The sequence below is a fragment of the Patagioenas fasciata genome, chromosome 1 (assembly GCF_037038585.1).
Source record: "Patagioenas fasciata isolate bPatFas1 chromosome 1, bPatFas1.hap1, whole genome shotgun sequence".
In the NCBI taxonomy this organism is placed as follows: Eukaryota; Metazoa; Chordata; class Aves; order Columbiformes; family Columbidae; genus Patagioenas; species Patagioenas fasciata.
Window position 1 is genome coordinate 123251989 of NC_092520.1, and position 288358 is coordinate 123540346.

At 38.4% G+C, this 288358-nt stretch overlaps 1 protein-coding gene across 2 annotated transcripts; it reads left to right on the forward strand.

The window, feature by feature from the left end:
* The first annotated feature begins 10859 nt into the window (after positions 1-10859).
* On the forward strand, positions 10860-241605 carry EPHA3 (EPH receptor A3). 2 transcript variants are annotated; one of them, XM_065853481.2, is made up of 17 exons: positions 10860-11106; positions 28444-28508; positions 86817-87477; positions 161791-161946; positions 162426-162761; positions 180622-180746; positions 186727-186886; positions 189192-189294; positions 189755-189822; positions 194018-194143; positions 200719-200904; positions 206535-206596; positions 208921-209130; positions 220150-220299; positions 222199-222392; positions 236252-236407; positions 237847-241605. In XM_065853481.2, exons 1-17 carry the CDS (start codon positions 10992-10994, stop codon positions 237950-237952), a joined length of 2979 nt encoding a protein of 992 aa, XP_065709553.1. In that variant the 5' UTR covers positions 10860-10991; the 3' UTR covers positions 237953-241605. The 2 variants fall into 2 exon arrangements, with proteins under 2 accessions (XP_065709553.1, XP_065709543.1); XM_065853471.2 differs by having other exon boundaries at positions 10872-11106; positions 186724-186886.
* Positions 241606-288358: the final 46753 nt, after the last annotated feature.

Below are 288358 nucleotides of genomic sequence, written 5' to 3' on the forward strand. Positions count from 1 at the left end.
AGGATAGTTCATATCCTGTTGTAATTGCAGTGCACTCGAAGCAGAGTGAGAATAGCAAGGCAAAAAAAAACCCTCTCCTGAGCTTTACAGCAGCACTTTCTGGAGAGCGTGACAAAGGTAAAGGCTTGAAAGGTGGTGTTGTGAAGAAACCTGAAGACAAGTGAAGAAGCTCAGGGAGATGCTGTGGGGAAAAAATAAATAAATAAATAAATATGTATATATAAAAGCTGAATTGAGTTTTAAGCAGCTAGGAAGAAAGTAACTGTTAAAAGAACCCCAGATGGTGCCAGGGAGAACTGATAGTTTTGTTCCTTCTGTCTATTAAAATGTGTCAAGTGTGCAGGGTCAGAGTGCACATGACGATTTGGTGGCAGAGACATGGTAAAAAATAGAAAGACTTTGGAAGTTGGGTTATGCATTATTGATACGTGTGTACTGAGTAAAATACTTGCATATTGCTGCTCACTCTTGTGGTATGAAGTAAATGAGGTGCCACCAAGAACAATCCTTTATGGAGAAAAAAGAGTGAATGTAAATAATATTACCTCATTATAAAGCCATGAATCCCAGGTTTATTTCAGTCTGTATCAGTCAAAAAGTCCAAAAGACTCTGAGTGTGCACAGAAAAAGGAAAGTTTGAAAGCATGAAACAGTTCTTGCCTGAATTACTGAGATACACTAGATGCTATAGTCATGGGCAAGGATCCATCCCATTATGTAGTAATAATAACAATGATAAAATGTCCACAATTAAAACTCCAAAGCACTAAACCACTACATATAAAACAAGAGAAATAACAGGTACATAATTAAGACTATTGCTCAGCAAGATAGTAATTTAATCTTCAGTTGTATCAGAATGAACCAATTTATTCTGTGGTTTGGGGTTTTTTGCTTGCTTAATAGTTTGTGAGGGTGTAAAGCTGGGCACATTTAAGTTCAGTGCTACCTTGAAGACTATGCCATCCTTTGAAATTTCTGGTGTTGCTGCAGGTTAATCTAATGCTAAAGGAGTTGAGGAGAGATGTAAGCCAGAAGAGCAAAATGCCTGTATTTCTGTGCGTGCATTTCTGCAGCTAGTTTGGAAAGACTGCTTACTTACCTGAAATATTCTTTCTTTTCACAGGCTACTTCATTGTCCAGAAACATAAGCAGCAGCTTCCATGTGTTAAGGGATTGAAACAGTAAATTTTACAGCACAATTCATCAATGGCGTCAGTCAGTTTTAAGAGAGAGAGCATGTTTTTGCAAAGCTGCAGAGATTGCTGTAACTGAGGTCAACAGCAAACTCTAGTGCTTTTAAAAATTGATTTTACTGAAATCTTACTCCATTTTCCTAGTAATAAAGGCCTCTAAGGATTTAAACTGCTGTAAGCGAGAGCAGTGTTTGGCCCTGTTTTCTAAGTCAGTGTGGCATAGTTCCATTACAACTCCAGTACAAATAATAACATCCTTTAAAAATGGAGTACTCTTCCTAATGTTTTAATAGGCAACCTTTTTTTTCTCTTGTAAAAGCTTGGAGGTCATAAGCTTGAACTCCTAAAACTTCTAAGAAACCTGTTTATCTCCTTTGCAAAAGGTCTAAATGAAATAAGAAAACATATAAGACATATAACAAGACAGGAATAAAAATATATTTGCTTACCTGAACTATCCAGTGCAGATTGCTTCATCAAAATAACATGGCAAAATCAACATGTCTTGGTTATTCAATTCTAGACAGAACATTTGATACTGTACGAAATAATAGAAGATGTTGCTGTGAGTATTCCAGAACTCACAAGAATCTTTCACAGTTTTCTTAGGGAAAGCTAAACAGCAGTCGCCCCAGCATATTGATCTGAAATTTATACAACAGCAAATTCTTTAGAAATTAGTAGTGTTATAATTTGCAATTTTAATTAAAAACAGGAACAAATAACCCAACAATCCAGACCTGTACTATAAATGATCTGAGCCTATCTTCTGTCTTTGAATGAATATTGTCCCCTCTGGGTCATAAATCTCAGGCTTTTGTGTGTCTCTGAAGGTGTCTGCATGGTTCTCCATTCTTAAGCAGGCACAGAAGTTAAAGTCCTTCTTCCACTTTCCATGATTTATCTCAGCAGTTGCAGTTCTCTTTTTCTTCTGGGCAAAGCTAATAAGTCACCCAACTACAGCCTTAAAGTGAAGTATTATTTAAAACAAAGACACATCAGAGGAAGTATATCCAGAAAACCAGCAGAGTACACTGCTTGCATATATTGTGTTTCAATAAAACCTTCCCCTCCACAGATCTGGCAAGTCCCTTGAATTTTTTTCAGACTCTGCAGAATGTCTCCTCCTTTCATTTTGTGTAAGGCTCTCATTTTATGTCCTTTTTGATGAGTATCCTCTTTTTTTTTTTTTTCTCTAGAAGTACTCTTTCATTCTAGTGCGTTTTCGATTTTTAGTTTTGCAGCTTAGTATGATGTTACTTTGAGTTCAGCTTAGAAACTGAAGGTGGACTATTTTTCTACTAATTGCCCTTAGCTTTTCCAATACATTTTTTTTTATTCTGCTCTCTTTTCTGTATATGTTTTCTACAGCTGTCTTTTGAACTAGATCATTGCATTATTTTAGGAAAATCTTGCAACCACTTGTAATAAATTTCCCCAAACATATTGTCCAGATTATTCAATTGTCACATCTTTCTATTCATCCTGCTGTTAGCTCCCCATTCCAAAGTTCATGTAGAAGGCATCTGAGTAAAATCGATGGACATTGGATGGTTTATTTCTCTCATGAAAGCCTAAAGAGAGATGTTTGCATACCTTTTTCTAGTGACTTTTCTTTAGTTTGGTAATACAAATGACTAGGGAATAAATACAGGCTTTCTCCATTTCAGGTGCCACAAAAGTAACATACACATTCTTCCATGTTTTGATGACAGTTAAAAAAAAATAAAAGAAGCTATTTATTCAGATTCTTAAACTAACAGTCCCATTATGCCTTGGACTATCTTATAATGAAAAATAACTCTGATGAATAAAGGTGTTTTAAAAATTAAAAATTTAGTTCAGATAAACCAAATCTGATGTTGCAGTGGGAAATACCAGCTTTTTCATGTTCAAGAAAACAAGAAATCTCTGTAATATATTTTCCTGACATAGATAGCGCATCTCAAGCACAGAATATGAAATGTTTGCATTTACAACCCTATTTGGTGAGCCTTCTGAGTTAGAAAGGTTGAGGAGCTCCATCCTTCACTACAAGAAGCTCCATCCTTCACTACAGAGCTGCAACTGGCTACAGGATTGGGTAGGAAAGCATATCAGCATAATATCCTATTTAATGGGTAAGAATGGCTCGACTCAAGGTTGGCAGACTGTCCTGCTATGGTTCTTTTATTTCCTCTTGAGCTGGGAGAATACTAATGACATATAATTATTTATTGCATGTGTTTTATAATAATGATAACAACCACATTATAACAAATAATACGTAGAAAATGTTAGCTTAGTCTTTTGCAGAAACTGCAGCTCTTCGTTGCCCACATGGCCACAGAGGATTAATAAAAAGCTACCACATCCATTCTGGCAAAGTCATTATGATCAAGAAAACAACACTGGAAGATTTGAAGAGCTTCTCAGCATGCCAAGAGTCAGCTGGATGGGGATGTTCCATACTCTTGTGACAGAACTTGAAAGCATCCAGCAATAAAGGTGAGACTGCTGACAGTTCGTTCTGCACCCAGAAAATTGCTGACTGCAATGGAGGGCAAGTCTGGTTTGGGGAGCTAGGATTAGGGTGTTACCTCGATGTTTGTCTCACTCTTCCTGTCTTTTGATTGGAGGCTGAGAAATTTGGGTAAAACCTGGGCGTGTGCATTTGCTTCCATAAAGGAACTTCTGAAAGACCTGTGTACCACGACAAGGATTTGTTCTGAACTTGCATATCTCTTAGTCATCATATATGATGTTGCTCTCACTTTCCAAATTAATTAATCTCCCCCCAAAGACCAACATTAAGCAGTTTTTGAAGCAAATAGGAACTCTGAATCTCCATGCAGTCATTAGAGTTAGAGACAAGTCTTTTGAATAAGGTTGCCACCTTTTGAGTTCTGATTTGATTTTTGGGTGGAGGCTCTTAATTGGCAAGTACTAATCATATGTACACCATACAATCAAATATATATCTTGCCATTCTGAGTAAAGGCATGAAATGATTTCATACTTTTGTTCTAGATGTGAAGTTGAGGTTTCTAAGATAATGCTACTTTATGGCCTTTTACCAGTCTTATTCCATCCCCAGATGCTTCCTTGAACCATGAATAAAACTCATGGTGCCAGTTCCAAGAGGGTAAAACTAAATTTTAACTACAAGGGAGGAGGTGAGAGGATTTGAGAAAAAACAGCAAAGGCAAACGAAATATAAAAGGCCCAAATTTATATATGGGACCTCAGGTATTCCTTACTGTAGCTAAATCAATTGTCAAATGCAGAAAGTTCACTGTGGAAACAAAACTGTTGAGGACTTTCCACATGTTGTGAACACTGACTTTTCAAATTGTTTGCATTATGCTATTTAAACTTGCATTTTACAGTAACTATTTCTGCAGTTAGATTTTTAGTTAACAAAAATGGATGACCTAATTTGCTGTCAATGTGCAAGCTCGGCTCTGCAAAAACAAGGGAATGCTTCCAGTCCAGCTTATCCTGATCACAGAAATATGACTGTGCACTCTCCAAGTGCATTCCCTAAATTGTATCCTGATGCCTAGAATTAGAAGTATTGTAGCATTTATTTTAAAATGTGTCTACCTATTTATTGTCCAATACTTCCTGACAGGATCTTCTGAAAGGGAAAAAAAACAAAACAAAACAAAAAACAAAACCAACAAAGTCAGTCAAAATACATGAGAATAAGTAATTTCATGTCTTGGTATCTTTTTGGTTTTTTTCCCCCAACAGATTTTTTTTTTTTAACATTTGCTGTGTGAGAAAAAAATAAACTAATCAAACTTGCCATTATGCACCTCACTGGATGTCTGCCAATATCTCCATAATACAGTCTGGTTTTGCAGGATTCATAGATTTCTACTGTAAATGCTCAGTCCAAGCCGAAATTTGGCAAGCTTTTTCATGTTACAATAATACTCTCTTCTTCACGTAAAGGTTGCTTTTCTCTGAAAACTGGCAGTACTGCTAGTGAAGCTTTTCTTTTATGGCTTCTATAGATTTTTGTTTACAAATAGGTAAATTCAGTCTAAGTGCTTGGAGTGTCAACTTTTTATTGCATACTTAACAAATGATTCAGCCTTTATGGGGAAAACTTGCAGCTAAACTGCATTTGCATTTTGCATGCTTTTCCACTGTATTCCATCTCCATAATAAGTCAGGCTTTTTTTCATTATGGAATTGGTGTGCAGTCACTTCATAATTACAATTGCAGCTATGTTGCTGCTCAAAGCTGAATTTCTTACCCTGTGTAGTTAATCTATTTTTCTGGATTTTCACATAATTATTGTATAAGTATTGATTAGAAAGAGCTACAGTTTAGCTTTAAATAACTGACTTATTTAAAGTAACTTTTCACACTTCATTTATCATTTGTTTTTATTGCATCCTGTCTTTTATTCCTCAACATCCTGCGTTTTCTCATTCACTTGCATTTTCACAGCAATCTTGTACATTAGGAGACCTTTGGGTTACGTTATAAAATCTCTCCCAAAGAATACTTAAAACAAGTAAATCTACTTCCTTAATGGCTCACGGGAGGGTTCTTCCTCCCTGATCACCATTTCTAAGACTGGCCCATGGTGGACTCCTGCCTTGTGATGAATTTGAGCAACAGTGCTTCCATTTATAATATTTTGAGTTCAACACTTAAAGACTTAATCTGAAAAGACGCACAGATATATACACAGATGCTTGTTGGGAGGCCCAAATGATCACTGAATGACTTTGAAAACCTGCCTCTGGTATGATTTATGTGGAAAATGTTGACTCAGTCCAGGTCTCCGTGAAGCGGGAGGGATATCAACATCACAAACAACGACCTTCATAAATAAGTATCAGAAACTGAGGAGGAAATGTTCTCACGCCTCGGAATAATCCCATCAAATCACAGGCAAGGCATTTACCGGTGGGGAGCATTGTTCTGCTGTGCATGTTGCGTCCTCCCCATATAAACTGGGGATTGTACATCCACCTTTCTTTAAGAGTACTGAACCTACCATTAATTATTTTTGCTTGTTTTAAAGGAAAACATTTTGTCTTTTAATCTGTAAGATTAGAAGTTTCACGTCATTCAATTAATTAAACAATGCAACTCAAAAGCCATAAACATTAAAAAGCCTTCTTGGAAGCAGACTGTGGCCCAGTCCATTGGATAAATTGATTGATTACTTCTGTGGCTGTTCCTAATAATCTGTAACATTTTTTCATTAGGCAGAAAGTTGTTTTCCTATTTAGTATGCAAACGTGAGATCTGGAGCATTCTGCCCGTGTGTTATGATTTCTTTTTTCCATTATGCAATCACAGAATGTGTCACTTCCCTGTTTACAAAAGAAAAATGTAAGAGATAAAATTTGTGTTTAGTAAGGATTTTGATCTTCAATATATTAAAGAAATTAAAGTCCAGGGTTGGCAGAAAATCATAAATCATGGTTATGTGTTTCTCTAGAATGATTTTATGGATGCTAGGGCAAAGATATTACCATGTGCACTCTGGTTATGTAGAAATGCCACTAGAGGCTATTTTCTTTCTTCGAAGGTGCCCTTTAAGCTCACATAAAATTACTCTTAATAGAGTAAACATGCAATTTGCTCAAAACTAACACAATGCATTCCGGATTACACGTCACAGAGAAAAAAAAAACATAGACAAAAATTTGTAAGGAATTTTATCTTTCCTGCTGAGAATTTTCCCCAGAACCTGCAGTTTTCAAATCTTTCCAAATATTTTTCTATTCATTTTTAGCTTGAGAAGTGTTCTTTGTAAAGGTTTGATAGTAACAATTTTTTTATATGGTTTGTGTTGTTTAATATTCTTTTCTTCCTGGATGAGTTCTCTGGTGTGAAGCTATTTATGAATTCGGAATGTGTTTGCTATGAGTAACCTCAAAATATTTGTTTAATGTAATGTTTCTTCAATCTGTAGAAAAATTCTGCAAAATTCTGAAAAAAGTTCAGCTTTAGTGTTTAGCCATATCATCTGTGTTGTCCCTTGTCATGAAACTGTCTCACAGCTTTCCACAATACAATGTGAAAATCTGATCTTTCATTTGTTTCTAAGAGGCACATTTGTAACCTTCACAAGGAGAAAAGGAAGGCTGAAAAATACACCTTGAGGCATGGATGGTGAAACTAACCCAAAATATGTGTGTGTATGTATGCACGCTGTCATGAGGCAGAATTGGGAATTCACAATCTGTTGCTTACTGTATAGACCTTAGTTTGTTCTTCCCATTTCTTCCTCTATCTTCTTTACTTTTTTTTTTTCTTTTTTAACAAAATATTTGCCTGGTAAACACATTGTTACCTTGGAAAAAGTTGCATAGGTATTTCTAATGTCCACCCTTTGTTTTCTTACACTGAACCAGTGAAGGAGTTAATGGTGACTAATACTAGAAGCACAATTGCTTGTAGCATGTATAATCTTCCCCATGATGTTTTCTTACCAACTCTTTTCCATCAGTTTTGCATACCACATTTTCCTTTTTGTTTTGTTTTGTTTGTTTTTTAGCTTGGATTTTTACCTGTAGAAAATGACATCACAAATTTGTACTCAAAGAAAACGACACCACAAGAGAAGATCAAAGGTTTTCTCTCATTTGTGGGCTTCATGGGTAAATTGTGAGAACCATCCCGGACCTACAGGTGTAGACCCAGGAGCAGTTCAAAAGCAGCTACCATGCTGAGGTGGAACCGTGCCTAACCTGGAGGGATGCTGGTCAATCCCAGCATCGGAGCACAATACTGGATAGGGCAACATGAGGGGATGCTGTGGCTGGGCTCAGGGCACTGGCTGCTGCCTCTGGTCCCTTGGAGGAGCTTTTTTTCCTCTCCAGCAGGCAATGATGTGTGGTGTGTGTCCTGTGACCACCAGACGTATGACAACATTAATAAGTGGCTCAGAGGATTATGAGGATCGTGGGTGCTGGTAGAAGGAGAGAGTTGCGCCTTGTCCTTTGGCAAAGTGCTGTGCCCTACTTGCTGTCAGGCACTGGCTGGAGAATATTCACTTCTCGTGGAATCTAAGGAGTTGCCTCTCCCACCTCTACCCATTATGTGTTGTAAAAGCTTCTCTTTTCCAAAGCAGAAGCATGGGAAGGGGAATGCTGAAATCCTGTGGCCCTTCCCAAGAGGAGGAAAATGAGGTTTGGCAGTTGGATGTGGTTGCCTCTCCTTTTTCTCTTTTCCTTATTCAGCAAATCACTGTTATGTGGTAAAACCATGGTGGGTGCTCAGCCTCCCTCTCCCAGAGGGGGAGCAAGAGCAGAATCAGGTGCTGCAGCTGAGAGGTGCAGATGTTTTATACACATAGAACTTCAAAACTGAAAAACAAAAATGCCTTTCTTTACTTCTTTGGAATGACTTTTTCCCACTAACAGAAAACAGAAGTGTTTTTTCTTTTTTTGTTTGTTTTTTTCGCAGAGATTTGTTATTTTTCTTCACTCTTTTTCTTCTGCCTTAAAAGAATATTTACCTGAAGTCATAAAAGAAAGATGTGGCTCAACAGAGACCAAAACTACTACTCCTGAGAATTTAACGATGTTTTAAATAGTAGAATTGTGTTGTACAAAAGAACTCAAGGAAGACAGCTGTGTATTCTAGAAAGGATTAGGAAAAGGAAAAAGGAAAAGGTCTGAAAAAAAAAGCCCAAACCAAAACAGGTTTTATTGTTAGGGAGAGTAACTTTTTGAGGAAATTAGTGTATGTTTCTGGATTTTTTGCTGGGAAAAAACATCTGTATGAAATAAATTAAAAGGTATAATGAAATGAGCCATGACAAAGACAAAGGAGGACAGGAGGTCCTCTTCTCTGGACCATACACTGTTAATCCTATGGCCAGATCACCTTGCCTCTGGAGATCCTTGGTCAAAAGACTTAGGCATTTCTCTCTGTCCTTTTGGAAATATAACCAGAGAGGACATAAGTAGGGTAGATGCTAAATCCAAATATAAGTGAAAGGAACAGCTGGAGACATGAAACAATGGATGCTATTAGATGTGATGATTTCTTAATCTGATTGAGTAATCAAACCTGGAAACAGGGAAGGAGAGGAAAATAATGCTCATGTCCTCAACTGCACTCCCTTGAAACGAGTACTTGACTGAGACTGACTTCTCACGGCCTCATATCTCCTTTAGTTTGCCTTATGTGCATTTCCAATCCCTTTAGCACAATGCAAACCTGGCAGAGCTAAACCAAATAGTTTGGGCTATGCGAATACTGTGCAGGAGAGACATTGGCACAGGCTCTGAATTGCAACCAGCCTAGCACCTCCTCTTCTGCTGTTGAGGGGCAGCAAAGGTACATCACTGCTGAAGTGAGTTGGTGGTACTGTGTTCAACTGCTGCCCCACAGGCAGCTTTGCCATTGATAAACTTGGGGCTCAGATACTGCAGGCGGCAGCTCTCAGCTGTCCTGCTGCTACAAGTGACCCTGAGGACACATAGGACAATTCTTTTGTATTTGTGAAAAGGAAGGTTGTTCAGGGATTTAACATATTGGTTTCTGAAATATTGGGGTTTGGTTTCTGTGATATCAAAGATTTTTGACGTTACTTCTGCACTGTAGTTCCACATCTGTTGCTGAAGGCTTCTTTCCTTCCAACCAGTTTCTTGCTGTCTGTGCAGGCAGCATGCACATTCAGAGCAAGACCTCGTACTACATGGGTGCATAGCTTTGGTTTGAAGTAAAATATTTATTTGACCTCAGTACTATTCAAATATTTTTCCATTTCCACAGAACCACGCTGGGTGGCTCTGGAGACCTGAGATGAGTCACTTGGGAAGAAAGGTATCCATATTCTGAAGAAATGATCCACAGGAGGGGAAGCTTGGGAGGTGCTGCTCTGCAGTTATTCCCCCTAGGAACAGTGGAATAGCAATACTGCCTGCCTGCTGCTCTGCCCTCTGCTCTTACAGGTACTCTGGGGCCTCTGATGGGCTGAGAGTACTGGAGGTAAGGTGCACACAGGTAGCGAATGCTTATAAAATACACATTTTACATGGTAACATGATAACTTCTAGAGTAAAGCTGCAGAACCCTACAGAAAGCGTCTGAGAAGAGGCCCCTACCACCACCAAGGCTCCAGTTTGCTGAGGTCAAAGTGTCTTCTTTGGGGTCAGAATTATGGTTCTGTGTGAAGCAGACTGGGCTAGAGTCACTGTAGGCAGCAAAGGGATGAATGATCTAACTGGCATTTTTTTAGCAAGTCTGCTATGGCTGTGCTCTGAAACTCTGAAGGCTCTACCTCTACTTTGCAGTTGTGCTCAGCCCTGCAAAGACCGGTAATTGGACATGATCGGATTGTAGCTGGCTAAAACGGCCAGCCGAGGCTTCCGAGTTACGTGATTTATGTCATCCCATATTGCAGAGATCCCGCTCAACGCTGCATGCCACAGGGCATCCTTTCGGGCTCAGGGGCAGGTTCTGCGCTTTGCCCCTCACCGCCCGGAATTTGTCACTCTCCCCTACCCCTCCCCTTGCGACGAGGGTCCCGGTGCGCGGACGGCGATCTCTCAGCGCGCAAATCCCGCGGAAAACCCGCTCGGGAGCGCCCCCCAACCCCCCCCCGCTCCCCGCCGACAGGCAGGTGGGCGGGGCGGCGCTAGGGCCCGGGGCGGTGCAGTGGCGGCGGTGGGGCCGGGCGGGGGCGGCCCCTCCCGGGCGCAGCGCGAAGGCGGGCGGGCGCGGGGCATGGTCCCGGTCCCGGCGGCGCGGCGCAGCGCGGAGCGGGCGCGGAGCGGTGGCATGCGGTGCGGAGACATGCGGCTCTGCCTGCGCGCTGCCCCGCCGACATGGACCGCCGCCGCCTGCCGCCGCCGCCGCTGCTACTGCTGCTTCTGCTGCTTCTGCTGCTCTGCGCTGCCCTCGGCGCCGCCGGGCGTCTGAGCGCCCGCCCCGGCAACGAAGGTGAGCCGCGGCCCGGCGGGGTCCCACCGGGGACGCGTGGTTGGGGGACCCGCTGAGCGCTCTCCCGGTTTTTTTCCCCCGCTTCCTATATTTTTTTTTTCTCTCTCTCTCTCGTTTTGTTGATTTTATTTATTTATTTCCCTCCCGTTAAGGTGGTCCTGGGTAGCAGGGGCTCCTCGCCCCGGGACCGCAGGGCTCTCTCTCGCCTTGCTCTCTGTCAACGCGGCCGCGTCCCCGCTCACAGCCGCTCAGGACCGGCCGCCGCCCGGTGCGGTGCGGGAGCCGCAGTCGGAGGGGCAGCCGCCCCCCACCCGCTCCCCGAGGAAAGTTGGCGAGGGAAGGGCAGCATGTGGCCGTCCCTCGGCCCTCCACTGGCGGGGCACGCTGGGGGCGATGAGCGGCGAAGAGCCGCAGCGCCCGGGGGCGAGGTGGGGAGCAAGATGGGCGGCGGGGAGGAGAAGGGGCAAGGGACATTTGGCGGCGGGGGCGGCAGCGGTCTCCCGGCGCAGGGGGAGCCGGAGCGCCCCAGCCCCCGGCAGGTGCCCCGCGTCTCCGCGGCTGCCGCTCAGGGCGAGTCGCCTCCTTATTTCTAGCCTCAAATAGATGGCTGCTAGCAGACAGCGGTAGGAGTCAGATTCGCGTGTTAATCAATAAAAATAAGCTATAAAGACTAATGCTTGGCCCCCGTCCTCCCTCACCCCAGTGATAACTGAGCTGTGATGCCTTTTATATGTGCAGGGGTGGTGGTTTCATTAGTCATCCTCTCTTTCAAAACTTTTAATTAATACAAAAAAGAAGCTTGCTCCCCGATAAAACCTCTCTTTGGTTGTGTAGCGGTTTCATATCAATTTTTTTCATGTGTTAAAATGGTGTGTGGGTATGTGAATGAGTGTAAATTTTGTGAAACGAAGCATGAGTGATTTGTTCTCCTTCGCTATGAGAATTTTTAAGATGGCATTTGATGAAAATGTGTGTTAGATTTCAGAGAGAAATAATGACCACTAGGCACTGCTTGAAAAAGTAATTGGAACACTTTTTGAAGAAGATTGCACTTTTCCTATTAAAAAAAAAAAAAAAGGAAATGCAGCCTTTGCCTTCTTGCACCGTGGACGCAATCAGCATGACCAGGATGTCCAGTGTAATCATCTTTAGGAATAAAATCTAGAGGCCGAAGGTTGTGAAGAACTTCTAGCATCAAGCAACCATGGAAAACTTGCACCTGCTTGGGTTGTAGCATTTCTGTAGAGAAACAGATACCAAAGCTATTAGAACAATCATTTGTCCTGTATAAATAATGCTGATGTATTTATTGAAATTCTGTGTGTCTGTGGGATAAGACAGTAAGGTAATGACTTTAAATGATTTCTGGAAGGAAGAAGAATTATAATGTAAAAGAAATAAGGAAAGATTCAAACTTTACAAATCCTGGGTAATCTTGAATCAGTTGGTTTTATTGCTAGGAAGGAAGCTATGGTACCATCATACCAGAAGAGCAGTATATTATCCGGTTTTATGTTTTCTGTAAATTTGTTTCGCCTGCACAGTGCTTCATATGCTATTTAGAAGAATGTGCTTCTAACAGTTGATCACTTCTAAGCCTCCAGATGTATGTTATTTTGTAAATATTGTCATCTTTCACAAATGATTTTCAGAAACGAAAACCAGAGTGTTGATGGGGTTACTCTTGTCTTATTAAAAGCTTTTGGGGAATGTATGTAGTTCTGTCAGTCAGCGAAGCAGCTCTGCCGCCATGGCAGTGGTAGACAGACACAGTCTGTAAACTGAGACTAATTATGCAAAAAAGATATTAGAACATTCCAGTTTGCAAACCCACACTTTTTGTTTCTTTGTTTAAAATCACTGACACTGAGAATTGAGACAGGAGGAAAAAAATTGTGTCGTACAGAGTGCGCATTAAGCGCACTTGTCTGAGTCAGCTTTCAGCAGATACTGCTTCTGTTCTGTTTTCAGCTTCAAGAACATGTATGATTTGGGCAATATTTTCAAAATGGCTAGTGAAAACAACAGTATAAATGCAGTTACCAGTCAGTAACCCACTTTTAAATGCTTGCTTTTTTCAATTATGTATTTTGCCATTCCTTTCAAAATAAAAAGGAACACCTAGTGTTTCTTCTAAAAATGAGGTGAACTTTAAAGACCCCCCCCCCCCACACACACACCCCCCCCCCGTTAGAAGAGCTCAGTCATTCTTTTATTTATTTACAGCTTATTTAGGCTGATCATGTGAGGTTAGAAATCAGAATTATTATAATTTGTTGACATACTAAATTGTTTGGTGATCAAGCATTACGATGTCATTTTAAATTATGTCAGAAGATTGTTTTCCTATTTTAAATGATCTTTTTCTGACCTCTTCACTTACCTACCTGCTGTTGTTACCATAAATTTTCCCCCAAAACTAGAAATAGATGTTTCTGCATTTCTATGGGGTGTTTAGAAAAGTTCTCTTTTTCCAACACTGAGAAGGAGATTGTTAATATAGGCATATAAATAAAAATGTATACAGTTTCTTTCGTATGCTTTATATTAAAGCTACTGCTTAAATTCTCCTTATGGGTTATTTTAACAAAGCCATAGATCTAATTTTTACTATGTGTATATAGCTTTGTCAAACTTCTGGGAGACATGAATTTTCCAGTAGACACCTAACAAGAGTATGTTCAGAGTTCTTAGTGATGCTTCCTAAATTTATCTGACATGAAAGGATTACTTTTTTTTAAGTACAACTTCAGTTAACATTTGCAATTAACACTAAAGCTGTTGACTGTTTGAGTTAGTACTAATACTGCAATGGAAGCGGATGGGATGAAGGGAGAAAAGAATGAAAGAGGCTGAAAGTGAGTTGTTGGCTTACTTCACTTTGTGGTGTTGAATGCAGTTTTTTCTTCTTTTTTTTTTTTTTTTTCCCTTGGGGTGCTTGAATTTTTGTTAATTGGCTTAATCCCAGAGAAGTTTTATTTAGAGGTTTTTCATGATGAAATGTAAAATTTTCATTTGGTTTATTTTTAAACTCTCTGCTGTGCTCATCGCAAAGCTTCATACATTTCACCTACGTAATCAGAGAAGCTCAAGAAGGTTCCCTAAAGTTCAAATTTATCAATGTGCTGTGGTAAGGTGTGTGCTACTTTCCGTGAGGCAGGAAAATATCAGGAAGATTTACCATCTAACTTTTCCAGTTTGAAGTTGCGAACTGAACCCTGTAGATACGTAGAAACCACGTTCTGCACTTCCATTCTGTTGGATATTTTCCTTTTAGGGAGTATTGTGGGGTTTTTTTTTTAGAAGGATGCAGTTTCTTTCTGAATAATTTCTACAGTATCAAGAAACTGAATGAGCTATATCATTCTATAATTTAATAATTTTTCCTCTGTCCCTTCTGTAACTATATTGCCTGCCTGAGGGTACCAGCAACCTTAATTTCACTGTTTTATAACCCACAACAGTTAACACTTGACCTAGGTCATTAACAGGATTATCAGCAAATTTGTTTAAGCTTTTACTGACAACCTGAATTGCTTCAATAATATTTTGACTGTGCAGACAGGAAACTTCTTGTAACCTCTCAATCTAGCATAAAATTAATTTCTTGCGAACGCAGTTACCAAAGGATCAATACGGTAAATCTGCTTACAGTACTTGGTTTCAAATAGTGTCTGTTTTGGTTTACAGCAAGAAGGTTCCAATCATCCTCTGTTTTCAGTGTGTATTGGATTTGGAGATGCGGTTTCATCTTTTATTCATTGATTACCATCTCAGAACTTTGTGTAACTGTGCAATTAAATGCACCATTTTATCTGGGCTGGTCTCTGTTAACAGTTATAGTCGCTAAAGACGACTTACTTTGCCTTTGTAGTAATGACAGCTCTTGGCGTAGTTTTGAAAACTGCACTGTTTGCCCGTGGAGCAAAATGCTCGCCCAACTTTTGCATGCAATTTTGGGAAAGGCTGGCGATACTGGAAATTTTTCAATAGAATCTAAAGGGCTTGCACGGGGGGGAAATGCTATTTACAAATCTCTCCTCACTATATGTCAGGTACGATTAGGTCCAGATAAGTCCTCATGTATTGTGACACAATTCCTGCTGGTGCCTATAGCTTGCTCCTGAGTGTTTATCTGCAAAAAAAAGTTAGGTTTAGAAATATTAATGTGATACTTTTTAAAATTTAATTTTAGAAAGCTCAAAGTCATGGAGGTTTTGAGGGTGATTTTTCATGCAGCTGTATCTTATTCAAAGCTTCTGTGCTTAATCCTAAGCTCTATGATTAGACAAATAATGAACATGTTTTAAGATTTGCATCATGATGTTTTCAAAATCCTGTGCAACGGGAGAAGTAAGTTGGGTAAATTCCTTACTTTCTGTCAACATTTTTTATAGCGGGCTGTAACACATGGAATAATTTAATTTATTTTCTGTTACTGAAGTTTGTCTTGTCTTACTGCTGATTTCAATACTGTTTATTAAAAAGAAAAATCACTACATTGTCTATATCAAACTTAAAGCAGATGTTTGAAATACAAAGATGTCCAAATTTGACACAGCAATTAATTCTTATTGTAGTTACTTAGGATAAAATGTATTTGGTAACCTACGAAGCAGTCAGGGCATAGAAATGGGTTAGAACTCTTCTGTACTCTCAGCCTCAGGAAATTAGGCTTCAGGGGCACTACCTAAGGAAAAGCATTAAACAGATAATAGGCATGCTAAGTTTATATGTTGTTTACGTGAAATCTTTGCAAATCAGGAGAGCATTCTGATTGAACTTGAATTTTTCATTCCCATCTGGGAAGACATACAAATTAGTTTTAATTTTTTATTATCCACCAGAGTTAAGTAAATTGCTATTAGTATACATACTTTTGATTCCGTTTCAGAACTTGCAAGTTTTCCTCTAGGAGTGTATGTAGAGGCTCTTGTTCTTTTAATCCCCACTTGATGAAAGTTTAGAAATACAGATGCAGGTGTTCGTTTTCTTGTTTTCAGAGCTCTGGATTTTATCACCAGTGAGGGTCACTACAGAGCTGTTACCAAATACAACAGAACTGTTAGTAGATTTTTATACAGAGCCTGAGTGAGTTCCTTAGATACCTGTAATTTATGTAGGTACCACCGCTTTGTAGCTACTGTTTGATTTTTCTTTAAAAACAAACAAAAATCCCAACAAACAAACAACCAACCTAGAGATAGAAATTTTACCTCATTTTTGCTGAAGTACAAAGCTCTACTCAGTGTAGCTGATATTGAAACACAGAGAGGTCACCTTAAGATGCAAAATTGATGGGACTTGTCCAGAGGTGTTGGATAAAACTTCAGAGGTGGGCCACAGGAATCTCACTAACTTGTTACCTTTCTTAAAGACAATTCCAGCATCCAAAGAATTGCTCTCCTGAAGTGAGGATTTTTTTTAATCATTTCCTGTATTATGAAAACAAATTGTTTGATTTGTTCAAGCATTGTTGAAAATTGCTGGAAATACATTTTTGAGGAGGAAAAGAGAGTAAGTAATGATAGAGTGAAATGGAAAAAAATTTGTTTACAAACACGTGTGACTACTGTTAAGTGATCTGTTTTGCTAAAAATTAACTGCAGTGCTGTAGCCCTTATTTCCATAAACACTTTAAAGCAGTAGCTTTTTTTAAAAATATATATATATATATATGTATGTAAACTGTTTTAAAAAAAAACCCCACAATTTAAAAGAAAATGGTTTAAGTCAGAAGATTAGAGATGAACTCCCAACAGTGTAATTTTGGAAAGAGAATGTGGTAGTAATTTGCTGGGTTAGGATTTTATTCTCTGCCATTACTCTTGTGCATCTTTATTTCTTAGGCGCTTGATAAATTCTAGCACAAGTAGTTATTTTGCAGAGTAAGTACTCATTTTGTAGTGTGAAACTGATGTAAGCTTAAAATTCCATCCCTTGGACTGAAGATTCCTTCTAAATTTCTGCAGTGAATGAATGAAAGAAAGAAAGATGGAGAAATAAAGATAATCCTGTCTGAAAGAAATCTTGGGACAGTGACAAAAGAGTTGCAGTCTGTGAGAGTGACGGGTAGATTGAATGAAACACCAGCATGTACAGCCTTAAATTTGCAGAGATGTTATTAAACCAGACATACTGTAAGCAGAAACTTTAGTGCCACGCTCCTTTTTTTTTTTGTCATTAAACTACTGTGTCCTGCTGTTTCAGGCAAAATATGGAAGAAAATCCCATTAATCTGCTGGAAAAATATTGAGGAAAGAAGAATAGCAGACCTAACGAACAGTGGTTAAAACTTGCTAGCAATTAAGTGAACAATAGGATGAATGTTAGGGTTCAGTCAGGGCAGTTTAGTGTAATAAGGTGTGGGAATGGTGCTTTCTTTTTTTTTTTTTTTTTTTTTTTTTTTTTTTCCCGGCTGGTTTCTCATAGAGTTTTTATATCTATATTTGGATGGAAAGGTTTGCATTGCATTGGTCCCTTCTTTTAAAAATAATTAAAAAAAAAAATTGCTAAACCGTAGCATAAGAGGACAATTATTAAAACCAGAACTTTTAAATTGTTGCCTAGGAAGGGAGGGGTTTGTAGAAAATCCAGAGTGAAGGGCTACTCTTTAAATAATAATTAAAGCACCGAAATATGTTTTGGTCATGGTAGGCTTCCCACAAACTTTGTGCAGTAACAGATAACGATGAGTGACATTGGATTTCTTGATTTAGTTGTTGAGAAGCTAGAAGGCAGCTAGAGGATTTTTGCTCTGTTTGCTGTTTTTTCGAGAGGCAAGACTTTTTGAAAGATCTGTTTTGGAGAGGGAGAGAGAAGGATGAAAAAAGAGCATAGGTAGGCAGAGATGAAGTGAAAGTTGGACCTGAATCTTAGAAAAAATCAGACCAAGATCCAAACTTTCTCCAATTAATGACCATGTTAGGAAACCAGAAGTCAGTACTGACCATGATCTGAACACTGAGCAAAGCACAAATTAAGAAATTCCTTGCCTCCCTGAATGTCTAAGATTTGTTTACGTTAGTAAGTTTCATGACTATGATTTACCAGTGGTGAATTTCAACAGAGGCTGCAGTTTAGGCAGGGTAGAGGCATTTTTACCATTCTATTTAATCTTTCTGTAATGGTGCTTGGTTTTTGTTTTTGTTTTGGTTTGTTTGGTTTTTTTTAAAAAGGTAAATTATGTCTGTCCAGCCTTAATGTTCATGACCAGCCATGGACAACACACACTTCAGGCATTTATATCAAAACAGGTTCTGAGATGGTAGGGACCTTATCCTGCAAAAGCTTTTATCCCACAGATGATTTACCTCTGAGAGCAAATGTCCTAGTAATGGTTGAGAGTTGAGCTTTCCTGGAGAAGGTGGTTACAGCTGTGGAAAATGTACTGTGCTCACCCAAACCATGTAGAAGTAACCCGACTGTAGGGGAAAACTCATTGGTCTCTCTTGTTCTCAGCCCACCCACCCACACTGCCCTGCAGTCTTTCCCTCGTGCCTGTGCTTTTTTTTTCTGTGTCTTCTGTCCCATAAATCAACATTCAGCCAATAAAGAGTAGATGGCAGAGATTGTCATGTCTTTTCCTCATTGGGAAGACCACATGTCTGTTCCTTCTTGCTAAATGCTACTTACCAAAAAGGGGATGCTTTGATTCTGTAGATGCCCAGAAAAAAAAAAAAAAGACAGGAAAATAATCATATGTTTAATGGCATTGCTTTTTCCGTAGTTGCTTGTGTTGATCCTGAAAGCTGGGTTAAAGCTGGACAGAGAGTGTTCAAGAAATGGAAGCAAAAACTGTCCACTAAGGAAAGCAATTCTGAAGAAGAGGTATTAGGAACATGCTTAGTTTGTAGAATGTAGTGGAAACCGGACCCATTTGTGGAAAGGCAATGGAAGTAGAGGAATAAGAAGAAGACAGGGGTCTGAAAAACTGGCTTGTGGATAGATGGGAATAGAACAGTCATTTAGGCATTTACCTTTGTTATAAATATTTGTATTTCTCACATATGGAAATAGTGAAAAAAGATGTTAGCGGGGTTTTGGTTGCAAAGGCAGCAAATGAAGTCAGGGGCAATTCCATTTTTCATATGGATAGCTCAGCACACATGTTCTGCATTAATTACCTCCATAAATTCTGTTAACCTGGCAAACAATGAAAATATCATGTTGGTGACATCACTGTACTGGAAAATAAAACTGGTTTTAGCATCTTGATTTTCTCAGCATGACATCTGAGGAGATTTCATGTGCTATTGGCATTTTACTCCCCCAATTTGTACCAGGATGTTTAGCCATTTGCTCTGTGGGTTTATTTTTATTTGTGGAGTAGCTGTTTAAGAACCCAAGCATTTCATAGGCCATGAAAGCTGGAACCCTTGAATCATGGAAAGGAGAAGAAATGCTTGACACAACTCTGTCAAGGCACACTGGAATAGGTGGCTTTCCAAATGTAGTATTGTAGGATTCTCAGAATCTTAGTTTCTGTGTTTCAGAACAAGTCTTAATTTCTGTGTTTCAAACTTAAAACTGAAACCAAAACAAAACCCATAATCAAACTCAACACAACTATATTCACTTGCAAGGGTTTTTCATTTTCTGTGCCCCCTGTGAGGAATTTCTTAAAAGAGTTTTGGTTTGGTTTGTTTTTTCCTTCTGAGTTGTGCGCTGCCAGCTGGATCATTTGGACGGGTATGACAGCCTTTTTAACAAATAAATGGTTGTTTGCTGGACTTACGATCCGGTTCTTGTCTCCAAAATTTGCCATCAAAGGACTATTGATTACTTGCTGTGATTTTTGGTGATTTCAGGATCTTGAATGTGCTTGAACTGTCGTAAAATTGGTGGAAATTTAAGAACTTTTAGTCATGGGTGCTGCGTGTGCCCAGGGATCTTTTCTGTGATACTTTTTGGTATCTAGATTTCTAAAAACTGATCATGTCTTACTGGGTTTGGAATTCTCGATTTACTTTAAGTGAACACGGACACTATGTAGCAACATTTTTTTTTTTTTTCCGCTTTAAGTTCCTAGAAGGCTTCCCGAAGGAGATCTTTGTAGTGTTCCGGTGGACCTCAAATCTATCAGATCTTAGGAGAGCTCAATTCTGCAGAACTAATGAATACTGAATATTATGTCTTTCCCAAGGGAGGAGGAATGCAGAAGTAAAAAGATTTAGTTGTGCAGTGTGCTTAATCCCTTTTGAGAATTGCTTTAGAGCTTATTAAAATTATTTGAGTAATGTTTGCTGTTGAGTTTTGGCTAGACACAGGCATATGGTACCATTTTATGTGCCTCAGGATTTGGCCACCCAACGGGACTGGCAAATACAGCACATCCTGCAAGAGACCCACTTCTAGTCTGAGCTGGTGAAAGGCATAGGGTGGCTGAGTTTAGGTAACTGAATTTCATCCTTAGTTTCTGTTGGTGGTTTTGTTTGTTTGTTCGTTTGTTTTATTGTTTGGGGTTTTTTGTTTGTTTGTGTTCCCTCAGAAAGGCAAACTTGGCTTTTGCAATCTAAACTCCCTTTTAACACAGTGTCCACCATTTTGCATTTACATGTTTAACATGATGCTTCACTGATTCAGAGTTAACATAGTAGTAGAGTAGAATGAGATTTGCAGGATTTTGATTTGAATGTGAGTTCAGCTGAACAGCAATTCAGATATCTAGGGGTTTATGCCTCTTAGGTGGTACTGGAAAAGGACCAATTAGAACTGTTTTTAAAAAAAAATGGATGCAAAGAAGTGAAAGCGACACAGTAATTTGGAACCCATTAGGGTAATCCATTTTTAATTTTTATATCCTTGTCTTAATGAAAAGAACTGGCACATATCAACTTACAGGAAATAGCCTAATAAAACTGAAACCTTATTAGGCCCCTTTGATAAACATTGCATTCCAGCCCGCCAGTCATATGGTTTTGCATACTTGGAAATTGAGCTTTATGCTACTTTAACAATATCAATAGAACTCTCATGTTTCAGACTAATAAAAAGAAATAAAATCTGTTTTGTCTTTGGTCATCCATGAGAATGGATGGGTGGTTGTCAGCATAACGCAGACAGGTAGTCCAAGAAAAAGCAGTGTATGGATTTGTCACCTCGCTCCTGCAAAAAGAGCTGCTAGTTCATATGTCATCATCAATGCAGAAATGACTTGTCTTTGTTTTCTCTTTACAGTAGCCAGAATAACTTCTGCAAGGTGCTAAGGTAGGAGGTTCAAGTGTGTCCACACACCTAAATAGGCTTGATACTGATGAAAGAGAGGGTAAGATGAAGGCTTTATATATGCTGCCTTAGCTATTGCTTGGAGCCTTTCCACAATAGCATGAAGGGAACGACTTTTGGTGTGACATGAACACTTCCAAGATTTCTAGCAACAAAATGTTTGCTCCTTTTCTGTTCTGCTTTGAAATCAGTTCCAATTTTGTCTGCTAAGAAACGGTGTACTTCTGCAGTTTTGCTCTCTGAAACCTTGCATGGGTGGCTTTTATTTTTGGACCTGATTGTGATTGCCCTGGCTGTTTAGGGTATTTAGGATGGCATTGTCCCTTTTCTACATGCAGGCTTCACACTTAGCAAAAGGAGGAAGTGATAGGACAAGAGGAAATAGCCTCAAGTTGCTCCAGGGGAGGTTTAGATTGGATATTAGGAAAAAATTCTTCATGGAAAGGGTTGTCAGGCATTGGAACAGGATGCCCAGGGAAGTGGCAGAGTCACCATACCTGGAGGTGTTAAAAGGCATTTAGACGAGGTTCTCAGGGACACGGTTTAGTGCTAGAGTTAGGTTATGGTTGGACTCAATGATCCTGAGAGTCTCTTCCAACTTAAATGATTCTATGATTCTATGAAGACTGCTGGAGAGCTTCTGCTTGGTGTCGAGTGCAGGTGATGAGAGCCTGGCTGGCAGGACTGTGGTGCGCTCAGAGCTGAGGCTGCTGGTTAGCGTGGTCTGAGCCACTGTGAAGGGGGCACAGGAGCGCTGCTGGTCCCCAGCAGTACTGAAATTCACTCTGTGCGCAGCAAAAAGGGAGAGGGCCGCTGTGCAGCCGCAGGGCCTCCCGGGTTGGCTCTGTTTTTGCCGTTTACAATCCATGCTTTTATTTATAGGCATTCCTGCATTGCTCATCGCTGTCCTGTGTTCCCTCTTTTGTGGCAGCCTTTTGCGAGAAACTTGCAGTAAGTTTCCTGCTTTGGCTGCTTCAGTATTCAGCTGTAGGAAAAACTGAGGTATGTAAATGTGGTCTCAGACACCCTTGAGGAATGTGTTTGATGAGAAGAGTAAAATCAGTGAAACTCTTCTTCTTCAAAAGCTATGGGCAACTGAGGTAAAAATAGAATTTGCTAAATAATCCAAATTGATGTATATGTTCTATAGAAGCAATAATCAATAGGGTAACTTGACACATATTCCTAGTCTTTTTTCTTTTTGTCTGAGATTTGTAACATGATCTCTTAATTTTGGAAACAGTTACTTACTGATCATTGAAAAAAAACAATGGAGTCTTGGGCTATCCAGTCTTCTTTTGTTAAGATTCCTGTACTGGAGCAACTGTTTTTTAATTCATTTTGGTTGTCCCTTGTCTGTTAATCTCTTGCCACCACCCTGGTGGAGTTCTTCAGTCAGCAATTTAACCGCAGATTGAACATGACAGTTTCCAAATTTGGAATGTTCTGCACAAAATCATGTTTGTATTGTACAGTATAATGGCACAGGCATGAAGGGTTGAAAGTGCAGACCTCACAGTATTGTGCCTCTCGAAGGACTGTAGTCTGGCTTTGAGCTGTAGCAGAAATCTCACTGAGAAATCTCACATTTGGAAAAGAGTTGTGTGGTAAATGGGCCAAACTTTGTTGGCATTTGGGTTGGGTATGCATTACAAAGTATGTTCCGTTGGCTATTTTTAAGAGACTTTACTCTGTGTAACTTAGTGTCACTTTGCTCCTAGGGTGCTCCAGGCTGGAGGGAGACACAGCTGTAAAAGCAGAGCTAGTAGATGGGGACCTAGCAGATACCTGTTATGCTAAGGTCATTTTTTGCTGAGCAAGAATGACATCTATATTACAATATTTGAGGAAAAATTTAGGATCACAAAATCACAACAGACATGACTTTTTTTGTTGATGGAAGAGCAGCAAATCAGGCCCCCAGTCTGCTGCTTAGAACCAGGCTTCACCGTTGAACACCCTTCCATGAAGGAGAATATTGCATTGGTTAGCATTGCTTCATGGGACGGTTTCATATTTACTGATTTGACTTATTTGTTGTCCATTTCCAAAGGTTTCATGGTCTACCTTAGCAAATTTCAGCATGATTTCAGCAACGTCAGCATGATAGCTGATCCTAGTTGGCAATTATGGTGAATGCACCAAGGCGCATTGCCTTTGGCCTTGCCTGAGCCCAGCTAGTCTGTCTCTCTATCTGTTGCTTCTGGCCTCAAAATAAACCAAAGATACAAACTTGATCGGCTGCAGCTCCACTTACTTCACTTTTGCCCCTTCTGGGGGAGTGGAGAGTTGAGAAGACTCAGATCTGTACCCATAGGTAGATGAAAATCCAGGTGCAAGTCTCTTTAGCCAGGCAGAAGCCGCCATTCTAAAAATGTACGTCAGGGTTTGCGCTGACTCCACTCTGTCCCACCCCAAAACCAAGTTTTGGCTGACTTCTTGCCACAAAGTATTTTCTTTGCTGCTCAGGATTATATGACACATTTCAATTATGGGCATTCACAATTTTTTCTTTTTTGTAGTTGCATAGCAAATTTAATTTTCCCATTTGTTAGCATTTTTTAAATAACTAACTAGTGTATTTCTAAGCTGACAGTTTGATGCCAAACAGGAAAACACTAAACAGTGATGGTTTCTTCTTCTTTGGGGTTTTTTAAAACTTTTAATCGAAAATGTTAATTAGTTGAAGAAATATTTTCTATATTTTACCTCATTGACTATTACTCCATATTTTTGACGTAAAGAATATGATTTGGAAATGCTTTCCAGTGGTGGACTTGTTTGTATATTCTTCTTTAGGTATTGCAAGTTGCCTTCTAGCAGGTTTTCCTCCCCATTTCTTGGGTTGGTTCTATCTGGCACAATATTTGTTTATTATTTTTATTATTATTTTTTTTTACTGGGAGGGGTATTTATACTGTGTTCAGTTCTTTGTAGCAGTTGTTATTCCATGTGTTTGTGGAAATGCTGCTGCTATCAGACTGTATTCAGCTATCTTGCTGGTTTTACAGTTCTTTTTCTTTCACTGGCATTGCTTACCCCTGACGAAACCTGCTGTAAGTGAGCCCTGCGGCAGGCCCTCTGCCGTCACCCTCAAACTGGAAGCAGTTTCTGATAGTGTGAGCAGGGACATGTGTCACATTCTACCCAGGCCCTCATTTGTCTTCTCCCTGATGCCATGAGTAGAAGAGTGAGCGAGCTTCGCATTTCACATCCATGTCCTTGCTCTAGTTGCTGGAAAGAGATTCGTCCTTTACCCCCTGGGCAGAAATGCATACTGAGGGAACTAGTAATGCTTTCTCTGGTGGCTGTGAACAGGGAAGACGAGAAGAGTCAGGCAGGAGAGAGCTTCTAAAAAGAGAACATGTTCTTAATCGGCATTTTGCCAGTTTGCCCGCCCTTGGCAGAGATAGCTACATGTACAGTATGGTGAGCAAGGCTGTTGTAGGAAGGACCAAGTCAAGAGACCCAGCCAAGAGTTTGTATACAAACGCTGCAGTCTTTTAATACTGGTAATCCATTCCTTAAGTATTTCTTCAGTCTTAGTGTACAGAAATGCTATTTTCTCCTTCAATTTCCAGATTGATATGTAATGTTAGAACATAAAATGACAAAAAATAACATTACCCTTCCCTATCATTTTTGCCTAGGGACCGTGATCATTGCAGCCTGTAGGTTCTGTATTAATTGTTTGCTCTCTGTTGAGGTGTACAACTCTATCTTGAAGCCACAGGAAAAATGAGTGTCGTAGAAGCTTTTTTCAGGGAGAGGGAAGCATTTCTTTCAGGTGACTAGTTGAAAGGGAATATGTTTTACATTTTAGATACTATTAAAGAACAGTACACTTTTGGTGAAAAATATTTTTTTCTTATTTTTTAATAGGGGAAAAGTATATTTGAATTTCAGTTGGATTCTAAACAATTTCAGCACTCAAGCAGTCTCCTATGTGTTTCTGCTTGACTGTAATATAATCTTACTAGACAAATGACAAAGACATCCAGGCAAAGGCAGAGTTATCTAGGGGGTCAGTATAGTTATGCTTGCTTTCTTTAGATAATTTTTTGCTCCCCTGGTCTTTTATTTCTTGACATTTCACCAAAATAAAATGGAACCAAGTGGTCTTTATAATCACTGAAGAGCACGTGGCTAGAAAGGTGAAGGAACTTAAGGTCTTCTGATCTTATTCTGATAGATATTAAATAGTTACTTGACCTGACAAGCTTTGTTCCTTCTTGCACAAATGAAAATAAAGGAAGTTGAAGACTGTGCAGTGTGAAAGCATATAAATATGTTTAGCACAAAACTACTTATTAATAAAGTTATAGGACTAGAACATAGCTTTGCTTTGATTATTTTGTCAGTAATGGGAGCATTCATACCACTCTTTTTAGGTACTTACTTGCATTCTCTGACTTGCTTCTGAACTAGAATCCTACTGTAGTCAGTGTGAAAACCTCCCTTCTAATGGTTTCTAAAATGAAGTGAAATACCTATGAGCATGGAAAAGTAGTTTGCCTAGCAGTGCCAGTTTGGAGGAGGTGAGGAAGATAAGGGAGGTGGAATCAAGGAGAGAGGCTGAAAAAATATTAATGTCATAGATTTCATTTCAATACACAGCAACACAAGTTGCCTCATGGCCTGGGCATCCACCTGTCGTGGGCCACACAAGGCTTGCACTGAAGATTCAGTTGTCGTCATGGCCCTGTTGTAATGCCCGTGAGTATTTCTCATAGGAGTACCTGGTAACCTGACGAACCTGCTCTGAGAGACAGGCAGGCCGCAGTGAGTTGGCATTATCGAGGTGGCATACAGCAATATGGGATAGTGATGCTGAAGGCTGACCTGCACCTTGCTTGTTGGCAGGTCTGGGCAGGGAAACTACCACCAGCTCATCGGTCGGTTGCCTGTTTATTTTTCGGGATGAGACTGATGAATTTGGACTGAATTCATAAATTTCAGAGCAGCTGCAATCATGTTTTCAAGAAGCTTATTCTTAAAAAATAAATACATTACTTAAGTTTAGCCCTGAGTGATTTGCCTTAGCAACTTATTGCCAAGTAATTTACCTCAGAAGTCATACTTCTTTCACCACCATGTATTGGAGATGCACAACAAACATGTCTGTCGTATCCCAAGAAATCCATAATCTGTGTGAATTTGTAGTCACGAAAGCAAGAAATACACTTTTTCTTTTTGAATTTTTATTAGTATTTCCTTTTTGTACATGCAAACCTCACTTCAGAATAGTCTGCCTAGGGCCCTATGCACTCAATAAAGAACTGACATTTTTCTTTGTCTAGGTGACTGAGAATTTAATTATTGATAAATTCAGAGCAAATAAATATATAATACTGGATTATGTTATTTCTGTAAGATTAGGAACAATATTTTGTTTATTGATGTAGGTAAACATTCAAAATACTGCAGAGGGAAACATTTTTCCTCACATAGTTGGCCGAGCAGCTCATTCATGGTAGTATAGCACTGCAAATGTACACATAAACAACACAAATGCATGCGCACACAAATGTAGACAAATGTATGTATTTATGGTTGTTTATGACATGGTCTTGTTTCTAATACTAGACGTTTGTTTTTCCCTACTGTGTCTCCTCCTGTACATGCCAATAACAGGAAAAAATGCTTTCATAGCTCTTTTTTTTAAGTGATGTCCAAAATTAAACAGCAATTAAAAGGAGAATGATGAAATAATACAAATAGCTTAACTTAGCAGATTCATAGATAATCTCCCTCATTCGTTCTCTTTTTAGTCCTATTCTTTTGTTTTTCTCTGAGCACCAATACCAAGACCATCTGCTTCTGGGAGCAGTGACAACCCTTCAGGCTTACAAATAGGAGCTGAAGCTGCTCAGACTGCTATAGTGGCCACCTTTTTCAGGTCCATCATTCTTGGGTGTTAAAATTCCCGTGCATATGATGGGATTTATTTATTTTCTCATTGTCGGTAATTTCCACATTGAAGGGGAAAAGATGGGGGTGGGAGCACAATGAAAGTAAGCCCAAATTGCAGAAAATAAATATTGAAGGTGCATAGACTGGTGCAGTTGCAAACAGCATTGTAATGTCGTGTGCTAATACTTTGTCGGTTTGTATTTATATAGAGGCTATTTGTATGTGTGTGTGATACTTTGTCTCAATTAACCTCTTATGCTTCATATTAATAAATAAATGGTTAGTTAGGGAACTATCTGGTTAAGCACTTAGAGACTATACGGCCAGGATAAGGAATGGAATTTATTTTTATAACAATCAAATGTGAAAGAAGAATAGCCATTAATTTGTATTTATTTATTTTAAATACCTGTCATGTTTTTAAATAGATATAAAAACACTGATTTGATTGACTGGAAAATGTCTATATCATACTGTTTACAAATAATATCTTCCTTCTTACTCTGAAAATTGTTGCATGCCTCTTAAAAAAAAAAAAAAGATAACAGGAAGATCAGCAATGAATTGATGACCCTCTTTAAAAGTAGGTTTATCTGAACTTGTAACATTGTAAATAATTACTTTGCATCTAACGTGTTATATGTTACATTTAGAAAACACTTCACTACTGCAAGACAATTTGAGAATAAATTAGATCAGGAGGAGGAAAGGACTGCAGGAAAGATTTTAGTCAGCATTCATTATTTATTTTTGTATTCTGAGAATATTATATATGCCAAATAGAGGCCTTTAATCAAGTAATGGTTAAAATATTCAGATCTCACCTCTGTGGTTAGATGCATTGACCCAAATTTCAGGCATCCAAGGGGAAAACGCTACAGTTTGTGCAGCTGATAGAAGCGCTCTGTTCCCACCCCCTGCTGTAATTAATTTGGCCAGTGATCCATTGTTTGTTTTTTGTCACTTTTTTTATTTTGAAAAGTTCCCCCATCTGCTGTTCATACCATGTTTTAAGATAAACAAGAGGATCCTTTTCATTTGTCTGCCTTTTTCTTTGTAGCAGACTGCCAGGCCACCTGAACAAATCAACTGCTTCACAAGGTCCCCAAATAAACACATCTTCTGGTACGGGTAACTGGGATTAACTGGACAGAGGCAAATGAAACTCATTCCTCTTCATTTTCTCTTCTTTTGTAGTTAATCTGCTGGATTCAAAAACAATTCAAGGGGAGCTGGGCTGGATCTCCTACCCATCACATGGGGTGAGTTCACTAGACTGTGAAATGGAAAAGTGCTGCTACAGACCCATGTGCTATTTAACCATTGTTTCCTCTTCAGAGGACACTGTGCAACAGTGCTGGTGGTTTGAAGCTTCAAAAATAGTCTGCTCTAAACTTGCGATATATGGCTTGTACAGGTATGGTGCCTTCTCTTTAGGACATACATCCCCCTGCGTTTAATCCCCAGGAAGAGCTCACTCTTATTGGAGAAAATGAAAGCAAGAGGAGCATTGAAGGGGGAAAAAAAATTAAAATCTCTTTACGTACTGTTCTTTCTTCTATCACAATGTGTATTTCTTAAAGATATCACAGGACTGTATCTCATAGTGTTACTTGCTAACTTATTCAGATGGAAGCAGTGGGAGCTGAAAAATTTTTGCGCATATCCAGGTGATGCAAGTACTTACTTATAACTTTTGGTCTGAATTGTTCAAATACTGTTACTTATGAATTAAAGAAATATCTAAATAATGTTTTTGAAGGGCTTTTTGTTGTTTGTGTGTTTATATTTTGTTGTGGTTTTTTTGTTTGTTTGTTTGTTTTTCTTATTTACCTTGTATCCAGATATAATGAAACTAGAAGTTCTGTTTGGAGACATGGGAGTGCAGTCTTAGAGCATCTGGACTTTTGAACTTGCAAACTGTAGTTTTTATTTGCCACCAGTCTCTTTTTAAAATTTCTGATGACTTAATATTAGTGCATAACCATCCAGTGGTGCTGATATGTGATCACTCCCCAGCTTCTCGTCTCTGTGGAATATGTATGTGTGTTTGAGCATAGTAGGAACAACCCATTACTTTCTTGCTACCTTGCATAGTGCAGATATACAAGGATACTCTTGCATTTCTGCATTCTGTACCTTGAACAAAAATACTTACCTGGCAGGCTGAAACCCCAGTACCTAGAGCTTCCCTCAACTTCAGAGAAGGTTGTGCTCTCAAGTCTTTGCTGAAAGGCAGCTCTTGGAGACCTGTGGCTCCCTCTCTTGCTTTCTCATCACTTGTGCCTTCCCTCATGGTGTTCTGTTTCCTTTGTCTAAGGCAGGAGTGTAGTTATGTTTTTACAGTCCTAAAATTACATTTGGCCCTTTGAAGGCAACCATGAGGCTGTTGCGGCCCCCAGTGAAAATGAGTTTGACACCCTTGATCTAAGGCTGTCTCATTTTGGTTTCCTAGCTTTAAGATGACAACTCCTAGAAGTTTTCACAAGTCTCTGCTTTCCTGTGAGTAAACCTCTTTACCTTATGAGCAAGAGTACTGCCACTTCTAAATACTTGGGAAATGTTGTCTCTAGCCTTAATAAGGGTGAGGAGTTCCTAGCTAAGAGTCCAGCCACTTTCATTTTTGCAAACCAACTGCATTTTGAATTCTCAGTGCCGGCAGGTATTTGCTCTTTGTCTTGTTTGTAGGATCATGAACATCTGCTTTTTGATTCTTCTGCAGCTTTGGGCAAGCTGTAACTTCACTTCTATAATTCTTAGAGAGATTAGTCGTGACAGTGCTTTTGCATCTCTGTCTTGTGGAATTCAGTTGTTAGTATTAAAGTAGAGCCTTCTTGATATTAAGTGTTATGTGGGTGTTTAGCAGTATTTAAGGATTAAGGCTTTGTTTATTTTTCGAGTTTATACATGGATGTCTCTCTGGGTCTCTGAACAAATTGTTCCATTCTCATGGAGAAGAAATGGGAAGAGGGTTCATGTTTCTTCCTAGTGGCTGTTCCTGCTGACTTTTCTCAATAAGAAACCTCTATAAACAGGATGTCCAAGAGAGAACTCTCCAGCAATTTCTAGCTCATCAGCATTTTTTGTCTCCTCTTGCATTTTTCTTTTTTATTTTCTTGCAAAGCCCGCACCTTTTTTTTGTTGCTGTTGTTGTTGTTGGTTGGTTGGTTGGTTTTTTTGTTCCTCTCCCAGCTGCCCAGCCCTCTTCTCTTCTGCTCATCTCCTTGCAGCTGTGCATATCTACTGCTTTGCTCCCTGCAGCTGTGCCTCTCTTGCCTCAGATGCCTAAAGAAGTTGGTAGGGAATGATTCAGGGTATCTTGGGGGCTATAAGAAAAACAGATGTGCTACATTACCCCACCAAAAAGGGCCCCCAGATCTCTCAAAGAAATTTTATTAGCTTCTGCAAATTTTTGTCAGGTAAAGCCAGCACAACTTGTTTGTTTGTGTTTGTGCATGCTGTTCCTGTTTACTGTAGAATCCACAGATATCGAAGCCAAAGTAAATAATGGAATTGCACTGATGTTCTCACAAGTTAATGAAATTCGTAATGAAAAATTGCATGGTCATAGATTAAAGTAGATCATGTACTATGAGTGGTTTTATAAAAGGACTGAGACTCTAAACTGTAGCCTTCACAATACTGTGAAAGTTTTAGCTTACATATTGAGACATGCATGTAAAGTATAGAAATAGTAACATCTCTCCTGTCTGACTTTGCATTTTGCTGTAAAATGACAGCTTGAACATCATGTGAAAGTGACGCCTTCTTCTTACAGCCTTTTATTTATAGTCAATTAATTAAACCTGGTAAATATAGCTGCATCTGTCTCTGAGCTAACTAAAATATGAACTTAAACTTTAGTGGAAAAACATTATAATAAAGATGTCACATCATATTGAAAGATTGCTAATAGCATAGTGGTGATTTACAAGGTGGAGCTAATAGAGCTACACTTGAGGCTGTGATTCACAAATGAGAATATTGGTGTTGTGCCAATTCCTCTTGAGTGTGCAGCAGTGTTCTTATCTGAAGCCATAAATGTCAGTAAACTGAGGCTGGTGACTTACTGAATTTTTAAAAGTAATTTAGCTGAAGTGTTTAATAAACCTTTTGCCAGGTTAATAATTTTATCTTATCAATAGACGATATTGATTGATTTCTGGCAAAATGACCCAAATTGTTTGGTTGTCATTTTCAGCATTCAGTGCTGGTTCTTTATTCTTTTAAGTCTGCCTTGACTTGGGCATATATAATAACAACATGAATATTCAGGAATTTCTGGAAAGCTAAGATTTGTAGCTCATTTGTATTCAAAGACTTCTGTGTCCCACATAAGAACACTCTAATGGCAGTGTTTTAGACCATGGTTAATAGTATCACCCTGTAAGAATGTGATCTCTCCTTGAACCATCCCACACAGCCACAGTCTTGGCGTCAGTAACACTGATCTGGTCAAGCTCATTAAAATCCCTTAAGTACAAAACATCAGCTCTTCTAGATAGCAAGGCAACAGAATTAAAAATTATAATAGCGCGCTTTGCTGATGCTTGAACATGATTGGCAGCAGCCACAAGGCCTGTATCCTGTACTACCATCTCCAGCACCTGCCTAGGCAACCTTTTTGTAATGCTCGTCAGTCAAATACCAGTTCCATTTCTATAGGTTTCATTAAAGGGGAAAGAAAGAAGACCTACTTAGTTGCTGCAGAGTATATTATTGATATGCTGATTAAGCATAACACAAGTGATCATTAACTGCAATTCATGTAAATTACAGCAGCACAGATGTGGGGGTTGGGAGGATAAAAAAGCAAGTCACTTTAATAATATACAATAGAAACGCGATGGATAATTCATACAAGACAAAAAAGAGTACAGTCTAAATCCCGCTCTGCATATTCATGCAAGTAGTTGTGTTGGTTTCGGCATAATTTATTTTCAGTAAGAAAGATGTTTCTAATTTGACTCTACCTCCATGTTATTTGGGAAGTTTGAAAAAAATATATATTTGTCACGTAATAGCAGTACATTGTTCTGCAGCCACCCAATTTGTGACTTGATCTTTACATGTTTATTACTCATATTTATGGAGTTGAACTATTTGGGCAATTTTTTTCTACACAGTTAGTAGAAAAGTGGAAGAGAAATCATGCTTATCTAGTTTCGCTTGTAGCTAGAGAAAGAAAATGCTCTGGCATTTATTATTGTCACGTAACAGATAATTGTAAAAAAAAAAACCCAAACCAAGCCAGAAAACAAACAAAAAAACCAACACTGAACCGTTCTCTTCATGGCCAAAGTTAGTAAATTGCAGGCAGAATTTTAAGAGGCTGGTTGGGCAATAAAGATATTGTCTTTGATCATTACAGTTTTCTAGGTCCTTGAGTTTATTCAGAACCATCTGACTTCTTTGAGAGCCAACAGTGCTCAGTACCTTGAACTTTTGGTCGTGTACTTGAGCTGCTGACTGTACACTGAAGTGCTTTGAAAATCTGGCATGAATAAATTGGCTTTTTCTTAGTGGTCACTCTCGTGATCATTTGGACAAAGCCAGCTGATCACCTCGGTAATGGAAATTGGTTCATAAATATTAGAGGAGAGCAGGATAATACCCCGTTTCTGTAGTAGTTTGTGTTGTGCTGGGAAGGCTAGAGCATGAGTGACTGAGATTAATAAGAGTTTTTCCATCAACTGAAGTTGGGTTAGAATCCAAAAACCCAAGCGAAAATGAGGAAAATGCCTCCTATCTTATATTTCAAAAGCCTGAAGGTAGTTTGTCACATTAGACTGTATTACTGCTTACCCATGAGAGTGGCAGTCTCCCTGGCTGCATTTATTTTGGTTTCAATAATTGGTTGATGTGTGGTACTGTAAAACGTTTTGGCCTTTTTTTTGTGTGTGTGAGATATCGTGGACACAGTCACTGAATCACTGAAGAAGACTGACTAAATAACCATTTGGATATCAGATGTGACTAGATGAAGGTGGAGGAGAACTTGTGCAGATTTACATTTTGCCTGTGATTAAAGTGCACTCAAATAAACTGCATTCAAGAATCTGGGCACTGGGAACAGAAGGTTTCTCTGTTTATATAGAAGACATTTTCAAGATTAATAAGTATTCCCATAAGTGGTGGAAATAATGAGGTTTATTTTCTTGCAGCTTTTTGTATTGTGGTTGTGTGCTTTGGTTGAAGGTGTTTGTGTTTTTTTTGCAGTAGGTCCGTAATGCCAGTGGGTTTCCTGGTGTCGTGCTTCAGCCTCCCCCTCAGCTGGGCACGCAGAAAGTTTCTCTTCCATACATGTGTCTCTTATTTTCACACCACTGCAGAATCTTAGGACAGCTGAGCCGTCAAAAAAAAATCCTTGAAACTGGCCAACAAATACAAAAATTTATGAAACAACCTAATTTTAGTTTTCTTTTGAATACCGATTGACATCTTAGTCTGTACTCATTTCTTTTGTCTGAGACACCAAACCTAACCTTGTCAACTTCTAAGTGATGCTGTGTTTGAAGTGGGAAGTGTTACTAAAATCACCAGGTGGTTGTCAAAATGAGTTTCAAAATAAAACAAATGGTATCAAACAATTGTTATGAGACAAAAGATTGAAACTGAAACTTATCTTCGTAAAACAAAAAATTAAGTACTTTTTTTTTTTCAAAATGAAAACAGGCATGTTATACTATAATATGCTTTCTTTTTACTATTCATTAGCAGTGGAATTTCCTTAATACTTCTTAAAACAATGCATTCTGTTAAAACCAAGATTTATCTATGTTTTGCCTGAGCTCCGGTCTCCATACAACTTTATATATTTCCTACTGTTACCCTGCGTGTCATGACTTGTGTATCAGGTCTGAAATGCAAGCAGACTATTTTGGTGATTGAAAGCCAAACTAACCACTTGGGATTCTGCTTTTGTGAATCATAGACTTTGTTTCATTTTACACTGAATGGCTGATTGAGAAAGTAATTTTTTTCATTAATATACTTTTTTTTTTTTGTTACTAACATTTACTGTTGGGGTGCACTGAAAGTAGATTTCATTTTACTCTTTTTTTTTTTTTTTCTAAATAATGAGTAGAGATAGTGTTAAAAAGTAAGAGCATTTTTATTATGGCTTTTGTAAGTTCTTCTCTTCCTCTCCAATTTTCTGTAACCAAGCATGTGCTATTTCTTATTTTTAGATTTTTTTTGTTTTGTTCCTACTAGAATAAAACAATTTGAATTTATTTTTTATTACTGTAAAGTGAATTATTTTGCTTTGGAGAGGGACACTTAAAAATTTGCCTCTTTTGAAATAAAAATTTCTTAGTTCACACTCAGAGCCATGAATCAGAATGCAGTGGTGGTTTCTTCAGTCTCTGAGTGCTTCTTTTATAGGAAATCTGAACATGATGAAAAATAAATTTATTTGTACTAGACTTTTGTCCCCTTTTTGACAGGTATTACTTTTAGCAATACAAAGCTATGAGATACACCAGACAATTATTTTAATTATATGAATATTGTTCAATTTGTGACAGCATTGTTTAGTACTGCTTTCTGAATGTAATATGAAAGTTTTGTTGATGCCTTCAGAAGCAGTAGGAGAATAGTCAAGGGTAGAATGTACTTTTGTTGTACTGTAGCTGGCTTTGACTTTTGTTCCATCTGCGCAGTATCTTCAGCTGCTTGCATTAAGAATGCATTTAAAATGGAAGTTTAAATAAAAAAAATAGTTCGAGTTGACTAAACAAATGATGAAAATGTTCTGAAAAAAAATAATGAGATAACGCATGTTACTTCAGAATTATGACTGTCTTTCATTATGAATTGTTACCAGAAAGAAATGTCTTTTTAAAATGTGGAACCCTATGATATTCTTTAGATGTAGTGTTTTGATAGTTGTAAGCTATATTTAATTAGCTTGAAAAATTCAATATGAACATAACGGTACTGTGTTTTGCTACATTTTAAGAACGGCTTTTATTATAATTTGTCAAAGTAAAAAGTGGACTAATTTCCATTCCGTGATCAATATTGAGAGAGAAAGCCTTCCCCCACCCCCTTCTTTTGAAACTAGCATTTTTACCATGTTACTACAAATTATAAGTTTTCTATTAAAAAAAAACTTTCAACAACAACAAAAAGCTAAATGTACAATAAGGGCAATGTCCTTGTACTATTTTTTAATGAAAAATATGGAAAACTCCCTCATATTTCAATAGTCTCATCAGTCATTTTACTTACTGGTAATAGGTTGCTGAAGGTTGGGTATCAGTTTTCTGTGGTTTCAAAAAAAAGGGCAAGTTTTGGCTTCTGTTCCAAGAGTTAAATAAAGATCTTATTTAATGTTGGAATTGCAGATACTTCAGCTTCCAATTTTTCTCTTTCACTCTCAAAGCTTAGAAATGACAACATTCTCCTCATGGGCAGAATTTTATTTCTGTCAGCCTTGTCAGCATAAACACAAACCGTTTGTGAGAAGTTCTTTCAAATGGCCTGATGACCATGAGATATTTTTTGCCTTGTAAAGAAATGCTTACTTTATAATTTTATGCGTTATTCTTTTGTGCTGAATTTATTTGCATAAACCAGAACAGAAGAAAGTAAATACAGTTACTGTCAGGAAATGTGACATTGTTTATCACAGGGGCACACTACAGTCAATTTTAAGTGTGTTTTTATAACATCAAGACCACAAGAAGAGTAACTACAGTCTCCAGTTAAAAATGCTCATAAATGCTTTTGCCTGATAGCTTTTGCTGTGGTTGTGCATTATAGTTTTTATGGTCTAAGTACTTTTGGTAGGTAATTTATCCTGAATATAGATATATAAATGTTTTTCACACAGTATGAAATGATTGTTCATGTAGAATAGTATTTACTACACTTTAAAACTGTTCTTTTAAAAAGTATCGGAAAGTAGGTGCATAAGTGCACTGATGTCTTGCTGGCTCTTAGGTTGGACTAGCAAGACTGAGAATGCAGTAGTTTCTAGGCAGGAGACCCAACATATTGCTTGATTCCCACCCCCCCCCCAATTTTTCAAAGTTGCTTGTGAAAACAGCCTGAGGATTCTGTTCACTAATTTTCTGATTTCGCACACATGAACTTCTCCGAAGTGATTTCCCAAGCTTTGCCGCCAGCCTTTCAAAGCCCTTGGGGGAAGAAGCGGGGAGCAACAGCCTGTGCTCCCCGAGGCGAGCGGTGTCGGGCGATGCGCGGCTTTGCGTCCGGCGGGCGGCCCCGGGCGGCGGCGGGGCTGAGGCCAAGGCCGGGCGGGAGAGCAGGTGAGCAGCAGCGGGGAGTGCCGGAGGACACCTGGGCGAAGGCCCGTCGAGGAGCTTCCCTCCCTCCCTCCCCGTCAGAGCCTGCGGGCTGGTACCCCCCACACGGCGCCGCGAGTCCCACACAGGGCTGAGCGTTACGCGGAGCCCCGGTGAGGTTCAAGGCCTTTCCTTGGGGCTTCTGTGAGATCCGCGGCAGGTTTTCCCGGGGGTGGGGGCACCCACAGGGGCGGAGCGCCGCGGAGGTTCCGTCCGGGAGGTGTATTCGAGAAGGGGTATCGCGGGCGTCTGACCCGCCTCACCTTTCCCTTCACCCTGCTCAAGCCCCTCGGGCGGCGGTCGGATTCTGCGGGGTCTTGCCAGGACGACACGGGCTGCCTTGGAGGAAGGTTAATAATTTCAGCGGAGGGCTAGGACGATGCTTCACTTTGCACTTCTGCTACGTCCCTCCTGTTATTAGTACTATTAGGGTTATTCAAAAGCGAAGAAGAGGCGCGGTTTCAGCAAACGCAGCGCGGCTCGCACTGCTCACTCTGACCGAAAACGTACTAGCGGCCCCGGCCACCTCGCTCCTTCCCCGCCGGCCGCCCCAGCGCCCCGAACCCGGGGCGCGTCCCACCGTCGGGAGCGGCGCGGGCGGCTCGGCAGGTGGCGCTGTGCCCTCAGCGCGGCCCCCCCCCCCGCCATCCCTGCCCCCCTCCCCGGGAAATGGGGGAGTCGGGGGGGGAGTGGGGTGGGCACGGGCTGGTGGCCGGCGCGTTTTGGCTCTCGCATGATAAGGCTTGCCACGTCTTTTTAGGCAGCTGCTGTGATTGCCTCTAGGTGTACCATCCACCTCCAGAACACTGTGAGCGGGCCAGTGTTCCAGTTCTTCAATATTTTTCTTTGCATACTTGATTTGGTTTGGAGCAGAAGCTGTTACAGTGAAATGCATCTTTCATACTTGTGTTCTGCTTTTAATCAGTGGTTGAGCTCTGTGAAGGGTATGCTGGGGTTAAGGGCTCTTTGCACTCTGTGTAGGTACTATCTTATACATAAATGGTGATGAAATCTTTGCATTTTACTCCGTGACATTTGGTCCTTGCATCTGTGTGTTGGTTTTCCCTTCCTAACTGCTATTCCTTGATATTTCTCAGACTAGAACTTTATTTCCAGCTGTTGGATTTCCAGAGGCCCCAAAGGGTCATTAAGATACACAGAATGATTGCTGGTTGTCTCTTAGCACATGTACATGGATGACTGCTGTGCTGCCATGAGGTTTTTGTGCTCTAGCATTACACAAGTAGGGACAGTCAACACCATTCTTCCTCAAGGGCCTGACAATTGATTTTAGTTAGACTCCAGGGAAAAAAAAAATAGTCACTCTATGTTCTTGTTTCTAAACCAAATAAAAACCTAAAATCAAAGTGAATCTTTAAAATCTGTAGGACAGTTGCCGTTTAGAGTAGCTGAAGCTTAGTTTCTAAATAGTAGGAATTAGGGGTTTTGTATTCTTTATCACTTGTTTATCTTAGAGTATTACAGGTAGATTTTGGTCACAAATCCTTTAATTAGACTTGATGATATTGACAAAAAAAAATTGTGGTGAATTAACTTGCTTGAAGTTCTGATGTTGCCCCAAAATTATGAGAGGTTGATGATGTTAGTGCTGGTTATTGATCAGAATGCAGAATAGCATAAATCAGAATCTACTTTTCACTTGAAATATTTTTTTTAAGTTTGATACTGAAGTGTGTCTCAGTTTTAGAGATGTAGATTATCTGAAAAATCATGAAGTCTTGTCTGGAAGAGTTGCCAGGAGGCCATCTAGTCCATCCAATCTCCTGCTCAGTGCAGGACTATTGCTAGTGTTGTATCAGGTCAAACAGCTATAGTTTTGGATCACGGAGTCTAGGAAGCCTATGAGGATGGAGATATCACAGCCCCTCCAGGCAGCCTGTTTCAGTGTTACACAGGCTTCCCGTGGACAGAATTCTGCCTGATATCTAATTTGAATCTCTCAAGACACAGTTCATGGCAATTTTCTCTTCTTACACACTTCTTACACATAATCTTACACCATCTGAGGAGAATTTGTGTTAAGTCCCTTCCAAGTTGTTGCAGTCTGTAGTTAGACCACTCCCTGGCTTTTTTTTTTTTCTTTTTAGAAGACTGAACAATCCCTGCTTCCTCAGATCATGTGCTTTTATCTTATGTCTTGGTATTGAACAATCTTATTGGGTATTATGCCATGCTCATTACCATACTAGCTTCTTTAACTGGGTGAAATAAACATGTTGAAAACCTTCACTAGGACAGCAGAAAAAACTCTAAGAATAGGTTGATGTAAGAGTGTAGATGCCTTATCTATGTAACTGACCAAGTGTTTCAGTCTGGAAGCAGTTCACAAACAACTTTATATTTTATTTTACATCCATTTTACCACCCATGGATTTGACAAGTAGAAGGTAAATGGGTTCTGGAAGAGTTGGGATTTCTTGGAAAGATAACAGCATAGTGTGGCTTACTTCTCCACAGCTCCTAAAAATGAAAAGTCTGGTCCTATACTAGCTTGGTATCCAGAAGTTCCTAAATGGGTGACATGTTTGTCTAGAATCTGGAAAAAGCCTTGAAAACGTTCCATCTTAAGAGCTTTTTCCATGAAAGCAAAAAATCTTAAGCTTATTTTCTGCTTGAGGGGGAGATTCTGGTTGTTTAAGTTTTGGTAGCAGGAATGCTTTTTGGATTTGTGTGCTTTATATATATACATATATATATATATATATATATATTTAATCCAAACATGTTTCCTAATGGTGAACAGTGCACAAGAAAAAAAAAAGGCTAAGGAAGTAATGGCAGCTGAAGTGAAGATGAAAACTCTGGATAGAATTAAATTAAACAGTCAAAGCTGGTGTGGAGAGATGTGCCAGGTGTGAGGGTGAGCAAACAATCAAGATTGAAATCTGCAGAAAGCAACCTGGATTTAAGCTGCTTGTGGAGCTATCGTCCTGCCTTCAATCTGGGAGAGTTGGAGCTTCTTTCTCATGTGACACTTAGGGAATTAAGATGCAACAACAACCATCATGTTGAAAGGCAGAATCCTTTGGCTTCTATGGCAGGGAGAGAGCTTGGGGTAACTCCTAGCTTCCCTGTGACTCTGACTCCTTCCTTCATATTGCAGAGATTGATTCAGTGACATTTGTGCCTGTCATCTGTTCAAAATTCTGCGTTCATGAACCTCTGTGTAAATATTTACCAGCAGTAAACAGATAGAATTCTTGCTTTTCTGCTTCTCATATAATGTTAATGCAAAATTAAAAACCCAACCAGAACTTCAGAAGTTAATTTTATTCCTGGCCATGTAGTTTGATACATAATGTGCAATGCTTTCCGTCAAACTTACAGGATGTGTAACCTGGCAAGGCAAACATTGCTACTGAAACTTGAGCATTTATGTTCCCTGATGTCCTTGCTTTACCTGTTTAACTTTCACTAATATTTTTGTGACACTTTATTAATAAACATAACGTATCCATGACTGTAATTTAATTTTACTCTGAAACCTGGTAATAAATGTTTGAACTGCAGAGCATATTTGTAGAAGTGTTTTAGCCTGAAGAAATGCTTAGAGGAGAAGCTGAACTATTCTTCCTCTGATGGCACTGTAATTCAGCAGCATATATTCAGAAGTAAATGGTTTTCAAATTAGAACATCCTCTTACAATGAAAACATCCAGAGGGGCAAACGTTAATAAGATCGGTAGAAAAGTACTATGTGGATGAAGGACAAGCAAGGGCGGTGATGTAGCACACAAAATGAATGTGTAGCCCAGGTGGAAACTTTCCTTCTACTATGTGACTGATTCGCCAGAACCCTTGGAATCCTGAATTATTGTTCTTTTGTAGGCTGACAACTAACTGGAGGTATCTCCTAAGTACACGTGTGGCTAAATAGAGGTATTGGCTTTACCACATAGAAGATGGGATTGGATGGGCAGACAACAGTTACCAAATCTTGGAACAAACCACTTACTGAATGTCAGTACTGTCACATCTTTAATTTACATAGTGTTTTAAGAGAAGGCCAGGCATGTCTGTCTTGTGCTGTAGCAGAGGATGGATTGTGGACTACCCTACTTCTGAGTTCCTGAGAGTTTGTGATTTCATTTTGGAGTATTTATAAGTAAAATGTAAGCAGAAACTGAGAGAATGGAGAACGTTTTAGAAATAGAAAGTAAATGCCGAGTGTTGGTGTTTCTAATATTTTAGGAAAACTAATAGATATGTGGCATACCACATCTTGAAAATTCAGTTGTTGCATGTGACTGCACTAGTGCAGTGTCTTGATTTAGAAGGTGGAGGGCAGTGTTAAACTCAGAGCTAACTTACATGATTAAACCCCTATTAATAGAGACATGATGTGAAGGGGTCTGCAATTTGTGTTCTGTAGGTTGAAATTTAGTGACTTTGAGGACTAAGCAAAACAAATACAGTTTTACTTGACTGGGAGTTGTGTTTTAGTCTGAAGAATGTCAGGTCTCCATATTGAAAGTGTGAAAAAGCAATACAATCTGTTATTTACTATATAATCTATTTTAACTATATATCTGTTTGGTGTTTATGTCCTTTTAAAAACAAAAAATTCAACAGTGGAGCAAGGAAGTATCTGAACTGAAGATATGACCTAAAACTCTTGCAATGACATGTACAAATTTACAGGATTATGTCTGCCATCCTATTTTATATTAAATATGAAATGTGAATTTAATTGTTTCTGACATGTATGGAAGTGTACTTTTTTAAACCATATGCATTTTAACTGGTGCATGTTAGAGGTATTTAAAAACACTAGCCAAATGTGATGTAGGTTTATTTAACCAAGTTTACTAGTTGAGTTAAAGGCAATACTGTGACCAAATGTAAACAAGCTTTGGCATGGCTGCTTGCAATGTGTTTTATTTAGAAATCAAGTTCGTTTAGTAACCAGGGAACTGTCTTCTATTTATTTTTTTTCTCTTTGGTTATGCCTTGTTTAGAAAAACTGATTTAAATATACAGTTTCAAATCTTCCTTTTGCATTTCTTGTAAAACAGATTTTTAAATTAAAACCTTGCAAGTTCTTTTCCTTTTATTTGCCTGTTCAAATTCAGCAAAAGGTACTCATCCGGCAGAGACCTAGGAAACAAACAAGAAACAGGCTGCTTATAATCTGTTTCTCTTTTATTTTTAAATAAAAATGTTTTCATAAAATAAAAGGGGAGGAGAAGAACAAAGCTGCGAGTGATCACATTCCATTCAGCTTAGCTTCTTGCTGCTAAATTTCCCTCCTTCACTGTTACAGGAAGAACACATCAATCTTCCTGTCTGTTTCTTGCCAGTGAATGCTTTGGTCCAGTTGTTTCCTCTTGTTACCTACAGCGAGATTGTACCAACTGTGTGAGAGGAGTTTGCAGAATATACTTGAGTGCTGGCCTGGAGCCTCCTGAAGCCCCTGTAGGATGACGATTATGTAGAGGTCCTCTCCAGTGGTCTGCTATGGATTGTGCGGAATTAATGGGGTGTGTTGTCAAAATTGGGTATTCTGCCTTATACCTCAGCTGTTCTTTTAGGACACAAGCATTCTTGAGTTGATTTGGTGACCTTCCGTCAAAAGTTGAAAGATCTTGTAGGGTGCTTTGTCAGTGCAAGGATGTTCTTCAACTGTGGTGTTGGTGCACATCTCTGGAACGTATGTGTATACAGATACATTCTCCTGTACATTGTATTACTAAAAATTATTGTAATATATAATTGGAAAAAAAAAAACAGTTTAAACATTTAAGCAGTTACAATATAAGAATTGAATCCTGCCATGTTTAGCTTGATCTATTAAGGAAATAGGTTTTAGTAATCCTGACATAAAAGCTGTATTTTTTCATCCATGCCTAATAACTTTTGAAGACTGTCTCTCCAATTTCAGCCACATTTAACTGGAGGTAGCATAGGTCTCAAGTGTACTTAATTCCTGTGTTTCATATAAGAAGGACTTTGTCTCCTGTTGAGTAGCCGCACTCAAGCTGTAGTTATTAACCATTGCAGTACCTGCATGGAGGACAGCCATTATAGAAGTCCAGCTCAATAAAATAATTTAGATCAAATTCTGCAACCCTAAACCTAAAGTCAGATGAGCACAAGATAAAAATCAGTATGAAGCCAAGGTTCCTTAGTTCTCACATACATAGGAATTACTTGCTCTAGCAAGTTTCCTTTGACTTGGAAGGGCTTCTAAAGCATGGTACATGACGTGCAATACCAAGTGACAGGTATGACCCCACACAGGATGTAGCTCTCTGTTTTACTGTATAAAAGCATAATATGTGGATAGAATTTAAAAAGCTTTTGTAATCTGTGTATGTTTGAAAGTCAGTGTTTATATTCCTAGCAATTAAAATACTTTAGAAAATATTGAGCATGTGATTCTGCATTTGAGAGAAGCATCTTAGGGATGTATGTTCATGCTTACTTTATTTTCCACTAAAATGTGATTCTACATCCTAGTAAAAAATTACATTGAGTATCAACAATATTTGAAAATTATACAAGAACAACAACTTCTGAAATATTTGCTATTAATGATATAGAAGAAAGTGAGATAGGAGTAGAATATTGGTGGTGGGCCTGGGAAGTAACCTGTTGCTTCTTAGTATATATACATGATGCAACCCTTTTTATCTTAGATATGCCAGATGACAAGATCAAATTAAGTGGTCTTTGCTTCCTAGCAAGGAATGTCAGAACCCTTGCTATAGTTGACATATTAACTTCCCATCTGAATGCTTTTAACAATGTGGAACAGTTGAAAAGGTTTATACAGAAGAACAGGCGAAGAATAATGTAAAGGATGACTATAAGAGTTACACTGATAAATTTCCTAAACTTAATTCTAGCAGGAGACAAGGGATAAAAGTATCCCAGCACCTCTAACACTCTGGACAAAGTGAAGGTTGGACAGAGCTCTAGAGTCTGTAGTGTATTGGAGTTGTTGTTAACCTACCTGTGAACCCATTTTAGACATAGGAGTTGTGCTGGATTTACATTGTGACTGAGAGTAAAATATGGCTTCATGCAAGTAATGCTGCTGCACTGAACATAAAGAGACTCATTAATGTAGTCTCCATTTTTTTTCCCCCTTACCTCTGTCATCCTAAATGTGAGAAGTATTTTGTAAATGTGACAAACTGAAATGGATATAAGCTGTTACATTTTGGCATCACATTTTGTGCCAGACATTTTGTGGGATAAAGTCATGGCTGGAAAGGACAGAGATGAAATAAGTGTCTAAAGAGAAATCATTGGTTCAAAATGGCTGTAAGTGCCTTTGTTTTGAAGTGAGAATGAATACAGAAGTGCCATAAGGAATTACTGGTGGCTGGTGTGAGCGATGTGTATCATATACTAGACAACTGTAAAGGTTATAGAATGGTTAATGGCAATATTAAAATGATAATAAAGTAAGAATGCCAAAAGGTCAAAACAAATAATGAAGGCATATTGTATTATCTGAGAGAGAATGGGCCAATAAAAAAAAAAGAAAAACTGAAGAATCTTTGAAATAACCCAGAATAATTTAATTAATGTGAAATTTGCATAAAACCAAAATTAGATTAAAGAACTGTTTCACACTCTAAATTGTTCGAATCTCTAAAAATGCATAAACCAAGAATAACACAAGAAATACCATCGTGGGCTGACAGTGGAAATGGCTTAGTATTAGCTTTTTGGTGATACTTGACGTTTTGTGCACTGAAAGGAACAGGAATGTGGGGGAAAACAGTGAATAACAATGTAATAGATATCTACAGCAAATGTGGCACAGAAACAGATGGAACTAAGGAGAAGAACTAGAGAGGAAATTTAGAAAGAGGGAAAAAAAGAAAAATGAAGGATGCAATCTTTAAAATGTATAGTTGTGTGTGAGCAAGCTGTAGACTGATGTCGTGGTTTAACCCAAGCTAGCTATACAACTGCAATAGCTGCTCAGTCGCACCCCAACCCCCCTCGTACTCCCACACAGGGGAGAGAATCCAAAGCAAAGAGAGAAACTTGTGGATTGAGATAAACAGAGTTTAATAAAATAACACTAATGTACTACTAATATATAAAATAGAAATAGAATATAAAATAAATGAGAATGCAATTCCTCATGGACTCTGCCCACACCGAGCATCCAGTCTCAGGCAGCAGCACCTGGTCCCGAGCAGCCGATCTGAGAGAGAAGAGAAAAAGGCAGAAAAGCCGGGAGGCCTCTGCAAAATGGCAGGGTGGCAAAAGACTGAACCAAAGAAACTCCCCTGAACAAGTCTCTGTCCTGGCTCCAACCTGACTCAAAGCTAGCTAGAAGAACCTGACTCTTCTTAAATATGAAGTATAATGCTCATGGGATGGAATACTCTTATTGCTCAGTCTGGAGATCAGTCAAGGTCTATCCCATCTATGCCCCCCTTTCTGGCCACCGCACACCTGTGGGCAGAGAGCTCAGAAAGTCCTTGGCTCCCAGATAACAACAACTAAAAACTTTAACTCTGTCCTGGGGTGTTGTCTTCTTGTTCTCAAAATAAATCCAAACAATGACCATACTAGCTATGAAAAAGAAAGGTTTTTAACTACATGAAGAAAAGTAACTCACTTTCAGTCAAACCAGCAGAAGGAAGAAAGAGAGCCATGTGGCTTACAGATTAAATGTTGTTTTCCTGCTGTTTGTTAAATAAGTAGGAGAGAATCCATGCTTGCATCATGCCCTGTGGTCTGTATGGCTGTGTGGTTCTTTCTCTCAAAAGGGCTGTCTGCTTCTGGGAGCCTGGAAAGGTGATGGTGAACAATGGGTTGCTCTCAGAGCAGCGACTCCTTCCACATCAGCCCTCTGTAATTTTGTCAGGAGCTGTAGACAGTTCCTTGTATTATTGGGGTGTTGCTCTCTGGCTAGTTGCTGAGTCCTTTTACTGGACCTGAAAAGTAGTGGTGGGGGGTAGGTGTGGGAGATCACAAGGTAGGCAGGCAGCAGTTGCTGGATCCTGTAGAGTACTGTCAGTCCCAAATCATAACTGCCCTTGTGTTATCCGCATAAAATTGGATTTAGTTGATAAATTAGAAATTGCGATAATCTTTGAATTTTCATGTTAAGACACAATACTTTTGAAAGTTTACCAGTGGCTTTGAAACAGCTGACATTGCTCTATATTTATGAGTCTGTTGTTCAATGAAGAGAGTAATTAAAAAACCACCACCAACTAGGAGACCTCCTGTGCCATTTCAAAACACTGTTTTCGCTGCTGGGAATGACTGTATTTTATTTTTTTTTTTAAAAAAGGACTGTTTTCCAAGGTTCAGCAGATACCTTACTGAGTAGAATGAACATAGAATCCTGGTCAAAAGTATTGTAACATAAGGTAAAACTGTAATAGTTCTTTGCCTACGCTTTTATGAACATAATCGAAGTTTTCTGTGGTCTTTTTTCCATGAAGGTCAAACAAATGCAGATAGCTTTATAGCCATACATACTCTGACTCTTCTGCCTGATAAAGTAGTTGAAAAACAGAGTTGTGCAAAGTTGCATACACTTACTACTGCATGCAGCCTTTTTTGTCTGTAAACATACACACGTGTTTCATAGCCATACAATGCATACTTGTTATCTGTGAGCTGCATAAGTCTTGATAGTTTTGGTTTATAATTAGTTTGTTTAATGAATTAATTTTCAGGCACTTTCAGCCATAGTTTCACAGATAGATTGTTTCTGGAACACTGAAGAAAAAGCCCTGAAATAAAGTATTTAATTAAGTGCCATCTATACACTGTGAAAATTAAATTTTTGCCCAAATTGACTCACAGGACAAGAAGATGATATGATCATAGTTGTAAAAGGACTGGATATCAGAACCTGACACAGAACTGGTGTGTGCAGTAAAATAATATTACATCTATCTGTCCAGCCAGGGATTGCCTGAATCCAGCTGGCTGTGGAAAATTGCTACTTTTGCTTTCTCTAAGCAGTTTTTAAATGTCTGTCTTGTTTTGTGTATGAGAAGGCTTTTCTGTGGATGCAGGGAAGAAATATAAAACATTCTGTTAATGTAACAGATATCACATATCCCTTTTCCACATGGGTAGCATCTTTTATCTGTCAAAAGTAACAGCATCTCCCTTCAGGATTGTTCCTAAACTCCAGTGGGATGAAGATGAATTCAGATCTCAGCAGCAGGTCACAGAACTTTGTAAATGTGAATCTAGTTCTCACATTTACTTAAGTTTTTAAATGACAGCTTGAACTGTTGGTTTTGGTGTTTGTTTGTTGGTGTGTTTGTTTTTTGTTTTGTGTTGTTTTTTTTTTTTCTCTCCATTTATCTTTCTACATGTTTCTCTTACTAAGGTTTCAAAGTGCTAGGGACATGACATTTTTGAGTCAGCTGGCATATTTTGTCATGCAGCAGCAAATTTTGAGAAATGTTTTTGCTTCATCAATGCAGCTTATATTACAGGTAGGAGCGCATGCTGGGAGCAAAGGCAAAGGGCTCCATGTTTATGTAGGAAATAATAAACAAGAAGTAGGAGAATGAGACCTGAGAAAGTCTGTGAAGTTTGATGACATGCGGGCTGCCATTTCTAGATGCTAATGTTTGGGTGCTGTGGGACTTCCTTCTCTGCAGATTTTTACTTTTTCGGAGATCTGTGGTACCTATACACATGTGCACAAGAATGATTAAGCCTTTCATTAAAAGTGTTAGTTTAGGATTTTAACCTGGGTGAAACTGATTGCATAATGGAGATGCAAGTTCTCTCTTTCCTTCCCTGCTTTCTGCTTCTTGTACCTAGGCCCCAAGAACAGAAATGGAGGTGAAGTTTCTGCTCTTGAATTTCTGAGGTAATCAGTACCTTGATCTGCAAGAGGCTCTTCTGTAATTTTTTTTTGTAAATACACCTTACCAATTCTGGACTTTGGAGTCAAGCATTTGAAACTAATTTTGTAGAAGATAAGTTTGTTCATATGTTTTATTACTTAGTTTCTTCTGTGTTTGGTTCTGATGTGCTAAGCTGGTGAAAGATTTCTCTCAGCTGTGGAATTAAGTCTTGCTTTATTGTAAGGGTGGGAGTGCCAGCAGGTATCACAGCTACCATTCAACAAGAGTCTCAGGTGCCAGCACTTTCAGAATTTGGGAGTTTCTTTTGAACGATTTTTTGCCTTTCATTTGTGTTTTGACAGTGGTCAATGTCAGAAGATGTAGTCCTTGTGTTGTTTGTAAATACCTTTGTTCTGGCAGTGTAAGTGTGAAATAAAAAGGTATTCTCCAAGTAGCTTTTTCTCACAATTGGCAGCTGATACAAAAAAGTCCTGACATCTGCTAGCAGCTGACAAAGGGCAGCTCTACTTACAGCATTTTCATTTCCAGCCCTGGAAATACAGGTAAGCTTTAGGGAAACTGTCCTAGTTTCAGTAATTTGATGAAGTCAATAACAGGGTAACAGCGTTATTTGAATAATTTTAGTGTCAGAAAATTGATGTTAGGAAGTGTTTTCTGCTGAACAGCTGACCTTTTGGTGCTTGGTGCCATATGCCAACATGTTAGCTCTACTTTCCTATCAGGAATTTCCCATTGGAAAATGAGCTGTTGCTAGTAATTTAAAAACAATAACATCCCACCCGCCAAACTCTGGGAGAACAGTTATAGCTTATGGCATTCAATTAAAAATTATGTACCGAATTACCTGGTGTTTATGGCACTAAACACAAAAGTATCTCACAATTCAAGAGTTTTTATCGTTGCAGTCTGCCATGCAAATCTTGTCTTTTCATCAAGCAAACATGTGCTTTTCTAAAATTTAGTATATACAAACTAATTTTAAAAAGAATCTTCTAAAAGAATATGAAGTATGCCTACTTTTTCATAAACTAATATTTATTACACTAGAATGTCTAACACTAAGCAGTGTGCTAGTATATCAGAGTAGCCCAATGCAGTGAATGTGAACTGAGTGAAACACTTTCAAGTCTCGGAAATCAGATTTTTATTTTACTGGGAACAAAAAAGCCACAAACAAACAAAAAAACTCTGCCCCCCCCCCAACAAAAAAAACCAACCACAAACCAAAAAAGGTCTTACCATTCCCAAACAAACAGCAAGTATTAAAAGAATTAAGTTTAATTCAAATGAAGACTATAGACCAGATCGTAGTATTGATATCAAGTTCTTTATGATTTATAGTTTAAGAGTGAGTATGAAATTAACTTGATATTCATTGATCTTGTACTGCAAAGTATTGGCAATGTGCAATATGATATTTGTCTTCCAGATTGTGACTGCTTTCTTATAGTTCTTAAAGGTTATTCGTAATTACTCTACTTCCTACTTTTTTCTTAATATGAAGGAGAAGCAAGAATTCTCACCTTGCTCTCCTATTGTTTTGAGCAAATCATTTTATTTCACAGGCATTAGATGATTTAGCCTGGGCCACTTTCCTCTGAATTTACATTTGAGAAATTAAATTTTCATTAAATGCCTTGCTTCTTGAGTCTTCATAACAAAATAAGACTTACTGGATGATTATATGTATGAAAGTTTCACCAGGTATGCAGTTAAAGTCTAAGTGTTAAATTCCTCTACCCTGTACCTTGGACCAGTTTATCTGGTCTGTATTCTCTAATCTGCGTCCCTTACGTCTATTGGTTCAATTCCACAGATCTGCATAATTTCAAATAGCTTATCTGAAAAGTCATCAAACCACATAAATATGATTTATTTTGTAAACTTCAGAATTTAAGTCACTATATAGACTGCATTTGAACATGAATACAGTATTCAGTTCCCTGATAGTTTTTCATTAGTTTACCTCTGGCTATTTGATGCTTGTAAGCAGAGCAAAAATATTGTACATAATATTGAGAGCTTTTGCATACTCCTCTGATCCATTCAGATCTGCTGTAAGGGCTTGCTGCAAGGAGTAGCCATGTAAATATCTCTCAAATGTCACTTTCGTAGAGAACTAGGAAAAACACAATAGTGTTCATTAGAAGTGTAAAGGAAAGTAGTCACATATTCTACAAAATCCTTTAATGATTGGACTTTCTTGCTAGAAATAATGGACATTTCAGACTACATAACAGTTTCAGGTGAGATGTGGGAATATGGTGTGCAGTGGGGAAAAAAAATCAATTTTGTCATGCTTAGAGTCATAGTTTTTCTGATTGTGGCAACTTAATTTTAATAGACAGTGAGTGATGTTCCATATCACGAGCCTGGTCAAATCCTAATTTCTAGTAGTAACATATAGTAATACATCTCAATATTTCTTCCGGGAAAAGAAGAAGCCATTACTGTTGTACACTAGTAACTTGTAGTGACATGAGACAGCAGCTTAACAGCTCTAATCTGAATTGATTCAGTACATTACAGAATGGTTCTTATTTAAGTTCTGGTCTTACTGAATGTTGGTATATGGAGCTATTTTCACTGACCAGTCTGTGAACTCACAGCACTGAGTCTTCTATTGGTGTTAAAGTAAATCTATTTATAATATAAAAGTCACAAGAGTAGAATGTGCCTGTGACTGACAGGTAATTTGCAATGAGCTTTTCCAGGACTGTATCATAATTTCAATAGCAGCTATAATCATAGTGTCTGAAGAGTTTTGAATATGTGTGTGCGTTAGTAATTTTTTTTTCTTCTTTGTAGATACAAATATTAATAGGAAATTATTTGCGTGCAAATAGGATTTCAGTTTTACTACCTTTTATTGTATCATTGGTCTGTTGACTTCAGAGGAACAGTTCTTATATGATGTGATTATATCACTATATGCCAGAATAAATGCTTATTTTAGTGTATTGTTAATGAAATAGCATTTTCTTCCCAGAAATGTAAGCAGGTGAAAGTGTAGTAACACCTAGAATCCTAACTTAATGAAGTTTCATGGTTGCTTTGATACTTATTTATGTCAGACTAATTTTACAGGTTTGATTATTATTACAGCTAAGAACCATCTCCCCTATGTCTTTTATTTTATTTTTTTTTTTAACACATAGGCACATAGTTGGTTAACATGACATATTGCTGTTTTCTGTAATGAAATTAGTAGTCTGTGTTACTTAGCGATAAATAATAAAAGAAAATTTGTTCATTGGATAGCTGTTGTATCTCTCACTAGTATCTCTTCTTTGGGGAAAAAAAAAAAGCAATCATGAAAATGTCAGTGGTGGGCTGGCAGAAAAAAAAAATCACATAAAACCAAAAGTTTTTGGGGGATATGAGGTGAATAAGAAAGTAGTTTTTAATGAGAAAGTAATTTTCTGACAGTGATGCGCCAGTTACTGTGATATAAAATAAGAGTTAAAATTAAACTAATGATACAAGAAGTAAAATTATTGAGGTATGGTGTTTCCATTTGAATGGAAACAAACACAACTTTGAATTGTAATTTTTAATACATCTGTAAGCATATCTCAAAAATATAAAGAGTCTTGGTATTTGGAGACTAATAACTTGAGTAACTCATGTTGCTTTGCTCCCTGGACTTGATTTTCAGACTTTCTATAATGTCATTTTGAACAGAAATTCTTTAATCTTCTGTTAACATGGTTTGACACATGCTGAACTACCAAATAATATTTTATTTGGGTTCTGTTTGCAAATACTTAATTGAAGACCAGTGAAGAGCTTCAGGTAGGCATTTTTGTTGTTTGAAATTAAACAGTAAACCACTGTTGAAGTATGCTCTACTAGGATCATTAAGTCAATTTAGTAGGTTGTTTGAACTACAGTTGCAGGAACTTCTTTTGTAAGCTATATACTTAGGCGTCTCTGAAGATCTGTCAAAAGTGTAACTTGCAGCAAAATCCATGTATTTGAGCTTCTGTGATTGTTTGTCTACGTTATATAGCGTGTACCATGGGGGTTTGCACAGCACGGAATACTATGGTACCTGGAAGCTGGGGACATGAAAAAGAAGTTTCAAAATTCAAAAGGCATCATGCTGCTTTTATAAGTATAAGCATAGCTGGAATTGTCCTGAGGCAGAGTTTCAATTCAGCAAATGCAAGTGTTTGAGTTTGCTGGAATTATCTCAGCAAAAAGCTGAAAAAAGTAGCAAAATTTAAACATTTCAATGGGTGGGACCATTTTGGAAATAATTTCATTTTAACATGGTGGATTGAGTATTGCAGTCTGTTTTTTAAAAAGTATTATGTAACATTTTGAGTTCCTCAACAAAGCTATATTTAATTTTAGTTTTCATTTATGCTACGTGATTTGTATGCCATGCACACGATATGTTTATGGTTGATACATTTACCAGCTGTCACAATGATACATCACATTTTTGAGTTTTAGCATTTTAATTATGTGTATTTGACTCAAAAATGCTTATATGTCTCCTTTCATGGTCAAGTAACTATCGTAAATCAGAGGAAACCAGAAAAAGGTTCATCTTGGTGTTGTGTCTTGTATGATGTGGAGTTTGGGGCTAAAATAATTTTCTTGCATGACCCAGATGTTACTTAAGGCTAAAGAAGGAGCGTGAACCTCCATAGAATATTTTTGTAGGAGCAAAATAGTTAATAAATTTCAATCATATCCATAGCTGTTGAAGTGTATATAATTTGAAAAATTTCTGGACAATATATTACAGGGGAGGACTGCAGTATGATAAGAGAGCACAGGATATTAAAAGAGAATATGTATAAAAAAGAAAAAGAGATTTACCTTACTCAGAAACTGCAGCATGGATGTGCAAAAATAAAAATGGAAAATCAGCTTGCAGATAAAAAAAGAAAAAGCTCAAAACATTTGAAGGTCAGCCACTGACAGATTTTGCCTTTGAGTGGTAGATGCGGCTTTGTCACTTTCTCCAGTGTTCTCCTGCTCTCTGTGCTTGCTGCACAGTGGTCTTGAATGCTGAGATAAACTTCCTCAGTCCTCTCCTAAAGCAATCTTAGGCACATTAAGGCAGTCTTAGATATGCTTGTGGACATGGCCATTGTAAATAGAGGCAGCAGTGCAATGCAGAATTGGAATACAATGTTTTACAGGCTTTCCCAGAAAACTGAATTGCAAGCAGTTGTACAATCATGAAATAAAACAGCCCTCCTCCAGTTCTTTTCTTTTTTTTTTTTTTTCCTTTTTTTGAAGGGGGGTTGATAGGGGGTACTGTCTGTCTTTCTGTTTCTTAACATCAGCCAGTCTGTTTCACCCTGAATTGTATGTGTTTCACAATGTGCAACTGACACCATAGTTCATGGCATCTCTGAATTTGTTCCAGACTTTGTCATAAATACTTGATACTTCGTTGTCCTGTTGCTTTTAGTGTGCTTGTGCAAATGCAATAAACAGGATTTTATCTTTTTTCCTGTTAATATAAGTTTACTCAAAGCAGATGTTTTGTGACAAATAATTTCAGGGTGTAGCATTGGAGAGACATGAAATAAAACCACTTGGGAGCAGCGTTGTCTGGAGAAAAAAAATAGGCATATGGGGAAAAATAATCCAGCAGTTTGATGCCACCATAGTTGAAAAACCAAATGTTTTACTTTTGGTGATATTTACTGATAGTCATTTATTTAAGGTTACTGTGATGTTATAGTGGAGTTCATTGTATAATTTATTGTATTAATCTGTTTTATGGTAAGATTTAATTAGTTCCTAACAATATCTGGATGTAATAAAATAAGGATAAAATATTTGTAGGTAAATCTAGTACTAAAAATGAGCACTGAGAGGACTATAAGAAACAGCTTTAGATTGAAAGGGAGCAGGTGGATCAGAAACAGAAGAACTTTTTAGAGGTCAGTACAAAGGCTCATTACTTCCCCTCCGCCACCACCTCTTTCTTTTGGTCTTGGAGTTTTCAGAGTTTTATAACTAGGAGAAATGTGCTGTGCAAGTACAGAAGAGCGGAAACACCATGCCTTAATGTGGAGTTTTTGCCCAATGTGCTACCGCAAGAGTGATGTGAAACCTTGTGGGTGAGAACATTGTGAGTGTATTCATCACTACTCTAGAAAGTAACAGTACAGCGTGTGTCTTCAACTTATCTTTGTATCTTTCTTGTGTTACCTGATACATAAAATATATAAAAGAATGCTACAGGTAGAAAAGAGTTAAAGTAACTTAGGCAATAACTGAATACTCCAGCCTTGCAGACCCCCACCCAGGGAGGGGGGAGTCATAGAATAGTTTGGGTCAGAAGGGACCTTTGAAGGTCATCTATGCAAACAATGATAAAAATGCAAACAAGCATCAAATGATCAAAATTAACGATCAAAATGTAAACAAGCACCAAAACTGTTCCCCTAATGACCGATCACTAGTAGTTCCACCTTATTATTCATAGACCTACTGCAGCAATATATATATAAGATTAGTAGAAATTTTTTTACTATCTGCATTTTCATAACTATTTAAATCTTGCTATATTGGGCTTGCTATATTGGAGAGAAGCTAATAGGCCTCTAAGAGTTGTGGTCAGATGGTGCTTGTTATGGTATTGACTGTTTTCTGGCTTTTTTTAATAGGAACAGGAAATAATAGTATTTAACTTAAGAAACTGTTCTGTTTAACAATCAGCATGTAAACATGCTGGAATAAGCTGTTTATTAAAACCTAACTTGGGATATTCTGTGTTCTTTGAAGTAATGCAGGTGGTCTTACTGCTTGGCTTTCTTCTCAGTACTTGTCTCCTTTCAGACCTTCTAACCAGGTATCACACGAAGAAGCAAAATAAATCCAACTAAACTGGAAGAGTAAGACACTTGAAAAGGTGTCTTTCCATTCCCTAGATTAGCAGTTTGGACCCATGAAGTACATGTTTTTATACATTGTTCAACCTAATTTTAAAATTCCAGCTAATGGGGATCCTCTGGGAGATCGTTTTTCAGCTTGCTTTATATGTCTCACTATTATTGCTGATAAACAGTCTCCTATTTCTTAATTTTTTTAGTAAGTGTTTTTGGTTGGAATTTTACCCTGGTGAATCATATGGGAAATCCTTTTGTATTTATTTGCTCTTTAAATAGCTGTTATGAGAACATTTTGCTAAATGAAGCAAAACCACATAGCTCCCTAAGTCCTATTTCTTGCATCAGTCTACCCAACTTCTGTTTCTGTTTTGTTTTTTGTTGGTGTTTTCTTTTTCGTGTTTTTGGTTTTTTGGGTGGGGGGAGGTCTCTGCTGTTGTTGATTCCTTCTGTTGCAAATAAGTAAAAAGCAAACTCACCATTCAGTCTTCTACTTTTGAACTTACAGAAGTATAGTCATTTTAAGGAATCTAAAAAATTTTCATCCATAGTAAGTGATGATCAACAATGAAGAGAAGATCTAATGATTATTTATTAGAATGGGAATGTGTGAATTAATGATGGTTGCAGAGAGACTGCTTGAATGAATCCAGTGAATCATGTGAAGTGTTTGAAAAGTTATAGTTGTCTTTGAAAACAGTAGTATGTTGATGTTTTATAAATTGCTTGCATTTAATTTGTACACAAAGCTGAATTTACACAGAACTGTGGTAAGTTAGAAATACAGAGATAGTAAAAAGGGTAAAACACTTTCATATATACAGTGAACAGGAACTCTAGGCATTATTTATCACTTGAAGGGAAAATATAATAGCCGTTTCATATTTTAACATAATTGAAGGAAATTCTCCTTGTACAGGGGACACAAGAACCATGACAACATGGTTATCTCTGGCTCAAGCACACTTGAATTAGAGAAAACCAGAAAATTTTATTAATGTTTTACATAAACTTTTTAAAGTAATATGCACTACAATCTTAACCCTTCAATTTAAAAAATATGATTCCCTGTAGAAAAGCAGATTAGGCCATAATAAGATTTAAATAACTGATTCCAACATAAATGCTACTCATTGTCCAAATGAAATTGTAATTCTTTCATTTTATGAAAATTTTATTTTTTCATTTGTTTTTGCCACCTTAAAATCCCGATGTGACAAAGAGAGAATAAAGCTAGTTTCTCCTAAACATCATTCGTTTTTTGTATTTGTTGAGTGATTAGCATGCAGATGTTTCTAAGTTACATTCCACAACTTTAAAAAATTAATATTAATTTTTCTGTTGTACATATGACTTAAACACTAGTTTCTGTGTGAATATATCAAATGTAAATTTCATGTATTATGTCACGAAAGAAAAATTGTTATTACTAATATTTAACTACCTATTGGCTGTAGTTGTTGTGAAAACTTTGCTCATGACAAAGGTATCAGTTTTCTCGTAATATAAATCAGCTTTGAGGAGCATTTAGAAATCTACACCTCTCCTTGACGGGGTGTGTGATGGATAGAAGGCAGCTGAAAGATGAGTTTACACCTTTGTTTTCTCTTTATGGAAAATGACAGTGGAAAAAGGTCACTTGAATCCCAAAACTTATTTTACTATGGTTGCATTAATTCAGTCCTGAAGGACCTGGAGACATCTATTCTACAAGGACTTCCTAAGTCTTTATAACAAACACAAGCAGATTGGTAAATAACAAACTTCGATAATGTAAGATTCATAATACTAAAACAGCTACAACTGTATTTGACACAGAATTGAGATCACACATAAGCATGATCTCTCTCATCAAGAGGAAATTTATGTAAAATTGCAGATGTTCCTGGAAACTGGATCATGACATGGACAAGACGACAAGATATGTGAATGGAAGTTCCTGAACATTATTTTCTGATAGAAAATACTTTCATAGAATATCAGAATCATAGAATACCAGGTTTGAAGGAAGCATAAGGATCAGCTGGTCCAACCTTTGATGGTGATCACTTTATACCTGAAATGTCGAATGAGAATCAACTATATACACAAGAGACTTTAATGTCATTGCAGCCACAAGGAGAACTTACAGAGGAAGTGAATTTACTTTCCCTCTTCCGTATCCATTCTTCAGGATTCTCTGAGAAGAAGAACTTTATCCAAGTGTTAGAAATACGGAGTTTGCTCATCAGGAGATATCCTAATACAAAATAATGTGGTGCTAAAACATCCACTGCAGCTATCTTTCTAACTCATGTGGAAGTGACAAAGCATCTATACTCTAAAGAATTGCACTGCACTGCTTTGGATTTCTTCTCCTGTTTGGGAAACTTAGTAAGCTCCAACTTAAAATGCGTTAACTTGCTTAGTTTCCTGTCAAAATTCTGCTGATGCTGCAAGATTGTATGTCAACTTTAGAACGGATCAGACTGCGTCTACTTCATCCATTACTATTTTAGGATTATCTGAGTTTAATAGAAAAGCAATTTGTAATTAATGTTTTAAGTAGCTATCCAGAAGACAGATTGAATTAATGTTTTCCCATGTGTGTTTCCTTTTCAATAATATCTTCCATTTTATTACTGAATTTAACTTTAAAAATAAAAAGTCTCTGGTTTGATTTCCTTTTTTTTTTTTTTTTTAAATCTTGAATCAGGGACATTCATAAGCGTATCCTTAGTTTAAACAACTTCAGAACTCAGCTGGACTGGTTCCTGCATGTCTTATACTGTTTGCTGAACAGTGGAGTATTTATCATCCCCGAGAGGTCTGATGTTTGTGTATTCATACCTGAATGGAGGAATTTGTAGATGTTTTTTCCTTGAGTAAGCAATACTTGTAATTTGTGCATTGATAGTTCTGCTACTGTTACATATTTTCTGTTGTCTCTAAAAGTGAAGCATCTGTACTGTGTTGCCAAGCTAGAATAGTGTTTAGGAACTATCAGTGGTATGCTCACTTAAATTTTGGTATGATACATGTTTCTTCTAGTAATCTTTTGGGAAGTTAAACAGATACTTCTGAATTTGCAGCAGCCAAGTGTCTTGTTTGAAAAGTTAGTGTTTTCAAAGTTCTCCATAGGGAGTTAAAACTGTAATAGGGAAAGTTCTAGGGACTGAAGTAGCTTTAGGTTTAGAGTATTAGAATTAACTTTGAGGTTGTGGAAGAGGAATTGTGTTATTCTAAGAACCTTTCTCCTCAGTCGTAGAATTAGATTGCATGTGCTAACCTTGTCTGTGAAGTTTTTGCTGTTCATAAACTCGTTGTTGGGTTGTGAAACATAAAGACATTGTTAAAAAAAAAAAAAAAGAAAAGGAGGAACCTTACTGGCATTTTATTATAAATCTTTAAAGCATCAGAAAACTACTAATAGAAAAGTTAAATGTTGGCATTATAGTAAAAAAAATCTTGAACTAATTTGAAGTCCATAATTAGCCTAGATCACAGGTGGCAAGAAGAAGTTTTAATGATAGACTGGCCCAGGCCTTGAGGTAAATTATGCATAATTATTCATAACTGCTATTTTTGGCTTGCTTGCATTTGTCCTAGACCTCTGCCTGAGGAAACAATTTGAAATAATTAGTGTGTGAGTGCACTGACAATGATGAATGAATCAAATGCATCTGGTGCCAAACATGGATCTTGATAAGAAGCAGATAACTTTGGCAACTGTGGATTTTTGGGGTTTTTTTTTTGGTCTCTGAGACTGGGAACAGTTTGTTCATTTTATTAGGCTGACATGCTCAAGGTAGAAAATTACCACTCACTGGGCCGTGATCAAAGTGCAGCTAGGAATTCTAGCATTGTGAACACGAAACAGTTTTGCAGACTGTGTGTGCAGATATTTTGGGCAAAGAAAATGAAGGGGATATTAAGGCAGAACATTTTGAACATACAGGTCAGAAAAACCACAAGTGAACGTTCCAACAGTAAAATGCATTGCTTGTCTTACATAGGTTGCAGGCACATTTTACATAAATATTCAGCGGTGTAAATACAGCTGTATGTCATTACTCACAGCAAAGCAAAAGCAGAAACACAAAGATTCTTTGCTTTCATGCATTGTAACTTATTTAAGAAGGGTTCTGGAGCCTTCAGGAGTGTTTGTTTCCTTCTTGAGTGCTCAATGTCTCATCTATGTAATTGACTTTGTATGGCTTTATATGCCAGATGAATGTGAGGCTCTTTTTAAATTAAAGTGTTTAATGAAGAGGGGAAACAATGCATTTCAATTAATATACCCAAGATAGCTCATTTTTATCTTGTTGAATAAAACAAGAAGAGAGTACAAGGTAGTGTTCAGGTCAGTGACTCAATAACTTACCTATGACTGGCAATCTCTCAATGAAGAGATTAAGTGGCTTGCAGTTACTACTCTGAAATTATAACATTGGGAGTAAAGTTCTCTGAAACAAATATGGCTGTAAACAAAGATTTTTCAGACTGAAATGCAAGGTATAAATTTGGCAGAAGAGATTACAAGTGTGCAGCTGAGCTCTTTATTCTCTTTTGTCTCTAGGTGTTCCAGGTAAAGCTGTTAAAATGAGCATTTAAATTTTCTAGCTTGTCAACTGCTGCTGCATGTGCTGTCTTTTAAAGGAGTTTCTTGGTGACATGCATTTTATGCATTTGATTGCATCTCAAACTGTGTAAACTTGAATAAGAGGAGCTTAGTGAGGCTTTTCTAGCTAGTCTTCTAGCTTTTGCCTCTATGTGTAATTGATGTTTTTCTAGTGATTTTTTTCTAATGAGAATCTTAACATTGCCCCAGAAACTTACACCTGTGTGGTGCTCATTACAGACCTGTTATGTGTTGTGGATGCCTTTGACAGAATATGGATATAAAGACATTTTGCGCCTAAGTGAAATTCCTATTCCTAAGAAAAGTTCTGCTGTGGTGATGTTTGTATGATCAGATTTTTTTCTTGTAAACATCTCTCAGGGCCATGTCCAAATCCCCTGAAATCACTGGGGTTGTTAGTTTGTTTGCTTGTTGTTTCATCTCAGTGGTCTCTGGATCTGCTGCTTGGTATTAATATGGGAGAAGACAAAGGAAAGAAAACATTGTGAATGAGATTGTCCTTGAACAGTTCAGAAACTTAAAAAAACAAGACTAAGTATTATATGCTGACTCACTGCATAAGCACCATTCAGCTTGTTCACTCAGAGGCAAAATGTGTAACTAGCACAGATCATTTTATATCATTATAACTGCCAAAGATCCCAGAAGCAAAACTCCTTAGAGTCCTGAGGCTACCAGGTAAAATGCCAGGTGAATGCCAGGTAGAATACTCAGATGTTGTCTCTCTGCAGCCTGGGCTCTCTGCTGGACAGGCATCCTGAGATATATCTAAGTGGATACTCCATATCCACTGTACCAAATCCAGGGGCATCTTGACCTGTGGCCAGAAATTGGAAAATAATATTTAGTTTCCCTGTAAGCTGGCACTCTCCAGAAGTACTGGAATCCATACCAGATCTTACTATTCAGCAAGATTTCCCACTCTCCTGCAACACAAAAGTCCTGTGGGGAAAAAAATGTATAATCACCTAATTAGCTGGTATTGTAATACATATGCACATTGGAGTGGTGTTAGGTTTCCATGTCTCAAGGAGCACACAATTGATTGGCATTTCACTGGCTCTGTGAAGAATGAGAGGAAATGATGTTATTTTCTGCATTCCTGTCTATTTGAGGATCTGGTGGGGATGCTGTCTTTCAGGAGGAGTTACAGGCCTTTTAGTAAAGTGTTTGGAGCTCTGGAATCAGCCTACCATTTGTCTTCTACACTGTTTGGATCTTTTGACCTGCATTGATTCATGCCTGTTTCCCATTAGCACTTGGTGTTCCATGGGAGATGTGGCAAGGATAGTGTTTCTTGGTAGGTGAAAGTGTTGGCTGATAGTGCAGTAATTTTTAAATTATGATTGGAGCAGTGGATGAATGTGTTTTTTTCAAACTGGCAGGACTAAGATAATTAAAAAATGGGTTGTGAGCACTTTAAGTTGTTAAAGCTGCTTATAACACAAAGTTTATGTAGTTTTTTACTTTACTGAAAACTTTGCCACGTGTTGCAAAATGCTAATGCCTGCTTCTGTTCACTCAGCTGTACTTCCTTATGTGCAGTGGCTTAAAATGTAATGAAGCTCAGACTCTTTTGTCAGAGTTACTGAATTATATCTGGGCAATTAAATTCAGTAGCTTGTTCCACAAGTGTCAGAACAAAGCAATTTTTTTTCTCCAGATTGATATCCTAAGCCTACCTTGCCCCCAAGTGTCCTGTGGCTTCTATCCTTCATAGCAGTGCCATTACTCTAGTGTCCATCGCCATTCCTTTTGTTGAGTTTCAGACTGATTTCTGTATATGCTGGCTTTCTCACTTCACACTTGTCATCTTCATGCACTGCCCCCGAACCAGACTAAAACATGTTTATTTCTGCCTTTTTGCAGAGGATGTAATGTGTGATTATCTGATTCAGCTATTGATTTGCGATCTTAAAGTTCTCCAAAGTGTGTTACTTATCTGTCTGATTCCAAAAAGTGTCAACTTTGCATGCAGATCTGACTAGAACTGAAAGATGTGTCAAACCACTTTTGGTAGTCAGCTGCTTATTCGCTGGACACCTGATGAGGTTCGTATAGGATGTGTATCAGGAATTACACGGAATATGTTGTACTAGTTATACGTCACATCTCTCTAGACACCCAAATCTTTCACTGAGTTTGGATGGCATGCAAACACCTTGAGAAAAAGGCTAAAAGCCTTTGTTTTGAATGTGTCTTTGGAGACATTATTGAGAAATCATGTGTACCTTCTGGAGCAAATACCACTGCCAGTATTATGTACATAGGAATCTTTGTCAACCCTGCAGTTTGACCAACAAAAGGAGCTTTGAGAAATTCAAATTTGTTCTGTTCCTATCACGTTTGTTTTGTAACAATTCAATTCTGCCGTTCTTTGTCTCAGCTCGTGAAAAGAAACATTAAAGAGATTTTCGATTGCAGGTAGGTGGGTTTCTAAGTCAAGTTCCCCTGTGCACATGGTCATAGTAGGCTTACCTGCTACCCAAAGACATGTGTCTTGACGAATATTTAATTTGTCAGTGGGTCAAGAATCATGCAAATGTGGATTTCTCAATTGATGATTAATAAGACCAATTGATAATTCTTGTAATTAAAGCATGACAATGTTATCAGGAATGCCTGCTGTCCTGAGTAACTGGAGGTAGAAGCTTGGCAAGGTTTGATTTCATGGTGTCGCAATGTAAGTGCAGACATCTGTGTGAAAAGAATCAATTGCTGAAAATGATCGAATGTGAACTCATCAGGATGAATGATGTTTTCTGAAGTGAATGCTCTCATGCTGGCTGAGTAGGAAGAGACAAAATTCAGTTAAGTTTTTTTGTGCGTTGTGTTTTTTGTGTGTATTATCTTAATTACTATAATTGATGTTTAATTATTGAGGTTTTCTCTCATGGAAGGAGTGAAACTGCAAGGATTTCATGGCTCAAAACTTCTTTACAGGCCTAGTTTGATTTCTGGAGGAAAGGACTGAACTCTGAGTTTGAGGGAAATTAGAATTTCTATTTGCAGTGATTATAAAAAAAAACGGCAATGTAATGAAAAATGGAAAGATTAACAGACTTCAATAAGTATTAATAAATAATTTAGCCTTCAAAGGCTATTTGGTGGCCCTAAAAGTAGCTGAATTTTTATATTGTCATAGAAACAAGAGTGATTTGCTCTTTACCTATAAAATAACTCTTCCCAAATCACATCAATATACAGCATTTCACATGGGTTTTGTTTTGCTGCAGCCAAATATTTTGGTGAGGATTGTAATGTAATTTGAAGTTACTAGATAATTTTTTTATTTTACAGTGTACTCATTTCCCAAAAAGCAAAGTGAGGATAATTTCTCTGAGGCAACAGGATGGGTCTGTATACCGGTTCTTTCCAGATGGAAGCGTAGATTAACCAAGAAACTTCTTTGAGGAGGAGAATATGCAAAGGCTTTCTTTCCAGCAGATAAGCCTATTTTTTGTGAGTGTTGGAAGCTGGCACTGTCAGTCTGAGAACTGAGACTTGGTAATGGTGGGCTTGAAGGTTATTAGCATCTTCTTATAGATGTTAACAGCTGTACAAACATTGAGGATGATGATTTTGTTTTTGGTAGTGCAGGTTTTTGTTTGCTGTTTTAGTTGTCCTTTGGTTGGTTGGTTTTGTTTTTGTTGCATGTGATGGTTGTTAATACAGGCCTAAACAGAAAAACCTTGTCATTCATCCTGTATCCCTGCCCTGCAGTGCTGTATCAGGAGCTTGTTTTGGGACTGACCATCCTCAGCTCTTACCAGCTGCCTGCTGGTGGGTGCTGGGCAGGAGAGGACACTGGCACAGGCTGCCAGGTGCTGCTGACAGCCAGCTAGGTAACATGCAATTTAACCAAAGTCGGCCGCAGCGTGCTGCGCAGGCAGGTCTGGGCAACAAAAGGCACACATGTGTCCTTCATAAGCTTCATTAACTCTTTTAGAAGAGAGAGTGCTACTTTGACATATTAATTAGTTGCCATGCTTTCTTTTACTCCAAGTTAACCTTTGGTTTGGTCACTTGATTCAAATTACTGATAATTGCAAGGCTGTTAGAGGTCTGTTTATGCAAAGTGTACTTAAAGGGGTTTTGCTGTCTGAGTGAGCAGGCAAATGTTTCATATCATTTGAGGGCTGCTGGATTGTGCTTGCCCCACACCCATCTGCTTAAAAGGAGGAAGAACAACCAAGGAGAAATAAAACAAAGAAACAAAGATAAAACAACAGAATACCAGAAGAAGTTACTGCTAATGAAACCACTTATTCTTCATTGGAAAATAAACAGAATACTGAAAAAGTGGTCTAATACGAAGTTGTTAGACAAAGAAAATATTTCCTATATTAATTCCTGCATTATGTTACAATATAGTGTGTTCAGAAGTCACTGACTTCCAAAATGTTCAATACATTTTTTCATTTTTCACATGAGTGCTGCATAATGAATTGTACTCCCACGGAAAAAGAATAAGATTTTGGAATGTTTGTTTGAAACTTTCTGGCTAAAGTAAGACCAAGAAAATGTACAATTTATCTTAAACTGGTATAGGTTTTTGGCTCTCAGTTGTGTTGTATAACTGTTAAACATTGTGCCATGTTTAATATTGTCATTAACAGACATTAAGACAAAAAACACTGAACATTTTTTGTAACATACTTTTTTATTTAAACAATGAGAGCAAGCAATGCTTTTAACAGAATGTTCTTTTGACAATTTGTTTCAGGTTTTCTCCACTATTTCAGTGAAAGCTAGTGCCTGGAATCTGTATAGTTTTGATTACCCTCAAACAGGATCAATTTTTTTTTTTTTTAATCAATAAGTTGAGTGAAAAAATTCACTCTGACCTAATTTCTAGGATTATTTGCAATGTGTATTTTCTGTTAGCTAAGTATTGGTTGATGAGTGCTGATAACACAAACAGCAACATGATTTCAGCCAAACTTTGTCCAGTTATTTCTTCTTAGCTGAGGTCTCATTTTTCAGAAAATAGTGGCATAAAAGCTGTCTCTCTCCATATGTATGCGCAGACATTTGCATTCAAATATTATAGAAATGTACACTTGAGTTTCCTGATTTGCATTTGCTTAAACTAGGACATTACTGTTACTGTATACCAGGAACCTAGACTAATAAAACATGAACCTCTGTTTTGAGATGTGTTGTATTCTTCTTGCTGGGATAATTCACTGCAAAAAGGCATGGGACCATCTTTCTTAAATCTGTACTATTAAATAGCATCCACCTTTCAGACTGAAAGCTTTTTCTGGGCAGAGATGAGTCATTCTTACATATTCCTATTATGCCTTTCACAATGGGATTGTTCCTTCCTAGTACTACCACTTTTCGAGTAATAAATGTAGCAGTAAAAATACTTTTTCCTGAACTTATCTCCTGCAAAAAGTGCCATTATCTTGCTGTCAGGAACATTAAAGTTTATTTTTTTTTTTCTTTAGATGACCTGCATTGTAGGGTAGGTGCTTAGAGGTCTTCCTTTTCCCACAACCAATATGTCTGTATTCTTTATTGTGTATATCAGGTTTTTTGTCATTTGTTGTATTGTAAATAATTTTAATTCCATTTAAATCTTCAGTTTAAAGTTAGTGCTATATTTTATGATCATAAACCAGTAGTATGAACATGGATCTTATGTCATTTCTGCAAGACAGATTTTTCTTTTAAAATACAAATCTATATTTAAGTTCATCAACATAGAGACTAAGAGTGCTTTGAAAAATTAGCAATTTGTTTTTAACTTTCATAGTTTCAGGATATTTACATTGTTCATTGCAGATTTGGATGATTGTTATTCTGATTGTTAAAAGATATAAAGCACAGGAACAGGTGTTATATGCCAAAATAAATGTTGTTTGAGTACCTAAAAATAAAGTACTGTAGCTTTCTAAATTGGAAAAACTCTTTCAGCCTCTTCATCATCTGCTACTCTTCCAGAAGACCTGCGATAAAGGGAAAGTGACCTCCAAGTGGTTCAGTAGTGATATGGGAAAATAAGGGCTTTTTACAGTGACAAAACAGCCTGAACAAAAATGGCATAGGCTGCTTTCCTGCTAGAGGTTTTATCTCCTGGTTTCGTACTTTACTTTCTCCCAAGCTTGGTATGAAGCAGGTAATTTTCTGCCATTACACATTTCAATATTGCAATAACTCAGCAAGACCTTTTTTCATCTAGCTGTATAGTGTGCAGTGTTATGTTCCTAGATTTGATGCAAAGGATCATTTCAGCACAGGTATACCATAGCCCTCCACAGATATATGTACCACAGGTGTGATGGGGGTTAGTCTTCACTGTAATGAATGTCATCTTTTCCTTATGATTTTTGAAATGATTTGCTTGCTGGATGGTTCTTCTGCAGGGCTGAGGTCTCTTGAGTATTGCTTTTCATTTCTCATGCTGTTTGTGAGACAACTAGCCACACTTTTTAGTGAAGCATGTGATGATGTGGCATGTGTTGGCATGCAGTTGTCTTACATGACCATCATTCATCTGTTCTGATTCCTTTTCAATGTGTCACATTTGTCACACCTCTGTTTTACTGAACAGAATTCTGTCACATGGATATGGTTATTATCGTTCTCTTCCCCTAGTTAAAAAAAAATAAAAAATAAAGTACTTAAGTACTTCCCAAATACTGACCTCACCTCATCTCAAAATGAGTAGAATTCTGCCCATAGTTACAGGGCTTTTTCAGTTTTTGTCTAATACTTTCCTTCGTCAAAGCACATGGCTGTGTATAATGTCGATGACATGAGTTTGACCACCCCCAAAACTGACTTTTTTTTAATCTCTGTGTTATGCAGAGGATGTCTCTTTCTTTTTGTAAAAGAAACTTGATCTTTTTTAAAAAACTCTTTCTTACATCTCTCTGTTACCCTATATATGCCGATGACTGCAGAGATCTGTTAAAAGACCAAACTCTCTTAATTAGGAGAACAGCTGGACATGCTTGCTTGTGCTGTTCTTTAGAATCATGAATGAGAAGTTGTTAAATGCATCCTCATTTTATTCTTTCCTACTTGGATCATGCATGTGCAGTCACCCCAAAATTTCTGTCATGACTGAATTAGCACTGTTTAAATAAATGTTTGCCAAATATAGCCTGGAAAGAGTTAACAGAAATTAGGTTCCTACTATGAAGTGAGAATACCTTCCCTGCTGATAAAAGGAGCGAAGCCCTTAGGGTACAGACTTGTGGAATAGAATATGTTGCTGATTGGGTCTGAGAAATCATAGAAGGAAGTGTCTGTGAAAGTGCTTTTATGCAAGAACAAAAGACCTAGCACAGGTATTCTGTACAGACTTCTGCTTCTCATCCTTGGCTTAGGTCACAGTTCTCTTATAATAATTTGAAGAAGCAAGTTTGTGACCTGTGTGCATACAGATGCTATAAAGCATAGATAACAAGTTTCCAATTTAACCTTAAATCACCTGCAAACTGGTACTGTTTTACTGAGGTTTGTGCTGTGCTTGCTAGTACTGTTGCTGAGATGGACAACTTCACTTGCATGGTCAAATGGTTTCTGCCAGACACAGGATGCTCTTCTGAGAACCAGAATGAGGTTGCTCTGTAAATTATGTAGGAAACCAGTAATGCTGAATCTGTTATAAACTCTGCTGCAGCGTATAGAGGAATATCAGTGTGGAAGGGAAAGTAATCTAGAAAGCAAGGATGTGAATATAGGTGTCTTTTTACCAAAGCTAGCTGCTTGTGTTTGGGTTATGGGGAACTGATGATGTGCTTATGGGCAGAGGAATCCAATTTTTCTAACTAAATTTCCAAGTATGTTATTGCTTCCCAGATGCAGGACTGTGCACTTCCCTTTGTTGAACTTCATGAGGTCCCTGTCAGCCGATTTCTCCAACCTGTCAAGATTCCCATGACTGGCAACATGATGCATGGCATGTTAACCATTCCACCCAATTTTGTGTCCTTAGCAAACTTGCTAAGGGTACACTCAGCCCTATCATCCAGATCATTGATGAAGATGCTGAATAGAATTGGACCTATTATTGACGCTTGGGGTACGCTCCTAGTTACTGGCCTCCAACTAGACTTTGTGCCGCTGATCACAACCTTCTGAACTTGGCTGTTTATGCAGTTTCAGTCCACCTCACTGTCTGCTCATCTAAACCTGTACTTGATCAGCTTTCTCTGTGAGCGTGTTATGGGGAGACAGCATGAAAAGCCTTACTGAAGTCCAGGTAGACAATATCCACTGCTTTCCCCTCATCTACTAGGTTGGTCATTTCATCATAGAAGTTCATCAAGTTGGTCAAACATCACTTCCCCTTGGTGAAGCCATGCTGACTCTTCCTGATGATTTTATTGTCCTTTGTGTTCTTGGAAAGGATTCCTAGGATTAGTTGTTCTATCACCTTCCAAGAGATGGAGGCTGACCAGCCTATGATTCCTGGGCTCTTCCCTGTTCCCTATCCCTTTGTTCTTGCCCCAACCTTGAAACTGGCATTAACACTTTGTGAACACTGATCATAGTAGTTACTATGTGGCATTATTTAGGGGTTGTTGTGTTCGTTTTTTGTTCGTTTGTTTTTTTATTTTGGTCTCATTTTGGTGTGTTTATGCCAGGTTGACATTCGGATGGATTTTTCCCTGTATCAGATGCCTGCATTGCCACTGTAACATTAATGCAAGGAGCAGAAGGCAAGGCAGGAGTACGGCAGAGCACAATCAGCAGTTAAGCTGTTGTAGAGCCAAAACTTCACTTGTTGTACAAGTTCAGTCAGTTTTCCATGTGGTAGTTAGAGGTCACATGCACATTTCTGTAGTCTTCACTAGAAAAAGACATCAGATAGAGAATATTTTAGCAAGAGATTGTGTGTTTGGGGTTTTAATTTCAGCTTGGTATTGCAGTAGTCAGGCAGTGGTTATTTTTGAAGGACACTGTCTTTGTAGTAAGTGAATTTTAATTCTGATTTAATTAGGAGTCGCCTTTCTAACTTATGGAAAGCTGTATGAATTTGGTTCACCTTCTCTCTTTGCCCTTCATTATATTTACTTGCTGATCTGAACCTTGATCTCTCTGTTATCCTGCCCACACTTAAAAGTGGCTGGGAATAATTCTTGTAGAAATTACCACCTTTCTGTTTACAATGCCTCCTTTTTTCCCAACCTTCATCCTTTTTTTGTGTCTAAGCCTCTTGCTTGATTCAATTACAGCTTTCTTTCCTTGACTCCTTTGTCCATAATAGTTTCTGAATCATACCCACTTCTGCATTGGATTTTATATAATCTTTTCTTCTTTTCCCTTTTCTGATTGCAGCAGCATTCTTCTTTCATCATTTCTTGTCACTTACTGTCCTTCTCTCTGTTGCTTTGCCTTGTAAGTCCTTTTGTCCCTGCTTTTTCTTTCCCACCTAGGCTTCTGATGCTTTCCTTTTAACTTTTTTTTTTTTTTAATATATATATTTCCCTAAAGTCTGTATTTTTGTTTTCTTTCTGCTTGGAAAAACATCCTTGCCTTTTGATACAGAGCAGTACAAACAATTTATAATTTATTCTGTGCATTTAGGTTTCTTGTGTAAAAAAAGAAAAAAACAGTTTGTTCAAAGTTGGATCGTTCATAAACATCGTTTGAATGTTTTCTGTGAACAAATTTCAGCTGTGGGAGGCTCACAGTGAAACTTGCTGTGTGATTAATTACATACATTGCATACTGATGGGTCTGTTCCTTTACTAAGATTACAAAAACTTTGTCAAATGTCTACCTAGAAAACTAGTTCACTTGCTTTTCTTGTCTGACCCCCCTACACCTCTGGGAGATAAAGCAAAACCATTGCTAAAACCAATATGTAACCCCTGAATAACAGCAACAAGAGTAAACAATGATTATATTTGGGCTTTTTTTCTAAGTACTATCTGCCTGCTAGTGCAGAAAGAATTTAAAAAAAAGCTCAGGAACGAAATTACAGTTTTTAATTGAATTCAAGAACCTGCATACGTGAACAGTAGTATAAATCATAATTAAGTTGTACTTTTACTCTTTTGTCACCTTTTTTCAAAGTAAAAGACTTTTGTCTTCTCTTGTCAGTCCAGCATTTTTTGTGGGAAATTGAGTTTTCTTAGAGTTCAAAAACTATTTGATTAAAAGAGAAAATTCAGTACATGATAGGTGTATGTGGCATATATGGTATGTCCTTTACAATGAAAAATGATGCCTCATTATTAAAAAAAAAAAAGTTCTTGTTTTACTTTTAGCTGCTTTAGCTTTCTGTCCACACAATTCTATTTAGCAATACTTCTAAGTCTAAGCAGTGTCTTCTAGACATATAAGTAATATTTTGTTATTTTATTTCAAAAATCTCTCAGTATAGTGGATGAAATGTTAAGTCTGGATAAATTATATTCAGACTTGTGACGCATGATTTTTCAGTATTTTCACAGACTTTATATTCAGTTTAAATAAATAATTGCTGATTTATCAATAACGGTGATAGAATGATTTTCTGTTTGGAAGTGTTCTTGTATGTGGAGTGATACAGGTGCAGTGTAGTGTAGTTACAGTAAACACAGTTTTTCATTTAGTGAGAGACAATATTGCATTTAAAATTAATAGACCAGAATATTTAGGTATAAGGTGTGTATTTATCATCACTTGCATAAAATGAATTCCAAGATATGTGGTGGAGTGTTTTAGTTATAAATCCTACCTTTTTTAAAATATGAATGATTTTTTATTCCTGCCTAAATGAAATGGAGACAAACAAATTTGTATACTTGGGCTGTTTAGAGCGGTAAATTATTATTTTAATGACAGAAGTGTTAGTCTTATCACTTGAAATTTTGGTGTATAAAATATGGGATCTGGTACTATCAAAGATAAAATGTCTATTTAACACATTGTTTCTTTGCCTGACTCCTTTGGTTTTGAATACTGTACCACAGAGGTTTATCAGTAATAATTTTCTTCATTATCATTTCAAAAATTGCATTTTGCATGTTATGATTATCAGCTTCCTACATTCTCCATCTCATTTTCTGCTGTTGTAAGCTGTAAGTGGCATATGGGGTTCAAGCTGTAGTTCTCATATCCTAAAACATTTCCAATTAGGATCTTGGCTCTGGGACATGTGAATATGAAAGAACTATGAAGTGCACTTTTGAACTTTATTGCATATCAGTAAATCGGTATTACTAGCTGCATTTCATGGGTTATAAATCAGTAGCGATACCAAATTTTTCCTGTTTCCTGTGGCTTGAAACACATTCCAAGTGTTTTCATGTGATGGGTTTCTCACTAGGTCCCATCCATCTTATAGGAAAGAGTTCTGATTCCAGCAATGGTGAGGATTCTTGACAGCTCAGGTTTTCCATTAGAAACGTGTGGGTTTTGAATTTCATTCTCACAACATGTTTAGATGGACACTGGGAAGCAAGTGACTAAAGCCAAAGATCTGAAAGACAGTTGCCTACACATGGCAGCTTTCCTAACCAAGTATATTGAAACGCAATTTTTATCTTCTGGTTTATGGAACTTCAAAGACTTAACTCGCACAGAAAGTCTGTGATGGTCTTATCTGAAAGTTCTGAGATTGAATTGTCTTTATCAGAAGCATAAATAATTTGACACAGTTCCTGACCTGTGGGCAGGAAGAGCCCAGAGGAATGAGGTAGTGTGAGTATTATTTGGTCTCCCATCCTTTGAGTTGTCATTTCCCATTACTGTTGAGGTCACTGTCAGAACAATGGAAGAGCATAGGGCCACTACTGCAGGGCTACCTTGTTGGCAAATAGAAGGTCTCATTCTATTCTGAATTTGTGGAAACTTTAACTTCCGGAGCCACAATTCAGCAAAATAAATAAAACAGTGAAATCCTTGTCTGATTTGCAGTCACGAATTTGGAGATCTCACTCAAACACACATTTATCAATACATATTCCCAGCAGGCCTTCATTTACATTTAGTGCTGTGGTTTGTGGAAAAAACCCTCTCTCCTGTGCAGTTGTTTTCATTTTGAGCTTTTCACAGTATGTAATCAGCATCTTATTGAGAGTAGTGCAAGGTTGACTTTTTTTTTTTTTTCTAAACAACAGGACCTAGAATTGAGGCAATTTTGAATGTTTGAATACAGAAACTGCAGTGCTGTAGTATTGAGTATGTTTATATTCAAGGTAGTTGTGACAAAGAAATGAAGCTTGAGTAAATGAAAGTTAAGCTATAGAAATATTTTCAGCATTGCAGGTAATGAGCACTGTTTAGCTTTAGAGTAATTCTCTGAACCGTATGTAATTACTGCAGTAAACTATTGATAGTAATAATAAAAATTAGTTGGGGGTATCTCTTGAAGCACCTCATGTTCCACTGTACTATAGTAGGCTAGAAGATGAAATATAAGCCTCATATTTGCATATAAGGTCTTCTGGAGAAATTTTGTTATTTGAATTAGAGGTGTCGGGAGTCAGGAGTTTGTGTTCCTGGTAATGTCTCTCAACCTCATACATAGCAAGTGTACAAATATACCTATACGTTGAGATTTGAACTGAAGGTTATTTTTTTAGGCTTCTCTAAAATATGACAATACTTTTAATATTGCCTGTATCCTGTTCCGGAGAGACATTTGACTCCTCCTTGAGCTTGCAATGACCTGTGCCCTAGGTCTACAGCAAAGACACTGTGCAAGATGCTGGTAACGTGGTGTGAACCACTGATTTTATTCAGGGTTTTGCTTTGTTTTGGTTTTTCATGTGTGTTTGTGAACTATTTTATCTAATGAGATTCTGTTTACCCAACGCTGAAACTGATTGAATGTGAAAGGTATCCAATGGGTATGGGACCATGGATAACTTGGTTAGCTGTGGTGTTTTGTATTTTTTCCCCCTCTACATGTAAGACTGTGTATTTCTATGACACACTTCTATTTTGCAGTTACTAATACGCACAGTTTGTCAATTAATGAAGAAAGAGTTTGAAATGGTGCATCTCCAACTTACTGCTACAGTATAGAACTGTGAAGATTAGCTAATGCCATTGCTCCTCAAGAGTCTTTGGTTAAAGTCCTTGTTAAGTTCCTTTTGTTTATTTATCTCATATTAAATTAGGCATGAGTTCCTCTTTCATCCCCTGCTTGGCATATGAAAAGTAATTGTTTAATGATGTTTCAGAGCCTTGAGAAATTAAGAGCATCTTAGCCAGAGGTTGAGAAGATACCTGAACTATCTCCAGAATTCCCAGTCTAATTACTTTCTTCTTGTGGAACTGAAGAAAATTTATCTTTAGAAAATATGAAATGTCAAGCAATGAATTCCTGTATTAAACATATTTTTCAATTAAAATGACTATGGAAATAAGTGCATAGAACTAACTTTTCCTAAGTGCATGGTGAGAAGATTAATTTTAATAGAATTACAGTAAAATATAATAAGTATCATTACTGTTTTGACCCAGCAGTTGACAAAAAAAAATATTCACCTTTTTGGAGGTATTTTTAAATTAACCTTTTAAACATAATGACTCTTCTCTGATTTCAACATGCACTTAGTTTTTAAGACCGTCTATGGTAGTTAGATTCAAAAAGTAATACCTGTATTTTTTTTATTTATTGCCATTTTTGCAGTAGTTCCCAAGCAAGGAATTGGAGGAAACAGTATTATGCTATTCAGGTACATCTCATGGCTATTTCTGGCTTATCCCCATTAAAGGGAAGGTATGGTGGCAGAGACAGGATTTCAGATGTTGTTTCCTTTAAGAAAAGAGTGGGTGTTTTGGCTTCTACAGGAGTAAGAAGTCAGTTTTAGGAGGAAAAATGGTGGCTTTTATTGATGACTTACGAGAAGATCATAATATTAAGTGCTTCACATACATTCTTAACAGCATAGCTGCTGATTGACTTTTGTTAACGTGTTGTGTGGGTTCAATTAATTGATTCCGAGCTGATGAGGACCATTTTAGTTCTTATATGAAAGCTTTTGTGTACCAGACTGAAAGCCGTTCTTACCGTGTGGCTAGGAGTGCTGGTTCTGAGCACAAGCCTTGCACAATGCCTGAACAGAGAGGTTGAAAGAGAAACCTCTCGGTACACGGGTAAGGTAAGGGCCGCAGTATAGGCTGTGGTCACTTCTACAGCTGAAATGTGTTGGAGAGATGTGGAGAGAGTGGTAAGGCTGAACACTGGATGAAGATCTGTGTGAAAGGGAGCATCTAGTTAATGGGATGCCATAGCTGCTTTCATCAGCTGAGTTGAAGCTGAGGCTGAAGAATTGGTAGTTAATGACTAACATTAGTGTATGCCTCTAACATTTTTTTTTTTGCTGGTGTAGTCATGATAGTGAACTTTAAATAACTATACTGAAGAATGCGTTTTTCAATGGAAGTGTGAAAGGATGAATGGAAGGAATGTCTCTTCAAGTTATTACTAAGAAATGATGCTGAAGATGGGAGAATGGAGATCTGTGTGTGTAACTCAGCTGAAGAAAATTAAAAAAGAGCATTGCTGTGTGAACCAAGACTGACCAAAACAACCCAAATATGTCTAGATTATGGTAATTACACTAAGCAGCCTTTCATGAAATTGCCTGTGGGCTGCATCTGTCATGGACGTTGTTTGAGTTTTCAGATTAAAATGTTCTCTCATATGAAGTTACGAAGCATTAACTATGCTTCACTCATGAAAATTAAACTTTCCCATTTCTAGCTTAGCTCTCCATTTAGTCTGTGCCAGGGAGCTGAAGAAGGTTTCAAGGTTCTACAGAAAGGAAAAGACTCACAGTACTTTTCACTGTCTGCTGTGCAGGATTAAATCCAGTGTTGTGATCTTAAAGGTGGTTATCATGTTGGAGGCTACTGATCCTGAAGCTTTTTTCAGAACCTGTGAAGCTGCCTGTAGAGGGTCCCAACACTTTGGACTTGCTGACCCTTTTTAGTTGGAGGGAGAGGACTACTACATTCAGCAGTAATCTGCTGCACTTTTACTTTGGCAATGACGTAGTCACTGGGTCTGCCAGAAAGCTGGAAATTGGGACACAAATCTTAGAGCATGTCCATAGGGCAACTCTGTTATGTTTGTGTTCTCAGGTGCTTTGCACTCACCTTCCACTCAAAACATTTAATCTGCTTATGAGAGGTAAAATTATCCTGCACACGCATAGAAGAATTGCTTGTGGGATTACGAATAACTTCTGGATGGGCTGGTACTGTCTGACTGTTTTCTGGAGTGATCCAGCACTTTCAATGAAATGAATAATGAACTGCTTCCACCCTGGAAATTTATGCTGTGTCCTGTCTTTCTACCTCAGCATGCTGTCCGTGCCAATTTATCTTTATTCATGGTCTGTGGAAAACACAGGTTGAAGGTTATGTTGGTCTCAGAGCAGCTGGCATAACGATGCTTGGTATTTTTTTCTGTTCAGTTTTGCACCTAGGAAACAAGCAAATATTGTTTGGATTAAAGAAAAAAGACAGCTATCTAAAATTTGCTCAAAACTCTGCATCCATCTTTGGTTTAATCATCTAAGAACAAATCAGATTTTCTGGGAAGCAGTTTTATACGTATTTGTGTTACTTGTTCTAGTGCAGTAGTACTGCCAATTATATTTATTAGCCCTAAATATTAAACAGCTGGCAGGATTCCATTGTATATAAATAAGACATTTGAGACCTGGAAGAATGCCATTTCTAATACAGCCAGCTGGTGCTTTTTACAGTTACATTCAGCACAGCACTACTGAATTTCACTGTACATTCTCTGTTGTGTTAATGACAATAGGAGAACATAGGGTGGTTTGGGATTTCTATAGGAAATGCCATGTGTAAAAATACATTGTTTTGAATGACTGTACCAAGGAAATGCTATATTATGCACCTGTTTTACGCATTTTGATGTAAATACTTTTGTGGTTTTCTGTTTTGCTGGCAAATACAAAGCAACAAATTGCAGAGGCTTTTCAAATGTGAATTTTTAAGTGTTCCTGTGTCACAAATGTTTTTCACTTTCTCTCTTTCTGTGGTGGTGGTTCCCAATTTAAGTAATGGTTTCATGCTTAAACATCCCAGCTTCCTGCTGCTTCTGAAACCATTTGCTAATCATTTGGGGCTTTTTGTTTATGAAGGCACAATCGACTCTTTGTTAGAGTCCAAGTAATAACTAAAACAGTAACAAATATATCTACTCACTGTTAATTTGTTCCTTTTCTACCTATTAGAAAAGTGAGGCATAAAGGTGGATAGAGGGTATCTTCAGATTTACCTAACCAGCAAGTAGTTTGGAAAAGAACTGGTGTTTTTGCATTCTTGAATGACGATGCCATGATCATTTCTTTGTAAAACTCTGCCATCAGTATTTGTCTGGCTACATGCAGAGATAGTGCTTTACGTGATGCAGAAGGTAATGCTGAGGAACCTGATGCTTTTTTATTCTTATTATTATTATTAAATATTATCAGGAGCTTATTGTTACGAGCCATATAGATGAAAGTGTTATGTCTGACATCAAGTGTGAAATCATCTTTAATTGTAATTACCAAAGGCACAATTTTTCATCAGATTGCCATGTCCACAGCCTTGGGTGAGTTCCATCTTGGATAAAATTCTGCTTACTCCAAGTGCCCATTGTACTAAACAGCTGCTTATTTCCATCTCTGAAACAGCTACACTTAAAGGCTGGAGCTTACTTTGTTTGTACAATGCCCATGAATGAAAGGTGCTTTTATGTGAGCAGATTTCAACCATGGGGACTGCTGCATTGGGAACTTCCCAGAAAATCTGCTTAACCTGTGAGATAAATAAGATTGAAACCTGTTTCTCAAGGAGACGTGTAGCTTAGAGAAAAATAAAGCTCTGAATGTTTTGCTTGTCCAAGCTTTGAATGGGCATTTGAATGCTGGATTCAGATGTCTCTTAGGAAGTCAGATGTTTTCCTCATTGTAGTGACCTTTTTACCTCACTGTGATTTAGAGGATTTTGCTTGCAGAAGGGTGAGAAGCAGCTGTCCTTACAAGTTTGATGGTGAGGTACTTGGCTGTCTAGCAATTGAAGATGGGGAAAGAGATGGCTTTACTTATCTTTCTGCAATTTGGTTCAATTATTAGTGTAGTATTCCCATAATAAAGTGTGTACTCTGGCTTTCTCAAATATTGTGTCTTAGTGTGTGCTTAGTACCTGTAACACAATTGCACTTTTTTTAAAACCTATTTATTGTAATATTTATATTATTTTACTTCCCAGATGAAAGTTCTTTGAAAACTAAGAGGCATTAGTGAATTCAACTCTTCTGGTCTTTTTGTTTTGGGAGAGGAAGAGAGTCAAGATTTATTTTAAATTATGTATGAGTTATACCTGGGTGAAATGAGGTTTATTCAGATACTCGGATCACTGTGACTCTGTATATTGTGCTGTAAGTAGCGGAGAATGATCCAGCTGCAGTAGGTAGAGGGAGGAGGTTGTGATCCTTTCCACATTCGTTCATGTCTGGTTTTATTTTTAAGAGTCTTTTTTTAGGTCTTATTTTTCTGACCAGGCTATGATTCTGTGGTCACATCATGGGACACAGTTTCTCTCCAGTCCCCTGTCAGGTCATGTGTCAGGAGCTACGTGTTCTTGCAGCAAGGATAAGGGTGGGCTTGTGTAGTGTTTTTTTGTTTGTTTGTTCATTTTTCTTTGTTTGTTTGGGTTTTTGTTTGTTTGTTTTGTTTTGTTTTTTCTTAATATAATTTTGTTGTTGTTTTTAGGGATTTTTTTTTTTTGAGTTTCACAGATTTGGCCTTTCTTATGGTGAAAGAAAAAAACATGAAAAAAAAACAGCAAAAGGTCAGATACGAATTTTCCATTAGGTCTGGTTGTTTTGGATAATTTGGGGTAAATTTGGAGCTATGCATTGTATGGCAAAATGCTGTATCTCAGGTTTTGTGGGCCAGCCTTGATGTCTAGATGCTCTTAATTAGTTTATCGTTTCACCTGAGCTTTCATCAGACACGAAATTAATTAAGATTTTGTCTTGATTGTAATTCTTCAACTGTTTTGCTTAGTTATGAAGAAAACCCAGCGCTTTTTTTTTTTTTAATTGTCCTGAATACAATGGTACACCGTCAGGTATGCTTCATATTCCACAAATGTGAAGACCAGTAAAAAACTGAACAGAGAGGAAGGAGAACACAATGGTAATGCTAGGTGGATCTTAGACTTAATATTGTTGCATTTAATTTTATTACTAATATTGTGTGTCTTTCAACCTTACGTTTTCTCTTATATGCTTATTTGCTCTCCTAGTATAACTCTTTCATTTAACAGTTATGACTGGTTGCAGTAAAATCATAGACTAGTAAAATAGCATCAGGAGAACGTGTACCATAGTCTGTGTCTTAGAAGGGTTTATGCAATGGTAATAATAATTTCGCCATGTGTGTAACTTAATTGGGAATCTCTTGCAATGTCTTCCTCTTCTTTCATTTGCAACTTAGAAAAAACAGTAAAAACAAAACCCAGGGGAAGACCCAGTACCAACAGGTAATTTCACTGACTTTTGAAAGCCAAATGTAGAAGAAAATTTCCATGGTACTTTCTAAACTTCTTAAACTCCCAAATAGGATCATTTTATGGCCTGTGATCTCACCTGGTTGGTATTTATAGGCCTTGCATCAGCGCCTTTGGTGATGTTACGAGGAAACTGTTTTCATGTTGATGAGCTGGTTTGGAATACATTCTTCTATGATATGATCATTACAGGGCTTTTGTTAACAGCAGGCATTCAGAGGTCTTCCATCCTGTTATTATGTTGTTAAACTTGTATATAGCATGTGGAAAGGTTCCACTTTTCATTTAGACTTGAATTATTTTATTCCTAGTCTCAAGCTGTCTTAAAATGTGTGATAATTTCATTGGCTGATTTCCTCACTCCTACTCAGAATTTTGCCTGTTGTTTATAAAAATCTCTCCCTAAATATATTTTTACTTTCTAGTAGCTGAAAAAGTTCTTTTTCTCCTTCTATTGGCTATGAAGTTGAATAGGATGCATTAGAATCATGTTCAGCATATGTGAAAGTTTGATTCTCCTGCTGATCTCACTTTGGACATATTTAATGTTACAATAAAAAAGTCAACAGCAGATGTAAGTGCTAAAAAACAAAGGAGTAATCAAAGTTACTCATCTTGTCGTAAGTCCTGCAACTTGTTTCCCAAATGTGTGCTTCAGCATGATGGAAATGTTTGGAATATTGGACAGTGTGTGACAGAGAAAAAAAATGTTAGACTGAACTATATATATGTTTAATTAATATATTATTATTAATATATTATTATTAATATATTATTCCCTGGCATCATACTGAAAGATTTTTAGGCCATATTCTCTTATGGAAATTTCTTAAAAAAAAAAATTATACACATGTTATCTATATAAGTGGTGAATATTCCCATGCCTGAGGCTTTCCATCTTGATCTGTTATGTTGCTATGGTATAAAGTATGTCAGATGTTTCACACTTAACATGAATTATATTTTCAGTTAATTAAGGTGACAAGCACAAAGTTGTCAGAAAATGACTTGCAGATCTTCTGGATTCTTTTATAAAGATACAAATGTCTGTGATGGTTTGTCTTTTTTGTTGTGATTTTGTTCTGCCGAATGTAATTTCTTCAGTTTTCAGTCCTTTCTGAAAGTCTTGCTTATCACAGTGCATCTTTCTTAGGGAATGGGGTTTTATTTCAACATAGCCTATGCTCATGCTCTTATTAAAGTTAATGGCAAATGTCCCTTGAGAGCAAGATCAAGGATTCTTAGGCAAGTGCCAGACCCCCACTTTTGTAATGCTGAAGGATGCTTAACTATTACAGCAGCAGATACACAAAACAATTTGTTGTAATATCAACTTGACAAGAATGTCTTTGGAACCTAATTTCTTCGGTTAAGAATGTTTGCTGGTAGCACTTCCATTTTCCAAAATAAGAAAACTAACTTAATGCTTATACATTTCTGGCACATAGAAATATAATTCTGGAAAAACCGGGAAAAAAAAAAAAAAAAGATGTCAAATACTTACTTTTCATGTTGATCTCTTCTTTCAAATGGAATAAACTTTTCACCAGGAATGTCTACTTTATGTTTATGCTCCAGGCTTCTACTGAATTGCCAACTGTAACTTTTTTCCTTTTATTAAAAAAATATTAATTTCATATAAAATTACTCAGTGAAGAAAATACTAACTGTAAATGGTATTAGTATAATTTAAAGTAATATCTGAAATGCCTGCTGATTAGCTGTCTCAGGACTTAGAGGACTTGAATGCGTATTATGCAACTTTGGAATATTTTAGCATTTTCAAAGTGCTGCATGAAACCTTCATAAATATGCCTAACTTGAAGCTCAAAATAGAACATTTTTACCATTTTGATTTTCTGCTTGCAAATATAGATTTTTTTTTTTTTCCTATTAAAACTTTAATAGAAATCCATACTATCTGCACTGATCTTAGCAATTTTATATACTATGCTTGGCCTGTATATGAAGCCATCGCCTTCTTTATAGCACAATCTCTGGAAAAAAATGGAAACTACACAGACATGTATGTATTTAAGTGTGTGTATATACAAGGGAAAGGAAGACCCCACTTAATAGTTTTTGAACTGAGAGGTGAATTTAAACAGTTTCACAGAGGAGCAGACATCTACAAAGGCTTATGAAAATAAACAAAGGGATGAGAGGACGAGGGACACAGAGATGGCATTAATGCTCCTAATGGGGAAGAGGCTTTTTTTGAGTTCACCTTTTCTCAGACATCAGAGTCCATGTTGAAGACTAGGCATAAGACACAGATTTATAGGAAACTAGGCTTCATTAATTCTGTTGCTCATGGCATGGCTTGTTTGTTTACCTTTTTTATTGTGATTGGCTGGCAACCGGGGAAGGAGACGGGAATGAAAGGATTATTAGTCAGTTGGCATTCTGTCAGTGAAATGTTGAAAAGTTGCATGCACTGACTATCTGAAATGTGAGATTCCTGTCATAATGATCTTTTTGTTTGGGAAGGGAATTGCTTGAATAAATAGCAGAAGGCCGAAAGCGTGCATATATGGGAATGCAGACTTTTCTGTCATTGCTCACCAGGGCGTAATAACAGTGATTTTTTTTTTTTTTTTTTTCTGGTTGGAAAAACTGTACTGAATACTAAGAGCCAGCAGATGAGAGCAGGACAAGTTTCCACTAGTAGAACAAAAAGTAGTTTTTGCTTTCAGGTAGAATTTTTGCGGTGGTTGTGTACAGGCTTATGTGAATACCTCATAGATCATAAAAAGCAATTACACTGACAAAAAAAAAAAGATTGATTTAGAAATAAGCAATGATTTGACTGCGCTGCTCAGCAAGAGTGGGACATTCTAGCACATGAAGATGTTTTTGTGAGATTCCAAAATAATTTCAGTCAGTTACTATTTTTCTTTCAATTTCATAGAATCATAGAAACATTTCAGTTGGAAGATTTCTCAGCACTGTATTCCCAGTCTGTATTCCAATGTGCACATCGATTAAATTATGTCCCATCTAGCCACTATTAGAAGGATTAATATATGTTGAAGGATAGTTGGACCTATGAGACCTGAAATGGTCTCATACCAAATTATAACACATACATGATCATACCAAATTCCTTAATGGAAAATGAAATTGTAAACAATTGTTGTTCAGCTGTTGTCTGAGATTGTCACTGGAGTCTTGGGGAGTTAGCTGCCTGGGTTCCATAGGTGCCTCAAAAAATTATCAAATGCCATTTTTACTAGGAGTTTTATAGTTTATAGAAATGTGACACTGAAAGACAAAATGTAGGTTTTTTGGAATCATGCACTTGCAAATGTGTTGTATTGTAAATCACAAAATAGCCTTCAATTTTGTAATGTAGACTTAAGATTCTATACATAGATAGATAGATAGATAGATAGATAGATAGATAGATAGATAGATAGATAGATAGATATGGGATAAAAAGCCACTAAAACTGAAGTATGCCACAGGAAGGATGAAAGAATTGAGGAGATCACTTATGTCCTAGATTCCACCATTGAGAGGGAACTTTTTAAGTGAGACTGCTTATGACATCCTAGGAAATAGGCTACATTCACTTTTGTATGTGGCCTTGTGTAAAGGGGAAAAAAAAAAAAAAAAGACCAGAAGTCCAGCACACTCTGCTGGATCTCTTTTGGAAAAGAAAATATTTTCTGTCCCAACTTTGTCAGTCGATATGACCAGAGCAAATGAGTTAGGCTCTCTCACTGGGGATCTTGGAGATTTTTCTGTACCACTGAAAGCACTCTCTTGTTTCCTGCCTTTAACAATATCCAAAGAAGGTTTAAAAAAAAATGAAAAGCAAACAAAAGAACACTTTCTGAAAGCCAAATTGCATGCTGGGCTATGGCACTTCAGGATATCTTTCAAAAGTGTTGATGGAACCTGAAGGCATTGGAGCAGGAGTGTCAAACTCATTTTCACCGGGGGCCACATCAGCCTCACGGTTGCCTTCAAAAGGCAACCGTGAGGCTGATGTGGCCCCCGGTGAAAATGAGTTTGACACTCCTGAATTAGACGAATATGATATAAGTACTGTGTAGTAATGTGAATTCAGCAATGGTGGTCACACCTCTGCTCCATCTCGACTATAGCAACAAATCCAGCGCCCAAAGCTTCATACCACAGTCTCAGGTTTCCAGCTCCCTGATCATGCTGTCAAAAAATCCCTGACACAATTTTATACATCTCTTTTGTAAGAAAATTTGTATTTATCATCCCTATTGAACTGCTTGGAAGATGGTCCTGTTGCTTGACTCTTCCAGTATTTAGAACCCGGCTACTAATTTCCAATCTGAACATAGCCAGGGCTGATAAATATCCCTTTTTTTCTGTAGCTACATGATACTGAAAGAAACAGATGCCAGTTGGGACACCTTTGAAGTGTAATATCCCTTGGACCAGATTTACCCAAGTAATTGCATGTATTATAATTGAGTGTCTGGTTTGGGTCCCACCAGTGTCTGATTTACATGGTATAAGTGCAGATCTTTCATACAGTCGTTCTGCCAGTGCCTCAACAGATTTTCTCTAAGTTCTCAGCCCACTCCCACCAACACACTTCCTCCTCAATATTACATAGTGCCAGTTCCTTCTGTCCTGGCTTAGGTAACCTTCTGTAGGTCTTTACTAGCTCCTGGGAAAGTGCTTGTGCCCAAATTCTCTGCAGTATTTCTCTGCTATCACTACTGTGTAGTCTGTCTATCTTGTGATGGCTTCTCCTTCATCGTTCTGCTTATTCCACTGATACCTTCTGATGTATCTTTTCCATCTATCTGGAGGATGAAAACATAAACTGTTCTTATTTTCTCTTAAAAAAGCCTCAACAAGATTTTGTATGCAAAAAATACAGTATCCTCAGAAATAGATCTGTTTTCTTTTTTTGAATTCCAGGTGGGTTTCCTTGGTTTGGGTGGCCGTACTTTCTTGCTGGAGACTTTCTTGTCCCTTGCATTACATTCTTGCTCCTGCAGAAATGCTAATGATTTCATGATGTACTGTTTAGGAGAATTGATTCAATAGAAATTAGCTCCCCACCCCATGCTAGTTTTCCACGGGAATAGTTCTTGGAAGCTGAAGGTGGGAGAATGGGAAGCTGAGGCTGCAGCAGGCTGGACTCAATGCATAAGGTGAAAAGGAGCACCTCTTTCTGCCATCTGGTTGTCCTATATATCTGAACTTTTCCTTCAGCGCATCTTCTGTGTCTGCTGAATTATTCTCTTTGCAATTCATTCTCACACCTGCATTTTGGATTAATTCCTCTTCATGACTTTTAAGGCTCCTATTATTTAGGCTCCCTGCCTTTTGACCTGTTCTAGCCCCAGCTGTCCAGGTTTCTGCATACTCAAAATACTATTTTTTTTTTTTTCTCTGTGCCCTAAGACACAAAGACTCACTTTAATTGCTAAAGAGTAACTCTGGATTTTCTTTTAGCTGATTTCCTCATCCCCAACTCCCAGCAAATCAGAATTTTCCTTATGGATTGAAATTACCTTAGACGCTTTTTTTTTTTTTATTTGTAATTCTTCCCTTACCTACTAAGTCTGTTAATTCAGCTATGTTTTTGGGAATGTAGGTCAGAATGATGCCTGTACAAAGAAAATTGCACTAAATATTGTAACATTGAACAGGCTATGTGGCAATGATGCACAGGGGGTTTGTTTCCTATTGCCACTTAGCCTCTTAACAGCCATTTTGTTTTATGTTTCTCCCTCCTTGATTGCAATCCCTGGAATAAGAATATATATATATATATATATTTTTTTTTTTTTATTTTACTTACTTTTATAACTATTGTAACTTTACAGAGAAAGATGAAGACATGAATAACAAGTGCAGAAATAAAAATGAAAACAAGTACAAATATAAGTGTTTGAGAAATCTTGCTTAATAGAAAAAAATAATGGGTCATGGAATGGAAATTGTCTTGAGATTCTTGATAATCTGTTTAGAATTAAGATCACATGGAGGTGGCAATACAATAGCTTACTAAGAAAAGTTGCAATATATGAGCAATGTAAATGTGCTGCTTCTTTTTTCGTTTGATCATCATAATTACTGAAGTTGGAAATCTACTTGAATTTGATATGTGTTCTGATTTGGACAGTCTTCCTGTAGTTTCAGTGACTTATTTGACCTTAGGTCTTTCTAAGTGATAGCTGCAGTCTCCATAATTTTATAACAGTTAAAGTATTTTGGTCAAGTTAGCACCCACTGTGAGATTGGTGCTTCCATTCAGCAGTGCTTTAGCATTAAATGATAGATTTGAAATGTTATTGTTTATGTAAGTGGAGTGACATGGCAATCTACATTTGTTTCCAAGCAATTTGCTCTTCATTTTACATATTAATGAAGTGATAATTGAATGTTGCAGCTTCTGGGTGAAGAACATAGGCAGTGGTGCTACCTTTATTGTGCAGTTCATACATCTACATACAACTGTCCATGTGAGTGTATTGGATAAGAAACTTATGAAAAAAAATTGCAATGAGACTTGTTCAGAAAAATAATGTCTGCTGTGGAGATGTTTTAAATTCTGCAAGTTTCTGGTTTTTCTTCTATGTTCCACTGGATATGTAATATATGTTGAACTGATTAGAAATAACGTAGAAGAGATAATAAGCAGATCATTTATGAAGTAGTGTGAGGTGCTTTAAGTTTCCATAAAACTATGTTTCATTATATGATCTTTATTAACTGCATTTTTATTAATATTTGTCCAGGTAAGACGTGGGTACATCCAGCTTCATGGGAGGCAATTATGACATGTGAATGGCTTTTTGAACAGCATTGTATTATTGGCTCAGGGACATCTGTACAAGGACGTCTGTCAGAGGAGGGTCCTCCACTCAGCTTTGGGAACTTGGCAGAGGCTGGGAGCCCAGGGTTCATTTGTTTCTGATGCACACAAGATCTTGTTCTTGTATGATGAGCTGCCATGTGGTGCTAAGCTCTCAAGTGGCCATGAGCTCTAGTGTAGTAACTCTGGACCAGAAAGTCCCTGTACTGCTCTCTCTCTTTGGCAATGTAGTGTGTTATGGCTTGCTGCAGCATTTCAGCTGCTGTATACACATCGAAGACTGTGTTTTCAACTCTGTTGAACTAGTCAGGAAGAGATAAAACTTGTGTATAGTCAGATCTGTTAAGTGAAATAAAATAAACTTTGCTTCAATTAAAGGAGGAATATTTATACTGCTTTTATCTATTGGTTTAATAACATGGTTTAAAATCACATCTTCAGTGGTGCGTGGACAATTTCATTGTGCAGGCCAGCTCTTAGTCATATCAAAACTTCTTTACAGTCAGTGGCTTGGGACTGAGAACTCCCAGATGTTACTCTGATGTGGTTTCTTTCTCTCTATCTTCCTTTCTTTCTCGCTTTCCCTCTTCTTTTTCCCTCTTTCCCCCTCTTTCTCTATCTTCCTCTCTCTCTCTCTTTCTCTATTATGTCAGGTAAAACCAGGACACTGTAGACAGTTAGCATTTCTGCTCCTCAGTTTCTTTGTCAGTAAAATGGGAACAGCACTTTCCTAATGTTTGCTCTGCAGTACACTAAGATCCTTCAGCAAAAGGTGTTTATGTGAAAGGAATAATTGTTAGACTGAGATCTTAAACGTAGTATTGATGTGACTTGATTTTTGAGGGAAGATGTCTTCCTGGTAGTTCTTTGTTTCCATCCATCAAGAGTGGCAGCGATTTCTCACAACATATTTAATTTTGTCTGCTTCATGTATCCAGTTTTTGTACTGTGCAGCAGCTCTGTTTTAAGTTTTACTACTTCCCAGCTGCACAGCATCTGGTTTTGTGGGGCAGCATTTGTGGTTTATTGCAGAAGCTGTTTATGTGGGTGACAGCAAAGCAGGGGTTCCTGTAGCTGCTGTGCCTACTCTACGCTCTGTTAGTATCCCCTTCATTATCACAATAGGAGTTTACCTCTTTTGTTTTTGTAATTAACTTTGAAGCATAGAACAGAAGATGATAAGACTCTGGGGGATCTTACCAGTGTTTGTAAATGCCTGATGGCAGGGTATAGAGAGTATAGAGCCAGACTCTTCTCTCTGGTGCCCAGTGAAAGGCTAAGAGGCAATGGATACAAACAGAAATACAGGAAACTCCATTTAAACATAAGGACCAACATTTTACTTTGAGTACAATCAACACTGACCCAGGTTGCCCAGAGGATCTGTGGAGTCTCCATCCTTGGAGATATTCAAAAACCTGACTGGTCCGCATCCTGAGCAACCTGCTCTAGCTGACCCTACATGAGCAGAGGGTTGGACTAGAAGATCTGGAAGGGTTTATTTCAACTTCAGTTGTGTCATGATCCTGTAGCAAGTGTTGTTCATTGTAATAAGAATTTTAATTCCTGTGCTTTAGGGGTAAAGCTCTTCATTTTGCATTTTAAGACTCAGAATATAGAACAACTGCAGTTTTTGTGTGGGTAAAAGCTGAAGAATGTTGACCTTAAAAAAACAAAACAAAACAAAATGATCCTAGTCATCCATTCATGGAGAAAATAAGAAGGGTGCATGACTAACAGTAAGTATTTACTTTAAGTGCCCCTGTAGGATTTCTTTTTTCCTGTGATTGGTAAATATTCCTCTCTCATAAGTGTGACTTCAGAAGTCAGGTAGGACTGGTACATGAGTAATCCATAAATCTGAAACCCATTCCTTCCCTGTCTGGATCAAGTAAGTTTGACAACTGATGACTGATCTAAAAATAAATGATGACTACGTATTCTTCAAACCCATTTTAGTGTCATAGCCTATATATTCCACAGAAGTTAAATAACCAAGATACGGTAAGTTGGAGGTAGCTTATAATAACTCTGGAAACTGGGCTATGCTTGACTGTCTAGAGAAAATATATCCCAAGCAAAATCAATTGACATGCTTTGAAAAAATTTAAAACTGTAACATTTTATTATGACTATATGGAATTTCAGTGGGAGCCATTTGCTTTGGTTTGGTAAGATGTTAAATCTTGTTTAATCTTTGAAATACAGCTCAATTCTAGCAGTGAAAATATGGTGTTTGCCTAGTAAAGCTCTTCTGTTTGAGGTGAAGTGCGGTTGCAGTAGAGGCTTCTTGGGTTCATGACTGAAAGAATGGCACTGATTATAGTTTAGGTATTCATCACACACTTTTAGTAATGCAAAACAGCTGTAGCATCTCTTTTATGCCACCTTGAAATAAATTGGTAAAAAAGGACTTCTTAATGGTGAATTCTGTGTTCGTTTAAGATGGTCTAATAGGAAAAAAGCAAGTGCAAGTTCAACCAGACTTTATTGTCTATTCTATAGTGATGACCAAGTAAAGAGATTTTTACTTTTTCACAACTTTTCTCTCTAAATGTGATTTAAATGTGATTTTTATTGGTATAATCATTAATCTTTTTTTTTTTTTTTTCCTAGTGGGAAGAGATTAGTGGTGTTGATGAGCATTATACTCCAATCAGAACCTACCAAGTGTGCAATGTTATGGATCACAGTCAGAACAACTGGCTGCGAACAAACTGGATTCCACGCAATTCAGCTCAGAAGATATATGTGGAGCTCAAGTTTACCTTGAGAGACTGTAATAGTATCCCTCTAGTTCTGGGCACTTGCAAAGAGACCTTCAATCTCTATTACATGGAATCTGACGATGACCACTCAGTAAAGTTCAGAGAGCACCAATTTACAAAGATAGACACCATTGCAGCTGATGAGAGCTTCACCCAAATGGACCTTGGGGACCGAATTCTCAAGCTGAACACGGAAGTCCGTGAGGTGGGACCTGTCAGCAGGAAAGGCTTTTACTTGGCTTTCCAAGATGTAGGTGCGTGTGTTGCCTTAGTCTCGGTGCGAGTATACTTCAAAAAGTGCCCTTTCACTGTCAAGAACCTCGCCATGTTTCCAGATACGGTACCCATGGACTCCCAATCACTGGTGGAGGTGCGTGGTTCTTGTGTAAATCATTCCAAGGAGGAAGAGCCACCCAAGATGTATTGCAGTACAGAAGGAGAATGGCTAGTGCCCATAGGGAAGTGCTTGTGTAATGCTGGCTATGAAGAAAGAGGCTTTGCGTGCCAAGGTAACAATGACGTCCATGTTCATAGTTCGATTATTAACAGGGGCTTCACTTTACGTCCCTACTCTGTGTATTGGGTCATGTTAATTTTCTCCAAATTCTTGAGAGAAATGAATTAGTTCATCAAATTGCCATGAAAATGGGGTTTATTTAATCTGTGTAAATAATGCAGTTTGCTAAAAATATTTTATAAGGGTCAACAACTAGTTTTTAGTTAATGCAGCATGTAGCAAATCTGTCTCCTCACTCTTGGACTTCCTTTCAGTAGATTATAGGTTTCTCAAATGCATTGTTTGTGTCAAAATATTGAATTTCTTTTTGTGATTTTCTTTTTTTAAACTTCTTGGCTTAATGTATAATATTTGCTACTGAACTATGTTGATTAATTGGGATTGGTCAGAAAAAAAGAAGTAGTATTGTTTCAGGTAGCAAAATTCCTAAATGCAGACACATTTGGAAAAATTAATATTTGAACTTCGAAATTGCATTTTCATAAATACTCATATATTTGACTTTTGGTTTCTGCAAACTGTGGTTATGTGAATGCTCCCAAGATCAAGAGTACACCAGGGGTTTTGAGTTGTTCTAGAAAAGTTCTTTTAAATGTTAGATAAATGCATATTGTATTTACTTGATTTTAATATCTACCAAAATGAAAGTGGTCTAAATTTTTTTTTATACAAATGTATCTTTTGAAGTTTCATGCTAATTAAATCTAAAGCCTCTTTTCACAGAGTACCTTAAAGGGTGCTGTCTGTGGCAAAGGGCTTTCTGTTAAATAAATAAATCAAAACTAAACAGTAATATCTAGAAAGACCATGGATGGAAGGAGTAGTAGCTGACATATTTACTGGGGGGTTGTGTATGTGTGTTTGTGTACATGTGAATATGCATATATCCACAAGAATAAGAAAAGCAAAGTATTCTGAACTTGACTGAAAAAACACCTGTTCCATTTTCATCAGTCCTACAACAATCTTTATGTCAAACAGCCAAGCTCTGGGGAGCTACTAGGAGCCCACCAAGTCAGAGCCAGGTAGTTGTGAAAACTGTTGCTCTAATAAAGGTGACATTTTCTCAGAAAATGCCAGGGAGATTTTGGGGGAAAGAGGCCAGAGTGTGTTTTGTTTGTTTTTGCTTTTAAGTAGGTTTTAAATTGGTTTTGCCCAATTTGAATAAATTGGGAAACAGAGTCTTTTGAGTATGATTTTCTGCAGTTAGATACCAATATTAAGAAAAACAAGTTAAATTCTTCTGTTAGTAGCTGAATCCAGCAGAGTATATTTTATTATTCAGAAATGCTTTATCTAGAGCCTCCTATCGCTGCACTTAGAAAGGCTAAAATGTGATACTCTCTTAACCACTGTATATAGTCTTGCTTTATGTAGAGCCTGTATCCTTGTAAGTGGTTGAAAGGTCTTGGTTTAGAATTTCAGTTACACATGAGCACAAAAAAACAATCACTCCAGAAGGAGTCAGAGTACAATTGAGCAGAAGTTGAGCTAAATGAAGTAAAACAAAATAAATTGTTTTATTAAAAACAGGTTGTCAGATGTTTGGGGTAGGCAACGCCGCTCCTACTGACTTCTGTAGAGATTAGGAATGAGTTCACATGCATGTGTGAGTATAACATACATGATTTGGAAGCCATAAAATCAGACCATAGGCTGCTAATTTTATTTTATTTTATTTTTTTTTTTTTACTTCACCAGCTGTTGATCAAGGGAGTGATATATGATGAAACCATTAACAAAAGCGACAGGTCCTTCTAGTTTATTCTGATTTAATGTATAGTGTTCTACTAACTTTTATTGGAAGTCCTATTTATCAAATATTTTCAGTGTGGTGTGATTGAAGTGGCACTCTAAAAGCAGTCAGTAATTCAAATCCTCCCATTTGTCAGCATCGACAACTCAGCAGGAGTTCAAAAGCTCAGAAAAAAATCTTCAGTTTTGACCTCAGGCTCAAGGCTGCTCCTGCATCTTTTCTTCTCCCCTTCTTTTAGTTTTTGGGGCGTAAGGTTTTTGATGTTTGTTTGTTTGCTTGTTCGTTTGTTATTTCAACTTAAGAGCAGAAGAGACAGAATTGTAGAGGCTGAAGAAAATCCAAAATGATGTTAAAAGTACAGGCTGGAATGAAGTAATGATTTAGGAAATAAAGACCTTCATCTGAAGTTCGAAAGAGAAATAAGTAATAGCAATTCTTGACTTCACAATAGTTGGAAGCATTCAGCAACTTAGTGTCTGTTGCTACTTGATCCTACATTCAGACTGTTTCTGATTTGGTTTGTTTCCATCATGTTGTTTTTGGAAACAATGTCATTTTGCATTAACAGGAGATTATGACTAATGATTAAGATGACCCTATGTGTATGATTAGCCTGTTTAAGTTTCATTCAAAAAAGCTTTACCTACTATTTTGAAAAATATTATGGCATAGTCATGCCCTCAAATAACACAAATAGTACCATTTTTCATGACTGCTTCCCGTTCTCTGCATAACCAGGAAAAGAATGCATAAGGCTTACCCCTTCTTTTATTAATGGTATACATGTATGCATAAAGACATACATGTTTTTATAACAACTTTGTATCTAACCTCTGAAAAGCCAAGATTGGTCTACTTGCTTTACTCAGAGTATTGGTTATTGTTGGAAAGATTATTATTCTGTTCTGGGTCCTACCAGCTAATAACCGTTTTACATGTATGATATGTACCTATCAGTCCGTTAAAGAATCAGGAGCGATTTTGCGGAGACTTTCTTTGTTCTCATTATTGTGTGTGGAGAAATGATTCCTCAAAAGCTAAATGTATACCTTCCCTTGAGGTATTAATATTCTGGTCTTTGTGGTATACTTTAGGTTAACAGCTTAAGATTTAACACCTCCTCTAGCAAAGACTTTTGCAACTGTTCAGTACTTTGGAGGGAGCTGGTTTGTATAAGGCAAGGTAAGATGTGTCAGGGAGCATGTTGGAAAAGCCACTCTTTCATACCTTTTTTTCCCCTTAGCTAATACATATGTTAGTTAATGACGTATATGTCATCCATTGTAGACTTTGTTATTACATCTTTCTTAGTACTTGCATCATAGTTGTCCTGTCTATTTAATCTTATTGTAATATTTCATGGTTGTCTTCATGACATTTTGGCCAAACTACATCTTTATAGCATCATCTCTCTTAGGATTACTGTGTTTTAATTTGTTTTAATTAGAAAAAAACAAAACAAAACAAACAAAAAAAACAACTGGCTTGAACTGTACAATGGACCTAATGCTTTCTGGCAGTCTCCATCCTGTTCTCCAGTCAACAAGAGTGATTCATCCTCTACATTTGTTCTACATCAAGCAGTCGTAGTAGATCAGATCAGAGGTTTATCTACCTTAGTATTCTTTCCTGACAGTGGCTATCAGAAGATTCTTAAGTAGAAGTATAAGAAACTGTAAAACGCTGCTTTACTGGGTATGCTTTTCAACTTCTGCCAATCAACTGGTGACTTCCTAAGACTTAAGACACATCTTGTAAGAGAAACTGTGTATGATAGGAATTGGTGACCTGTCACCTGTTAATTTGTGTGGTTTTTTTACTCAGTGATAGTCTCCGTAAGTTTTTATGGTAATGAATGCCATAACTTGTGTGAAAAATATGTCGTCTTGCTGTGTTTAAGCCTTCAGTTTCGAGTCCATTGAATAAGGTTTTCCTTTTATAATGAGAAAATAACTGTTCCCTTTTCAGCTTTTCTGTTTACAGTTTCCTAGATCTCTTTCATGTTTAACATCTCACCTCTCATACCTGTTTTCCCAATTCTCCCTCTCTACTAGCACCTTCTTATTTGGAGAAGAGTGTGATTGCTCCATAGTTCTACTCATCCTTTTTGACTGTCTCTGTACATATTAAAAATAAACACTGTGATTTTTATGAAAAGGGCAATGAGGCTTGTGTGCGCTATTTAAGTTGCAAGTACACCAGGAGATTATACAGTGGCATAATGTTTGGAACAGCCCAAAGATCAATAAAAGAAAAGGAGCATTCACATCACCTGCCCAGTGAGTGATTTGTATGTGGTAAGCCAGGCTTACTTTTGTTTTCAACACTACAGAGAGGAAATAGATCTCATGATGTGAAGGTTGGTTAGTTGGGGTAATAGTATAAAATAAATGGGAAAATGTAGCATAAATATTAGGAAAAAATGTCTTTAGTTCTGTAATGATCTGGAAATCTCCTTGGAGAAATAATGGAAACCTCATTTCATTTAAAAATTTTTCGTTTTTTAAAACTGCAGTAACAAAATGATAAAGGAAATCCTGCACTGGCAGGCTTGGACGAATAAATCTTTTCCATCCTGAATGTGTCTATTCTGTTGTTGGTTTATTTCATGCACTTCAGAAAGACTAGTGGGACACGTAGAATGATATTTTTCATGATGATATGCTTAATTAGCAAACATGTAGTGGGCAATAGTTTATCCATGTGGGAGCACAAGCCAGCTTGAATGTTCTTTTGAATGCTTCCAACAGGTGACCCTTTTGACCAAAAACAAGCTTTGTGGTTCCAGTTATCAAATGGAAAACTAAATTGGTGGACCCAAACAGAATGACTCTAAAGCACAGAATTACATTTTCTGCATGCTATCATTTCAATAATTCATAATTCTAAATTATAGTTGCTGGAATTGAGTAAGCCTGAATTGTAAATTTCCTATGTAATACTATGTAATAAAATTGTAAGTTTTGACCACAAGCTGACTGACACATTTTCTATAACAAAACCAGAAGAAAAAAGAGAATGTAATCCAACAGTCCTTGCTTATGTACATAATTTTTAGCTATTAATCAGGTAGATTTAATGGGAGAAAAGGGAGTAAGGGGTAAAGGACGGAGAGGTGAAGTTCACCCACTGTACCTGGTTATCGCAAAAATGACTTCACAAAATTTCCCCTAACACTATAAATTATTCAGTGCTTTAAGTTGTGTAGTGAGCATATCCTAAATCATATTTCTTTCTCTGACTTTATGGACATATGAAAGGAATGCCATCTGTGGCTGCTAAATCTGAACCATCGTATACATTGCTTGATTCTTTCAGTAGAATGAATGCTGTACTTGAGACAAAAATATGCAAAACATCATTAATACTAAGGATAAAAAACATTTCTCTAGATTTTTTTTTCCTTTACTTCAAATAAAGATTTTGTTGCTGCATAAGTAAATGTACTTTTTACTTGCTTATATCAGTAGATAAAAGATAACTTTACAATTAGAAAAAGGTACTGTGAGGAACTGCTCAACTTTGTGCAAGTGAAAACAGATGGAAGGCACAATGTCCTTGCTGCAACTGCAAGGCGGTAACTTTTTCTCTTGGAAATAGCAGACTGGCTTGGATGCGTTCCTTACACTACACAAGCGCATGGTTTTAATTCTTAGGATCTATATAGGAACAATTACTGTTAATAACATGTAGAAACTCATCATATGAAGATCATGTAATGTAATAACAGAACCATTAAGAGTTTCATTTTACACAAAATCTGAAAAAGCTAGGGATTCATATTTTTTAAAGCAGAGGTTTGAGGTGTATTATTTTTTTCTTCTGTTTGATGTACTGTTTTTATTTTAAAAAGCTGATTTTCAAGCAAGCAAATTAAAATAGCAGCATCTATAAATTGTGAATCACTGTATTTGTAAAATGTTCATTGTTTTTATCCATTTTATATTCTAGAAGTACATAAACAGAACACACGATGACGGATTTACCTTTCTTAGAATTTATTTAACTCTTACGAAAGTTGTCAGAGATATCCAGGTGATTCTTCATAGGGAAATAATTATGCTGTACTGAATACTTCCAAAAGATTACAGTCTACTTTTTATGTAACATTTTCTGACTGTTTCATATTTTGAAAATATTCTCCAATTTGTACATCGTAAGCAGTAGATTTAAAATGCAAGTTTTCTAAGGCAGAATTTCTTGGGCACAATCTTACGATTTGTAAGCACATTTGTCAGATGTCCTAATGAAGCAAAAATTAAAAAGAAATGTTCTGAAATTCCTAGAAAAGACATTTTTTTCAATACCACACTATACAGATTTTCAAGTTATAAAATTGTTGTTTCAGTGCTCTGTGGAAGAATCTTTACGAATTTTTTTTTTGAGATTGTGATAGAAATATTTAAACAAATACATGAGTATAATTATTTCTATTCATTTTTTAATTTTCAATCATTAGGAACCTAGTGTTGTTGTTCTTTAAAAAAGGTTACTAATACATCTCTGCAAGTTGTTTAGAACTATACTGTCAACATATAACATCATGAGGTATTTCAGAATTGAATTTTTTTTCTAAAACTACTTGGGAAATGGACAGGTTCACTCAGAAAATTAAACACTTGCAAAAATGTTACTGACTCAAAAAATGCAACTTAATATGGTTACACTGTATGTTTGTTCAATTCAGATCCCTTACCACAATGTACCTATTATGCAATTTCTTCATTGTCCTCTTCACCTATTTTACAAGCAACAAAAAGACACTCCCCACCCCCCCAAAAAAAAAAAACAAACCAAAACAAAACAAAAAACACACAAACAAAAAACGTACAACCTCCCCTGAAGTAGTGGAATATACTGGCCATTGATTCAGACTCTCTACAATTTAAAAACTATGTGTGTGGGACATTTGCTTTCTTTTTTAACATAGAAATTTTTCCTTAGCTCTCTAACACATACATGTTCAAGACCACTACGTGTTGAATTTTTGTGCAGGATTTTACTGCAAATATCTTACGGTTGTCTATCACAGAGAATCCTAAGGGATCTTGCTGGCATTTCCTTAACCTTTCCATTTTAATGGCTTTGCTTCTTTGGAGGCTTTCAAAAGATTAAAAACTAAAGTAATTGTATCATCTTGAGCATGTTTTGCTTGTACTGCCTTTGGTGACTTTCAACATTCAGCTTAGCTCAGAGTTGCACAGAGATTGTATTGTCAGTGTGAATTCATTGAATACACGCTTCTTCCATCGGTTTCTCTGCCACTTGTATCTGAGTGTAGAGCAATTTGGCAATCCCTTATTAGTTCCAGAGTGGAACTTCGAAAGGCTAACAAGGGTTTGCATTACAACTGACAGCTGGTACTAGACTTCAATAGAGAGCAATTGTACTGAGAGCTGTAAGTTTTGATAACGTTCAATGAAAATGTTCTTAAAGTAAGAACCATCTTTGAAAGATAAGTACAAGACGACAATGACCTTCTATATGTCTGTCGCTCCTCAGCGTGAAGCACAAGATGTTGTCAAAACACGCTGTTGGCAGACATCTAAAAAGCTAGTAATTGATATCAGGCTTTAATGAAACACTTAGACTGCAGAAGTATCAAATTGACTGTTGCTTTGGATTACAAACTGAATAACAAGGGTTGCATCTGTAATGTCTCCTTTTCTTTGCATTTGAAATTGCAGTTTTGTTTTTGATAGCACAGTAGGAACACAGTGACTTGGACTTCACAGTCTATTTAGGGAGAGAAGATGAGAAGTTCATGACCTAGAATTAGTTTGTAGCTTCAGCTTCAAGTACCTGCTTGCCTGGGATACCCCGACAACTGGTGTGTCTGTTGTGCTAAGGCAGAAATAGACCTAAACAACAACAAATCCTTCATAGGTCAAGGAGGCAAACTGTTTCGCTGTCGTGAATCTGTGGGTTCAGTGGTTGTCTACTGTAAGGTTAAAATTTGATGTGATAATTTAGAACAGCTGCTCTTTGACAGAAAGATTCACTTTCAACAAGGAAAGAAAAAGCCATATGGTAAAAATTGATGCTGTGCCAAGCTTGAATAACTGCAGAAGTGATACAGGACAGTTCTCTTCAACATCATTGAAATAATGTATTTTTACTTGCCATTGGTGTTTCCAATCTGTTTGCTTTTTTGAGTTGTACTTTATCCCATGATACTTCTTTTGTAGTTAATTTTAATTTTTTTTTTTTTATTAACAGTGGTGATTAAGTAACAGAAAAGGGTTGTGGGCTTTAAAAATATACAGTTTGTTCATAACCCTGTCCAGGCTACTCTTTCTGCTGTAAATACTTATCAAAGTTTCATAGAACAATTGCTTCAAAACTTTCAGTCAAAGTGACATATATTGTTAGAAGGGATGTCTAATACCTGAGCTCATACACTTTTAGCAGAGTATTTAAGAATTACTTAAGTCACACTGCCTTTATACACATAATTAAATTCTGGTGAATTGTGCATGTGAATAGCATGAAACTGAATTAAAGTAGTCATTTACGGTGCTCAGCCTAAGCAGTAGTGGTCAGTTTACTTGGAGGAGTAAAGTAATCATCAGGAGTTCAAAATCCTAGGAAGAATTAATTTGTTCTCCAATTTGGAGGAACCATTTTTCACAACAATTAGTTCTAGGTAAAAAAATACAGAGGCTCTCTTCTCTTTGATTTGGCGGAGATTTTTAATGGAAGGAAAATAACAGAAGAAATTAATTATAAGTACCCAGCTCTTAAGTTTAGGAAATGCTAGTAAGCAAGTGACCAAAAACCTTCCACCAACAGTGTACTTACCTCTAAGAATGCATCTTTCCCCCAAGCCACCCCATATAGTGAGAATGGGGCACAAAATTGTTGTTTAAGGAAGAAAACAAAATGCTTTTCATTCTTTTCTGAAGAAAAGAGAAAATTTCTAAGGTGATTATTATAAAGCAGTAAAATATGTTGAAATGGTCATCTGTTACCCAGCTGAAGTAAGAAAAGGGATAAAATTCAGCAAAATATTAAATATTGAACATCTTCTTTTATGTTTTGCAACCTTATACAGAGTTCACTTACAGGTTTTGACCTAACCTGAACAGTCCCTTAATATCTATAAAAGGTAGTTCTAAGAGTTAGGGTATGCATGTATGGAGTATTTTTATTATAAATGTGTTCTGTAACAGTTTTTTAAATGTTGTGTTAATAGTAGGAGGCTGTAGGATACAGTAAATAAGAATTGCTCCTTTGCTTTCATAATGAACTGCATAATGTACTCATTATTATTATACAAAAAACCCCAAGCAAATTATTCAATAGTATTCAATTGTTCAATAGTATTTCATTCCAGTTTAACAGAGGCACCTCCAGCTGCTGTAATGTGCTTCTTTAGATTACAAACCACCTTGAATTCTCTAAAGGTCTAACAAGACTTTTTTCTTATTTTGGTAATGCGATCCTAATACTGAGATGACAGGTATGGGCAGTTATTTTAACAAGCTGCTCTTCAAATCTGTTCTAGGAATTTCCAGGTTTGCTCCCAGAGGAATAATATGGAAAACTAAAGCAGGGCTGAGGGACTGTGGCTTGAAGTGAAGTCAAGGTGTATTAACCATGAACATGAGATCACTGTTCCAGCTGTAAAACAGAAGTTGGGTAGGAAGCAAGACATAACAGCAGAAGAAGTTGTTCAGAAATCTCAGCCATGGCTAATGAACCTTCTGTCTCCTAAATTAATAGACCATTCACTAAACTGCCATTTTTATACAACATATAATGTCCCTGGCTTCTTTGACTGTGAAAACACATGTCCAGAGCTTTCACCTCAAGGCCATACAAATATGTATTTGTTAACACAGGGGATGGAATTACAGAGACATATAATTATACTCGTGCATGACATTTAATAAGCAATGATGGTCTTATTTCTCATATTGTGTGAGGGGATGAACTGCCTGTGAAATGAACAGTAAAAAGGAAATCTTTTCTCTGCCCACACCTAACCACAGCAGATGGTGGAACAAAGTAAGCTAAAGACATTTTCTTAAAAGGGTCAGAAAATTAAAGAGAACAGGAGGAGAAAGAAGAATGGAGGGAAAAATTTACCATGGTAAGTAAAACATGCCTATGTAATTGTTTAACTGAAACCTAGATGCTGCAGTTAGTATTCTTAAATAATATTTAAAAAAAAAAAAAAGTTAAAAAGTATTAGGATCTCATGAGAAAGGGAAGAATATTGATTTGAGTTCAAATGTGAGTATGATTTAATGGTGTCTTTAAAGGAAGATGATTATCTCTTGCAAATTTACTTTGTGCCTAACTGCTAAAAAGATATTCAGGTTTCAGAAGGGAAAAATGGGTGACTGAATGATAGGTCTTGCATGGAACTGGTCTGCAAATAATGATAATAAAATTGTAATAGTAAGTGTGTAAGACTGAGAGATTTAAAACTGATTTGAACTACAGTAAATGGGGACACACCTCCTGTGATTCAATGAGCAGTGCCTAAATGAAGTTGCAGTCTAGAAAATATTTTTCTTTTTCTCAAGGCCCTTCCCTTCTGAAGAAGGCAGAGTGTAAATGGTCTCTCTGATTCTCTTCTGGCCAGTATTTTAAGAATTTTGCCTTGATGTTTCTTTACATCGCTGAATTTTCAAGAGCTCTGAGCATCTACCTAACAGTGTCTCAGAAATTATGGAAACAACTTCAAAGCCAAATGGCTGCATCTCATCCTGAACTCATTGGACTGTTTTTTTGTTGTTTTTTTCATTTTTTTCCTTGTGCAGCGATTCAAAGAACCTTCTGTCCTGCAGAGTACTTAGAACAGGGACATGAGGTAAAGCGCTTGCCAGTGGTTATGTATATATATATATAGTTTCCCTTTGTAAGTGTGACTCAGAGGTGCAGTTTATCACCTGCATCCTTTGGGAGCAGCTGCTTCATGCTGTGTTCACAGGCAAACAGCCGCCCTGGCCTGGGAGGAGGTGTGTGTGCAGTGGGGCTGTGGGCAGGGAGGTCCTGAGGCCTCCTGGTCTCTGCCTTCTCCAGCCACTTGCTTCGAGCAGTGAAAGGAAGGACATCAGGTGGTGAATCCCTGAGAGGGCTGGAGGAAGAGGGTAGCAGAGGTTTTCAGGCTGAGCAGGGGTTAATCCTAGTTTGCCCCCACACTGCAGCTGTGCTACTGTTCCATTCTAATCCACAGCGAAACTGAAATGTGATTGTAATACAGGTTGCATTAGTTTTCACTCAGTCGTATTTCTGGTTTTACTTCTAATTCACATCTGCAGTGTGATAAGAACCTAACCTTTTAATTCTTAATCTCTTCCCTGAACAAGTAGATTCTGCTGTTCCCTGAAAAAGTTAAATATTAGTCTTTTAATTGAAAAACACACAAAAGCTCCTAAATCCTCTGGTAAAAGCAGGTATTCAGCTGCAAGTCTGTTTAGTATAGAGCTTGTTTAAGCATGGATTAAGGGCTTCTTTGGAATGAAGTACACTGTTTTTTCTGTGTAATAATTACTTTCCAGGGCCAGTATGTTTAAATTACAGCCTTAAAGCCCGGGCATGCTGTCTATCCCAAATTCTTTTCTAATTAGGGATTATCTTATAGCTTGTCAGTTATGCATCTGTTGGGATACTTTCTTATCTATCTTGCAATCCTAGTAGTCAAGCTGTTACCTCATACTTGGATGTTAGTATCAGATACCCAGATGTTCATCCACAGATTGCACATCCACCAGGTTGAAACAATAATCCAATCCACAGGTGTTTTCTTCTCTTTGTACAGCAGGAAATATTCTAATATATTACTCAAGAATGCAATATAATATATCCATTATATTATATTGCATTCATGAGCACATATGTGGTGTTGTAAGTAGTTTCTCTCTACTAGAGAAAAAAGTCTCAAGTTATCATTCTTTCGAAAAGATAGCAGAATAAAAAGCATACTGAATCAATGTTTTTTCATAAGTTATCGTCTGTTTGTAGTCTATATTATTTTCATAGCATGCTTTAAAATGTCCACTATTTGGAAGGACTTTTTTCCACTGTAATGTAGCAATTTGGCTTTTGAGTTGTTGCTGCTTTCATTTTCCTCTGAAGCATTGGATTGGCCACAGCAAGCAATCAGATGTAGTTCAAGGATGTTGATGCTCCTCCAAGTTGACTTTTCTTAGGCACTGTGGGTACCATGTTCTGCTCCTGCCTTCTACATTAATCTTTTTGCTAGATTTGAGATTTGAGGGCAGGAAGAAGATTTTTTCCTGGATCAGTTTGATCAAGTAGTCAGATTCCCAGCCCCCATACCAAACACATGTGAACACAAGCTTATGCATTCATTGTACTTGGGATACATCTGATTTTGTAGGACCATTTAGGAGACTCTTTAAAAAATGCTTTACCATTGCTGTGAGCTAGGACTTTGGAAGTGCTCTTGACATCTTAGAAATTATGTATTTTGATACAGTTGTGGCTTTTGGTCTTTTATTATAGATTGTAATTCTGATTTGGGGCACCGAAATTTGTTTTGTGGTGGCTGATTATGTGTTTTGTTGACTTTCTGTGGACTATTTCCATGAGTTGAAAATCTGACTATATGCAAGGCTGATTTGAAAACAAACCAAAGAATAAATACAATGTTGTATACTGTCTCTGCAACCAATTTAGAAACACTCTTTTTGGATAACAGTCCTGTCCTATGGTAATATGAGGAGCTTTCTAGTTGAAGAAAAACAAAAACGTATTATTCTTCCTATAGTAGTTATGAAGACGTTTGGAGCCAGACAAACTTGACTGTTACATACTGGAGATTCTTTGGATGTAGGCAGAATCCTTCACACTAGGTCCCGTTAGAAGTTTCCTTTACGTCAAGTTGAAAACATGAAGAGCTGTGATGATTGTGATTTTGTATAGAGATTAAAAAAAAAAGTTTAGGAAGACAACTATTAATAGAAGCATAAAGCATTTTTTAGAGCCCCATTGGAGAGTCATCAAAAGAATGCTTCCAAGGCTTTCATAACTCCTAAAAAAATGTATCCTAATAAGTTCGGGCTTGTTCATTCTGAAGGAGTTCAACTGAAGAGAAACTGGTAAAAATTACCAGTGGCTCTGTGGCTGCTTTTCCCTGAAGAGCGGGGACATGTGTGGAGAAGGCAGGAGGAAGGGGTTATGGTCCACATCAGCAGCTATTCATAACATCAAAGCATTCATTTTTTTCTGTGTTGTTGTTGACTTAACTTTTTACTTCACCTTCTCATGCTGCGATGGACCTTCAGACCTTTGCACAAACTACTTTTTTATCCTTGTCTACTGTGTTCCTGTTTCGGTAAGAAAGAGCGGGTGGGTAGAGAAAGCCAGCTTTCTCATCTCAAGCAGCTGGCAGGCTGTTGGCCTGTGGGTTGATGCTCATTGCTGGCTCTCAGTAGGAGTTGGGGGAACCTGTGACAGAGACAGATGATGGCACGCTGGAGTCTGTCAGATGAAAACGGCAGTGGACCGAGTGAGAAGGAATGCTTTCCTCATCAGCAAAGCTTGCTTTCACCTTCTCTGAAGGTGGGGAATGGGGGAATGGTTGCCTGGTGGAGTACTTTCTTTCTTTATGTTTTACATGCAAATGCTCTGACTGCTTATAGGGGTTGATTGTGCCATCTCTGAAGTCAGTTGCAGAGTTCCCACTGATTTGATAGGAACAAGCCAAGCATTTCACATGATAAGAAATGCTTGGACAGATGAGAACACGTGGCTTTTTGATAAAATGCTATTCCTCTTGAATAGCAACATATCACTCTACAGGTAGGGAAAGCAGTACAATAAATCAGTGAATAAATTTATTTTTGTGTTTGTGAAAAACCTTACAAATGGGATTATGAAATTTGCAAAATTGGGAATGAACCAATTGTTCAGCCAATTTACCCAGTGAAGACCTTTAGCTCTGTCAGTCATTTAAAACCACTTCATATTATATTGTAAGTTAAAATACGGGACAGTTGGTGTGCTAATAATATTAAACCAGTGGTATTCTTTTAGATTCCATTTGGCTAACCTCCATAACTAACATCAACATGAACTTATAAACATTTCAATGAAGTATGTAACATTAAGTGCATGTTATCCAGTTAGAAAACAAAAGCAGTTGGTGGTGTGATTTTACTTCTAGAAAGAGTCCAGCTTTCAAATTATCATTTGGATTAAAAAATACATTAAAAAGTTCTTTAGCAAGTGTTTAATCTAAAAATAGTGTCTTATAAAAAAAACAGCAGCTGAGCTTCACCAGTGCAAATATTTGCAATAATTGTGTATTTGCAATGTAATTTGGTCCAGCTGAAACTTAGGTTAGAATGTAGATAGCTATGTACACACTAGTGTTTTTACAACTCTCATTATTCAGAGTCCAATTCTGACAGCTTTATGTGTCCTGGGTAATTGTAAGAAACTTAATGGAATGTTTGTAGATCAAGGCTCTTTAAAAAATAAATATTTGTTATCAGTTACAAAAAATATCACCAATTGCCCACATGTATCTTGTTGCAGAAGAATTATGATAACCTAAAGGTTTTGTTTTTATTGCTTTCGGTTTTGTATTTCAGAGTCTTCATGATCAAAGTTTCATTATAGCTATGCTCATGAAAAATGCTTCAATTAGCAATATATTGAAATGGTTTGCAACTGTCATTCTCCTTCCCTATAATTTAGAAATTTGCATAAATTACTACATTCACAGGGCTGAACTTCCAGCATGTCTGAGGGCTTTGGGTCTGGTCTTCAGGTTCAAATAAGTCCTTTCAATGTCTTAAAAGAAAAACTGTCCTTTTTCTTCTCTTTTTGTCTTAATATATATTTTCTCTGTGTCATACCCATACATACATCTGTGTATGGATATGTATAAATACATAGATACATCCCACAAAGAAAACTGGAAGTCTGGCCTTTACTTGCTTTGTGTGTCTTGGGAGAGTAATTTGTAAAATACAGGACAGGGAGATTTATTTGAAAACATATGGAAACCATGGGAGTGAAGCCTGAAGAGGCTACTTGTCCCAGCATGGGACACTCCATCGTAACCCGAACAGAAGCTGCTGGATCAGGCTCGATGACCCCATGCTGAGGCTGGTGGTCTGCGTGAACTGGGCTTTAAAGTGACCAGGGGACGTATTTGGCTCACAGACCACTACTGCCATGCAATGTATTACCCTGTTGCTAATGCCAAGTAGCAGGACTTGCAGTAGAGCAGTTGTACTTAAGGCAAGATATGTTAAAAAGCAACCAATAATTGTTACACATTTAATCTAAAAACATAGTGTTAACGCAAAAAGAAATTGCATTCACATGATTTTGACTGAAATGGAGGGACAAACTTTGGCATAACTAATAATTAATGCTTTTAAATGTGGGAGGTCTGTTTTAAAGACTTAACTGCTCAGGCATATGCTGTGAAAAGAAGTGAAGCTTGATGTGGAAATTAAATATTAGTGTTATTTAAACCTTCCAGCATCTATAGAGTCTGTAGCCAAAAAAATGTTTGTTTGCTGGGCTTAATTAGAACTGTGGTTTGGTTACTTTTTTTACCAGCCATTTTGGCCTGGTTTACCCTGAGGAAAGCTCATAATCCGTTATAGAGCACTGCTTAAAAATAATTATTCAAACAATGCAGTAAATTATTACAATCTGAATGGGTGGATTTTTTTAATACTTTATAGTTTATATCTTCTCAGCTTTGTTTGCAAATGTTATGCATTTGCTATGAGAGCTGAAGTGTTCTCTTTTTAAGCTGCAGTCTATTTTTTTTTTTCTTCCTTGAAATGTGAGTGATTTCCCCGAGAACCCAGTTCCTGGTAGACTTGTTGAGCTGCAGGATCAGCTGAAGTGCTTGCTCTGCAGTTCTGTCCGCCCCAGCGCTGTGGTGCTTCTGAGATTGCAGCAGGCACAAAGCTGCCCACGATCCCCTGGGAAGGTGAGCCTGGACCATCACATCCCCAGGACTGCTGATTGCACAGGGGAAAGGGACTACCTTCCCTATCACAGTGTCGTGTTGCAAGCAAGTTTTATACAGGATTTCATCCCGTTTTTTGGAAGGGGGTTTTTCTAATACTTCGGATGTGTGTGGGCATTGCGGGTCACCGTGCAGCTCCAGGCGATGGCAGCAGCTGGTTGTAGGTGCCGTGTTCTGATGCTGCACCAGCTGCTGCTCCTGCTCCACACCTGAATTCCCACCTTTGCCTCAGGGTGGAACTTCTGGGCTCCCCTGCAAGTGCCTCCGTGACTTGCTCTCGTAACCTACTTTTTATTAAGTTCCTGCCTTCTTTTTTTGTGTTTATACTCAGTTTCCCCTGTCCCCCAGCCCCCTCCTTTTCTTTCTTCAGTGTCCAGGGGTTGTATAGCTCACCCATGCTGCTTTTTTTTTTTTCCTGACTGTTAATATGACTTTTTCTTGTGACCTGGATTCAAATGATGCTCAGGAGCTGGCTGGATGCAGCTCCTCCTCTTTGCTCAGAAAAATCATTGCTTCTGGCATTTCTGGCAAATACAGCCCCAGAGGCTTTTCTAGGGGCAGATAACTCTCCAAGAATAGTGTTGATTTTTCTGACCTCCCTCACCATGTGTTATTCTTGTTTAAACTGTGTTAAAAAGATCACTGTAGTGCAACTTCTGTCAGTGTTCAGGGAGCAGGTCCTCCCTGGTTCAGAAACAGTCTGTCCACTGTTTTTCAGACCTGATTGCAGGTTTGGAGTTCACAAGTGCACACTAGAGAAATCAGCTCCCAATACCAGGACCTCTTTTTTGACATCCTGCTGTTCTTGCTTCAATCCCAGGCACGCTGGAGCTCCGTGGTGGGGAGAAGGTTGAGGACTGTGGTGACACCAGTGTGACCCACTGGAAGGGGCAGGCAGCAATCATGCTGTATAGTTGCTGCTAAAGCAAAACCATCTGTAAGCTCAAAGGACTTGAGATAACATAACCATGCAAAGAGGAGTAGGAATATTAGGCCCAAAAGGGTCATGAGAGGCTACATCCTTGTAGGGGTTCAAGTTACCTATATACTACTTTTTTTTTTTTTCTCTATTTGGTAAATACAGTAAAACTGGACTTCCATATAAAGGCCGGAAAATTAGGTGATTGTAGAAAATGGTCTTTTAGTGAAGGTGGACTGAAACATAACTTCATGTTATGGAAATATTTTCGCTCTCTTAAATGAGAGATTTCCTGCTTCCCTTGCATCTCATTGAATAGCGCCTCATTCATATTTCATTGTGCTGTTGATTATATTTGTGAAGAAGTCTCTTTGTTTAATGATCAATCAGGGAATTTAATTCATTAATCTAAAAGCACTCTGCAGCATAATAAAATATCATCTACAGTTTACAAAAATATTATTAAAATAGGAAAAGATGCATTTGCTTGATCCCATAAATCTGTCGCTCAGTGAGAAACAGAACACAGATTTCTAGAGTCTCATCTCTCTGCTTGCTTCATGAACCGTGGCCACCTCCTCACTGTTTGAGAATGATAAATGCCTCCCATTTATAAGCGCATATGCATGTTCTGGTAATACAGTAAACAATGAAGCCTTTCAATATTAAGTGCAAGTATTCACAAGAGGCCGAATCTGTGGTCCTTAACACAGACAAAGCTCTTATGAGCTTGAGTCGGAATTTTGCTTTGAATGATTACTAGAGCAAACTATAATGTGTGTTTAAACCTTCTCAGGGGAGGAAAACATCTAGCTTGAAACAAGTCAGAAGTCAGTTTTTTTTTCCTGTGGAATGAAAGAGAATAAATGTAGTATCACTGTGGATTAGGTCATACGTGAAAGCTCATTGCGACAGAAGCGAGCTGACTTTTGCTGTTCCTAATATGGCTTTCCTTGAGATCACTTAGTACACTTTCATAGTTCGTCTACCTAGTGACTTAGAGAAGAGGTGTTGCTTTTCTTTGCTCAGTAATTTATGTGTGTAACGGATGTTATTCCTAATTAAAATTCTAGAAAATAAGATAAAAGTTTAGCAAAAGATCTCACATTTTACGTTTTCGCAGACACATTAGTTGGGCTTTGGTTTTGAAGGTTTTGAAGTTTCAAATCAGAGGTATTTTTGATTCAGCTACTGTGTTCTCTAGGCTGCTACATTTTAAACATACAGAGACGAAAAAGTCTGTCACGGACTGGTTTTGTTGTTGTTTGGTTGGTTTTGGTTTGGTTTGGTTTGGTTTGATTTGGTTTGATTTCTAGGGTTTTGTTTGTTTGTTTTTTAACATACAAATAAACCCCCCAAAACCAGCCAGCCAACCAACCAACCACCACTACCACCACCACCAAATAAACAACAAACCGAAACCACAAAAAAAAAAAACAACCAACCACCACCCAAAACACTCAGGCTTTACCAGGAAAGCATGTTGGAGATGAAGGTCCCTTGGAGTACTTCAGTAATACAAAATATAAGAATAACTATCTTAATCTCCCCCTCTCCCTAACACAAGATGAAATAACCTCATCCTAATGTCAAATTCATAGCTGCCTGTGAGTAACCATAGTGTTTACACTCCTGTGTTATCTTCTGACAATACAGTCTGTCTTTCATTCATCTTTGTCTTTAACCTTTCTATATTTACCTTTATTTTGTTTAAAGAAAAATCAGTCATTTAAGAGGAAACGGAATAAAATAAAATAAAGTTTAATATAAAAGCACTTAGTACTTGTAAGTACAAAGTACTTAACAAAGACAATACTGAATTAGCTTTTTAGCAGTTTGTACCTATCTTGAGCATTTGTGCTCATATTTACATGCGTCAAGCATACAAGTACGTAATTGGCACAGCTATGAAATGCAACTGCACACATTTGCACTGGGCTGTTTACAACAGTGGCAGAGCACAATGATTTTATTGAAATTCTGTATGCAGCCATGGGTAGGCTTTCACCTCTCTCCTTTCCTATCTGTACAGAAGGATCGTGCCTCGTGTGTATACTGTCATAACAGCTCAATGTTTTTTTCCAGCTGACAATGTAGGGCTAGTATATGTGTAGAATATAAAACAATGTAGAATATCAGAAACTGTGATTAAAACACACTCAAAAAAATGAGTATTTTTGCAGTACCAGATGGTGTAAGCTTCCAGTAACCCTGTTTTTTATGCTTAAGCATAAATTGTTCATTTACTTTCTCACAGTCACCCAAATATGTATGCACATGCACACATCTTGTCAATTTTGAGAAGGGATTTCAATCTTAATGTAACAATATTTTTGAGCAGAAAATTGTTTGGTGAAGGATTTTCCAATCAGCTATAATCTTCTATGTCTGAGTAGCTTTGAAGTCATTCTGGTTTTGGAAATGAAATACATTTCCTGCTTCAAATATTGAATCTACTTACTGAAACCATCTCTGTCCTAGAATGAAGGGGAGCAAAATTCAATCAGGGATAACTTCTCTACTCTTAAAAGCATCATTGTTTTAAATTGATATAATTGGTACAGTTGTATTTTTTTAATTTAAAATTAAATTTAAAATTATATACTTATGCAAACAAATCTTAATGTAAGTGTTTTATCTCCTAGGAAAGAAAATTCCAGCCTTTCCCTTGAATCTTCTGTTTCTGTCCTAGGATGACCAGGGTTAAGATTGTAAAACTGCCATATTTCTTTTATATATAGGAAAAAAAAATAGGTCCTTTCTATGTGTACATGCTAAAATGCTGGATGGCCATATAGTGACTTTGATTTTTAGAAGTTTTCTTGTTTTGATGTTTTCAAGCTCAGACAATTTAGATTCTTGACTAGTGAGTACTCTCAGTTTTGCAGGTGACATGATTCTGAAAATAATCACAGTAAATGTTTTACACTCCTCCAACTTCATACACTGCCAAATAGTATAAATGATGCACAAAATGTTAGGGTGTGGGGCAGTGGTTTTATCCTCATATTTTTAGAGGACCTCTGTAGTTACTTCTGTACTTTCACCTGTTTAATCATTGTCTTATTGCACTTCAAGTTGCGGGACTGCTTGCCATGAGATACTGTGGATGCTGAAAACTTATGTGGACTTAGAAAGTGGCCGTATAAAAACGACGGAAGAAAAATCTGTGAAAAGTTATTAAATACAAAGGCACCTTCTCTGTCTCAGGAAGTCCCTTTACCACAAATAGATGGAGTCTAGGAAAATATTCTGAGGAAGCATCAAAACATTTGTCTTGTTGCTATAATCTTATGAAGCATAGGCGGTTAGAGAGATGTCTCAGTGCATGTCTGGTCTTACTTTATACAATACTTCTTATAGTAGTTCTTACATTCGTGAAGATGTTGGCTATGAAATTTTATCCTTAAGAAGCAAAGTAACCTTATTTGTAGCAAACTGGCATTCAAAATAAGTATATGTGAATGCCAAATGCATATTGATTAGGGAGAAAAAGAAAGGCGTAGTATAGGAGGTCTCTATGCTCAGTCCCATTTTGTCTGTTTATCTAAAATGAACTGATGTTTTACATGTACACTGAATGCATCATATTCAGTGCCATGTTTCTTATGCTATCACTTTGTAGTGCCCAACATATGAGTATTAAAAGGATAATAACTCAGGTTTATGCTCTGAGTTTATGGAAGTAGTTATTCTTCCATTTACTCCAGTGGATTCTAACCAAGGTTTGAATTCATACTTCCAACACAATACATCTGTACTTCAAAAACTAGAAAGCACGCAACAACACCCCCTCTCAAATTTTGTTGATGAGTAGAGGTGGTGTATCTTGCATGAGTTTTACAATAATTCTGGTGGAAGCGAAACATTCTCCTGTTGTAGTGATGTATTTGATAAATAACTCCTTTGTGTTAACAAAGCACCAGGAGGCAGGAAGAAGGATATCAAGTGAATCTTATCAAACATGTCAATATCTCAAACTAAGATTATTTCCTTTTCCCCGGACCTATGGTGAAAAAGTCTGAGGACACTAAGAGAAACATGGGAGGTTAATATTTTATATTATTTTTCATTATTTTTATTGTGTAAAGGAGTTTTACTCTACTTGAAAAAAAAACTTTCTAGATTATTAAATCATTCAACAGGCTACAATACCAGACTGTGGCTTACAGAACTCAGAGCTGTTTAAATATTTTTTTCCTTTTGTGCCCTTTCTGAAACAGCATAATTAATCAAGGCAATATTTTATAATAATTTCTGTGAAAAGTAATTTGCTTCCTTTTTGTCTCTCGAGTGACAGATTGCTGAAGTTGAACCTGTGATCAGGCACCTCTTCAAGAGACAGTTTCCTATTTCAGTGACTGTTTCCCTGGCCTGGTTGGCTTGATTTATAGTAGCGGAGGTTAGTGTGGAATTAAAAATTAATTTATTTCAATGAATTTGTAATCAAGCAGACTGGCCTGAGCTGTGGAGGTGCTAACAGGTCTCCTGTCTGTCCCCCTCCAGCCAGCTGGTCCCTCAGAGTGCAAGATGGCTGCCTGGGCAAAAGTGACATCTGACCACAGGCAAAGCACAGGGCTCTGTCTGCCAGCCCCACCGGGGATGGGCTTCCTCCTGATGCTTCAGGTTAAGGAGCGAAGTGTAACACCTCGTTATTATAAAATAATACATTGGTAGGGCGCTCATGAGGGCATCCTCTGTGAGCAGACATTGGTGTTAGTCTTTGGTATCTGCTGTTGCCCTCTGTGGTACAGATGTCTCAATACACTTAAATACTTGAGGGATGACTTCAGTGATTTGATTACTTAAGAGTAATATAGAAGGTTATATGTTGAACTGGAGGGTGGAAAAACTTCAAAAAATACTTGGCTTTTTTGAAAAAATAACTTGGTCCTTACTGTGGCTTGTGGGTGTTGTATAGCACTTCAGAAGCGTCTTCAGGAAAGGTTTATGTAGATCAGGTAAGGGATTTACAGAAAATACAGCAGACATTTGGAAGCTGTGGAGTGTACTCACTTCTAATCTGTGCAAGCTACAGCCTCTTTCATGGCAAACAAGTTAAAAAGAGTCCAGTCTACAGTAAAAGGACCCCTAAATGCTCAGTGATGTGAAGTATTCTGTAGAGGAGTAGGTTATAAATCTGAAACAACTGAATCCATCCTGTAAAAAGAAAACAAACAAAAACAAACCAACAAACCCACAAGAAACAAAACAAAAACCAACCAACCAACCAAAACCAAAACAATAACAAAACCAAAACAAAAAACAACAAAGTCTCCTTCACAGCAGTTCTTGTATTGTAGAGATGTAATTTTCTAGAAACTGTTCCTGTCAACATGAGAGAGATGGTGCACTAGTTCTTCATCAGCTCCTCTTTGTTTTGCCTGTGAGAGAAGAAGAAAATGGTAGAAACAGATAGCAAAGCACTTGGTTGCTTTCTGAAACACATTTATGATGTATTTCAATGCAAGATGAATAATTAGACCCTGAAACAAGTATTTCCAACCTTCACTGAAACAGTAGGTTAAAAAGGCATAAAGTTGTGATACGAGCCTCATAAACACCCCTTTCTTCCTCCCTGCTGTTCACCATACTTTCACTTTCCTGATGGCTTGGATTATGATGATGTACAACTTCAGAGTCTAACTGTACCACTCTGTTGAAGAAAAGAAGAGATGGTTGTATTTTTTGAATACAAAAACTTTAGTGAAGTAGTAGCTGAGTTAAGCCATGTGATTCCATGGAAAAAAAAATGTTAAAAGAAAAAAACCCACTTTTTTAAAGATATTTTAATTTAGATAGTAAGTGAAGTTTTCAAGTTTGTAGCTGTCTGAGGGTAAAACTGAAGGAATTAATTAATGTGAGACTAATTTGACCAACTGAAAAGATACAACTGGATTTGAAACAAACCTTTTGTTGTAACATTTTACCAAATATTGACTAATTGTTTGACTAAGTGCTCCTCTGATAAAAAAATCTAATGGCATTAGTCCATATCAGGCTACAGATACTAAACAATTATGAGTTATGCTTAAATGTGTCATTTATAAATGTATCTTTTCATGAATGGCTTTCCATCAATTTTGCTTCTCCCACTGGATGATGATTTGGCTCTGTTTTGAATAAAATTTAAATTGATCTGTTTGGGGACTCAGTTCCTACCTAATAGCACAGAGTCATATAGTGTATTTCTGATCTAAATTGAAGTGGAAGTAGATATAACTCACAGGTATGCTAAACTTTCATTATTGGTTCTTTGCCTAGTAGGAATACAACCATGGCTCCATCTGATCGGCTTTGAAGGTCACTAATTCTTTAAAGGCTTGGGATAAATGTATGTGTAAGGACCTCTGCAATCCTCACACCGTACTGCTTTCATTTATTTATTTAAGAATGTGGACAGAACAAGAAAAGGAAAAGAGTAGTCTCATGTAGCATCCCTTTAGAAATACCTTAATTGCCAAAATATCATCCTGTGTGTGTGAGTGTACATATACAAATATTTAAGTGTATGCATAGATAACAATTTCTCTAAAACTTTTGTAGTATTTCCTTTCTGTTGAAGGAAGGTAACTTAGCTGGAGCAAAGCTGGTAACAAAGATATTTTACCTTCTCGAGTTGTTCCATGCAAAACAGAAAGACATTTAGAAATGTCAGTATGAAGTATTCTCTAACATGTTATACCATAAATGCTGATTCAAATGTCATGAAGCATGATAAATATAAATCTGTACATTTGAAATTTTACCTTGAGTTGAATATTTTATCAGCAGCAAATACTCATTATCAATATGTGAGATGAAAGGTAGCTAAAAAATAAAGATTCATGGATTCATTTTTTCCTTGTGACATACTCATGACCAACCCAAAATTGTTTGGTGCTTAGTTTGTTGTTTAAGTGTTGTATTTGAATTTGTCCTGGTGAAACTGAGGTATCCTCAGCCATCAGCCTAGCGAACTGTAGAAATGTGACCCAGCTGGGCTAGGAGTGTCATTAGGGAGGACATGTGATGTACAGAAATTTACCAGGGCTGCTTCTAGAGGGACATTTGTTGGACAGAATCATGAAGGGTAGCCTGCCCAGGTTCTGCCTGCTTATCACAGTTATAAGAAAAGATACTTATGGAACCTAAATAAAAATGAAAAATAAGACCAGCAATGCACACACAGGGCATTCATAAAGGCCCCATGTGGATTAGTCTCAGTAAGAATCTGTCACAGGTTTAATGGAGTAGTTTGCAAGTACGTGGACATGAGGGTTTGTACTTGAAATGTCACCATATATTATTACATATATTTGGTCTACTTTGACGTACAGATAGTATGGTTTTTGTCTGGCATGGTAGTATTTTTATTATTAATGACAATGACAGTTATCATTTTATTAAAATTTGACACTCAGTGTGCTTTTAACAGTTAGATACCTTATGAACACAAGGAGACAGACAGCTTGCTTCCCTGAACACTTTCATCCTATAATATTTTTACCAGCACAACATAACATAGAAATCCTGCAACAGGATAGTGGTTTTGAGCAATTTTTTTATTTTTCAGATACTGATTTTATTTCCCCCCCACATTGGGAAAGCAGATATATAGTGAATTTAAGCTTGGCTGTGGGCTTCCTTTTCTTAATTAACTTTTGCAGAGTATCTTAGAAGTAATCCAAGAACTGTAAGTTGAAAATAAAATGCATCATTATATAAATGTTTTTATTTTAGATACTTCTTCCGAGAAGTTTTATAGCTGACACTGAGATTGTGATACCCTTAGGTTACGTTTATCGTATGTTCCTGAGAAGAGAAATTTATTATCTTTTAAATATATTGTACTTGGTAGTATCAAGAATTTAAATAACAAGGTTTCTTGCAAAATTGAGGAAAGTTGCCTGATCTGATTGTATAGGGTTGATATTTGGATGATATTTCAAATGTAAACTCAGTACTGTAGATATATTCCTCCCAAAAAACAGGCTGAAGGTGTCACATTGGAAAGAAGATTAAACTGTGCCATGAGATTGCTGTTCCTAAATTGTTTCACATCCTGAACATTAACCTGGTAAAGTCCACAGTAGTACAAGCTGATCTTTAGCAGTTAGTCTCCAGGAAATTACCAGAGTGAACCTGAAGTCAGGTTTTGAACCCTAATGATTTTTATCTCTTATTATTTAGAAACAGAGTTAAAATGTATTTTGACATGAGAATAGTGGTTTCTCTATGCATGGGCTCTCAGTGTTGCTAATGGAATATTCACTCCATATTAATTAGAAGACTATGCCCATTAACTGTATGGTATGGACTTCATTATCTCTTATCCCATTTCAAAAATGCTCCTAACATAAAATTAATATATTTTAGATGAGCCAGACCATAATATTTTGGATAAATCTCCTCTCAAATTCATCTGGTTAAAGGAAACGTGGGAGTCTTTAGAGTGTTTTTTCATCCTCCTTCGATACTGTTCCCAGGTGTCATTCAGTTATTCCCAGTGATAATGAAAGATTTATACTTTGACAAGTGTGGAGGTGAAACAGTGGTTAAAGCAGTGCTGCAAGTGATACTCCTGATCCCAGCAGGAGTTACAGGCATACTTGCATTTTTGGAAGATTTTGCAAAGTTTCCCCTTGTGAATAACCATAAATTATTTTCTGGAGACTTTTCTTGTGGAACCTAATGTCACCTCTTCTGGCCTAGAGATTCCTGAGGCGCATAACAGAATGTAATCTAGTACATTTGTGCTCAGAAGGTCTGAAAGGGCTTTACTATATGAAAAAAAAAAGGATTTTCAGGCTTATGAAATAAGAACAATTACCATCGCATAATAGTTTGAGTACTTCTTATTCCTTTCATCCACCACTTTATTTAAGAAAGGAAGGAATTTAAAAAATCTATACAAACGGGGGAAAAAAACACCAAACTTTTAAGGATTCAGACTAAGCCTTAGTTGCTATGGTTGTGCTCTAACTGCAGTTAGTCTCTTGAGAGCTTTAACATGGATTGAATTCATCAAAAAGAGAATGTGTGTCAGAAATGACCCTGTGTTTAATGGCGAGAGATCAGGTCCTGGTTTCATGGTGTATTAAAAGTAAAGGCCAGCTTCAGGTCTCACATATAAAGAAAAGAGGGAAGGCTTTGGGGGAGATTACAGAGTCAAGCAGTCATGTTATAAATAAGCGCTTGCCTTGAGTGGTAGAGCACAGGCTGCACTTCCAAATATTTGTGGTTTTGAATGAGCTTCAAAAGCCCTTGCTGATAGCAGGGAGATTCTTGGAAGGGAAAAAAAAAAAAAAAAAGAAGAGGTGCAAATCATAAAAGTTTGATCTGTCTGTGTCTCTTCAAGAAATAGTTGAATTTCAGCTGTTCTTTACAGTAGCATTTTAAAACTAATAGTTGTCATCCTACACTGCATCTCAGTTGTTTCGGAGGCAAGACTTTTCCTCTAAGCCTGCACATAGTGTATGTATCTTGTTTGTTTTTAACAGTCAGGGAAATTAAATTTATGATAATCTAGACTGCATGGGGTCTGTCTTCTGCAGATTACATGAACAAAAAAGGAGGAAGTCTAATTCGTTTTATGCAATGATAGCATCCTAAACCATGGACTTGAGGCTTAAGGATTTTCAAATTCTGAATTGAAAAAAAATTGTAAGCTTCAGTATTTCAAAAATATCATTAGAAAATACCAGCTGAGATCACAGGGGTATATGGACTACCCCTCCCATTCTCAAACAGTCTGATAGTGTCTGTGTTATCATTACCACCCCCCAACCCTCCAGATGTGCTTTCCTATAAGTACCTTTATGGTAAAAGGTGTGCTAATGTATAGCAGTTTGTAAGTTTAAGACTAAGCAGCTTCAGAGCTGGATTTTAAAGTTCTTCAAGGGATTTGAGTGAAACAAGCCTGTAAAGGAAGCTTCAGATGGATTGGGGTAATCTTTGAGGTATGAAAGTATTTTGTACACCTGATTGACAGTAATTTTTTTTAACGTGTCACTGGCTGTATGCACAGCCATATACATAATGCTTTTCTTGATACAAAATGAAAATAAGGCCAAGAGATAGATCAGTCAATGTATATTTGTTCTTCTGTCAGTCCTTTTAGCAGAATTATTGGTCCAAACCTAATTTACCATCAGCTTTTTCTCCTTCAAGTTTTGAAGGGCACAACAGAAGACATTACTGATTTTAATAAGAAGTAGACCCATCCCCAGATCACAAATGGAGGTGCTTATTTTGAGAGACATGACATCCTAAGAGGAGTGTTAAGAACAGACCTTTTCTTAATGCTACAGGAACTGGTCCTTTAAACAACTGTCAGGCAACCTACTGTTGCCATTTTTTCCCCATGTATTATGATTTGTTTCATACAAATTTTATTCTGTGTGGCTTAAAGGAAGAATTCATAGGTACAGAAGATTTTTGATTAGTATTGCGAAGAGAATGAAGCATGCCTTCTTGAGAGTGCCATGGTTGTCCTTCTGGTTACCCATATAGTCTCTCAGGTTGCTGGACTGTGAGAAGCTTCCCCAACATCTGTGGAAGTCTGTCCTCTTGTTCGGAGGGTTACCTACTTCTCTCTTCCTCAGAAAATGAACCACAAGCTGAAACCTGAGAAAGAATGAGATGGATAATTAATTTTTTTCACTCATATACTTCAGTTTACCTGCTTGTTCTCATGCTGTTTTAGATTTGGGAGACTGGTGGGAGGAAAAAGCAGCAAAGGAGGCAAAGACCGACAGAGGAAAACACGTAAGAGTCAAGAAATTGAATGAGACTTATGGGCAGCTATTAACTGGGAAACTCTCCATTAACTTCAGGCACAATTAATAGTTCCGTGTCAGTAGTAATGTATTTGTTTCCCCAAGGTTGGAACAAAAATTGCCCCAGCCATTAAAAATACTTATCTAGGGCCAAAAACAGGACCTGGGCTCATATTGCTGGCCATGGAAGAATGCATCTGTGCAGTCTGTGTCTTCTGCTGTGACCAGACAATACCTATGTGGAACAGAGCTTGCCAAAATTATATGACATCATAGGTAGATGTTTGTTGTTTTGCCTCATTTTACAGTTGTTCTGTTGTAGCTCTGAAGGAGGGAAAGGTGCCTCTTTCAAGAAAGCTGGTGTACCTTTGGGAGCAAACACAAGGGAATCGAAAATACTGTGGCTTTGGTATTGCTGACTGATATACATATGGGGGCAGTGGGGGGAAAGATAGAGGACTATGTACACAGCAGCAAAAGAAACGTAAGAAAACTTGTATATTTTTGGCAATATAGAGAATAAGTGCAAAAAATGAAGCAGGTGAAGTATGATGATCACTGACCTTGTAATTTGTCAAACTCCCCATGCATAACGTTGTTGCACTGCTTCACTACTTTATGATATATTCTATTTTGCTCAGATACTGAGATCCTCCTACTCAACCGTTAAAGTCCTTCAGGAGTAGCTGACCTTTAAAAAAATATTTAAAACAAAATGCCAAACAAGAATTTTCTTAAGTGAAACAATTTCCCTTACATCCTTCTCCTCAGATATTATTCATTGCTTGGACACATTCATTTTATGCTCTCTTGCTATTACAGCACAGCCAGGCTTGCCGGTAGAAGCTGAGGGAAAAGAAAGAAGGAAAAAAAAAAAAAGAAACACCCAGACCCCAAGACTGCTCTTTTTCTTTGGTAACTAAATTGTAAATGAAACTGAGTAAAACATGTAGCAGAAAATTAGTAGAAATCAAACTAGGTCAGTGGGAAAAAGTAACCTTATCCTCAGAAAGCCAAATTCTGAAAGTTACAGAAAATGTTTCAAGGCCTCCAGAAGTAATTTAAGGAGCTGGTGAGCAACATTATTGTTTGCTTTGCAAATGAGTTCAGTCAACCGTCTACTGGTGTGAGAGCTTGAGTTCTTGGTAGGCAGTTTGCTGTATATTCACTGAAACCATGTAATTAATTATCTGTGGTTATTTTATGCAGTGGATAAATCAGACATTACTGGGCCAGCGAATAGGAAAGAAATATGTTGTAGGAAACAATCACATACTGGCCAAGCAGGGAAGGAGGGAGAGGAAGTGAAGGCATGGGCTAGATGACCCAGGTCTTTTCCATCTCCAGCTTCTATGAATCTATGAAATAGGCTTACTGGGGCCTTGGGATATCCTAATTAGAAAGTTGAGGGGTCAGCAAATCTTCCTGAGATGCACAGAACGAGCGGCTACACTGCAATTCATGCTGGAAATTGGAGAGGGGAATGACAGAAGAGGAACTAAGTGTCAGGAACTGCTGGGCTCGGGCTGTGGCACAGCAGTCACAAGGAGGGTATCAGCTAGACAGTGTTGCTTAACATGTATTGGTTAAATTCAAAATGCTTTAGAAAGTTTCCATGACAAATAACAGGAAAATATACCGTGCTTGTATTGTGGTGTCACAACCTGAAGATCTGCTTTGTGATTGACATTTGTGTTCAGCAAGCATATCCCATTCTGTTTGGCTCTGTCTGTTTTCATGTAGTTCATCTTTTTCCAGCTCCAGTGGAACTTCCCTTGCTGTTACTTTAGGCCTCACATGAGGCCTGTGTACTTTCTTAAGCTTCTTAATCTGACCTGTGATGGGGGGTCTGTGCCTATTTCTGATTAGAAAATGGTCTAAATAGATCACGCTGGGAGAGCAAAGCAGGTACCGTGCCATGCTGGGATACTGTCCTTTCTGCTCCTGTTGCCTCAGCCTCACCTTCCTACAGTTTGTTTCTCTGCTCTGGGACATGGACAGTCATGTTGGCCAGTGTTCTGTGTTTGTGCTAAGTGCAAAACCCAGAGGCCTTCTGGAATCCAGCTGGTTTCTTTTTATAGATAAACCAAATTGTCCAAAGCCTCATCAGTCAGGAATGCATGTGAAAAATCAAAGTGTTCAGGTTTCAACTGCTTGTGTGCGTTGATTCTGCACCTCTGTTGCGCTTCTCTGTCTTCAGTGGTTATGCAGAAGCATTGGTATGAAAGTAGGGCATAATTTTGATATGAAGTAATTTGTTATACTAATTTTAAGATCTTTCATAAAACTTGTCCAAATCCTTGAATAAAACCAGAAACCAGGTTGGAGAAAATCTCTGATGGCATAAGGGCTATGTGGTCTGCATTTTGACAGAAGCATTTCACACAGCCCTATTTTTACAGCTACTCGGGGCTGAACAGAGATCCTCTAAATATCAGCTTTCCTCTTTGTTAAAACAGGTGAGGAATGTTCTTCAGAGGGATTTATTTATTTTGCCATGCAAAGAATTTTCTAAAGAAGCATTGTCAAGATTTTGTTTTGGCTATATATACAATTGTAGAGACTATGTTTAAACATTTTAGTATTTTCCTAAGTGAAATGAAGCTGTGAAGAGCATTCAAAAACAGTCCAGCATGCTTGTGGCATTAAAGATTTCACTTTCAACTGCTTCATAGTCATTCTAATGATTAAAAAAAAAAAGTAGAAGAAAAAAAGAAAATCCATAGTAAAAATTTCTAATGATAAATTTAGAAATGTCTAAGCTAAAGATGAAAGAAGACCTACTGGTTCTTTCTCTTTCAGTGTTGATTACTCCCTGCAGTACGGGGTTTTTTGTGCTTTGCTTAATCCTACCTTAAAATATCTGAAGTGGTGGATTCCGTTGTTTCTTTTGAGAAGTTTAAGAGATGTCAGTCTCATGTATGTATTTCTTTCTCCTGGAACTCATTAAATCTTTTCCCCGTAGTTTTAAATCCTTTTGCTTCCAGTTGGTACAACCTTTTTGGTTTCCCTTCATTTTCTTGGTGTCTGATATTCTTTAGATGTGTTAGATACATATTGAGCCTCTCCCACTGTAATAAAGCAGAGTGGGAGGAAAATGTGCAATCGCAAAACTTTTACATGGCATGAATGGTCAGATCAAGGCTTTTGTTTCACCCTTGTGTTTCTTTGTGTTGCGAGTAGTGTGTTTGCTGGCTCTATTGTTCCTCTTCTTCCTTAATACTTACAACTGCTCCTTGTGTTTAGCTTTCAGAGCCTGGGGAGTCAGTGTGATAATATGGAAGACTAGAAGAAGGCCATAGAAATGAGATGCTTGTTACTGTAAGAAGGTGTTTGAGTGTCAGATATAATATAGCTAGGCAGTCGTTCAGTGGATGCGATACCGAATCCAATGCATTTGCATTGTACTGTAGACAAGTCCTCATTTTCTAATTAGAGCTGCCATTAATTGGCTGGTTTTCCCATATAGCTATGGCTACAGAGAGCTCAGCTGTCATCTTTGCTAACAAAGCTGCTCAGATGATTCAGGGAAGAAATGGTTTTAATAAACTATTGGTAAAGGTTGTTCTTCTGTGAGGCTTATGTATCTTTGTTCTTGTTTGTGTCTCTTCCTTCCCAGTTTCTTGTCCACTCTATGTTGGCCTCTGTATTCTGTGGCCTTTCCTGCTGTTGGCCACATTTTTTATTTTTCTGTTGAAGCATGCTTCAGCCTGTTCCTAAGGCCGAGTGTCTTCACCCATTGACTGCATTCCTAGCTCTTCCAGTGCGTGCACTGTGTTCCTGTGTAATTCATGTGCCTGAGGTTGGAAAGGGGAAGGTTTAAGGCAGGAGGTTCTTCTCCTGCCTTTCACTCCATCTAGAGCTTTGCAAAAATGCCAAGTTTTCTGTCAGTAGGATTGCTGTAGTTCTGGAAGGAAAACACTTGAATCCCTTCCCACTGCGAGTCAGAAAAATGCTGCCAGAACCTGCTGCCTCTCACCCCAGGAATGGCAGGGAATCACGCATTTTTGCTTGTGCTGAGGTGCTAATAGCCAAGCTGCTGTTGTTTCAGAAAAAAGGTGCTTTGTTTACAACTCTACCAAATCCTCTTCCCATATTCTCCAGATGGATTTGGTGATGTTTTTTCGGCCTTAGTAGTCCATCTTTAAAAACGAGCTAATGTTCCCTGTTCTGGTGAGTGCATTGTGATAACTAGTTTCTCTTTGTGATATCCAGATAACATGTCAAACTCACAGAAGTGTAGAAAACAAACGGAGCTCCATCAGACCTCTTAGGTGAGAATGCTCTGTCTTGCATTATAGCTTTTGCTGGTTACTCTTGCATCATTGTCTGAGCTATTTTCTTCCTGCTTAGCAGAATGTCTGTCTGCTGCTCCTTTTTTCTTTTTATTTTTTCTGTACAAGTATTTAGAGGTTAAGCACATCCCTCAGTTAATAATGGCTGAGATAACAGAGGAAATCTGAGCAATGTTCCTGGGCCTTGAATTCAAGACAGGAAACCTATTTAAGTTTGTTTGTTTGTTTGTTTGTAGGTTGTTCTTTTGTTTTTGTTTTTGTTTCTTTTTCCCCCCAGGTAAGCCTTTTCATTTTAACAAATAATGTTCACCTGGAAGAAAACTGATCTTCTAAACTGACTTTTTCCGAAAGGTCCAACAAAACTTAGGAATAGAATGCTACTGTGGCTATCTATGTGTAGTATCTTTGTTCACATAGACATATCTTCTGTTCCTGAAAATAATGGCTATGATCTGTCTTGTGGGAGAGAGTGTGGAATAAACTATAGAGGTCTGGTTTTGGGATCATTATGTTCTAAAGTAAAAATTGTGCAATCATTTGTACTAAATAATGGAAGCTGTGGCTCCCTCTGAGGGAGGAAAACATTTTTTGGAGTGAGAAGAAAGAACATTTCCTTTCATAAAGAAATGAAATGCAGTTTCTTTACTGATTTTTGTCAACAATGTTGATAAAGCCTTACTTGAGATTCTGATATTAAAAGGTTGGGGTATGTTTTTTAACCTAATGGAGCAAGACAAATGCTAAGTGAAATAGGGATATGAAAATTGTTCCAGATAGCTTAGCCTTTGCACAGTGATGCTTGCATGTAACCACAAAACCTTATGTTTGAAGTACCAACAGAGCTTCCAAAGGGCTAATAGGATACTTTCACTGTTAAAACTAGGGCTATTGTAAATGGGTTATCATCTTACATGTAGTCAAATGAAAATTCCCTTGAGAACCAGTGGACATGAGGATGAAATGTCTCCTCTTGGTTTTCTTTCTTTTTTTTTTTGTATTGTTTATAATGAGCTATACATTACCTTTTCATTTGAGGGACTTGAGAAGCACAGCAAGACTACGAACTCTGTTTCATGCCCTATTTAGTGAGGATTAAATGTACAATTACAAATTTATTCTTGTCTCTTACAGCACTGAACTGTGTTTAGGCAACTACTATTAGCTAATAGATTCTGTTATTGTTTTGAGGAAAATTAATTTGAATCACCTGAAAGGAGAAGAGTTTTCTGATACTCTCACACAATTTCTACACTTGCTCTACATTTGAATTGCTTAAAGCTACTTTTACATATATTTGTTTATTTAACCTATGTTTACAGTTTTCCTATGCAATGTTGATTTCAGTGCAGGCCCAGTTTGTACCTCATCAAACAGGGCAGAATAATTTTCATTGTTTACAAATTTTAATTGGAGGCTGATCCTCTTATTTTTTAATGCCAGATGTCTTATTCCAGATTAGAGGGTTTTGCTGTAACAATACTGGAAAAATTGTATCTGGATAAAGGTTTGTTGCTGTGTCAACATGCTGTCAGTTGACTACCTAAGTTTCTTTCATAATCCAACTTCACTTCTGTGAATCCAAAATCACTTTTGCAACTTGACCACCTTTGTCTAAGTTACAACTGACTAAGAATAGGGTTTTATGACTGTAATGCTGACGCAACCCGACCTATAGCAATGAAAATACTGTGCTATTTGGAAGGCTCCTTAATAAGTTTCAACTGAGTTCTCAGTGTGAGGAAAGATCCACCTGCCACGCTGAGGCTTCACACCCAGCCTTTGTTGGGTTATCAATCATTCTACCTGCTGCAGACTGATACTTAAGGGCAGGGCAAAAGGTGGCTGAGTGAAAGAGAATTTTTAAATGGTTGCCTGCCTGTGAGGAGAACAGTGTTGTAGGTCCTTTATACCCTGTGCCTAATTACAGCCTGAGTAATAACATATGCAAAGGTAACTTGCTGTCTTCTATTTTTGATACAGTAGTTTCAAATGGGCATATAAATTAAAAAACACAGGAGCTGACAGCAGCAGTGAATGGCAGAGAACTAGTTTAGCTACTTAGATGTTGTTTGAAAAAAGCCTCATGAGATAAGTTTGATTAAGTAAGTTTTATTGAGCTTTCTGCATTTGGTAGGAATATTCATGAGAATCAACAGACTGCTGCTTTCAGGAAGCCAGAGTTCCCACAGAATGCAGGCAATCATGTATTTTTTCTGTAACTCTAAAGAAGGCTTTCCGCATTAAAAGGCATATCTGTGAGTCACTGATGTTCTGAGGGAGTGCAGCTGTGATACTAATCCAGACCACTGTAATTTTACTCCCATTTAAAAAAATATAAGCAAGGATGAATTTATACATACGTCTGGCAAATATCTCAAACTGAAGATTCAACATTTTAACATTTAAACGTTTTTTTCTCCTGCTTCCCCACATCAATATATTTCCAAATATTCATTAGAGCTTACTTCCAGCATGAGTATTTGAAAAGCCTTGTTCTTCTTTTCTGCTATCTAACAGCTCTTTGTTTATTTGTTTTTTACTAAAGTACAGTATTTGGCCTGAGAGCTTTATTTTCTCAAACAATTACTGTTTTAATTTTTACTGGGTGCACTGGTGATATTGTTGAAGTCAATAGCCATGTTCTGTCCCTGATATCTGACAAAGGGTGAGTACTCCGAGTGAAATGGAAACTCTGATTTAAGATATTTTATTTCAAGCTCGTTTTCATAGTTACTGTTTAATTTACAAAATGTGACTATAGATTGTTATAGAAATTCCAGAAGATCACGTTTTTTGGCTAAAACCGTAACAGTAGCTTCTTTTTCTATATGCTCCCTCTGCTTATATTTAATGAGCATCACATTGAAGGATTAAACTCACAGCTTTTAGTGCAGCAACATTTTAAACTAATTGTCCTATGAAATTATTTTTTTTTTCTCCTTAAAATTTTATAGATTGGAATTTGCTGTATAGCATGAAATCAACAGGCTTGCAGTCATCTCTTCCTGGCAAGACCAGGCCCTCATGGTTGAAAAGAAATCCCACCATGGATTTTCTAGCTGAGGTATTTTTGTCATTGATTGGAAGGCTTGAAATTGAAATGACCTCTTAAGAAAGTGGGTAGAAAAAATCAGGGATGAGTTCTTGAGCAACAATCCTGGATTATGTTTAATTCCATAAAATTCTGAGAAGAAAGGCTTTACACCAAAAAACAAACAAACAAACAACAAGAAAAAACTTTTCAAAATTTCACATATTCAAGCAACTTTTATTTTTTTAACGTCTAAAGGACACTTGTTTATTTTACAAAAAAACAGAATTGAACATCCTAAAAATGAGCAGACACACCGTATGTGACATAGATGTTGATGAGTGTATCCGCTGCTTTAGCAGAAAGGGCAGGATGATGTGTTTAGAGTTGCATTCAACATACATCAGAGAAGCCAAGCATTTGCCTGGGTTGTTGTATTATCTTTTGTAGTAACGTTCTGATTAGGTGATGATATAAAAATAGTTGGTGAAATAAGAATATGAGCCAACAATTTGTTAAAATAAGTGATTGCATTAATGTACTTGTCATAGTAACGGTACCAAGACATTGATTGCATCTCAGAAAGTGTTCATATTGCTAACAAATAGTTTCGTTGAAAATTATTGTCTTCTCCTAACTATGCTTAATGTAGAGAAGCATTTCCACATGCCATTTAGATTTTCACACAGAACTTTGTACTGTCTTGCAGTAATGAGTTCTCAGCTTTTTACAATTTCTTACCACTTCACATTTCAATATGGATTGTTATTTTCCCAGATTCTAGGGACCCAAGACCAAAATGGGCTTCCTCTTTAATTTTCTTCCTCAAACAACAGAAGTTCAGTGCTGTTTACCTTACTGTGTAAGACCAGAAGTTCATCTACATTTAATACTAATTTGCAGTAACAACGTGATAGAGGAGTTTTTTAAGCAGTAAGGCGTTTAAAATTGTCTTGATCCATTCTGAATAAACCCCAAATTAGTGGAATTATCACAATCAGATCTGTGTTTTGTGTGGTAAAGACCCTCTACGGAATAAAGATGACAGAGAGGAGGGAAAAAGGCAATCATCTAGAATAGCAGTTAAGTATATGCCTCACTCTATAGGATGTAGGTGGGTGCTTAAATTAAAGTATATTTTAAACACACTTCTTGAATCAGAGCTATGGAGAACAAAAGCTGCTGGAGTACATACAATAAAGATTGGAAAATAAGGAGACAATAAAGCCAGTCAAGGAAAGGAAAGAGAATTCAGAAATTTTTTAAGTCATGAATAGTGTCTCTTATAAAAAGAACAGCCGGTCGTGCCAGTTCATATTTCCAAAGCTTTGATCTAACTTCAGGACATGACATTTCTGTCTGTCTCTTTCTAATGGGGAAGAAAGTGACTCATCATTGAAAAATAGTTTGGAGTTGAGGAGAAGTTTACAAACCTGGACTTTTGATAACTCTAAACACAAAATGGAGAAATACACAGCACCTTGATTTTCACCACGTAAACACAACTGATATTCAAGCAATGTGATTTCCAAAAATTTTGTGTGAGGCATCAGCTTAGCTTGCAATGTTTTTAATCTTTATGAGAAGAGTGCCAACATCTTGTTTTACTTCACAGTTACTTTAATTCACAGAAGCTTAACAAGAGTTTTGTCATTTCTACCAGACGCCTTTTGAAATAGGACCGTTTTAATTCCCTTGAAGCTTTTTTAAATGGCCTTAGATGCTTTGTTGCAATATGAAGATTACCCTGAAGACAGATTTATGATAATTTCTCTTGATCACCTTTCCCTTTTTGAAAATGTATTTCTAATCCCAAGCACACTGAAACAGGGTTCCAAACATATTGCTTGATTTTATTGCAGTGCTCTGCTGGTTCCCTATCAGTATCTGAGTATGTCATATCTCTTGAATAAAAGCAGCAGCAAGCATGTGGTTAGCTCTGTAGGTGGTTTCAGGTTGAAGAAGCTGCCTTCTTTCAGGTGGGAAATCAACCTGTCAGACTGAGTTATGGAAACATGATTAGTTTACTGAGTTCATTATATGAAAACTTTTGCAGCTCTGGGTTCCCATTGCTCACCGTGTTTGTCACAGTGAAACAATCCCGTTTTTCATTCACTGAGTAGAATACCATGTGTAGAGCCAGCAGGAGGACATTCCAGGTTCCCCGTTGATTTCCTCTACCAGAAAGCTGTTTTGTGATCTAGTTGGTGTCATGTATAGTATCTGTACTATCAGTTCTCTTTTGTCTTGCTCTCTTACCATTGTATGCATGCACAAATCAGTATTTAGATAAAATGTGAAAGACTGTTATGTAGCAGAATATCTCAGACTATTACAGCTACCTTTAAAATATTTTGCTCAGTACAGAAAATGAGTATTGATACTCACTTAGGTATGTGACATTTGCAATCCAAAAAGGCTGAGTCCCCACAAGAAATCTTTAGCATGGAATATTGTGCAAGATTTGATAAAGAAGGGTCTCTCTAGCTCCAGATGTTGCCATCGTTCACTATTTTGAGCAGCTAAGGAGCTCCCCAGGGTAGACAGAGTGATGAATTTCACTCTCTGACAGCAAAGAACTGAAATGTGGTACCTGTTTACTTTTTTCCTAAGTTCACTGCTCTTTGTCACCTTCATTCATGAGCTAATCGTCCTCAGCAAATGAGACTGCTTGAGGATAGAAAGGGCTGCAGGATCTGGCATCAGCCTGCTGTGGTGTAGCCTTGTGGGGCTCTGCAGTGGTGAGAACACAGTCTGGGAAGTCATTCCTGTGAGAAGTGCCATCACATGTAGTTTTCATATTTTCCAGTTTGTTATCAGCAGTACTACTGAAAATAAAAACAAATGAACTGAAACCTTTTATGCAGGCTTTCAAGGGCACTTTCAAGATGTTTATCTGGCATCGACATTCATTAGGAGTCAGTTGTCTTCATTCCATTTTGTGCCTCTTAAAAATCATCCCTTAAGAGGTTTTTGAGGAGGGGCAGGGTTATTTCCGTTGTTATTTATTTATATGTTTGTAAGTGGAAAGAGTGTCCTTCTTCTTAATGAAACATATCATGTTCTGTTAAGCTAAAAGTGGCCATTTCTGACTTAAAAGCAAACTGTTATCAGTCAGGTATAGATTCTTCTCTGAGCAGTAAGCAATGTGCTTAAAAGGTTATGCAGCCCTGACTAATACAATAGCCGCACTCTGCTTGTCTTTGAGGGAGAAGATGGAAAAGGTCAATGAGGTACAATTGCTGTACTGTAATATTTACAGATAAAGTACCAGATAAGACCTAATTTATAAAAGAAACATCATGAGCTCTCCATCATTAATTAATTTTATACTTTCCTTTTAAGCAGCTGTCTACGGATAATTGGTTAAGGGCTTAAAGATTTGTTTAATAAATGCCTAGGCAAATGGGGCTGAAAATTCAGAGAAATGGCTCAATTTGCTCAGTATTCACTGAAATAAGCTGTTGTGTCAGCCAGTTGCACACACAGAATTTTGACTAATTGATCACAAGTGACATCCCACTGTTTCTCAAATGAGGACATTCATCTTCAGGAGTGTCTTATAAAAGTACATATTTGGTACAACATCTAGAGTATACTGAAGGTAAACATGCATATGCCTTTTAATTACTGCACCCTGTCCTCATTAATTTTTAGGTTAAGCTAGGGTTAAAACCTTTTAAAACTAGATAAGATTTTTGACATGTGAGTACTGAGTAATGAGACCATGAGGAGTACCGTTTATTATCTCCAGCATAATTACATGCAAGGCTGAAAAAATATCCTCTTTTCAATTTATTTTGAAATGTTTTAAAATGAGAAGAATGTATTCCTTGGATTGAATAAAAATACCTAGTCCCTTTTAAATCAACACAAGTGCTGTTTCTTGACAACAACAGTTTTCCAGATGTAAATTACTTCTAGCTCACTTAATTTTTTCTATATTAGTCTTACAGTTGAGAATTAAAAATTAATAATCACTGTTTTTCTCAAATGCCCTAAAGAAAACTTTTTTCCCTTTCCCTGTATATTAAGTTAATACACTTCCCCAAAAAAAACCAAACCAAACCAAAAACCAACAAAACAAAACAAAGTAGTAAGACAATAATTATTTGGAAAATACATGGCATAACTACAAAAATCTACAGCATATAAATGTAACTACTACATTTACAGAGTCCTAAAATTACATTTGGCACTTTGAAAGCAATCGCAAGGCTGATGTGGCCCTTCGTGAAAATGAGTTTGACACCCCTGCTCTAAAGGGTATCTATGATCCATAAATGCATGGAGTGGCATTAAATGCATAACCGTTACTCATGTTATTAATTAATCAGTCTCTGGAAAATTCTCTGGAATTCTTTCAGTACAAAATAATATTTGACAAAAGTCTTAGTGTTAGGGAAAAGATTGCTTTATCTTATTGAAGAACTTCTCTAACACTCGGAAACATTCAGAAATTGAGAAAAATGAGCCTAGAATGCTGAGACCTTTTTAGATAGACGAAGGGTAAGTGTTGCGTTAGACAGCCTGCCTGCATCCTCACAACAGTGGTGTAGGGAGAGCTTCTCAGATTTAATGCTAGATCAATATGAAGGCTGCCAGGGTCTGGTGAAGCAAACCAGGGGACACATTGTCATCTTGTCTCTGCTGCCTGTTGTACAGCTCATACAAATCAAAGCGCTTCAGCAGTGATAAGTGATGTTTCTATTCCTATCGATCTCAGCTGAGTGAACTGTCCTGGAGGGAACAACTGTTTTTCAGTGTCAGATGTCCTATGATTGGGTTTCAGACATATCACGAGCCCCACCAGTACAACTGTTAGAAATGGTTGGAGTTTGTGTTGATACCTGCATACCGCTGCATAGTTGCATGTGTGTAATGCACGTGCTGTGAAAGTGGTAGAGTGCTCACTGTATGTTTTTCATCCAGTTGATCAACATCCTGAAAGAGGAACTGAGTAAAATATGTAAGAATTGAGTAAAAGCCACAAGTGGATTTGCAGTGTTGGTGAGCCTGGCCTTCTGGTACTTCTTGGGGGCCTGAAGGCAGACATACCACACATAGCAAGCAGAGCCAAAGTTTGCAAAGTTTGAAGGTTCAGGCCCTAAAGCAACACATGCAAACTGAAGATTAAAATTAAAAATGGGAAATGATGAAGCTGTGTTAGTTTTGAAAGTGGCATGCTGGCTTGTATCAGCTGGTAATTTAATCAGATACTGCTTTCTTGGCAGAGATCTTTTGGCCTATCATGGTCTTCTAGACCAGTTAGCAAACTCTTTCAGATTTTATGTAGGTGAGTGAGTATACTGCTCCCAGCAGGAGAACACACAGCAGGAGATCAACCTCCAAAGATAAACGGGCCTCACCACTATAGGAATTTAAGCATATTTTTTTGTTGTTGTTGTTCAGAATGAGATGGAAAAACCAAACTAAATGTTGCTTCAGCTGATTTTTTTTCTCAGACAAAAGTTGAATTTCAACAGCTTGAGTCAAAGCTGAGGCTAAACAGTGAGTGAATCAAAAACTTATTGGAACAGTTGCCTGTTTTCAGCTCTCTAGCACAGCTGACCATATGGGATTCAGATTTTGCTGTTGAAATCCTTTGCAGCTATAACACAAGATGAAGGCAGCTGGGCACTTGTGCTCATCGCATCATCTTTGAAGAAGTTTTGTCAGCGGGAAGTGAGTTTCTAACTCACAGAACAAGATAAGTTTGTAATTGAATATTTGCCTGTTATCATAATATGTTTTTTATTTGTATCATTCCCTGCAATTTTGATGTTCTGTTTCTGGTGTTTTGACAAGGAAAAGTACTAAGTGGTGTAATGTGCTGGTGAGGAAGACAGAGAGATTCACTCCTCTATTTTCTTGCTTGGTGACAGCCATGACTCTTATATTTATTTAAAGTTTTGGCTAATACTCAGTAGACAATACCAGTGAAATTTTCCCATACTGGTGGGCTTCAAATGGAAATCAGCTGGAAAACAAAATGATGATAAAATTATATACCTGATTTTTACCAGTATTGTTATCTATATATAACTGCTGATATGTTCTGCAGCATGGAAACTCATGCTTTTAAGAGTGAGACATTTGCCAAGCATTTCTGTGGTGGTGTTGGCCCACTGGGGCAACAGGATATGATCTGGAAATTTCAGATCTCTTGTTCTGCTCAGTCATCTAATATCTAAGTCATCAGGATTTTCATTCACTGTAAATCTTGCTTTAAGGAAAATGAAAGGAAAAAAAAAGGTACTATTAAGCTGTAGAGGTCTAGGTGGGACTATGATATGCACATACTCTGCATTTTATGCCATTATTAACTCCAGGAAGAAGAGAGTGAAGAGTATTACACTGGTAGTGTTTTATACTGCTTTGCACTCATTTTGCCCTGCTTTCAATTGCTACATGTCGTACAGCACAAGAAATCCAGCTGAGATACTAGCAGCACTGGGCAGAAATGATTCTGTAGCATACAGTTTTGGAAACTGGTAGTCATATGTTGTGCAAGTTTTACAATAGCTGAAATGGAGTGTTTGATTGACACCATTTCTTCTTCACCCCTTGTCATTGGCATTGCATGTAGGAACTGTTGGATTTTGAAGCATATGAGGACATCTGTCACAGTAAATCTATTTTTGAACAAATCCTCTGTGCCAAAACTATACAAAATTCTGTCAAAGTGTATTTCTCGTAAGTTACTTAGTCTTTACCATTAATAATGACTATTTTGATGAGTGGCAGTGGCAAATGTTGCCTTCAGGACACAGATTTTAAAGCTTTCTTTTTTTTTTTTTCTCCTTTCCACCTTCCAAGATCAGTATGTTACAGTTCTAGTCAGAATGAAGAGACATGCCTTTCTTTATTTCTTTATTTGCTGATTTTATGCAAGCACTTAAATTCTGCTGAGGATTTGTATTAAATGCATATGCTGTTTGGCTATTTCCTATTGCAGCAAGCTAATTTTTGTAAGATATTCAGCATCTGAAGTTAGGCTGTTGGCAGTGGTTAGTGTAGCTAGCTTTGCGTGTCTCCAGAAACTCTAGCACATAAAAGTGATAAAGAGGAGAAGGAGAAGGCGGTGAAAAGATAAGTTGCAGCTGGCAAGTGGGAATAGAGGCTTCTTGGCTCCCTTGCTCCATTTTGCCTTACTGCGTAACCTTAGATACATTATTCATCCACGTGGTGTCTCAGCTACCACAGAGACAAAATCAGAACAATACCCCCTTGTATAAGTGTCTCTAAGATATGTGGATGAAAAGTGACAGAAAATGCAAAGTAATATTATTTACACTCTTCCCATGTCCTTATCTGTGGCCCTGTTGCAGGTTTTAAAGCCTCATCCCAGCCCCAGGGTGCTTACTATCCAAGCAGTCCTGTGCTACTTTGATCAGCAACCTGTCTTTGGCACAAAAGCATTTATGATGGGCTCTTTGTTCTCTACTGACAAATAAGTTAAAATATTGCTTCTTCATTGATGTTCTGTAGTGACAACTCAAATCATTCTGTCTCTGACCTTCTTTTAAATTTATTTACCTCAAAATATCTATTGAGGCAGCTGAAGTTTTGGTTTGGTTTGGGTTTTTTTGTGATTTTGTTTATTTCTTTGTCTGTTTTTTTTTTTTTTCCACTAAAAAGCTGAAGATAAGAAATCACCTCATTGACGCAGATCAGAGAGAGGCATGCAGGTGGCTCTTTACAGAATGTTCTGTTTGGGACAAACTCAATGGTGGTTTAGAGGTAGCAATGGAGGTACCATACCAATGGAGATGCTCAGGACCGCAGCTGTGAATGTTAAAACTTTGTTTTCTGGGTGCTGCCTCTGTACACTGTGTCTGAATTTCACTCTGTTATACTAAGTTCATGCATTTGTTACATATGCTATTAAGTTGATATTTAATAATGAAGTTTGTACACATACACTTTCGTAAATAACAAGCAGTACAGGATTCATGAATAAATGGAGCTCCTAAGGATTATAGCTCTTTTTCTGATTTTCTTTTTAACTTAGAATGTCTGTTCCAAAATTATATGTAGAATCCAGTACTCCTATAAGTTATTTATCTGAAGTATATTTAATTCTTCTTTCCAAATCTATCTCTGAATTATATAATAAAATACCTCAGGATTTAAATATCTCAATACATTTTCCATGAATGTCTTGTGAAGAATTACTAAGATTGATGCTGAATTGGTGCTTAATTTTAAAATCAGAAAGTTAAAAAACATAATTTGTGGACAGTCTCCATTTTTGTATCAAATATACACTTTTGGGAGAGATGGTTCTTCATAATTTCAGTCTGACTTTGAGTTGAATTTTTGGGGTTTGTTGGGGATTTTTGTTTGCTTTTTGTTTGTTTGCTTGTTTTGTGAAATCCTAGTTTTACTTTTTGTAATTTCTAGACCACTGGAATAGTATATAATAGTTGAGTTGAACAAAAATAGATTGTAATTAATTGGAATGCCTTGATATAGTTGATTTTCAGTGTGCACTCCAGGATTTTCCCCATTTAGTTCCCAGATTATCCTGTAGGAGTTCAAAAGAAAAAGCTTAGCAGGAAGCAGTGTTTATGATTGCCTAATTGTAAACTTTTTAAGACTTGGAATGTGGGAAAGTTGCGTTAACATCTCTCTAGGCTTTTTTATTTGGTTCTGGCATTTTTCTTAATCTAAGAACATCCTTTGTAATTTAATATGGTTTGGATTAGTTTTTTTTTCTATTCATCAAAATAAATCTTGTGTTTTATTTCTCTAAGTGGTTTGAGCAAGATTCCAATGTGAAGTGTGTCATAGGTGATGTTTTGGGGAACAAATATTTATTGTTATTATAGCTGTCTAGGTCATTGATGTAATGATGGCGTTATTATGTCTTTCATTTTTTCTTTATTTTTTTCCTTTTAAAAGTGAGAAGCAATGGTCTCATGGATAAATCCCTGATGTTTGTGTGGTTGAATTTCTGGGTCTCTTGGATCCTTTTGAGAGCTGAATTCCCCTGTCTCTTCCTCTGTTCCCTGTCTGTGGTAGCAAGCTCTTATATCTGATGGTTAGCAATGGATTTGGGATTGTGGTGTGACTGATTTCCATTTAATGTGATGTATAATGAGTGGTTGTTTCTTTTCTCTCTCTCCTTTTTCTTTGATTTCCTGTAGATGTGTGAACATATTCTTAGCACAGTTGGTTTGTATGAAATGCAAATGTACCAGTTGTCCTGGCACTCGCTACCTTACATAACTTCTCAAAATGGCTGTGATTCTAGAAAGAGCTATGACTTTGCAGGTGTTATGTTCATTTTCAGAAGCCAAAATGTTAAAGTATTCATTGCACTGATGAGAAATCATTCTTCTAACTTGGAATTGAGATGAATTACAGATTTTCAAACTAAACTTGTACAATTTACCATAAACCATCTTTATTATTTACAGTAAGTTTGGTGTGACTTTGGTATTAGTCAATAGAGCTTGAAAAACTCTACCTGTGGTAGCCAGGCTTCAAACCATAATGGTTTTTGTATGCCTTAGAAGATCTTGAATTGACAGCTTCGATACTTTAGCTCTGACAAGAGTAGCTGAGCAGTTTGTTTTTCCTAGACCTGACCAATATGAGTGGATAGTGTTAGATTACAAGTTACGAGTGACCTCTCAGATGAAGTAATTGGTCATGGACTCAGTTTTAACAAGCCAATAACCATGTGGAACAGGGTGGTTGCTTCTCCCGGCAGAGGGCTGGAACAGCATGCTGAAAAATGATCTGGCTGAAACCGTGCAGAGAATGTGCCCAAATTGGAGCTCTGCATCAGTTGACAAGCACATCCTTCTCAAGACCTTGGCTGTGCCTAGGCCTAGCTCAGAAACCAGATTGGGGCATGCCAGTATCCTTTCCTTTGCTCCCTGAGTTAAGAAATAGCAGAGAATCTCTGCTCTTGAAGAGGCAAAGGATCCAATGTTTGTGGTTTTGCAGGTTCCTATCCTTCCAAAAGAGATAGTACTCAAGAGATGGTTAAAAATCCCAGAGCTACACTGTATAATGTACAGTGATAAGACAGATTTCTAAACCATATCTAACTCTAAATATGGTTGTAGATACTACAGTGTTTGATATATTTGCATGAATGTGATGAGACTTACAAAAGCAGTATTTAGTAGCAAACTGTAGGACATTATTTCAGGCTTTTGATACTATAGCATTGTTCAATTACAGATATAGGTCTTTGCCACTGCGATTGCATTAAATGCAGGGGTTTTTTTGTCTCGTTTTTTCATAGAATAAAAAATGCTACTAATGCAAACATTCATTAATATTAATATAATGGTTCTCATCATATAAAGACAACTGTGTTTGCCTGTATTCAGGTGCTTTAGTACAGTAGCCTTCATATTCTCTGTGGCTATTTAAGATAATCTACGAAAAGGACTGTAAATGCCAACATGGTACAGCACCATAGTACTTAATTTGTATCAGAAAAGACATGTTACCAGTTAAATATTGAACCTACCCAGAAATTATATTTGGCATCCATTTAGGCAGATGTTTAGAATGAAAAGCATATCATGAATGAGATGCCTCTCAATATGTGACTGGATATGAAAAATGTGTCAGTCATTAATGGAAGAAAAATGCTGTTGTTTTATAAATCTGACATAGTCAGGATGATATTTCACTGTAGAGTATGTACATGACAATGTGTGTGCATGGTATAGTTTAAGACCTGTGGCAGCGCAGTAGTAATAGAGACCTGAGCGGATGAAAAAAAAAATCTGAGTTTTTGTGGGGGTCTTTTTCTTAACTCATATTGTTTCATTCCTTTCAGCGTCAAAGCCTTTTTCTCTTCTCTCAGCATCAAAGGCTGAAATCTTACTACACGGTGTGATTTGTTGAATTGGCAGCCTCACTGCTGTAATGAGAACAGGAGCAACAGCGCAATGTGTTTTATCTGTTCACTGGACATCAATATAAAATGGACGTCTTTAGGTTACAGTTTAGTGGTATGCCATTTGAGCTGCTTAATTGGGTGAAAAATCTATTTTAACAGCTGATAATTAGTTGTAACATTCACAGATTTTTCCATGCAATTGTCATCACATACCTTTTCCCAATCAGATGATGTTTGTTAAAAAAAGTGAATTTCCAAAAGTAACTTGCAATGCAATTGGTTATTTTTTAAAGCGATCTCTCTGAAGTTTCCTGTGGGAGAAAGGGCTGATGATCTGGTCTCTCTGTAGACATGCAAAGCACACCACAACCGCACAGAGGGGTGGTATCATGCAAGTATATGTGAGACAGCAAAAACTGAGACAAAACCTTTGAAATTAGATTGTGATGTTTTAGAAGCCTTAGAATATATGTTTTACATGGCCTTGCTCCAGCTGACACTTTGGAAAGCCACAGGGGCTTTCTGATGTAAATACTTGACAGAAAATTAAGGCATCAACTGAAACATCAGAAGACTTGTCATTATGTCAGATGTAAAATACATGCTGTCAAGAATAGTTTCTACCATTGACTGTTGGTATGAATGGGGGAAAAGCTTTTAAGCTCTTTATTTTAAAGTGTTTATAAGCATATGGTGATGGTATCCAGGTACCATCTTAGGAAGGTAGCTCCTAGAAAGAATTTTAAGGATTTGGGTCAGTTTTGACCTGTGCATTAAAAAAAAAAAAAAGTGCCTGTACTGAACTGTGAGTCTCATTTGGTTTGCTGATAAGGGGTTTTGGTTTCTTACTGAGAGGCAATCTTGCCTTTACAAGGCCAAGTATATAATAAATTTCTCCATATTTGACAGGATATGGGAATAGGGTAGGAACTCAATGAGAAATCGAGCATGGATTATTAACATCTGTGGAATACATAGACTCTATTTTCCTCTTGCAAATCTGTGGAAACACAAATGTGGCAACATAAGTGTAACTCTGTGCATAGAGATACGGCTGCTGCTGGTTAGAAATAGTATTTCCGAGCTTGGTTACATGGGAAAGAATATTTTTCTTGGTAGAAACTTTAATTATGATAAGTGTCTACTCTAAATGGAAATGTTTAACTTCTTAATACAAAACTGAACACCTTAAATTGGAAAAAAAATGTTTTTCAATTCATACAGAAAGTCTTGATTAGAAAATGTCATTCTGTGACTGTAATATGCATTCCTTTCATTTTCTGTGTTAGACTGCCTGTGTAGATAGACTGCATCTCATTAACACACTCTGTTGTTGAAGGTAGTTTTTTTCCCTGAAAGTCCCTCATTAAAGTAGTTTTCTGAACAACTCTGAATAAAGGACCATGTTTAACCTCACTTTTCTCCTACCTATATCATTAGTTTGGACTTGGGGGGAGAGTTTAGTTTCATCAGCTTTGTCTGATGAAAATTAGGAGCTTCCCTCAGCACACACAGAATCAAATTCTTAGAAATGCCTTGTCTGTTTTCACTGCCAACTATGTCAGGGAACTAAGACGTTTATACACATTTTGTATTTAAGAGCTCTACCTTATCCCCAAGCAAAGCTGAATTCTTGATTTTAATGAATTGGTCCTGTAATTTTTGAAGTCATGTTTCTTGGCAGTGGGAGTAGATTTTCTTTTCTACAGCTGAGTATAATTTGCCACATTTTATCTGTAAATTTTGTAGGGTATATTTCAGCATTGATCAAATGGTTTTTGATAAAGTTATTTTGTATAAAAGCTTTGTAAAATGATAAAAAAGTGAAAAGAATATATCCTTTTTACATCATCCATGAGACTGTCCAGTTTGTCGCATTTGACCATATAGGTGAATCTAACACAGTGTATAAAGGTTAGTAGAGTTAAAATAAATCAGACTATTTCTTTTAAAAGTTAATAACTTAACAACCACCTTATGCAGAAGGGATTTTCACAGATAAACTCATTCAATACTACAAAATAGTAAAGCCTCCTGATAACAGGACATGACATCTCAGAGACATCTGAAGGCCTTATTTCAAAGCTGGGAAAATTGATGAAACCAGATGGCGTGACCAGAGACTCAGGCTTGAGTCAGTGACAATGAGAGACTCACTTTGGTTGTTAGTTTTGTAGTTACTTATTTGAGAGGGAAAATGTTTGGCACAGTGAGCAAATCAAAACTCTAGCTCCCGTGACATGAGTAGATACCTTTAACAGTTTATCTCTAATGTTCAATTTAGCACTTCTGACTGGGCACGTACTTCTGAGAAGACTAATCCTCACCTCTACTGAAGGAGAGGGCATTTGAAAACCTCCAAGTTATATAAGAAACGGTTTTCTTTAACATTCCTGAGGCATGTGAGGGATGCCTAGTTTGCAGAAAAATTGTGGTGTTCTAAACATGTAAAACCTAATTCTGTAGAATAGCTTGATGTATATGCAAAAATGCTTAAGGAAAGCAACAAATGCACTTTCAGTCCTGAACAAAAGCCCAAGCCTGGAAGAAATGAGAGGAAACATGAGAATTTTTTGCAGAATATTTGAATAATGAGATCAGTACAAGATTGCATATTGAAGATACCTTTTAGGTAATATAGGTACTTAAGCTGAAGAGTTATTATTACCCGCTAACTGAGGACCTTGAAGTGCAATGTGGCATGAGATTATGTGCAAGGATCATTTCCTGCACTTTATAACTCTGTCGCTTACTGACAGCAAAAAGAAAGAAACTTTGTCTTGCATGGCTAAAAATTTGGACTGATTTATGTGACATGGGTGCCCAACTGGCATGATATATGAAAATATCTCTTCTCCTGATGAACTTCTTGTTGTTTCCCAAGAGGTTTGATGTATTTTGGGCAGGTTTACAATATGCCCTGTGACAGCTTCGGTGCCCAGTCAGTAGAGATAAATTGGAGGTGGCTGGCGGTAAAATCCTAACAAATGTGCTGACATTTTGAGCTGAACCACAGGCACATAATTTGATTTTTTTTTTTTTTTTTTTTTTTTTTTGGGAATTGGGTGGATGTAGAGACTTGCTGTCACTTAAGGTCCCTCTGTTCTGTAAGTCTCAGGAGATGAGCTTTTTTAATTGATGTACGCTGAAATAAATCAGAGACTGCTCTTTTCACTCAACACTAATGCTTCTGTTACAAACTTTGCTAGTTTTCTCTCACTATTGTACACACCAGGCTGGGCAGCTTTTTGATGTAGTGTAATCTCAGATGCTGTAATATGTAGTCAGCGCTTTCCCATCTGTTTCCCCCTAGTGTAATTATAAAGCCTTTCCAACCCACACCATTGCTTCTGTTCAACTTTCTTTAGTCAGGCTTATTTCTGAAACTAAATAAAGGAATAGGAACTGAAGAATACTGGCACCTGCCAGTGCTTGAGTTAATGAATTATATGAAGGAAAGCCTTGTGAAATTTCCAATTTTTTTTCTGTTTTAATTGCTCTGGTTATCCTATAGCACCAGTCAGCACTCAAAGTAATGTTAATTTATTATCCCATAAATTTATTATAATCCCATACAAAAGAGCTACTTCTGCGTGTAATTTCAACCCTAACATTTTTCCTAACATCTGATACAACCAAGGAGAAAGCCTAAGCCTGGCATTGCTGTCTCTTGCACAAGCAGTTTCAGCGTGAGATGTGTCTCCATCGTATGCTGAGCTGGGACCTGTTAAGGCAGCAACTGAAACTTGTTAACTGACCCTCGTTAACTGACCCTCTTCATTACAGCTATCTGGCACCACTCATCTATGTTTCTGGCCGTTTGAGTGCAACACTTTGTGCTCAGTGCTGCTTCGGTTGTTGCATGGAAAGAGATGTTGAACCCCAAATGGTACACAGTGTCCAGCTAAGCTGGTTTGGAAGGGACAAGTCCTACAGTGCTTCTGTGCTGCGTATTCAGCAGCAACTGTGCAAGTTACAGAGTTGTTTTGGGTTGGTTCGTTTGTTTGTTTGGGGTTTTTGGGGCCTTTGGGTTTGTGGTTTTGTTTGTGGGTTTTTATTTTTTTCAAATGACTGATATTTGAAATAAAAAAAAAATGGTTAAATGACAGGGTAAGGTGAACTACATTTCTGTCTTGCTTATCACCTACACTGTCTTTTTGTGTAGAGTGGACAGTAATAGGCAGCAACTCATTACTGTTCCGTGCAAGTTAGTGGCTGCAGTCAAAATGTCTCTTGCCTGTTAAGCTGAGGCATTCAGTTACCTCAGCTTCTGGAAAATCAAAGCAGCAGCACCATTTCTGTAAAACCTTGACAATCATAGATTAAAATAATGCTCAGCATGTGAGGGTTAAATCCAGGATGGTGTGCTGAGTTTTTGGAAAGGTGGCATGGGAAACAAGAAGTATCTAAAGAGTATTTTTGTCCAGATATTCGTCAAATAGTGGCTTCATCAATCCAAAGGGCGCACAGACAGTGAAGCAGCACTCTCAATAGGATGCTACTTATGAGCAGGAGAAAACCACCTAATTAAAGGAAGACATCAGTATGGCATGTTGAAGTGTCAAAATGACTGTTTGTATTACCAGCAGGTCCCTGCTAACTCCTCATAAATGTAAAAATATCTTCCTATGGTAGAGTGTTTGACTAACTTTCTCTTTATAGAGGCAGAAAGTATAACTTCCAGATTCTGTGTTTCAAAATGTTTAGTATAGCTATGGTGCAAGTAAAATAAGGGGTTTCTTTTCCCATGTCTAAAAGGTAAGACACCTTCATTTTTTTGAAAATTTGTTCAATTTTCAGTGCCACAAAAAAAGCCACTGCATAATTTCTTAGAAAAGCTATAGACTTGTCATGGAGCAGTGAAAAATTGCTTTATTTAACACTTCATTTTTAAAATGGGAATTGCATCTTAATAGCATTTCTTTTGTGCTGAAGATTGCTGTTCTCTCCTTTGGAGGTGGTTGATTTTTGATCTTAATTTTTTGCTTTCTGCTGCTGTTTTTCTTCTCCTCCTGTTTGCAAGAATTACATCCCACCTGCTTATATGTTACTCATTGAAAAGTAGTTGCACCATACCAGCCTCTTCCTAAAGTACAGCGGCAATGTAATAAGTAATTACTACATAAAAAATGAAAATAATTTTCTGTGTCTTTTTTGAGAATGTTTACTTTAAATGAAAGAATTTGATTTTAAAAGATTGGATTGTTTATGATATAAAGAATTTGGGGTTGCTTGTACTGCCAGCTTGATACCTTTTTTTAGGATTGCCAAACATACACACAATAAATAAATAATCAGAGAAAGACGGAGAATTTCTCCAACCTTTCCACAGCTAGATAAACAAAACATTTTTAGTGTAATTAACATGACTCTATCTCAGCATTTATTTGTTCTAGTTTTGTAACTTTTTTTTTCTTTTGTTTTTGTCTAATTTAATATTGGTAGTTAAGACTTCGAAGGATCTCACTGTCTTGTCTGAAAATATGAGTAGTGGACTGTAGATAATGTTTTACTCAGTCTGAAATCTACCTTTAAAATATCTTTTATTTAATATGCATTTAAATTCATTTCAGTTTGGGGTTTTTTGTTCGTTTGTTTTGTTTTGTTTTGTTTCATTTTTAAGACTTGGAAGTATCTTATTTATGAGAATATTAGGATTAAAGAGTGTGATTGAAGGATATTAACTCTCATTGCAGTTGCATCACTTGGGCAAAAGGAGGGCCCCTCATCTCTCTGTGCATGCATGAATAACACCAGTTCAGAATCTGCAATGGCTATTTAAAATAATAATGAATTCAGTTTTTAGGAAAGCAAAGGATTAACAACAGTTGCTCATGCCAGGATTAGAGTAGGGAAGTGCTGCGGCAATGTTTCTCAACCACTCTGCCAATACACTTGAGTTTTAGCTGGTAAAAACAAAGCTGTTCAAGTCATTTAAATTATATTTTGCAAGAGGAGACTCCAAGGTCCCAGAACACGTGTTCTCAAGATGTGGGTCATAACTGCGTTTCAGCATTTGGTGCTTACACTTGCTTGTCTAATGGCTGACAGGGAGCAAGGTCATTACACTTCTTTGTTTATAACATAATCATGTCATGGCAAAGGTTGAAAGTAAGAGTCAGATATATTACAGCTGAAAAAGAGCTTCTGGAGTCATTTTATACTGAACTTTGGGTTATTACATGATAGTAGTGCTAGTTTTCTACAGTAGTTCGTCGTCACATCCAACCTTGAAATCCCTGTTTGAAATGGTGATCTCAGAATCTCCTTTGCCAAATCATTACACTATTTGTTTTAGTAGTTTCCTTTTCATCTTTTAAGATGTTAGCTTTAGTTGCTTGACTACAGGAATTTTTCTCTTGCACTTGCCTCACTTTTTATGAATACTTCCTAGGCTTTTATGAATTATGCAAAATTTAGGAGTTTTTTTCTTTTTCTCTGGTTAGCTGTTGAAACCACTTTTAGAAAAATCTGACTTTCTAAACAAAGATAGCATTTTGTTCCTTGACATTTTCTGGATGCTTTTCCGGACAGAGTTAGTGGGCATTTTTAGTGTAAACATTGTACACATTCACTTCACCACCAGGTAAGGGGTAGGTGGACCATAATCTTCCAGCATACCGGGTGAAAGATTGGGCATGCCTGGGGAGAGTATTCTTTCTTCAACTTCAAACCAGAAATTTCACTGTCTTCTCGCTAATACAACAGTATTTTTTGAAGTTTTGGTAATTGTGTAAGATGCTCTAGTTATAGCTTCATTTTTAGTTTCGCCTGAAGTTCAAAAGTATGATATTGAATCACCACATCATTCTACATACCAACCCTGTATTGGCTTTTTTCTGCAGAAGTATCCATTGCATGGCTATTTATGACCTTATTTAGTACTGTCTGCTTTTGGTTAGCTTGTTTTCTCTCTGCAGCCCTGATTTCTCTGAAAAGTCCCATATGGACCTACCAAAGTTTTAAATCTATTTATCTAGTCTTGTCCACTGCATTTGCCACATCTGCAATAGCATTAACCTGTGACATTTTATGGGAATCGGTAATAACCTTGGAGTTGCCTAGTGGTCCTTGGAGAATTCAGATACTGCCTTGATGATGTTCCAGTATGTCTCTAAATGTGGTCATATTTATTTTCATATTAGGCAATGCATGTGCTTGTTCTCCTAGCTTAGCCCTTTATCTCAGGAAATATTTTCCCTGCAGATTCTAATACTATATTTTGGCGGTGGTTTTCCAAACGCCGTTTTCTTATTTATTCAATGGCTCACATGCGTCAAATCCTCACTATTCAAATAAAATTCTAGCAGCTCACTATAATTCATCACCTTTCTCTTTCTTGCTCTCTCTTTTTTCTTCTTCTTTCATTCATTATGAATACCAAAATTCACTAGTAAAATAAACCAGAGAATGTTGTTATTACCTTTCTTCTGTGTTAGATCTTAATCTTGGTGGCACAGAATTAGTGGGTGGGAAGACAAAGAGACTTTGCATTGCTTGGGCCCAGCTCCAGTCATGTGTAGCAGCAACCTTCAGCCTCAAGAGTTGTAGGTCTCAGAGCTGTATACGGAATGAATATTTCTAAAGAGATGGAACAGGCTGGAACTAAGTAGGCAATTTCTCTCAGTTTAATATGTTTTGGTGTTCAAGATTTCTATTATCCTATTCTGAAATAGGAATATGTTTGGTAGTCTGCTGCTTGAATCAGCTGTACATGGAAGAGAACATAAATTTCTTCACAGTACCACAGGTTGTTCTTAGTGATACCTGGCAATTCTGTATCTCAGATACTCAAAGAATTCTGTTTAATTAAACAGCAGATAGCTAAAGGAAATCAGCATACTAACACTGAAAATGATTGTGTTAAGTTTCTAATATTGTATGTTCAGGAATATAAAGCAGTAAATAGTGGAGTATATGCATTATTCTTACTAATAAGAAATTCCCACAACTAATGTTACCACATTTATTTATTAGTACTCATACATTTCTCTTTATATAAGGAAAAAGCGTATTTTTATACAAGTAAATAAATATATATACTCATGTTTGTCTGAGCAAATGTGAGTTAACAAGCACCATTTGAATCATCCTAGATAAAGCTAACAGAAATCAATAATTGTCCAAATTAGAAGTTATCCTAGAAAGAGCTACATTCACCAAACTTGATGTTAAAGGAAATAAAGCACTAAGTAAAACAGCTTCAAGATAAGAATGCTAGATGGGTGACTTGCACGTTAGAGGGAACTGTAATTTGAAAATCTGATTTGTAGGACAACTGGGAAATCCTTCCTAGTCAGCACCTCTAAGGAAAATTAAAAGTTGTTCCTTGGAAAATTAGGGAAATATTCTGCTGTATCTATGTGATAATAAACCTTTAGAAAAAATCACAGAAAATTATTCTTGTAATGTAATGGCACAGGTGAAACAAAAAGGAAAACATAATGAGAACATAACTGTGATGTTTTGGTGTGGTTTATTTTGCACACTGGGTTGACCAGCTTAGGGCAGACTGTTTGTATGAGAGTTGTCACAGGAGTGTGGCTCTGATCTGAGGAAGAAGAGTCAAGAAATGCTCAACTAAGAAAGCAAAGCAAGAAAAATAGAGAAGTCCTTAGCTGCTATTGTGGAAAGACAAAGAGAATGGAAAAATAGGACAAGATGAGACTCAGCACTCCTGTCCTAAAATTTGGGAATTAAATAATTAAACTGCTGTTGCAGAATTTTTATGTGTTTGGCCCCTTTCCAGTGTGTGTTGGAATTTTCCCACAGAAATTTTAGAAATGCCAGGATCAGTCTTTTTGTAATATGTATTTTAGTATATATTTTTGATCTATGTTCGTTGGTAAACTGTTGATTTGCATCCAGATTTTCCATTAGATATACTGATGTCCTGATTAGTGAGAGCAGCTTAATTAGATAATTGCAAATACCTATGTGGACAATATTCTGATTTAAGAAGCTCTAACCTGGATTTAGTGTGGATATTCTTGTTTAGTGTATCAGCAAGTTGTGTAGCTTTTGGTGAGATTGTTGTTTGAAATTGATTTATTTAAGCTAGTGCTACTCTTGTATAGATCCTTGCTTAATTTCAGGCTAATTTTGTTTTAACTGGAATTGATTAAGAAGCTATTTAAGGTAAGCTGATATAAACAACTGTTAAGTAAAACATGTGCAGAGAGATTTACAGTCATGAAACTAAAATAGGTTAATATACACATTTAGGTGGTCCATCTTTTTCTTATAGTTACCTGAAATGTGATTAGCATCAGCAAACCAAAATAAAATTGTATTAAATGTTTCAACACAGGACACAGTAACACGGTTGAATTACTTTGGATCTGATGATACCTCTTGCAGATACTGTTAAATACTGGTTGTGGTTGTTCTCTTAGACCTTAGCTGTGCACTGGAGTTACTGAGCCAGACATTCCGCGTTTCTGTGATTTGAATGGTTGGACTTCATGATCTTGAGGGTCTCTTCCAACCAAAATGATTCTATGAATAAACCATTCTATGGAGTAAGGTCGAGGATCTGCCATGCCTATAGCCCAGAGTAAAAGATGAAAGAAACTTAAACAAGTGCATTTTACACTCTCATATTTATACGAGGCAAAAAACATACACAAATGCAGTTGCTATTTCTCTTAGCCATCAGTGTGCCCTGGCAGCCAAGAGGGCCACCCGTGTCCTGGGTGGATCCAGCACAGCATTGACAGCCGGGTGAGGGAGGTGATTGTCCCGCTCTGCTCTGCACTGGTGCGGCCTCACCTGGAGCACTGTGTGCAGTTCTGGGTGACACAGGATTAAAAGGATATAAAACTACTACAGAGTGTCCAGAAGAGGGCTGATGGTGAAGGGTTTGGAGAGGAAGCCGTATGAGGAGCGGCTAAAGTCACTTGGTTTGTTCAGCCTGGAGAAGAGGAGACTGAGGGGAGACCTCATGGTGGCTACAGCTTCCTCACAAGAGGAGGAGGAGGGGCAAGTGCTGATCTCTTCTCTTTAGTGACCAATGACAGAACCCAAGGGAACGGCAGGAAGATGTGCCTGGGAAGATTTAGGTTGGACATGAGGAAAAGGTTCTTTCCCCAGAGGGTGGTGGAGCACTGGAACAGGCTCCCCAGGGAGGTGTCACGGCCCCAAGCCTGACAGTGTTCAAGAAGAGACTGGACAACGCCCTCAGACACATGGTGTGAACTGTGCGGTTGTCCTGTGCAGGGACAGGAGTTGGACTCGATAATCCTTGTGGGTCCCTTCCAACTCAGGACATTCTATGATTCTACGATAACCTCTTATAATGTGGCTAGTCAGTCATGTTTGAACTCTGTTGTCTACTTCTAAACATAGCCCAAGTCAACGTCTGTCTCCTCCTCCTCCTCAAAAAAAAAAAAAAGAGTGAGGATTTTGAGACGAGCTTTTTAAAGATTTGTTTATTTATTTTACACATAATTCTTATTTTATATTCATTAGGATTATGTTTCAGCTGCTGCTAAGGAGAAATGGTCTTATTGCTGGCTATAAAAATGCAATTCAGATTAAAATATGAAAATACAGCTAAGAAAAATATCAATATACAGATGTTTCTATAGCAATTGCTGAAAGAGAAAATCATACTTTATCCAGTTATAGTGGTGTAATTCTAGAAAATCTGGGGACTACCATGTGGAATGGATGAGGACAAGTGGTTTTCTAGTTTGTTGTCCTCTTTCTGACAGTGATCAATCTTAGATTCTTGTTGTTTGTGGTCTGTTTTTCTACTTGTGAATATGTGATGATGCAAAAGTATTTCTTTCTGGTTGGTTTTAAAGGCCCATCCAAGAAGTTCCTGACCCTGTCTAGAGGTGGGAGAGAGTAAGGGAGGATGTTACTGCAGGGCCATCAAAATGGGCAGTCAGGTATCTTGAGAAGACTTTCAGTCTCCTCCCAGAGGCAACACCAACATTACCTAGTTTTCCCATGCTGACTCATTATTTATCATTTATAATCTGATCATGTTCCCTTTCACTAGTCTCCCCCTGGAAAAACCTTTTCATTTTTTCAGAGGGGAGGTTCTGTCCCCCCAGTTGAATTTTCTACTGGATCACAAACAGAGAGAAAGAAATATTAAAGGACATAAAGAAAATAGTAGAAAATAATCATAAAGTAACAATAGGAGGAGAGAGTAAATACTTTTTAGTTAGCATTTTACCCATCTAATTTCTATTCTTTTCAAATAAATGTACTACCTCGACAGTCATTCACTCTAAGATACCATGGTCCAACTAAAAAGTAGTAGCTGTGTGTAATATCTAAGTAGTATCCTTCCTAACATATTCACCCCTGAACTAATTCACTGCTTCAGTAGCTGATCAGTCATTTGGGATCTCTTGGACCCAGAGTTGGACTCTGTTTTCTATGTGTGGACAAAAGTCTGGCCTGTATAATAACTTTTTGATAACTTTTCCATCATTTCTTATGTTCATTTTCCCAGTCTTGAGTATATAATTAGAGATAAAATCTATAGACAAAGCAAAGCCCCTACTAATCTCTTTTTGCTGCTCAACGTTCCTGCAGTCAAAATCAGGCTAGGTAAAAGCAAATGTAGTTCCAATTTATTTTAGTGAGAATTTAGGTTTTTCAGATCATGGCTGATTAAAAGTGCTCGTGATACCAATTTGTCATAAATTATTCTTGTTTTGCATAACCCTCAAAACATATTAATTTGCTATTTAAAACTGCTGCTACTTGCTATGAAAAATTAGATAATCACATTGTCACTCCAAGCTTGTCACCACTGAACTTGTCAGTGTCTAAGTGTCCCTCTGCTGTCTCATCTCTGGGAGTCCATGCCCAAACAGCCAATGTTAAATTTAGTGAACATGAAGACTGAATAATCACACGGACTCTTCATTGCTCATCCAGGCCAACTCTCCTCTTGCTCAAGTTGGAACTGTTTCAAGAGCTCTTGTAAAACTGAGTTATTTTAGTAATCTGGAATTCATAGAATATTTGGCTATGAAAATATCATAGTAACTGTTTTTCTGTATGTTAGGAAGGATACTACTTAGATATTACACACAGCTACTACTTTTTAGTTGGACCATGGTATCTTAGAGTGAATGACTGTCGAGGTAGTACATTTATTTGAAAAGAATAGAAATTAGATGGGTAAAATGCTAACTAAAAAGTATTTACTCTCTCCTCCTATTGTTACTTTATGATTATTTTCTACTATTTTCTTTATGTCCTTTAATATTTCTTTCTCTCTGTTTGTGATCCAGTAGAAAATTCAACTTAACATTTGCTTACAATTGTAATTTTGAAATTGTTTTGGCTGTACAATGCTTTTCTGGGATGGAAACTACCTAATAAAGATGGCTCTGGATAGGGCCACAAGTTTCTTTTTAAAAATCTTTTCTTGTAGAAAGTTCTCTTTGCAAGAAAACCTGAATTTGTCTAAGGGTAAAGAAAAATTGAGAGGGAGCTCCACTGTATCCTGTGCCACATGTTTCAGATGCAAGAGGAAAATGGGTTGGTTTTGTTCCATAATAACTGCTGTTACAGCTTTTTTAAAATAGTTGAACATTAGCCATACACAATGAAACCGCCATGGATAAGCATTCCTAATGTCTGAGAGTTTTCTTTTCCCTCCCCCACCACTTTGGAAGTGTTGCAGAGGATGGAATCATGTTGGTTTAACCTCATGAGGGTGAGCACGTTGTAATCCAGGAGTTTTAGGAGAAAAACGTTTTTTCTAGAACAAGTTCCTTTACTACTAGCTGAGCCCTAACTCCTATTCCAACTTTGTTGTGCCACAGTTGTAAAAGATGGAGAAAAGACTCTATAAGAATAATGAGGTAAAAATGAAGTCCAAACCGTATGGAGATTTTGGAGAGTGCATGTAGAGGGGAGCAGGGGAGGATTTACAGTATTAAATGCGAATCTTGGACTTGGTAATGTGATATTAACAGCTGATATTTTCAAGAGGGTAGAAAGAATTGGTAACAGCAGTTTCAATTCTCTAAGAACTCATGTGCCTGTGAAACCAGCTTTCATTTCCGAGATCTCAGTAGTGTGGATATACAAAAAATGGTAGGTACAAATCATCGTACAAGCCAGAAGTCTAGCATTTCTGCCCCTGGCCATTAGGCAGCTGTATGTTTCTTCTGGTGAATTTTAGATGATTATGTTTCTTCCCTGAATATTCAGACTGAAAGAATTGTAGGATGTGCAGAAAGTGCTCCACGTGTCCCTCTGTGTTCATTAGAAGAGCCTGCTCTGGGAAGAACTGTTCCTTCTTCCCCATGATCATCCACTGAATTTAATCTTTGCTCCTGAATTTTGGAAGTGGCCACCTATGAAGTTGTGTGAGAGTTTCATACTGAATTGATTGTGGTGGTATCAGTCACTGAGTAACTTCCGAAAAGTTGAGGATAGGAGTAAGAGGACCCTTGCTGCAGATATAGGAAAGCAAAAGGAGGGTGCCACTGAGCAGGCCGGGCAGTAACATTTCCAACTGCTTGCAGGATAGCAGCAGGGTTTGATTAATATGATTCAAGACAAATTTGCAAGCATTGCATCAGTCTTTTCTAAACTGGGACTGCTGGCAGCTATTAAATCAGTTGTGCGTATTACAACTCTTAAGTTACATTATTCATCAAGAATAACAAGGCCTGTTGCTGTTAGCCTGTTTCAGGTATTTGCTGTACACACATTTAACCCAGTGTTCACTGTAACTGAGAGAAGAAGTGGGAAAAGAGCAAAAGATTCCCTAACAGTGAGTCCTAATGTAAAAGCAGTTTTCCTTCTTAGGGAAGAGTTAGAAAATGAGCTATAGTTGTATCTGAAAGTGACTGGCTTCCTGGTCAGTGCAGATCAGTGTCCCTGAATGCAACACCTCATAATCCCTGTAGCAAGTGGCACAGAGCAGTGGAGAAGATTGTGATGGTACTGGACTAAGCTACCTGCCCATATGTTGCTGGACGTAGGATATTTGGATAACGGAATTTTGTCAGTATTGAGGGCAGTCCAAAGGAGGTTCACTGCACAGTTCATTTATAGGATGGGAACAAGCTGAAATGAAGGATTGTGTGTGCCTTTTTCTTGGTGCAAGGTGAGGATGTGAGTGCTCCATCAGCTGCTATGGCCTGATGTTGAATCTGTGTTGCCAGTTTTAAATCTGTGGAAAGCTGTCTCAGTCTTACTTCATGATGTCAGCACCACAGTATTAGTGACATTCATGTTACTGGGAGATCATTTCAGATTAGTTGTGCTCCAATATGGCATTTCAGTAATGCATTTTGACAGTACCTTCAAAATACAGTTATACTTACCTATTGTAATTGCTCATTCTATACCTATAATCTGACATACAACACAGGCAACAAGGAGAGGAGCAAGAAAAAAATGTATAAAACCTTTACAGACTTACATCGGCACTGAGGTTTATATTGGCTGCAAAGCATCTTTATGGATGTTTTTACATTTATTGTTATGATATTTCTATTATACTTCAACTAACTGGATTCATCTGTCTGACGAACAGAGCCACTAGGAGGAAAACTGCACAGTGGATGCTTACAACTGGCATACACACTTATTCTGTGGTTTTGGTGGTGAAATGAGAGATCATGATCTGCTGAACCATGGCTTTGCAGAAAGGCACATTTCAAGTAAGCTCTTCTAGTAGTCTAGTGTTCTCTCAAGCTGGCATCCTTGAGCAGGCTCTGGATGAACTACACCAGAGCAACAGTTTGCCTTAGAAGCTGGCTCCTGCCTATGATGGACACAGCATCCCAGGATGGGACTGTAAGCTCCAGCTGTAGCCAGGAATTTAACTTGATTTTTCAGTTAGCAATAAAACAAACAAATATTTTGTGACCAGTCTCATGGACACAACAAACATGATATTGTTTGGTTTTATGTGCTATTTTGTACTATTGGGCTGTAAGTTTAGAGTGTGCAGAGTGCCTCCTTCCAGATGTTTTTTGTTCTCCAAAATAACATAAATAAATACAAATACTCAATATGTGACAGCCAAGAAAGAAAACCTTTTCCATTGTATTGAGATTTACTCTACTCTCAATGGTTGTAACTTGTTTTAATTTTTGTACATAATAGAAAGTTTAAAAGGCTTTTATGAAATGATAAAATATAGGCCTTTTACTACAGTTACAACCAGATCAAAATATGTCTGTACTTGAATATATTGGTTATTCTTCAGAGGACTGATTAAACTACTATTCTATTAATATGCAACAATTTCCTGTGTTTTATATACATCACTGTGATTATATATCACCTATAATCTAGACAGCAATGGACTGCCCTGACCAGTGAGATTCAATTTTAGTTCAATATCCTACCATATAATTTACTTCATTATCAAACATGCCATTGGGTTTTATGACCTGATTTGGTCAGAAGAAGTGAAATGCATCTTTTAGAAACAGAACTCTGATCAGAGTTTTGATAAGCAAAGTAACGAACCATAACTTGACTTCCTTGTTTCCAAGATGAAGCAGAAAAATAGTTTCGACTTAACTGCAAACTATATGGCTCAACAGTCTGATCCAACTCCAAAGGATTCTGCTGGTAATGGGTGGGAATATTCCTATAGTATTAGGAAGAGCCATCAGTAGGGAACCACTACAACCCTTCTTCTCCATCATTTGGTACCGAGAGATGCAGCATTTCCTGTCTCTCGGTGGATTTACGTTCATGCTTTCAGTTTTTGAGGGGTTTGTATGTTCTTTCAACCTCCTTGGTTCCTGCTTTTGAATTGTTAAAGCTAGAAGTGGAAAAATGAAAATGAAAACAATTGTGAAGTTAAATAGTTTGTGTTTACAATGTTCTTCCTTCAGTCAGAAAATAGTATCATGTCTATACAGCAAAATATTTTGTATAATACAATGCAGAGTCATGAAATATATTTTAATCCTTTTATTCAGTTATTTTCCACATAAAATGCAGTGGTGTTACCTTGCCACTAGTGTTGAGCTTCAGCGGAATTGAAAACCATCAATTGAATGTGTGGCATTTTATACTAGCACACAGTATCATTTGTTTTGAGAAAATGTCGGCAGAATGCAATACTGGAAACTTAGTTTCCTCTCCCTTCCAGTGAATTTTCTGCATTGCAAAATGGATGCTGTTGAAGAATATTGAGTTCTTGTTAGTGTTTATAAAGCTTCCCTACTATAAGCAGCGATTCAATTCTGTAGCAAATGCCATGTAAGATGCAATACATCAGATTCTTTGTTTTCTAAGCAGCTGAGATTCTACCCCCCTTTAATTCACACAGGTATCAGGCTAGTGAATAAAAATGCTGAACTGTGGGGTTTTTTTTTTAATTTACATTTAATTGGGTTTTTGTTCAGCGAGTAATTGCTTACCCTGCAAACCTAGACGTTTTTAATACATGCCTAGAAAATGCATGTTAAGTAATTAACAGTTCTCTTCTAAAAAGGCAAAGTACCAAGGAAGTCCAGATAAAAGCTAAAGCAAACAATGTATGAATACTGCACTTGAGTGGTTAGATAGTTTTGCAAAAGCCTTGGGCTTTTCCTTTCAGCTGTGAGAAGAAGATTGTCAGCGTGCAGATGTCCCCAGAGGCCGTAACTGTCTAATTTTCAGGCTTTCCACTGGAAGGATGAAAATACACTCAGAGAAAAAGGCACATGAAGGAAAGAGGTTGTGATGATGATGATGAAGGCATAATATTTTTGTCTCCTTAGTTAAAGCCTTTCTTTAGTTATCAGTGAAACCTCTCTTTGTGCCTATTTCACATTCTATTAAATGTGGTAAAATAAAGACAATAATTTCTGTTTATTTGTGGTTATATGTTTAATGGCTTTCCAATAACAAAATCATACTTTATTTTTTCCATTACCAGGGCTTTTTCTTTGTTCTCATGGAAATACCTAACCATTTTAGCAATGCTGACTGCATTGAGATATTTGAAAACTGTTAGTCATGCGTGAAGTCTACATTAGCAAGTAGTGTGGCCAAATAGGAAAATATCAGTAGCATTAAGTACTTGGTATCACAGAATCACAGAATGTTAGGGATTGGAATGGACCTCAAAAGATCATCTAGCCCAATCTCCCCGCCGGAGCAGGAACACCTAGATGAGGATACACAGGATTGTATCCAGGTGGGTTTTGAATGTCTTCAGAGGAGGAGACTCCACAACCTCTGTGGGCAGCCTGTTCCAGTGCTCTGTCACCCTCACTGAGAAGAAGTTTCTTCTCATATTTAAGTGGAACCTCCTGTGTTCCAGTTTGTACCCATTGCCCCTTGTCCTATCATTGGTTGTCACCAAGAAGAGCCTGGCTCCATCCTCCTGACACTCACCCTTTACATATTTATAAACATTACTGAGGTCACCCCTCAGTCTTCTCTTCTCCAAGTTAAAGAGACCCAGCTCCCTCAGCCTTTCCTCATAAGGGAGATGCTCCACTCCCTGTATCAATACCATAAACATTTCAGCATGTTTTACTGCAGAATATATCTAGTTAGGTCTAGTAGACTTCCCTTCATCTGCTATACCTATTTGTGTGCTCTGGAGACACTTTACTGTGTGAACCAGATCATGGCAAGAGGGGGGAACCACGATTTTGCTTTGAAAGTGCTCTCCAGATCTGAACTAAAACACTCATGTAGATGCACCCATTAAGTGGTATTAGTTTCTTATATGATGTTACAAATTATGATTCTGTTCTGATACACTAAATTACATCTCAGACTTATGTCAGCAAGTAATGACAGTAGTTTAAACCGCAGGAATTTTTTCAGACAGGTTTAAGTGCCTGCTGTTGCAGCACCATTTCTTTTCTTAAGAGCTTCCCTTTCCCAGCACCACCTCCCAGTGAATTCAGGCAGCAATATGTCAGTGGTTGGCAGAGAATCTAACAGTAAGGTATTCGGTAGCCCTCAATGAATGAGGCATAGCAGTACAATTTTAGCTTTTCATTTGCTGTTAATCTGAGTGCTTAAAAATGCCGACTTTTTTGTTGTTGGTTTGTTTTGGTTTGTTTGGGTTTTTTTGAGTTTTTTGGTTTTGTTTTGTTTTGTTTTGTTTTTCTGGTAAGGGAGGACAGTATAGCATCTCCAGAGCTTGCTTCCCAAACCTTAAGACAAATGCGTTTCGCCATATCTTGCCTCCAGTGACTGAATTCAGAAATATCTTAAAATAGGGGGAACAGTGCACTATCTTTTGGATACCTCTGCAAATTAGAGATAAACCAAAAGAACTAAATTTGCAGTGTGAGAAAATAAGAGATCATGAACAATGAATGTATAGATATTCTAACCACTGGCTATTAACCACTAATTGAGCCTTTTTTTTTTTTTTTTTTTTTTTTTTTCCAGCAGCTGCAATATTTCTGTGTTATAAAATTGATTGTCTTTTTTATGTCAGTGGACTGCTTGTGACAAGTACCTGATTAACAGCTCCAGAAACAAAAGTACTCTCTTTTTATCAACAAAACAAGTTCAGCAAAGGTGTAAGGAACACAAGCTTCCCCCACACTGCTCAACCAATATGCCTCAACCCTGACCCTCAAGAATATCTCTAAGGAGAAAGGCATTTGTTAAATTTCTTTTCCAATTAATTTGACAGCTCTGCTGAGACTACTAACAAAAGTACTAATTTGTGCTAATTGCAGTAGTGGACCTATGTCACTGGGGAGCTGGGCTGAGTTCTTTGTAACATCACAGAGCCCACCAGGCACCATTTTGATTAGGAGTTGTCAGTGGAAGAAAGAACATTTGATTCGGAGCCTGTTCTGCATTAATTTTTTCACCTGCCAAATGGGGACAATGACACTCTCCTATATGTGTTAACGAGAGTGGGAAGTTGCAAAAGAACATTCAGGCTCAGTAAATACAAAATTATCTTCCCTCACTGACATAGATAAAATGTAGAGTTTTCGTACATCTGAATTAACTGTTTCAGCTTGGGATATGTGCGTTGACACAGACAGCTGGAGAGGTAAGGCAGGTCAATGGAGGGCTGGAAATAAAAAACAAAACAAAGCCCCAAATATGCTAGAAACAGGGACTAAGAGATAAAATATAGTCTGATATATATATATAAACATATATATATATAAATCAATCTGTTTAATCAGGAGTCTTATGAAAATATTGAGAGCATTTTCCACCTGATAAATGACACTGCAGAACTAGAGATGAGTATAACCAAAGACACAGAAGATATTCCTGTGAAAGCTGGTTGAAAAGTTTGTGATTGTTCATCACAGAGAAGATAAGTTCATGATAGATCTAACGTAAGGAATGGCTTAGAGAGATTACATCAGGAGCAGCTGTTTTCCCTGTCTCATAATAAAAACCAAGTATACTTCCATTTGGCTAAATGGCTGTCAAATCTGAAGGTAAACTGAAGGTAAACTGAAGGAAGAATATATTTTTTCACTTCGCGCTGACCACCTTGACTGGAGAGGAATGTCAGAGACATTCATTGAGACCAATAATTAGCAAAAAAAAAAAAAAGGCAATTCTACATGAAGGACAGTACAACCCTAACCTTTCTTAAAAATAAATTAGCAAATATATTGAACTTCGGGTTTCTAGGTCTTTGAAATAATATCTAGGTTGTAGGGATGCAGGTGAGATAATGAGGGATGGCAAATGCGCCTTTCTCTTGCACTTTCATATAGTGCTACCATAAGATGTGAGATGGGCACCAAGGCAAGTGCTAGTGCTAGATGTAATCTGTACGCTAACTCATTTGTTGTTCTTTATTCATGCTACCTTTCATATTGTTAACCTGTTAATCTGGCCTCGTTCAGGCACAGGGAATTTATATAAATTTAAATAAGAGGAGGCTTAGAGGTGACCTCATCACTCTCTATAACTACCTGAAGGGAAGTTATAGCCAGGTGGGGCTTGGTCTCTTCTCTCAGGCAGTTAGCAATAGGACAAGGGGGCATAGGCTTAAACTCTGCTAGGGGAAATTTAGGCTGGATATTAGGAAGAAATTCTTTACAGAGAGAGTGGTCAGGCATTGGAATGGCCTGCCCAGGGAGGTGGTGGACTTGCCGTCCCTGGAGGTTTTTAAACTGAGATTGGACATGGCTCTTAGTGCCATGATCTAGTAAACGGACTAGAGTTGGACCAAGGGTTGGACTCGATGATCTCTGAGGTCTTTTCCAAACCAGTCGATTCTGTGATTCTGTGATCTCCAGATTATAAAAGTCATTTTTAACTTATTAGCTAAATCTAGCCTGGGAGAATTAGCAGGCACTGTCTTGAGTTTTCCACTGAGCTGGAGAGGAATCATCTTCCCAAGAGCTTATGTCCTGTGGGACAAAGGCTGCCATGTCTACCAGGTCTGTTTGGTTTGCTCTGTGAGGAGTGGGGGGTTGGTTGTTCTTCTTTGTGTGTTTGGGTTTTTTTTAAAGTTCTGGCATAAAGAAGGAAGCTTGAGGAAAGACTAAACCAAAGCGGTACCATGGTTATCCCTTTATGGCACTCTCAGCCTGATGCTAGAAAATGTTTATTGTTTGAAGCTGTTGGGATCCTACATCTAGTTTACCTTTGAGGAGTACATAGTATAATTTCAATTCAAGGAAAATTAGTCCTTTTTATCCTTGCCAAATGGTCATTTAAAACTTCCAGATTTCTTGTGTGTGTGTTTGTATAACCTTTTTTTGTCTTGTTCGAGTTGATGCTGGTGTTGGGGTGGGTAGAAGGGTGTTTTTTTGGTTTGGTTGGTTTGTTTTGGTTTTTTTTTCTGTTATTTCTTTAGTTTAGAATTTTAATTTTTTTTTTTTTTTTTTTGCAATGCTTCTTGAATTAGGACGTTATTTTTCATCTCTGTGTGGACTAAATTAGGTTTTAAAAATAAACAGAACATGGGATTTCTTTGTTTGACAAAAGGATAGCTTAATAGATCCCAGTGTGTCCAGACACTGCTTCAAGAAAACATCTTGCTTAGGGAAAGTGAAAGACAGTGCTTATAAACATGGGTTTATTAAATTCCCTGTTTAAATACTTGTATTCACTAAGTATGAGTAGAATTAAAGTAGAACTTTGTTTATTATGCTTTAATTCTGAATCAAGGCTGTGGTTCTCAATGTTTTCCTATTAATGACAGATTTTCCCCGAAACTCCAAAAAAGCTGAAATGTCTTATGTGTTTTGAAGCAAAGTATTTGTGTGCCCACAAGTGAAAACATGTTTGCTGTAATGCTCGTTTTTAGACCTATCTTTGACATTGCACTTTCGACAATATTGCTGTTAGCAATCACAACTGTAATGTGCTTCATAAGAAGAGATACAGAAGCCTGCAAGGCATAACGTGGAGCTAGTACAGACTGCGGTTGAAAGGTGCAGTGTTATTCCCTCAGGATAAAGCTATCTCTTATGTACATATAATTAATATGTCTGCCAGTAAGAGTTATTAAACAAAGAACAGGAATTGTTTCTGTTGAATGACTTGACCTGGGAGTAAAGCCAATTTAAAAGGCATCTGATTAAAAGATGTTAAGGTCACAGATCACTATCAAAAATGAAGTTGGGAGGAAAAAGCAAAAATTTATTTATGAGTAAGATTAAATACTACTGAATATAGTTTTTGTGCTAGTAGCAGCTTTCAGGTGTAAAAAATGAAAAGTGCTTTTTCCGAAGAGTGTTTTTCTAGATTTATTTCAGTGTCACATAGAACTGAATCCTTTTGCCATGCAGACTGCACAGTCCATCCTGCTGGCACAAAGGCTGAAGGGGTAGGAAACAGTGGAGAGGAGAGAGATAATTTCCTGAGCCCTCAGATTATTGACAGCTTACTGTTGGAGGCAGCCTAGTGATTGGAAAGAAATTGCACCCATTTTAATTGTTGATATCTTCTAGCTGTGGACAGCTGCAGTAGTTCTTCAACTCTGTCAGCAGCTTTGGCTGCAAAAGTACACGATGCATGTTTCCTTCTGCAGTGGTTTTCCCCCAAAATATAAGTTATAGTAATAAACAGTTTCATTTTTCCAGAGCTATCGCACAGCTAATAATGAAAGGAGTGATGGGAATTCACTTTAGCATTTAAAATGCAAATTTTAGTTTTATGACTGCATTTTCAAAGTAAAAAATATGTCTTGGGCACAGAAAATGCAATATGAGATTTTATTGATTTGATTATAAAGCTTAGCAAGAATGACTGGGTTGCTTCTGCTACTGGTCCCAGCACTACCTGCTTTGTAATTATTTCAGGTGTTATGTATAGTGTGCTGAAGATGACAGGTAAGACAATATAAGAATACAAAGAATACTAAGAATAATTTTAAGGTTTTTTTCCTCAACAAACAGAATAGACTTCTATGGGTAATAAAAGACAGCTGATGTCCTAACTTCTTCCTAGGGATATTATTGTCTTGACAGTAATGAGATCCATCCTGACGAGGGCTTTTAACCCTCACTTAAGTCTTTCTCAATCCTATTTCCCTCCTCCCCTGAGCACAGTACATGTACATGCCAGCGCCACATCCCAGCAGAAAGAAAGCATCCTTTGTCTGTGCAGTAGACTTTTCTGGGGATCCCCACCTGCTGAAAAGTGTTTAGGTTGCCCCTCCCTCCTCCTCCTCTTCTTCTTCCTCCTCAGCAGGTACAGGGACTCGTCAAAGTGTTTGTGACGTTCATCCCTTTACCTCTCTTTCCACTGTAAGGAGTAGTACTTAGCTTTGAGACGTACTCCATTAAGTAGTATCTTACCATTTATTCAGACCTGGTGAGAAAAAACTTGCCTTAAGTTCAATGGAAATAAGAATCGAAAAATACACTGTAATTTTTAGAAGCCTGTTTGTGCTAAGTGTGTTTGCAAGAAGGTACCTAGAAACCCAGGAGAGAGAGAGAATGTATAAATATGTAATGCCATGAATTATCTGGCTTTTCATATACTAATGGACAACGGGAGCTGCTGAATATGGTTTCCCTGCTCCGAGGGATTTTGGACAAAACCTGCATTATAAAGCATTGTTTCCTGCTGCGCAGGGGTGCTGTAGTGAACAAGAGAGGAAAAAATGAGACATTTTCAATGTTGCGAATGACATCTGATACAAACTGAGGGCAGGATGACTCATAGCAGAATTTTACCTTCATTTCCTATGCTTCATATATCTGAATCAGAACTTTATCATATCTATATACTGTTATTTTTAATTTAGCAAGAGTAAGATGTAGAGCCGGATATGATTTGTGATAAACGTGTGAAATGAACAGTTTTGAAATCTTCATTTAAACTTATTCAAAATTTTCACCTCTTTATTGTTTCTCAAAGGTGTAAACAAGTACAAGGGAAAGAAATGAGTCACCCAAGGGTAATAAAATGGTTTTGAGAGTTTTATAAGGTTCATCTATGCTACTTGTTATGCCACCCGTTTTCACAAGCTGTCATCTGTGTTACCTCTCATTTTACATGCCCGTGTGTATGTATGGGTGGGTGAATGTGCAATCCTGTTACTGGTGATAAACATAGTGCTGTTGGCATCTCCATAGTAGGCATAGTGAGAAAAAAACAGAGCTGTACAAATGCTTTTAAAAGGGATCTGAGAACTTGGCAAAGATTCAAGGGTCTACATGGGTGTCGAGGTGAGCAAGTCAGTAGCATTCACTTCCCAACACACCTGAACAGCCAAAGGTCATCCTGTGGCTTCAGGTCCAGCATAAGGACCTGCTGCTCATTGGTATGCCATTTCTACAGGGAACGGCTTGCAAAACCCCTCTAACAGGGACCACATGTGTGGGGGATGCTTCCCTGTCCTCTCTGCAGGGGACAGAGACAGGAGGCTCATTCCAGGGTTGCTGTCATCTGTGTTGCACGTGATGGGGAAAGGTTAAGGTATCCATGAGCTATACAGGTTTATGACTGAATTCCCTTCTTTTCCAAATGCTGTAGCTTAATGCCACAGTGGCATTTCACCTCCGGGCTGTTTTATTGAACAAGAGAGGAACAACAAGAGGAAACACTGAATTGCTTGGTGGATGCTGCCTGTTGCACATCCAGTTTCATGGCTGCGTATACCCGCTCCCAGTGCATTGAGGTACTTGGGCCTTGCCTCGGAGCATCACAGCTCTATTCAGAGCACAAAAGGCAGAGCTTCTGGAGTTCCTGTAGGACCAGCGAGTGTGGCTCATTTTGCACATAAGGAGTTGCTTTGACCTTGTGCAGGGAAATGGGCCCTGTCAGGCCAGGAATACCAGGGCTGGGAAGTCCTCTGCTCAGACAGCAAAGGCTCAGGTTGTTAGTTGGTGTTTACAGCTGGGAATTGATGATATCATTTTGTGTAGAAAGGGCTGCAGGGTCTGAATAGTAAAATGCTCCTATTTACTAACAACTTTATATTTTAATTTACAATTAATTCAAATTTGAATAAATCATTTAACCTTTAATTAGGAGCATATATTAATCTCAAACAGATCAGTCAAACAGAATTGAAATTCACTTTACTGTTGAAAGGACAGTAAGATTGCTTTTAGCAGTAATTACCATGTATTGCTACATACATTTGTTTTTCTTTCACTGAAATAATTTTCCCTGCTCTCTGTCTCTGAGACAGACTCATCAGTTACAGCATAAGGAATTTTATTTTCATACAGTAATGAGGACAACTGTAGTCCTGAAACTCTTACCAGTAGGTGACTTCAATAACATCAGTGTGATCCGCTCAAATAAAAGAGATTGAAATCAGACTGCACATGGTTTTAAAATAATATTTTGGGCTGGAGTTATCACAAGGGTTACCAGGCTCAACAGATATTGGGCATCTGACTTGAGGAGACCTTCTTAAAGAGCAAACCCAGACAACCTTGCTGTACAGTTTATGTCATGTATGTAGAAACCCTCAAGGTTTCCCTTACTCACTTTTAGTTTGCTGAAAGGTTTTTATTCCTGGTCCATTGCATCTATATCCCCTTGCATTGTTCCTCCTTGTGAGGGGCAAATAAAATTCCTTAGTTTTTTGAAAAAAATGTTGCAAAGCAGCAAGTGCCGTTCATAGCTGGTTCCCGTGATGAAATTACAGATTCTGTGGAGCCTTTGTGTGCTAGTCCTTTTATTTTCAACCTGACTGAAACTAAAGCTTTTGTATTCACCTCAAAAAGCCAAACTTTCTTCCATCAGTTCATGTAATCCAATTTTTCTGGCATTAAAAAAATGAATGCCTTTTGAAGTAAAGGCTTCATTTTTTTATCTTGAATATCGAAATTAAAAATTGACCAGAAAAAGAATAATAATAGTAAGTACTTTGGCAACATTTTCTATTGGCACCCCCCATTTCAAGCATCAATTTCAAGTATAATTGCATTTTTTTTCTCCTTTGGGCAACAGTTGTGAATAAGCTTAAATTGGTCTGACAGACAAGGACAGAAAGCTTGAGACAGCCAGAGGGAAGGACACAAGACTGGGATACTCTCGCTAGGGCACACCAAGGCAGCAGGGATTGGCGTCCGTTCTTTTCTACCTGGCTGTTTGTCTTAGGGCCAGGAATGGCAATCTCTTGCCCAGAGACAGCAGAATCACTTGAAGCCTTTTCTGTCCGCTGGAGACCAAAAGAGGCTTGCTCTAGGTACCACACATGTATCCTGGGGCAGTATTTGGGAGGGAATGAGATTTGAGTCTTAAAATGCTGCAGCAATAACAATAAAACACCAAAAAAGCCAACTCTTTTTCCTGCTGCATTTTCTCCTAATTAAGGTGTTTGAGGGTGCTGAGGTTTCCTATATTTCCTGAAGTTAAACAGAAATCCCCAAACATCCTTGCAGCCTTGGAGGAATAATAACAAATAACACTGGCTGAAGTAGGACAGGATGCACCAGATTGGGAGGGGTTGGTGTTAGGCCCTGTGAACTTCGCCACAAGGTCATTTTTAGCAATTCTGCTTCCACAGATTGCCTGTTGGGCCCACGCCTCAGAGGCTCAAACTGGAATTGTTTCCTCAGGGCTCGCGAGTGAGAACTTGGAGCAGGAGGTGTCTTTCCCAGCTGCTTCGCTAGCATGGAAGTCAGAGACAGCAGCTGCAGCCAGGCGCCTCAGTTTGCCAGGGCTGTGAAGTGCTGAAGAGTGGCTGAGATTAGCGCTTCCTTCTGAAATGTTTTGTGCTTCTCACGCTGTTCAATGCAGTGCGAGGAGGTTTTTCTTTATTAAGATGTCTCAGAGCAGGGCATACGACTGCACAGGGGTTTGTTTTCTCTCTACTTGTCAGTGCGTTTCACTCAGGTGTTTGACACCAGGAACTAATCAACAAATTTGCCTAACATAGATACTCAACTAGGGTTTCAATTATGGATGATAATGTAGAAACTGAACATCCAATTTAATGCTGCAGCTTCCATCTCTCCTTTGTCACAAAGATGGTGAGATTTATATTCTGAATTTTTTTCTACCTCAGGCTGCCCATTCACTTTTCTGTTTGGGCAGTGAATCAATGAATGGAAAAGACCACGCCTTGTATCTTGGATTTTATGCTACCTGGAATTAGAGTGTACTATCAGCAAGTTTGCTGATGACACGAAGCTGGGAGGAGTGGCTGACACGCCAGAAGGCTGTGCTGCCATCCAGCGAGACCTGGACAGGCTGGAGACTTGGGCAGGAAAAAATTTAATGCAATATAACAAGGGCAAGTGTAGAATATTGCATCTGGGTAGGAACAACCCCAGGTTCCAGTATAAGTTGGGGAATGACCTATTAGAGAGCAGTGTAGGGGAAAGGGACCTGGGGGTCCTGGTGGACAGTAGGATGACCATGAGCCAGCACTGTGCCCTTGCGGCCAGGAAGGCCAATGGCATCCTGGGGTGTATTACAAGGGGGATGGTTAGTAGGTCGAGGTCCTCCTTCCCCTCTACTCTGCCCTGGTGAGACCACACCTGGAATATTGTGTCCAGTTCTGGGCCCCTCAGTTCGAGAAGGACAGGGAACTGCTGGAGAGAGTCCAGCGCAGGGCAACAAAGATGATGAAGGGAGTGGAGCATCTCCCTTATGAGGAAAGGCTGAGGGAGCTGGGTCTCTTTAGCTTGAAGAAGAGGAGACTGAGGGGTGACATGATTAATGTTTACAGATATATGAAGGGTGAGTGTCACGAGGATGGAGCCAGGCTCTTCTTGGTGATGACCAGTGATAGGACAAGGGGTAATGGGTACAAACTGGAACACAAAAGGTTCCACTTAAATTTGAGAAGAAACTTCTTCTCAGTGAGGGTGACAGAGCACTGGAACAGGCTGCCCAGGGAGATTGTGGAGTCTCCTACTCCAGAGGCGTTCAAGACCTGCCTGGACGCCTTCCTGTGTAACCTCATCTAGGTGTTCCTGCTCCGGCAGGGGATTGGACTAGATGATCTTTCGAGGTCCCTTCCAATCCCTAACATTCTGTGATTCTGTGAATCAGTTCATAAGCAAAACTGAAAAGTGTGTCCCTGTTCAGGCTTAGGCTAAGACTGGTGAACCCATTCTTTTGGCTTCAAATTAGTACATAAATCAGTGGCAGGTCCAAGGCCATTTTATCTAAACTTGGCTGTCTGGGCTCCAGGCACAAAAAGAAGTCATGGGTTTCATTGTAGATCTCTTTTTTTTTTTTTTTTTTTTACATTATATTGGCAATGAGAATATGCTGTGATTTTCCTAGTGTGCTTGTGTGTTAGGCAGTGCTTGCTGTGGAACTAAATCGTAGCAAAAGGTGAAGGTGTTTTAAGCTGTAGTCCCTTACATTGTCCGTGTGTGATTGTTGTACTTATGAGTACAGACCTGTCCATGACCAGTGTCAGCCAGAATAATTTTACTTGGTAAATTCTGTTTGGTGTAAGACATGTCTTGGAGTAGATCAGCAGCAGAAAAGTAGAGTCTGCTGTTTCTTATGTGGTTTTGGTCTCTTTTTTTTTTTTTCCTCTTATTTTCAGATGGTGATATCACCTTAGTGGAAAGAAGTCAACATTGTTGTTTCACTGCATTGGGTTTTTCATAAAAAACTATTTGCTGAATTGTTCATTTCTGTAACTTAATTCAAAGACCATTTTTTTCTGAGGCAAACATGGCCCCAAATCATTCTAAAATGCAACAGGAGCCAAAACAGAGGGAGCATGCCAAAGTCAACGAAACACCACCACCCAGAGATTGTCAGAAGCAGCTTTTGTGGGTGCAGGCACCATCCCTAGAGCACTGGGTTAATGTAAAAACATCCTTCTTGTAAAGACTGTGCAAGTTCCTGATACTCACTCAGCGTCAGAAGCAGCTTGCTGAGCCTGATGCCTGGTCCTTCAGAAATGGAATAGATCTTTCACTGTTCAGGTTATTTTCTTGGTTTTGGCTTGCTTAGTCATGCTAAACTGAACAGACACAGGTTACAATCAGTGTGGCCTTGTAAGCAAATCTTTGCAGCAGAGAGAGGATAAAGTTGGCTCCTTATGTAGGATGGGACCAAAATTTTGCTAGATTAAGCAGATATAACACAAAGATGTTTCTTCTTAGTGGTACAATAGACTCTTTTGTTTTCCAGGAAAAATTAAATGCAAATCCAAGTTGATGCATGAAGAGCTTAATTCTACGAAGAGGTTTTATTTCCTTCAGCCTTCTCACTATAAGAAAAATCCATATTTTTGTACCATAAACATCACCAAAAATGTGATCTACATATGGATAAGTACCAGGGCAGTAACAAAGTCACATGTTAAAATTGAGGAGATGTCCATGAAATTTAAAACTATGCTCCTGTTATTTTGCAGCTTGTCGACCTGGGTTCTACAAAGCCTCTGCTGGCAACGTGAAGTGTGCCAAATGCCCACCTCACAGCTCTACCTACGAAGAAGCATCTCTGAACTGCAGGTGTGAAAAGAATTACTTTCGCTCAGAGAAAGATCCTCCATCCATGGCTTGCACCAGTGAGTAGCATCATTATGCTCGGGGCTGTCATTCTTGCTCCTCCATCTGTATCTCAGCGGCTTGCTTGCTTCCTTTCACGTCCCATTGCAGTCAGCCATCACTGCCTGCCATGTCTTCTTACATGTTGGACAGGCTGCCAAAAATTGGTGGGCTGGGTTTATGTCTTTCTATTTCCATTTTCTCCTTCTTGTTCTCTATCAGATTCAAGAAGGAGATCTAGGATTTTTAAATTGCTATCAATAATTCCAGCCCTCAGTCCTGAACTGTACCCTGAGGATACTGTCTGTCTATAAGAAAACATGGTCTTTGATAGTCTAGGTCTGTAGTCCAGTGAAATGTTTCAGCAGTCTCTATAGAAAATAACTAGATGAGTTTGGTTGTTTATGTTGTTCACTCTTGTATTTTTGGGCCCTTTTCACTTCCATCTTAAGGCACTACAGAAAATCTCCATCCCTCTGCTTCATGTTTCCTTTTGTAGGACCACCATCTGCTCCAAGAAACGTTATCTCTAACATCAATGAGACCTCTGTTATCCTGGACTGGAGCTGGCCTCTTGACACTGGAGGTCGGAAAGATGTCACTTTCAACATCATTTGCAAAAAATGTGGAGGAAATGTCAAGATATGTGAGCCGTGTAGCGACAATGTGCGATTCTTACCCCGTCAGACTGGACTCACCAACACCACGGTGACAGTAGTGGACCTTTTGGCACATACCAATTACACTTTTGAGATTGATGCAATCAATGGGGTATCTGACTTGAGTATGCTTTCCAGACAATTTGCTGCTGTCAGCATCACAACTAATCAGGCTGGTGAGTCTCTTTCTGATTACCCTTTCTTTGTTCAGAACTACTGAGATGTATGTACCTTTGTTGCCTTTCCCTGTTTTACAGGAGTTACTCTGACCAGTCATGTGCTAAGGTAACTAATTGACTTAAATATGCTAGTAAAAGCAAAAGCTGAAATAAACCCAGTGTGTGTTGCTGTCAAAGGACCTGGCAGCATGACTGTTATGATTAACTCCCAGTCCCCAGTTAATAGTCTCTAATAGCAGGCTCACATGGTTCCTTAGCCAGAATGTGTTTTATTAATAAAACCAGATTTTAATAAAACACTCATTTCAATAATCTCCAACACAAATTACTGTAGTAATCTTAGTGATTAATTTTGATTAAATGGAAGTGAAAAAATGCTTTGATGTTAGACACATAAAAAGCTAACATTAAATTAGAGAGGTTTAAAACACTCCTTTTTTTTTTTCCTTTACAAGTTGTCTCACCAGCTCTGAATTATTGCCAACATGATGGGGGTGTGGAGCTGAATACTGAATTAGGTCCTGGTGCTGTAGTTGATAGTGTGCAAAGGGACTGCTCTACTTCTGTGGAGACTTATTAAAGTCATCAAGGCCCTGCGTGAACACAGCAGTATGCCCTGAGTATCAGATCAGAGCTTTTGTCACCGCTGCACTATTCTACCATTTGCTTCTCGTTTGACAAGGTTTCATTTATCTGAGAGATATGAAGAATCTAGATTCTTCTCGAGCATTTGTTTCGATACCATTTGTTTAGGAGCAATGTTTGCCTATGAAAAGAAACATTAGATCCTGAAATTTCTGTAGTTCTCCATGTGGTTCACCATCAGAAGGCTCTGTACTGGAAGCATGTGTGTGTGCAGCAAGTCTTCTCCCACCTCCTCCCATCCCACACCCTGTCCCCAAAATACCTACATTTCTGTCTTCCTCAAAGCACAAACCAGGTTAACATCATTCTCAGTAGATGTTCTCCTAGTGTGCTATCTTATTGCAATGCTTTTCACTATACAGGATATATCTCTTGTCCTCAGATCACAGATAAGCCTAAGTGGGAGGCATAAAAATGTGAGAACGGACTGTTTCCTGACAGCAGTCACTACGTTTCCAAATGCTCTAGAAGACCAACTATGTAGTAGGTAGACAGAGGTGAATTACCCAATTGAAACATCTTCTCATGACCTCTTTCTCATTTAGGCATTACCTTCAGCTCTGAAACACTCATGTCCATTCCAAAGAATTTACTACTGTTATAGTTACATTTCTTGGATATTTGTATCAGCAGCTTGGGCAGCCTTTGTTCAGTTGCTCTCTTTTCTTCTTTTTTTTTTTTTGTATCAGAGATATTACCTTTCAGCCTGTTCATCACCGTAGCAGTTAAAAATCACCAAGGGACACTCCACAGAATGAACTCCCTAGGCTCAATGATGGGTATTCCTATGTTGTGGCCTCCTGCTTTGCATTGTGTTTCCCCAGGCCCTGGAGCTGGCAACCTTTTTTACCATGATACATGGTGGATTTTGATTTTGGTTTGGAAAGAATAGTTCCTGTGACATTGCAGAGTCAATGCATTTCTGGAAATAGCAAATTTCTTCAATGCAACCCACAGGTGGCTTAAGCAATGTGTTTTCTATGTTTATGCATAGCACATTATTGCTTTAAGTACATTTATGTGGTGTGGGTTACTACAGGCTTAATTGTGCTATCTCTTGATCACGCCAATTGGTTTACTGTACTAGAATTCCCCTGGAAGTTCTAAAGTTGCTAAAATTAGACCTTAAATTTGTATATAAGTAATTGTTTAGAGTATAATTACAAAAAATGTGATTTCTGTTGCATTCCTTTCCTGGTTAGATCACAAAAGGGACACACCAGAAGCATATTTTTAGCTAATGTCATACTTAAACACCTGGGTGGGGACAGAAAGTCTGAAGACTTTAGCTTATATTCAGCCAACCTTGATTTGGGAACCCTGTGCCCTCACAATGGCCATGATGAAGTTGCAGTTTTAATCCTGGATTTTCAGTATCCCTGTGCATTTTTCAAGCACTGTCAGGGCCTATCCCAGCTTAGTGAAAGCTATTCTGTAGAATGTTCCTCCCGCACCCAAAACATTGGTTTTCAAGTATGTGGGTTTCCAAGAGCCTGAATGTTTTTTACCTTCTAATGATAAAAATGTGATTTTTGTGGCAGTTCTCTTGGTGATAAAAATCAGACATTGTACATCTTTACTTCAGATGAACTCAGTTCAAAAAAGGCATTGGTTGGCATTATGTTTTCTGTATCTCTGAGTTCCAAAGGTCTGCTGAAAATTGAACAAACATTTATTTACATGTTCCTCACTATACACATGCGCATTTCTGCCTACAAATCCATCACCGGCCTCATAGATCAAAACGTGCATAGTACTAATTTTCTGTAATGTGAAAATTGTGAGATCTGCCAAAGTGTATTAAAATAAATTCAACCAATATGTTGAGTCAGTCAGTTTGCATAGCATCTCCATTTTTGTACATAAACACATCATATATGCACATGCATACACATATTTGTAATTTACATATACATTTAGATATATACACTCACAAAATGGGTCACCTTCAATGTTGCTAATACCTTTACAATGACTCTGAGTTTTAGAATTCATAACAATCTTCAGAAGATTTTCCTGGAGACTTTTCATATGTAGGCTAAAAGTAAAGGAAGTATGTGCTTCATTGTCACTTGTCATGTTTGAAACATCCAGACTCAGATTCTGAAAGATAAACATTTTATAGTACAAAACTGTTGTAAAGCCAAGATCCAGTCACCTGAACAGAGGGAAAATCAGAATCACTTGGGAAAATGGATTGTTTTTTTTCTTCAAGCTGGCTGACCTGAGTTTTGCTGCCCTTTTATTGCACTTTGCTTTCCTTCCCTTCCAGTGAAGGTTAATGAGCAGGCATCTCTGAAAAAAAGTCTCTTGCAAAACATAGCTAGATAGGTATGACACTGCAATATTTCTAACACCTGTAAGTCTTTCTGTCTTTGGTGTGAAAACAGAGAGGGCACACAGAATCGCAGAATGTTAGAGATTGGAAGGGACCTTGAAAGATCATCCAGTCTAATCTGCGCGTCGGAGCAGGAGCACCTAGATGAGGTTACACAGGAATGTGTCCAGGTGGGTTTTGAATGTCTCCAGAGAAGGAGACTCCACAACTCCCTGGGCAGCCTGTTCCAGTGCTCTGTCACCCTCACTGAGAAGAAGTTTCTTCTCATATTTAAGTGGAACCTCCTGTGTTCCAGTTTGTACCCATTACCCCTTGTCCTATCACTGGTCGTCACTGAGAAGAGCCTGGCTCCATCCTCGTGACACTCACCCTTTACGTATTTATAAACATGAAAGAGGTCACCCTTCATTTCTGTTTAGTTTGTTGATCTTCCTCTTTAATTACACTCTAATGCATGCCTTCAGCTGCCACCTGATACAGCTCCCTCTGAGTTATATGGAAGCCTGCTGCTGCTGCCGGAAGAAAGCTCTCACCTCATGCCAGTATGTTGCACCACACAGATGTTATCTCCTAATAACACAAATCAGCCCTGTTTAGAAAGGGTCACTGGCTGCTATGGGAGATGATGTGGAACTGGGTGGCCCTGGAGTTGTGTGCTGGTTGTGAACGCCGCACAGAGAGGCTGACAGCCAACAGCTGTGCCACGCTGCCTGGCTTCTCACTAGTGTGATCGGGTGTCTGGACACAGATGTTCTTGGTTTGTCAGGTTTTCTGACTGCAGTTTATAGGCTTTTTAAAAATGCATTGATCTGTACAGACCAGAAATTTGTCCATTCCTTGGAGCTTTATAAGTAACCCAAACACAAAAGACATCTAGTCCAGGTCAGGGTGGTTCTGCATTTCCTGCCTTAGGGCTCTAGTAAGCTTAAAACTCACACTAGAGCCCAAGGAGGTTTTTAATGGAAACAGGGAATTCCCTGAAGAAAGACTGACATTTGGAAGGGACAACACAATCGTGCTACTGGATAATCAGTTTACAACAATGAGGGAGGGTTTTTTCCAGTGCAGAACATGGCCAATGCATCAAGAACATATGTGAGTTGAATATGCTTTGCAGATGCTGCATGAGAAAGTAAGAGTTTTGCTGCCATATCACTGCCATTATGGTACACACACTATCATACAGATTGTAGATATGAGTCAGGAATGCTGAGCAAAAGGATTTTAACCAAGGTATTTTAACCAAGGACCTAATTGACTTAGCACCACGTTAAATAGACATCTTCTCTGCAGTGATCTTTGCAATCTAGAGAGGCTAGGAGAACTTTTAGAACTTGCAGAAATCTACACCATTAGCAGATGGTGATCTGCCAGGTAGGTCTTTGGAAGCATTGGCCATCCCACTGATATCCCAGCACACACAGTACTGTCCCCATTCTTTTCTCCCAGTAGATCTGGGACCACAAGAAGTGATTCTGATGTTTGGTCTAAAATCTGTGTGCTTAGCTTTGTTTAGCTTTGTCCTGAGCAACTTGCTCTGGCTGACCCTGCTTTTAGGACAGGGTTTGGCTAGGAAGGTGATGTGAAGAGGCCCCTTTGCACCTCAATCGATGTGTGATGATTGTGTGCAAAGAGGATGGCGGTAACTGGAAGGACACCAGGTAAGGGATGGTTCAGTAATTACTGTCATCTTTTAACTGTGATCTTTTCATCCAGGTAGCAAGGCTTTTTCGATGAAATTTGGGGGAGTTAACTCCCCATACACTTAGTCAGGTTGAAGAGAGAGGAAACCTATGGGTAAAAAGAGGCTGTAAACCTTAATATCCCAATTTCAAAGAAATTCAGGAGAGCATTGTGGAATCATTTGTTTTGGTATTTAGCAATGATAATCTCAAAGCTCTTACAACTTGTCCCAGCACATAAAATGAATGTGGAAAACTGTAGTAAGATTGGCTTATTTTACAGAATACATCCATAAGACTAGATCGGGGTGCCAAACTCATTTTCACCGGGGGCCACACTAGCCTTGTGGTTGCCTTCAAAAGGCCAAATGTAATTCTAGGAATGTAACTACTGCGTTTATACAGTTCTAAGATTACATTCAGTCCTTTGAAGGCAACCACGAGGCTGATGTGCCCCCCAGTGAAAATGGGTTTGATAGCCCTGGACTAGATAGCTTCAGAGAGAGAGATTTGTATTAGTTAAATCACCTGTGGGTTACTGCCTCTTTCTAAGCTTTGTCATCAGACAGCCTGCAGCATCCAGTCTTATTCATCCGTGTATTGTACAGCATTATTGTATGCTATGGTACTATAGCAAACAGCTATGGTACTCCCCCTTGGTCAGCAATTAGGAAACTGAGACCTACTTTCCACTAACTAGCTTTCCCCATGTGAATATTAGGATGCCTGATTATGGGGGAAGTGGTTTTAAATTGCATGTGAGCATTTCAGTTAAACTTCTGCAAACCTCTGAAGAGTCATACTTATATTACTCTAAGAATTAGTTTTTTCCTACTTTTTTTTTTATGTTACAGTAGTACAGTTTTACTATGGAGACAGATAATTTATTCTTGAAGATGTCTTTGGATTTCCTAGCTGTCAGAACTATGTAAGCTCTAGAATATTAATTGCTGTCCTGAGCGAGCTTGCCTACAGCTTTATCTTTAATTTCCATGTACCATATTCAAATGGCTCTGGGTCACCATGTAGAGTAGCAAATCCAGTTGTCCAGGTTAGACTGGAGGGACCACAGGAGCAAAGCAAAGAGAATTAACAGAATCAAAACCCGGTACAGGGTAGGTGAGAACAAAAGAGTTAAGTCTGTGATCCTCTTTTTCGCACAGCCTTTTCCTAGATAGAGCAGCTACTCCATGTCAGGTTGTACATTCTACTTTGCATGTGTGTCTTCCTGAGCTCTTACCCTTTCTATTATTTCCAAAATGATTCAATGTCCAGGGTTCCAGAAAAAAAAAAAAAATTAGCAGCAAAGTTTAATGAAAACAATTCTATTTTCTGTGTTTTCTAAACATACCCGTGCTGATGCCTAAACATTTTTTAATACCTCAGGTCTTTACTGCATGCCTGCTTGATAATAAAATAGACTGTTTATTTTAATCACTAAAAGCACAGTGTAACAGCTTTAAATGTAGTTTTATGTTTGATTAGTTCTTAAGGACTTAAGGCCTTGTAAACCAAGGTCTCAACAGTGCAGCTGTGAATGGTGGTAGCAACTGAGTTCAGCTACAATAAGCCAGTGTCAGTACTAAATCGATTCCAGAGAGTCTCGTGCTGACACATATCCTCGCATCAGGAGAGGAACAAAGGGGACATGTTGTAACAAGAGACCCCCTCTCCCTCCATTTCAACTCAGCTCTTCAACACAATCCATATAGGATTCAGATAGTTGGGAAAAAAAAAAAAAAAACAAAAAAACAAAACTGGAGTATAAATAAGAATCTCTGCTTATCTGCTGTAGAAAGAAATGCAAAGGAAATACAGGAGGCTTTTTGTGGGCTAAATTCTACCTAGAGATGTCAGTCTTTTCCTAGTAACTGTAGAAAGTGATTTTGCTCCTCAAGTAAGTGACTAAAAGTTCCTAAACCTGAGTTTTGGTCCCCCCACAGGTCAGCTGTGCACTTGTAAATTGTTGATTCCTTTCTCTGCACAGCTTCTTTCGTATAGGAAACTTGAAGAGAAAACCACCATCGGATCCAAACTGAGGGAGGTATCTACACAAACAATAATATAAAGAATAACAAAAAAACCAGCTACACCATATATAATCTCTGGCTTTCCTAGAGGAGGAATAGCCTGATGATCAGGAGTCTTCTCCTTTAGTTTTCTGTATTTCTAAAACTCACAAAGCAGAACAATTCCTGTAGCCTGTTTAATTGTCTTGCTTGATCATTCAACCCATGGATGAAAAGGTGCAGGAAAACAGATGACTGCAATTGTAGCTGTGCATGTGCATTTCTGTGTGGCAGCATCATGTCTGGAAGTTGACTCCATAATCTATCTTTCTCTCATTTTTTTTTTCTGGATTCATGAATAACAATGTGATCAAAACACATCAACCAGATATTTTATTCAGGTGTAAACACACAGCCTAGTCTTCTCTTTCCCTCTCTTTCTTATATATGTTAGCAGTCAAATCTAGCAGTTTTGAAACACAGAAGGGTTAAGTCTGTTTAAGGAGAAGATAACTGACAAGGCACTACGGAGTTTTTGCAAGGGTGAAAATTGTTCAAAAAAGCTTGAGAAGAAAACTGACCTAGGTACAGAAATTGGGATGACTGGGAGGAGAGTTAAAGGGTAGATGTAGCTGGTTTGTAATATCTTAATCTACGTGTCATTTGCAGATTTAAAATTTCAAGTTATCCTTTAGTTTCAGCTTGGGGGATAAACATTTAAAATGGAGAAAGAATCAGTAAACTTGTCAGGGCTATTATAAACAAAGACTCACTTATCTCCCAGGAAAAGTTGTTAAAATCTCCTCAGAACTAGAATTTTATTTGCTTGAAGTCTGTGGCTTCAAGGGAATAAATGCAGCACCAAGCGGCACCAAGCTTTATTTCAGTATATGTCTTTGATTACTTGCAGAAACCGTGATGCTATTTATGTGCTCAGCCTTTATTCTGTTAAGCTAGACTGCACTGTCTTCAGCAACTCACAGATGATGTGTGATGCTCCCTGCTTAAATAAAATCCATATTTAGAAAGGGTTGTGTGCACTTTACAATCTGTATCCCAAGGCAGGTCCCTTAAGTAGATCTGTCTTGTAAGAGAGACAATTTGAGAAAGCCACAGATGTTTGGTGCATGATCTATTTCTTTCTTTCCCTATGGTCCTTATAAAAAGGACAAGAAGATAGACTTATTAAAAGTGAGCTAATGACATGATGTAGGGAGTCTCTGGTTCATTGACTGTTATTACAGCTGTGCCCCATTACGTACTGAATACCTGAGACATGCTTGTTTTCTTGAATGACATTTATCTTTTGAGTTTCAAACATTCCTGGCATAAATAAAGATTTTACGCTTTTCAAATGTGTTTTACAGTTCAGCCCAGAGGCTATTCGAGGATCATTTTAACTCATAAAACTCCTCCTTTAGGGATATAAAAGGGAAGTGTTTTAACAATGTCACTCCATGCATAGCCTGTTATTAGCTAGAGACATTCTGCCTGCAAAGCCTTCGATCCCTTTTCCCCTGAATGTCAAGGAAGCTCTGCCGAGGCTTCAAAGTCTGTGACATATATTGGTCTCTTCTGTGCGCACACAGTCCTCATGTGAACACTTGTGACCTTAGAAGAAGTTCGCAGGTGAAGTTTGTGGCTCAGCCAGCGCTTTTCACCTCCAGTGCTTTTAGCTACCTTTCCCAGAGGTCACAGTGAAGTTGTATTCCGCAATCAGTGGATAATGGTTTTCCCTACTGCTTCTCTTATAGTCTTAACATGAGTCTAAGTGTGGATCCTTATTTAATATCTTGGTTTTGTAAAATAGTAAAAATAATGTAGGTAAACAGGATGCTTAGGACTCAGACATTCCCTGGACTTGTCTCTTGCTTTCCCTTATCTGCGCTAGCATTCTCAGTAATCACTGAGGGAAATAGTCAGCGTTCCTCTTGATAGTAAACAAAACTATCAACTTCCCTTGCTTGTTGAAGCTATTCCATCTGGACAATGTGCAGACTGAGGACAGCTGGGAAAAAGATGTTACTTGTTTCTTTGGGTTTGGGGATTATTCCTGTCAATGGGAATTATTAATGTAAGAATTATTTTTTTAAAGCATTTTAATATAAAACCAAATTATAAATTCAAAGTTATGCACCCCCGCATGTACAGTCTTCACATACATGAACCTTTGATTTTACTCAGACCAACTACATAAGCTGATCTGAGCTTGAGGATATGTCATCCTGCTCGTGAAGACAGGTACCTTCTTAAACCAGTAGACCTTGTTCTGAAAACTGAAGACTTTGCTGCTCCTCTCCAGTGCCAACTTCCCAGTGTTGCGAAGTGAACGTCCTCAGAATTTGTAAGCTTGATGCCAGAAATCCCTCAAGGAAGTTATATTTCTTTGTTTCTTTTTGCTTTTCTTGCAGTGTCTGATTCTACAGTAGAATACATATGAAAAAGTTTTCTTTTAAACATTCCTTCTAGTAAACTATACTTCTCTCTACAAAGAAACTGTTTCACACCAAACAAAAATAAATCACCCCAAAATCCAAAAGAGAGTGAAAGGAGATGTGATCACCTTTCAAATCCGTTCCATCAGAGATTCTCCTGTCCTGTTTAACTTTTGTAAAACCAAATGGTCCAAATCCCTCTGTGAAACTACTAAAGAATAACAAGATGTTTCAGATACATTGTTTCCATTTGCAGTGTTTTCTCACCATGTTGAAAAGACTCTAATGGAAATTACTGACAGAACAGTTCAGGAGCTCTTGGTGATTACTTAAAAGGAGAGAAGTACTTTCTGTCATAAATTACTTATATGATGGCAATTGTCTTCTCCAGTTTTGGAAATGGGCATTTCTAGAGATAATACTTCAACACTTCTTAAATTGTGAAAGTGATTTCTGTGGTTGAGGTAATAACTAAACTTTCACAGAAAGGGAAAACCTACTCAGCAGCTGACAGTTGATGTTATGAGTATGGTGAATAGATTCTTCTTTCTGAAAACTTCCCACCAGGAAGCCTGGGTCTCTAACATCCTATAAAGTAATGTAACAATGGGGCAGGAAAGGCAAAGCAAAACTGTTTATTTTAAACTGATATGGTCTTAAACACATTCAGTGACAAATATGAAGTATTGCGAATCTCCCACCATCACCATCTCAAACAGAGAACAGAAAGAATAACATTTGTGTTATGAGTACCTTTGGGCTGAATCCTCATGAAAGCATATACGGCATTTGTCTCCTCTCTAAAATAACAGCTGCAACCGCCATGGCACCATAATTTTTGGTTTCTGAAGCGAGTGCCTTGTCCAGCCTGATACTTCCCAAATGGACGTGGCATTTCCACGATTTATTACACACGTGTTAAACATATGAGTAAGTCTAACATTTTGTTTGCTTTGTGAAAGGCATTTACTATCTCTTTTAATAAAAAGAGGGAGGACTGAGAACATGAATGTGCAATACTTAATGAAGTTTGCTTTTAATTTAGAATTTATTTGTAGAAGTGGGAAGTGAGCTCTGATAATCACTTGTATAGTGACAGCTGCTGCCCAGAAGGCTGCTTTTCTCTGCACTTGAGAGCGAAATCAAGCAGCTGCCTTTTAGTGCAATTCCTGCTGAAGCTGCTTGTTTTCCCCTTCCCGGTTCCCTGCTGCCTTTTCTTCACGGCACCTGTGCAATGCCTGCAGACATGGTGGAGTCTGTGACCACAGGCTGGAATCCACCAGCTTCCAGAGGCATTTGGGTACTTCTGCCATCATGCACACAATCATCTGTTAAAATAACCATGAACAAGTCAGTCTTTAAAATGTTTGGGAGAAACACACACAGCTCCCACAGACAGCTTTGGTTCATCTAAACTTGGCTGGCTTCTGTTCATCCTTAAAGTTTTGTCCCTTTCCTTTCCTTTCCTTTCCTTTCCTTTCCTTTCCTTTCCTTTCCTTTCCTTTCCTTTCCTTTCCTTTCCTTTCCTTTCCTTTCCTTTCCTTTCCTTTCCTTTCCTTTCCTTTCCTTTCCTTTCCTTTCCTTTCCTTTCCTTTCCTTTCCTTTCCTTTCCTTTCCTTTCCTTTCCTTTCCTTTCCTTTCCTTTCCTTTCCTTTCCTTTCCTTTCCTTTCCTTTCCTTCCACATTTTGATTGTGTAAATGCCCAGATCTTGATAACCCTCTCTCCAAAACTGGGAACCTTTTCACCCACTTCTTCATGATTGCACCCTGCTAAGATCCAGCCTGGATCCTGTGTGAGGGTCCTGTAGGCCAACATGGGCCTTTTGCTGTCGGGGTGGCTGGACTCCATAACCTCTGCTTTCTGGCGACATGAAAGGACAGGGAAGGTGCGTTGCTTTCTGGCTGACAGTCGGCTAATGATGTTACAGAATCAGATGATGTTTTACAGCCCAAGTTGTAAAAATACATTGAGTCTGCTTCAGCTCAAGGAAGAGGTGCAGGAATGCAAATACAAGCGCTGTGCTGGTTTAACTACGTGTCCTGCAGATTAAAGGGCAAAGGACTGTGTCTGCACATGCAGTGAAAGGTGGGTAATTTTATCTGGAAGAGGAGTGTGTAGGGTTTAGCAGGTTTCCAAGGTGTTGTTAAAGTGTAGCTGCTTCCTCCTTCTTCTGCCTCCTGGGAGGCACCTGTGGACGCAGCACTGACTGAGCCCTCCTGGAATGTGCCTCTGGGATCAGCCTTGCAGAGGGCGGCAGCACCTTTCACCACACTTATTGGAGAAAGTAAATAGTAATGCAGTCAGAGGCGGTTTACCATAGTGCAACTACTGCTTTCTGTGAGCCATCTTCTGTAATAAACCCCTTAGATGTTAATCTGCAGACTAGATGCTGGAGATGTGAAGGATCCAAGGATAAGTGTAGTAGTTCATGCAGGCATTGTGTTAATGTGATCATGTCATTATGGTGATTTGCAAGCCATTACTAAGGACTGTGTCACAAGTTGAATACTGGCTGGTAGTGGAATGGTTGGATAAACCTAAAGATAAAAAGGCTGGTTCACAAAAACCCAGATGTTGAGTTCTCATTGCGTGGTTGAAAAGTGTATGTGCAGCATTATGAGCAGTGCCAGACCACGCCATACGTGGGTGCCTAGTGCTTGCACTGGGCTAAGCTCTCACATGTATCCTGACTTGGCAGTTGTGACTCCAGTTTTCAAGAGAAAATGTCTCTGAGTGAGAGATTGGTTTGTTGATTCAGACACTGGTATTTCCACTTTGACTTGTATGATAGTTTTGTGGTTTGGACACTGGTTCTCTAAGATTTACAGATTTGGATTTGGGTCCCAGTGGATCCTACTGTCAGAGGCTGCAGATTTGATTTTCAGATTATGATCTTTATTTACTGTTCTTGTTCTACATTATCTCCTAGGAGCATCTAGACATTAAAGAAAATTGATATATTATATCAGATGACAGTATTATGATTAGATAACAAAATCATCAGTTTTCTAATGAAAGAAAATGGAACAAACCTTCCATTTATTCAGCAGTGCAGAAGAATTTGCAATTTGGGTAATACGGTCGGCTCTGCTGGCTCAGATATATTGTTGGTCACCATCTTTCAGCATAGCTTGAAACAGTTTACTCTCTGAAGCTGATAGCTGGTTGCTAGCAAAAGCTGGAAGTGAGCAAGCAATAGTCATTTTAGAATTAAAACCTTTCCTAAAATTTAATTTGATACAGAGACCTAAGCAAGAAACAACAGGACTCTAAATATTTCAGCAATTGTACCCACAAGGCTTCCCAAAGTTAATACTGAGTTCTCTCTGTCGCAGGACAGGGAATTTTCTTCCAGTGTATATATGCATCTGTAAGCCAGTCACATATGAAAACAATAAGGAAAAAGTCAATAAGGAGATTTATATACAGCTGCTATTAAACTGGAGGAAAACAAATGATCTGTTGGGGTCAGTTTCACTGGGAAATCAATTTGAGCAGAGTTTTATTGTCCCCTCTGCTAGATCCTTCATGTTATTTGCTTGCACCTTTAACAGTCATGAGTGAAGAGGTTTTTACACTTGTGAGTCTAAGCTCCCTGGATCATTGCGATCGTTACCTTTTCAACATCCACATTCCCAGTTGTCACAAATGCTACCTAACAACATTGAACGCTCAAAGTACATTTCCCCTTTTAACTCTAGGGAGTTTTGAAAGTTCATATTAACTGCTTAAACTAGTCATAAACCGGTTAGGCTGTAGTACCAGACAAACAGTAACCATCTGATGCATAAAAATGCATTGCATGTGACTATTGAGAATAAGCACCTTTTTTTCTTAAGGAAAAGGTGACCTAACCTCTCAATGAATGGCCACAAAAGCTTGAAGTTAATTGTAAAAAAAAAAAAAAAAAAAATCTAACAGCCCTTTTTCAGAGAGAGTACTAATACATTAGTGAAAAGACCAATAAAATGTAAATACATAGAGGAATATGAGCCACAGAATTTATCCAACAATCACTGAAACAGCATCTTCTTAGTCTAAGAAAGTACTCTTTAAGTTTTTCCTTGCAACATATATTGTCTAAATGATAATTTAGCCTAATATTGATATTGATGCTTTAATAGAATTTTAAGAACTTCTATTTATCTTAAAAAGCTTCATAATATGTCATTTTTTTGCTAACCAATAATTTTTGCCAATAGGAGCTGCAGGCATTTAAAATATTTGTTCCAGCACTATGTTGTTCCAAAATCTAATTGTCTTTTACTTTATGAAAGGGAAATCCTGGAACTGCAATGGAAAATTGATGTTTTAAATATGAAGAGCTTCTGATCCCTTCTGTAGCCTGATTTTTAATTCAGTCTCAACCTACTGTAGTTTTTTTGGTGGTCTTCAGTAAAGAGAAAGCTCTCAGCTCTCTCTTCCTCATCCAGACAACTAAAGACATTTAGTCTTTATAAGCATCACTGTTTAATCATTTGTAATTTAACTTCTTTTAACTGCAATTTCTCTCTCTACTGTTATTTTCAGACTCTTCCAAGTAAATAGTAAAATATAATACATAAGCTCTTCTGGTGAGAAGACAGGACGAGTGGTGTTACAACATGGAAACTAAGGCTGACTTATACTTTGGGCCACAAGTGATTGCTCTGAGATTAACATAGCTTTCTTGACTTAATTGGAAATTGTCTTTTTCTGCTTCATAGGAAATATTCAAGAACTTGAGAAAAAAACCCTCATATGAAAATAAGTAAATATCAAAAGGCACTATTTAGAACACAATTCATGTTTTGATTTATTACACTGTATTCTAGAGATGTGTACAAAAATAAATGTAATCCATGATGCAGGTATCAAGTTATACCTCCTAAATGTGGTCCAGACCTTAGCTGGGGTCATAGGTCAGGAAGGCGCTTCTGTTGTCGTATGACTGTCCCTGTGCAGGGCGATACGTACTTACAGCTTACCTCAAATTTTACTATATCTTATATCCATTGGTTGCAGCAGATTTAAATGCAAACTTAGAAGTTATCTGAACAAGATGTTTTCTTAATTTAGGGTTCAGGGACTTCTACCATTTTTCTAACCAAACTATATAACAAGTATAGCAGAAAAAGAAAAAAAAGATTGCATTCGGAGTTAAAATTTTAACAGAACTAGATTCTTACTGACCAGCAAAGAAAACTCCTGCTATGTGTTGTGCTGGCAGTTTTTTTGTTTTAACTCATCTTGGTCAAACCAAAGGGTAGTTGACACGTGTTCGTCAGTTGATCCTGTGTGTTAGTAGAGGAGTCAGTTCTGAACATAGGCAAAAACCAGTTTAGTAAATATGGAGACAGACATCAGCTGTGGGGGGCAGCAGACACAGCAGAAGAGCCAGGCCACCTCTGTCTCTCAACGTACAGCAGTGTGTGGTTTGGGGAAATCCGGGTTGCTGTGTAGTTGTGCTGGGCAGTGCAGGATGCAGGGCCCCGAGCACAGCATCCTCACACCTTGCTCTGCCCCCATCCACCAGGGATCCATAAGGATGCCTGTTGGGGATGCTCACATCAGGATTTATCCTTGCTGCCCACTACTCTCCTTTGTGCAAAATAGAATAATTTTGTTTGGAAAAGACCTTTCGGATCTTTGAGTCCAGACATTAACCTAACACAGTAGGGTCCTGGTGCTGAACTCTTCCCAGGAGCAGCACTGTTCAGTTTTGCCTATGCTTCAAAGAGCTGTAAGCCTGACCTGGTGCCAGGAGAGTAATTGCTGGAAGAGGTTCTTGTGAGGGCTCTCCTCTCCGGAGCCCTGTTCCATGCAACAGAAATGTTGGGGGGATCAAAATCAGCTTGCAAGATCCAGTGTGAACACAAAGAGATAATGGGAACAACAGGAAAACTATGAAATGTATTTACCCAGATACTGAGTCTTTGTTTTCAACAACCTGTGTGCTTCAAAATTAAACTGCTCAGATGAAATACAAGATGGTTGAACAAGATGGGGGGAAAAAAAATAATATAAAAGATTAAAAATTAAAATTGTTACAAATACATATCTTGCTCTCTGAACTCGAATAGTGTGCTTTCTATTCTAGAAATAAATAGTTTGAATAGTTGACCACTGAAATATCTGAAGACATTGTTCCTTTATGCACTGAAGATTAATGCCTTAAAACTAGGTAACTTTTGTAATCAATGTAGTTAAAGTAAGATGCTGGTTTAAGCAGATTTAGAATAGATAATTCCCATATTGCAGAGGTTCAGTAGCTGAGGAGTGGCCTGGCGTGCAGCACTGCGTTGTAGAACTTGGATCTGTTTTGCGCATGGGATTAAATTGCCTGAAACTTTGTGTTCCCCATGATTATCCATCTCCCATTTACCCATGCAGTGGGATGCTGTCTTTTCCAGACACTTTGTGTGTATAATTTGTAAGCAGCTTTGGGAACCCTAGGGATTAGAAAGGTATATGAATGTTTTATGACGTTATTGATAACTGCAGAGCAGACGCTTTTCTAATAAACTGCTGTGAGATAAGTTGCTGGTAGCATCTGCAGAGATGTGTGTAAATGAGCTCAAAATAATTAATACTGTGTTAGAAGAAAGCTTTTTTTAAAGCACATCTTTATTGGAGCATATAAGATTATTCCAGCCTGACCTGAGAGTGTGTTATAGCACAAATTACCATAATTTATTAGGGGAAAAGCCATTTATGTTAATCATCTATTAATTATTCATAAAATCTATATTAATGTTACCTTAATGGGAAGTGCTACCAGCTGGGCTACTGGTCCTGCCAATCTATTCACATGCAAAAAAAAAAAAAAAAAAAGTAGAAAAGATGAATAGCAATAGCTTGATTTAAAAAGAAGACATAAAAATTACTTACAAGAATATAAAAGCAGCAAGCATGGGTATATTGGGTATATGAGTTGACATAGACCTGGCTACAGTAGAGCAGTCCAGCCAGCTAACCACTTTGTATTTTAGCTCTAGCAATGGTTTGTGCCTGAGTGGAATTCAAGTGGAATTACTGAAGGATGTTTATTACAAACCAGTCCTGTATACCTTGCCCTAATGCTTTTTAGCTCTCAGCAAGCATAAATCTGGTGAGTCTGAGTAAAATAGAAAGAAACTCTTTCCCATTCTGCTTTAAAACCAAAACAAACCAACTAACCAAACAAGCAAAAACCAATCAATCAAACAACAACAACAAAAAAAACCCCTCCAAAATCTGATTTCATAATTTAAATTCACGATAAGGAGCAAGTTTTTGATCTTCTCAGAAAACTATTTTGAACCTTGTCTCATCTCAGCGGATGTGTTTCAGCCCAGAATGAATGTGGAAGTGTGTATATACATATGTGCTTTTGCAAGTGTATGTATCTTTCTAGATGTTCTGGTCAATTAAAGGAGGATGTCAACATTTAGATTATGACTCAAGACTAGAAAGTATGTTTTGATGGAAGTTGAGAAAAATCAAACACAGAATGGATTTTCCAAAATTTATTTTAATTAAACTTCTTATTTTTTCTGTTTTTTGAATGATCTCTTCCAGGAATGAAAATCCAAACAGAAAGGGCACTCGTGAAGACATGCAAATGCGTAATGCCTGTGAAGTGCAACTAGTTTTATATGAACAGTAAAAGCTTCATAGGATTCAGCTGAAATTACATCGTTTAGATCAGCTAGAGCATTTTTATTAGGATAGCACAATTTTGAACTTATAAACACATTTGTTTTACATGTTAAGATAAAAGACTTTATTGAGAAAAGTTTTGGTTTGTTTACTATGTTTTTTTGGTTTTTGTTTTTTTTTTTTTAATTACAGTTATTACCTTTAACATGTGATCTGTAAGTTATCATCTGATCACTTTTGGCCAAAACCATGGAAAAGAGACGGTCAGAGTGGGCTAACCCAAAAGAAGCAGAAAAAATAATTAACAAAATTGCATAACTTTCAGTAAGTCCAGGAAACGTAGATGAGGTCTTGGAACAGTGTGTAGAGCTGGGTGGTCTAAAGCTGAACTGGTGTTCAAGAATCTTAGATAATTATAATTTTTTTTCCTGTAACATTGATAATACTTCCAAGTTTTGAGTGGTGGGTGAGAGTCTGTGGCCTGCAATTGGTCATCATGCCTAACTGATTAATACAGATCAGAAATGAGGTTATTTTGTAGTTCAGGATTTTTTTCTTCAGATTTCATTTTCAAATAAATGTGGTAAAGGAAAACTGTATATGGGAGCAATTTGTATCTGGAGACCTTACCAAGTAATGTCATAAAAGAGGCTGTATTCTGCAGTATGTTGATGGTTATTACTAGCTGTGGATACACGGAGCTCCTTGTACATAATGCAACCCAGCACCATTTTACACTTGCATATGAAAATATTATCAGACTTCTGCAGAGTCTGGTAGTGATAATACTTCAGCACTACAACAAATAGGTAGCACTTTTATTTTGTTCTGTATTTTAGTGTATCAAATGTATTTCATTGCTTTCACTGTAGTAGCAGATTGAAACCATCTGCTCTCTTGCCACTAGTCCTCCAGTCTAACAGAAAGTCTCAGTTCATTTTCCTCGAGGCCAGCGTGCTTTAAGGCATGTGTACCAGGACTATAATCCAGCTGCTGAATGTTGATACAAATCCAGACCTATGCTCATGAGTCTTTTAAATGGAAACAGTACTTGCTGCCAAGGATTGGAACAGAGATAAACTCAGTTTGCTTTTCTCTCTTCCCTCATCTCCCCATCCCCTTTACAGCTCCATCCCCCATCACAGTCATAAGGAAAGACAGGACGTCCAGGAACAGTGTATCTCTGTCTTGGCAAGAACCCGAACATCCAAATGGCATCATCTTGGACTACGAGGTCAAATACTACGAAAAGGTGGGAAGAAAGATTGAAGGGGAGGCTTTTGTGCTTATAATACTGTAATGAAATTATTGCATCTTGCCTACGTTAAGGATTCAGAGACACTCCCTTTTGACTCACTGTCCACCTCAACGACACTAAGTGTTGAAACTGTTCAATTTTTTTGTAAGGAGAACTAACATCATGAATGTATGCAGTGAAATTGTTACATTGTGTTGTCTACCAAGTTCATCCCCAAACACATCAGAATATATATAGAAAGTAATGCAGACAAACTGTAACACTTTTTTTTTCTTAAGTACAATTTGCTTACTCAGTTCTATTATGCTGTCAGTATTCATACATTTATTTGTCAGCATCCATGTGCTGGTGCTTCCCCGTGGTGCAAGCATCTTTTAGACAAAAATTATTTTTAAAAGAGAAAGGCAATCCTTTGGGCTGATTTGAACTTTAAAAGTTCCCACTTTTTATGAATAACTGTATCCTTCATAAATTGTATGTAAATAAATGCAAACCAAAGAAAATCTGCCATTAAATAGGTTCTGCTCTATATTGACATTTTATTGTATTTACAGCTGTTGATTTCTACATCCTATATAGATCTGTATTTAGGAAAAAAATTAATCGTCAGAACAGAACAGGGTTTTTTCTACTAAATCTTACTGGTAGAACTGAAAAGGCCATAAGTTGTTGTGAAGACTGTGAAGAGCAGTATTAGCCATTTTTCATCAGAGAGACCTTTTGACAGAACATATTGTTACTGAAGCTGACATACTTTGAAAAAATGTCAGAAATAATGGTTTAATTTAACATTTACTAATGCTGATCTTATGTAGAAATCAGGCTTATATTTCATATGTCTCAGGGGAGACATGGTGCCAATATCCACTTAGAGACTGGTGTTAAAAAGACTCCATGGATATTCAGTTAGTCTTTGAAAAGTTTTCTCATGGTGTGTACCAGTGGGACAATGCTAGTCCATGCCTGATCTTCAGCTGAAGAATGGAGATCAGAAGGCCATATTCTGAAAAGATTTCTCCCAAATTAATGTGCCATCCGATTTTGGGTGGGGTTTTTTTGTTGAGAATTTAAACCTTAAAAGACCTTGGTAAAATCTGAACATGCATAGTACTGCTGATAAAAGTGGAAAAAGCTTCCTAAACATTTCAGTTCAGTCTCATCTTATAGAAGAGTTACCTATAGATCAGGGGTGTCAAACTCATTTTCACTGGGGGCCACATCAGCCTCGCGGTTGCCTTCAAAGGACTGTTATACAGTCCTAAAATGACATTCGGTCCTTTGAAGGCAACCGCGAGGCTGATGTGGCCCCCAGTGAAAATGAGTTTGACACCCTTGCTATACATTTTCACTCCCCCCCCCCCGCCCCCCCTCCCCCTTTAGTAAGGTTTGGAATAGCTGTTTACCTCACAAAGAGACTATGCCTGAAGTGTCCCAGAACTTCAGCTTGTTTTGCACAGGTCAGGTTATTTATCTGCTTGATTAACGTGTGCTTCATTTGAGACCTAGGTGGCTGTACCTGTATTTCCCAAGCACTGTGGCAGCCCTGTCTCAGCACCCCCTCCAGTCTCCTCAGTGCCAGCCAGTTCTGCGCGGGTACGGCAGGGTGTAACACCTGGGTGTGCTCCGCATTTTGGCGTTAGGGTGACCTCTTTAGTTTTAGATGCTCCAAAAGGAGAGAAATTTTCCCCTTGAGTGCATTTAATTCATTTTAACTGAACAACCAATTAGTGTATTTGGGTTTTTTTGCACTGTTTTGATCATTGTTCTACACAGAAATTTCTACACAAGAAAATTGTCACCTTCCAGTACAGTTGTAGGCACAGACTGAGCATGTGGCTGCTGTTCCCACAGAGCATATCCAGTCTCGTGGAGCAACTGGTTGTCATAAGACAGTTTCATAAGACAACCAGTTGTATGATGCTGACCTTGCACATGTGTTTCTTCCCTTTGAAGTCTGTGATCAAGAGTTCATACGCACCAGGCAGCTTTCTTAAACCGGAGAGCTAACTGCTTGACAATAGGAGCCAGACTATTTAAAGCAAAGGGGTTTTAAAAAACAACCCTCTGACGCCAGTGTTTTTAACGTGTGGTCTGCAGCCCGTTGGGGAGTCAGAGGCCTGTTCTTCACAGTTTATGAGAAGTAACTAAGAAAAGCAAGTTATTGTCAGGAGGGTTTAATCCATTGCCCTTTTTAGATCTGCAAATTGATAAAGATTGAAAACTACTACTCTGTACATATTAAACTTACCTGAGGTCAGAGCATCCCATGCTGGACTGTTACTCTTCATTTCTTCTCCAGACACCTTTGGAAAATGCTGCTTTTCAGTCTGAGATCTCTAAGCTGCCCCCTTCTCATCTTCTTTTGAAAAGAGCTTTCTTTTTAAACTGGTCAAGTTCTCTGCTTCAGAAATTATCTTGGTTGTACTCATCAAAGAACCCACTGCTGTTAAGTGGCAGCTGATAGGAAATAAACCATTCACATTTAGCAATCCAGGTATTTTTCCTGACAAGTCGTACCTGATTGCTGATAGATGATTTGTATTGAGCTATTGTTTTCCCTCATTCTTGTTTTCACCTGTGTCCTGGTTTTGGAGCATTAACAGAGTAATACAGGTCAGCCCAATTCTGTCATACACCTTGTCCATGCAAATTTGTTGTTGTTGTTGTTGTTCAGGCTTTTTGTTTGTTTTACTTTGTGAAGTTGTTCTTAAATTTCAAATAATACATGATATTTATTGGCAACTGCATGTTTCTGATATTCAGATATTCTGCTATTCAGATTTGGAATAAAAATAGAACATCCTGTATCTAAATTATGATATCTTATAGTTTTTCTAATGCAGTATTGGTATAAAGCATGTGGAAAATATTTGTTTTCTGCAAGGGTAGGTAGTTAACCTATTCAAGACAAGAGTTTATTCTCTCTAACCAAGAGACAACAAAGCTTTGTATGATGTTTCTAGTGAAATTAGGAGCTACCATTTTGGTAAACTGTTTTTTTGCATGAACCTATGGTATTTTAATGCATAACATTATGAACTGAGAGTGTCAATTTTTCAGACTCAGTGTGTGGAACACAATTGTATTTTTCTGTAAAAATATATATAGGGCCTGCTTATGAGGCCCCAGTTTCTATTTATTGAAAACATTTGAAAGAAATAAAATCCTCTTTCAGAGGAATACTGTATGAAACTTCTAGGTATTTATTTTATGGTAAGGCATAACATTTTATGTTGAGTTAATGATACCAAATGACACCCCAGTTTAGTCCATCCATATAATACTGTACTGGAATTTAATTGTTTTGGCTATAAAAGTGCACGTATAATAGAAGTCAGGTTTCTTTCTTTTTTTTTCTTTTTTTTTTTTTTTTTACACAAGCAGATACTTTGTTTCCTCCTTGTCCTTGCTCCTATGATTATGTTCTCTGAAAGGAGTATCTTGTCAGGCAAACGTATGAAGAAAAACATTTCCTAAATACCACACACAAACTATTAATTGCTTCATTTAAATATGTTACAGTAACTAAATCCTCCACACTTTATTAAGGTGAAATCATCTGCAAACGAGTGACATTGAATTGCAGACTCACTAAAGTAGGTTTGCCTTTGCCAACATTGAAACTGTGTGTTCAGTAGACGAAAACCAACAAATAAATAATATTCAATTAGTGCTCTTTCTGAGGCTGAAAAAGTAAATTATATGCAAATGTGCTTAGTTGCCTTAAAACTCTTATTTCAGCTTTGGGAGTAGGTAGGTCACGTATACTCCACAAGGTTTGTAGGAACTGTCGTATTGGTGAACAGTTCACACCTGGCAATAAGGGGAAACAATATTAGGACTGTGGGTGCCTCCCAAAGATGTGTAGTTGTTTTTTGGCCTCTCAAGTGTACATGCAGCTGATAGAGAAAATGTTCTTCCTCATATAATATAAACACTTGCTGTACGTATCTGAGAAAGGACATACCGTTCACTCTCACTAGTACTGCTACTATAAGTGTTAGAGGTATCCAAAATATGTCTTTTGTAAAACATAGTTTAAAATTATAAAATGTCGTTTGCAAATGAGACACTAACAGTAGTGTCTTTGCTTCCCAATAAAGATTGTGTCTGGTAAACCAGGCAGAAATATTCAGGAAGAATACGCTTTGTGCATCCAAGTTCAAATTTATCATCAGAGTGTTTGATTAAAGTTCTGCTCGGCAAAGACTGACTCTGCTTTTTGTATATTCCTTCTGCTTATGGCAGCTATAGTGTTCTATCTCTGAAGTTTTACTTCATCCTCAAGAAAGATAAACTTGGGCTTTTATGTGGTGTTTCACTGATTTGATTACTAGTAACATAAAAAATGACTTACAAAATATGTGTGTAAAAAGCTTACCATAAACTAAGATACCATGATATCCTCCATACCATTGTTTTAAACGTTTATTTTCCAACTCCCATTGCGGATTATTAACAGACAGGGCCATGACTATATTTTCCCTTGCACGTATGTATCTGCACAAGAAGGAAATGTTTGCATTTCATAAAAGCAGACTGAAGTGAGATCAAAATGAATGTCCAGTCATAGCATACACAAAAGATTTTATGTTTTAAAGACAAGACTATTATGTCTTTGAAATTAAAATAGTTGCCTACATTCAACTGAATGATGAGATAAGGAAAGCCTGGAGATTATAATACTAGGCCTTTGTTAGTGCAAAAATAAATAATTCTATGTAATCCTGTTAGCTCCTTAGAATGTCTTTCTGTGAGTTTTCTCCCCTGAATTTATAACAGAAAACTGTCTCGGAGAAGTATCAGGAAACTGTGAAGAGGTCCAATGCTGATTCCCTTTCTAAGTATGCAATGAAAATGTGCTATGGTAAACATTTTTATAGTCATTCTTCAAAGACTATGTCCAGCTCACCCTATTTAAGGTTTTGTTTCTGGATGGTAACTTTTAGGCACAGGCTTAGGTGCCTTTATTATTTTTATTTTTTTTTTTTGTCCTTCACTGTATTTACTCATGTGCATAATGTTGAATATTATGTGGAGATTCTGGCAATTTCCCTAGCTATGGTGCAAATGTTTCGGTTTCTCTCTATACCAAAGACTGCCAAGAACAGGGTAGTTAGGTTTCTGTAGCACCAAAGTGAACAGTTTCTAACGTCAACCTACTATCTTAGAATAAACCCAAATTTCTTATTCTAGACAACACCATAGAGCAAACACACTAAACCAGCTCTAAGCACTTGATTTTTTCAAGTGAATGTGAGATGGCTTTGACAATGAATATGTTGAGTATTTTCCAGCCTCTGTACTTGCGCATCAGCACTCTAGTGTTGTCAGAGTTAAAAGGTCAGTACCTTGCAAGCTAATGCGATGCCATAAAATATAGCGGGAATCAGGTGAAATTGTTTGCATCTGACATATGTTAACTCAGATTCTGTTTTCAACCGGGCAAAACTCAGTCATTTTAATGTATTTCAGAACATTCAAAGTAAAAAGGCAGCATATGAAATCCCCACCACCTCTACAATAAAAAGTTCATCTTTGCAAACCTAAACAATTGAGATTCTCACAGTTCCCCACATGTGTGGCTGCTGTCCAAGATTTTTTCTGAGGCAGTTTCAGCTGCCATTTTTAGGAAGTCCAAAATGCTCTTTTGATACAGGATGGCTTTAGTAAAATAAGCAATACCTCAGATCCCAAGTGCATACTTGAATTTTTAGACTATGTGCTTATGGTGGGAGTGAGACATACTTTTATCAGAATTAGTTTTTTACACAGTGTGAAGTGCATCCAAACTTACTATATTACAAAATGGCCCATTTCTTATTTTATATAAGAAGTAATTTGTCAGGTTATAACTATTTGAAAAATATGCTGGTTCTCTCCAAGTGATTTGTAGTAATTTTCTACCAACCACCTCTTGTTTCTGTTTTTTAGGGTGTGGTTTTAATCTGATAATTTCTCTTCCCAAAAGCAGGAACAAGAGACAAGCTATACTATTCTGAGAGCCAAAGGAACCAATGTTACCATCAGTGGCCTCAAACCTGATACCACCTATGTCTTCCAAATTCGAGCCCGAACTGCAGCTGGATACGGGACAAACAGCCGCAAGTTTGAATTTGAAACCAGTCCAGATTGTATGTATTTGTTCAAATAGTTCAAACTGACATCCTGCCCTGTTTGTGATTGATTTGAATGGCTGCTTTCACTCCCTTTCTAGTTCAGTAAATACGACTTCATAACTATTTATGATGTGTCTTTTTGGGTAGCCTTACTGTATAACTTTACGTTTTATCATTAAACTTTAAACAGGCTGTAAAGAGTATACCATTAATATCACAGGTAGTATTTTCTTACATTCCCTACCCAACCTCTCTGCCTTGTGCCAGAATCAATACCTACCGAGAGAGGAGGTCCGACAGAAAACCAGATTCACAGCATGAACCCTATGGGCTATAAACCCCTGCTCCAAGAGAATTAGTATTATATTGGTCTGTTGCTCCTGTGGGTCAGTGTGTAATTCTCCACACTGCTGTGAAGCATAGCTGATATCTCCTGCATGGCCTTGAGGTGAAACTAATATGCACAGGCCGGGAAGAATGGTCGTTCACTTGAGTAGCTGGGTTGTTTGGGTCCATTCTCCTCTCCATCACTACATTTCTGGGTGGCCGAGGGGAAGTTATTTACTTGTCTGGCACTCCTTTTTCTTTTCTCTAACGCCTGGATAACAACATTATTTAGCTGATGTGTTCTTTACAAGTTCTGTTATTATATCAGAAAGACTCATAATAGAGCTCGTAGTCTTAAATGTTACTTTCTCATCACTTCGTACTAAATAGTAAATCAGACCTTTTCTTTGCTAGAAGCTGAAAGTGGCTTAATGCATCAAAAAGTCAGCCTTTGCCTAGGTACCCAGTCACTGGTGTTGACTGATGCTGCATAATCAAAGATTGCTTTTTAGAAGGTCAGGCTCATAGGAAGGAAGACTCATATCTGCTGATCAAAGTTATAACACAACTCAAGCCTACAATTCTGATACACTCTCATAAGGCTTATTCATGTACTCATAAGACTTGAGAACCCATGGTGTAAGAAGTGCTTAGCTAAAAGCAACAATATTTTAACCAAGAAGAGTAGCATTGAGGCAAATGCTCTTTCACTTGGTATCTATGTATTTTTGAGATATATGATGTATTTCATCCCTACTTCTTCCTTCCCCACCTCAGTTCTTATTCTGAAAAGCAAACAAGCTTCTTGTTTAAAAAAATAGTTACAAATTGCTGTTATGGGGACATGCAGCTTTGGCATACTGGATGAAACTGAAACTCAGGATAGGACAGACAAGTACATCAAGGAGAAGAAATCAGTTGCAGTATTAACAAATTTCATAATTTAGAGGTTAATGAGTTTTCTCTGCAATGTAATGCTAAGAAAAAAAAAAGAAAAAAGTAGCTGTCTGTTAATGTGGGTGGTGGCAGAACACAGAAGTGCACACCTCAGTAATGAGTGTACAAGTTACACAGACAGACAACAAATGGCATAACTTTATTCTTATTACCAAGTTATCATAACTACGTGATTGCAATTGGAGGTTTGTAATAAACAGAAGCTTCTTCCCAAGAGGAATGGTGTGACTCTAAGCAATCATGTATACAAGCTGTCTGATTTCTGGGGAGATGGAGGGTTAGCTTTCACCTCAGCTTGGACAGCTAACTTGAAGCATAGTGCTGGTGCACCTAATTTTGCTGTGCTCTGGAAAGTTTGATAGGTATCTGCTGAGGTTTGTTTGTAACACCTAAAATCTAAAGGTGTCCTGTCCTGTCACTGTATAGCAGTCTAGTGCGCCAAAGCTCCATGCATAGGGACCACAGGGAAGCATCCAATGTAAGGCAGAAAATAGCGCTTCTTTTTGCTGTAAGCATTGATTAGCCCTGGATCATCCTTGTACCTGCTTCTGTCTGCCCTGAATTTTCACAGCCTTCATGGGGATACTGTCAAGCTTAACAGGAAAGCTTAATTCATTAAAGCGCTTTCCATTAAATGGAAGTGAGGGTAAGGGTGATGAGTATTGAGTGGCAGGAATTTCTTGCTAAGGAAAAAGCCCTTACTGACTCTGACAAAATATACATAAGTTTGTATTTACATATGTGTTTATATATAAATATCAGTTTAACATCAGTTACTGCAATCAGCAAGAATAAAAATCAGTAGTACCAGAAACAACTTTGTTGGATTGTTAAAGATGGCTGGAGTCTTTTATTTTCTTCCCTTGTATTTATTTGTCTGGTGAAAAATTACTTAGTAAATTAAATATTTGGCAGTAGACCAAATGCCATAAAGTGATGACTCAATCTGTCAGTTCTCTATATGAATGTCAATTGTTATGTAATCAATGTTATGTATGGGGGGAGTTATTTATACATTTTTATGTTAACTTTCCAGCATTCTCCATTTCCAGTGAGAATAGCCAGGTCGTAATGATTGCCATCTCAGCAGCAGTAGCCATTATTCTCCTCACTGTTGTGGTGTACGTCTTGATTGGCAGGTTAGTTTATCGTCTGGTTTGCACATTTATTCCCACCTCCATTTCCCTGAGGGGCCTTGATGGGCATGGCAAATTGGGTGTCATCAGGCAGTAATGTGGCTGGTTTGCACCTTCTTTGTCTGCTGACCAGGAGCTCTGAATACTGCTTCATGCTTGGTAATGAGCCCGCTAACATTAGCAGCCCCAATCATGCAGCAGTTGTTAAAAAATGCTATAAACACATTCTTAGGCAACTGTAAAATTAAACTGTAGGGGTCAAAAATCAACAAATCCTCTCATTAACCAATTTCCTCAAATTCCCTGAGAACATAACATGCCTCTATAGGGCACAGAGAATGTAAATATAATTAAATTTCAAACAGGCATTTAATTGTGGAGGGAAAACATTTTATTCTGTTTCCACCTGCAGTTAACATATAAAATTCTTTATATTCATTCTTTTTTTCTCTGTTACTTGTAGATTCTGTGGATACAAGAAGTCTAAACATAGCGCTGATGAGAAAAGACTACATTTTGGGAATGGCCATTGTAAGTTACTGAAGTCTTTCAATACTTCCATCCCCTAGATGACTGATATTTTTCAATTTAAAAAAGTCATACCTCACTTATATGAAGGTGAAATTGGAAAGAGAATTATCTCTTCTCTTGTGAGTAAGGAGATTTTCCCCAAACAATTATTCTTTGTTTCAAATTCTTTCATCTGTGTTCAGGTTAGTAATGAGCAAAACATTGCTGTCTATGCTCAAACAATGTGTCTGGTTAGCAATACGATATGGATTCTGCTGTGCATTACTGAAATGCAGAGTGTAACTTCAACTTCCTCATTATCAGCTGTATAAAGTCTAAGAAATGACATATTTTTCCCAAAGCAATATATAAAATCAATGAAACCTGTCTTGATGGCTACTGAAGGGGCTGTGAAAATTGCTTGCTTGATAAGGTTTGGAATTATTCTCAGCATAGACTGAAAAGTGATTTGGAGTAGTTTCTTAAATTAAGAATAAATACTAAACAAGTGTCACACAAATTAATGTTTGTTTGGGTTGATTTTTAATCCAGCTCTGTTTTTGTTCGAGTCCTGATTCTCTCCTTTCAAGAATGAGTATGTCTATGCTTGCTTTGTGCCCTATTCAGGACTAAGAGGAGAACCTTTCTATTGACTTACGTTGTCTTTGTACTGCAAAAATTGTGTATAGTTATGAGGTTTTGCTCATCCTGAGGAATCTGGGCTGCTTTTGAAATGTGTTCAAAAGCCAAACCTGAAGACTATTTCTGATGTTTGCGTACCTATTTTTAGTAAGGCTGAATGGGACTTTATTAATGGCTACTCTGGGTCATTTGGCCATGCCCTGTGAAAGGAACAGCATAGAGCAAAATCCCATCCAAGAGATGCTTAGGAGAAGAAATGTTGATTTTCTGAATGTGGGCAAGTGTCCTGGCTACCAGGGAGAAGGAGCTTGCTATGGCCCATGGCTGGAGTGGAATGTCATCCTGCGGTATATCAGCTCCTCTCTGATCCTGGGTTCTTTCCACAATGTACATAACCCTTCAGCACTTTCCTACAGCAAAGGAGCTGTGGATCGTGAAGACTAGATCACAGTCTAAGCTCCATCCATACCCTCTTTAAAATAGAGATACATTAGTTTTGAATCTGGAAGAGCTGAAAGGAGAGAAAGGTCATTGTTTAACATTCCTGATCAGGACTAGGGGGAGATTCTTCGTTTTTTTCTATCACGGCATTTTGGATTTTTTTCATCCTTTGAGGCTGAAATAATGTCCTTCATAAGCACCAAGACTGGAAATTTGTTTTTTTCTAATGAGCATGTTCTTGATAGGAAGCAGTAGTTTATCTTTGAAACTCTTTCAGCTCTAGATAAATGTCCTGCTGCACTGTGTAAAACCATGTTGAACCATATATTTCTATTGCTTAGCATGTTATAAAGGTGAGTGGCACTGTACCATCTGCAAGAAAGAGCTGTTGGTACCGTAATCAGATGCTTCCCCACCAACTATAATTAACATTTTAATGAGGTATTTACCTGCAGTAGTTGGAAATTAGAAGTGCTTCCTAGCCCTGTGACAGTGAAGTAATGGTTCTCTGACTGTTCATATTATTCTTATTTTAGTTTTGGAGCTCCTCCCTATCTCCAGAGAACCGTGAGCATGCATATCCACAACACGTGTGCTCCTTCCCCTGCACTGTCAAGGGGTACACAAGCTGTAGCAATGGGTTTGCTTCATGCAGCCCAACCACTGCTAACCAACTAGTCTCAAAAAAATCTGTACAGTTACATGTGGCCCATAGAATTAATGCTTCATCATCCAAATTTAATGAGGTTATAAAATAAAAGCAGCCAGTAAAAAAAGTGTCACAGACAAATAACAGGTCAGAGTTTGCTTTCCTTACTCCCACACAATGGAAAGCAGCAATCACTATTCTTAAACATGCAAGTGCTGTTAAATTCCTGCGGATTAAATTGCTTTTAATTTGGCTTTAGTTATTTATGTACTGTTTTCTGAGCAGTACCATGCTGATTCACCATGTAGTAAGAACAGAGCCAATCATGGAACTGGTATTTCTGTTAGAAATTATTGGAAAATATTCATTGATTTTGCAGATATTTTTTGGTTAGAATTTGTATGTGTGTGTGTGGCTGTTGTAACTTTATTCTACTAAGTTACAGTCTTTCTCAAAGGATAAGAAAATTGCTCCTCTGAACTAAAAAAGGATAAAGTAACTTCCATGGCTGTCGTAAACTTTCAGCATCTCAAATACAGCAGCTGGTTTATTTCAGTCACTTTATACTGAATTACCTTAAAAAAGACTTCAGCCATGAACTATTCCCTGCAGCCTTATTACAAATCCTATAATATTACTTCAAAGGAGCAAAAATGTTTCACCTCCTCAGATCCTCTCCCTTTGCCTTCTTTGGCTAGGCCCTTTTTATTTTTTTGCTACCCTTAGGGCAATCCATGCTGTTAAAATGAAAATGTAAATTATTATGTTTGCACAGAATGAGCTGTAAAGTAGTACAGCTTAACACATGTGCATGTGTTTATTATCTGTTTTTCATGACAGAACCCAGTTACTATACAGGCTGCTCTTAATTATTGGTGTGAAGGGATTATTCTCCTTGCAGTCACCATCACCTGATCTTGGGAACCTCTGGGGTCAGCATTAAAAATCCACAGCCAAAAACGCCACAGTGCAGAAGCTTTTAATTGTTGTTATTTTTATTGGAGGTATGAGGGAGCCTGTAATGTACATTCAGCATGGACGGAAAGGAGCCTTTACAAGATTTTTAACCAACAGCAATATACAGCCAATTACTTTTTGTTTTACTTGCAAGTAATTCTGTAATCATCAGGCTCTTGAAGGAAACACAGTTGGCATTTAATGCCAAGCACACGCAGCTCTTGTGTTAATAGCATGGCTCATAGTTTGCATTGTTTCCAAGGCAATTAGCTTGGGAACTCAGTTTTATCATTTATTTGTCAATACTGAGGCCAATAAATCTCCAAAAATTGGTTATTATTTTCTTTACATACACTTGGGATTGTTTGAGAAAACAATGGTGTGCTCTAACTAATGCTCCAAAGGCATTTTTTCCCATCTGTGTAACCTAGCAAAAAAGGTTTAACTATTCTAGCATTCAACAAATTGATACAGTATAATAATGCCAAGGTAGAAAGGATAGTCCCAAGTAGGTTAGGGCAGTGTTTGTAGGAGGAGTTAATATCTTTTACAAGACCAACTGGCACAGTAAGGGAAATACACGTCCAGGAATGCAGGTTTTCTGTCAGGACCAGAAAACTTCAAGCTGAATGTAACAGATATTTCACTTTTTTGTTAACAAAATATATTTGTGTTCCAAGCCGAATACAGAGGTAGGCACACAAGGTACTGCGTGCAAGCACAAGTAGGACCTTGGGCTGGGGAGGGGAATGAGGCTATGCTTTGCCTTCAGCACCTTTGCTGTAGAGAATTGCGAATGATAACCTGTTCACCTCATCCCCAGTCCTGCTGGACGAAGAGGTGTGGAGAGCTTGAAACTGACTTTAAAGTCTTTCAGTCATTTGAACCAGTGTTTGGCCTGGGCAAACAAAACAATCCCTGGCCAGGAGATGGTAGAGGGGGACAAAATAATAGCACGGATGTTAAGGTAACTGCATGCTAGAACCAAACTTTAGTAAAAAGAATAATGGTCTACTTTCCTTGTATGTACTAGCAGAGGGATTGAGGTAGAGGTGTGTTTGTTCACATATAATTTTCTTGTGCATCTTGTTGGAGGCCTTGGAAAGAAAAAGCTTGACTTAATGTATTCTCCTTAATATATGCTTAAGAACTTTTCAGGTTGACTGTAGCATCATACATTTTGTTCCTTGCCTCTTTGTTGTTGCCTTGAAAGGAACAATATAAGGCAGCATCTAAACAGACCAAGCTGGGAGGGTCAGGTAGTATTTTAATATTTGAAAAGCAGTTAAATATGGTAAGTGTAGATATATTTTAAATTCTTTTTCAGATTTGGGTGCAACAACTACATTTATGTCTCTGGTTTCACGCTATATTAAGGTTCCTGGAGACCCATCCAAAGCAGTTTGATTTGAAGAAGCAGTATACGTTTTTCTTCTATTGACTTGATTTCTCTTCTCTCATGAACTTTCTTTAGAAGGATTAATTAAGTCTAAGTAACATTTTTTCTCCGAATTTGTTTTTACACAGTGAAACTCCCAGGCCTGAGAACTTACGTAGATCCGCATACATATGAAGATCCCAATCAAGCTGTGCATGAATTTGCCAAGGAATTGGATGCTTCTAACATATCCATTGATAAAGTAGTTGGAGCAGGTAATGACCGTCAGATATACTGAACTAAAGATAGCCTTTTTTTGGATACACTGTTTTACATCCTTAAGTTTATACTTGTGACTGGAAAGAAAATGTTCTAAAGTCTTCAGATTAGTAGGTCAATTTTACAACTGACTTCAGTGCATACGAAAAGTTAAGGGCTTATGGTTCTATTTTTTTCCCCAAAGAAAGCAGGAAGTAAAACAGTTTTTCAAAGAGCATTCATCAGCCCACACTTGGATGCAGCACTGTTGGGAGTGAAGAGAGTTCAGCCTCACTTGTATGTTTCTCTTTAAAATCTGTCAGCACAGAAAATGGTATCAACTGTGAAGATGTTTTCTTTTTTTCCCTTGAAAGGACTGTTGACTATTATGCCTTGAGTGAAACCACAAACTCATTTCATACCAGTCACCACACATCCATCAGACTGCAATGACCTTTGGTCATTGGATTGATTTTGGTCACTGCTTTGGATTTGAATTATCGATTTGGGAGGAAAGGGTTGTCTGTCTGATAACGGATTGTTTGAGCCATACAGACGCCATAGATTGTTTGGTTTACAAAAAACAAACTGTTGAAATGAGCAGATTTTGTAGCAGAGGAGCCAGATTACAAAAATTCTCATCACACTGACTTGTGCATGTTGCAACGCAGCATATAGTTCCTAATAGGATGTGTGCTTGCTCCTTGAAGTAAAGTGGCAGATTGTCTTGTCAGGTCAGAATATCATAAAGTGTTAGCTTTCCTGCTAAATTAAAGCATTTGTGAGAACTATTATTGATTTTTAATCCATTGAAAATTACTAGTTCTTTTATTATTGATTTTTTGCTTCTCTCTAAACTTACTATTTGAATTAAAATCATGAGATGTGAGATACACAGACTCCTTCTGCACAGCAAAAGATTTTAATTTGCAAAAAAAACAAGCTACTGTACTATCAATCCCTCCTGAATCACCCAGTAAAAGGAAACAGTATTCATCGTCTCTTACCGCAGCTACTCAACTGCTTGTATGAAGTTAGGTTATTTTCTGCAAAGGTAGAATTTTTATTCCTTGCTGGTTTTAATTTTGCCCCACAAGAGTGCACTGTTCTCCGTCATCTTCAGTAAAGGCAGCACAGCTCTGCTTACTGCACATAACAGAGAATTAACATGGGCAAAGCTAAGAGGGTTACTGAAAAGTTAAGTCCAAGATCAGTATGTTTCTTCCTAAGGCTTTCAGGAGCATTCATTTAGACAAGTAAGCTTTCTAAACTTGGGCTCTATGCAGTATATGAATCTAGAAAACAAATTAATAAGAATCAGTGATATGTCATATTTTATAGCTCATTGTTCTGACTTATTTTTAATCAGCATGCACATGAGAATGAGAGGTAAATCAAAATTTTCCAAATGTGACCTCTGAAAATGGAGAGAGGTTTCTGAGAGGCTTCAAAAAAGGGATATGTACTAAAAGATTCAAGTGGTTTGAAAAACAGTCCCTTTCCTCCACTCCAGTGAACGTGAAAGTCGGTTCCTGCAGGTCCTCGACTTTGAACCTTGGACTCAAGATAATAATGAAACCATTTGTTGGAGACTATGACACTAAACTACATGTGGTGTTACAGTTAATATTCTGTATTAACAGTTGCCAGAGATCATAGATTCATAGAATAATTTGGGTTGGAAGGGACCTTCAAAGGTCATCTAGTCCAAGCCCCTGCAATGAGCAGGGACATTTTCAACTAGATCAGGTTGCTCAGAGCCCTGTCCAACCTGGCCTGGAATGTCTCCAGGGATGGGGCATCTACCGCCTCTCTGGGCAACCTGTGCCAGTGTTTCACCACCCTCAGTGTAAAAAATTTCTTCCACATGCCTAACCTGAATCTTCCCTCTTTTAGTTTAAAACCATCACCCGTTGTCCTGTCACAACAGACCCTGCTAAAAAGTCTGTCCCCATCTTTCTTACAAGCCCCTTTTAAGTACTGAAAGGCCACAAAAAGGTCTCACCAGAGCCTTCTCTTCTCCAGGATGAACAACTTCAACTCTCTCAGTCTTGAGCAAGGCAGGGAAGAACAGAGTAAATCAGGCTACAGGGGGCTGGAAGCTTACAAAATGCATTCATAGCATCACTTTACACTGCTGTCATGTTCAGCACAGGGTAGCTTTTGCATTCACAGTAAGTGCCTCCAAGGCTGCTTCTGCAGGAACGATTCTTTCCTTCTCAAAAGCAGAAAGGCATTTCCCGTCTCTTACTTCAATCAATGACTCATTTGAGTGAATGACTTGGTCTTTTCCTGCCCTTCTCCCTTACAAATGCAAGTGTGAATGAAATTATAAAAATGCAGTGATATGAGAAGAAGGGATTCATTTAACTGCATTGAAGTGTGACGTAAGTAATGAGGCCTTCAAGTCAGGCAAGTAATCTTGATATTCTGAGGTACTTTTCCAAGTAGTTTTTCACATCTTTAGCCAGAGGTCTCGGAGACTAGAGGGCAGCTTACATAGCTTTGAAAACACACCTAAATGCAATAAGGAAATACTCTTGTTCAAAAGAACCTCAAGAAAAACACAAGGGATTTTAGTGGGAGGCTAAGTATAAGAAAATTGAGGTCAGGAGCCACTTTTTCATATTTTTCTTTACAGTAATTCTTTATTTTAAAACAACTCACTTCAGTTCAGCAAACCACGTAAGAAGTTTAAATCCAATTGGACAGCAAGAGAATACTACAGAAAGTGCTTTATTGATTTGGGATAGATTTAAGTCTGTGCTTTGCAGAACATGAAAGCAAGCATTTGCTTTTCTTTCAAAGTTTAAATGTGCTTGTAGCATAATATCTTGTTGATCAAAGTATTTCTAAAATTTAGGTGCTATCTGTCTGTGAACTTATTGTGAAGGTTTGCAGTGTCTCAGTGAGGACTTGTAGAATGTTGCTGAGGTTCACAAGGTTTGCAAAACATTCAGTTTAGGTGCCTCTCCAGCTCCAAGGGAGTTCTGTGCACAGCAATACCATCATGATTTAAAACACAGCAAAGTAAAGGGAGTAGCTAATTTCACAGAGTCATTTTTACTTGTCCCCTGGGTGTAAATGCACAGCAAATTCCATTCACTGGTGCCCTGAGTAGCCTATTTAAAAAGAAATTAAGATCTCCTGAAGAGAGATCTTTATATTATGAACAGCCCTCTTAATATGTATTTGCTCTCCACATGTAAGTAGTCTGCAGGGTAGGTTATACGATGTTTATGTGTGTAGCATAATTAAAAGTAAACACTTCAGAAACGCTTTACATGAAAAGCCATCAACCCCATCTCTTAAAATCTGAGCCAGGTTTTCCACCTTCCAAGTCAAACACAAGTCCTTGTTCCTCCTAAAAAATATCTGATGATATCCAGCCCATTTCTTACTAGGACCATACTGAAATGATTTGCAGGAAAAAGTTGTAGCGTAACTGCATGTCACTATGGGCGTTGGCTGGAGTTACGTAACACCCATACTGCCACGTATATGAAAGAACCAAAGGTTAACGTAGTTGGGCTGCACAATGAGCTTTTTCCATCAAAATAGTTTTCCAAGAAAGTAAACCCATTTTATACCCACAGACAACAGTAAGCTCCATTGCTATGAAGGGTCCAACTTTTAGTCTTGTGGAATCTGATTAATCACACAAGTTCTAAATTGTGCAATTACGGCTGAATAGGGCTGTGCTGATGGACATTAGCCATAACCTTTTCCTTCCCAAAAGTCAAACAAACATCAAATACACAATTCTGATCAGAAATGAAGGATTGATTGGTGGACTGCTTGCTGAAATAATAGCTGTAGTCTCCATTGACAGTAACTGAACAATAGTTTTAAGAAGTTAGCTTCTTATAGCTTTTTGGACCATTAAAACCTAGAGAAAAGGAAATATGAAGCTGGACATTACAAGATTTATTTCAAACACTTTTTTCCCTTCCTTCTGTTTTCAAGATGTGCTTTGGTCTTCCTCTTTGTGGTGCTCTGACAGTATTGAGCTGGAGTTAGTATTTGAACTGAAGCAGTGTTTGCTCTTGGTAAAGTATACCAGTCATGTGGCTTGCAGAGGTTGAATATTTTTAATTAAGAATTCTAAACACAACTCAACACCCATTAGTTACCAGTAATAGATTCTACAACTCATTTCCTGAGCTGCTGCCTATCTTGGCAGCCTGAAATACAAATAATGTTAGAAACAATAGATGTAATCTAAGTGTTGTTTTAGTAGTATATATGTATATGTATATATTACATCAATAGCACAGTACCATGTCTAGGGGATGAAGAAGCTCAGCAGCTGGTGATAAGATATGGTGACATTCACTTCTGTGTTGTTGACTCAAATCTAGCCTGGGTTAGCAACAGAGAAAGGGCATTGCTCTATGACACGTGTTCATTTTTTTTCGGTTAAATTGGCTGTCTAACAGAGAAACCTTAGAAAATAAAGCTGAAAATTGACCTCAAGAATTCATCAAGTCCACACCCTTGCCTGGAACAGAACTTGTTAGGTACCATTCTTGACAGATACTTATTCTTTACGATCTCCAAGATAAAAGAGTTTATAGCCTCCCTAAAAAGTCTTTTATACTGCCCAAGTGTCCTTACTGTTAGGATTTTTTTCCTGATCTTCCTGACCTTTACTGTAATTTGCAACTATTCTTTGGTTTACCTCTTGTACAGAAAAAGGAGTTGGTGTCCATCTTATTTATAATCATAATTTTGATAAACCAAAACTATTGTCATGTCTTTCTCCTCATTCCTTGTTGAACGTGAACACACAGCACTGTTAAGATTCTGGTCATTGTTGTGACTCCCTTTATCATTGCTAAATTGTAGTGCCACAAATAGGACATGGACTCTAATGCCAGCCATATTGGTGGCAAGCTGATGAAAGAATAATTTCAATTTGCAGATAAATGGGCTGACCATAACATCTAAAATGTCTCCCACGTGGTATCATGTCTGAAGTCAATGGTGAATGGCTGTCAATCCATTGCACATTTGTTTCTGAGCTTTAAATCTATGAAGGGCAACACAATTTAAATTTGCCTATTAAATAGATCTAATTTCTGTGGGTTTTGGTCATTTTTAGTTTGCACAGATGTTGCTTAATGTAAACAATCAGCTGCAGAGATAAAGAAAGAATCATTGTGGGCAAATAAGCTCCAACAGCCTTTGCTCTTTAGAGGAATAGTAATGCTATTGCATTTAGGATCATTACACATTAAGTTGGAAAAAGCTCATATGTAAGCAGTATAATCACTCTTTCCATGATGAAAATAAAAACCACATTCGCAGTTTCAATAAAAATTATGCCAGATAGATGTAGATTTATAGGGTTTGTTTGTTTCCAAGTCAAACTTTCTATACAAAGCCACTTGACAAAATACGGCATATGAGGGGCTGTTTATATTCAGATCTCATGTATTTTGACAAAAGGACCTGAATAGGCATGTGCTGTTGGAAAATGAGTGTTAAAAGCCCTCCAGCAACACCCTCTAGTTTCTTGAAAGGAAACAAACAAACAAACAAACCTACCTTTATTTAATCATGTGGGGCAATTCTTACCATCATATTTCTTGTATGTTTTATCCATTCATGGTTTTTACTATAGTTTATTTTACTTATTTTATCATTAAAGCAACAGTTGCTACTGTAATTTTAACTGGAATATTGTATGTGCAGTTCATTATATCATATCAAATCTAAGGTGGGGAGTTGGATAATTGGGAATAAAAAGTCAGTTACTGCTCAAATGTCTTTTAAGATACTAAAACTTCCTTATATGCTTTATGTAATTATTAATTAAATGCAGAAATTTTCAAGTGAGATGTTTTCTTTCAGCAGTTTGTCAATATATTTAATACTTCTTGTTTGAATGCTAGGATAATTTCCTCTGTGCATTCTTCTTCTGTTACATATCGACGGATAAACGGCATTGTATAAAAGTAAACATGCAGTGATATCTGCCATTTTCTATGTAGACAACTCACACAACATACAGTGGGCACAACATTCATGGTGGACTATCAGGTCCTGTAGTCCCATAGTGACAGTAAATGTTCGCACAATTAGATCCATTTGAATAATGATAGAACAAAGATAATCCACATGTATTTATTTTTTATTTGCAGCTATTGTAGTTAAATTCATTTGATATTAATTATCTTGGTATTTTAATTGAAATAAGTAAAATATGTGGGACCTCCACTATCTCTGGTAGAAATTAAGGCTATAATGGGTGCATGACTATTCTGATACCTGTGTGTTAATCAGTTAGCCCTCCTACTATTGTCTCAAAGTGCATCAACTGAAATAGAAAGTGAATTTTCTGGTAACATTTATGCATTCCTCTGCTCTGTAGTCATCTGGATATGCTGTGTAAGTGACACTGTCCAGTTTGACAGATGGAGGACCCAAGCATGGAAATGTTAAGTAGTTGTCGGAAGGCTTCCTTTGGGTCAGTGACCCACCAGTAAACATCACACTTCAGGGGCCTTTGCTGAATATTATGTCCTTTTTCTTAAATCCCCATGAAATAACTACATTTCATCTTTTGTCATTTTTCCACTCTTTTTAGGAGAATTTGGAGAAGTGTGCAGTGGACGCCTAAAGCTGCCTTCTAAAAAGGAAATTTCAGTGGCTATCAAAACCCTGAAAGTTGGCTACACTGAAAAACAGAGAAGGGACTTCCTGGGAGAAGCAAGCATCATGGGACAGTTTGACCACCCTAATATAATTCGATTAGAGGGAGTCGTCACTAAAAGTAAGATATGACGGGGTTATCTCTTTTGCATGGGAAGTATCACTGGAGGTCCTTTCCAACTTAAATTATGCTGTGATGCCCTGATCTTTCAAGGAAGAGCAAAAGCAAATAGAAAACTGAAGCATCCATGTTTATGCTCTGCAAACCCTTGCAGAAGTGTTTGTGTTATAACCTTGTTGATATATACCAAATATCCTTCAAAAGAGATAACAGCAGAAACACATAGCATGGCTTTTGCAACGTATATCGTTATTTCCTCAAAAGCAGGAATAAAATCACACAATGTGAAAGCACCAGCTAAGCCCACGCTGAAGGATCCAATGAAGAACGGTGTCGGAGGAAATTGCCCACAGTGCAACTGCAGGAGCTTCACTGTTTCGATGCTCTCAGGATGGCGAGAACTTAGAAACAGTACCCTGGGTTGATGAGCTGGGAAAAAATGGGGAATAAAACAGTCTGCTTGAAAAAAATAGAGAGAACATGGAGAAGGAGGAGCATTTCTGAAGAACAGTGCAGCTCAGTAATAAACTGGCAGGTTTAATAAACTCCAGAGCTACAAATTGCTTCAAAGTGGCCAAGAGGCACTTGCTGATAATCTGTTAGGAGTCCTGGAGTCTGATATCCTAATGTTTCCTAATTACACTGAAGCAATATGTTTGGCTGTCAACTAAATCATTAGATTTTGTCATTAGCACAAATTAATGAACAGCCTACCTGGCTACAGCAACTGATACTGGTCCAAACGTTTTCCCACATGGTTTTCATGCCGGGAAAATACTCCATGTGATATTCAGTATGTACCAGTATGAGACATTTTAAAGATCCTGATCCCCTTAGTAAAAATCTCAAAAAAGTCAAAATGTGGAGCTTTAGATTATCGGTAGTAAAAATGATTTTATTTCTTTGATAATATATATTTACGAATAGTAATTTTCTACATCTGCCTTTGGGTGTTTTTGTTATGGATTTGGGTTGGGTTTTTTTTGTTTTCTTTGTTTGGTTGGTTTTGTTTGCTTTTGTTAAAGCATATTTTTGTTTATGTCTTTGATAACAAATCACCTTCTCTTTTCGAGACAAAAAAAATAATTAAAACCTCCATCCATGCATGGTACCTTCCTGCAAAAGTAATATATTTGAAGAACCCTCTCCAGCTCCACTTTTGTTAAGATACCAGCAAGTCATAACTGGCATTCCTGAACAGTGGTGCTGGTCCTCGAGGTCCTACCCAGCTTTCCCATGGCAGCCACAGTAGCGTCCTCAAAGCTGCCCAGATCCTGCGTGCTCTTCTCCTTATTAGCAGCTGGTGGGATTTGGTGCTGGCGATGCTGCCTCATTTAGGCAACTTCTGACTCTTCATTGCTTGTGCTGCTGATTGTCCTCTGCCTTGAGGTGGAAAGGCAGAAGTAGTTGGTAATAGAAAAGAGGTTACAAGAAGTACTAAAACTGGCTTCTTCCACGAGATATAAACTCAGAGACATCAGCTGTACTTTCTAAATATCCATTGCAACATAAGGTGGTAAATTGAATGATCAAAGTCCTCCAGTAGTTATTATGTGGGAGATCACTAAGATTTCATATGGGGTATGCTTAAAAAAAGAAAAGAAAAAAAAAAAAACCCAGGAATTCTCTGAGATTTTTCAGGGGAGTGGAAAAAAATCAGTAGCATGTTTCCTAGTTCATCTTAGAGGACTCTGCTGGCAGAGAACGTTGTTGCCATTTCGATCAACTGCTTCCAATGTGCATTTTCAGTTTAACTGGGTAGAAGTATACCAGATTTTTTGTTGTTAAGTAGATTGTTTTATTGGTTTTAAGGGTTTTTGGTTTTAAAATTGCATGATGCAAGGTTTTACAAACATAGGCCTGAATTTTGTAGCTTACTACAACAAATTATTTTAAACAAAAAAAACCCACAAGAATGTGTCTAAAAATAACTATTCTGAAGTATGCAAACCCCTATATGTTATGAAGAAACATAATTACAATAATAATGCTTTCTCTGAGTGTGATTCATGAAAGTCTATTTTGCTTGATTTAAATAACAAAGAAGTTATTCTTCAGCTTTGGTCTCATGGTCCCATCAGGAAAGGGCTGCCAGATCTGCCTGTATAAATCCAAGTTATCTTCTGCTTTTCAATGACACACGCTTTGTACAGTCAGAATAAGATTTGCAGTCCCAAAATTACTTGAAATGCCAGCATCAGTCTGTACACAGCTGAGCTAAGATCTATTTTGTTACATTTTGTATTTCTGTGGCACTTGAGAAAATAATTTAATTGCTGTGCATGCAGGAATTTGTGCATTGCTTTTGAATGTGCACTACTAATTCCATCTGTATTCTCTGTAAGTGACTATTAGTAAGTTTGCTACTCAGCTGTATTCACAGTAGACTGCTATCTGTTTCGGAGAGGGTGGGAGTGCCAGCTGCCTGTCACATTTAAGTATGAGAGAGCAAGCTCTGAATATTCCCAGCTGAAATCAATAAAAGCCTCAGGGTTACAACACCCTCTCCAGATAGCTTGAATACATGCATTGAGAAAACTGATCTGGAACTATTTGCTGGGTAAAATTATATGGCATAAATGCAAGTAAAGATAATAATTTATTTTCTTTAACATTCTATAGTGTGATAGGATGAGAAGGTAGTGGGATTTGGCTTTTCTAAATCAATCTAATATACCATAATATCAAATTAGCAGGTGTTCATATTTTTTAATGATAGCTATTAAAGCACACTCACAAGTGTTAGTTTATGTATAGTCAGTAGAGAGTCTCTTGAAGTATTTGCTGGATTGTTCTCAGTGCAGGTAATGCATGACAAACAGGTGATGTGACCTTTTCTTCATTATGCAAATTCTTTTGACAGGTGGCCCTTAGCGATGATCTAGCTCTTCATACTAAGCAGACCTTCTGAAGCAACTCCTAACAACTGTAATTGTTACAATCCCAATAACAGGACCATTTGTTATGAGGAGTTCTCAAGCTGGGGTGGCCGTAGTGTGCCAGTGGGACAATCCAACCACAGTCTGAAGGAGGTGCACCCACCAGATGAGGCTTCAGTCCTGGGCTCCAGTGCAGAATTGTTCCCCCACTTCACACAGATTTCTGTTTTGCTTTTTCCAGCTGCTACACTGGTCTCCTGGGCGCGCTGTAGGCAGTAGTCTTAATAACCAGCACACATGTTCTGCTTAGTTTACTAATAATTTACAGCAATTTGTAGCCTGTTAGTGTAATAAATTTCAGCAACACTGTTGACACAAGTTGTTATCGTGTATAAACGGCTGTGCTTTGATAAATGAATGCAGAATGTTCTTTTAAAAGCGCACCGTGTTGCTTCAGAGCATATGCTTCTTATTATGGACACGTTTCCAACTGAATGAAAGTAGAATCCTGCACTTCAGGCTTTCTGAGTACGGGTGAGCAAGGCAGGAAGATGGTCTCTTAATAATTTGAAAGGCATAGCCTCTTACACTGTTTTCAGCCTTCTGATATGTCATAAAATTGAGTATACACAGAAACCAGGCAACTGTCTCCTGGTTTCAAAGTACGTGGATTTATCACAGAAATTTGTGGGTAGCCCCATTGGTGTACTCCCCTTTATTTGAATGATCCAGCAGCATTTTCTGTCCGTTACCTTTGCCATTGGGTTAATCTTATACATACAGTTTAAGTTAGGTACTTTTCCTTGTGCTGCAAATTTCTTGCTAACAAGAGTAGGCAAGCAAAGGATTATTTTTTTTTTTTTTTGAGAGAGAGAGATTTTACATTTTTAGGTCTTTTATCTGCACCATATCCTATATGATTCAAGATTAATGTTTTGGATAAAGAGTGTGTTCCTACCAGTTAATGGATGACAGAGTCGATTATCCATTAGTGTGACTCCCACAGTATAACACATCATTTGCACAGCAGAAAGAAGGTATTTTAACCAATTGATCTATACAGTGGACAAAGGATTTTCTTCTCATTATATTAAACTCATGCTTTGGAATTAGTATTTCTATTCTAAGAATTTATATTTGATAGGAGTGGTATTTTCTCAGAAACAAACAAAAAAGTAGTTGTTACCACTTGCTTTTTTAATGGCTTTCTTGCTTTTGGTTATACTGAGTACCTCTTTTAAGCCTCACACAGTTCAGTTTTAAAAAATAAAATGTCACCATGCCTGCTATACAATATGCAGGCCTTTGTCAGGCTTTTAGGGTCAAATGCCCTCCTCTATTATATGTGAAATAATAATTCATCTCCTTAAATAACTTCATGCTCTTACCCACCTTTCACTCTACCACAAAGAGAAAATAAACGAAGCTTTAGAAAATATTATGAAATAATAAAATCCATATGATGATAAAATATTAACAGAGCAATGACCTTTGGAAACTTTACTGTAATCACATTAATTTTTGCATTCGTGTCTGTTCAATGTGTCAGAGTTGCATATAAAATCTCAGTTATATCACAAACTAATCTAAATCTGCATGGGGAAGTTTTGAAAGATATTAGAGGCTTTCCAAGGATGCAGGGCTGTTTCTTTAGAGCATGCTGTTGCCCTGTGGATGCAATGTGTTTGGTTCCCAGCTATGTTGTGCTTGGTAGGAGGGGAGGTTCGTGTTCATAGAATCATAGAACAGTTTGGGTTGCAAGGGATCTTCAAAGGCATCTAGTCAGACCCCCTGCAATGAGCAGGGACATCTTCAACTAGATCAGGTTGCTCAGAGTCCCATCCAGCCTGCCTTTCAATGTTTCCAGGGATGGGGCATCTACCACCTCTCTGAGCAACCTATTGCTGTATTTTACAACCATCATTGTAAAAATTTCTTCCTCACATCTAGTCTGAATCTTCCCTTCTTTTAGTGTTGCAACTGATCCTGCTGCAGTGGGCAGCAGGACTGCCTGGAAAGAGGGCTCAACCCCAGCAGTGGAATGTGGCTGTGTTACAGCTCAGCTTTTCTTTCCAGTGCCTTATATTGCTTCCATTGTCCATCTTCCATCTCTATCCCCACCCCAACATTTTCCTTTACTTACACTGGGAAAATGCTGAAGCTCTACAGTTTAAATGCATTGTAAATACCCTCCTGAGGGAGAAGGTTTTTTTGATGTTGCTTCCATGTAGGCTATTTAATCTTCCCCATACCATAGTCTCTGAGGAACATATTGGTTGTGCCCATGTGGCAGAGCACTGCTCCACAGTCCTTGCACCACTACTCTGGAGAGAAACTGCTACTCCTTCCACAGCAAGTGCCCAGTTCCCTTCAAGAGCGGGCCTGGGGCAAATGCATGGCAAAATACGTCTACTTCATTGCCTAAATTCTAGGGTTATATGAAGAATTATGTTCAACAGTGATAGATAACACAACATACGCTGAAAATGCAGGATGCTTCACTCTTTCTTGGGGATTGAGCTGCTAAAAATCATATCAGTTTATGCTGAAATGACTCTATTTCTGTTGTTTTAAGTGAAGGTACAATTATGTTGTGGATAGAGTTGGTTTTGCAGATGCATCTTTTGCTTTCTTTCTAAATTTTAAATTATCCTTGGGATTTGAAAGATATGGGTGCATTTCTGAAATTCATGTTCTTGCTGATCATTATGTATTCTTTTTAAATGCCTGACCCCTGCCATCTGTTTGCAGGTAAGCCAGTTATGATTGTTACTGAGTATATGGAAAATGGTTCCTTGGACAGCTTCCTACGGGTAAGTGCAATGGAAAACTGGAAGGTGCAGAACTGGCTCTATTTTTGAATTTGTTTTGAATTTACCACCACTCTACTCTCACTCATCATCAGCTCTTGTTGCTTGATATTTCATTGTTTCTGTTTGGTTTTGTGTGCATTGCAACGTGCTCAGAAAACCTAGTAGGGATCTGCTAGTCCATTTTGACTGTTTACAGTAAACATTATTCCAAAATGAAGAAAACTTTGGTTTGATGAGTATGTCACATCTATTAAAAAAATTCTGGCATGCAAAAATGAAAATAGTTTGCAGTTATGCTTATTGGTTGGCAGCCTGTAAGTCTTACCAAGAGATTTCCAAAGTGAATGGATTTGTGGAAATTTTTCAGTAAACCAATAGTACTGAGCCAAGAGCTGTTTCTCTAAATGTGAAAAGTTTAGGGAATAACTCCATACCTCAGGGTGTTTGAAATGTTTTGCTAGCAAACTTTATTGGCCTGTTTTCTTTCCCCAACCTTAGACATACTAATACTGTTGTTGATTTATCTTTGTTTTCTGTCAAAGTTGGTAGTGAGCCTAAAAAAATTTAAACGCTCCCTGTGTCACCAAGATTTACTTGTGGCAAAACAAGAAGTATAGCAGAAATGATATCCCATCTGAGGGGAAACACTAGTTTAATTTTAATTTGTTAGGGCAAACTCAGCTGTGGCTGAGAGACTACTTTGGTTCTGCCACGGTTGAGTGACATTATCCCCCAAATTCATAACACTGAACTAGACATTTAGCCCCAAAAGGGGATATATTGTCAACCTTAGTTTCAGTATGTACTATGTATGTTATGATGTCCACTGGAGCATGTAAAATACATATGAATAATGTGTCAGTATATCTAAATGAAATATGTTTGAACTGAACTATATATATTTTGTTTAGGCTTAAAATCCTTGAAGAAAGCTCTGAGGAATAAAGAATAATTTCTGACTGTACAAAACAGTTGTTCAACTCGTTTCTTTACTTCAGTGTGGTTTTTTGGTTGTTTGTGGGGGTTTTTTTTTGTCTTTTTTGTTTGGTTGGTTTATTTTTTGTTGTTTTGGTTTGCTTTTTATTAGTTGTGTGGAAACATAGATAAGAACCTAATATCACAGGCAACTCAGGCCACATAACCCTGCTATAAATGACTTTTAAAACTGGTCAGCTTGATTTCCTTATTGCCATTGGAAGGCTGTCTGAGCATCTCATTCCTTTCATGGTTAGAAACTTTCTTCCTATTTCAAGCTAAATCTTCTCCAGGGTCTATATACATCCTCTTGTGTTGGCTCTAGTTAAAGAAGGTTTCATAACAGGGAACTGCTAAGAGTCTTCTATAATAATGAATTTCTTCGTGAAAGAGAGTTTTGAGTGGCTCTTTAAAGCATCTGCTGTGCCATATATTTGCTTAATGTTTACAGTGCTAATATTGCCTCTAAGCTTATTAATCAAAAATGAAATTAATGCAGTCATTCTTGCAGGCTGATTCGTGTGAGCTCACCCCACATGGCAGAACCAGCTCCCATGTATTTAATAAATTTCTGGGAGAAGCAGCAGGAAGAGCTGGAGAGCTGCCTATGATGATAAATTTACAGCACTGGGGAATTCATTTGAGAGCACTAGGATGTACTGGTGTCCTGTCGTCTATGTATCTATGTATCAATATCAAAGGTAGATGTTAACAAACAGCACTGGTAAGAGCTGGGAGATTTAAAATAAGTCTAGAAGTAGATAATTAGAAATGTATGCAGCTATTGGTTTCTAGGCTAAGTCACAGTGTGTTTAAGTTATTTTTGTGTTCCTGAAGTTGAGGAAAATTTTGAGAAATAAGTTTAAATTTAATGGAATTTGAAAACCACTGAATCAAATCAATATTTGCTTTTGTTAGAAAAAAAAAAATGCTTGCGTAATAGAAAACTTTCATTAGTCCTTGAGTAAGTCTGGGATTTTTGCTAATTCTTATGGCCTTTCAGAGAAGTTGGACATCTGTTTCTCTCAAAACCTAGCACTCTAGTCTCAGGATCACACACAACTTCAATTTATATGCTGCTTTCACACAGATCCCATCTAGGAAATTAAAATTCTGATGACAAGAAGAATGGGAAAAATTGATTTTTATCTGAATTGAAAATCTGTCCCCTTCCCTCAGGTGACTGGGAGATTATCCTCCACAGACCAAAGTATTTCCATGTGTGATGTTTAAATCATGACCCCTGACTCATGAGCTCTTCACTTGAAGAGCTTCCAGGTTCATTATCAAAAATCTGTGCAAGGATGAACTTAAACAATCTCTGAAATTACATTTCAAATGTTTTCCAGAAACATGATGCCCAGTTCACAGTCATTCAGCTAGTAGGCATGCTTCGAGGGATCGCATCTGGCATGAAATATTTGTCAGATATGGGTTATGTCCATCGAGATTTAGCTGCTCGTAATATCCTCATCAACAGTAACTTGGTGTGCAAAGTCTCAGATTTTGGTCTCTCTCGTGTACTGGAAGATGACCCAGAAGCTGCTTACACCACACGGGTGAGTTTCTGTGTTTGTTTAAAATTCATGGTGATTATGTGTGATTAGACTGAAGTCTGAGGGAGTCCCCGAGGCTTATGCTCTCTGTTCTAGAGGCCATCCAGTCTTGCATGCCAAGAGATGTTCAATAAAACGTGAACTCATCACAGCTTTTTTTTAGTTCATGTATCAGAGAAGACAGAAGGAAAAAAAAAGATGGTTTCTTCTGGTAGATTATTTTTCTTAAAGTTTGCAAAGTCCTTGACTCAGTATCTGCTGGGTGTGTAAAGGTGTCAATACCACTGGTAAGGCGTGAGTTTGTTGTAGTGTAAGACTTCATATGTGCTTTGAGCAGGTTTTGTTACACTGCTGATCTAGCTCCCACATAGTAAAAAAATTTCTACCTAGCAATATTTTTTCGGTTTTGGTTTTGGTTTTTTTTTTTTTACTTTTTTGTCTGTGCTAGTATGGTGGGAGATATGTCTGGTTGGAGCATAGTGATATTGCTGTTCTACAAGGGTGTATGAGCTGTACCTGCTGTTTTACCCCTACCTAACTGAGTAAAAACTTGAGTAAAGAAAAAAAAAAAAGAAAAAACAGAAATTTGCTTAACAATGTAGTAAACCTCCTATACTTTCTCCTCCCTATATCATACATAGAAATTGGAACCCATCTCTTGAAGCTGTAATGATATCAAGAGGGAGACTTACCTCTGACTTTCATCCTGAGACAGAGAAGCTTTTATCAGATAGGGGACTTCCCATGGTGTAGGCTGCTGCTTGTTTCTTTTTTTGGATTTCCTCCTTCCTGAAAAGCTACATGGAAGCTACAGTGTTAGCTTAGAGCCTTAGGAAAGCCACAGCGTCTTCTAAATACAGCCTTTCAGCACCTCTTCTTCTCACTTGAATAATGCTTCTGTTTTATTGTGGAAACCTTGAAGGCATACATGTAGTTTTGTGTATATAGATATTACACTGAGGTGTCTGTCTGTTCACTTTAATCCTATTGCAAGTGGATTTTATTAACTTTAGAAAAAGTGGCATTAATATTCAGTATTTTAGAGAAGTGTAATTTGCAGTGATGCCTAGTAATCATCTCATCTTCACTGTACAAACCAGATTAGAGTAGAATGTATCAGCAAAATCTTAATGTGGGTTTTCCAGTGCTTCTTTCATTCCTGATCACTGACAAGAGTAATCACTTATTGTGGTAGTTTGCGTGTTATATTCTTCATGATTGAAATAAAATAACATGTGACAAATGAGTAAAGAAATCGTAGCTGTTTTCTTACACATTATATATACATTATATACACATACATTTATAGGTGGATATTTATCAGACATACCTTAATAACTTACCAGATATAAAGACTCTATTCTTTACTTGACTTTCCAGTGCTTTCTTGACCTCTGATAAGCTGTGGCATGGTCTTAGAAATATGCAATATATACCACTTTAGAAAATCATCTGTAGAGATATCTCATGGTTAATATAAAGAGGTATTAGTAGAAAGCAGTTTTCATGCTCAGTATAGGTACAGCATTCATAGGTAAATATGAATATAATGCAAGAGTTCCTTGGGAGATAATTGTCTGTAGTTTAGCCAGATGTGTATTGCCTTGTCAGATATACTTGTCTGCCCTCGTCTTAAAAACTCCTGTGCAAGTAATGGATGTTACTGTCCCTGAGGTAAACACCTCTAGATATAGTATTTATCTAGTCTCATATTTAACCTCCCTTCCCCAGAGTGTATGCCTGCAAGCTAAGCCAGTTACTCTGTGTCTGACCACCATTGCCCATGGGTAGATGGTCGATCTCCCCTCTAAAACAGCTGCTTACATGCATGGAAGTTGCTGTCCTCTTGGCACATGTCTCCATTATTTTATTTTCTAAGCAATTTTTCCAAACTTACTATTCTTTCTGTTCTCTTTCAGAGCCCAAAACAGGATATTGATCCCCAGCATAGCATGTTTATCTCATGTTTCTTACGCATGCCCTTTATCACAGAATCACAGAATGGTTGTGGTTGGAAATGACCTCTGGAGATCGGCTAGTCCAACCCACCTGTTGAAGCAGGTTCACCAAGAGCAGATTGTGCAGGAATGTGTCCAGACAGGTTTTGAATATCTCCAGATAAAGAGACTCCACAGCCTCTCTGGGCAGCCTGTTCCAGTGCTCTGGCACCCTCAAAGTAAAGAAGTTTCTCCTCATATTCAGGTGGAACTTCCTGTGCTTCAGTTTGTGCCCGTTGCCCCTCATCCTATCATTGAGCACCACCAAAAAGAATGGTCCCATACTCTTGACATCTACCGTTGAGATATCTGTGAGCATAAATAAGATCCCCTCTCAGCCTTTTCTTCTCCAGGGTGAACAGACCCAGCTCTCTCCGTCTTTCCTCATAAAAAAGATGCTCCAGACCCCTAATCATCTTTGTAGCACACCACTGGACTCTCTTCCTTTTTCTTCTTAAACTAGGGAGCCCAGAACTGGACACAATACTCCAGATGTTGCCACACCAGGGCATAGTAGAGGGGTAAGAAAACCTCCCTCAACCTGCTGGTCACACTTTTCCTAATGCACCCCAGGATACCATTGGCCTTGGCCACAAGGGCACATTGCTGAATCATGGTCAATCTCTTGTCCACCAGGACTCATAGGTCCTTCTCTGCAGTGCTGCTTTCCAGCAGGTCAATCCCTTACATGTATGTTAATATCTCCATGGGTGAGAAGTCACTATGCCTCCTTCCACCCCCAACACAGCTTTACCACATGGCTGGCTCATGTTTTCTGCTCACCTTTACCACGGTTTGAAATTCAGTTCTCTTACTCCAAAATTCATCAGGGCATGTGAACTAATCTATAACTTAGTAATGGCATTCTGTGTACTCACATTAAGAGCTGAAGATACCTTTGAGTCCTAGTTAACTTAGATGAACAAGTTGTGTAGGGAGGAAAAAGTAGCTCTCCATCAAACTACATAGCACACAGCTTTCTGAGGGAAGCACACTTTCCTGAAAATGAGGTGTATGTCAGTGACTTATACCCGTGGGTGGCTAAGACAAACAAGGGTGGATGAGGGGTCAGTGTTTATCAGCTAGGGTTATGTAGGAATTTCCTATAGCCAAGTGCAGTGTTGATTTTTTTTTCTTCCTCTCCTTCTACCACCTATTTTCTAACCCTGCCTGCCTATTTATATTTAGATAGTGAAATTAGATGGAAAAAATGTATTTTGCCAAGTGCAATCATCTGTATTCAGTAAACTCCATCTGGCATTTATGGTGTATAAGCAAACTGCTGCAGGAAGATGCTCAGATAATTAAAACTTTCAAATACAACCTAGGACAAATCTAATCTTCTTCAAAAGTAGTTACTGAATATACCTGTGCCACATCTTGACTCTGAGAGAAGGACAAGGCTATTTGCTGTTCATCTTTTGCTCAGGTTTTCTCTGAAGTGAATCTTGTATACATGCCCAGATAGTGTGTCCCTGGAGTATGTTTGATCTTCAGCTTAAACAAGTGACGACCACGAGTGTGAAACAGAACTCCAGTCCACTGGAAGAAAGCAGGGCAGTTCATGTTTCTGCTGCTTAGTCATATCGCAAAGCATAGGACTGTTTCCTAGGCTGCTCCTACTGCCTTTCACAGGCACAAATTATATGGCAAAACCAAGACAAAAGTAGTGCCACTTTTTAAAATACTGGCATCACCCCAACCGTTTTAATGCCTTTACAACTAATGGATGAAAACTAGTCGGTAGGATCTTTGAAAAGCCAAAAAAAATAAAAAGAAAAAAAATCCAAGTTATAACCACAATTCCAAACATTCAAACAGTAAAGACTGCTTATTACTGGGTGGAGACTTTTGCCCCCCCTCTCCTTCTTCCCAGTACCAGTTTTCCATTTAGTATCAGTGGTACTAGGGAAATTCATAGAATTAGCTGCAAAGATAGATGTTTTATTTACATCTCATGTTCTGCCCCTATTTTCCACCTGTAAATATTAAAGCCTCAGAACAATTCCATTACTTTAATTCGCAATTGCAATTCAGGATTGGTCTGTCCCCAAGAAGCCCAGTCAGCCCTTCAAGCTTTCAATACACACTACTGACTGGGTGAAATTTTATGTTTTTCTGTTCTCAAAAGCCGTGTCTGAAGCATGTATCCCTTTATATATCAATAATGTATATATCCCTTTATGTATCAATACATAATCCGTGATATTCATGCTATTGTACAAGAACTCTGAAGAACAATAAAAAGATCACAGATGCACATGTGAAATACATGGAATCAGGACTTGTAAGGAAACTTTTCTACCTGACAGGGTCATTCTTTACCTCCTGAATTATTGTCAGTGACTTGATACCACAAAAGGCCTCTGGCAGCCTGTGGTCTGCCTGCTTACAGAAGCAGAAGCCAGCATGTGAATTAAGCTGGCTGAGTGTTTGGATTTTTTTTTAACTGAGCCTTTGTGCCAGAGGGGATGTACTGTAACTACCTGCATTCTCCATACCTATTCACTTTTACTTGAAAGGCCAAGACTGTATTAAAATTGTCATTGTCAAATTGATTCTTTCTATTCTTATTATTTTTAGATGGCTGCATGACAAGTAGGTGGACTAATAATGTTATGAAGTGGAAGTAAATTTAACCCATTGCACATGTAGAGGGACTGTAATTATGTCTCTCAAAGGCATAATAATTGGGTAATCAGTAGATTAACTTTGACTATTTAAACGCATATTTGGATACAGTACTGGTGTTCGTGACATTTCAATGGAAAACTCCATCCAGTTATTCTATTTCTTAAAAAATACTGTGATTTGATGGCAAGTAAATATTCTGGTAGCCTGTGCCCCCAGGTGATGGTGCCAGAGCAGGCGGGGCACCCCAAAGCGTTGCTCAATTGTGTGCCACAGGGAAGGGCACACAGGTCCTTTCTGTTATGCACATTATTGCAACTGCTTGACAGAAATTTGTTGTGGCTTTTCCCTATATATACAAGAATACATTAATACAGTCTGATTGTGTTGAAGGATTTGGTAAAGAAAGAAAAAAAAGAAACACAATTTCTCTTGCATGATAAACATGAGAGAGCGAAGCAGTGGTCTGTTATCATTTACCACTCAAGAAGAAGATAAGATAAAATACTCATTTGTAAGGGATGAACAATTAACGCTGTGTAATTTTCAGGTGCTGAAGAGAGCCTAAGTCAGGTTCATCTCACTCATATGAAACCATCTTTTCTGTGTACCAGTGAGATATCTCCTGAGCTGTCTTCATGTAATGAAATATGTCAGGCTTTTACCTTCAGGTTTTCCTGCAAAGTTCCTTCAATAATTCTGTTAGAATCCATTTTTCTTGATTCTTCTCTCCCCAGGCCTGTGGCTTAGGTGCCTGTGGCAGTCACCCTGTAACAGATTATAAATCAGAATACTGGAATGTGTTATGAAGGCCTGGAAACAGCTCCATTGTGCTGGAGTGCCAGACGTGCAAGAAATAAATTGAGGAGTTCATTGGTTTTAGATGAATTATGCTGAACAGGCGAATACTGTAGGTAACACAGCTCCACCTAGAGCAGATAAAACCTTCAGTTACTGCTGGCTCACTAATTTCAAACCCCAAGCGTGGTTCTCTTACCTGTACTGCAGTAGCAAACTCCTACAATTCCTAATACCAATGCTTGTTTTCTACTCAAATTCAGGGAGCTTATATGGTTTCCTGATGAGCGTACTCTTAAAGGAAGACCATGACAAAAATATATAAAACCTGTGTCTACCTTCAAAAAATAATCAGTAAATATATTACCAACAGCTAGTGATGCATACACATGTAGATTTCTCTTTATAAACCTGTATCAAATAGATTTGGGCAAACCTTTTTCCTAGGCATATCTGTAATGATTTTTCATTTAACAAGTTTGTCTTACATGTTCAGTCCTGATAGTACTAATTTTGAAGGGTAGGAGCCCACTGGTACCAGCCAGTAATATTGGGGTTTCAGATTTTCCAGTGGAGGATAAGCAACAGAGATAGCAGATAAAGATTAATTTGCATGAAATCCTAATGGAAATAACATACATCATATTAAAAAAAAAAAAAAGCTAGGGTTTCTTAGCACATCATAGCAGTTTACAGAGCAGGTATCATTAAATTCATCTTAAATATTGGGAGACTGGGGAAAGTGGGTAAAAAAAAACCAAAACCAAACAAGAGACGAGTAAAGAAACACATATGGGAGCTTAGTTTTTCTAGCTCCAACCCTATTGTCTAGAAGAAAGTGTTTGGTTTAATTTATGTGAAGGTAAATTATGTAAGACATCTTTGATCCTGACAAAGGATATTGCAAAGAATATCCTGATTTCTGGTAAAGCAGAAAATTGAAGAAGTGACGTGTGTTCAAATGAGGTGTGTATTTCTCAAAAATGATGGAAGTGTGCCCAGGTGGCCAAAAAGGCCAACAGTATCCTGGCTTGTATCAGGAATAGTGTGGCCAGCAGGACTAGAGAAGTGATTGTGCCCCTGTACTCAGTACTGGTGAGGCCCCACCTTGAATCCTGTGTTCAGTTTTGGGCCCCTCATCATAAGGACATTAGGGTGCTGGAGAGAGTTCAGAGGAGGGCCATGAAGCTGGTGAGGGGTCTGAAGCACAAGTCTGATGAGGAGCAGCTGAGGGAACCGGGGCTGTTTAGCCTGGAGAAAAGGAGGCTGAGGGGAGACCTTATCGCTCTCTACAGCTACCTGAAAGGAGGTTGTAGCATGGAGGGTGTTGGTCTCTTCTCCCAAGTAGCAAGTGATAGGATGAGAGGAAATGGCCTCAAGTTGTGCCACTGAAAGTTTAGATTAGATATAAGGAAAATTGTCCTCAGGGTAAGGGCTGCGAAACGGTGGAAGAGACTGCCCAGGGAAGTGGTGGAGTCACCATCCCTGGAGGTGTTTAAAAGCCCTTTAGATGAGGGACATGGCTTAGTGCTAGAGTTAGGTTATGGTTGGACTCGATCCTGAGGTTCTCTTCCCACCAAAATGATTTTATGATACTGTGATTCTATGAAAAGGGAATTTCTAATCCTGAGTGATCATGGTTTTTCTAATTTCAAAATAGACTATTTGAATTACAGCCAGCCTCATAATTTTCAAAGGTAATAGCAATAGAAAACTCTGCATTTAGCTTGATACAACTCTTCAGATTTTCTCCGTACATTGCTGTTGTGTTAAAATGCTTATTTGTCTAAAAAATGTCTACCAGAACCTTTTTTTTTCTGTTCTTGCTCTTTAATTATTCAAAAAACAAATCAACAAAGTCTCCTCTAAAATACAGAGATAGTATTGACATTTTTGTTACAAACTGGGGAGCACAATAGCAAAATTACAGTGGCAGTTGATTGCTTTTTTAGCTAAATTTTCATACTCTCCTTATTTTACTCTTATTTATGGTAATGCTACAGGTATCTGTAGACTCATATAGAGTTACTGCTGAGACTTAGCAAAGAAAATTTATTTTCTTGTAATGGAATCCAGGGTTGATGTATCTTCATTTTTCACTAAAACAAACGAAGCTAGAAGAACTTTGTTTCATTGAATTTATAATCTTTCTTGCCCTGCAATAAAGCAGTCCTAAAATGTTAAGAGACTAATTATTGTCATTTTTTGTAAATGTGTTTCTCCAGTTGTGCAAATTACCTTTTTTTTTTGTAAGATTATAAAGGTAAAGACTTTCTGTCACATATATTTCCTGTACTTGCCTAAAGCAGTCATGTTCTAGCCATAAGCAAAGTTTTCTGTGTGACATCTGGCAATTTTTTCTTTGGGGTTCAGCAAGAAGGGCTTCATTTTTGTGTCTTAGCATGAAATTGAAAAAGTGAACCTGAAGCCACTCATGGAAATTCTGATTTTTTTAGAGAATAAGTTTCTGAAAACTCCAAAATTATACAGAACCAGTCATTATACTGATACATGAACACCAACATAACTACTCTGCTTCGAGGGCTTTCTGATGTGGCATGTCACAGGTGTGTGTTTTGCCATCCCTCTATTCAAAATGTAGCTGAAGCAATTGCTGGAGAGTGAGACCCAGCCTGGCTACATCGCCAGGAGCCCACTGGCAACACGTAGCTCTTTATCTTGCTTTTTTCAAATCAGGTGGCATGGTATCTTTCCAAGCAGTGTTGATGCTGGGTGTCCAGGCACAAGGAGAGGGATGAGCAGAGGCTTGGGGCTTGTCTGAGGTGGCAGTGCTACCAAGGAAGCAGCCAGGATCAACAAGGAACTGTCAGAAGCAGCAAGGATCAACAGTTCCCTCTTTCATGTCTCCACCTGGCCAGGAATTTGAAAGATTTTGTCTTGAACAGAATGCCAGTGTTGGTCTGGCCTGTTCCATGCTGGACACATTCACCCATGGAAGTGCTGGCACAGAGATGGAGCTCAGAAGCCCCTGCCAGCTATAAGGAATAGTGGTGGCCTCTTGCATCTGGGCTCCAGGAGCCCCACAAGCTGCTTATTCCAGATGTTGTCCACTGTTGGGTTTGATCTGTAAAAGTTCTTTGCAATTCAAGTCTCTGGTTGTGTAGAGGCAGTTTTCTCCTGCCAGTTGAGATGGGCTGGGTTGGGTGGTCACCCTGTGGGCAGGTCTGTGCTGGGAGGGCTGGCATCCTGGGCATGTAGCCTGGGGTTCCCCTTGAATGCTCCACTGTGCCATCAACATCCAGGCACCTTGGCCTTGCACCTGAGCTGCAAGTCTGCTCAGTTTTGTGGGTGACTTCTGAGCCTGTGAGGTAAGTGAGAGATGTTTGATTTGGAAGCTCTTTCTGTTCATGGTGGTGGGGATTTGTTTGTGTAAATTTAGGGTATGGCTTTTCCCCGGTATTGACATTCTTTATTGGAAAACAAAGTCCACTCTGCTAGTATGCTTAGAAAAAATAGTTGAAAAAGTAGGATTGATTTTTTATCATCCTCACATCTAAAAGTGTAAGTGGATTTGTTGTGAGGACACTAAGACACAGAAGAGTTTTTTTGTTTCTTTGCTGTGACTTGGACTCATTGAGGGACCCCAGATGTTTGTAAAGTGGGTGCTCATATACTATTGTTTCTTGATAGCATATGAGAAAGCCTATCATTTTTATACTCTTGGTACTGTTGCGGAACAGAACTGGGACTTATTAGTAAACCTGTAATTAATAGAAAATAAAATGTACTTTTGGTGACCAAAGGACATCATCTTACAGATTTCCAAGTTTGAGAGAGAGAGATATCAGGCTCTCTAGTCTGGCTTCTGTGATGAAACAGTGGTTTCCAATACTGCTATTTATTTTATATGTCATATTTGTTGGTCCACAAGTAATAAGGAAATTCAGTGTTTACCTAATTTTAAGGGTTGTGTGTGAAATGAAGGTTTGTCTTTTAGTTAAGGCAGGGACTCGACTAAACAGGACAGAAACCATAAAAACTGCATGCCACGATGCATTTCCTCTCCGACCTTTACCAAGCCTCTAAGATCTATCTAGTAACATTTTGGAGGTCTAAATTGTAGACTGATTCAGACCTGCCTGTGTTGCTTATATTTAATCTAATTTGTGCGATATGAGCCATGAAATTGCAGATGCTTAGGCTCCAGTGTATTTAGGGTATATTTAGGCTTTTAATTAGCACTAATGTCCACATTTCTATTGTTAACCAAGCTAGTTAATCTAAAGCTAGTGTGTGTATCACTACTTTCAGTGGAGGTACACTTTATGGAAGTGTAGGCAAAGCATTAATATATTTACATTTTATTTCTTGCTGGTTATTCAGTGGAAATATGAGCACTTCCTTCCCACACAGGTTATTGTGGGGATACGTACATGACTGTAGTATAATGGGCATTTCAGAGGTACCTCAAATAGCTAGTCTAGTGTGAAATCTTCAGAGTGTATCTCTGTACATGTTGTGCATCCCCAAAACTGGAAATGACTTTAAAATCTCACAGTTTTCTGTATTCAAGTACATTCCCTCCAGAATTACCTTAAGTAATAAGTTTTGCACCGCTATCTTTTAGAACCTCTCAATGTGACTCACAAATCAGAGTCTTGCAAACCTCTATCAAAGCTGGCACCATTGGAAATTGTCTTTTTCCTCTAATTCTCATTTTGCAGAAACTCAGCCTGAGGCTGCTGGTGTGCATGTTACTGATTTGACCTATGGCATCAAGTGGCAGCCATAACCAGAGAGAGATGTTCCCCTAAATGTAATATTAATTGTAATGGTAGCATTAATTATTTTCAAGTTTACATGATTTAATGATGGCTTGCTTCTCTTGTGACTGTAAAAGTTGTTTAAGACCACTTCCCCAGATGGCATTTCTGTACTCTTCTCTCTGCACAGATGACCCCATCTGAATCTGCCTTTCTGTGACTGACTCTGACCGCTTTCTCTAGAATAGGAAATTGTGCATATGGTCACACTCAGTGCCTTGTGCAATCAGAAGCTTGGCGTTAATGAAACAGAAACATTGTGGCCCCTCATTTTCCTCAAATATCTTAGAAAACCTGGGGTGAAAACATGGTGAAACTGTGCAGGCTCCACACCAACAGAAAATTCACTTGAAATGGCTTATGAGTAGCCAAGTCCAGCCCTTTTGTGCTATGCAGAAAAAGGGATCTAGGATGCAAATGAGGACCTGATATTAGCTTTTTCATCCTTAATGCTGTATGACTGTCTCACCAGTTCTTGGACATTTTATAACTGAAAATCAAACATACTTATCTTTTATTATTATCTGTGCATATTTTGCTATACATAAATATGCATGTATACATAGGTATATGTATACTATACAATGTATCTATACCTCCGTTTGATTTTGCACAGCAATGTATTTTACTCTTTATAGTGTGCAAGATGCTTTCATTGTAAATGGCATTAACATTTTCCAGATTATACTGGTTTTTACACCAGTATAATAATAACTGAGAATCTCAGAGACTCATTTAAAATAATCAGTCATGCAAAATTATATTCGTTGTCTTACAGTCAAATGAACTGTTTCATTTTGGTCTTCTCCTAGGGGGGCAAGATTCCTATCCGATGGACATCACCAGAAGCCATTGCATATCGGAAGTTCACATCAGCCAGTGACGCATGGAGCTATGGGATTGTTCTCTGGGAGGTGATGTCTTATGGAGAGAGACCATACTGGGAGATGTCCAACCAGGATGTGAGTATACTGTTATCTGAGCTGTGTTCTCAAATAATGGATCAAGCTGTGAAAGGAAGTGAAGCATAATGAAACCAGGTGGCTCTGAGTTTTTGACATTGACATTGAATAAGATGTAGAAATAAAAAATTCTTAATCTCCCTGGCCAGGTAAAAGTTCTAATGAACTTAACAAAAAGCCAGCATCTTTTTGGCAGTGTATTTAGGACCTCTGAAGGAACATATTAGAGAATTTTATCATGCTGGTGGTTTTCTATAGGATAATTCAAACAATTCCACTGCAATGAGGTCATTGCCTTTTACATTCCGTAGCTTATTGTTAGAAAACCCTCCTAAATTTCTGTTGATCCCCTTTGGTTCCACTTGTATAACACTCTGTAGAAGTTTTCTGTAAATGTCAAATACACGGAATAAATGGCTCTTGGCGCTTGTGAAAAAGAGAAGCAAAGCATTTCTACTAAGAGGTTAATGAAACCAAAATACTTCTGGAAGTAATCAATCGATAAAATGAGAAGTAGAGTGATCCGATTAAAAGACTTCCAATACAGGTTTCTTTGCAACATTACTAAACTATCCAAGCCTGCAGTCCAAATGATTGATGGATCATTCCCGGTATTTTTGTAAGAAGCAAAACATTTTCCCAAATAATATTTTTTTTCTGTTCGCTTATTAATCCTAGATTTATTCCATGGGAATAAATAAATCACATTTTCTGAAATGCAGTCACTGACACAAATAGGTTTTTTGAGGGGGTTGGTATATATCATTAACTAGTACTAAATTCAAAAAAGTCAGTAACAGTAAAAAGAGAAAGAAAACTTCCTTTCAAACGAGTACCTCTGTAACGCAAGTCTGTGCAGAAAACTAAGTATTTATTTTAATTAGTCATGAGCAGTTTTTTTATTGTTTGTGGAGTTAATGAATTGCATTATGTATGCTGATATACCACTGGAATGCCTTTAATAATATCACATTCAAAATCAGAAGCGGAAGGGTTAACCTCTTTATCTGCCTCTGCTTCATGACTGCATAAACCACAGACTGTTTTCCTATTCCTCTTCTGACTCAGTGTAGTTTTTTTCTGCTTTTGAATTAACTGATCCAGTTAAAAGGGAAAAGTTAACAGAATTTGGCTTTATAATTTTCTACTTAGAATGCATTTTCATACATTTCTTTTTTAATTCATGGTGCAATAGATGAAGAGAGAGATCAAGAGGTGTTATGCTCTAATAAAAAGGTTGTATTAAAAAGCTTTCTAATAGTGTAAATACTGGGCATTGTTTTTTGTTTGTTTGGGTTTTTTTTTTTCCAATGTAGACAAATGAGAAAAGAACTAGGCCTGCCCTGCCTAGTTGGAAGTGTACTGTTATCCTTGTGGTAAGTTTTAAAAATATTTTTTGGCCTTGTGAGATCAGTTACATCAAATTCTTTCCACAAGACCTTCTGTCTATCAGTTCAGCATCGCCCATGAGAAGGTAGGTTTGTTTTCTGCCAAGTGCAGTGTCCAATGGAGAGTGTGGGAATCAAGTGCTGCTGAGGATGATCAGATGATAGTCAAGACCTTTTGAAGTTTCACATAGTTAAGCAAGCACCTTACTAGCTGTAGCTTTTGTTTATGGATTTAGTTCAATTAAGTGTGAGTTTTACAGATCCTTTCCAGACTCTCACCTTCCTCAAAGTCATATACTGTATCTTAACTCTCCTACAGCCCTTTCTATGTACCTAATTTACAACCTGGTTTACTTTGCAGATAAACCAGAGACATTGCATGGTGAGACAATTAGTGAATAAACACATTTGTTTAAACACAGAATGTCCATGTTAAAGTGGTTCATAGAACTGATAAAAACAAGTAGACTTGAGTGCCTTTAAGTTTTCAAAAACTTTTATCCTTGTGCAGGTGATTAAAGCTGTTGATGAAGGGTACCGCTTGCCGCCTCCCATGGACTGCCCAGCTGCCTTGTATCAGCTGATGCTGGACTGTTGGCAGAAAGACAGAAACAACAGACCCAAGTTTGAGCAGATTGTCAGCATCCTGGATAAGCTGATCCGTAATCCCAGCAGTCTGAAAATAATCACCAATGCAGCGGCAAGGTGACATATTAGATCTTACATTGTGCATAAAGAAATATCTTTGATTTTGTCATCTTTCATAATTAGAATTTGTTTACTTTGTTCAGCTGATTGTTCAACTTCTAACTGTAGCTGTTCACAATCCTGAAGGCTAGAGAATGCTTCCTGACTAGCCTTTCAGAAGGATTTACTATTATTATTATAATTTTTATTATTGCTGTTATTTTTATTAATAATTTGCTATTGTTCATTCAAATGCTGAAAAGCTGTAATGCTATGGTTTTGAATCCCATTGTAAAATTGAGCAGAGGTTTGTGAGAAAAACACAGATGGCAGATTTGGCCATCACATGATCTGCCTTTTCATTCTGACCTTACGTGGTGTTTTAAGTGCTTAGTGTTTCACAGGTTACAGCTAGCCGTGTTCCTGAATATCTTTCTGAATTGCGTCCAGACACATATTCTACACTCTTACACTCCGTTCTCACAAGTCACCTGAACTTTAATCGTATGAGTAGACTTTTTGTTTTCAACACGACTCACAAACTTAAAAATGCACTGATGTTGTCTCTTGGACTATTGCCTTAAGTAGGAATTCATTTCTAACCTGCGCAATATTCCTGATTGTATTAAAAACATTCATTATAATCCTGGCTTTGCAACACACTCTGTAACATCACTATCATGAGATAAGAATTATCTCATTGAGATAGTGTAACTGAAGAGTGGGTTGACACCTAAGGACATAATGAGGATGTGGTGAAATAAGAGCTTTGGTTAAGTAGGGCTTAAGTGAACCAGTTTATATCACGTATACAATGTCATACTCTTACTGAAGTGACCTGAAAAGATGTAAAATTACTTTCATCATGATTGCTAGTACAAAATCTGTCCACAAATCAAGCAGAGTCAGGGAGAAATGCACTCTGCTGCTCCAGACCCAGGTCTCAGAGGATGTTTCAGTGGGCAAAAGACCAGAGTCTGACAGGAGGCAAACTTGAGACAGGAACACAGTGAAACGTTCCTCTCAAACCTTCACTTCTAATGCAGCGTACTTCTTGCCATGGCAATCAAATGGGAAGGCACAGAAGGGAAATGCATCCTGAGATGGAGGCTGGCCATTCTAATTACCTCTTCTTGCCGTTCCAGAGATGTGAGAAATAAAACAGAGATGGGAGGAGGAAGGCAACCATACTAACGGGCTCTGCTTTTAAAAATATATAATGAGAGAAGACTGCTTGCACAGTAATTATATTTCAATAATTTAATTGGTGAGCATTTAAAACACAGTAAACCAACATGCTTATTGAAGCAACCCAAACAAACAAACAAACAAAAGGTTGAAATATAAGCCCAGACTATTTATACGCTGTCTTCTCAGTCAAGCATATTTCTTTTAAACATCTTGCACCCTATTTGGCAAATGATTGCTACAAATAATTATTTTGTAGATATATGTTGTAGCGATCTGGTGAATAGGTGAGTTGGGAGTCATGACTATGTTTTGGTTTGGGGGTTTGATTGCAGAAACCAGTGCTGCATGTTTTGTATTCCAAACAGAGACAATATATCCCATGTTTACTCTCCTTCCAATTAGGGAGGTGAACCACAGCAGAGCTGAAAACAATCTTGACCCATCATTTCCAGTTTACCTATTCACAGCCAGTAAAAGCTGACATTCTCTAACAGAGATGAAATTCAGTCTGAGGGCTGCTCGCACCTGCTGGGTTCTGCGCAGGAGCACCACAGCATGGTATTGATCTCTCCTGTTTCTCTCTTTCTCTCTTTGCCCCTCTTTCATTATATGCTTTATTGGCATGGGCAGCTGAGGCTGCACATCACTACCATGATGCCATGCTCTCTGCTTGTGACACAACATGGGGTAGGAAAGAGGTAACACAGTAGGGGACTTCTCACAGATGCTTTAGGTGAGCGCTCAGTAAAATGTTCCTCGTGATAGGCTGCTGCTTTGGCTTTGAAGTAGACCACATTTGTGAGAAGGAGAACATCAAAGGTGATTTTAATTCCCTCCTTCCCAATTACGTTTTCGCTGCTAGGTCCCTGCACCCTTTGCATTCCCAAGCAGTGCAGTATCTCTCCCTCTCTGCAGCTCCCCACTCCCCAGTGACAGACAGGGGCCTGTGGGGTACAGGTGGTGGGCACATTGACATGGGTGAGCCCAAGCCCTTCCCCTCTGGCAAGGCATTTGTTAAGGTTCAGGAAATGTGTGATCTGTGATCTCTCCATATCATTCTCCTCTTGTCAGTGGAGACCAACCCAGCCTATCCTTAAGCTTGAGTACAACCAGGAATTGGGTATGACAACATGAGAGGTGCTGGGCAATCCTCTCCAGATTTTGAAATCCATGATCGCCCCCACGTAACCTTTGCCAAAACTGACTAACATCAAACTTCAGGCCTGGCTGAAAGGCTCCACACCCCTTTGTGTCCCGCAGAGAGGTACTGCTGGCAGGCAGCACGTGCTCCTTCTGCAGCGGGAGATGATGGTGCTCCTGGCTGGGGACCAAACACTGGAGGTCCATCCAGCATTGCCTTCTGAGAGACTGACAGAGAAAAATGAGAAGCCAGACTTAAAATGGGTTTGGGTCTTGCCGCGGCCTTGCGTGCAGAAATATGTAACGGATACAAAAGCACAGTGAGTCAGGGCAGCTCCTTAGGAAGGACATGCAGAGTCAGATCCCTGCCAGTATCCTTATTCTGCCAGGAGCCGGGGAGGGACAGGCATCGCTGCAGAGGTAAAGCTCTCTGCACTTTAGCCCTGAAGGCTCAAGGGGTTTCATCAGCTCAAATGACTGCTCTTTGTTGTTATTTGAGGCTGTAGTACTCCCGCATCACCTCTCCCATACCCGTAGTAAGCAATTAATCTAAATTATAGAGGTCCCAACTCTCTTTTACCTATGTCTGTGCAGCTACTGGAAGAATGCTAGAGCTTTATGTCCACCATATGCTTGTAGGTGTTCAGAATATACTTGGTCAGGAAAAATGTTTAACCTTACAATGTCTGTTGCAGATGCAAAGCCTGTCTCCCCTTACAGATTTTAGAGCTCATGTTTGTTTAAAATAGTCACAGCGCTGTTGTATCCTATTTAAAAGCACATTGCTGGAGGTGCATGGGATATCCCTGTCCCCTGGTACGTTACTGTTAACTGACTTCAGCTGAAGGATGCGCTTGACTGTACGTCTGATCCCAGTACATAACGCAGGCACGTTTTATACTAATACCTCACAGGAATACAGGAGAGGAGTCAGAGCCTTCTATTCTATATTTCCTTTTCAGTTTTCCATCCCATCTGGCAACTCCATGGCATCTAATATTTTCTTGATACCTGAGGGGATGCTTTTATCCTTATTGATTGTCTCTTTGCAGACCGTTCTATGTGCCTGTGAACTTTAGGTCAACAAAAGCTTTTTGTAACCGCAGCACAGAAAACGTTTCCTTATACATTTCCTGGTGTTTGTTGCGCTTTATCTCTAATTCATGTGAAAATTCCTTTCCCATTCTTTGTAAAGTAGATAGTAGGGCTGATTTTGTCTTAACTGTCAAAATTCACTTTTTAATCATGCGGCCACCTTGAGTTTTTGGTGACAAGACCAGCACTGGCTATGGACCCCGGGGTGTCTTGTGTCTTTTAGGCTGCCTGGAGTAATGTAGCTCTATAAGGGACTGTAGAAATGGAACTTGGTACGCAAAAAGTTGCACAAGTCATGCAGTTTTCTAAAGCATAACCTCATGATATTTTTATTTGATTTATGTCTTGCTGTTCTTTCCTGTTTTCAGAGCATTATGTTCATTTTTATAACAGAGTCCTTAGGTTGTTTGGATATCTTTAGGGTGGAAGTGAGTTCATAGTTCTTCCAGTTTTGATCAGGTTCATTATTTTTCTTCTTGAGGTTATTATTTTTCAGTCCACTGTGTATTACTTCACATTTGTGAACATTTCATGCAGATAAAAAGCAGATGGAAAGTTTTTTAAACTTGAGTAGGAGAGACAGAATCACCTCACCCACCTGCTAACCAGTTGGTCAGGCTGTGGTCTGAGAGGGCTTATTAGTTGTTGTTTCATTTGTCTGGGAAAAAACATGTAACCCAAGAGTCATGCAACTGGAAATACTTTGTACACTCTGCAAATCTTAAGTGGACTCATAACACTTCATTTTCTTAATCTGTTTCTTTTTTTTTCCCACTTATTTATAATTCAGATTTCTTTATTTATAGTTCTGATTCTTATCTTTTCATATATCTATATGATGGTTGTCTCGAGTTACAATGTATATTATCATTTTATGTACATAAATTTTATTTCTACACAGGCATTTGAAAAAATGTATTTAAAACATAGTGTATAATTAGAAATACATTTAAGACATTTCTGTGTCCCAGAGTGAATTAAGCTGTTGCAGGATAGTGTGACCTTGAGGTATAAGGATTCTGATATGGGATTCGGGCAACCTGAGTGTTATGGCAGCTTTCTTACAGTTACTGCGTATGTTCACATCTGTCATGTAGGTGTGACTAAGGGAACTTAGTCTTCATGAACCTGCTATAAAACAGGAATAGCCAAATTAATCCATAGCTTCTGCCAAGAAAAAGCATTTGAAAAAAAAAAAAAAAGAATAAAAAGTTTCTAATTCCAACCCATGATTTTTAGAAATTCTGAATTTCTGCCATGTCTGTGATTGATTTCAAAATTGAGAAGGAATTCACACACAAAAACAGCCTGCTTCTGTATTTGCTTTTGTTTCCAGATAAAATTTTGGTAAACTGAAAGTTCACATCAAGCATTGCTGGTGTTGTTTCTTTATACAAGCACATATTTAGGAGACTATTGCAAAAAAGGGGAGAAAACCATCTCAGAATTCAGGATATTTCTTTATTAGTGGTGTGTAACCATTTTGTTTTGTGTTTATAGCTGTATTAATAGCTATATCTAAATACAAGAATTGCAAGAGATGGTCTAATATATCACATGCAGAAAATAAAAAGCTGACAATCTTCCTTTTAAAAAGATCATTATTTTACAAGTTACTTAGAGTTAGCGGCTGACAATTTTGTTAGTTTCTTTAGTTCTTCACAGAAAATTATACTTTGCATTGCAAATTGAGAGGAGGCTCTCAGAGGAAGGAGATTTTAATGAGACATTTATCATTCAGTAGCTTTATTGTCAGTTCATATCTAGCCCAAGCATCTAAGATGGGAAGTCATTATCATGTCTTACTGCTTACAGAATGTTGTATAAAACTATCTGGTGATTTTTGTCCACTTACTAATAAGATGCCAATAGTTTGCTTTGAAACGCATCTGTGAAACAGTTTTCAATTTGGAAATACAGCTATCAAATATTTTGCAAAATCAGTTGATCTTTGTTTTATTTTGGAAAATGTCAAAATCTCATCCATTTCAAAGGCAGCTGGCTTGTTGGACTTTTTAAATAATTGTTTTCTTTAGCTAACTTATCTGTCTCTCTGAAAATTTAAATTACCTTCCTCACAGGAGGATTAATTAGCAAGTTTGCCCCAAATCTTTGAAGATGAAGGTGTTACTTACAGGCTAACCAGCAGTCATTAATAGGATTCAGCATCTGTTTCTTCTGGCGTGGAGCTACCTTTGGTATGAAATACGTGGAAAAGAGTAAGCTTGTTCAGCAAAGGTAGTAAATTGCATTAAAGTCCTTTGATTTTGTAGACAGAGGCAAGACACAAGGCTGGCTCTCTTGCACTTTGTGGGCTCCTCTCTCTGCTCTCCAAGCAGTCCCTGTGGTATCAGCCATGCAACCTCCTTTCTGGTCAGTCCTTGGGTTTGAGATACTTTCGAAGGATTGAAAAGCAGAATCTGTGTTCTCACATGTAGAGGCTTCTGAAACAGAGGGGTTTTTTTGTAATTTCAAGTAGTCATTTTAGTCCACTAGTCTGCTCTAGATGACATAAATGTTACGTGTTGCAAAATATGAGAAGTTATGTCTGCCTTTTATTTGCAGTTTATTAAAGGATTTCTGAATAGATATACAAAGTGAAAAGCTAATTTTAAATATGGAATTCAAATCATATTTTTAAAGCAATAATGCTGCTTAACAAAATAAAAATACATTTACAACTATATTTTTGCTAATTTCAAAATGAGAACCATTATGTGTGTTAACTATACACCTTTTACGTGTGTTGAACTTAAATAAAATGGAAAACCAAATTTCTGTTTTCCATTAAGGTACCTCATCAAGCTCGGTCAAGTTATTTTTGATTTACAACAATGGATACGCACTGTTCTTTGTGTTTATGGATGACAATTAAGGTACATGGATAAAACCTCATAAGATTTTATTGAAGGCTCCAGAACTGAAGTTTACAAAATGTGTAGCTGCCTCCCTGAAACTCCACTCAGAGGCTTGAGACTGTGTATCCCATACTATTATACAAATTTTACATCTTCCATTAATTTCCAGGTTCCAATTTAGTGATGAGGAAACAGCATGCCTGACTATGAGATTTAAAAAAAAAAAAATGTTTCATCTGTAAACAGTTATGTGATTATTTATTTATCCTCAAATACATCTTTTTGGTACTTTATGATAACTGTATTACCAAAAAGCAAAAAAGGCATTATTTCTGGATTGTGCTGCAGCATTGGAGGTAGATTTGGTTTCAGCTTTCTTTTATCTGCTAGAAGTTCTCAATTTAAATACAAATTCTGCTGGTGTTGTTATATCTATGGCTAGAAAAACCAAGAAAGACACTTATTTTCTGAAAAAGCATAGTTGAAATTCTTTTAATATATAGTCCAGGAAATTTAGGGGGTCAGGGTGAGTTAGTTTTCCTGATGAAATTAAAGTGTTCAAAATTTGTGAGAAAAATTCCTCATACATTCTTTCATGTATTAGCAGGTTGTTTACAACCCAGTCCTGATTTTCTTTAATTTGATGTGCTGTTTGAATTATTCACAGGAGTAATTTCCTCAAGCAGTTTTTGGGCTACCTGTTATTTGCAAGTAGTTGATTGCAAGTGTTCACTGCTGAACATGTGCTTTGTTGTCTGTCTTTGCAACACTCTCAGTGGTGTCAAGCATAATGTTTGCTCTCAAACGTCCAGAGGCATCATTTGCAATTTAAAATTTGAAGCTGGCTCCTCACAAAGTTTGTTTGTACTTAATATCGGAGATGATTCAGTGGAAACTGTCTAGTACACTAGCTTAGTAGGATATTTGGGAAAATTAAATTCAGTAGGAGCAGCGAACAGGTCAAATAAAAAATTCAGGCTGCTCCATTATGCAGCATAATTCAAACTCTGTTTTTACAGTAATATTTGCTGCAAAACGACTACTTTATTTGTGTTGGCTGAACATTTTGTTGAAAGTTCCATTTTTTTGCCATTCATACCAGAAGGTTTCAGATGCTTGACACATATTGCTGACCTGCTGTAATATTGCTTGTTTGCTTCTCCTTGGTAGGAACTTTCAGGCTGGAGGGCTGAAGGAAAGAGTTTCAGTTTTATTTCAAGTGTTTCAGAGAGCCACACTTTGTGGTTGTCAAGGCATTGACAACAGGGTCCTGATTTGGCCAAATGCTGCATAATGCAAGCCTACATGTGAATTTTTAGCTCCGTTCAAAACCCAGCAACAATATAATCTGTATCCTGAAATAGACTGCTTGCCCTGAAAGAATTCAGGCAATGTAAACCTACAACGCTTGCTTTCTTTCTGAAGTCTGTTAAACATAAAATAGTGAATTTATGGAGGGGGGTGAAACTTAACTACAAATCATGCAGAAAAATGGAAGGTTACAGTAAATTATACTCCTTGGTGCCTAATCATAGTTTAGATTGTGCAGGGAATGCAGGAGCTAGACTGAGATTTTGAGGAAGTTCAGTGAGTTTGCATGCTGGAGACAGAAAAGCCCTATTTTCACCTGATTTTTCCAGCAGCTATTAATACCATGCCTGGGGCAGACACAAATCAACCATTGTTCTTCCAAAGTTCAAAGTTGTTGGGGTTCACTGTTAACAAAGACAGTAAAACATCTATTTGCACTTTCGCACCTCTAATTTGACTCTGTTGGTGAAACTCGGACAAGAATTCACAGCACCACAGAGTTGGGAACTGTATAAATAGCAATGCAGCCCAACCAGTGAGTGCCCTGACAGCGTTTGCTGTTTACTGTGAGTTCCAGGGGATTTTCTTCTGCTGTTCTCAGCTCAGTGTGCCGGGTTTACGACATGAAGCCCTTGTTAGCATTAATGGTGATTCTGCGCTCGAAATGCTGGAAAAAGAAACTGCACCGAGCTGTTGCCTCGTGCAGCGAATGCCCTAGTCAAAGTCTGTAGAAAATAACAGCGCAGCCAAATGTGAGATATAAGGGCAAGTCGTACACAGCAAATGGGAGATGCAAAGAGCTAGAAAAGCATTGTAACAGTTCTCTAAGGCATTTTTCTCTCCCTCTTGTAAAGAGCCTATAGACTGTCCTAATGATAATGACTGGTAGTGATGAAGGGTCTTGCCTCTGGGCCAGCTATGAATCCCGGGAAATGGCCAAGTGACCTTACTTCTGCAGCTTAAAAGCACAGCTTAAGCTACATTCTGAGAGAAAGAAAACCATTATCAGCACAGTGCTGGTATTTTTTGCATTCAGTGGTTGTGGCGGTGGCAGGAAGTAAATTGAGGAACATTGATACACCCAGGCATATAATTTCTACCCCACCAGGATAGTGAAAATATATAAGCCCCTCGAAAAGCATGTTCTGAGGGGCAGGTAAAGAATTAGGGAAGACTGGAGGACTGACCTGTTGGGCAGTTGAAATTTTATTTGATCATTATCCTAGGAGAGGCTGTGGGAAGTTTTTTGTCAACAGACAATATGGAGCTAGAAAATAAGAAGTCCCGAGTGACATTTAGAGAGATGCATCATTTTGTAGCAGGCCATCAGCCTCACCTGTGTTCTTTTCTCTGTTGTTTATTCATATTGCACCCCACCCCCTCCCCACCCCCATTGCTCCATCTCTCTTCTGGCTTCAAAGAGTAGTCACAACCCGCTTACTTTGAGAGTGTGCAAGCGTAATATAAAGCTCCTCAGGAAAAGCAAATGTGCCACCCTAAGTGAATTGATTTTAGGGACTAAGTTACAAATTTTGCTAAGGATACCTTAAAAATGGGCAAGAAGAAGTGGAACTCCAATTCTTATCTTTAAACTCCACTTCTCCTCAGCATGTCATTTATTTACTGGTCTCCTGTTGATACACATGTATACTTTTGATTTTGCTTGCTAGAAAAGATAAAACTAAAATTTGCTTTCTATGCCAACTATTTTTTTTTCCTTGAAATAGGAGATATCCTTCTTGTTAGACCTGAATGCTGTGCCATAGTAATAAAGCACATTGGATTTGTGTTCAAGCCAGGTCTGGCTCCCTCCTAGGGAGCAATTTCACTTTACAAAATCAGCTTATAATCACCTAAAATTTGCCACAGGAAATTACTTTATGTTTTTTAAAATGCTTTATCCTTTAAAAGAAACTGACTGTGGAAGGGGAAGTCCAGATTTAAAAACTGGAGGTTGGTTGTGTTGTTTGGAGGAAGGGATGGAAAGAGAGAGGCTACTGCAATACGAAGTCTGGGATTGCATGCGCACAGCTCCTCTGTGTGTTCACATAATACCACACTTCATGCAGAAGAAGTGGCAGGACATTTTCCTTTTGTCTCAGTTCCTGGATTTTACAAGTTAACGTATCCCTTTCTCACTAGGCAGCGGACGATGAGAGACGAGATTTCCATGCCATATTGGGAAGGGTTCTAATGATGTTTTCTGTGGTCTTTGCTGTTACTATGTGGTGCAGCAAAACTTTCTCTGTGTTGTGACAAAAAGCAGTGCTAATGATAACAAACTGTAGTTCTCCCTGCTACTGTGGGTGACTCAGAGGTTCATTCCAACTGATAATGTAATGGGCACATCCAGAGAAATCTTTCAGCAACAGGGCATTTTGTAACTGGCATCTCGCTGTTAAATTTGTCTCTCTAACCTGAGCCTTCCTGATGATTTTTCAGGGCACCGCAGGTCAGCAAATACAACTCCATAGATAGGCACACAGTCAGGATGAAGAGGGTAGAAAGTCTTTCCACGACTGTTGAAAGATAACACAGTGGGGTACATCATAGCTGGTCAAAGCAACAAAATAAAAAGAGTTCAACAAAAAGAAAAAAAGAAAAGAGAAAAACAGGAGAGGAGAGAAGAAAAGACAGAGGGAAATGTTCTATTTCACTTCCCCTGAGCAAACATGTAATTTCCATGATTTCTTTTTAATGACTCTCTTCTGAAACTAGTAGGTACTGATTTATGAAAAGCTGTAAAAGATCAGGTGGAACCCTGCAGGATGTCGTTTACAGCTGCACGGATTGCAACCCATCTAATTTGTCTAGTAAAGTGTGAGCTCATGGCGCACATCACCCTGACCATAAATTTCATGGTCAGACCTTCTGTCTAGGGGCTGGGTCAGGGGGAAAAAAACTGCCAATGTGTGCAGATGCTCTGAAAGCCCAGCTTTCCCTTGGTGCGAGTGAGGAGACATCACAGACTCTTCGCAGTGAGACAAATTCCTGTTCATTGATAAACTGTCCAGATGTCCTCTCTGAGGAGGAAAGTAACTAATTTTTGTTTGCAATCCTACAAGGAGAAAAATGATACTTTACAGTGCTGGTTATCCTGAGGTCACTTGCATTAAAATTAGGTCATATTTTTTGTCCTGATGATACTTTGATCCAAGTAATAAACATAAAAGCTCTTTTGGGCCACTCTAATTCCTAATCCTAGAAACCTGTTCTATTTCAATGTGTTTATACTTTCATTAGTGATTCTTGAGTCAGGCCTTGTTTTATTTGATTTAAGTTGAAAAGACATACTAGACTGGGAGAAAAAAAATCTCCATGCTTTATCACTAAGATCACTTCATAAATACTCTTAATAAATGTCTTGGGATTCCAGACACTATATCCAGAAAACTATAAATAAAAAGCATTGTCTCTTCATGGGACAAACAGTAGTCAGGGAGATGCAGGCTGTACAGCTACTGAATAAAAGTATTTTGGGCATGTTTATCTAACCTGAGCCCTTAACTGGAGGGTGTTTAAAACTGTATATCATATACATGCCGAAGATCTGGTTTTTAGCATCAGAACAGCAACTTGAATTTTGTTTGTGTCTGTGCTGCCATGCCATACTTTCCATTCTTTACTGTTTTGGGGCCAGAGCACGTTTCTGGTGTCTTCTGTTGCTTTCCTTTCTATTTGTGGTTGTTCCCAGGATATGAGGTTTATAGTTGGTGTCAGTGATCATGGTCATTTGTAGCAGCTCTTTGTCCTGGCTGAGCTCTGGAGGGAAGGTAGTCAGGCAAAAGGTCAGGAACATTTTTTCCTCTGAGACCTGGTGAAAACTGATGGTGAATCTACAGTGGTGTTATGTCCATTCGTGGTTTTTGTAGTTAAGATTTTTCAAGCATCTAATGAGCTCTTTAATTATGGCCTGAAATCTCAGAAGGGAAGAAGATATTAAAATAATTTTTTGAGCCTGAAAGAAATCAGTTGATTGATAACAATTGGCAAAACATCAGAAGTAAAAGGTGCTGTTTAATATGTAGAAAATACCTAGAGTTATTGTTTCACAAAGCTATATTGTTCTTTTCTTCGAAGGTAAAAGGTAAAATTCTTGGTGTAACCGATGTGATATCTCCTGATTCCAGTGCAAACCAGATGTACTGCAGGGGTATGCTATTGAAGTGCTGCTAATCCTGTTGAAACTTAATAAAGACTTGTATTAAGATTGAGAAGTTTTGTTTGGATTTTTAGCCTGCTTATGATCCTAAATTCACTGGTATTTAAGCACTTCTTTCACCTTGGAGCCTTTATAAATTTTCCCTTTATGTTTTTTCCAGTGCTTAAAGATGGCTTGGGCTTGGGGTGAAGAGGGTGTTTTACAGTCTAGATCCTGTAATCTACCTGTAACACTGCTTAATCACTACCTTTAAATCACAGTGTTAGTTTAATCACTTCTTATTTTCACTTCTTTCCAGTGACAGCAGTCACTTCAGATGGATTTAGCTGTAGTAGTTGGACTCTTGTGCAGGTGATGTTTCACTAGAGCCATGGGGAAAATAATTATGAGGCAGAAAATAGACTGTAAAGTTGCAGTGCTAACTGCTTTGAACATCCTCTGGTTCAGTCTCCTGTGCTTGTGAGTAGCACCATGGTAGCAGCACAGCCAAGCACAGGTACTTTACTTAAAATAGAGCACATATGTTTCTGAATGGGGGCTAAAAAGCTGTCTAGTATAGGTGTAGGTTTGTCAGCATAGAGGAAAATGCAGAAGTAGAGTTGATGTCTCTAATAACATCTGACTCGTTAAGGAAGTCATTATTGTGCTAATGAGCACCAAGAGAGAAAGGTAATTAGAATTAGTAAGACGTCTTGTCAGTAGAAAGAAATTACTGGTTGTCTTGCTCTTCAGGGGCTTCTCACACCACTCTGCAAAGATATCAAGTCAGTGAGAATGGACAGCTGAGAATAAGGTTCCCTCTCTGAGAGCTGGGGGGCTGCTCCAAGCTGTTTGCCTGGAAGACCTCTTTCAGAGAGGACAGACCTCCTGCCTGGAAACGGTGTGTCTCTCCGTGGACTGCAGCAGTAGTTTAGAAAACTAGCTGGGCCTATTGGTATTTTCAGATGGCTAAAATGAGGTGTGGGAGAGCCTACCACTAGTGACTTTATGGGGAAGAGCTGTCATTTGTTTTTAGCCTCAGTGCCCACAAATAAGAAGTCACAGTATGCTCACAAAACTGTGAAAACAATAGTCATCTTACAAGGCAGAACTAAATTTCTGGATCAATATGGGAGGTGCCACTTCTGCCATCTGCAATATGCAAAGTGCAGGGTTAGCTGCAGTATATTCCTTCTTAATTAGAAAGTTATATATTTAATCATTATTTTGAGAAGAATGTTTTTCCTCAATAACTTCTAGGTAGACTTACGCAGATGTAAAAAGGTTTAAAGAGGCAAAGCATGGGCAATTGTTCGATTCATTGAGTTGGTTTATTTGTTACTTTTTTTCATTCTTGTCTAAGTAGAGAACTTGTATGCAAGTCATGTCAGTTCAGCACCCTTCATGAGCATGAAAGACAGGAGATGATTCACTTCTCACTTCTAATTTATTTGTATGAGGTCCTTCTGGAAGTGTCGGTCTCAGAGAGAGCATCAATTTTAAACTGGACATGGCAATTGCATGTTAAATCCGGCTAAGTGTATTTAATAACAAACTTCCTCATTTCTGCTTCTGTGCACTGCAGAATGCAAGTCTCATGCAGATACATTTAATTCATTTAACATTTGATTTTTAGACTTGATACAATTTTTTTAAAGCCACTAGTGTCTTATTATTTGTGCTTCTAACTTAATAGCAGCATTTAGGATTTGTCAGTGGGCTACAATACCCTGAACATTTGAGATGTGCAAATTCTACCAACATGGTCAGCTTGGAGTCTAGAGTGTGCAGTTTGTGAGTTGTTTGGGACTAAGTGAAACAGAAGACTATCATCTAAATTAGGCTTGTCTTTGCTAATGCTTCACAAATTAAATTGTAATGTAACAATACACTTAATGAATTGGTGATGCTTCAGTGATTTAAGTGTGGGCCTGAGAAGCCAGAGCTCTTAAGCAAGATGATTACGTGGCTTTCATCAGAGCTGCCAGCCTGAGTGCATGTGGTGGCCTCAGTAGCAGACAACTTCCACAGTCAAATAGAAAAGTTGCATCTCTTGCCAGTGCCGGTGTTAACTTTAGACACAAAATAAGTCCTTATGTATCCCTGCTACCTAAATGTCGTCACATTCTTTTTTGTTTCAGGCCATCAAATCTTCTCCTGGACCAAAGTAACATTGACATTTCAGCCTTCCGCACGACAGGTGATTGGCTTAATGGTTTTCGGACAGGACAATGCAAAGAGGTTTTCACGGGTGTGGAGTACAGTTCCTGTGACACAATAGCCAAGATTTCCACAGAGTAAGTTTGACTTGACTTCAGCTCTTCATTGTTGGTTATGGCTGGAGGTAGAAGTAAACAAAAACATGAGTAGCATTTTTATATGGAATTTCCAGGTTTTAGCTAAAATATTCTTACATTTACAGGGACAAATGTAAATTATTGTTGTAGTTGCAGTACACATGAAGGAAACTTAGATGCTCTGGTTATTGTATGAAGGCCAGAGTTCCACAGCTTTTTCTCATTGATGCTGAGGAAATTCCAGTTTCGTCTGATACAGTAGCATCCTGCATCATCTGGTACACCAGCATCCCTTTCACTCACAGCTTAGGAGTTTCCCTATTGATTCTTTATATACTGCCTTTTTACGGGTGTTTTTCCACAGTTGGCACATGTCAATCTGTTCCTTTATTGTCCATCCCATATTCTATCAAACCAGGTGAGACAGAGCAAACCCTTTGTAGCTGCTTTCCTCCTACACACTAATAATTATTCAGGGGCTGAACTCCCTCCTGCCTCCAGTTTTGACATTTAAACATTATCAACTTGGAAGTTGACAGCTTGCAAGTTTGTTACATTCAAATGCAGTACGTCTTTGTTCTTTAGATGAGGAAGAGTAGAATAATGTTTCCTCTGCACCTGAAAAGGCATCAAGTGCCGTTATGAAGTTGATGCCAAAGGAAATCTTGACTCACTGTTGCACTAGCTGGAGACAGGACAACTTATGAAGGAGTAAGCAGCAGCTGTGGTATGGACAATTAAACACATCAGTGCTGTTAGTTAGTGTATTATTGCAACTATAAAAAGGCTGCTAATGGCTTTTTATAACAATTACCCTTTGGGGACAGTGCAGAAATCCTCTAGGAATGCCCAATTTCCTGTGAGCCACTGGTTAATTAGCCTTTCACAAGTGTTAAACCACTTCTGTGTTGCGCAAGAAACGGAGACAGAACGGCCTGGAGAAATGAGAGGTGAAAAACAGGGTAGAAGCTGGAAGCTTGGCCACGGAACCATCAATCTCAGTGCTGATACCAGAGTTAAGATGACCATTCAGAGGGCTCAGCATGTGAAAGCGAGATGTCAGCACTGCTCAGCAAAAGCGACCAGGCTGACAGGGGGATGGAGGTGGTAGAGAGGCCCAGAAGTGATCCCCATGCCTCTAAATCCCGGTGCACGTACCAGCAGAGAACACTGTTTCATTGTCTTTTCTTCCAGGTAAGCAAACACAACAAGGCAAAAGGAGTTTTCGCTCTTTTTTGGCAGCCTCCTGCTATTTTCATACAACGGTTCTCAGTATTTTTTGTACCTGGTCTTGCGTTTCAGCAATATCACCATATCTGGAGGCTCTTCCAGTGCAACAATATAAGATCAGCAAGTTGATTGCTATTTGCTCACATCAGCGCTAGGAAGCACAGTGACACTATGTTCACTCACCCGGTGTATCTCCTCTTTTTTTTCAGTGATGTGAAGAAAGTCGGCGTTACAGTTGTGGGGCCTCAAAAGAAGATTGTTAGCAGCATCAAAGCTCTAGAAACTCAAACAAAGAACAGCCCTGTTCCTGTGTAAGTTGCCAAAATGATGTTGCTTGGGAGAGAAAAAAAAAGTTGCATCGAATGGCAAAAATGATGGCTGATAAACGGCAGAATTTAAAGGAGTTCTTTGCAACAGCTTTGGAAACTTAATGGTTGAAATTTCAAACCCACTAAGACACTCAGATATTGAGTATAAATGCCTTAAAAATAGGAGTGAACTTGTTTTCTATCTGTTAATCCTAAAGGGTGGGTGCTCTTGACTGACTGTTAATGCAGATAGTAAATTAAAAAAAAGTAAAAAATCTTTCCAAGTAAAAATCAGTGATACTAAAACCTAGAGCCATTTGAACATTAAGTGACTGAATGACATGAAAAACACATGGACGTGAAAGCTGTGTATTTGATCTATACAGCAAACAAGAAGACAGACTTTCGGTATTTTTATACAGAAGAGATCTGTAACAGGTATTTTATTTCTTTAAAAGTAAGGAAAATAGAGGACTGTACCTCACAACCTGTGTGGCCATATTTACTTATAATGTCATTGTAACATGCTATTTCAACTTCAGAAAGGAACACAGAAATAAAGTTTGTAGTGACTTTGAGTTAGTTGACAAAAGATTTTTGCCATTATGTTAGCTTCCCTAATTGTGTTCATTTAAATAGAAACAAGTCTTAAATTTTAAAAGACTTATTTATTTTTTTTCATTATTGTTTATATTTATGCTTAAATACCTTAACCTGGCTGTATTATTGCCAAGTGCCAAATGTTATCAAAACTTCATTGGTTCAACCTGAGAAATTGTCTGAGGGTTAGTTACTAGACTATTTTATACTCATAACATCATATATGAAATAAAAAAGGGAAGAAAGATGGTCTTTTTTCCAGCTCTGACACTTGACAAAGCATCTGGACTTGTTGAGATTCCTTCCATTTGCTATGAGTGGCATTTTAACCCTGGCTTGAGTTTTGGCAGAGTTTGGTGCCTATCAGTCTCTAGATGGTATCTGTCCCGGTGAAGTACATCTCATTTATTTCCCAAAGGCCTGCTTTCCTGTCAAAGTAAGGACCCCTATTCTCATGTGGTGTTTAGGTGTCAGATTTGCTTAGCAAACATTAGAAAGAGTCAGGGTTGCATCCTGCATTAACTGAGGATGCTCTTTGAGTTCATGGGGGAGTGGTCCATTTCTGGTTCCCACCTCGCAGGCTCTGCTCCTGACGCTGGGAACTGGGAGGTGTACTGCCATGGGGACAGCCACTGGTAGTTATGCTGAGATGGTGACTTGCAGCCAAGCATAAGTGGATAGTTTAGGAGGATGACTTAAGCATGTGAAATGAGACTTTGATATGTAATTTTACCTAAGTCTGAGCTAGAAGACATCTGTCCAGGGGCTGCCGTCCTGCAGGGGCCTTGCTTTTAGGCACAGGTTCCTTATGCACCTGTTCCTTGAAAGAAAGGAGAAAGAAGCCTATCTATAGGAGAGCATTCACATTTCCTGGTGGAAAAAGGATCCTGGAAGATGAGATTTGAGAGTCCTTCCCACTTCAGCATCTTCCCAATAGTGAGTTCTTAACCTATTGCTCCGAAACATGTCGGTCCTGGTTCTGAGCAGGCTCAACCCTTTGCTCTGAAAATGCATCATCTAAATCACAGTGAGGAACTTCTTGTGCTATGTAGTGATGAGCTTCTGAATGCTCTAGATGTGATGGCAGGCACACAGACATTGGAGCAGTTTCCACTAGCACTCAGAGCCCAATTCCCAACCTGCTGTGGCGGAATCTAAACCTGTCTCTGGTGAATAACAGTGAGTCCCTGAAAGTCCAAGATTTGATGGGAGGCAGATGTCATGCCGCCTTTCACTGTGTGTGCAAAAGCAGGTAACTAGTCATGCTTTCTTGTAATGGTTTGGTTTTTGAAGCTCTGTGTAGCACAAGGCACATAAGTAAGGGAAGAATCAGTTCCTAGGATTTATGTGACTGAATCAGCTTTTAAATTTTTCTTCATGGGCCCAAGACTTATAAAATGTAGAGATGAAACATTTATCACACATTGCTAAATAGAAGCAGAATTAGAGACTTCTTCATGAGTGCTGGCAGTGAGCATGCAGTGAAGGACTGGATTTGAAATACAGTCACAGGATAATAATTAGTAATATTTTCTGGAAGAAAAATGCATGGGCTTCAAAGTAAGTTGAAATTAAAAAAAAAATAAGAAAAGCTGAAGAAAATGAAAATAAAGCACTTAAGGTGTAAAGAACACTTCTTATCTGCCACAATCTATCGTGAAATGCAGCATGCTGAATAGAACAGCTGTATTTTCAGTTGCTTAGTTCGTTCAGAATCTTTATTTTCTTCAGTTTCAGGTTCCTCTAAATCAGATACTGTTCTTGAATTTAAGTCACTAAAATCCATCTGCAGACACTGTCTGTGTGGGGACAGCTTTTTATAAATATTCCTCTTGACATTTCTCTTCAGCTTCATTCTGCCACTGGAGAGTGGGGGGTGAGAAGGCTGGGGTGAGGGGAAGACATCTCTGAAATGCTTCTGAAAACACAGAACCACTTAGAATTTTAGATGACGATGAAAAGCTTTGCACCAACCACCCTCATTTTTCTCTTAGTATCATGTCATGTTCCTTGCCCACTGTTTGAGCATGCTCAGCATAAAAGATTAAATCTCACTGATGCTTGGGGAAAAAAAGAAACTCAATTTTGCTTTTCTTTTCTATTAGGAGTAGAGAGTTTTAAAATACATTCAGTTTTCTCTCCTGTCAAAAGTTGATTTGTACTGTAAGTGGCCTCTGTTGCAAGCATCCTATACTCCCTGTCCCCCTGTACATATGTATGCATAGCAGTGTACAATTCTTCATTATGGAGTAGAGATACTAGAATTTGTGTGGCCATCTTCCTGTACAGGACTTGCATAGGTTGTCGACATCAAGCAAATTGCAAATACTCATAAAATGACATGCCATATTATTGGTTTTGTATCTTTAAATATAGTTTCCATTTTATTTATTTCTGTTAACATATCTAGTTTTGTGCTGTTACTTAGCATTCAATAAGCAATGTATAGATGTGATTTGATTGGCAATATGTATTTACTTTACTTGTATTTCAAAGCATTACTTACTCATTTAGATTATATATTGTGCAATTGTAGATGGCCTCTTACTAATGTAAAATGATTTGTAGTGGAAACATTTATATTTTTATAATAAACATAATGAAAGTATTTTTTACATACTGGAATACTGAGGTGATTGCTTGGAGGACAAAGTAAATTTATTTCATTAGAGAAGTGTGATAAAATTGTAATTAAATATGGATAAATTCTGAGTGTTAAAGCATGGGTTCAGAGTGAAAGCTAGATATTACCTATATTATCTATTAAAAGAAACCGGTAGTGCAGGTTGTAACTAGACAGACCAGCATTTGTGCTAAACTGACTTACATCAGTCAAAGACTTTACTTTCTCCATGGATACAGGAAAAAATTGTCTACTATAGTCTGCCTATGGGATATTGAAACAGCTGACATTTATTTTAGTTGTGTCAAGTACTTCCAAACTTTTGCTTTTTTTCCTCCCTTGCCAGTGGACCTCTTTTCATCTTATTACTATGTTGAATTCAGTAAAAGATGTACTTTTCAACACAATAAAAATTCCCACCACTTACTGTAATTTAACCCCATGATAATTTCTTGCCTCTGAGTATATGTATTAGATAGTATTTTGCTACTGTTTCATTACGTCCCTACCAAGTTGTTTCTGTATGCTTCACTGAATTATGGTGTCTTTGAAAATGCCAACATACAACTCAACTTTCCATCTCAGGAATTACCTTCCTAGAAAAAACAGGGGTGGTTTAAATGTTCACTAGTTACTTTTGAGGACTAAAGATATGGAATCTTTCTGTACAATGAATGATTTTGCATGCTTTTGTATATTACTGTGCTTACTGGTGCAAAATAATGGATGATATACCTGTCCTGGAGTCTGTAAGTTGATAAACGTTATGGACGTGGATGTAGCATATATATATATATATATATATATATTTGGTATTTTGTCTTGGTATCTTCAATAGAAAGAGGAATCACTGAAAAGAGCTACCCAGAATTGGATTTATCCACTTTTTCTTCATAACATCAATATGCCTTATGTTGTGCTGCAGTGGGTATGGTGTCATTTTAGCTTCTATTGGGTGGGTTTTGATGCTATACTTGAACAGCAGGAAAGCACCTCTGTTGGTCGAATCTATGCAGTGTGCAAACTATTTACATTGTGAGTAGGTTTCACTTCAGCAGTTGTGTTACTCTGACGCGCATCTGTCCCTTCAGCCTTACTGGTACATTGTATTTGCTTTATATCCCAAAGAGAGATTAATGCTTTTGTAACTATTGTGTTTGTTGTAAAAGGGTATAAATACCTACAGCCAGTTCTGGAACGGCAGTAGAACACATTCACATGAAGAACAGCAGAACAAGCAAATGCCTTGCAGCCCGCCACTATGTCTCCATTCAGATCTCAAGGGATAAATTGCTGATAATTAGTTCCACAAATTTGGATATGCCTATTTTTCAGTGATGTCCAAGTGACATTTTTCCACTTTGCATCCCTGCTTAAGGACGATACCCAGACCTAGATATCTATACCAATAAAAGCCTAAGCTGTGCCAAGGGGAATCAGACAATTACTTATGCTGTCTCACATGTGCCACTGCTGTTAATTCAGACAAGTATCCATACTATTGACTTCCCTTTATTTTCTGAGCATCTATAATTCCTCAGATAATTTCCAAACCATCACTACTGGGTCATTAATTCCCCATCTATGTGCATGCACTCAGTTCCTTTTTCAGTCCTCAGTCCAATTCTTCACCTGTTTCTTGATGAATTTTGCTTTCCCAATTTAAAAATATTTCTCCTATAAATATTTCTTTCAGCCATGATTCATTCACATGTATAAACATGCACATACCCATTATACTGGTTACTAATGCAAATGATGAACAGCATAAAACATGAAGGACAACCTTCTCTTGACTGCTTTGTTGTGCTTTTCAGATGGCCAGAGAATCTCTGACAAATGAAGAGTACTCAGTACACAAGATTTTTCAGCTCATTCTGCTTTCACATTAAAATTATTTCATAATAGCCCATATTTCCCTAGTTAGCTCATAAGAATGTCATATGGGACAGCACCAGAAGTCTTACTAAAGACAAGATAAATCACATCTACTAGTTTCCAGATTATCCTGTCACAGAAATAAACTAGACTGGTTTGACGTGATTTGTTTATTCTTGACAAATCCTAATTGGTTTCTTAAGACCCTGTAATCCTCCAGCTGCTTAGAAATGTATTGTGTGATATATATATATATACATATATATATATTTATATTTCTGTGTATTTGAGGTTAGCATACCTAGTCCATAATTGCCTAGCTACGCTTTTCTCCCTTTTTTAAAGGTCAGGATGATCTTTGCTCTTCTCCAGTTGCCTGGACTTCATGACTTTTCCAGGAAAATAGCCAGTGGCTCTCCCTTGGTGCAGTCCCTTAAGCTGCAATAGTAAATAACAGACTCTGCAAACCTGAATGTGTTGATCACTTGTTCTGATTTCCAGTATTCCTAATGGTACAATAAAAATATAATACATATGGGCAAATGTTTTTACTGCATGCCCAGTTTTTCAGTATATGTCCTGAATTTTTGCAAGCAAGCAACAGCTAAGAGTCACCATTAAAGAAGCATGGAGTAACATCTGTTTGGTTAGCAAATTTCATTTTTTGCTTTTAATTAGATTGAAGAACTGTGGTTCATCGCTACTGTATGACTTTGAAGCTGTATGAGAAGGTCAAGTATCCTACAAAGGTAGTTGAGTTTCACTGTCTGGGATCATTGGAAATCTTTTAATTCACTCTGCTGCTATCTATGCAAGGGGGAAAATATGCATTATCTCCACTGCTCTTCCATCCAGTTTATCCTAATATTATTAGAAAGCTCGATTTTTAAATCTCTTCAGTAAAGTAAGCCACTTGAGTTTACCCACCATGGATTTGTAATTAATACTGAGTTTAGTTTCCAACCTTTTCAAAGGTTTATGTTTGCAAGAGAGTGTGAAATAACCAGAGCTTTATATTCTTAATATTTGGGGATTTAGAGAAGCAGATGTTGAGTTTGTATCTGAACTGATTTATTGCTAAGCCATGATATGTAGCAGAAATTTCAATTTCAGCAACAATAGAGCATGTCTGGGTGTAAAGCAACAGATATGAGGTCTCAGGCACCCACAGATATCACCATCCTGTGTGTGTAAGGTGCTTGTGAGTCACTACTCTAATAAATATTACATATCCTTCCGAGAAGAAACTGTGCTGTAGCTATATATTGAAGCTGCTTCTACATTGGCAGAGTACCTGTCACTCCATGTTGCGGAGCAGCCGGGTGTGCCATGAAGGCATCGCCTCTTCAATGCCTCAGCCAAAGCAGTATCTGCCTTAGGTGGATCATGGCCCTCACCCCAAAATGCTGCACAAGCCCCAGTCTAACCCTCCCCACTTGAAAACCAAATGTTTAGTCTTGCTGTATTCACAGGAACACAGAGGATAACATTTAATTTTAAGGTACCAAACTGAAATGAAGCCAGAAAAAAAAAAATGCTAAAAACTACTTGTTTGAATGAAAAACAAAATGGAAGTTTAGCAGCTTCAAGCCATAGTCTGACCAGGGATTCAAATAAGCATCTCTGAGACTAATTTTCCTGTCATCCCCTTCTCCCCACACAGCAGAAATGAGCCCTTGGAGGTAGTTTACAGCTTGAAGCATTTTATTTTCACAGGGTGGTTCACTCTTTTCACTTTCATTACTCTCAGAGCTCCCATCTTCCCTTATGCAGTTCAACAGGCCCCAAAATCAGGGTCAAATCATGAAATTTTTGTGTCTCAAAGCACCCCTTCCTCCTGCAGACTTTCCTTGTTACCCACCATCCCCTACCATGCCCATCAAGCATCATCCTGAGCCTCTCCTCCCTGGGCTGGTGACAGGGGGTCCCATCTACTATCGTTTGTAGCCCAACCTACTGGTGAACCGAAAAGTTAGGATGAGAGATGACTAAAGCAATATTTCAAAAGTTGCTCTATTAGTTGCTTGCCTTGGTGCACTTTCCATTTCTGATCTCTTGGCATACAAGTTTAACTTTGTGGAGTCCTGCTAGACTGATTTTTTTTTTCCCCATAAATCAGGTTCAGTGTAGACATTTTCTCCCCCTTAGGATTTAAAGTGGTGGAATAATAATTATAGCTACAGAACACTTTATTTTATTTGTTTGTTTGTTTGTTTTATTACAGGTTATGTGTAAAGCAAACAAAAAAAAATTAAAAAAAAGAAAATACAGCACCCAAAATCCACCCTAAAATCCAGGTTACTGAGAGGGGTAGTACCTCTCAGGCTCATCTTTTGGACATTAAATAGTTATCGCCCTCACAGACTGGTAAAGTGTTCTCTCCATCTTTGGTATCTGGGTGGCTTTTTGCACAGCTAGCTGGATCCATGCTAGTGGTTTTGGTCACTGCTAAAACATGCAGCTTTCCCTCAGGCTGCTTGTCAGCTAATCAACAGTAATGATTCCCTGCTTTTAGTATGCCCCTTTAAAGTTGCATCACCTCTTATTATTTTACTATTTGTAATCTCTTTCCTTCACTCTCATAAAGTTTTTGTTTGGGGCTTTACTGGTGGACTAATCCACAATTCCCAGTTGTATATACTTCTTTAAAAAAAAAAAGTTATGCCTCATTAACTGAGTTAATACTTGCCTAATTGTAATAGCAATGCAATAAAATTCAATCCCTACAACAATGTGATACTGTAACTTCCTTTACTATAACTGATGGAGCACTGGGCTACCTGCCAAGGAAGTCAAATGGAAATAGGAAACAATATGAACAAATAAAATATCTTTCTGAGGTTTAGATATAGATGTTTTCTCAGGGTTTTTTGGGTGGTTGTTTTGTTGTTATTGTTTTTGGGGGGTTGTCTGGGGTTTTTTAATCTTCTGTCATTACTTGATTCATTTTTCTTTCTCTCTGTTCCCAGCTTTCATTCTGTCATTATGTATGTGGGGCATGAGAAAGAATTGTCCCACAGAGAAATATTTTTTCTGCTGCTTTTTACCTCTTCCTCGTATGTAAGCTGTCCCCTTCATGTAAGATAAGCAAGTAAAAAAAAATAAACACAACACAAAACCAAAACAAAACCAAAAAAACCCACACCAAACCACAACAACAACAAAAACCCACAAACAAACAAAAAGATCAAAACCACCAAAAATGCCTATGTGAACACCTACCACCATGGACTAGATGAAGAACTGTAACTAAGCCAAAGAAATAGATTCCTTCAAACATATACAAAATTATATAAAATCACATAGAGAAATCAGATCGAAGCAAACCTCTGTCCCTGGCACCAGCTAACAGAGTTTTGTAAATTTCCTGGTGCTTATGCTCCAAGCAGGCCAGGTAAGTGGTCCCATCCTCAAACAGGAGAAAACACTCTGAAGCACAGGGCTGAAGAAATCAGAGATGTTTGTTAAGTCTTCACAGCCAAAACTAGAGTGTGTTCTTTCTTTTTTCTCCTGTGGTTTCTGTTTGCTGTATCCTCTGCTGAACAAGTACCATAGCTGTCTAAGCTATGCATTTGTACTGAGAAAAGATATTTAACAGCACCCACATGCTGCCTGGGTCCTCTATGGTAACACTGCTGAAGATAAAATTGCCTCGTCCTAGATGATGACCTAGGTCTACCTTTTACAGACCAGGCTCTGTTATCTCAGCTGTTCTTTTTTTCAACATAAAACATAGGAACATTATGGATACAAGTAGCTGTGTGGCTTATTCTCTTTAGCTGCCACAATACCTAGTGCTGTCTGATTTTTAAGCACTCTCAGTCTGAAGTGCATCTTAGGCAAAGCTGCAAAAAACTGACCATATGTATCTAGTCTGGTTTTGACTATGGGAAGCACAACACCAAAAGCACAACAGCTTTACATCCTCCCCCTTTTGACTGGTATCTGTTAGGTTCCCTTGTAGAGGAACCTTTCTACCAGTATTCCATCCTTGGCCCAAATATTTAAGTTTAGTATAGACACTCTCTAGCTGGGACAGCTCACATGGCTGGAATGTGGTCATGGATGGCTATGTCCTTCTCAGGAAACACAGGCTAGCCAGGCGTGGTGGTGGAGTTGCTCTTTACATGAGAGAACAACTACAATGAATTGAGTACTGTGCAGGGGCGGATGAGGAACGAGTTGAGAGTCTGTGGGTGAGAATAAAGGCACAGGCTGGCAGCAATGGTACTGTTGTGGGTGTCTGTTACTGGCCACCAGATCAGGGTGAGAAAGTTGATGAGGCCTTCTACAGGCAGTTGAGAGCAGCCTCACAGTCACAGGACCTGGTTGTCATGGGGGATTTTAACTACCCTGATGTTTGCTGGAAGGGCTCCTCAGCCAGCCTGCCACAGTCCAGGAGGTTCCTCCAGTGCATTGATGTAACTTCCTGATGCAAATGGTGGATGGGCCAACTAAAAGAGGAGCACTGCTGGACCTCATCCTCACTAACAACGAGGGTCTGGTTGAAGCAATAAAGGTTGAGGGCTGGCTTGGCTGCAGCAACCGTAAGATGGTGAGGTTCAGGATCTCATGTGGCAGGAACAGAATAGCAAGCAGAATCACAACCCTGGACTTCAGCAGGGCAAACTTTGGCCTTTTCAAACAATTGCTAGGGGAAATCCTGTGGGACAGGGTACTCGAAGGTGATGGGGCCCAAGATAGTTGGTTAGCATTCAGGGACTGCTTCTACCAAGCTCAAGATCAGAGCATCCCGACACATAGGAAGTCAAGGAAGGGAGCCAGCATACCTGCATGTTTAAACAGGGAACTGCTGGGTAAACTCAAGTGGAAGAGGAGAGTTTACAGATCAAGGAAGGAAGGGCTGGCCACTTGGGAAGAATATAAGGCTGCTGTCAAAGGGTGTAGGGAGGCAACTAGGAAAACTAAGGTCTCCTTAGAATTAAACCTGGTGAGAGGGGTCAAGGACAACAGAAAGAGCTTCTTCAAATACGTGGCAGATAAAACCAACACTAGAGGCAATGTAGGCCCACTGATGAATGGGGTGGGTGCCCTGGTGACAGAAGATACAGAGAAGGCAGAGTTACTGAACGCCTTCTTTGTCTCTGTCTACTCTGCCAGAGGCTGTCCTGGGGAGCCCCGTACCCCTGAGGCCTCGGAAAAAGGCAGGACAATGGAGGAGTTTGCCTTAGTTGATGAGGACTGGGTTAGGGAGCAATTAAACAATCTGGACATCCACAAATCACAGTATCACAGTATCACAGTATCACAGTATGTTTGGGATTGGAAGGGACCTCAAAAGATCATCTAGTCCAATCCCCTCACTGGAGCAGGAACATCTAGATGAGGTTACACAGCAATGTGTCCAGGCAGCTTTTGAATGTCTCCAGAGTAGGAGACTCCACAACCTCCCTGGGCAGCCTGTTCCAGTGTTCTGTCACCATCACTAAGAAGTTTCTTCTCAAATTTAAGTGGAACCTCCTGTATGCCAGTTTGTATCCATTACCCCTTGTCTTATCATTGGTTGCCACCGAGAAGAGCCTGGCTCGATCCTCGTGACACTCACCCTTTACATATTTATAAACATTAATGAGGTCAGCTCTCAATCTCTTCTTCTCCAAGTTAAAGAGACCCAGCTCCCACAGTCTTTCCTCACATGGGAGGTGCTCCACTCCCTCCATCATCTTTGTGCTTCTCTGATGGACTCTCTCCAGCAGTTTCCCTGTCCTTCTTGAACTGAGGGGCCCAGAACTGGACACAATATTCCAGGTGTGGTCTCACCAGGATGGAGTAGAGAGGAAGGAGAACCTCTCTTGATCTACTAACCACCCCCCTTGTAATCCACCCCAGGATGCCATTGGCCTTCCTGGCCACAAGGGCACAGTGCTGGCTCATGGTCATCCTGCTGTCCACCAGGACCCCCAGGTCCCTTTCCCCTACACTGCTCTCTAATATGTAATTTCCCAACCTATACTGGAACCCAGGGTTGTTCCTCCGCAGATGCAGGACTCTACACTTTCCATTGTTAAATTTCATCAGGTTATTCCTCGCCAAACTCTCCAGCTTGTCCAGGTCTCACTGGATGGTAGCACAGCTTTCTGGCGTGTCAGCCACTCCTCCCAGTTTGGTGTCATCAGCGAACTTGCTAATAGTACACTCAATTCCCTTGTCTAAATTGTTAATGAATATATTGAATAATATTGGCCCCAGTAGTGACCCCTGAGGCACTCCACTAGATACTGGCCTCCAACTAGACTCTGCACCATTGATTACCACGCTCTGGCTTCTCTCCTTAACCCAGTTTGCAACCCACCTCACTACTCTAGACCACACCTCCTCAACTTAGCTGTGAGGATGCTGTGAGGGACTGTGTCAAAGGCTTTACTGAAGTCAAGGTAGACCACATCCACCGCTCTGCCATCATCCATCCACCTTGTTACATTCTCATAAAAGGCTATGAGGTTGGTCAAGCATGACTTACCCTTGGTAAAGCCATGCTCACTGCCCCTAATAACCCTCTTATCCTCGATATGCCTTGAGATGGCACCAAGGACAAGCTGTTCCATTACTTTCCCAGGGACAGCAGTGAGGCTGACCGGTCTATAACTACCCGGGTCCTCCTTCTTGCCCTTTTTGAAGACTGGAGTGACATTTGCTTTCCTCCAATCCTCGGGCACCTCTACCATTTCATAAGACTTGGCAAAGATGATGGAGAGTGGTCTAGCAATGACTTCAGCCAGCTCCCTCAGCACCCACGGATGCATCCCATCTGGACCCATGGATTTATGGATGTCCAGGCTATTTAATTGATCCCTAACCCAGTCCTCATCAACTAAAGCAAACTCCTCCATTGACCCGGCTTCATCTGGGGTCTCAGGGGTACAGGGCTCCTCAGGACAGTCTCCAGCAGAGTAGACAGAGACAAAGAAGGCATTCAGTAATTCTGCCTTCTCTGTATCTTCTGCCACCAGAGCACCCACCCCGTTCATCAGTGGGCCTACATTGCCTCTGGTATTAGTTTTATCTGCTATGTATTTGAAAAAGTTCTTCTTGCTGTCCTTGACCCCTCTCGCCAGCTGTAATTCTAAGAAGGCCTTGGCTATCCCAGCTGCCTTCCTACATCCTCTAACAGCAGCCTTATATTCCTCCCAAGTGGCCAGACCCTGCTTCCATGACCTGTAAACACTCCTCTTCTGCTTGAGCATACCCAACAGATCCCTGTTTAACCACGACGGTCTCCTGGCTCCCTTCCTTGACTTCCTACGTGTGGGGATGCTCTGATCCTGAGCGTGGAAGAAGCAATCTCTGAATGCAATCCAGCTATCTTGGGCCCCTCTTCCTTCAAGCAGTCTTGCCCATGGGATTTCCCCTAGCAATTGTTTGAAAAGGCCGAAGTTAGCCCTGCTAAAGTCCAGGGTTGCAATTCTACTTGCTATTCTGTTCCTGCCACACAAGATGCTGAACTCCACCATCTCATGGCCACTGCAACCCAGGCAGCCCTCAACCTTTACTGCTTCAACCAGACCCTCCTTGTTAGTGAGGATGAGATTCATGGGTCCTCATGGGATGCAGCCACGGGTGCTGAGGGAGCTGGCTGAGGTCATTGCTAGACCGCTCTCCATCATCTTTGCCAAGTCTTGGGAGATGGGAGAGGTGCCTGAGGACTGGAGGAAAGCAAATGTCACTCCAGTCTTCAAAAAGGGCAAGAAGGAGGACCCGGGTAATTATAGACCGGTCAGCCTCACCTCCATCCCTGGAAAGGTGATGGAACAACTTATCCTTGGTGCCATCTCAAGGTATATTAAGGGTAAGATTAGGAGTAGTCAACATGGCTTCACCAAGGGGAAATCATGCTTCATCAACCTTGTAGCCTTTTATGAGGACATAATGAGGTGGATGAATGATGGAAAAGCAGTGGATGTGGTCTATCTTGATTTTAGTAAAGCATTTGACACAATCTCCCACAGCATCCTTGCACCTGAACTGAGGAAGTGTGGTCTGGACGATCGGGTATTGAGGTGGACCATGAACTGGCTGAAGGAAAGAAGTCAGAGAGTTGTGGTCAATGGGACATAGTTTAGTTGGAAGCCTGTATCTAGTGTAGTGCCTCAATGGCTGGTACTGGGACTGGTAGTACTCAACATATTCATCAATGACTTGGATGAGGGAATAGAGTGCACTATCAGCAAGTTTGCTGATGACACCAAACTGGGAGGAGTGGCTGACACGCCAGAAGGCTGTGCTACCATCCAGTGAGACCTGGACAGGCTGCAGAGTTGGGCGGGGAAAAATTTAGCGAAATATAACAACAGAAAGTGTAGAGTCTTGCATCTGGGGAGGAACAACCATGGGTTCCAGTATAAGTTGGGGAATGACCTATTAGAGAGCAGCATAGGAGAAAGGGACCTGGGGGTCCTGGTGGACAGCAGGATGACCATGAGCCAGCACTGTGCCCTTGTGACCAAGAAGGCCAATGGCATCCTGGGGTGTATTACAAGGGGGGTGGTTAGTAGATCAAGAGAGGTTCTCCTTCCTCTCTACTCCATCCTGGTGAGACCACGCCTGGAATATTGTGTCCAGTTCTGGGCCCCTCAGTTCAAGAAGGACAGGGAAACTGCTGGAGAGAGTCCATCAGAGAGGCACAAAGATGATGGAGGGAGTGGAGCACCTCCCATGTGAGGAAAGACTGTGGGAGCTGGGTCTCTTTAACTTGGAGAAGAAGAGATTGAGAGCTGACCTCATTAATGTTTATAAATATGTAAAGGGTGAGTGTCACGAGGATCGAGCCAGGCTCTTCTCGGTGGCAACCAATGATAAGACAAGGGGTAATGGATACAAACTGGCATACAGGAGGTTCCACTTAAATTTGAGAAGAAACTTCTTCTTAGTGATGGTGACAGAGCACTGGAACAGGCTGCACAGGGGAGTTGTGGAGTCTCCTACTCTGGAGACATTCAAAAGCCACCTGGACACATTGCTGTGTAACCTCATCTAGGTGTTCCTGCTCCAGTGAGGGAATTGGACTAGATGATCTTTTGAGCTCCCTTCCAATCCCAAATATTCTGTGATTCTGTGATTCTGTGATTATATGGCCTCCTAATGAGATTGTATAAGGACGTTGGCTATAGTCTTTAGTTGCAAAGTGCCTGCTAGTGGAGCACTAAAATTGCAGTTGAAATACTTCGCTACCCTCAAAACAAAGAATTCCTTGGTTGTAGTACATACTGCACCACAAGAAGGGATGCTGTTCAAAACAAAACAGAACAAACGTTTCCCGTATTGTGAGAAACTAGTGGAAAAGTCAGCTTGAAATATTTTCTTTCTGAACTTACTGAAGCAATCTGAAATTCAGATCAGTTGCTTTCTTAGTCCATGTCCTTGGTGTCCTTGGTGTCCTTGGTGTCCTTGGTGTCCTTGGCACAGAGCCAAATGAGTCAATGGCCAAAAATGTCTTAGCAGCTTGCCCAAAAGGAAACTTTCAAAACCAACTGATTACCTGTATGCTATCAACTTATCAACAGATATGACTTATTTCTTCAAGTAACTGTTCTTGCCACTCTGTAAACCATGTTGAGTTTGCTATGATCAGTCTGTCCATGTGCAAATGGTCTGAGTTAGTGTGATACTGAAACGATTATTTCTTATGTATTTATTCAATTAAAAAAATGGCATGAGCTTGGATCACCAGACATATGAAATGCACTTAATGTTTTAGGCTAAATGTTAGCTCTGTATCTTGAGGGAGACATAGCCACTACCATACTGAGAAAAACTTTATCTTCCAGTACAAAAGAATCTGAAAAAGCTCAGGAGAGTTGTCAGAAATTTCACCTACAGCGTGTGAAGAACTGATTAATTTTCCAATGGGAGGGTGAGGAAAATAAAGACCTGGTTGAGTACCTGAAATACCAAGCTCAGTAAAATCAGAGACTGAAGTAGAGGCTCAGGGGAAGAATTCCTGTTTCCTTCATTTAGCCTGAGCTGAGTGTGGACACAGGGCTAAAGTTACCGCTCTCTCCAGAGATGCTGTTCAGGGTCTTGCATGTGGAACAGGAACGGTGCGTTATAAATCTCCTTGCTGAGCATAAGATTGTAAGATTCTTGGAAGAAAAATATATCAGCTCTTGTGTCATCTAGGGGTTGCAGCATTTCCACCTTTCAATAATTGCCTAGCACTTTGCATTTGTGAGAAAGCAGAATGAAATGTCTTAAAAGTGGGTTCTGCATATTGTAAAAGTCCAAGTGCAACTTGTAGAAACACCCATGAGACATATTGCTGCCATTATGAGCTTAGAGTAATGTGCACATATTTTTCTTTTTAGACCATGTACACTTTAACCAACCCTCAGAGCTAAAAAAAAGAAAGGCAGGGAAAGTCCTGTTAAATGTGGAGAATTTTTTTTTCTGTTTTGATCTTACTGAGTCAGACACACCAATGTGTGTCATGACTTTGGCTCAGCTGAAGGTGAGGACTCCTGTTGGCTGGTGGTGCATTCCAGCCACCATGTTCATGGCATCATGTACCACAGTGCCACAGCCTCCAGGGATCTGTCTAAAAGCCATGGTTTCACTGTTGTGGCTGGGATTTCCAAGTAGCAGTGAGGGATGGGGCTTCATTCAGGCTGAAACCTTGGGAGTCCAGCGTCAGGACTCCCTGTTTACCAGCACATGGCAGAACAACTCACCAGTCCTCCATGGGGAGCAGTCAGTTTTGGCAAGGCAAAGTAATGAACCATGGTAGAGTTCTTTATTAAGGAAAATGAGAATCATTTGAATCTCATGAAATTTAATTCTCTGTGTACACTGATTGTTGTGCCTCAGCAATAGAGGAGAGCCAAGGTAGCGTGGATTTTGTTAAACACCTCAGTAGCTTTGGTTCTTGTTGGTTTTGTCATTGCACTTGGGAAGATCTAGGGCCTACTTTGTAACTAAATAACTGGAAACTTTCTTCCTTCGGTTCAAACTTCTTAACATGCCTTAAGTCAGCTTTATACTGAGGGTGGGAATTATTAAATCACACCAAACAGAAAAACAAATACAATGATGGGTGTAGTGGTTGAATAATTCAGTTGTTTTCATTTGGACACAAGCTATGCTTCAAAATCATCAGGAAAAGCAGTTATGAAGTCACTGAAATCTTTTAAGAAAGTGATACACTGGGATCTCACAGAAATCATTTGATGTACCTGAGACATGGCCCGAGGCAGAAAAGCTCTCAGTCTTTTCAGCTTCATGTTGCATGATTCCCCCACAGTCATACAGCGCTTCCCACCCTTAATCTTGGAAAGTCCTTGGACTAAAGGACAAATATCTTCAGTCCCATTTCTCTGATATACCAGGCACAGATGGATGACAAGACTTGCTGAAAGTGTCTCAGGTGGACATTAATATTGCTGATGCCGGAATCAGGGCTGATTCCCACCCAATACGGTCCCTCTGCCACCAGTTTCTTGGCCTTGCGTTGTATTGTTACAAAATACTGGCATTCCATAGTAGTTGCAAATCGGGGGAAAACCAAAATTGCAAATTGCTCTCCTGCTGCTCCTCAGTCCTTTGCTTATCTCTCACTTTCCCTCAGCCCTCCATCCTCACCATTTTAGTAACGAGAGAACAACCTGCGCAATCTGTTCAGTGAGAGAACAACTCGTCTGAGCACAATTTCCTCTTCTGTTGTTGAATACAACTTCCCTTGGGTAGGTGAAAATTTTGGCAGTCTGTACAAAGACTAGCAGAGACTGAAGCAGAAGTTGTAATAGAGCTGTTATGACTTGACAGCCCTGTTCTGTAATACACTGGGGGATTTTATTACAAGTGAATTGTAGCTTCAAGAAATTTAAGAGTATGGCATCTGCTTGTATGATTTTTTTTTAAATGTTTAATAAATGAAATTGCAGTAGATTTTAACATGGAGACTATGGCTGTAGCAGGACTGGATGACAATAAAAACTAAAATCAATCAAACAACTTGATTTTGTTGGCAAGTTTTTGCTCTGTAAGTGCATGTAAATGGTTTTGCAGCTCTAATAATTTCACACACATTTCTTCAGGTACTGACAAAACACTATTTTTATGCTGTTTGCTGAGAACATTGAGTTTTTTCTGTATTTGTGTTTAAAGAACATCCTGTTAAAGATAATTTAATGTAGCCTCATGAGGACCTGTGTCACTACAGTGTGTATTCATGATGACCAAAATCTTGAAGGAAGAGTCCTGTGGCTTGAGAAAAGACTTTTCACCTCCCCACTTACTGTTACCTTCTTTTTTCTTGAATTAACCAAGGAAAATGATTATAGCAATTAAAGCTTCAAATCACTGGCTTCAAGTAGCCATAATATAGATTATTTTAATCGTAAGGCAATGATTCACACTGATGGCATGAAAAGAGACATTTTAAAAAAGAGGCAACAGCATGTTCCTTGCTACCAGCATTTTTCAAATCCTAAGTCTCACGATAGGTAAAAAGTAGGCTCTGGCACATCTGGCTCTGAAACCTGTCTTTGGACATGACTAGATTTACTAGTTACTGGTATTGTTGTGATGGTGCATGTAGTTTGAGCCTGCTGAAGAAAAAGGGCAGAAAATAAGGCAAACCATTGAGACTCCCAGTACGGCCACAGGACAAGCTAGGCTGACGTTGAGCTCCATGGGAGCCACGTGGGTGAGGACCCATGGGTTAGAGCAGGGACTGACCACCATCTCTCCAGTGGGAAACTCACTGTCTGGGGCTGTGAGCATGGTGATGGGCTCCCAGGGGTTGCTGCTCCATCAGCTTTTCTAGGCATTTGCTTTTTTGTTATATTTTCAGCTACAGTCCTATGCCAAGGTGCATATTAGCGTGACTCAGGTTCCTGTGGAAAGTCCCTATTTCATGCTATTTGGAGAGTGCTGTTGAATAACATTAGATAAATTACATAAAGCTACATACTTCAGTGTTTACTGCTGCACAGAGTAATGGGAGGCAATCAATGACCTATCTTTGGAACAGTTGTTGGTTTGTTTCTACTCTTAGCCCTTCACCAGGCTGAAAGAAATCATACTTTGAAACCAAGTAATTAGAATACCCATTATAATCTCATTATAGTGCTGTAATGTTGAGCTCTGTACCTTCCTGTGTTCCGCTAGAACTTAGCTCAGTCCCCTAGCCTGACTTAATTGACATCTGTCTGTAGGACTAATTCCTCCAGCCTGCACTGGAGATTACCTGTTTCTGGGAACTTCCAACATTTGTACGAAAAAAAAAAAGAGAAAGTTTTGTAAAAACTAATTCTGAAAAAAACAAGAAAACAGAAAGTGTTTGAGTCAGTGTGCTTGTCCTGTTTTGAAAGAAATGTCTCTGCCTGCATCTGGGAACTCAGAGCAGATTTTAATGGTAATTTAGACAGCACAACAGCAACACAGGGAGTTAAAAATATACCATGTGTTATTGTCTTTTTTTTTTTTTTCCCCCCCACAGTTGGAAAAACAACATCTTTAGTGGTCACAGTCTTACCAAGCATGTGATACTCTCACTGGCAGTTATCAGCGGAAAAAATCTGATGCCTTGAATACCATCAATATACATCACTCACACCTCAGATATGTATTGATTTTCATAGTATATGATCATTAACCACGATTTTAGATAGCTTATGTTAAAGCAGTAGGTCAAAAACTGTTGGTAGAAAGCCATGTGTCTCGTGGCCATGTGCAGGGAGTAGAAAGTGTCCTTTGGGTAGACCCTAGCGGTGTTCAGTGTACTGCAAGACATGCAGCTGGAGGGCACATCCACTCCACCAAGGGTGCTGCTGAAGCCAAAGGGCCAGGCAGCACCTTCAAAAGGGGCAAAAGCCCAACCTTTATTTATTTATTAACAAAAGAAGTGATAGGATGAGAGAAAATGGTCTGAAGTTCCACCAGAGGAGGTCTAGATTGGATATTAGGAAAAGTTTCTTCACAAAAGGATTGTCAAGCATTGGAACCAGCTGCCCAGGGAAGTGATTGATTCATCATTCCTGGAGGTGTTTAAAAGACACGTAGTTGAGATTCATAGGGACATGGTTTAGTGCCAGAGTTAGGTTAACTCTGGACTTGATGATCTTGCGGGTGTCTTCCAACTAAAATGATTTTATGATTCTATGATGCCATGAACATGTTCAGCTGTGGATTCCACAGTATTACCTTTTGAAGATTTTTTGGACAAACCTGATTCTTGAGGCCTTGAGGGGTTTCTGATCCATGCCCACTTGCCAAGAAACTTGAAATTTCCAGGAGTCCAGCCTCACACCAGATATGTAGTTGGAGTTCATATGACTTCCCATGCTCCCTCAAATCCCTGGCTTTCTGCTGTGAGGCAGTCCTCGCAGCAGAGAAACTGAGGTGGGGACATTGGTAAACTTATTAGCTACTTATCAGATTGCTTTGGGGATAAATATTTTTTTAATTTTCAGAGAATATTGGAATTTCCACAAATCAGAATTTTCTAATGAGAAGGTGTTTCCTCAAGGACATTGCAAGCAATTCTGCTGAAAAACATGCACCTGCAAGGTGGTGAGACAGGAATATACAGAGGACACAAGCTATCTTGGATCTATCCAATACACTATACCATGTTTAATCTTTATTTGTATCCATGTGAACATCTATGCCCTGCACTGTAGGTACTGGGAAATGGAAAAAAATGAATAGGTGCATACTAGAGTTATACTGAGTTCCATCATTTTCTTTTCGACTCATGAACTCACTTTTGGAGCAAATCAACTCATTCATCTAAACCAGGTTTTGGGTCTGTTTCTGAAGACAGCTAATCTTCAGGTCTTTGGCAGGATGAGGCCTCACCAAATCCATCTGCCAGTGCGCTACACCATTCTGTAGGTATCAAAGCCAGCTGAGCACTCCCTCACACCTACAGGTACATCACCTGTACCCTCCATTTCATGGTATGAAATCACCTTCCTGAAGGACTTCAACAGAACTTCCACCCTGCTCCCCACCTCCCTCCATCACCCCGAACAGAAAAAATGTAACCATATACATAAAATAATGATTTTGCCATCAGACCACAAAATGAGCCCCAGAGCAAGGCAGCATGCAGCCATACAACCAGAGCCAAGCAATGCCAGGGTTCAATGCATTGAGCAGTCTTCAGTGGAGGACTGACATTTTTAAAGAAGTAATTAACAGGTCAGCTAACAAAGAAAACAAAACCAATCAGTGTTTTCAGCTGGGTATGATAGAAAGGCACAGCCAAAAAAGATGAGAGTTTTGTTCTCTCCTGGCTACAGTGTACAGTAAATGTTGGTCTTGTTAAACTCTCTTGCTGGACAGAAGGGCATGAAGAGGTCTGTGATGCTTGTGTGAACTTCCTTGTCACGACACAACCCTTTGCTTTTTCTCCGTACAAGTAATTTCATGAGCTACAAATGGTATAAAACCTGCCTAGGGGCCAAATATTTCCCATATAGCCTTGAGCTCTTCAGGATTTTCTTGACAAAGAGGACATGACTTCTTCACATATGGTAGCTCTGGGGTGGAAAGTGGCCTCTGAAACAGAAAGGCAGGAACACTGCTGCATTGTCTGTAGCATGCTCAGGTTTGCAGATGTGCCCGTGAAGGTGTTGTGAAATCCCTGTTTTGGAGCTCTGCTGTCTTAAAACTCCAGTTCTACATCAGCTGCATCTGTTCAGTGAAAACAGGCACCCTGTTTATTGTCTGCAAGGAGCTGGTGCACTACACTGCCTTTCAGGACACTGCACAGTGACAGGGATGGTGAAAGAATGAACTTCTACTTATTAACTGAGTGATACCACATGTAGATTCACTGGATGTTTACAAAACTGCGTGGGTGGGTTGATCAAAAGCGCAGGGCCTTTCATTTGGTTTAATTCCTGTTAACTGATGAGAGTGAAAAAAAAAAAAAACAACACAAAAAGCAAACAAAGAAAAACCCCAAATCAAATAAAAATTAACTGTGCTGCAGCCAAACAAAAACAAATATGAAAGATGATCAAATTATATTGTGCTTGTATCTTGTTTTCTGAGGCTCAAGTAGAAAGATGCCTGTCTCCTTTCTTTCTATTCCAAGCCTGGAAGGAGTGCTGCCTTCCAGCCTGGCACAGCTGGAGCCTCGTGTCCCCTCAAGAAGCCTAATGACTTGCAGATTTATTCCAAGGCAGTTAAGGGATTTACCTCCTTCCAGAAAATGCTTAGGAAATGATCATCTGATAGGAATGGTTTCATGTACTGACATGTGAGAGAGAAATATGTCACATGCCCTGCGGCCCAAAACACATCTCCCAGTCCTTTAGATGTTTATTCCCTGGTGCATGGAGTGCTCAGGACTCCCTTGTCACAGACCTCATGGTCATCAAGGAGCAACATTGGAGACCCAGGCAACCAGAAATTTGTCCTGCTATCATGGGAACCTCTGTTTCAGTCATTATGAGCTTAACATTTGACCTTTGCAGCTTCAACCTTTTCCTTTTAGCATCCAGATATCTTAGGAGAAGCTGTGTAGCTGAGCTTTTAAACAGTATCAGTAGCCACTACCTACACCTGCATCCATCTGCAGTGAGTAATAAAGCAAGCCTGCATTTAGATATAAAGTGTATATTTTCCCATGCTTTAACTTGATTGTCTTCCACAGAATTTCACAGGGGACAGATTTGGATAAGAAGTAAATTCAGTCCAAACTTTTACTCAGGGAAAGACTTATATTTGAATTAATAGCTTACTCTGGCTTTCTATCCTGCAGAATCAATTAAAAACATTCATAAAGAAAAAGCTCCCCTGGGGTTAATGGGTTCATTTTTATGGCCTTTTATCATGTATACTCCTCAGCACCTGTTTAAAATACTATGTAATCTGAAGGCAGCTTCTTTGCATGGGTGTAAATGGAAGTTTCTCTATCACAGCTGTACATACTTAAAGCAACGAGGGGCAAACGTGTCTGGTTCTTACTGATTGCCAAGCACACCATGGCTTCCTGAGGGCTGCTCTCTGATGGTTGACAAAAGGTAAAATAACTCCTGATATTGTCCTAGTTGGTGCTCTCAGGTGTGAGGTAAACCTAGAGCTATCTTGTGACAGATGGTATGGGCCCGTTTGTAGGCTATCACAGGTTGAAGTTTGGCTTGAGAGGCTGATGTGATGTGGCAGCTGAGATGGGGGTGGGTTCCTGACATGAATGCTGTGCTGCAGGTGAGATGGAAACCTCTGAGATATGGGGGAGAGCCTGTCTTCATAGGAGCCCCTGGGTATGCATGTCTGGCCTTTTGACCTTGGGATACTGCATGGGCTGGGAACTCTGCTGTGTCTGCCCTTGCCTTGGTGTGGTGCAGAGACTTCTTTGCAGCTTGAGAAGTGAAAGCTGCTTGTCTGAAACCAAGAGTGGTGGCAGCTCTCCTTTGTGTCCCTGCTCTCATGTCTCCCTGGCTGCCAGCACAAGCATTGGGCTTGTCCATGGATCCCTGCAGTTCTGATCTGTCATACTCTCTGCTTAAGTTTTTATTTTTTTATTTAAAAAAAAAAAAAAGTTGTCATAACTTATGTTTTAACAGTATCTAGTGTTGGGGAGTGAAAGGTTTGTTGCTGTGTTTGGCATGCTTACTTGAAGGAAATAGTGTGGACAGATGGATGTTAAAGTTTGGGATGACTGATTCTCATCATGTAGTTTAATGCCCAGTATTATGGCTGCTAGGAGTTGAGGTTTTGATGAAGATCTAAAATAATACCAGAGATTTTCCGCATGTAGCCTTTTCTAGGCTCTGCCTGCGGTACTTGAAGGCCTCTTGTGCTTTGAGCATAAGCCGTGTACCATGCAGTGGGAATGCTGATAAAATCATGTTCTGTATTTCTGGAGGTGATTCTATGTTAGACAGACCTAAATATGTAGCAATGTAGAGAGCAGTCTCTTGCACTCCGCCCCCCCCCCCGCCTTCTTTTGCTGAATGTGGGCTCCCTCCATCCTTGTTACTTCTCTGTCCTTGGTTGCTTTATGGTGTCTGCTTTGCTGCCCTGCTCCCCTGGCACTAATAGCAAAGCCATGACCTGTTGCTACCGTAGGAGGCAGTGGGGAGCCATGTGTGGGTGCAAAGCCCCGCATTGTGCCTTAAGAGGGAAGGGTGACTCTGGGAAACCGTGTCTCTAGTTGCCCAGAGCTGGTATAAGCAGGGGAGCACTGAGCTGGTGACCTGTTGGCTATCCTTGCAGCTCCAGGAAGGTGGCCAAGAAATCAGTGCTTTCCTGTGTCTATTTCCCTCCTGTGTCTATTTCCCTCCTGTGTCTCACTGACTCTCTCTTTCTACCTCAACTCTTGTAGTGTGCTTCCTGAACTGTTGGGAGTAGAGGGATTTAAAGTTGTTTTCATTAGGCTTGCTGTGCCTGTGTGAGCCTAAAACCAGGATGGATATTTGGCTCTTCTCAGTGTCAGCTAGACTGAATGGTTTCTGCTTTTATGAAATACATTATGATCCATGAGGTCTACATATATGATGGCTGTATCACTTTATGGTATGAGTCCTTTTAAAAAAGTGATAAAATTCACTGTGCCAGATATTGTTTCCATGGTGGAAATAGAGCTGCCTTCTGTTTTTTTCTTCCAGGCTGCCCCTTTCCTGAGCAAGTAGGTCCTGGGTTAACAGACTATAAAGATGATTCCTAGATTAACAATATGTATGATGGTAGCTGGGGGAGAGAGGGAAATAATTTTATGCTTAGGGTAGAGGCATCTCTAGATACTATACTCTGCGTGGAGAGTGATGGTTTCAGCCTACTTTGCCCGGTAGAAGTTGTCTTTGGTGAGTTGATATACTTTTTTTTTTTTTTCTTTTTTGCTTCTTAGCTTAAGGTTGGTGGGAAGAGATGACTATAGTGGAAAAAGCAGTGACACAAGTTGTTTCTTTAAAGCAATACTTTGCCCAAATCCCTCCTGTAAGCAGGGAGAGTTTTATGCTGAGTGCCGCGTGTGTGTCAGAACTATGGATGCCAGACACAGCAATAAGTAAAAAGATCACGCAGTTAATTATCTTAGGAAAAAGGAAGAGCAGCTTTGTGGTGCTAGAACACAGAAAGCATTTTTTTATGAAGGATGTGTGGGATAACCACATTGCTGGGCTGTTGCAGGCTTTTGGAGTATCGCTTACCCTGTGCGCAGAAGGCACTAATGCTGCCTCTTGTCAGGACACTGAATTGAATTACATTTCAGGCTTGAAACTCAACCTCCCACCTTGACAAATTGTCTGGGAGCTGAACATGATTTGAACCACTACAGTGCAATTTTACTCAGCATCACCCCTTGGTACCCTATTAATATAACGTGTTAGCATCAGACAGCTTGGCGAAATGGTAAATATTACAGAGCACATGGCTGGATCATCTCCTTGATGGTAAATAGATTGTGAATAATTGAATAATGCTAGAATAGTGAAGAGGATCTGCCTAACATAAGGCACGAATTATGCTTCTCTCTCTGTTCCAGCTCAAACATTTCAGGCTCCTTTTTCTTTGCCATAATTGGACATAATCAGTAACACAGTCAGTGACTAAAGACTGTCTGGTATCAATTCCCAAATCCAGGAACCATAACATCTAAATTTTGAAAGAGTTAATGCTCTCTATTAGCTGATTAGTTCAGTTAATTTGTTGTGTCCAGTGGTGATTGTAAAGTAAATAGGAAAGGGTATTCTGTTCCAAACATCTTCCTGAAGCTCTCTGTGTTATGTATATATGATCCACACATATGTATCTACAAACTTGCCTGGTAGTTGAAGGTGTTGAGAAACTGCAGTTTTCCCTGGCTTCAGAGGAAGCTGTTGGCTGAAGACCTCCTAAAGGAAAGTTATCCAAGAATATTTAGTCTGCTCCAAAGGGAACAACTTGTTCCATGAAGCGATTCAGAAAGAAAAATATGCATGACTTCAAGAATTTGTCTCAGTTTCGCTTCTAGATATAGCCTGCATGTCTTTCTTGTTGACTAACGGAAATATTTTGGGCAGGACTCATCTTCTACAGCAATGTGACCTCGCTTGCAATTAAATAATAAGGAATAATACAAGTCTTCCTTTCCCTCCTCCACAAATAAAGCTGACCCATGCATGTGTTGTAGCTTGCCATCCCGAGATTTCAAAACACATAGCTGCTATTGTGAAGGCAACGATAGCTTCTTTAAAGTGTAGACCCCTGATAGATAATTAAGTGGCTTAATTCTTTAGATTCGGGCTTCTGAAATATCTATTTTCTCCATTTCCATGCATGAAAGACAGTGTATCTTACTGGGCAATAGCTTTTGCTACATTTACCTGGTTGGTGATTCTGAAAACACCAGAGTTTACACAGTTGCTTAACCCCAGGGATGTGGGAGGTAGAAAGGCATCCCATTGACAAATGGCTTCCTAGATTCAAATTTTATTTTAATTTGGAGTCAGACTGAGCTTTGTCAGAACTAGAAAGAACCTATTGGGCATGTATTTGGGATGTATGGAGAAGACAGCCTTTAGCTCCTGAATGTCATTATGGTGACCCCCATGACAGCACTTCTGCATCTTCAGCACAAGCTGAAACCCTCTGGTGTGGGGATGCTTGGATACCTGAGCTCCAGGATCATTTGCTTCCTTCTCTGTCCTGGTATGCACCAGCAACTTCCATTGACTTTTCTATTAATCTTTATGCTTCTGAACAGGCAGAGATGGCATTTTTCACTTCATGACAGCTGCATGGTGGCTCACAACGATGGGCCCAAGCACAGGAGGCACTCTTAGCTTGGTGGGGAAGACCAGCTTGTAACAGTACCGTGATTAAAGTGTCAAGTTACTGCTCTCTTCTATTATATGTGGGCTGTAAAGGATTAATGCAGGGTGATTTATCTTCAGTTGGATTCACTTGACAGTGAACGAGACTGTAACCAATTTGCCTGGAGCAGGGGAGCTCAGAATAAACTCTGGAGGTTTAGGGAGATCGCTTGCTAGGGGGATGGATGGACAGACTACCTCATCTGGACAGCCTCCTGCGTCCTTCCACGTCCTGGGGAAGTCACTTCTGAAAATAGTAATGGAGCATTTTGTGGTCACTTTTAACTGTTGAACCTTAGTGTTTTTGATCTTCAAATAACTTTTTCCATAAGGTCATCTCAGACCAGTAAGTCCTGTTGCCAGACCAGACTGTAATACTTCAGTTTACCCATGCTTTCTGCAACACCGTGACTGCCTGCATTTTTCTTTTTTTTTCACTGAAATTTGTCTGAATGAAAACTGCCTGTCAAGTTGATTTTGTTTTCTGTATGTGAGGGTTGTTTGTTTGTTTTGTTTGGTTTTTTTAGTCTAAAATTTGCCTTTAATCCTATCAGGTGTGTAGTGTCATGAAATTTTGTTCCTTCTGGTCACTTGCAATATCAGTCCCTAGCAGCCCTAGGGAAGCATTCTAAGCCCTGATAGTGACCAGATTGAGTGCTGCCATTTGCCTGCTGTGAGCACCGTGGGTGTATTTTGTACTCCTGTTTGTTAAATGGGGATACATAAATGCAGCAGGGAAGCACCACTGATGGGCAAACAGCATTAGCCAAAGGTCAGTGCTAATTACTTTGCCTCGTTTGCATGAGAGACTTTGAAAGATAGAGAAGAAAGTGTCTGTGGCATTTTCTGCCAACAAATTACTTGGCTGACAGGAGGATGTCACTGCTCATCAGTACCGATAGACTGCAAGTTGGTACTTGTGTAATTAAGCAGGATAGAAATATTGCCTTAGTGAGTTAACTTTCTGGGAGTAATTACCGTAGGTGTCAGCACACACTGATGAAAAGGAAGAGAGTATCTTTGCTACATATGTGAATCAAGGTTATGAATGATTAGATAGTTGTTTAAAATGATCACCTCTGTCTCTAGCCATCCTTTTTTTCCTCTTTTTTGCGTGTTTTACTGCCAGTTATGCCAGGGAGGGATAGAGGGCCAGATCTAGGCTAGTTAGGTTCCACTGATCAGAGTTTTGACTGTTTCTCATCTTATTGAACCTTGTGAGCTTTAGTGAAAGATTTAGGCTTTTGAGTTTTTTTCAGTTTTGCTATATAGACATACCCCTGCTGTTCTGGTAAATGTGTTGCAGAGCTGAAGTTGAAGTAACTGAAACAGTAACACAAGGGAGGTCTGGAGGAGCTAAAGGAAAAACTGACTTTTGGAAGAAATCTGTAGGCATGAGGCCCTTAATTAGTAAGACCAGTGGCTTTGGATGTTCCAGGTTCTGCATGTCAAATTTCCATTACTAGAATTTCAATACGGTCTAGGGAACTGGGCTTTGGAAACTAAACCCCTTCAGAGTACCTGTTAGTTACCTCAAGAGTAACCTCAAGCCCCCCCCCCTTTTTTTTTTTTTTTGAGCATGTAAAACATGACTTCCAATAAAAGCTTTTGTTCAATAGCATTGGTAGGATGAGGCTTGGCTCCAGCAATTAAAATAGTGTCAGAGATATTTCCTGGAGCATGCCAGGTCTGACCTATGTCCATGTCACCTTTGTGTACCTGGGACTTTGGGCAAACACTGCGGAACCTTTGCCATTGAAGAGCTGGGGTTTCCTTTCATGTGAATTATGCACATTCAGTTATTTGAATCTGCACATTGTTGTTTGGTGTTTTTGGTTTTAGGTTTTTTTGTTTGTTTGTTTGTTACCCTGTTTTTTGTTTTGTTTTGGTTGAAGGTTTTTTTGTGTGTGGTTTGTTTGGTTTTGGTGGTTTTGTTTTGTTGGGTTTTTTTTCCTTTCCCTGAATAAATCAAAGTAGAAAATAGTAGTAGCTTCTTCAATTTGTCAGTTGAGCTAGCAAATATTTATTTTTTTTCTCAGCTGTGCCCCTAGCTTTTCTCTGTTATCGTTGCATGTTTAGACTAGGTGCACATGTTCCAAATAGCATACCTACCTACTTATTACATTACAGAGACTTAAATTTGTGCAGAGGCTAAGTGTCCAAGCTCTGCTGTCACTGAATGACAGATGAGTACAAGTTCTTTATCCTCCTTTGAATGTCACCACCTTCATGTTTGTCCTGTGCACAAGACATGAGCATGAATTCTAAAGCACACACCAAAACCTGCCTCACAAAACAAAGCAATAGCTGTAGCCTCACATAAATCAGAGCTTTGACTTACCCTTTACATAACAGAAAAATACTTGGAAGTCTTACTTGGAGACAAAGAGCTGCATGTCGCCCTCTGAGACAGTACAATTTATCATATGTTAGGATCATGTGTGTGGCCAAAGGCAATGCTTAGTGGAGCATGGTGATGAATACTTCTCCTTCTGTCTGACTGCCATGCCTGTAGCCCTGTGTATTGAGGATCACCCTGTGGTGTTCTCTTCCTTCTGGATGTGATGGGGCAGGTGTGGCATCTCCTTGAGACAGAGGTACTTTGAGTCCTGCCTTGGCAGCGTGTGAGAAGGGCTTGCTGCACCTGAGCTGCTGCACATTTATTCTGGCATGGCAGCTACATTGTACCCTCTCACCAAACTGAAGAGCCCAGCTGCCCTGTGGAGACGCAGAGGTGCACGACCTGCTTTTCTGCAGGGACAACTTTGAGTCAGTTAATCTGTTGATAAAATAACACATTTGCTGTATCAACATAATCTAATATAGGCTCAAGCTTTTGGGGTATTCCTAAATTGCTCTGCTATGAGCAAGTTTCAATGCTGATTTAAATGATCTTTCAATATCTGAATAAGCTTCCTAGAAGACAAAAGTTGTTGTGCCCTGCAAACCATGCTTTATTTGGTTACATGAACTTCATTTAACATCTTGTTTCATAGTTATGCTTATTGGATCCCACTCATGTTTAGAAACAGAACTCGCACAGCATTTAAGCTGTAGAACAATGTGAGGAGCTGAACGGTTAATTCAAAGTGAAAAAATCATCAGATGACAGAGCACAGAAACTGAGAAACGGGAGTCTAGAACATAAGCTTGAAGCACAATCAGAAGTAGGAAGGCACAGTTATCACAATAATGTTTAAAATAATGGGAGTAAAAGAGATGTAGTAAAAAATGCAGGATGAAAAGGAGGCTGGGGACAAATCTGATGGGGTTTGGTGGGCAGTTAAACAGGTATTGAAGGAAAAAAAATATTGCAAAAAGCATGTGGGCTAGTGAGCACTACCTTCATAGACTTGAAGAATCTCTTTACGTCCATAGTTTATATAGCATTTCTGGCTTTAACTGTGCTATAGCTTGTTAAAGACTTCCAAAATCCCTTGTTTACACTTTGATGTTTTGTCTTCTAATGAAATGAGGACATTTATAGCAAGGGATAATTTCCAGATGGAAAACATTTCATTAATTTCTAAATCAACTGCATAAGAAATATGTGAGGTTTTATTTCAAGTTCCTACATAAATTAAAAGGTGCTGCTGATGGCAAGCTTATTTTCATATTTGATTAGTAAGCACAGTAAAAAGTTACTAAAGAGCAAGACTCTACAGGGAGGCCATTCCTCTCTACCTCATGCTATCATTTGTCACTTGGTGCTGTTAGATTAAAAGCAGCATGGCTGCAGCTTAGCTATTATATACAGACACTTAAAGGACAGCAGTTTCAATTTTCAAACCTTTTACATTTCTGTGGGTTTCAGTAACACATCTTCATCCATGGCTGCTCAGCTTTTTATTCACTCCAAGAAACAGAAAAATATCTCTACTGTGTATCTTGAGATGCTCCTAGTAAGAGGGAATGCTTTAGTGTGTTTGGTTTGTGTGGGTTTGTTTGTTTGTTTTGTTTTTTCTTCTTTGGAGTAGAAGTGAGGCAGTAACAGTGTGGTGAGTGCCCAGAAAACTGGTCATCACTGGTGGGAACAAGGTCATGGAAGGAGCCTGAAGTGTCTGCTACAAGTACTTGCTTCCAGGCTTTGTTCTTTTTCATGTTACGTGGTAAAACTCAGTTAATTCTATATAGTAACAGCTGATGGGGGGTTATCCGCCCAAAAGCTTGGGTGTATTTAAGGGGGGCTAGAGAAGGATAATAAAGCAGTCGTCTGGTAGATGTCTGTGAATTATTTTATCTAAATAACACTAAAGCAGTGCCTGAGAGCTGCTTTTTACATTCATCTTATAGAGCTTACAGATTTGCACTGTGAAGAAAAATCATTTGCTTTTTCTGGTGCAGTTTTCTCTTTTGAAAGATGATCCAGCTGATCTAATGGGCATTTAAAATCTGAACATTGTTGATTGCAATGAGAAGTGATCTTGGGAGGGGGAAATACCTAAGGATGGTTAGGGTTTAGACTTCTGGCTTAACCATAAAGTTTAGATCTCCACCTTCCAGGAGCATGTGGTCAAAGGCACAGAGGAGAGACTTGTCTGCTGCCTGGTCTGGAAAACCCTCCTCCTCCATCCTACTCCATGGTTTTTGTTCTTACTGAAACGATAGGAGAAGAGCATGCCTCCTGAGAGGAAAAGGGGAGCTTAATGGTACATTTCTTTACATTTCAGCAAATGTGAAATAATCAGAGACTAAAATTAATGTTATGTATGAAATTATTAACTATGTGTTACAGAAAAGTCCTACCTAGATGGTAAGAGTGTATTCACTGAGAACAAATACAGAGTAGCTGAACTTATTTGAGACTTATTTTGAAAACCCTCTGGTTCATTTGAACTGTGTTGGTATCTGCTTACCAGCTGCAGAGCTCCCCAGCTTTCTGGGAATGTTCCTGCAGAGCAGTGACATCTTCTGGAGTAACCACAGCTCCCTGGTGGTGCCGGCTCAAGTCATTCCTTCAGGCAGAAAGCTAGAAATACAGATTGGAAAAAAATACTAATTTGTATTTGGATATGGAAGAAAGCATAATATAATTTGGATTCTGGTTAAGCATAACCTCAAAAACTTTATAAATGCACTACTCTCAGATAAGAAGTACTTGTACATTGCAAAATAGTAGCAATCAAAAGCTTTCAATCAAAGACTGTTTTTTGGTTTTTGTTTGTGGTATTTTTTCTGAGGAAGTGTTATGTCACTGAAATGGAAAAAAAGTTACTAAAACAAAACTACGGACACTTCCCCCTCCCCCCCCCACCCCACACACACACTTCTGCACTTTCATTCTCTGAGGTGAAGGAAGAAAATGACTGTCTGCCATCATGGCCCTGGTATTATTATTCTGAATAGGTGTACTGAGCTCTGCTGCTTCTGTCAGTAAGTGTGGCCAAGGTTGCTCACAGGAAGTGGTGGGCAAGTTGGTATGAAACCCTGGAGAAAAGAGCTTGCTACTTGAGTCTTTCTTGCCAGGAAAGGTATCTCACAAACATAGGCATAGAGGTTGCTCTAATCTGGGAGCAGAGCCTCTCAAACATGACACAAGGCATTGAATTTCCTTTAAAAATAATTCTAGGGTTGCACAGTCCAAAGTGTGTGTAGTCATGGGAAAAGGGGGGCAAGACAGAGGGAGGATCTCTGCTTTGGGAGGGGGTTCATCTTGTTTTCCATAAACTGCTATTCTGACTACTCTGAAATGGTTGCAGTAACTCCTGAATTGCTTTTAAATTGTAATTTAATGTCACTGCATTCAAAACAAACAACACTCCATATATATACATATATATGTATATATATATTTTTTTTTCAGGCTCTGAGTTTGATTTCCTGTCTGTTGTAGATTTTTTTGTCGTTGTTGTTTGGTTTTCTTGTTTTGTTTTTTCTATCAGCTTTTGTTTGGTTGTGCTTTCGGCCTCACTGCCTCTAGGGCTGCAATAATCTCTTTTACTGTGGGGAACACAAAGCACTTTGTACTGTAGTGAGTTAGACTTCCCTGCTTTTATTGCCTTGGACTTGATGATCAAACAAGAAAAGCTATCTAAAACAAAACCAAACAACAGCAGCAACCAAACAAACAAAACCCAAATAACAACAACCAAAAAAACCAAAACCAAACCAAACAAAACACGAAACCTCTCACGACACTAAAAAAGAACCCCAATGCAAAACTCTTCTTCTATGAGTAGTGCCATACATAGGAGTTCTGTGAATCAATATGTAAGAAGTTCAGAAGCCAATGCTGAGGGCTGATGGTGCCTCTGGAAGGAGCCCATGTATGTTGGGTGGCTGTGTGCTGCTTGTTCATGTTACCCTCATCCCCTTTGCAGCGCTTCCGTCTTCTGTGATATTTATTCTTATTGGCATATGCTCTACTGTGTCATTCAGGCTAAAGCTACACCAATCACTAATGGTTTAAAGTGCATTCAAGCCTCTAATTATCTGAAATGAAGGAGGTATTTAGCTCATTACACTGTTTTAAAATTCTAATGGAATGGCACTGAAGCTGTTGTGATATTTTTCTTTTTGTTAATATGGAACATGTAAATTTGAGACATTACAAATGTTACATCCCATCTCCCTTTGCAGAGCAGCAATCTGATGTTAACATGTCTTACATGTAGCAACCAAAGGAAAAATATTCATTCTGCTTCTCTGCAGCGATGTAAATTCTTTTATGTATTTATTTCCTTTCAACCTGATACTATATAAACCCTACAATATTCAGCCAAAAAAATAAAAGTAATTAAAAAAACAAAGAAAAAAAACCCCACCAAAAACAAACAAACAAAAAACAAAGAAAAAAAACCACCAACCCTTAATCACATCAGTAAAAATAATTACTAATTATGTTATAGGAAAGCTAGCTTTAGATATTTGGCCTCTTCAACCTTTGTGAATTTTGTCCAAACTCTTTGTGTCTGTGACCACAGCATGAATCCCTGTGCAGTTTCATGGTACAGGATGCCTAGAATAACTTGCGTGGCACAGAAAAGGAATATTTGTATTGTTTGTTCTTTGAGGTTCTACTCAAGGAACCTTCTCTCAAAACCTGCATTACATACAGATAAGGATACACAGCAGCCCATGATCTAAAACAGCTAAATCCCACTGACTAAAGTGATAAAATTCAGGGTAGGGTGGGGAGAAAGAGCAATTCTGTCCTCTTTTTTTTTTTTTTCTTAAATGTGTGCTCTGAGCAGATGGACATGGAGCTTCTTTGTGTGTTTTTTTTTTTTTTTTTTACTACTAGAAAGATGTATGTCCTTGCAACTACTACTTTGAGACCCTCTTTCCTTCTTATCTGGCATTTGGTGTAGAAACCTGGAATGTTGTGTTTGCATCTGTAGTGACTGTATAATGCGACTCAACTTGTACAAAAAAAACAGACTAGCAGTATTCTAGGCCTGCTTTTCATATACTGAGTAGGGGCAAAACTGGAGACAGAGGGGCAAAACTGGAGACAGAGGCATAATGCTACTGTTATGAGAATAGGTATGGTGGGAATGCATGTGTTTAATCCTAGAAGAGTACAGGTCTTCTGTGGTTGTCAGTTCCTTTCTTGTCATTCATTTTCTAAAAAACTGACATCATTGCACGTTCCTCCTTTCCACCGTTATCTCTCAGTTGTTTGTACTGACAGTTCTTAAAGACAGCTCTTATCCCTCAATATTCTTAAATTCTAAAAAAAAAAAGTAATGAAAAGAAGCTATCAGTATCAATTGTGATCTTTAAGGGGTACAACAGTCCAGTCGATCAATTTAATAATTTTTTTCCTAAACTCCATGCAAAAAAGTGAATAACTATGACATCAAAACCTGAACAAACGATAACAAAATAAAGAATTATTTCACAAAAATCCTGCTTTCACATGATGGCAACATTTTGAGTTGTGACAAGAATAGTAAGCAAAGATTTAGAACAGTGCATGTTTTTAATACTGATGTCCTCAGTAAGCTATGGATGGTTAATAAACAACAGATCTTTTTTCTCAAAGAGAAAAAAGATTTTTTTTTCATCTGTGTGATAATACTGTAAGTAATGGATTGTTATCCTACATTGCTTCAGTGTTTAATGTAATATTTTCAGTTTAATAAAATGTGTTTGTGTATTGTGTGTGATTGACAGCATCTGGTAGGCTGCAGTGAGATAAACAAAGGAATTTCACATTCAGGCAGGGATGTCAAAGGAGTCTTAATTAAATCCAACATTCAGAAGGTCCAATTCACCTTGAAAGGTTATCAGAGCAACCTATGAATTGTGTGCACTGCTGATATGCAATCACACTTTTTTTTTTTTTTTTATAAAGAGTGGAAAGTGTTTCAGTTCTGAGCAAAGCAAAAACCGACAAAGTTATATGGAACTATATGATACACCTACAGTGACTTCTTCCAAGCATCATTTTGTATCAGTGTCTTTCATCTGGAGAAGGCTTTGGTAGCATTCAGTCTTGCCCAAACACAAGGTCTTGATCCGAATGCTGTGAAGCAGGCATCCCACTCACTGTATGGGTAACTATCAGTAATTTCTTTCTGATGAATTCACAGTCACTTCAATGGTGCTTTTTTAGAGCCATGTGTTCAATAAATATAGAACTTTCTAAATTAGTTCAATTTTTTGATCAGGTTGTGGATCTGAATAATCATATTACAAGCTCTGAAACAGTAACATTTAAACATTTCATTTTTGAAGGATGGTAGTGTGCAAGTGCCTTCCCTGAAGATTTTTTCCCCCATGATTAATTTTCTTGCTTTTGCTTTAATCTGTTGCCATGTGCAGCAAAAAGACAAATTGTGTTTACATTACCCTAGTCCCTCCATTTCCAAAACAACTGTTTTTGTGCACTTCAGGCAGCTTGAAGCAGGCCTAATTACAAAGTCCTACATCTGCTTTCAATCTACAGGCCAGCACACAAGGTTGCTCTTGTATTAGGCTCACACAGTGGTTTCACTTGTTAGTTTATGTTTTGCTTTAAAAATATATATGTGTAAACATCCACAAAGACAACAACATCCTAACATCTGACATCTGTCATGCAACAGCTAAGAAGGATTTCCACTTCCACAGTTTGCTGTCTCCTCAAGACACTTCAGCCCTGTCAGGATAGGAACAAGCTCTACGCTAACCAAACTCACTGAAGCCATATTTGGGTTTGTTCATGTTATTTTCTTTTCAACTTATATCAGCTGTGTTTGGCTACCAAGGAAGAACCCAACTGCATAAGACTTGAATAAAAACCTTACCTCTCCACCTTTTGGGGTTGGTTCTCTCCATTCTGCAAAAAGAAGATTTGTTGAAATAAAAGATTATATAATGGACATAGGGAGGAATGCTATCAGGCTGCTAGCAACTTTCTTAGGCAATGCACTGGTCTTGAGTCTCCCTGAAATGATCAATGTGTCCTTGAAGTTCTTGTCTGTGCTGCAGATCCAAAAGCAAAAGGCACTGGAGTAAGACAAAGGAACGTGCTTTGTGGAGAAAGTGATAAGCACAAATCCTGGGGGAGGGAAAAGGAAAATGCTTAATTTTTTTCAGCTTTTTATTTTTGAAATGTTGTAACAAAAGATCAGGAGTAAGAACCAAAATACTGAAGTAATAGTCTCACAATAGGTTGAAATTCTGGATTTTACCCCTCTTACCAGTGCCCACTAGCCTCTTAGTCCTCCTGGGGGCCACTTAATTCCGAACACTTGCCCTCCATGGATCAGTGTTGGGCTCTGTGGGGGCTGCTTGACCACCTGGTGCTGCTCCTGATGGCTGAATATGCACCAAGGTGGGTGCCATGAGCCCTGAAGTGGTTTGATAGTTCATCAGGGAGGTAGTGGGAGGACACAGAGGGAAAAACAAGAACTCTACTTCCAAAAGCTGGTCTCTCCTTTTAAAACATGAGGGATAGGAACTTCTATAATTCAGTGTAGAGTTGTAAGACAGAACTTCCTGGTGATCTCTTATCAAAAACACAGCCTTCTTCAGCATGTGCTGAATCTCTTTATCCCACTCCACCATTTCTTTGTTCTTTTTTTGCCTTATACAGAGGGAATATATGGATGAATGAGAGCATGTGAAATACAGAGAGATTTAAGGACAGGATTACTTTGTATCTTATGATAGCTCATAAAACTTTTTTGGCTATGATGTCTGACAGCAAGGATAAAAATTCTTTAGTAGGGAAGAGAAAACATTCACAGACAATGTTCTTAAGGTCTGGTGCTCTTCAAGTATCATGGAATAATGAGTTAAACCTGTTCCTGAGAATTTCTGTATTATAAGGTTACAGTAGATGAATGGCAAAATTAGCCTTAAAAAGAAAAATTATTACTTAGTAGAAGGCCATTCTTACAACAGGTAACATCATGTGGATCATTGATAAGTCAACTTTGTGCATGAAGGAGAATCTAAAATGTATTTAGTAGAAAACCGGGATCATATGATATGTCTTGTATGGCAAGTGGTGTAGGTGGTAGGGAAGTCCAGAAAAATTGTTCTTTCAACAAAATACCAAAAATAAGAAACAAGAAAATCTTAAGTTTCTTAGATCAAAATATGGAGCCATTGTTTGTTTTTGATAAAATATTTTCTGAACTAGGGTACCAAAAATTAGGTGGAATGAATCTAGGTTGTAATATTTTTATCTTTTTCCATAGTCAAAGGATAAAGGGGTAAGTTGTTTCTAAGCCCAAGGTGGGATCTCAGCCATAAATGATGTAAGTTTTCTGGGTGTTGCCATTAGCCAAAATAATTGTGTGTCTAATACAATATGTATATGTGACATACAGGTGCAGTATCAAACTCAAAATGAAACACCCTTTCTCTTTCAGATGGTCTAACCTTTTCTTCTTTTCATTGCTGAAGGTGTGCAATACTTTTAGGGCATTTGAATGCTAGTTTTGGTCTCATCTAATTTGTGTAAAGCAGTGCTGGTATTCTTCCAACTACTTTGAGCCATTTATGGTTTTCTCTGCATATTAATTATTGCTATTATTATTACAGGGTACATCTGCTATGGAACAGATCTATATCTTTGTGTTGTGATATATATTTTACTATGTAATAAGCTTGTATAAAATTGAGAAGGCTCCTTTTCTCCATTTAAATTACACTGTCTTAACATCACATTCATTTCCTTCATTTCCTCAGTGACTTAATAAGTGCTTAAATTAAAGAAAAGCATTCTAATACAGAGGTGAGGAAATCTAGAGTTAAAGCTGCTACTCTACTCTTAATTCACCTGGTGGTGCATAGGCACTCTATTAAGAAAGCCACAGAACAGCAGGTGAGCTTTTATCTTATGTTTCTGCAATGTATATGCCATATGTGCTACACAGTTCACTGCATATGCTGTGTATGATCACCCACTGCTTTGGACCCCTGCTGTACTGAGGTACAACCAGGTGATGTAAGAGGATGGGGAATGACTGCCTGATTAATATATTCCTGTTTTTATTGATGATCTCTCCACTAGCAGCACATTCCTTTAGTGAAATGGGACCTTAACCCACCTTCTTCCCCTTTGGTCTCCTGTTCTTTCCCTCTTTTCCCTCTGTAATGAGTGGAACCTCTTGTTGTGGTCTTCTGCTCCTTAGAAACAGAGGCTCTTTCCTCCAGCAATCAAAGCATGCAAGCCTTTCAGGTTTCCCAAATTACTCTTACAGTTAAAGAAATTATTCCTGGGGTGTGCCAGCTTTCGTGTTGCTGAATGCCACTCTAGTGATGTTGAACAAGGAATGTTGATAGCTGCTTTCCTTTGGTTTTTTTACACCAAATACTGTAACATATTTCATTATGTACTTCTTGGTGAGGCTAATATTTTTCATGCATTGCTCCTTTGTAAGTTGTTATACATCTAGTGCTTAGTACTTGAAGCAATTCACTCTGAGGTAGCTCTCTAGGATATAAGGTATCAGTCTTCAGTAATACTTTCTTGACGATATTATTTAGACTGCAGTAAAAGTGTTGGAGACTGTTTTAGGCTGATTCTCCAACCTTGGCTCCCCATCAGCCTGATGACACTTCAAAAATAGCTCACCAGGTGTGTTTTCTCCCCTGTTGCCCCATCCCCAAGGCTGCAAAGTGCTGAGACACACAAGTGAAGTCCGCCTCCCTGCCGCATGCAGGGGACCGGCAAAGCTATTAAGCATCTGTGGTGCTCTGTGTTGCTAATTTCTAAGTCTCTTTGACTCCATCTCCTCAGACAGCAAAAGAAAAGGAGAGTAGAGGGTGAAGTCAGAGTAATTCCTCTGACTGTGCACATCGGGAACTGGCTGTGAAATCTGTGTAGACATACTGTAAGCCGCAGTTACCCTCATTTTGAAAATGCATTGATCAAAGGGACTCTGTCAGTATCTGATTAAGGGCCATGTAAGAGTACTGAAGACATTTCCTTCTGGTTAACAGCTCTGATTACAGGGGGCTCCTGGAGTGAATTTCCCTGCTAGCAGACAGGCTTGTCTCCAGGCTCCACCTGACACTATAGGGTTTCTCAATGGCATGGCTTCCTGTTGTTGAAGGCTACTATTCATTCACAGCTTGTAAATCAGTGGCTTGTAAATCAATGGATGAAAAAACTACTGTTAGAGAAATGTTCCTCTGAAAATTCCTCTCCCTCCCCCAGATATTTGTTTTCCCAGGGTGTACAGTCCATGATCATGGAAAAATATTTTAAAATTCAACATGTGTAACTAATGATAGAAGTGGAAATGAAGGACCATGCCTTCTTCATTACTTAGGAAATTTGCTGTAACTACTTTAGTGTGATTTTTATTTTTTTTTTTTTTTTCTTTTTTAGGACCAGGCTTGCTTTATAGCAGAGCTAAATTAACATTTTCAGTGCTAACAAGCCATTGACTTACATATCTTTACAGCCCAGTAACCACAATGACTGAAGGCTTAATGTAAGCAAGAAGCAGAAGAGAGAGATTTGGCATTGCTTAGTACTGATTTTCCTGCATAAATGATTGAAATAGTGTTAAGAATCTCTGCCCTGATGAATGCATCCAGGTGACTATCAGCAGCTGCTACTATTGTAAAGAGCACAATACATCCAGCAAAAATATCTCACAGGGGCTAGAGAATGCCAGGAAGCTATGATAATTAGAGCACAACATTTGGTAGCCAAACCTCAAGAAACAGACACATTTGGAAATATAGCAAGCTCAAACTGAATTACTGCCAGACATGCTGCTTATCTCGCATAACACTGAGAAATGTGCTATGCGTGTCATTTTTATCACTAACTCTTCTCTGTGAAAGACAGCAGGCAGAGTTGTGTGCTGTCCTGTGTGGTTCATTATGTACGTGCAGAAATCTACTTACTGGGACAAATTTTAAGTAATCTAGGTGGTTAATATCCCTGACCTGAGTACAGCCCACACCAGTGTGCATGGGCATCTGCAAAGGTGAGCTCAGGGTCCCTTCCTCTACTGAAGGAGTCAGCAGGACACAGCAGTGCCTCCCTGACCCTCAGTCCAGATGTGCTCCTACCCTCACTCCCACCAAAGCTGGAGCTGCCTCCTCCCACCAGCCAGAGCAGCTCTGTCCCAAGCTGAAAGAACCAAACCTCTGCAGTGTGCAAACTTTAGACAGTGATGCAGGTTCAATCTACTGCAGGTCTTGAACAACACCTGCAGCTGGTGTTCACTTTTGTGGCTAGGATAATCCAGTGTGGTTAAAAATTATATTCTTGGTATCTAAGCTCATTTAACATACACCAGACAGTTATTTTTGCACTAAAGCCCAAGCATTTGCTCCAGAGCAAGTGAAAGACTGAAGAAGGGTCATCAGAGGGGGGTGTGAGATACTGCTGCAGCCATAATTCTGAAAGAATTGATGTGATTTTTGTAGGGAGGAAGAACTGATAAGTAAGGCAGAGAGAACTAGTGAACAAGTTGAGGCAAGAGTTGAGTGAGCAGATGAAAAATAGCAAGGACTGGTGTAAGTAAGAAAGGAAAAAGATTTGAGCAGGAATATAATTTTTTATTCATTTACAATCTAAAAATACGTGACTGTTGCTTAACTTCACGCTCTATTTTAGGATGATGGGGGATAAAGTCTACAATTTCTGTTCCCACAGATTGCTAGGGTGTCTCTTTGAGACATGTCTTTCTGCATCAGAAATTTCAAGTGTATGCTTGAAAAATGAAATAAAGTAAAACCTTCCATGGAAAGGAGGTTGCTTTTTAAAAATAAGCTCATTAGGTTGAAAGCACAATGTCTGACAAACAGCTATATTTCCAGTATCCCATACATCCTCAGCTGTATTTCAGTTGACAGAGTTGCTAAAGGGTAGTTCAAGACTGATTAAAACAGACTGCCCTATTATTTAAAAAAAAAAAAAAAAACAAAAACCAAAACATACAAAAGACACCAAAACAACCCTCCTACTTCCACAATGATTAGCCTTAGTGTTGTTTAGAGGAAGAAAAGGTGGCATGAGCATAGGTGGAATTCACATAACTAAGTATAATGCTCTTGGCGCAACTTCATTGGGAGTAGTTTCTGTTTGCATGATGAGTAGGAGCTCCTTGCCTCCTGCGGTTAGTCTCTTGTTGCATCAAAAGAGGTGATGTTTGCTTTCTAATAGTAAGTATAGGGTAGGCATGTTTGCATTATTGAATAGGAGAGCAGACTCATTTTTCTACAAATTGGTATGATGCTGTAGTCAAAGACACATTAAAATGCAAAAGGCTGGAGTAGAATTGCTATGGTTTTAAAAAAAAAAAGGAGCCTTTGTGTTTTTCTTTTGACTATAATCATCAAACCATTAATTTTGAACTTAAAAAATACTTGCTATATTATTACTCTTGATTATCTGGTTAGTTATGCATATTGTGATGTTACTTGTTCCTATGAAAAAAATCTGTAAGTGTACTTTGAAGTAAGATATTCTGACATGCAAGAAAATGTGGCCTCTATAATATATTGACAGCTTTCAATAGAGACTGGGATAGCAAGAAAACCTCAGCTATGGAAAGAATAATGTGCTTAATTTCATAGTTCTTAGAAGTGTTGTCTCCAAAAAGTGCTCTATGTACATGCATAACATATTTAGTGAACACATAAATCTCTTTGGATTCATGTTCCTAATAAAAGCAAGTCATCAAAATCCTCTTCTTAAGTGAAATCAGAATGAACTTGACATATAAAATAGTTGGATGATGTTTCTGTTCTCCATAACTTCTGATTTTGATGCTCATCTCTATTTCTTGGTTTTAATGGAAAATAAATACAAACATGATGAAATGCCATGATGAAGGGTTATGTTTTCACTGTTTCCGATAGTAAAGGTTAGAAATTTGGTGGCATCTCATCCAGTTCTGTATACTAAACAAGCTCAAGAGGGTACCTCAGCTTCTGGATGTTCACATAAACCAAAATCTCAGACTTTGAGGTTTTCCAGTGACTACAAACTGGGAGAGATTACTTGTTCTCTAGATTTCCATAGCATCCCAGAACTTCTGAAAACAATTATTTTTATAGCTTTTACATTTAGGAGTAAAATTTCCTGAAGTTATGTATTTGAACATGTAGTCTTGCTCCCATGCAGAGGTGTTAACCATGAAGTTTGTTGAAGACTGCTCAAGCACTGTGACATTTGACCCTTCAAAATCTGCTTATTCACTTGAAAATGCTGACTTGGAGTCATATATTTCTTTCCTGTATTCTGTTGTGTCCCAGTGAAATCCAATGCACTTTATTTTACTCAAGAATACTATGACTTGTACCTACCAATTTCTGAAACTTTTATTATTTTTCAAAATTTGATGTCTGGACATAAATTCATGTAGAAGTAATTTATTTCTAAGCCATTTTAATAGGCTTAAGTACTAATTAGTCTCGATGTATTGATTACTGTCTTTAATCATTTTGTGGCTGGTCACTTGACCCTAATGACTCAATCTTTCTAATTTGATTAGGAATCTATGGGCACTGGTAAGACTAGTTGCCTGGATATAAACTGTTTCTGGAAGAACCTTTAGCATAAATGTCAAAAGAATAGTTCCTCAGATCCATCATCTCCCTCTTATTTGTACTTAGTGCTTTCTCAATTTAGTAACCAAGGACTTCTAGGAGACCTGATGGGTGTTCAGTCCTTTTTGATGTTGTGCTAGACATACACCAAGCTGAGTCTAGGCACAGCTGGTACTTCGTCACTGGGAAGGGGAAAGACCTGTATGTAATTACTGGGTCTGTTCTCATGATTAAACTATTTTCCCTAGAAAGAAACCTTAAAAAGATAAAACAAACTTAATATCAGTAAGTGACTCTGGTACGTCCATTCTATTATCAGAGTCAGGTTACAAACTTCATTCCACTGTATGTGATTGGGGAGGAATTTAGCGTTTAGTTTTCCCTTGGTTCATAATGCATCTCTTCTGTGTGTAAATATAAGAATTCTGAAAATACAATACATAAAAGGTTTTTGTATCAAATTAATTGATTTTTTTAATGTATGTATTTTGCTTCATAATTTTTCAGTTATTCTTGCATGTGTGTCTCATTTTCCCTTTTTCATGCCTCTGCTTTTGAGACTTTTTCCTCTGTCAAACACTTACTTTTCAATTAGTGTCACATTTTCCTCTTCCTCCCCTACTTTTTCAGCCCTCTGAAGTCCTCACTGCTTTTAACTTGGGTCTTATTTAATAATTACATTACTTCCTGCTGAAACTTTCATAAGGGGAGGTGATCTGTTATATTAATGGAAAACAAATCAGAGGACTGTATTCCAGTTTCACTTTCTTATACTATTGGAGCTTCTATGTGCCAGGGTTAGGAGGTGTTTGGCCAAGAACATCTTATGCTGACCTTGCAGGATTTTGGTGAAATTCCATATATGAAGAAGTGTGTAATAAAGGCAAAGCTGCTGCATCTAAGCACTTATTATAGATGCAGAGCGCACCATACCTTCAAAGCCTTTCAGAAATTGCACCTTGTTCTTATAACACACCTGGAACGTTGTTGTTTGGAGTCTCAATAATAATTTAATTAGCCGTTTTGCAGTCTTAAGTGGTTGTGGATTTTTTCAGGTGTACTGATTGGCTTCATTTTTGCAAAATTCTGTATTTAAAATGTAACTGAAGAACCTCGAAGTTGCAGCTGAAGAAGTTTTTAAGAAGTTTTTGGAGTTGTTTGTTTTTTTTCATTTTCTTTGTGGTTCTTGTTGTTGTTGGTTTTTTGTTTTGTTTTTTTTTCTTCTAGCTGGTGTTGAGACAGTAACCTCTGTAAGAGTGAGGTTAAGGAATTATTCAGCACTACAACTAAGTTTGTTAACATCTCCCCAGGTTTTTTTAAGGAGGGAAACAGATACATCATTAGCTGCTTAGTGATCTTCATGGAATGTTAGCCAAGAAGAAAAACTGATTTTAACGGTGAAATAGTACTGTAAGACACCAGGAGGTATAAAGCATGTGAATTGTTTTCCAAGGTGGACAAGGATGTTTGGTCAAGATTTTTGTATTTATTTATTTACTAATTTATTTATTTATTTTTTCCCTCCTGTCTGGAGCTAATTCAGAAATGGTGATAAGAATGTGAAGTAGAAAATTTATCCATATACATGGAACTGAGTTCAGACCATTGAGACTCTGGGCACTGGACTTTAGTTTTTAGCTTTGGTTATATGCAGCACAAAACAGACCTCTCAGTCCTTTTAGGATAAACAATCATAGACAAATGTTTACTAAGTAATTGATCTGTGATAATTCACATTTCCAAGAACCTCTACTGCATGCTGAAGGTAACTGTTTGTGGTATAGGGACACATTCACACACCCTGAATTTATGAAATATTAATGCATGGCATATAAAGACACTATAAATGTTGATAAGAATTCATGAAGGCAATAAGTTTTCCTTTTTTATCATTCTATATCTAGAGAAAGAAAAAATACTGTTAAACTGTCAACAGCTTTTCCTATATAGCTTCTTCGTACTCTTTTCAGTGCATAACACTTATCTTTGTGGTTGCTTGAGCAACAATCTCTTGGATTCATCATGCAGGTTCTCCACTCTCTGGAGTCTGCGAGTCACTGAACAGAAACACGTGATCTTCAGGTGCACCCCTTTCACATCATGTTTTCCTGTCTCCAAATGACTTCTTGGCCTTTTTTTCTTGACTCTCTCCCAAAATGTCTCATGAGCCATATACCTTCCAATAGTTACGATGGATTTTTTTTTAAATGTCATTTATAGAGGGAACAAAACTCTTATTCAACTTATTTCTAATAATAGAAATCTAATAAATTAGATTCTTGGGGTTGGGAATAGAGGCAGGAATTTTGTATAGCTGTTTTAGGCTTCCAGCTGAAGCATACCAGCTACCTATTCCCAGTTGAAATGTTTTGTGCTTTTCTGTTTTGTAAATTTAAATGTAATTTATCTGTAGGGAATTAGAAGAAATTTATGATTAGGCAGCAGGTCCACCTCTCAGGATGAAAGCAGAGATTGAAAGTATTTTCTATCTATCATTTTGTTTCCGATAACCTATATTTATTCTACATTAGTAAATTGAAGCCCTTATGAAGAGACAGAGAAGTGCACTGAAGGAAGGAGTGGTGTTAGCTCTTAGGTATGCGAAGTTTACTGAGTTGGGTATAGTCTGTGTGGCTTTCCACAACTTATTTCACTTCCCTGTATGTGTTATAATAATAATTTTACAGTCTTTTAAGAGTCCTTTACTAAAGTTCTACAGGAGAACTAATGGAGGGAATGACAAAGCTGAAAAAGACCTTAAAATATCTGTGTCTCTTCCTAGCACCTTTTTGCAAACTTGCAAAAAGTTGGGAGTAATCATTATGGAGTCTAATATCTTTAAAGATAAATTTAAAAAATAAAAATGAAAAAAAGTCTAAACTCCAACCCACCCACCAAAAACCTTCTAGACTAGGCTGTGGAACAGGTTGTTATTGTTGGCTTTGCTTACTCCATCTAGAAGGATGCTGTCGACAATAAAATGAAATTGTGAAAGATCACGGAGGGTCCCATTCTATTATTTACAACTAGAGTTCATCATTCCTGGCCTGGTCCCCTTGAGGTAAAGGAGAGCTGCTGTGGAGGAGGGAGAGCAACATAAAAAGTCCTCTGTGGTGGGTGTCCTGAGTTGCCTCGTAGGGTTGATTTCCTTTGGTGTCTTGCTGTTTACTGTGGGATGCTGCCCCAGGCCTGATGGGTGGGCTGGGGGAGATGGGCAGTGAGAAAGTGTTGGTTGTTTTTTATTGTTGTTGGTTGGTTGGCTTTTTTTTATTGCAAGGCTCCTCCATGATGAGTTGCTCTCCAGTCAGCTTCGGAATTCTGGTAGCTTGCTGAGGGTGTTCTTCCGGTGACTTTGTTGCAGGCTGTGTTTGATGCCAGTTGTTTAATGGCTGTTTTAGTAGAAGGTAAAGATTGAGGGGATCATAACCAACGTCTGTATGCATTCCTATGGTTAGGGTACAAGAAAGCTTCAGTGTTGGGGGAAAGGTGAGTCAATATCTTTTTTTCCACAGAAGGCCAGGGCAGTTACTTGTGTAATTTTTTTACAGCTTTTTTGATGTATGTGTGTTGTCAGTTGTATATATATTTAAAATATACCATCAGCGTTGCCTTTGAATGCACTGATAGAAGTGCTTTCTGTTGTGGCTTGTTTGTTTGACTTGTGGGTGAAACAACAGGGAACCCACAGATGGCATCTAATATTTAGGCACGAAGAAGTCAGCATCAATATCACAGAGGAAAGTGTTATAAATAGAAAATGTGTCTGTAGAAGAGCTAATTAATTTACAGTGAAAACACTAAGCAAGATGACTGGTGCCAGTTCTCATAGGAATATTTTAAACTGACATTTTTCTCTGTCTTTGGAATAACTTTCATTCTGCTTCATCATGGTGAAGTGTAAAGAAGCTATGGGAAGTCTGGTAGTGTGTTACAAGCTTTTCTGAACTTCAGTTCTGCCAACTTAAACTCTGTCTCAGTTGTACAGCATGTGCTGGTAAGGAAAAAATGTGACCAGCTATCGCATAGCTTTTAGTTGCATAAACATTCCCCCTTACCTCTTGGGGAAGCTCAGAGATGCAGCCGTCTCCATCATGGTGAAAAGCTGTGCAGCACACTGGAATTTCTCCCATGTTGAGGTGGGGCTATAATCAAGTTAACCAACAGCAACAGATGGGTTTGTTCACTTGTTTTTTCCCTTGGCACATTCTAAGATCTAGATTTAACATCTATGGTTAAATGATACTTCACCTGACCTCCCACATCTGGCCCTTTCCTTTGAGCCCTGGGTGCAGATGAATAGCAAGTCTGTTCCATGCTCGTTGCCTTAGACTCGAGATCCATGGCCTAATTCAGCCCAAATTTGATAAGATGCAGACATGAATTCAATCTGCTGTAACTAAACCTCACCATTTATAAATCTCTTGATGATACTGACACTTCGATTTTTTTTTTTTTTTTTTTTTTTTTCCTCTCTCTGTGATAAATGGAGTAGAAGCAGGTCTGGTGGGAATGCCCACTGAACTGCAGCAGGATACCTCGAGTTGTGCGCTTGGGGTACTGGCCCATCTGCTCACTTAATCCTCAGCTCCTGCCAAGCAGCGAGGTTTGTATCAGACTGCGGGCAGAGTGGAGATGATCTGCAATGCTGTTTTGGAGGTACCAGCTATGAGTGCTGAACCGCTCCAATGGAAATGGGTGATGGAGCACACAGTGAGAGGGGCTGAAGTCCCTTTTTCTGTCTTCTATTTTTCCTTATCCTTGGCTGACAAGGAACAGCTATTTCTTTCTGAGGTATTTTTGCCTACTACCTACAGGTATTTTTTTTTAATATTTAACTTGAATCAACACAAATTTCTCTCTCCTTTTCTTGGTGCACTTCATTTTTATGTAATTAAATAGTCCTTTTTAATGAGCCCAAGGTGACTTGAAATATCTAACTTTAATATCTAGAATTTTAAAATTTTCTGTAGTGAGAGGCTTTCGACAGTTGTTCAAGGTATAGAATGCATGACTTTGGAATAACTGGGGAGACTTTTCAAGACAAAGCTCTTCTTACTTGGAATAAATTTACTTAGTGTTTTGTTCTGGGTTTTACAACAATAACTATGCGAAAAAGAATAGTTATGTGAAATATCTAAATCACGAGACTAAGCATTTTTGATTGAAATATTCCAAATTTTGACTGCCAAGATTTTTTTTTATTGTTCAATTCACATGTTTATCTGACTTCTACAGCCACTCTAGTGAGCATGGTGAATGCAGTACCAGATGTGTTAAGAGTCCCACTCCTTCCCTTTAGAGTTAGACAAAGTTGCTGTCTGATGGACTTATCTCTGGAAATAGCATTCAGGTCTCCTGGTGCAATGCTCTCATTCAAATATTCAGCAGCTCTCATGACTTCTGGCCCCAGTGAAATTTTCCCCTCCTTCACATCTTTCCCCCCCCTCCACCTCCAGTACAAAGCCATATGGACTCCTTCACTCTGAGCTTTAACCTTTGATGAATATGCCCTTTATTGCTGTTCACTCCCAGAGTCTGCAAGAAGCAAGACTGATTTTGCAACTGGTTTATTTCATATCGTAAAATCATTCTGGGTAAGTAAGGATCACAGAAGTTCTGCATCTGAAAGCTGTTTTTTACCCAATGAACAAGTTCACCAAAGTTAATCTCTTCATAGAGCCCAAACTATTCCTTACTAATAAGAACCATGTGCACATCAAATAGCACAGGCCTTGATGAAAATACTTTGATGCTACAAATACAGAACATCTTCAGGATAAATATGCCAGTGGATGTCTGAAATGACTTGCTTAGTGTACCCAGCCTGTGATGGGCTGGATTCTCTGCTGCCTTGGCTGTCCTGCTGGTGCCTGCCTGTGTGCTGCGAGCTTGCAACAGAGGCAGCCAGCCCTTGGGGAGACAGCCCTCTAACATTGCAGCCAGGGATGCCCTGAGGACTGAGGACAGCTGGGAAACCCTCCACTGTTTTTACATTTAGCTGCCCTCTGAAGGGTGGGAGCAAGTGGAAGTGCAGGATGGAAATGGGATTTTGGAGATCAGCATCAAAGTTCTGTGTTGGGAGACAGGAGCAGGTGGCCTGTCGGTTCATAGTGTTTTAGTCCCCTTTTGTGTAGTGGGTTTGTGCTGTACGCAGCTCCAAGCTGTCACTGGAGCAAAGATCTGCAGAACTCACTTTTTCAAATGTGTTATGAGAAGCATGTATTTTTTTTTTTGCCAACATATTGCAGTTGGAGGCCAGGAAAGATACCATTGGTTTGGGGAATTTCTGAAGGAATGTTTTATACATAATCTAAATTTGAGGCTGTATTAATGCTGATTTCATCACTTGTCATGTCACTTGGCTTTATTTCCCATTCAGAGTGTAGAGCAGAATCAAACTTGCTGTCAAACTTGAATGAGTGTTTGAGAGAGTTCCACTATCTATCCATGTTTTATGGGAACTGGCCAGGAATGGGGGGAAGGATAGAAGAAAATCCACTTGGACCTGGGGCTTGGGGGAGGAAATCACAACTGCAAGCAGACCATATGCTGTGGCTGGCGGGTAAATGCACAGACTTTTTGTGCATTTATAACCAAGATTAATTACATCTGTTTTATTACTTTCTACAGCATTACAATGATCCTACAGCTTTACAAGTTCACCATTTGTGCATCTGGGTGTTTACACAAAATGTTCTATTTTTCGTACTATATATTCTTTCACAGCTAAGGACGTTTCAGACACTTATCTCTATGTAAAAAGATGCAGTCCTGTTTTATATCACTTCTAATAATTAGACATAATAACAAACCCATGCCAAATAGGTCCTGGCAAACTCATGTGCTTGTCATTTGTTTCCTTAGCACTGCATGGGCTGACTTCTGAAGTTCCCATCTGCAGACATCAGACTAGAATATCTGTGTGGGTTAAAACTAAGTATTGGGCCTGAATTCTCAGATGTATTACAGTAGAAGGTGTGCTCTCTTCAGTTATTGAGAAGCCATTAAACCTCTGCATAAATTTTACTGATTGTTTTGTTTCTGTGTGCTGTCACCTTAAAAGCTTTTCCCATCAGACCAGTGTTATCAGGACGGCCTGTTTGGCTCAGGTCGAGTGATCTGTGTAGCAAAGGTGTGTGTGGGGGTGTGATCTGTGTAGCAAAGGTGTGTGTGGGGGGGTGTGTTAAGGGGAAGATGCACACAGCACTGGCTTTATTTGGACTACATCAATCTTAAGAGTAATTTTTGTTGCTGAAATGTTGCAAACTGGAGCTAGCCCAGGGCAGGGCACAGCTGATGCTGTATCTACTAGCCCTTCACACCTTCCCTGCTCCTTCGACCCTCCTCTGTGCTTTCTGCCACTGTTAGTCCACCTAAAGGAAAGCAACCTGTTGACTACAGAGTCCTAACCAGGGTCTGCCCTGCTGCCGTGTCACAGCTTTTATTTGTAGTTATACTGTGTGCATCTGTACCTCGATTTTGGGGTTTTTTAAAGTCAGTAAATGAGGGATATTGTTCTCCCTTGCTATGTGCCTTCTCCAGGGACGGGTGCAATTTGTGTTCCAGGAGCTCCACCTGGAAACCATCCTGCTGCTGCTCCTCCTGCCCTCCCTGCAGGGAGTAATAGTGTAATAGTTTACATGTGTATTTCAATTATCTCTTCACTGCTTTCAAGCTGTGTTACCTACTATGCATCTATCATTATGCAATAGCAGATTCAGGTGTAACACCAAGACTACATTAAAGCCCTGCTTGATTGATTTCTTATAAAGATTAAGGCTGCTGGCATTTTCAGCCCTAACTCAAATAGTGCACACTGGCTTTGATTATGCTCTGTTCCACACCAGTATAAATCTGAATCAGAGGACTTATGTAGATGCAAGAAGAAAATCAGAAGTGCCGGCCAGGCCTTTTGATGTCACCAGCTGCCTGCTCCGATTTGCATGTATTGCTGCAGAAGGAAAACAGGAGTTTTCTTTGTAACTAATCACTCCAATTCAATAATTAATCTAAGAGTGCACAGTCTATGTCACAGCTGAAATTATTGTGCCAGGTTTCATCACTCTGCCTTCATTTGTATCTCACTGGTAACTGGCTGCGACAGGGAAAACAATCAGTGGGTTTGCTTAACCAAAATACTAAGATAGAAAACACATTTAGCTTTAGGTGCTAAAAGTTTTGGGGGAGGCAAGGAAGAGGGGAGTGGGCATGTGAGCTTTGAACCAATGATGCTCACCTTTACATGAATTGGTGTACCATAAGCAAAACCATTCCCAGCTCATTCCAGTTGTTATTTTCCTGCCATTAAAAATAAAAGTTTATTTTTCTGTGACTGCCTTATGCTGCAAAAGGGCATGTTTTCCAGTAGTAAGCAAGCAGAGCATGTTTTATTGAGTGCCTTGGTCCAAACCCTCTGCGGCACTGTGTGGCAAGACATGCTTCCTTTTGACCCCTGGCAGCTCCTGGTCAGCTGTTCCAGGACAGCAGGGGTCAGGTAGCTCAGCCTCTGTCATTTTTATTGCAGGCTGTCCAGTTGCCTTTGTAGCACCAGTTTGTTTTCTCTGTAAGTCCCAGGGAGAGAGGGAAAGAGCCA

What these genes read in the sequence shown, in the direction of transcription:
- EPHA3 (XM_065853471.2), top strand. Translation starts at nt 10,992, where the DNA reads ATGGACCGCCGCCGCCTGCCGCCGCCGCCGCTGCTACTGCTGCTTCTG. An exon ending in TCCATCCATGGCTTGCACCA is followed by an intron (nt 161,947 to 162,425) that starts GTGAGTAGCATC and finishes TTCCTTTTGTAG; the next exon opens with GACCACCATCTGCTCCAAGA. An exon ending in ATCACCAATGCAGCGGCAAG is followed by an intron (nt 222,393 to 236,251) that starts GTGACATATTAG and finishes TTTTTGTTTCAG; the next exon opens with GCCATCAAATCTTCTCCTGG.